The sequence below is a fragment of the Rhopalosiphum padi genome, chromosome 4 (genome assembly GCF_020882245.1).
Source record: "Rhopalosiphum padi isolate XX-2018 chromosome 4, ASM2088224v1, whole genome shotgun sequence".
NCBI lineage: Eukaryota > Metazoa > Arthropoda > Insecta > Hemiptera > Aphididae > Rhopalosiphum > Rhopalosiphum padi.
Genome location: NC_083600.1, coordinates 23,133,117 through 23,392,905, shown reverse-complemented (window position 1 = coordinate 23,392,905; position 259,789 = coordinate 23,133,117). Strand labels below are relative to the sequence as shown.

The 259,789-nt window shown below is 27.0% G+C and overlaps 11 protein-coding genes and 2 non-coding genes across 27 annotated transcripts; 5 read left to right on the top strand and 8 right to left on the bottom strand.

The window, feature by feature from the left end:
• Positions 1–1,782: 1,782 nt before the first annotated feature.
• LOC132929842 (dual oxidase maturation factor 1) lies at positions 1,783–61,902 on the top strand. Of its 4 annotated transcripts, none has more exons than XM_060995445.1 (9): positions 1,783–2,081; positions 39,098–39,251; positions 39,722–39,779; positions 55,945–56,079; positions 56,250–56,475; positions 57,133–57,347; positions 59,325–59,523; positions 59,654–59,917; positions 61,065–61,902. In XM_060995445.1, the coding sequence occupies exons 2-9, from the start codon at positions 39,099–39,101 to the stop codon at positions 61,120–61,122; spliced, it is 1,308 nt and encodes a 435-aa protein (XP_060851428.1). In that variant the 5' UTR covers positions 1,783–2,081; position 39,098; the 3' UTR covers positions 61,123–61,902. The 4 variants fall into 4 exon arrangements, 3 of the variants coding, with proteins under 3 accessions (XP_060851428.1, XP_060851429.1, XP_060851427.1); XM_060995446.1 differs by lacking the exon at positions 1,783–2,081 and adding an exon at positions 30,888–30,907; XR_009662164.1 differs by lacking the exon at positions 1,783–2,081 and adding an exon at positions 31,051–31,796 and having other exon boundaries at positions 59,654–59,986.
• Positions 10,785–10,858, bottom strand: Trnat-agu (transfer RNA threonine (anticodon AGU)). Its single transcript has one exon. It is a non-coding gene; the product is annotated as a tRNA-Thr (tRNA).
• An 8,273-nt stretch (positions 61,903–70,175) lies between the features above and the next one.
• On the top strand, positions 70,176–91,106 carry LOC132929975 (BCL2/adenovirus E1B 19 kDa protein-interacting protein 3). Its single transcript, XM_060995632.1, has 6 exons — positions 70,176–70,561; positions 87,730–87,907; positions 88,000–88,078; positions 88,826–88,905; positions 89,660–89,803; positions 89,876–91,106. Exons 1-6 carry the CDS (start codon positions 70,519–70,521, stop codon positions 89,928–89,930), a joined length of 579 nt encoding a protein of 192 aa, XP_060851615.1. The 5' UTR covers positions 70,176–70,518; the 3' UTR covers positions 89,931–91,106.
• Positions 91,107–94,306: 3,200 nt separating this feature from the next.
• Positions 94,307–94,390, bottom strand: Trnal-uaa (transfer RNA leucine (anticodon UAA)). The gene has a single exon. It is a non-coding gene; the product is annotated as a tRNA-Leu (tRNA).
• Positions 94,391–97,585: 3,195 nt separating this feature from the next.
• LOC132930968 (paxillin-like) lies at positions 97,586–126,045 on the bottom strand. 6 transcript variants are annotated; one of them, XM_060997101.1, is made up of 8 exons: positions 125,698–126,045; positions 114,105–114,325; positions 112,783–112,903; positions 110,960–111,068; positions 110,205–110,337; positions 101,990–102,328; positions 101,351–101,581; positions 97,586–98,649 (listed from the first exon to the last, which is right to left on the bottom strand). In XM_060997101.1, the coding sequence occupies exons 1-8, from the start codon at positions 125,708–125,710 to the stop codon at positions 98,383–98,385; spliced, it is 1,434 nt and encodes a 477-aa protein (XP_060853084.1). In that variant the 5' UTR covers positions 125,711–126,045; the 3' UTR covers positions 97,586–98,382. The 6 variants fall into 6 exon arrangements, with proteins under 6 accessions (XP_060853084.1, XP_060853082.1, XP_060853081.1 ...); XM_060997099.1 differs by lacking the exon at positions 125,698–126,045 and adding an exon at positions 121,079–121,467 and having other exon boundaries at positions 110,960–111,065; XM_060997098.1 differs by lacking the exon at positions 125,698–126,045 and adding an exon at positions 121,079–121,466.
• Positions 126,046–126,200: 155 nt separating this feature from the next.
• On the top strand, positions 126,201–130,995 carry LOC132930969 (uncharacterized). Its single transcript, XM_060997105.1, has 5 exons — positions 126,201–126,832; positions 127,019–127,371; positions 127,456–127,763; positions 127,839–128,016; positions 128,079–130,995. Exons 1-5 carry the CDS (start codon positions 126,813–126,815, stop codon positions 128,282–128,284), a joined length of 1,065 nt encoding a protein of 354 aa, XP_060853088.1. The 5' UTR covers positions 126,201–126,812; the 3' UTR covers positions 128,285–130,995.
• Positions 130,996–132,289: 1,294 nt separating this feature from the next.
• On the top strand, positions 132,290–141,913 carry LOC132929885 (probable cytosolic iron-sulfur protein assembly protein Ciao1). Of its 2 annotated transcripts, XM_060995516.1 has the most exons (7): positions 132,295–132,516; positions 138,098–138,417; positions 139,493–139,601; positions 139,701–139,857; positions 139,949–140,072; positions 140,615–140,753; positions 141,599–141,913. In XM_060995516.1, exons 1-7 carry the CDS (start codon positions 132,453–132,455, stop codon positions 141,862–141,864), a joined length of 1,179 nt encoding a protein of 392 aa, XP_060851499.1. In that variant the 5' UTR covers positions 132,295–132,452; the 3' UTR covers positions 141,865–141,913. The 2 variants fall into 2 exon arrangements, with proteins under 2 accessions (XP_060851500.1, XP_060851499.1); XM_060995517.1 differs by lacking the exons at positions 138,098–138,417; positions 139,493–139,601; positions 139,701–139,857; ... (1 more) ...; positions 140,615–140,753; positions 141,599–141,913 and adding exons at positions 134,123–134,824; positions 134,898–135,345 and having other exon boundaries at positions 132,290–132,516.
• A 6,059-nt stretch (positions 141,914–147,972) lies between these two features.
• Positions 147,973–207,231, bottom strand: LOC132931007 (monocarboxylate transporter 1). 4 transcript variants are annotated; one of them, XM_060997178.1, is made up of 9 exons: positions 207,082–207,231; positions 155,348–155,669; positions 154,447–154,590; positions 150,965–151,170; positions 150,157–150,876; positions 149,675–149,897; positions 149,439–149,608; positions 149,125–149,353; positions 147,973–149,054 (listed from the first exon to the last, which is right to left on the bottom strand). In XM_060997178.1, the coding sequence occupies exons 1-9, from the start codon at positions 207,124–207,126 to the stop codon at positions 148,621–148,623; spliced, it is 2,493 nt and encodes an 830-aa protein (XP_060853161.1). In that variant the 5' UTR covers positions 207,127–207,231; the 3' UTR covers positions 147,973–148,620. The 4 variants fall into 4 exon arrangements, with proteins under 4 accessions (XP_060853161.1, XP_060853160.1, XP_060853165.1 ...); XM_060997177.1 differs by lacking the exon at positions 207,082–207,231 and adding an exon at positions 192,188–192,960; XM_060997182.1 differs by lacking the exon at positions 207,082–207,231 and adding an exon at positions 167,493–168,268.
• Positions 207,232–213,238: 6,007 nt separating this feature from the next.
• LOC132929457 (transcription initiation factor TFIID subunit 10) lies at positions 213,239–215,726 on the bottom strand. The gene is made up of 3 exons (XM_060994817.1): positions 215,453–215,726; positions 215,315–215,379; positions 213,239–213,660 (listed from the first exon to the last, which is right to left on the bottom strand). Exons 1-3 carry the CDS (start codon positions 215,531–215,533, stop codon positions 213,453–213,455), a joined length of 354 nt encoding a protein of 117 aa, XP_060850800.1. The 5' UTR covers positions 215,534–215,726; the 3' UTR covers positions 213,239–213,452.
• A 1,283-nt stretch (positions 215,727–217,009) lies between these two features.
• LOC132929456 (large subunit GTPase 1 homolog) lies at positions 217,010–220,045 on the bottom strand. 2 transcript variants are annotated; one of them, XM_060994815.1, is made up of 11 exons: positions 219,852–220,045; positions 219,636–219,786; positions 219,398–219,520; positions 219,189–219,313; positions 218,698–219,124; positions 218,506–218,635; positions 218,220–218,443; positions 217,831–218,098; positions 217,553–217,755; positions 217,376–217,485; positions 217,010–217,316 (listed from the first exon to the last, which is right to left on the bottom strand). In XM_060994815.1, the coding sequence occupies exons 2-11, from the start codon at positions 219,735–219,737 to the stop codon at positions 217,217–217,219; spliced, it is 1,812 nt and encodes a 603-aa protein (XP_060850798.1). In that variant the 5' UTR covers positions 219,738–219,786; positions 219,852–220,045; the 3' UTR covers positions 217,010–217,216. The 2 variants fall into 2 exon arrangements, with proteins under 2 accessions (XP_060850798.1, XP_060850799.1); XM_060994816.1 differs by having other exon boundaries at positions 219,636–219,751.
• Positions 220,046–220,264: 219 nt separating this feature from the next.
• LOC132930404 (non-structural maintenance of chromosomes element 1 homolog) lies at positions 220,265–221,655 on the top strand. The gene is made up of 2 exons (XM_060996264.1): positions 220,265–220,529; positions 220,820–221,655. Exon 2 carries the CDS (start codon positions 220,899–220,901, stop codon positions 221,553–221,555), a length of 657 nt encoding a protein of 218 aa, XP_060852247.1. The 5' UTR covers positions 220,265–220,529; positions 220,820–220,898; the 3' UTR covers positions 221,556–221,655.
• Positions 221,656–222,468: 813 nt separating this feature from the next.
• On the bottom strand, positions 222,469–250,102 carry LOC132930402 (period circadian protein). 2 transcript variants are annotated; one of them, XM_060996263.1, is made up of 26 exons: positions 249,902–250,102; positions 238,702–238,802; positions 238,332–238,415; positions 236,590–236,756; positions 236,350–236,520; positions 235,780–236,052; positions 232,403–232,627; positions 232,125–232,313; positions 231,904–232,058; positions 231,723–231,842; positions 231,084–231,260; positions 230,908–231,014; positions 230,473–230,562; positions 230,247–230,399; positions 229,948–230,041; positions 229,675–229,886; positions 229,423–229,598; positions 229,013–229,095; positions 227,808–227,882; positions 227,124–227,224; positions 226,961–227,036; positions 224,184–224,243; positions 223,967–224,089; positions 223,750–223,881; positions 223,271–223,362; positions 222,469–223,196 (listed from the first exon to the last, which is right to left on the bottom strand). In XM_060996263.1, the coding sequence occupies exons 2-26, from the start codon at positions 238,788–238,790 to the stop codon at positions 223,166–223,168; spliced, it is 3,255 nt and encodes a 1,084-aa protein (XP_060852246.1). In that variant the 5' UTR covers positions 238,791–238,802; positions 249,902–250,102; the 3' UTR covers positions 222,469–223,165. The 2 variants fall into 2 exon arrangements, with proteins under 2 accessions (XP_060852246.1, XP_060852245.1); XM_060996262.1 differs by lacking the exon at positions 249,902–250,102 and adding an exon at positions 244,516–244,763.
• Positions 250,103–253,907: 3,805 nt separating this feature from the next.
• Positions 253,908–258,690, bottom strand: LOC132930327 (actin-related protein 5). The gene is made up of 8 exons (XM_060996156.1): positions 258,353–258,690; positions 258,177–258,274; positions 257,899–258,115; positions 257,555–257,838; positions 257,264–257,473; positions 257,096–257,179; positions 255,461–255,877; positions 253,908–254,798 (listed from the first exon to the last, which is right to left on the bottom strand). The coding sequence occupies exons 1-8, from the start codon at positions 258,459–258,461 to the stop codon at positions 254,208–254,210; spliced, it is 2,010 nt and encodes a 669-aa protein (XP_060852139.1). The 5' UTR covers positions 258,462–258,690; the 3' UTR covers positions 253,908–254,207.
• Between the last annotated feature and the right edge of the window lie 1,099 nt (positions 258,691–259,789).

Sequence of the window (259,789 nt, the reverse complement as noted above, 5' to 3'; positions counted from 1 at the left end):
TAAAATAAATTTTAGATCAGCCATCACCAAACATATTTTGGAAAAATTACAGAAGATAAAGTTTGACATTTTGATACATTATATTGTAATAACGTACCTTTTGGCTATTGCTAAAACTGAAAAATGGGAGCAAGACGAAGAATTGGTTATGATTATGATTAAGTATTATATTTACGATGCCTATAGTAAAGTTATTATTTGATAAAATAGAAATTAAATTATCAACAATATCAACTCAAAAAAAAAAATATATGTATAACATTTTAAATAAAAGCAAGAAGGGTTATTGTAATGTTGTGTAACACCATTACGTTATTATATATTTTATTACAGTATAATCTCTTTGATCAAGACTTGTTGAGACCAGACTCTATCCGGAATCTATCCGGATTAAACGGAATGACGTTATTTTTTCAACTTATGTTATAAATATTAAAAAAAAAAACCACCTAATTTATAAACATTCAAAATGTATTGATTTATTTTACACTACACATTACATAATCAACTACATAACTACACTATACGTGGGTACTTCCCGAAAAACACGTAGGCCACGTGCCGGTATAGACTTCATTAGATAATTCCAATTTCGTACAGTTATGCTGTAAATAAGTACATATGTATCTAAGAATATATATATATATCAATTATGTATTAGTAATATAATACTTCTTATAGTAGATAACATAGATAACAATCGACGTCGACATAAATCATTTTTATATAATATTTATGTGTATGTGTATATAAATAAATACCAAAGTACGAAGTACAAATTGTCTGAATTATCCGGATGTCCGGACTAGCAATGACCGGATAAGTGAGACTCTCCTGTATTATAATATACATATATCACAGCCGCGTGTCTCATCTTACATTGGTTCTTAATATCACAGAGTTTTACTATAGGTACCTAGGTAATAGCCATATAATTCTTTTTAATTATTTAATAATACAATCTATAGAAATAATCCTCTGGCCTGCTACATAACATACAATATATACGTGTACTAATCTCGTTTTATCGCTTGCTCCGTGTATTACTACCGCTTACCATAATGGTCATCACTCATCAGTAAAATAAAATATATAATACCTATAACATTTTATTTCAATATTCGTTAAACTGTTCTCTGTATAACTAAAATATATCTTATTGTCTGATATTATTAATATAAAAATCCTCTCATACTCTCCGGTTTGGTATATATTAATCTGCCTCTGATAGACTGTGTTATCGTGCCAGAGATAGACAACATTTAGTTATTATACCACGTAAAACTATTAAACAGTCCATATTGCGAGGTTCTCTATTTATGCACGAATAGTTCTACGGCCAAAGTGCGGCCTCCATATGTTATATACGTGACTTGAAATATATTCAAAAATATGGTACTTACACAGTATTAGTATAGAATATTTATTAGCACGATATAATTATTATCGTTTACCAATAATTAATAATTAAACATAACTGTATAGGTTAGTATAAGTACCTACAGACTACAATACTACGTCACCAACTGCATGTTTATTAATTATGATATGTCATATTATTTTAGTAAGCAATTTGAATAAAATAAGATAAAAATAAATTATCAATATAAAACGTTTTTTTAGCTACTCCATACACGTCATAAACCGTATCAGCTGTGTTTCCGATTATTGTCAGTTATAATTACGTATGGTACATCTGCTAACAGCAAACCACTTTCACCGGCCAAAAGAGAGTGTGTGGACTGGCGGCCCGCCTTTCGTCTTCACTTCCCGGTCGGTTGTAGTCGTCGTCGCCATCGCCGTCTCTACAGTGTCCCGATGACTCACAGATCGGCAAAACGCCAAAAACCGTTCAGCATTAGTTTTGTTTTTATTATTTTATTTTCTATCGTTGTTTAAGTTTTTGTTTGAAAACATATATTATGCTGTTTTTTATTTTAAAGTTTCGAAGTATTTTGCGATAGATACAAAAATGTATCGGGATCTGCAGTGCGTGCGAAACGTTTGGCGTTCCCATCAGCGGAAAGATCATCACCGGACTAAATAATATGTAATAAGTACAGAGTACACACATATATCAAGTAAGTACGTGTTAAGTAAACGTATATATATATATTATATTTCTACTTGCACAAAATGCATTTTGTGTTTATAGTGTTTATATCTATAGATTAAGTAACTATACTACGAGAGACTCAAATTACAAATAATTAATTGATAATAGTTAAAGAAAACTATTCATTGAACACAATCCTTGTATTAAATGGAAAATGTTGTAAATATATTTCATTGTTGATTAGAGTTTGCTTTGTCTCATGTAATCGATTTAAATTCTATTTATATATGTATAATATATATATTATATAATATAGAAAAACACTTTTATTGTGGTGTACCTATAAAAATTAAAAATATATTTAAACATAGGTATAATGATTTAGATAAAAAAATTTATAAACTTGAATATATAAATATTACTTTTATAATATACAAATAGTATATAGCAGCGGTGGTATAACATGAATGGTTTCGCGGGCCACAGGTCTAAATATAATGATACTAAAAGCCAAAATTTATAATAACGATAAATAATATATTATATTATTATTGTTAATTGTTATATTATAACAAGTAAATTTTAATTTTATAATTAATAAGACGCGAGCCGCATCTGACGATGATGAAAGCCTCATGCGGCTCGCGAGACGCAAGTTGGCCACCCCTGGTATATAGGTTGTAGGTATGCCTACAACTTGTATTGGCTACTTAGTCGCATATCCAGAATTTTTCTGGGAGATAGGAGGGTTGTTATGTGGAGGAGGCTTAACTACAATCTCATAAGTTTGTAATGCTAATGTCGTAGTAACTCGTAGGTATATTGTATGTATATAATATTTTAGAATTAACAGAAACCTTCACACAAATTACAATTTTATTTTAACATCGTTATAATTTATAAATATAATTTTTCTGTACGTGAGAATGTCATTAAACTCCTTCTAAACGGCTTAACCGATTTTAATGAAATTTTTTATGTGTGTGTTTAAGTGTGGGTCCCTGGATAGATTCACAATTGGACCCGGTATAGGTGGTGTTGCAATCGAATTCTAGGAAATGTTGATATGGTTATGCCTTAAACATAGTAGACGTGTGAATCTTAGGTACTAGTGATCTCGGGAACTACTAATTCAATCGTTATGTGGTTTTTTAAATGAAAAAGCATACTTCGGAATAATTTTTAAAAAATACTGCTTTTAAATTATCAAAAAAATTTGCATGGACTACGCCGGATGGGACATTTATGTAAAGTTGATATCATCTATATACAGTAAATCAGAAAACCAAAACTATTATTTATCCACACGCGTTACGCTAAATGTTAGCATTAGGCAACCAAATTTAACATGGATGCATTTTTGTACGGGCAACGAAGTGCACGGGGAAAACTTACTAGCCTTACATAATATCTTCACAAAACATTGAGAACATATTTACATATTTTTGAAGTTTCGGTCTGAACTGCGGTCACCTCAGTCCCGCTATAGCTACATTACTGCTGTCTGCTACATAAAATACTACACTACCTATATAGATACTTCTTAATGGTAATTATATATTTCATAGCAGTCTATAGTACTTACTAAAATATTGTATACTGTATTTTTTTATTTAAACACAAACTTAAAGAATTACTTTAACTACATAATATTAAGTATAAGCATAAATACATCACTGAAAATAATTGGACTAATTATTCTTAATTTATTCTTATTATTCTTATTATTCAAATATTGTAAGCCTGATGATAGAATATAAATTATAACCTGTATACAATTTTGAACATTTGTCTCAATATTCAGGCATTCAGCTATATAATTCAAATTAATATTAAATTTTAAGATTTATTTTTGTACACAAATATGAATAGGTATGATAGGTTGATAGACACACTAGTATAAAACAACTCGAACAGAATATTGTCAAACCTAACTTAATAAAATAAAATTATTAAAGCATTAATAATATTAAAATAGTTTATTTTCCACTTCATGTAATAGGTATTATAAATTTATCATATAGACTTATAATTTTCAATGGTATTTATGATTATAAAAATAGGATGACACTTTTTTTAGCATTGTACTATAGGCTAAGTAAACATTTAATCTATATAATATATATCATTATTCTACAAATATGTATAATAAAGTCGGTTCATGAAGTGATTTAAAATTCATTATTCATCTTGTAAATACATTAAGTACTTATACCAATAATTATTTAATTAAATTTAGAATAATATAGTGTAATAGGTACAAAATAATAGTAATTTTTAAATTGTTTACTGTTGTTTTTCATCATTTTAATTTTGGTCGATTTTTACCAATAATTTTATTTAGATAATAATACTGCAGAATACAACATCGATTATTTATAACAAATATTTATATATTATTATGTACTTTCAAAAAATACTTTTTACTATCATCAAATCTTTAATATTATTATTAAACACAATCGTTACGATTGCGCGTAGGTTTATATTTTTTTGTAACTTGTTTCATATTCATATTATTTAATAAAATAAATGACGGAAGCTAACAAAAATGATTAATTTAATACGTTTTAATAACAGAATTATTACAACATTATAAAAAAATTACTTATATTTTCAATGTATTTACATGGCGCGTGTTTACTGTCTAGCCGTCCTTCCCATAGGCGATCTTACGTAAAAATCCCCGTTACATTTTTATAAGTCACTGAATGAGAATTATTACGATTATCTACCATCATAATGTAAAATCTGTAGTCTTGATAAACGTAAAAATCCTAGTTTACATGAAACGGAAATTTATATTACGATGAGGAATATTATGTATCGAGTGTTCAGTCAAGCCCTTTTTTCCTTATAATAATGAATTTATCGAAATAATGATTTTTAGAATTTTTAAATATACCCAAGGGAAATATTTTCATATACTTTAGTCTTTAATTGAAAATAAGAGAAAATAATATTTCACAAGTAACTTCTAAAGAAAACAAGTTCATATATATATAATACTTAAAATATATCACTAAACGGTTACGCCTTTCGCGTCATGGATATTTATAATAAATATTTACCTATACATATTTTATGCAAAATCATTATCAAAATATTATATTATATTTTAAAATTCTTGGGTCTTTTTTTATATTTTTTAGCTACAGTAAACGTTAGTGTTATATGGATATATAAAATTCTTTTTTTCTAATGCTTTTTTTGAGATTTATAATGAGTGTCTTTAAGTTATTTAATTTGTGTATCATAATAACAATAGGTCTAATAGGTCTATAATAATAGGTTTGGATGATGTTGGGACTAAGATAATTTTAAAATTAAAGTAATTAATATTAATCTATATTATTGTTTTTATAATAATATTAAAAAAATTTCTAAATGTAATAGGTAGGTACTAAATTAAAAAATATTATAATAAAATCTTAATTTGAAAATATTCAATATTAAAGGGAATAATTATGGTGAGTATGTTATTATTGTTATTAGATGAATCATTCTTATTATTACACTTGTTAGTTATTTATTTGGTCCCCATGAACATACCGTTTAAAGGTATACCTATCGGCTGTCAGTATTTTTAGTCTTCCTAAAATAAGTGATAAACATCAATATTGTTACCTACTATTAAAACATTATTATAACATATTGACCAGATTATCTATAGAATTAGTGTTTAAGTGTCACTATAGTGTCAGACATATTGTGAATACAATAACAATTGGTAGTTATAGTTTATAGTTTATTTTTAGTATAAAAAGTTTGATGTGCATGAAAAAATAATACATGAAATGAACTATAATACTGTATAAAAATTTACTCATATTATTTTTAAATTTTTTATCCAATACACTGCGTGACAGTGCACGACGTTTAAGAGGGAATTCATGATCATATACCTATTATTATTCACGTGTCATTAAAACATATTCGACCGCTAATGGACACTGGCTGCGCGGTGACGGATTTGCATAACAATCGCGAGTAGGTATATTTTGGAAGATACTCGGCTGCAGTTGCAGGTTCGTCGTGACGGACGCCGGAGGAACTTGTCGAAATAATACAGCCGTTTAAAATAGCGTGCTTCACGATTTTTCTATTGTCAAGTCACGTAATCGTTCGCAATAACTGCAGTGTATAACAACGACGACGACGTATATTATACACAATATATATATCATACATGTATAACGGTTATTATATATAATATAATATTATACTTTTATATAAGTGGATGGGTGTATTTCGATCGGGGGATTTATCTCTTTAGAAATTTCGGCAAATGATTTCGACGACGGACGACAGTATATATAGGTATGACGATATTATATTATAATGCTATTCACGACTTGCAGTTATTAAGACAGCTATATGCGATATAAACACGTCCCCAAAGTACTGTATAAACAATCAGTGTATCGCTCAAAGCGTGGATCATCCGTAACAAATCAACAGATCGATTTAAATGTGGATTTTCCAATAGACATCTATTATAGTAGAATGCTAATTAAATGTCATAGTAAAAAAAAAAGATATTTTAATGATATTTAGGCTCTTATGGGTATTACGAGACTTTTGGAGTGTATAGGTACTGTTTGAATTACATAATCTAAATTATGTTATATATATGAATAGATTTAAGATAGTCTTTGGAAGTAAGGTTTGTGAGTAAATTATAAATACGGAAAATATTTTTTTTGGAATTGTGGGTATAGGTACAAGTATATATTATGTTTGAAGAGTACCAACAATAATATATTAATATGTAATAATATATATTGCATATATAGAGCTTTGTGGCTTTCACGTGCTATTAAAATAATGATACGTTACTACGCCAGACAATAATTTATTATTTGTATTACGCTGTGGTGTACAATTATATATGTATACGAAATTGCAGCAGCAGAGCACTGCAGTATCTTTTTATACAGATGTATTTCAATAGTCTTTCGTTTTGCATGCCGAACATTGATTCACGAGAAAGGTCATTATAAATACCTATAATTTAATCTAATTCAATTCTCACTGCTCGTGATAGTCTATCATGCGAATATATACATTATATACATATAATATGTCATATGTTATATGTGATATTCATTTCTGCATATATTTTGTAGTTTATATTCTATACTCGATATACTATGATATAATCCATGCATAGGCGGAGCTTGATAAATTTAGTTATGGGGAGAGGGTGAAGGGCTCAAGTTCCAAATTACTTAATAAAAATAATTATTAATAACTTCCTATTTTGTTAGAAATAATCTTGCTTATGTATTGTAAAAACAAAAAAATAAAAATCAGCCAGCGCTCAACGTGCGGCAGCTAATTATATTTCAATACAAATATAAAAAATAATCTAAAATGTATTAATGTAATGCATAGTATTGCAATATTACTACAAATACAAAAATAAAAAAAACTGATGTATAAGAAATAACTTTAACTATCTTATTAAATAATATTTTAAATTGTAGGTATACATAACTAGGAATTATACATTTGAAGAGGCTAATCAGAAACGTAGAGGTCTTAGCCCCCAAAGCTCTCCCCTAGCTCCGCTTATGAGATTCGTTTATAATAGATATTATATAAGTTTAAATATAATTACCTATATAATACCATTGATTATAAATAAGTATTTATAATCAATGATAATACGCTTGAAAATACTTTTGATAAAAAAAATATTGTCGATACTCAACGTCATTCATCTTTACGGTTTGGTGATAGTGTGATACTATAAATACTTATCAACAAACAAAAAATCATATGGGCACTAAGGCACTTAAGGTATAAACCAACAATAATTGAATAGATACTTTATGCGACACAATCGGCTCATTAAAATTATTTAATAGATGCTCGAAGACAGTGTTTTTATGTCTACGACGGCACGGTATTAACAACGTATTTAAAACGGGTTGTTTGTACTTCTCACTCTATAATAATATATAATACGTATATTATATAATTTGTGGTCAGCGCTATCGGGTATGAATTATTATATATTCGCGTAATATTTGAGAGTGGCAGACGAGACACGGAATAGAAGGCGGAGAGCAGTTACATTTTTTTTTAATTCGACTCTTGTAACTATAGATGCTGTTGTGATCACTGTTTTTTTTTATCAGAAATATTATTTTTTTTTTATCCAATGCTGCTGATTTAATGGTTTTAATATTTTATATAGATATAGCCAAACGTAAATTCATCATAAAAAAAAACCAAGTTCCACTCCTTGCATCGTTTCCCCCTTAAACACGTCACTGTTCTTCGGTGCATATTTATTTATTTCGATTCGTGTGATAGGTAATATGCGTCCTTTCAACCGGCACAGTTCGAGAACCCCATTTTAATTCCAGGTCGCATCAGCAGCGTCGCGTTGTTATAATATTCGATACGTTTAAGACGCGTATCATCATGTATTATACCTGTATAATATGACGTATTATTATGTTAAGGCGTAGGTGCAAAAAAAAAAAAAATACATCGAGACGAATCTCTGATTTGTTCCGGAGGAATATAATATACAGGCATCATCTATATATACACGGGATTCGTTTCGACTTGAACTTCATCGTCGCGTTTTGCGAAGTTTGAATAATAAAACATCGCACGCACAGCAGGTATATATTTAAATATATTATTATTAAATTACTAATATTATTATTATTATTATTATTATTATTATTATTATTATTATATTCACATAAGTACGTGTAAACTATATAGAAATACGTATAACATTGCGTATTATATACATTATTATATATACATAGGTATTATGCGACTCGGCGTTTTTCTCCACGCCGAAGATCGATATCTATCATTATTACTTACAATTATATATTAGTCAACTATACGTGTGTATTGTCATTGCACAAGTCATATACATAATAAAACGCTTAAATAATTATTGTTATTATTATTGTTAAGCATTACAGCTGTCAGTTGGTTTGCATCGTCTATGTCGAATCATAATTCCCAATAATATATTATAATTTTTAATAATACGCAGAAGTTGATTTTTCTTTAACGTATGACATTAGCACTCTTCCCTATGCATAGTAACATATTTCATTGGTCTGACTTACATAATATTTGCAACTATAAAATATATTTATTTTATTTTCTTAACCAAGAAAATATTTTTAGGTTTTTATTATTCAAAATATTAACATTTTTATTTTTTTGTAAATGCTACTTGTACAGGATGTGTAATAACTTTGGCAACGGTCTTTACTCATTAGACTAATTGGGACTAATAAAGGATAACACAATATAATTGATGAGGTTATTAAATATTTTAAATTGTAAATGTGCAGCATTGTTATCTGTTATTGCTTCATATATAGGTATTACAAATTTAAAATATTCATTCAGTACTTAAGAGTTTCTAAACTTGAACACTAGGTATAATATAATAGGTGTATTCCTAGATAAATATTTTTCTGAAAATATCAATCTAGTATTATCAAATATTTTAGTTAGTTAACCAATGAATAAATATTAAGAAATCTTCCCTCCTGCTGATTAAAAAGACACTAGTGTCTTGTATTATCTCTTAAAGTCTTAAAATAAATCTTTACCTACTATTAAAAACAATTCTTCTTAAAAGTTTGATGGCTTCTACATCTTTAGAATCATCTCCCCTCTACATGTGTATTAATGGTTTTTTTTGTGTAATATTCGTATGTAATTTAAAATATTATTTTGTTAAAAAAAATTGTACAAAAAAGATTAAATAGATTAATAATAAAACAAATAACTTAATTAAATAGATATAAGGAGCGTGGTGATGGACCAGATGTTTTATAAGTTACAAACAATAAAATATTTTTCTGTATATATGATTATGGTATAATTCAATTAATTTCCTAATTAAAATTCCCCGTAATAAAAAAAACAACAACGGGATTGATGCAAAAACATTATATTGTAACTTTGATTTTATACGATTTAAAAAATATTTATATAAAAAAAAACACAAAAATTGACAATAACTGAGTGTATTACGTAAAAAATAAATCACTTTGTAAAATACGTACATAAATATGTAATGATGGTTCAATTGTTTTGTCGCTTTCGATAAGGTGTAATAGGTACAGCATATTATAGGTATATTATAGGTACCTTCGCAAACTAGCTCATCATTCGATAATTCTCTATTCTCATGGTATATACCCATACCTACATTGGACATCGTGACCGAAATAGTCATTTCAAAATATTAGCACGCAACGTATATTAAAATTCGCATAAATTGTTATGTTCGCGTTCAATAGTAATTTCGAATATGCAGTGTTGTTATATCACCAGTTCGGGAGGACTTCTGATGCCGCAGCTGCGTGAAAACCAATTACGTGACAACGCAGTTAGCACGTATAGAGAAAACGCATTTTTAAAACATTTCAAGCTATCACTGATATAAATGGTATAATATGTATTTAAAGTAAATTGTTACAAGATTTTTATCATTTTGCTTTTCGATAACCGTTCAAAAATATTTAATTATTATTCATTTATATGCACGGATTTGGGTATAATTTATAGCTAAAATAAATTGTATCAGCAATTAATTCAATCAGCGTTACACAGATCGTACAAATGTGAAATAATATAGCAGGCTTAGTAGAAGAGTAGAGAAGTAGAGTAGTAGAGAAGTATGAATGTTTTAATAATTCCAAATTGAAAATAATGCAAAAAATTAAAAAGGCTCCGGGGAGATTCGAACTCCCGATCTCCTGTTTACTAGACAGGCGCTTTAACCAACTAAGCCACGGCGCCGGTTGATTTCAACTGGCGAAATATTAATAATAAAAAGTGGGCAAGTAAATAACCATTGGTTAGGTTAGTAAGTAGTTGAGTATATCTAGTTATTCTAGTTCCTACTTCATTGTTGAGTAGAAGCTATGAGATTACAGTTATATTGAATATGTTGCATTGGAATTCAATGATAAACACATACAAATTATAAAAATATAATTTTTTTTTTTAAAATGTTTTGTAATGAAAAGTTGTGTAAAAATAAAGTTTCTATTTTGAATCGTTACTTTCCGAAGGTAGGTTTAAAAAACCTATTACATATGCGTTTTTGCTGTTAATTGTTAGAAGAATCATCCATCATGCAGTTAGTGATCGGTAAAATATTTGTAAAAGTATGTACTAGATACGTACATATATCTATAGGTACAAAAATATGTACTAGATACGTCTATAGAATAGATATAGATGGATACATCAATATTTACAATAGGTATTCATAATTTTTGAAAAGATACGTCGACAGTGGCGTACTTAGGGATTTCTTACGAGGGGTAATGAAATATATTTTCACCCCACTCTTAAAAATTATTTAAAAAGTAACGCCACAACTTCAATAATTGTATTAATAGACACAGGAATTAGGTTATTTTATATTTTTAAAATGTAATACATAAAATAAGAATTTTCATTTATTTAAATATAATTAGTATAATGCATGTTTATAATACAATGCGTCAATGCACATTTGTCATACAACTCGTAGGAGGCTAATCACCCCCCCCCCCCATCCACAGATACGTCACTATACGTCGATGGGGTCCATGTTCAATGCAAAATGGCAAGCACCTGAACTCAGAAGCAATGATTGGTAACCAGTAAGGCAGTAACCATATTATAGATAGATACCTAAAAAACAAATATGTGACTGATATAAACACTAAACAGACACTGTATAGTGTATATTATGACTAAATGGGAGGCACTTAATATATTATAATTTAAATATAACTTGATTACCTCACAACTACGGTCCACGGCCATTAAATTCGCCGAGTTGTGAAATTTTTATTTTACGACGACGTACATCACTACATCAGTTAAATAATATCATTTACGATTACATTATTACATATTTCATATACATGAATACATGATACATGGTTTTGCTGAGTTTTCATTAAACAGACGATTCTCCTCGTCGTCATTGGAATATTTTAATTTTAAGAGAATAACTTGACTCTGTGACCCACCAAACAGCAGGATAAAACAAATAGAATACCAGTCGTATATTTGTTATAGATGATTTTAACATGACTCTATGTTATACACATTTGGAAACACACAACGACACAACTATATAAATACGGAGAATTGGCGTTGGAGTTTAACCGATATTTGGGAAATAAATAATAATGTAAGTTTATAATACTATATAGGTATGTTATATAATATAATCGTTCATATAAATTTATCTTTTATTTGAGTACTATACTACTATGTCATGAAAACAAAGACAAATTTAATATAGTATATAAAAGAAAAAAAATTATTCGTTAAAACCTATCCATCACGTTATAGTTTCGAATTTCGATTGAATGCCGTTTCTAGTTTTTGAATAAATCGGTAAATTGTACTTGTACTAATTGCAGTATGAACCACCCTTCGATTCTCGTTTTTGCAAAAAAAAAAAAATTGAATTACAGTTTTAATAATCATTGCATTGTTAAAAATGTATTTTTAATTTACATAGCCATTGTAATTAAAAAAAAATCAAGAATACCACTGCAACAGCTCCTTTTTGTTAATTCTTTCGTCTGCACTTGTTAAGTTATAATAACGCGGTACTTGTTTCTAACACGTGTATAATAGGTACTTATTGAAACTTTTTACGCGCGTTCGATAAACATTTATTTTATTATATAACGTTTCATCAAAGCGAAAGTGCATTATTATATTATTATTATTATACGTATTGTATTGTCGTCGCGGAGTTAACAAAAATAAAACAACATTTTTTATCAAACTGCTCAGAATGTGTATTGTGAAGGAGGGGAGGGGAATTACTACATTAGTTATCCAGTGAAGTGCTTCTTTATTCTTTAAGGATGAGTTTTCCATAATTGGGGCTTTGAGCATTATTTTAAAAGGGTTTTATCAATAAAAAATAAATATAGTCGAGTTTACATAACTCTAATAATAAAATAAATATTTTTATATCATGTATAATGTATTTTATTTGAACGTATGACTTGAAGATGGGTTGTTAGTGTATTTTTTCGATACGAACGGTGAACATCAAACAAACTGTTGTGTGTCACTTTAATACCTTATATTATATAAACATTTTTGGACTAAGCCGAAAAGTGTCAAGAGTGTTGCATTGGTCAATCATAAAATGTTTATATTTTTTTTTGTAAAGTTTCTAATTTCTATGTAAGAAGTAAGGGTAACAAATGTTACAACTTATGAGTGCAGAAGATACTATCAAAGTATTCAAAGTCACAAGTACATGCACATGTACTAGGACTCATACACGCGCGCGTAAATAACTATTATTGTACCTACCTATAATATGTCCTACACGGCTATACGTATATATATGTACTATAATATATTAATATATATGTGTATTATACGATCACGCGATCTAATTTCTTTTCGATCGTTTTTTACGCGTTTTTGACACGAATTAAATACATGTATTATGTATTATATAAAGCGAATCGTTTCCTTTGTGCGCGCAAACCTGTCACGTTTTCCCATTTCGTAAATCTCATTCTAAGAGTTAATTGCATTTGGGTATATTATGCAAAAAAACACATTACTCCCTTTCCAGCCTATAATTTTGTATACATATATATTCTATTTATGATGTTATTACGAGTTTATTCGTTGCGATGGGGGTCAGTCCTTCACCCGGAGACGACGACGACGACTTGAGCCGATGTGCGCGATGCTGCGATACTGCAGGCACGCTACGTAATATAATATATATACTACCGCAGGAAATCTAACCGACCTTGACGTTTTTGTACAACAGTCGTTTACTGTTATTATTACTATTATAATGCACACTATAGGACTTAATATAATCTGTGATATGTACATATAGGAGTGATCTATAGATAGGTACATGAATTTTTTCTCTTTTACCAGTGTTTTTTTTTAAATTTTTATTATTGTATTATTTATTAATTTTTTTCACACACGATAGATGATACGTCTTTCGTGCCCAAGGATGATGTTGTGATATCGCTTAATGTGTGCAATAAAGTATTTTTTAAATTTACCTATAATTTCATTTTATTGAAATGAATCGCATGCGTACACCTCCTAAGTTGTTTATTATTATTAATATATTATAGGATTAACACGCTGTTTATATACTATATATATATTAACCTAACCTATAATGTGAATTTTTTAAACGTACCTAATATTACTATACCTAAACCATTCGATGTCTTGGTTTATTTTCGTGTTATCGAAAAAATATCAATTTTTACATAATTTTTAAACTTTAAACTTCGAAATATATAATAACAGTAGGTATATATTAGAGTATTAGACTAATTATTATAATAATATAACTTAACTATATTTTGCATGATTTTTATATGTTTTTAACGATGGCCCATTATAATATTATAGTAGTGTTTTTAGTTTCGAAATCTAATTTATAAATACCGAATTTAGAATAGTTTTTTGTTTTAATAATATTCATTATTTTGAGATATCGTAAAAAAAGATTAATCGAGATATTGAGTGGTTCACATTAAATAAATCACCCTGTATATGTTTGAATGCTATATAATATGCGGTACACGCCGCAAGACAATATACTAATATTATATTATAATGTACAATATCATGTAATGTGGGCAACGGCATCATCATAAGCCCACTTCCACCTCCGCCAAAAGGAATTTCGTCGGCGGATATACGCGACTACGTTGGACTCCCGTCTCTCGAGGGCAAAACTATGTTATATAGACGTGCGATTAGGATCGCGGCCGTCCGTCTGTCACTATTTTGGACGAGTCGTCGTCGTCGTCGTGGCGCAACCGTCAATGACAATATAGTAATAATAATAGTAATAAATACTTAATAATAAAAATAATACTGATACACCGATATTACGCTTGATAGGTACAATAATAATAGTATATTATAATATATTATATAAATATATATAATCATTAGGTATATCGAGATAATTACGCAGAGATAACGACGCGCGTACAATAATAATATATGCAAGAAACTGTATACTATTGTGTAAACGCGTGCGGCTGTTACGTCAAAAATAATACACAGGTACCTATAGACAGCTAGGTAGCCAGTATAGGTACATAATAATATGTGAGTGTGTGTGTGTGTATACTTACCAGAAATATGACGAAAAAAAAATTATAAAATTGGTAATATCATATTATTATTACAAAGAAAAAAAACAACGAAAAACTCTTTGAACCGTCTTCGTCTGCTGCGTGCACTACCTATACTGTCTATAGAACGTGCACATTATATATTGGATCGAAAAATAGACATATATAATTACCCGAAATTACAAAACTATATTATAATATATACATACATTATATGTTGTATGTATGGCGTGCGCACGCGATTGGCACATGCTGAAGAAGCGTGAAATCGTACAATATGAAATGTACATACACACGGGCAGGTATTACCGTACTCGATTTATATACATATATAAATCGCATTGCTAGTTTATAAATTAACCCGACCTAACTTAACCTATACCGGTCGTATATACCGTTTACCGAATTTCAACAGCAGTAATAAGTACTAATAACATACATTACCTGTACCGAGCTTATACTATTTACCGAATTTCAATAACAGTAATAACATACATTATACACATATAGGTGCAATATATAATAACCGGATGATTATGATTTTATTATATTATGCATATTATTATATTGTTTACCTCATCACGTGGCCTTACAATGTATAATATTACACCACTTACACGGTTGATCGAGGCACGCAACTAATATCTCACGAATTCGCGATTAAATTAAATATATTAGCTGGAGCACATAAAACATTAGAATAATATTGAAACGCTGAAAATACTGTACTATACATACTATATAGTAGGTTCGACAATAACAAGACGGAGATGACAATTATTGCGAGTTCCAAATGGCGTGTAATACAGACCATATCGATTTAAATTCGGTTCTCATCTTTTAAACTAATTTGAATGCCTTTCGTGTATACTCAAGTAAAAGTTGTGATGTCGGAAGGAGCAAAGATTCGATACTTCTTGCGGTACCTAACTAATTTTAACAACTACACTGCACGACTGCGCATTTAATACATACAAGTTAGGTACTACACGTTGGACATTTTATTGTACCGAATGCCGATAAATGGCATTAAATATAAAGGTTGGATTTTATTTAAGTACCAACTAAATGTTATTCTTGTATAGATAATAGGAAATGGAAGTAGCTAGGTAATCGTTTATAAGGGTAAATCGGGAACTTCACACACACACACACATTTGTAAAAAGTTAAGTAATTTATAAGTACATAATAAATATAGTGTGTATAGTAGAACTGCACTGTAGTGTGTCATGTGCAACATTTCGTGCAACCCGAAGTTTAAATTTGTATTGTTTTCAAAACAATAAAATGGAATTAATCATGTCAAATAGACGGAAAATATATGTTATAAAGCAAGGTCAATTGACATTAAACATGTACACGAATGTATTGTATATTATGTTGTTCAATACAGGAGACAGGACTCCAAATTTAATAAAAAATGAAGATTGTAAAATGATGAAAATCAGAAAATAAAGTATTATAAGTTATAACTAGTAAAAATAAATACTGAACACAAAATGTAACATTTTCCACATAAAAATAATGAGAAATGTAAATCGGATGTCATCCTTTGATATTTTTCATTACTATTTTATGTAGACGTTTCATATTAATTGATATTGGAATTATTATAGATCAAATGCTATACAGTTTTGCCAGATCTATAAACTTAAACTCCACTTAATAATATATAATATTATATAATTTTGTATTGTTTAGTAATATATCAATGTAAACAAATTTATTTCTAAAATTTGAATTACATTTTTGCAATCACCCATTATTCCTCGAAATTTGTTACTACTGTAATTCATTTTTAAAAATATTTCACCCCACATCGTTCAATCTATTTCATAAAAAAACTATCTTTTTTGTCGGATTATATTATTAGAATAGTTAACATTTCGAGAAATGGTAGACTAGAAATGTATGGAAACTAAATTGTGTAGAATAGTATAAGTCCAGGTCGAGTATCTTTAAAATTTGGTTGTGGCGAAGCCATGGTAACATTACTATAAAGCACAGTCATTGTGAAACTTAAAATTCTGATTAAAACGGATGGTTGTAATAAAATTATGTAAACTGTATGTCTATGTAGAATAAAGTGGATATAATACATTAATATTGTGCTATTTTTATGAGGACATATTGTGTACTTTATGCCGATGATGCATTGAAATTGACATAACATTTTTTATCAGTGAAATTTTTTTGAAGAATTGATTAATAATCTTAATGGGTATACATTATACAATGGTATATAATAATTATGGTTATATGTCAATATTTATTAATTATCAATACAGGTGTACTAAAGTAGTATAGCCTATAGGTATTAGGTCATCGTTTAGTTGTGTAAAATAGGTTTTATCCACGAACTAATCTTTGTTCATGCGGTTCATCTTTTTTCTCTGCGGCTCTGTATGTTTATATACTGCAATAGTTTCTTTATTTTCGGTTACCCAGAATAAACGAATATTAATTTACACACTGTCACGAGTGTCACGCCTTTCAGTAAAAGTCAGATCACGACGGATACCTCAAAGGGAAAACACTGGTTATACCGTTGATTTTCTACATATTTTGTACATTACTAATCGGCGATAATACGCATACAATTCTCGACAAGACATTGACCAACACGCGGAACCACCTACATGTAATATTGGTATTAATTATTTTATTATTATCATCGTTGACAACATATAATTGTTTTCGGAAATCGAATGTTATTATTGTAATTAATGCTGTTATTTTTTTTATCGGATTAAATTGTAAGCACAACATTAATTGTCAATAATTAGTTCCTCGTATAGCTTTATATACACATTTATAACGCGTAGGTGTACACTGTAGTGCTGTTATCGTGTCGACCAATAATAATATGTTTATATATGTAAATATTTAGTCGGACGGTGCATGTTACAAAACGTTTGACCAGTGTCCACTATAATAATAGTACTTAATACGTTTATATATAGTTTAAATGACATGAGTACATGGCGTATTATAATAGTTATTAGCAATATAAATATTGGAATATGGCACACACGCGTAGGTGTAGCCGGTGTAGGTATATAACTTACGCCTAGTACGAGTAAAAAGTATAAACACTTTTGTAAAGTTGCTCAATACCCAGTCCGTACTCGTTATAATATGTACCCATTAGAAATAGTTCAACCAACGAACTCGATCTGATATTATTTGTTCAGTACAGCACTACAGCATATATATATACGCTGTGTACAGTGTGTACATATAATATATTTTTCATCATTATAAACAATAAAAAATGGTATTTTCAAACGATAATACATAAACGTAACGTATAAATACATTTAATGGCTATAATGTGCGTGTATTTGTAGAGAGTATAACCTATTCATTATTAAAACGAGTTCGATATGGCGATATCGTGAAAAATCAAAAGAATTATTAGGTATACATTTTAATATCTTAATATTGCAAACTCTGGTTTGAGGGTAAAATAGATGAAATTTGTTATCGTTTCCTCGGGACATAATTTAAAAGGTATACGTATTGTTTAATTTTAGGTTTGAACATCACAATTTAAAATTAAAAGTAATTAATATATTAATTGTACATGACAGGGGTGGCCAAACTGCAGTTATATGTTGATAAAGATCTACTGAAAATATATGTATTTATTTCTTTCGAGGAATCATAAAAATATGTTAAATAATTTCCAACAACAGTGACTAGGATTTTTTATGAGTAATGTAAAATAATAAATTCTGATAAAGGGTGGGGGGTCGATTTTAAAATTGTCTAAGATCAACTGTTTGACCGCACTTGGCATACGATACATCGTATACAAAGGACCTATGAATTGGAAATTTTCAAGAAACCTGATATTAATCATCTTACCAAGAATTTTCAAATATTATTGAGACAGCCATGAATGAATTCAGAGGCGTGTCCAGCGGGTAGGCCTGGTAGGCCCGGGCCTACCCTGATTTTTAACCTTTAAGTATACCCAAAATATGCATTTTAAAATTATATTTATATAAGCACACTGAATACTGAATGTAAAATGTAACAAATTATTTTTATAACCAGGCCTGTCCTAAATGTTGGTCCTAGACACGCCTCTGAATGAATTCTCTACACGCTTTAATCAGTTTAAAGAATTTGAAGAAACCGTGAAAATTATTATCTATCTAGACACATTGTCATTTGAAAAACTCAACTTAAAAGTGTTTGAATGGTTGAATTTAGATGATTTTGAAATGTTGCTTGTAGATTTTCAGCCGAGTACCCGGAGTATCATATGGAAAGACAAATTCGTTGTACTACTTGCACTAAGAAATGAATTAGAAGAAATTTAGCGTGATGGAGCCATAGTCAAATTGATCGTAAACATAGAGAACAAGATTTTGAAAGTGTGGAATGCAATTCCACAAAATTATTCCACTTTAAAATAGTAGCATTCGCTGTTTTGTCTATTTTTTCTTCAACTTTTTCTTACGAGTCACTATTTTCAGAAATGAATTTTATAAAATCTGATTTAAGAAGCCGACTAACTGATGCAATGACGCATGGACTCTATTAAAAATTATTAATTATAAACCAAATACCTATCGGCTATCAACGATCGAATTGGCATCAATATAAGTACTCAACAAAAAAATCACATCAAGAAAGAAAATAAATAATATAGTAATATTATTATATTATGTACCTAAACTAACATTTTTTATATAATTCATTAATTATACAATAAAATTTCGATAATTTTTTTTTTACAATATTCAATATAATATATGTATAATATTTTTCATCGTGTCACGCTCGAAAAAAAATGGTAATTATTGGCACGTAAATAATTGCCACCCCTGACGTTGGTAGTACCTATTACTAGTATTAAGTTGGTCATAGATTATATCTATATGTGTAAAATTACGTATAATGCTGCACTGTAGTGGTAGTAAAGCGCATTTTATTTTCTTCTTATTATATTTCATCACGAATGTTAATAAGTTAAATCCAATAGTACCTTTACTTTTGAAAATTACATTCTATTAATGAACTACGAACAATAGGGACAATAACTTATAAGCGAGTGAAGAATAATATAAGAAGTTATTTCAATTTGAGACAAATTCAATTTACGGTCCAACTGAAAGTCCTTGAAAATAGGGATTTTCAACTTATCTGTGTAAGTATATCGTATTTATTATTATATAGGTATCTAACATTCTAACATTATATAAACCGAACGATTTATCATTTATCAAACACCAGTTCAAATGGTCTATACACCCAAATCCCACTTATGAAGATTTGTCTATTATAAAAAAATTGTAATAGGTAAATATTGTTTAACATTCAGTTTATAGATATAATAGTTATTAGTTGATGAATAATCAGATTTAGAGTGAATACAATTTTTTTTTTTGGAGAACGTGATTCGTTTTCAATGTACTTATACGTATACAATACATTACAAAAACTTAAAAAAATAATAAAACATATTTAATAATATCGGTAGGTATATAAAAATATTATATCACAGTAGCTTACCTTTTACGTTAAACGTTATGTTATTATAAAATAATATAATTTATGGACACAGAAAGCTACACACGCAACGCGAGAGATCAATTGCGGACAAATAGTGAAATAACTATAAATGTATGTATCACCTATATTATGATAGATGAGAGTCACACACTTAAGTATATCAAAATATAACATATTATTTATTTAAAATATATAGTTTATATGTCTTCATAATTAATTAAATATAGTGAATATTAATGTAACAGTCTAATTCACATTTATATTTTATATATAAGTAGTAAAAATTGATAGATCAAGTAATTATGTATATATCTACCTATATATTTGTATACATTACTTACTAATCATTTAAAACAAAACTTACAACTCTTATCTTCTGGCTTATGATGAAACTATTTTTATTAAATTAATTTTTCAACTATAAATATTACGTAAAAATGTTATTTTAAAATGCAATAGATACATAATTATAAATAAATACAAAAACATTATATTTTTAGTTTATTGATTATTTATTTTAAAAAGGCAATATTTATACTAATGCATTAAATAGTTTTCATACACAGGTGTACAATTTACATCTTCATCTCGTATTCTCAATGATATTATTAATAAACGTGATCCGGAACTTTTACTAGAAAAATGTGTTATAATTAAATAAAACTGAATAAACAGCCCAACTTTTTCTTTTTTTTAAATAGTGTGAATCTTGTTTTGATTACCATTTAATTTTTAAGTTTATGTAATTATTTGCAGTGTATACAGTAATACGAACAATCTTACCTGGCACTTTTGCAATGTCATCTTATAAAAACATAAGGAAACAAATGTATTTATTGCATTAACATTATTACTACATTTTTCACTTAATACTAGTGTTTCATTTCCAGTCATTTTTAAAATCACTGGAAGAATCCATCTAGTGTTATGATCACATTTTACACAAAATGTTATCTTGTATCTTTAGTCTTGATATAAACATAGTCGAATGCTAAAGGAGTAATATTTATCGTAATAGGTACATAAAAAGTCTTTAACCGTTTAAAATAAATACTTATGTTCATAATAAGAAAAAACACATTTTTTTAAAGTAAATTATCGGGTAGATATCAAAATATTTTCAATTGTACACTTATATTAAGTAAAATCAACAATGAAAGCAACAATATTGTGTATTTTACAGTCCGAATGATTCAATAACGAAAAAATGTAACGTTTATCTTTGAAAGTGACCAGTGCATATAAATATATGTTTACATATATGAAGATTTAATAATATAATCTGCAATGGTAAATAGCATTAATATTATTATTATTTAATTATAATAATAATATAATTTTAATATTATGATTTAAATTGTTACGCTTACTCATTAGTCATTGTTCAATATCGTATGTACTGCAGACTGTAAATACTATTAAGAATAATAAAGTCAGACGGTTAGATATTATATTTATAATTTATGTATAGATTTAAATACAGGATGACTAGGAATTAAGATGAGGCAGGGTATACTACAAGCATTTTTGAAGAGTAGAAGAATAAGTGTAAAAGCAAAAAGTATAATAAGTATACTTACCCATACTTTGTGGTGTTAAATTAAAACTACACTTACCTATATCTACCTATTGTTGATATTATTATTGTATTCTTATTTTTTTATAATACTCAACAGTAACACATATAGTAGTGTATATAAATATTTATGCGGTTTAAATGTTTTAATTACTGTTTTATGTGTGTATAAACATATCCGATTAAAATTGGTGATGGCATTTATCAGTACCTATGTATACTATACAATGATATTATATTATTACAATCGGGCGCGAGTAGCAGAAGGTTTCTACTTTAATGTTTCCATAAATTAAATTAGTATCTAAAGGTTATAATCATGGTATCATTTACGAAACGTTTATAATTTGACAAATTTTAATTTTGCACATAAAATTTGAATTTTTTATTACCTTTAGTTTATAATATAATATTTTAAAATTGCAATGTTTTTCAATTAATGTAAACTTATATAGTCGCATAGGATACTATAGCTATATGGCCTATGGGTATAATTATCAGTATTTCTTTCCTAGTGCATTTTATTATTTTTTGTTTTAATAAAACGATAAGCGTTCGTTTTCATTACAAGAGTACTAAAATGGGTTTAAAATGTATATAAACTATTATTATGGCATGCCAGATGTACTAGCGTTCCAGCGTTTGACATTGAAATAAATCCTTGCGTTATCTACTTATCTATATATATATATATATATATATATATATAATATATACTTAGTTATGCATTATATTATATACAATCGAACCAACTTTTACGTCGATAAAAACCTTTATGATATTGCCGTAGTTCCTTTTCTCAATATTTATTAGACTAATTTACGACAGTTATTTTATCCTGTAGACAACTACACATGCAGCCGCATACAGTATTATAGTTTCTATATAAGTCATACTGCAGTCTGCAGTCATTGTTTATACGGTCCAGTGACTAGTGGATATTACTTGAGTATAAAAAATACGTATTTTTTTCGTTTATAAAATAGATCCATGAACTCGAACAGATAAAATAAAGTACGAAGGTCGGCAATAAAAATGAATATTTTTAAATTCAACTGCACTGTAAAAAATTTAAAATCTTATCATATAATAATACCTATATTTGTACTGGCTATAATTATTATGACACGCGTTGGGCGAGTACAAGAGTAATAACTCTGTAAATAATTACCAATTCCTACCTATGTTATGGACGGTGAAAAAAGTGTACACGAAACACGTAAGGTTTAAAGAGAATACCACATTTTACGCGTTCATCGTGTTTATCGTTTATATAATTTTAAAAAAATGTCGTAAATGGTAAATCGCAAAGTATACACTTCCACTCGAATACTCGATGTGTATATATATATATGTATATATATTGTTATTATTTATAGGTGTGTGCATTGTGCATATTATAATACATTTGTTAAGATTTGTGGGAACTTGGAATAGGTAGTAGTGCACTAGTGCATATACTATTTTGGGTCAGGGTTGAAAACGTCCAAGCTCGTGTTATCAATAATATCATACCGTTTATCCAATAATTATGTAATGTATCCATTTTTCTTTAAATATTATAAATACAATTTACCGTTTGTATATCGACAACTTAATAAGTAGAAAAAAAAAATAATGAACCTCGGCGAAATATCATATACCAATTTATGTACATAAATAGATGTTGTGTCATTTTTTTTGATAAATTGTTTTTTTTTCGTCCCCTCGGGCTTCAATAGTCGTCGACATTTTACTGTTTGTTATTTTCACTGACGAAAGATATTACCTAATAAATAATATTATAGTAATATAATTGTATGCATAAAATATTTATATGTATGTACGCGAGTTATGTTTTAAATTAATTTAAGTTAACTGCACTTTTTACCTGTTTTTATCGCTATCATTTTTCACGTAAATCGCTCGTAGGCACTTAACGAGATGTGAATATTGTATATTATCTCACAGGAAAATTACTATGTAGTAGATTATAGAAGAATTAATAATCGAAAGTTATGTGTCGTCTAATATACTATAGGATTTAACCATATAGATGTAAACAGGTACTATCGTCGTAATAAGTCGTAATGGTCGTATCATTTGTTATATTATCATTTGTATAGTAAATCATAATAATAAATAGCAAATGGGTAATAATAATAGTCATTATTAAGATGTCGGCGTATTATTTGTGTTCTCTTTCTGATCCACACGCAACATGGTGCAACATTAATCTATTTTATGTTTAATGAAAACCATTTTTTTAAATTATTATCCTTGGTTGAAAAAAATTTTTATCACCACGGAACACTCCTAATTAATGATTTTACAGAAATTACTGAAATTAACTAAGGTATACTTAAAATTCAAAAAATTCAAAAATCCGAATTTGTATAAGTTGTTTATTGATGGTAAAACGGGAGTAAGTATAGTTGGTGAATCATCATATAAATCTAAAAGTGTATAATCATTTTTGTTTTACAACAAAATGTTTGTATGTTGTGCTCGTTAATCGTTATAATACTTAATAATTATATAATATACATAATACATAAGACTAACATAAGACTGTTTTGTTTGAGAATGAGGATATTTTTTGGTTACATCGTTTTTTATGCTCATCATTCAGACCTTGTTACTTAAATTTACGAACGTTAATTTTACTAAAACTATTTTTTTATAAATCTAAATATATGGAGGCTATCGTGGTTAAGTACAACTTTTATGCTTCTCTTGTGCCACATAAATCAAGTCATGACAATTTTCACGGGTAAATGTCTTCTTTATTTTATTAATGATCGACAATTCAATTATTACAATATAATATACACAAATAATTTATTCTTTAGTATAAATATAATAATAATACATGAAATTATCGTGTCCGGTAAAAAATTATTTTTACATCAATTTTTTGTGTCAAACTGTTGACATATCGTTGGAATTGAATGTAAATAAAAAATAAATTTGTTTACTGTAAAAAGTTTCAAAATAATAAAATATAAAAACATTTTTACTAAAAAACTATTAATTTTATACCGTCCGTAACATTATATCGGTATCTAATACTTTTTATCATATATTAAGTATATATATACATTATACGTATATAATCACAAAAAAAATTATCTGTAAAAATAAATAAATGTCCATTATTTCTAAAATGTAATCCTGTATATGCCTAATACTAAACCAAATGATACCATAAGTCCATATCATTATGCCTATTATAGTATTGAAATTGCGTAATCATACTGTGCATATTATATTATGTTTTATGTACCTATATATATTCACTTTTTTAATGCATGAAAAATAATATGTTTTATAATGAAAGATATTTGAGACTTCAGTAAAGGACTATTCATGTTTCAGTATTTTCCGCGTGTACTTGGAGAGTGGTGTAGATATAGATATACGGCCTTGTTTCTGCCTAATGTTCAGTGGAATTTTACTTACACATCTTGTTTCGTCATTTTACGACCTTAATCAAATAATTATATCATTTTCAAATATTAAACAAAAAGTTAATTTAAAACAAAAAAATATTAAACATACATGTTGAGTAACGATTCCGTAATAAATTTGGTATGATGCGAGATTTTTTTTATAGGCATATTCTTTATGAATTAACCACTTAAAAAATGTACCATGAATTTAATTATAGAAAAATATACATATAATATGCGTATTATACTCGCACACTGCAGCCAAAACCAATTAATCTGTCAATCATTTAAGTGATTTAGTTACTATTTATTAAAAACGACAAACCAGGACACGTTTTATATAACTATATAAGTATACAAAAAAAAGTGAATAAAAAATAAAAAATTTTTATTTACATAACATAATAATAATATTCTTCTATAAATTATTATATATTATACTTGCGATGTCTTTATAAAATGTTTTAATGTAAAATAATCGCTATTAATAGTATATTACATTTTTTTTTTTATTTGGTTTACAATTTAATATTATGCTATGAAATTTTGCGATGGTAATTTTTTTTTAAATTAAGCTTTATCACACCAGTTTTTTACAATTTTGGTAATTTGCATTATTTTGTGCATTATTTTAATATATTAAATTTCACCATACTACGTAATTCTCAAACCATGGATTCATAAATATTTATTAATTTTAATACATTACGAAATTTCCAAGTATAGTAAGTTTTAAGACACAAAATGTTATATGTGTAAATATATTATATATATATATACCCTATTACCCTGTTACTTTACGAATTACTATACTATAGCTATAGCTCACATCGTTTTTCAAATGAATTTATATAATGCGATACTTATATTAGGTTAAATGACTAAAGGAACGTTATTATTGCGTTAAAAATAAAAATAGTAGCACCGTGATGAATGACCGATCATTTGAGCTGAGGTGACCCTCGTTCCTAAGCAACAATTTCCTAGCACATTGCTGTTTTTGTATCATTTTCGTAAACTTTTTAGATCCTGAGCCGAGCTTGAACCTATCTATTTATATATATAATACGTAAAAATCTGTGTTACACAATAATGATGCAATTTTTTGTTTTTGAAAATAAATTTTTGGGCAGTAAATAAGAGTCTGATAATTGTGTATACAACTGCAATGTTATGCAGTACTATTTTTGTTTTCTATATTGTATATTATACCTATTGAAAATATAAAACACATGTAGGAATAAAAAAAAAAACAGGCAGTTTTATTTTAAAGAACATTTCGTAAAAAAAATGTTATTAAAACACGTTTAAAGTTAAAAACCATTTTATGTGTTTGACATGTTAACACGTCGTTAATCATTTTTGTGACGACTGATGATCTATAATATTATATAGTTTTTTTTTAAATAGCTTAAAGTAGCTTAAATCGGGATTAATTAAAACAAATTATCTATATATAAGATTATAATATACTGTAATACTCTATTACCTACGTGAATTTATAATCTTTTGTCCTCGCTGGATCTGCAGTAAAGATGTTTGTCTGAACTCTGAAGCATCTCGTACAATGAAACAAAACATGCCATTCATTTCTCATATGATATTCATATTATATACGACGTTTGTAAATAATAATAATTTTTGGGTTTTCACACTTTTACTATGGGGTTTATACGCGTTCAACGTGTATATGCATATTATAATTTATAATTATTACGTATTATTAATTATTACCTAGTATGGAAATTGCATGGCTGCTGCAGGTACGTATTTTACGTACGTAAACACTGTAAATCTTCAAAAAAATAAGCATTAAAAATATAAATTTTCCAATTTAATATAGTCATCGATATAATCAAAAAATATTAAATTGATTACATTCATTTTATTTTTTATTGAAAAAAAGATATTTTTGGTGCTTATCGAATCGTATAAAAGTCCATAAATATAATATTCTTATAAACTTTCAATTACATGCTGTAGAATACTATAGTACCTATTAATAATTATACTTTATTACCATAAATTGTGTGTAATTTATGATTAATTAGAAAACAATGTTGATGAGACCAGAATAATATCTTGAAATCTATAGGACTATTTTTTTGTTTTTTTTTTTTTATTAAAATTGATAATTTTCTAAATAGGAATTTACGAAAACATAAAAATGACATTTAATATAACTTTGATATTAACGTGAATTAAATATTTTATTTATATTATCGAAAATGTATTTCATCAATATCAATCTTTTTTAAATTTAATTTATGGCAGAACTCCTTGAAAAAATGCATTTATACCATTGCAGGCTTACGTCTCGTTGTTCATATCTATAGTGTATAATATTAATGGATAATAATCGTGACCAATTGGCAAAACCATGTCTCCATTTGAGTCTCTTCTGAACTGAAATCTTTTCACTTCAATGTTTAGGTGATAAATGTATGTTATTTAATAATACATTCTCGAATTCTTCGGTTTATATCTCAAGTTGTTCAAGGACCAATTCAAATCGAAAATTGATTTTAAAAAATAGATAAAAGTCATAGTATAAAAACATAACATATAGTGCGTATTTAGCAATATTTTGATCACAATCGCTTTTTCTTTAGAATTTATTGATGTTATTAATTTTAAATGTAATCTGATGCCTGTTACAAATGATTATGCATTGATGATAACTACATTAGCGTATACAGGCTATATTAACTATCAAAAGTAAAATACGAAGACGTAATTAAAATATTAGCTCGAAATAATTCTTCATTATTTAATGATAAGATATAAAATACTCATAATAATATAATAATTTAGAAAAATTAATAATTATATACTATATAATATATGTACACTACGTATGTACACACATACTAATTATTAATTATCAGTTAAAATCTGATACATTCATACGGTACCTAAACATAACAATTACGTAGCTAAGAATTTGAAATTAAAAAAGAGAAAATACTCTTCGACAAGTACTAAAGAAAACAAGTTCGTATTATAAATGTGTGATTACGCGTTACATATATTTATAATAAAAATATGTATCTACTTACTATTTATGCAAAATCATCTTATTATTATATTTTGTACGATAATAATATGGAAATATTACATAATATTATAGATAAGTGCAAAAATAAGGATGAAAATAATATCACTCAGTTAATACGATTTTAAAAGAATAATCTACGCAACTATACACATCATTGAATTTTTCTAGGTGAATTGTGTATTTATATAGCTATATAATATACTGCGTGAATAAGCTTTATAAAGCTCTGCGAAGTCTGTTCCTAACACTCAAGTTGATGTATAAATAATAAATATATAATTATAAATTAAAATGTTACCAAAAATACGTTTAAAAGCAAATTATTGCGTTTCGTCTGTATTATACAAGACTGTTAACACCAATACTTAATATAGCTAATAATCGAGTTGCATTTAAAAAGTTCAAAACATTTAACACAAAAAAATTCTGATTTTCTTAAACATCATACTTTTAAATATTTAGATATTTATTATTTGATATAATTTAAGAAGTATTAAAAATAAATGATGATGTTTACTGTAAATATTCACTTAAATAATTTTTTTTGAAACTGTTGATATACCTATTAAGTTTAATTAAAAAGTACCCAAAAATTCATAATTTTTTTATAAATGTATTGTTAAAGATACATGTGAGGGTGGACATGCTCAGTGAATCAATCTGTGTATAATACACACAATAAACTCACTATAATATAATATTATGTTTGGAATATTATTGTTAAGTTCCACAGATTTATACACTTTTATTAGTAAATAGCAAATTCAATCTTGTCGCGTGCGTGTCTACCTATACATAATATACATTACGCGTGTTTTATACTGCAGCCCTACTTAAAAGTATAGGAATGCCGGAACACGCGCCGATCTAGGAAAATGCTATTTGCAGGCATATATATAGTGTATAGGTGTAATCAAAACACGTTTACTTTATTTTATGTAGATTTATATTATTATATAAATGTAATATGCAATAACTGTATTGAACCTGCAGTGTTGCAGCTGTTGTGCATGCAAATTTACACAATCAGTTATCACATAAATGTGTATAAAATATATCGTCAGTGTATTTAATGTTTATAATTTACAATATTATGATTGTGCTGCTATACAAGACATAATGACAATGATAGTTATTAGTCAATATATGTATATATAGTGATTATATTTAAACTCGCGCGTGCATACAAATCGAATACCAAACCAGTAGCACAGTAAGTAGATATATTAGTTATAAAATTATAATTTTATATTATGATCGTTTCAATTGTAAGTCAGTAAAATAAAATAGTACGAGGTTACCATATGGAGTATGGACTCATCTAAGTTTTAAACACTAACAAAACTATAAACATATGAGACATGCATGCCTACTTGTTTAAACTTCAATATTTTTATACATTGAAATCATCAAAAAGCTTTTCTTTTTTGTATGTTATCATTAAAAAAGTAAAAATAAAAATGATATATTTTTCAATTGTAGTATATTGTAAATACATGTAGATACCACTTATATATAGAATACAAATTGTTTTAAAGAACACATTGATTAACCGGGAGAATGATTGCATTTTATTGTAATATCACCTTGTACCTACTTAAGGCGAATAATCGGCCATAACATTATAAATGATTAAATTTTACGGAATGCGATCGCCTGTAACATTATAGGTACCTACCTACCTTCCTATATATAGCTTTCTTGTATAGAGAATAAACGTGCAGCGCGGGAGACACGGCGCGTTCGTTTTACTTCCTGATGTCGGCCGACGCGTTTCCTCGTCCGCGTGAAAAGAATAGTAGGTAAAAAAAAAATAATAATAACGACAACGATTGAAATTAATAAATCGTTACGCGTACCTGTATATAAATTATAATGACACGTTGATCGAGTCCGGTTGACCTTGCTCGTATACGCGAACGTAGTCGTTTAAAATAATAATATATATAGGTATATGTGATATACGTGTCGCGAACAATAATATTAATAACGATGATAATAATAATTTAATTCGTATTAGTCGACCAACAGCGACGGGCTTCAACGCACGCGGTTCCGGTGAAAGCTCCTCGGAAGTGTACACCGTGCAGGTATTAATACCCCCCATAAGCGCACAGCCGAAACAAAAATTCCAACAAAATATATAATCGTATCGTATACTTTATATTATTATCATTATTAGAGGCCAACGGCGGAGACCTTGTGCTGCCTCATCCCACTCTAAAGAAAAAAAAACACCTAACTAAAATCGTAAAAAAATATATATCGTTCCTGAACAATATCCGCCGTCGCACGCACATTGTTTCGCCGCGGTCTCGTCCGTTACCGCCGACGACGACGTCGTTTCGTTTAGTAAAATAATAATAGTGTCTACTGCTCACCGACTCCACGCACTGCAGTTATTGTTATTACCATCGTCGTTACCACGCATAATTTGTTGTCGTTACATTATTGTTGTGATAATAAAGTGAATAATATATAACAATATAGTGGCGCACGCGACCGACAAACCGCGTCCGGCAGTCGACGACGCTGCATCATCGACATCAGTATCCGTTCGGTTACCGGTCTGCATGCACGCGCTCCCGACTCGGTGACTCGCCAATTATTATTATATAACGTGTCCGTGGCGGTTAAATTTTTAAGACAAAAAAAAATTCGTTCGATTTTTTTTCCACCGATGTCTAGCAGGACGCGTTCGCTGTAAGCCGCCGTACACGGTCGCGTTCATCCTACTATAATAACGTGCGTAATATATGTGCGTGTTTTTCGAATTCGATTTCGACTCATTGTAGTCTTGCCGTTTTTTTTTCTAATGTGCAGTACCATTCATAATAATATTAATATTAAACTGTACTGATCTCCGGAACACGACAACCGTATCCCACACATATTATTATATATATTTTATTATAAAGATAATATAAAATCGTCTCATACATTTTCGGACGAAACATTTCCACCCACCAACAGACTCAGGTTCGTCATTTATACATAAATACATAATATTATGTGCAGACAAGTTTTCTTGCTCACACATATCTAATATAGGTTTATCATGCATATACATAAATAAATGCTGATATTACGATTAAGTCCTGGTATACAGGGCGATTTGACTTAAATAATGAATTTATTCTAGTTCAGATTTTTGAAAATTATTAAATATACTTAAAGGCTATATTTTCAAATTCTTTATATTTTTTTACTACTTATTTAATGTGTAAAACCTAACTTTCGTTTTACAAATGAAAACCCCTCCTCTACCTTTTTTTTTGCTGTAAATTTATTTGGTTTATCTAATTTAAAACTTGAACGAGTGGTTTTCCAGTTATTAAAATGTTTTTACTAAGAAAAATAGCCCATAAAAATGGATATACAAAAAATATATATATAAAGTGTATGTAACAATTGGATCTAATATTTATTATAATTGGACCATTATTGGACCATTTATACAAACTAAATATGTTGATAGTTTAATATTTATTAGGTGTTAAAACTTTTAAATAACCATGTATTGTCCATATTTCCCACATTGTCTTCCAAATTCATTATTATAATATGAACTTATTATCCTTAACAAACTTAGTTTAAAAAATAAAATTATTAAAAACTACCTGTTCATTTTTGATTTTGATACATAAATATTTTAAGGAAAACAATCTGCTAAATAATTTATAGTATAAGAGGGGAGGGGTTTTCATTTGAAAACAGATAATTCTTAAGTAATACAAAAAATATGGAATTTAAGTATACATAAAAATTCTAAAAATCAGACATTGAATAACTCAGGCACGTATGTAGGGGGGTGTTTTGTGTGTTCAAACACTCCCCCCCAAAATATTTGGGTTTTTAAATGGTTATTTACTTAATCAATTTTAATGTTAATTTTGTTATATCAATGTTTGTATTTAAAAAAGTATTGTAAGTATACCTAATTTTCAAAAAAATATTTGCATATTTATTAAAAAAAGTTCTACTTTTCAATAACTGATTTTCAAAAACACCCCGCAAACTTTTTTCTATATACGTCACAGGAATAACTGCATTATTGAAGTGTAAAAAGGATGAACATGCTTGGTACTCGTAAACAACTTTGTAGGTTTATCATAAACTCATAATATACACTATTAAATGAACAAAAATTTCATAGATAAATACGTGTTTTAATTAAAAAATAACTCTCAAGTCTCAGTTATGAAAAAAAAAAAAAATTGTAATTAGTTAACTACTTAATGAATGTGTAACATATTGGTTGTTACACATCTATAGATGATATTATTATTATTATGTGACAGGATAGAATCAAACTAAATAAATATAACCATATAATAAATGTTTTCATTAAATTTTCATTTACAAACAAGGAATTAAAAACACATTTGGGAATGATTAAATGATTTGTATTCAAATATTTAAATTCTTAATGTATAAATTAAATTATTTAATAACCAATCGAAAATTTAATCAACGCATTATGTAATTCATCTTCAATAAAATATTTTAAAATTCGTAATATTGTTCAAAAATGTCTATGGATACTTTGTTTTAAATCTATGAATTGTGGTGTTCAGGTTTTATTAAAATTAACCTAGTTTGATATATTGAAATTAATTAAAACCATATAAATATATATTTTAAATTTAATTAATTATCTAAGTATATAGATTGCAATCTAAATACATAAATATATAAATAGTATGTACAATACTTAGGCACGTAACATTTTTTTTTTTTGAAATATCTAAGTTCTATTATACAATATAACACATATTTTTTTTATGTCATTAAACATTAAAATATATCGTAATTTATATTTTATATTCTATACAATAACTAGTTAAATGCTTATATAAGAAGCTGCGATTTTATCAAAATTTGCAACGTTGTTATGATGACTTGACGTAGTTATAATACTACTTCAATAATAATTACACCAACTATCTTGAAAAAAAACTAATGATACCAAAATTCAAATAGAAGCTGTTTAGATACAACTATACAAGTTACTAGGGCGTTTTTCAATTTCAATTTTGATAATATAAGATATTAAATTTTGAAGAAACAAATTGTAATTTTTTGACTTATTATTATTACAAATGTAGTAGGTAATTTACTTGACAAATATAGCTTGCAGGTTATTATAGTAACATACAATTATTATAGACGTTATATTATCATCATTAGTTTTGTTTCATGACTGTGAGAATAAAAGTATTAGCTCGTTTTTATTTAATTATTTTTATAATTTTCAACAATTAAAAACGTGTTAATTATTATTTATTATACCACCCAGTGACTGTCGCTTGCAACGCATCGTCGCATCACTCAGCATCTAAAATTTTTAATATCGGTTGATTTGATACGAAAAGCCACGTTAAGTATCTAAATATATAACTTGAATGTTACGTGTAGAATGCGGATCCGGGTTTTATATCAATATAGTATTGAAGGGGAAAATATTGGAAATAAAAATAATTAAATCATGGTCCAATATTTTACGTAGGTATTTTATTAAAACCTATATAAAAAAAAATCACCTGCGGGCTTAAACTTATTTATATAGCTACGATAAACTGATTTAAGGACGCTACGAATTTATTCCGGTTATTATAATAATATATTATACACCTATATTCTGTATTGGTTCGATAATCGCGTTATGTTTCAACAATTAAATTATTGTTCGAACACTATTATTATATAATAAAAATATTACCTTTCATATGTATAGTATTACCGAAAGTGCTTTTATTTCATTAATTTTTTGCATGACTGTTAATTAAACTTGTATTAAGATTAAATGTGAAAGATTAAAGATTATTACCTATAGCTATACGACATAGCGTTGTTTATATTTTTAAATTGTTACAAGAGTGAATCTATACAGCGTTTACACCGTCTTATAATATATTATGTAAACAAAATGATGTACCTTTCATCATTTTAAAATTTATTATTATTATCAAATATTATCTAATATATTGAGAGTTTTATCTATCATACTATTTCAAAGATTTATTTGTTACTTTGACATATTTAAATTTTTTAATCGCGATTGTACATATTGTTAAATATGTGTGAATAATGATGCTAATTATTTATAGGTTATACAATTATAAATATTTTTGTCCATGTCTACTATTAAATATTTTGGATGGAAAATTTAATGTTTAATAAATCATAATACGTGTATAATGTATATAATACAATTTTCTCCGTTACACACGGAAATCTTATTTTAACTGTTTGCGGAAGTCTTTAATATTTTTCTTGGGCCAGGAATTTGTACGATTAAGCGCATTTTCGTGTTGTTATTTTTTTTTAATGGTTGATCAACGCATGTATACTGGCGACGGGTCATTGAGTCATTCATATGACATTCGCCTTGACGTTTGGAACATTCTGTCCGGAAGTCTGAGCGAAGTGAATGTTTGAAAAAATGCACAAACATAATATATAGATAGACAAGATAAATGTTTGGAACTGTTATATTTTTATTTAAAATATTTTCTACAAATTGATCAAAAGTTTAAGTCTGATGTTTCTTTCAACTGACAGAAAGAATAATTTCAAACACAGGATAAGTTATTTTAATGTAACATTATTTGGTGTTTGACCAAAGAGTGGTGTAAAGTGTATGCCATATGCATAGGTATAATATCTATAATAATAGTCACTTCATTCAATTATGCTATAGGTATATTATGTTTAATATATATAGTAAGTTATTATAATTGAATATAATAAAATTCGTATAAAGTTGTTTAGTTGTCAATTCATATATTGATTTATTGATAAATAGTTAAAGTTATTACTTATGGATTATGATTGATTTAATCGTAAAAATTTAATAAGAGTTAACATAAGTGATATTGGTACTTCAGCAAGTTAAAAAAGCAAATATTGGTGGATACGTTATTTGATTTAACGATAAGTGCATGAAAAATAAACATTTCCAATTTTGGAATACTAAAACAAATACCAACAGTGAAAGGATTGAATACATACCTATGTCACATACGTGCATAAGTCTTTGTTATTAACTTATTTATTTTTCACGGCGTTGCAATAATTTAAATAACTATTAGTAGAACATGTTTAAAAGTATTTAAAAGTCATAGGTATTTATTATGAAACTTGATTAATTATATAGCTTTTAAGTTTAGGATTGATAAGATTTCAATAAATATTGAACGCATTTGATCATTTTTCTTTTGAAATAACACTACTATTTTTCTTAACCTAACCTAATTAATAGCACGCGTTATTACCGACCTAGGATATTAAGTTTAAGATTCAGAAAAATAGTACATGATTATTATTTATTTTACATGTTTAATTTAAACAATCAAAGTTGTGTCGAAAATTTAAAAGAAAATATAATATTATTTATCTGAATTCTGCGTAAACCATTTCAAATTCAAGCATTTTAGATTCTGAGTGGAGTAATGAATGTATTGATTTTACAATTATGTGTTTTTTTTTGTGTGTATAGGTCACGGTACACGATAAGTCACCAATAATAAAACGCTTAGATTTTTAACTTTGAAGGATATTTTGATTAGAAAATCTAGTTTGTACTTTAAAGAGGTTAAAATTGAAAATTCCCTGTAATTTTTTTTATAATAGCGAAAAAACAAACAAAAAATTAACGTAAAACGGGAAATTTTACGCTTAATCAGATTTTGATTAAATTGATTTCTTTATTTTATTATAATACAAAAACGAATAATTGCAGAAACTTGAAATTTTAAAAGTATACTATCATTTATCATATGGTATAATTTTATAAATCTTTTGACTTTTTTGAGCTATTCGTAGACAAACAACAATTTTGATTTTTTTTTTAATTGTCTATAAAAAATTATGAATGGATAAAAATGCTTGAAAATTTAATTCAAGATTGTTCATTTCAATTTTATAAGTGTTTCATTTCTCAATTTAAAAATGTCAATAGTGTATATTATAATATTTTTTAAATTAAAACTGTTCAAAAAATTCGTGAAAATCTCGAAAAATATAAATTATTTTGTAGTTAGAAATACACAAAAAATTAAACCTAAGATTTTAAAATTGAATATTTTTATACATTTTTTAACCTATCTAAAAAAAAAACAATCCGATTAATTAAAAAATTAATATTTTATTAGAATTAGAATTTCAAATCTTTACAACAGGATATTTATCTATATAATAACTATTTATTTTTGTTTTTTGTTGTAATTCAATAACTAATAACTGAGTAGATACTTGAAATTTGTCCAAAATGTTTATATAATCTTTTTAATTATATAATACAATTTTCAATATTTTTAAACTCATTTTGAACTATTTATACTTTATAGGCACAAAATATGGTTTGAGAGCCAAACATATTTAAAATCAATTTTTTTTTTTTAACAAATTTCTCTATAATACGAATTTTTGATTGTGGTTCATGTAATATAAGTTTTGCTGTACCTAATAGAAATAGAACATCCGAATAATATAAGTTTAAATGAGGTTGAATTAAATGAATCTTCTTATTAATAGGGAAAATGCAACATATATTATGCAACACAAAAAACGAGTAATCGTTGTATAGAAACTATTTATATTTAATTTAACATTTGTATTTAAATAAATAAAGTTATTTTCATTTTTACCACTATTTTAAATATTTAAATAATTGATGAATTCAAAACTGTATTTGATGAAAAATAAAAATTTTAAGGGCCTTGCAAATAATATTTCGAAAATACTTAACTGATAGGTTATAGATGTCTATAACCAACGCAAGATAATTGGCCTTATGGCACACTAGCACTTATATAACCATATATACCTACCTACAGTATAAGTCTTTAAATAGACCCGTTCAATAGAAATCACGATTTTGTTTTCCTAACGTTCAAGAGTTACTTAAACGGTTAGACTACCGTAGTACCGTACATAATATTATTATACTAAATTGCATAGTTTGGACGAAATGCGTATATGTGATTCTGATGGTTGCATGCGGCCTATACAAATAGTTAGCCTTCTATAACACAGTCTTATAATTTATAATATTTCCCGCAAAAAAAAAATATAGTCATAATAACTTAATAATAAATATCAATAATATGAAAATGATTTGTCGCCACATTGCCGCTAACAAAAGAATTGGAGCAAAAAAAGTTGCATGGCAAAGATCAACTTTAATACAGTAGCTAGCAACAGACATGAGCACAAAAGCCATTTTGCCCCGACCTTGGTCACACCCAGGACAGGTTTATGCGGATCTGCTGGTCAAAATTAATATGCCACAACTATATAATGGTGAATTTTCTATTGTATTTTAATAATATCTACCGAATTCCTCGATGAACGTTACGCGCTACGTTATAATTTTAACCGTGACCATAATGCCTACTTATCTGAAACACAAGAAACAATAACAGTACAATGTCGCTGCGGTTGAAAATAATCGACATTGATTATCGAGATATCGATGAGATGTACGTTTTATCATCTATTGCCTAGCCATCTTATTTATTTACTAGAAGCCACAATTTCAATGACAATAAAAATATCTTACTGTTTTTATAATATATATATACCTTTCGCGCGGATCTATATGGATACAATACATAATATAACAGAGCTGTCATCAAGTTATTATGTATACATAATAAAGTGTTTAGTGATTAATAATACATTCTTAAAAGGACTACGTCCCTACATAGGTTAGGTCAGATTAGGGTCAGAATAAAAAATATAATTGGACTTATAGATTCTATAAATCGTTATATATGCAACGATATTTTAATTTCGATAATAATAGTCAATATTTAATACTACAGTCATGAGCGTGTGATTTATAATATGAATACCCGCAAGGTTGTAATTTATTGTTTTATTGTAACGTATATACTATAAAGCTATATAGATATTAAGTGTTAAAAAATTAATTACAATAGAACATTTACCTACTAATGAGAACATTTTTTATTTTTGGGAAAATATTGTGTAAATAAATAATTTTTAAATAGGTACTTACATTAAAATATTGTTGTAGTCAATTAAGTATGAAAATACGTTGGCATACACAAAAACAAGATGAACTTCTTCGTTTATTGAATTTTTATTCTATATAATAATGTGTGCTAGTAATATCCACATGTTGTCATTTATTCAGTGCTAATTCTACGAACGAATTCATTTGACGAGATAAGCTAATTAACGGGAGCTATATTATAACTATAAATTTACGAACATTTTGATCTTAACTTTGAAATTGTTTTGTGTTACAGAATGAAGTGGCTCAGGAGTGACGGAGGACCAATGTTTTACGGTTATAGCAACCGTACACCGGTCACAGGTGATGTACAAATGATTACGACCTGTCTGATTTTCGGTACGATTTTCACAGCGTTTCTTATCATCTTCCCCGGAGTTCGTAAAGAAGTAAGTAATTCATATCTCTATGCACACTTTAACTATTTATTAAGGTAATAAAACAAGGTTCTTAAATTTCATATTCAAATCACAAATTTTTTTACTCAAATAATTATTGTAGTTTTACTTGTGCTTCTCATTGTGTCAATTTTTTTCAATTTGAAAATGCATAATATCTTTAGGAAAATTAAGCGGAAATTAAAATAATATTTTTGTTTAAATATCATACTCTTAAAAATTACAACAATAAAGTAATAATAATATGCAAAAACCAGATTTACAAAAATGTTAAATGAATTACATTTATTTGCGGGGGAACACTGTAAACACGTAAATACAGTGGAACACTACGTATTTAATGTAATATATGCTTCGACAGTCACGTCTATTTCTTCCGGAATGAAAGTTTAAACCTTGTCAAATAAATACCTACTCTTACACACCTATACCAGGTAGATGGTAATGAATTTTTTTTTCAGAGGTTCACCACCTTCACAACTGTCACCTTGAGTCTGTTCGTCGGAAACGTCATATTGTGTAAGTTTTAAGTTTTGACAATGTTGTGATTAATTAATATTTTAGTATATAAAATCATCGGTATATTCTTAAGTATTAGTTACTATTTGTTGTTTTTGAAAACCGAAAGTTATTCTATCCGTCATAATTATGTAGTGATTTACTATATAACAATATTAAAAATTGATTATAAAAATCAAAACGAGCCAGTGTGGCGATTCATATCGACAACATCGTGGTAGAATTATCGTCGTTCATGTACAATTTAACTTCTATAATAACGACTATAGATAAATAGATTTATATACTTTGCGTTGAATCGTTAAAATATCGGGCATATTTAACTTTAATACGAGTAAATTTAAACAAGAGTATAAAACAGTATAACGTTTGTAGGTGCAAGAATCCAATTATCAGATTTCGGGGTACACGAACTTCGGTAATCGTGCTAGTTTATATATTCGATTGAGTATATATGTATATATTATAATAATAACAGTCACTCATGACTAGACAAATAAGTTAGCAACTATGGACATACTTAAGTGTATAGTCTTTACACATCAGTTGCAATTCACGGATCTTGACCATGAAACACGATCATTCAGCCTTGTTGCGTTTACTGCAGATTTCCTTAGGCGTTTACAAAAAAAAAATATCGCATTAATTATGTAGGTATACCGCAACCGATGTTGATTTTGCATACCTAGTTATAGTTTTTTTTTATTTTAAATCTATATAGGTTATATCTTATTTCAGCAAATTGGTTTTATAAAGTTTTTGTAATGTATAATCGTAAAAAAAGACATTATTAATTAATTTACATAATGTATAAATAGAAATGTATAGCCAATAATTATTGCTATTCTACCGTTCGTATATTTTAAATAAATTGTAGGTAGCACTGGTATCAGATTTAAATAAACAGACATATACCAATATAGAAATATAGAATGAAACATTATGGCGTAATAAAGAAGAATCGAAAGAGGTTTTATAATAATATGTGAAACGTTTTAATTTTGGGTGAATATAATCACCCAAAGGTTTCTTACCTAATTAAAGATTATATTATTATATATACTATTAACTACTCTCCCCTTTAATTTTTAAATTCAAATAATGCATCAACTATCTTAAAGAACATATTGGGTTTTGAGCTTTGTAATTTCTACTGGTATGTAGTCATAATTTAAATGAATGTATACTAAATCAGTTTCCATTGAATTACTTATGTGATATTATTATTTATTCAGCTTTTTAAAGTATTAACAGTATCAATTGAGCTTAATAGCTGTATAACTTTTCTTACTTTTAAAATTGTTTAGCAATAGTAGGACGCTGAATTCATAGTCTCCATCTAATTATTATAGGTTCGGGAGTAGGGAGGTTAATTGGAGCTTCTTATTTTTTAAACAGTAAAATACGGAAACGAGCCTTTATATAAGTATGTTTGTTTTACGTTGCCCATCGACGAAAAACTATCGTTAAATCCAGATTAATGGCATTAACAGATAAACAGTTTAAAAAAACACGTTTAAGCAATGAATGTAAAAAGCACCCAAAAAAATATGTAAAAGCAATAACTTTACTGCCCTAACTATTATGTTATAATTTATAATGCAATACGATTTATGACCAATTTTTATTTTATCAATTATATGTTTTAATATTGTTAGTTGTTATCATTTAATTGATATATACTTTTAATAGATAGCGATAAGTCGGAATTATTACCTAAAATATACTATAACAAAATAACAGTAATGGCATCGATGGGAGCGCATACACCCAAATTTTGGGAAAATTACGCTTTATGAGTATTTGTCATTTTATTATAAATGTATTTTCTATCATTTCTTTATTATCAATGTATATAAATATAACCCATTTTGAATGCAGCTAGGGTTTTCATAATGTTAATACATAGATGTAACGCTTAGAAATTTAGACATTTTATCGATACGACCATTTTTTATACGGTTATGGCAGAAGAAATGTGTGTATATATGTTTAATCATTATAGCCAAACAATATATATCTTCGGGCATCGTATCGTGTCTGCATTAAGCGTATACCTATTTATGTGTGTGTGTGTGTGTGTGTGTATGTATATAATAATATGATCATTCATCCGGAATTAACCACAATTATCGTTACTAAAAGTCAAGGAAATCTCAGTTCGACCACCTTGACAGTCCGGATATTAGACCGATCTTATTTGTACTTCCTATTCAGCGTTAAACAACATGTGTATACTAATGTAACATACATATAATATTACTAATAACGCATTCCTTTACTGCGCCAAAACCATTAGTCGACCTTGCCCAAAATGCGCAATCGTTGAATCACATAAACATATTATACAATATGCATATCTACCACCGACCTTCTCGATTGTCGATTGCACAAAATATAGCGTTTATATCTTACTTATTCGTTTATATTCAGATAAAGCATATCATATTAATATGCGGACTCTTAAAAGTACAACAAATATTTTGTTGGAGCTTTTCCTGAACAATCATTACAATTTTATCATCACAGGGAATTAATATTGTTTAGAGTTATGGAAAAATATACGATTGTCGTAGAACACTTGATCGACCTTTGGTCATTATTTCTGCTTCAAAGTGACGTTTTCACTAATTTTTACAAAAAATAAATGAAATAAAAATGATTATTCTGGTTATGCATTTACTATTCATAACAAGTGGATTTTGGTTTGGTTCATTAGTCATTTGGCCTAGCGCTATTAATTTTGTCCCATTCATTTGTCAAATTATATTTTCTTCTGTCATTTTGTCTGATTTGTCCTTCACAAATATACTAAACTAACTAAAGTAAAAGAAACGGGTCATATCTTATTGAGAAAAAATATTCAATAATCTGTATTTGAAAATCGCAATAAAAGATTTATTAATATAATTTATATTACCTTCAAGACTGACGAAAAATCGCGAACATTATATAATTGTGTTCGAAGGACTTAAATGAAATCAATATATTAAAACTGAAAAGGTGTTTTTGTCTAAGCGTACTTTTATGCAAAGTACATAAAATTTAGTGTAATGTTACAGTGAATTTACTTAAATGGCTATAATGTCCTGAACTCCTGAATAGATTTTTTAAATTTAAATTCTTATTAATTATATTATATTGGGTAGGTAAATTGTTATATTGTTGTACATTTTTAAATATGTTCTTTATTTAGTGTTGTAATATAATAATATTACAATTACAATATCATAGACAACATGCAGATAACAAACTTGGTATAAAAAATATTCAAAGGTTAGAAAAGTCCAGTAATTATAACGCTTACGTACCTATATATAACATGTACATAAAAAACAGGCATTTTTAAATTATTTGTTAAATATTTAATCAATTTTTTTCTGTCATTAGTATCATTATAGTAAATTAACAAGATATTCCATATTATATTATTATGTAACATATTACATATATTATTAATTATTATAACTAGTATTTATAACGAATAATATAATTATCATTTATCATGTAATATCATGGTTATATAGGGCATTATCTGAAATTACACTAATCAGAATATAGGTATATATTAAACATTGTTGTCAATCATTCAATCCAAAATGTCTGTAATACAAATATACGATTTATATATTATATAATATTATAAGTGTATGTATAGATTTCTTTAGTTATTATAAGTGTATGTATAGATTTCTTTAGTTGATTTGTGTACCAATATAGTTTGGATAATATTATAATATATCACTTTAATTTTTCATTTCTCAAATGTTATCATTATATAAAATCTATTAATTATTTATTTCGTATCGTCATTCTGGTTGTATTCGTTTAATAAATGTGTAGGTTATTTTTTATAGAAGAACAAAACTGTCAAATGCTAAGTTCAGCATTACAGCCATAAGTACTCGTTTAGAGGGTGTGCACATTTTTTTTTTTTTAAACGTATTTATTCACAATTATTAACGTGTTTGTAAAGTCAATCGAAGCATCGAAAGCTCCTTATACCTTTATCCGCAAAAAATAGTATAGACTCGATAAAAATTGCCGTGGGTGTCCTACATTTTGACATCACCGTTTCTTAATTTTTTCAAATACTAGTGTCTAATTTAAATTAATTTATAATGAATTTCACGAGTTAGAGTAATCTGTATGTTTTAAATCTATTAAGGCGTTGCGCATAACGACAGAGCTTTTTACTGGCCAAACAAGTATTTTCCAAAAAATGAACACACGCCTCGTTTTAAAACCAATATATAATTATTCCCGCCTATAACTCGGCTTGGGAACTATATATACACAATTATTAACGTATATAAGCAGGTACGTAAATCGTTTCATGATTGACGTTTATATTTATTATAATTATATATTTATATACCCACTATATGGTCATTACTATACAACCACGTATTGTGTTAGAGTATATACATTAACATATTTTGCAATTATTATTCTGTAGAACTCGACTTTGTCACTATTTTGCAGTGGCAGAAAATCGGAGAAAAAACCGAGCGCATTTTTGTTTGTCGCGTTCTGACTTTATGTAACGCAAATATAAAATATTTTCACTGGCAATTGCATGTAATTACGCTTATGAAACTACTTAATATATGTATGTGTATGTGTATCTGTGCTGATTATCGCGAACAATAGCAAAAGAAACAATATTGTTTTTCCCGTCAATCTTCAAGGATATATTTGTGCATTAGTCTCAAGGATCGAAAATAATTGTATCGTTAGTTATTCAGAAAAATAATGAAATTAATTAAACGCGTGTATATTATAATATAAATATATAACACATAATAATATATGTGTATAATGCGTGTACACTGCACGGTACAAGTGTGTTTGTTATTTTTATACCCACACATGCAGTCGAAGAAATCCAAGTGAAAAGTCATTGCGAAAATTGTATTTAATACGTTCGAGTGACCTTAGAACTGCTGACCGGATCGAAAATATCGTGTTTACACTTTGTATGTTTCTCTATTTCAATTTCGGTTTCCTCTATATGTAATATGTAGGGATAGATAGGTACAGTGTACACGACGAAGCATAATATATAATATATTATATATGTGATAATATCGCATAAAGTACACAACAAGTGTTGTACACACGCATAACATCTATCGTATAATATTATACGTAAATTTATCGGAGCGAAAATATGTGATATGTATATTATATACATAATAATACAGTCATCGCGAACGGTGAACATATGACCGGAACACGGTAATAGTATTAAACGCCGCAATAAAAATATATCCCACCTTCAACCTGAAATATTATGTTCAAATCAAAACGATCATAAATAATAACAACATTATTCTGCGTTTAAACGCGTTTCGCAAGTGTCAGCATTAAAATTAAGACTACCGCAAATTATGAGTTGTACCCTAGGTACCTATAGTATCTACCTATCATCTTACATAACTGACACTTAACTATCAAAGTAATTTATGTACCAGAACGGATCAAGATGCTATTATTATAATACATCATCATAATAGCACACGCGTATACTGCATAATATATTATATATTTTGCAGCGCGAATGTTTTATATGTATATACCTCTGTACGCGCTGTGTATAGGTACTTATATTATGTGTTTAAATCTGCGTTTCATTTGTATACAAGATGATTTACCAAGTATGGATTGATCTACCTTCATTCTTTTATTTTTCAATAATGCGTTTATTCAAATTTTTGGAATTTTTAAGCAATAGTAGGTACACGATTGAAAACCACTAAATAATTCCAAAATACTTGGAATTTTTTATGCTATTTGAAAATTATCCTATATATTATATAGTTAGTAACGCTAATTTAAATGTTTTCAAATAAGAATGGCTCTTTTTTTTACTGTAAATTGTAAATAAAAAGATTTTTTTAAATGTCGATATCTTTAAATTTAAATTTGAACTAGTAGTATTTTGTATTTTTAATAGTTTTTATGCTAAGGATAATAATTCTTATGTTTTATTAATTATTATAATGATTTTACATGATGTATAAAATACATGGTGTAATTTAGTACTTATTATACTCTGACATTTTTACGAATTACAAAATATGGTAATATATTAATTGCTCTATAATTTTCAAATTATCATTGGCCCCCACACTTCTTCAAAACCTATTAGGTATTATTATATTAAATTATTAAATTTCTTAAAACTCAGAAAGTATTTATTTGAATTTTGATTTTTAGTTACCAAAATTAAAAAAAAAAGTCTAATAATTTACAATAAAAACGATATTTTATATAGTTAAAATAAAATTTTCCCCATGGAATATTTTATACTAATTTAAAAATTAAATATTTTAAATTATGGTATACTTAACAGCTTTGAAAATCAGAATTTAAATGAATTCATTATTAAAAAGAAAAATGAAGGCGAGTGAGTCATGTTGTCAAGTTGTGCGCTTCGATGCGTTTTCCCATACTATAAGCGTATAAAATAATATAAATCGTGACTGCAGGCTACATACCTACATAGTATTATTTAGAATCATTTATCAGCTATTATATTGAGTAGATGTTCAATGAGCTTATAAATATTATTATACTCTTTTGGGTTAACAAAGAGCTAGTTTAATTCAAAATATACACATTTTGAAAATGGTTTTGTATATTTAATATGTTTACATATTACATAGACTGTAAGCTTTTAAAACATATTTTACATTTTAATGACATGTTTAAATTATTTCCACATATTTTGTGATTTTTTTTATATGTTTTACATTTTTTCGGAATAGAGAGAAACTTTACAAGACTCAAAATCAATTTTTTTTTTGACAATAAGGAACGATGCTAATTTTTGCGGAGCTCTAGGGAAAATAAATTACAACTTATGAGGGGCTTTTGAATTCAAAGGGCATTCCTGCAATATAAAGATTTCGACAATATATAGGAGAAAATTTTCATTTTAATATTTAAAATTTTTAAATTAAGTGAAATATTTTAGTTCTAAACTGCTGTTCTACCTATCATTCGTGTACACTGTACACTAATAATAACTGTTTAATAGTCTTTAATGTAATTATTCTACGGTTAATTTTCTTTAGTAAAATAATTTTAAAATCACAGACTATACCTACTATAGAACCTATTTGTTTCGTATATTATAGTATTTATATGTTATGTATTGTCTAATGTTCCTCCCTTTTTGGATCTACCGCCGATCTAGGGCTTATAACTTATAAGTATAGGCTTTTATGTAGACACAACGTACCACAATATTTTAATGTTATAGCTATTCTCGTCTACAGTTGTCGCTAACAAACCGATCGCAATAGTCATTTTCACATTATATTATATTATTCGTCGCGAGAACCGTTTCACTTTCGACCGTGTGTGTAGTAATATATATAGGCAATAACACGCGAACAGTGTATACGAGCACGTAAGACTTCGCGCGCGTCATGACGATTATTATAAACGCGTCCCGGAGGGTCATCGCAATTGTCCGGGCCGAGAGAGCCGCCGAGAGTTTCGTCACACGCGCTTTTATATTATACGTCTCGAAATCGTTATTATGTTGGCGGCTTTTTTTTCGCAACAATACATCATAATATGCATATACATATATAATATGCGTAAATAAAATAAAGTAATAATAATAATAATAATATTGTCAACGCCACCGAGCGATTGACTGAGACGACATCACGCGATGCTGCAGCGGAACGTCGATCGCGTTTTCGGTCCTTTTGTTTTATGATCTCTTCGCTTTCACACTCCCGCGAACAGCCGGTGATTTTGTATTATTATGTACTATTACAATAACGATAATCGAAACATTCGCCTTTAAGCGAAATATAATAATAAGCGCGTATTACGCGATATCACGCGGGCCTAATAGGTCGATTCGCGATTTACGCGTATATAATAATAATAATAATATATAAAAGCGAATGAGAAATATTACTCTCACATGATAGTGTATAGTAGGCAGTACCTATACTATACGAGTCTGTCGTGTTTTTGCGCTTTTTATTTTTATTTTACCGCCGTATACCGACTCATCCAACCGTGACCGCTGCGACGACGGAAAAACATTATTATTATTATTATTACATGCGCATTATATACTGTTGGCCTCATTTGCGCCGCGGTTGCACACGCATACCACACATAATATATTATTGCGAATATATACATTAATAATACATATAAGTGTAGCGTATATAATAATATATAAAATTATCGTTCAGGTTCTTAAAGTTTTATTTTTCGTTCTCGCGTGGACGCCGCTATATATTATTGTAATCATATATATATTATATTATTAGGAAAATAATTCAGCCGTAGCTGACAGTAGCAGGGCACCTGTAGAGTTACATTATGCATAGTATATAAGTTGTTACAATGTATAAGTACTATAAGTACCTACCGCCGTGTCGATGACATCTGCCACCGATGTTTCGTAAATCGTTTACATCTGGTAGATACATCGCCGTAGAACTGTAATCACCGCGAGCCCATAGACGGATTTGTTTGGCCGTCGCATAAGAATATTTACGACATTTCATTTCATTAAAAAAAAAAAACGTTTTAACGGTCTTACCTTTTTTGGTACAATGCGCAATGTCGCGATAGCCGAGTGTTATATTACACGGTAATATTATATAATAGTATTTATGTATTCGCGTGTGTACAAGATAATTCACAACAAAGCACACTCACTCTCATCCCTATATTATTTCATAATTAATTTATTCAAATAATTCTGATTTTTGGAAATGTTGAGTATACTATTGAGGATCATATTTTAAATTATTTATATTTTTTTATATTATTCAAATGAGAAATAAACTTTTTTACTTACTATACAATATTATAAGATGATTTTTTTAAATCAAAGTTCGAACGAGTAGTTTCTGAGTTTAAAAATGTTTTTTTTTATAAGATATAAAAAATATATTATATAATATTGAATTTGTTTACTTTGCCTGTCTGTCACTTAAAAATTCTAAAATTAGAATTTAGAATATTTAAATACATTCTTTCTCAAAGAGAAAAGGGGGTGAGCATGCTAGGTGAATCATCCTGTATTGTTTACAGATAGTGGCATAAGACAATCGGATGCAAAACTATAAATACAGTGCTCGCAAATTTAATGTCTTATGAATGTGTTTATTGTTTATGTTTTGTATGCAGGCGTATAGTTATTATTACGACTTATTCGCCTACGCGTATAGAAATTAATTGGATACTTATTGCAAATGCGGTAACGAGACTGACGTCGTGCGTTATTTAAGTGCAAAACATATCACTATGATGCTATAACTCTAGGGGGTTATTCAGTATTCTTAACTACTGATACAAGAAGCTGATCCGACTGATCCGTACTAGGAAGTCTGTAAATGGTTAGGTACTCAAAAGTGCACGGCATGGTTCTGATTTTCGTTTTTTTTTTTTAATAATTTCAACTATTTGTTAACTCAGCGTGATTGGTTAATGAATAAGCTGTTGTAATTAAACAGTTATAAAGTTACAACACATACGTAGATACCTATAGAATATATATGTATATTATACATTTTTAATTTAAATTTTAAAGGACGAAAACTATGGAGACTGGAGAGGACTTGTCGTATTATTATATAATATATTTAATACTCAATTCGTTCGTTTTCCGTAAAAATTACTAGGTAATTAAATTTTAAAACTGTCCTAAGTAACTCAAAGTTTGGCAAAAATCTCAAACTCTTGTTAATAAATTGCTTCGTAAATGTTAGACTGATAGAATTACTGTTTCGAAAGACACGATAAGTGGATTTACCGTAATACTGTGTTAATGTCGATTATATTATTATTATTATAGAAGCGATATATTGCAAACACGCCAGCCGTGTGATTCACACGGTGTGAATAAAGGTACCTATATATTTGACGCGATTTTTTTTTTTGAAACGTGCTTCGTTCACTTACGTCACACGATTTACGATTACGAAAAAGAGATGGTGTAGTATATTAAAATTTAAATTGTCGAAATTAAGACATTATACGGTTTTTGCGTTTATATTTTTGTACGATTAATATTAGATTATTGAGAATATGTATGTAAAAGTCTGAACGTATCAATATAGTACCTATTCGTAGATTATTGGTTTCGCCTTGAATAAGATAGAGCCTGTAATGAAGTCGACTTGAAAATATTACATATTATATGACTCGGACAGTCGACACTAAAATAGGAAGTACGATAAGCGAGCGTTTGTGTACATAAGTTATGACGCATATTGCATTCGCCCTCCTTGAAACGTTAACTATTTCCATGGGTAGACTACTATAAGGTACGATTGCTGCAGTCTAACTATTTAATAATTATACAAGGCGATTCTCAAGCTTTGCTCATCAGTCATCAACTTTATTAACGCGTTTATTCAATAATTTTGATTTTAGGAATTTATATATATATATAAGTAGTATTTACTTTATAGACCATAATATTTTCAAATATTTAGATTTTTATGTAATTTAAAGAAGGTTCTTAATACTTCAACACAATTTTTTTCTGGTAATAAAACAACCAGTGAATCGCCCTTCTTTACTGTAATTTTTTAAGTAGATTATTTATCTTCGAAAGTATTGACTCATTTAAATCATTATTTAAACAAGTAGCTTCTATATTTTTAAACTATATTTTTGGAATAACAGTTTTAAATTTAATAGAAAATAAATGTGATATTTAGATAGTATAGTTATTATATATTTATTATAATTATATTAATCGTAACTCAAAAAATGTTTACAAATTACAAAATGTTAGTAAAAAATCCAATTGTTTAAAAGGATGGTCTCTAATTCTCTAAGTATATAGTAAAACACTTATACTGCTACTGAAATATCAAAATAAAAAATAGGTGGATAATTTTAAAATAGTTATTATTTTCTAAATTAAAAGTGAAATAATTTTAAATTACATCATTATATTCTTCTTATTCTTATTTTGTTGATTTAAAACTAAAAACAATTATACTACTTAATTTTAATTTTAGATTCTGAACAAAGAGAAAAATGTTAATTTTACAATGTTGTGTATTTTTTTTTCGGTGTGTATATGTATGCACGATAGTACTCAGTAAAATGCTTCGAAATTCGTCTCAACTTTGAGGCTGGTTTTAAATAGCAAATTGGATCTAGTATAGAGAGGTTAAAATTAGAAGATTTTTTTTTTTTAATCAGAAAAACAAACAAAAAATTAAGGAAAGACAGACATAACCTGGCTAAACCAGTTTTCGACTAAATTGATTTCTTTATATTGTTATAATTAAAAAATGAATAATAAATACAGAAACTTGAATTTTTCACACGTATTTATATTATCATTTGAATATTTTGGAGCTATTTATTAACAATTTAAATATTTCATTTTTATAAATATCGATCAATTATTACATAATTATTAAATTTAAAATGTATGCAATCGATTTTCATCTGTACCTACATTATTAACTATTTCTTCTCAATTTTTTTTTTTTTTTTGTCATTTAAAAACGATAATAACCATAGATACTTGAAATCTTTATAAAATGTTTATATTATCATTTTCTATAAATGGTGTAATTTTTAATATATTTTGGCTCTTCGTGTTACCTATTTATAAGTATGGGAAATTTTTAGTTTTTTTAACTTTTTTTCTATAAATGTTGATAAAAATTATTCGCTAATAATATTCTTTAAATGTAAAATAATTTAAAATATGCTAACATATTCATCATAAAAATGTTCGTATGAACAATATAAAGGTTACAATATGCATTTTTATCCTACTCTGCAATTTCTAGTAAAGTATGAAATTAACATAAAAATGCATAAACATTCACCCTTCAATAAAATTATTATAGTAGTGGTTAATCTGTAAAGCTAGATTGACGCATTTTTAATGATTTTTCTCTTTTTACCTGAATAAATTTCAACACAATTATACTACAATCGCTCAATTTTTTTTTACCAAACTCAGGATCGTTTTCTCGTTTTAAAGTTCTTATTTTCCTTTTACATTTATTTTCCTTTATTATACTTAGTATAAATATAAAGTAATTAAGAAGATAACAAATCAGTAATAAATAATAAATATTGTTAAATTATTAGATTAATATACCTACCTATAATGTTATTTAAAAAAAAATTGTTTTAAGATATGAAATCTTGATGTATCGTTGTCTTAGGTGATTAAAATAACTTGTAAAACTTATTAAAAATACTTAGTCTCATAGATAAACTTGTATAAATAGTATTATTAGATACACAATAATTATAATATTAAAATGTAGTTATTTATACATAATCTATTTATAAATACCATTTTTTCTTTTACGTTTATCATAATGTATTTAGAAACCATAATATAGGTACTACCTATTTTTTTACCTGTCCGACCTCCACGAGCAAAATATATTTATTTATAGTTTTTATTTCAACGTACGCTGTGATGGTAAACATTTTTATTTCGTTATTGTACACGATTGTATAGATATATAGTTTCAAATAATAAATATATACTTTCTTTTTTAATATGATTAATACACATATTTTGTATTCTATATTTATTATTCTTAATCTTTTTTTAATAATATCATAAACATGCATCAACATTTTCATCGGCTAATCAGCATAGTAGGTTACCTTAATGAAAATATTATTTTGTTATAATATAAAAACATGTCTGCTTTAGTTAAGCTTAAAATGTATTGAATGCAAAATTAAATAATAATATTAGGTATATTATATTATTAATTTATATATACCTCTATAGTCTATTGGATTCATTTTTCTAGATTTACTTTTGTTCCGAGCTGTGTATTAAAACCTTAATAACATCCGCATTACACTTTAAAATAAATGATCGATTCAATAACAGTTCTTTTATGAATTACTTATAAATTACTTTTTATTACTTTATTTTACTTTTTTAAAACATTTATTTACTATTTTACTAATAATGCTGACATTTTCCACAATTTTAAAAACAGAATATGATACATCAAATTATACATATGACGATATTTTATTTATTGATTTGTATTTTTCATTAAGAATTCTACATACAATAAGCATATGTTATTATATTCATATTAAATCTATCTAAATTACTTAAAACTTATAATAATTTATTATACATATTGTATATTAATCATACATTTTTTTTTATGGTAACAATATAATGTTTTTATATTCTTGAATAAAAAATAAATAGTCATAAAATGTAATTGCAGTTTGGTATATACCTACCTATAGTGCCCACTAAAAAATGTATTCTACACTAAGCACAAATCACAGTAATATCGATGTAAACTGCGTCTAACTACTAACAAATGCATACTGTAACCTTCGACCCAAGAAACTGTATAAAAAATATTAATTGATTTATAGCGTTTTTATGTAAATTTAAATGTTTTGAAATATGTATTTTGATGATCATTATTCAATAGGAATGCAATTTTTTTTATTGAGAAGATCTTACAATTAGAATAAAGAATATGTTTACTAAGAAAGAAACAAAGTATATAAATGTTTGTTTATGAAATTAATTTAAAAATACACATTATTCAAGGATAGTAAGAACCGTTAAAAACTCTATAGTTATATTATATAGTAAATAATTTACAAGTTCTCGAGGTTAGATTTGTGATTATCTACCACTATCTGTAAAAGTATTAAAGTATATGCTCTTTTCGTGAAATTTGACTAATTAACTTTCATATATTTTCCAGCGTTAAATTTTCCTAATGCTTTGATCTAATTTATAAGCTATAATATTAATTTCAACTTTAACAATTGTTTTAATTATTTTCTGGTTTATCGAAATTAAATCCAAGGACCAAATGTTAAACATCTTTAAAATATGTGACCTAAACACAGTTGTTTTTATATACTCGTGTACCGATATAAATTGATTATTTATTCATAGTATTATACTACTATGTTAAAAAGAAAGAAAAATTGCTTATTAGTAGTAAAATTACTAATTACTAGTCTTGTGATAAACCACAAACAATTTTCGCCGAATATGTACCAAAAAAAAAAAATGAATAATATTTCAGAAAACTATGTTCATTATACTTTCAACTAAGTGAAAAAATATTAGGTATATTATTACATAATTCAAGTGTCTGTCATTACGATACGTATCCACCTACGTGACAATTGACAAGTCGACAAGATAAATGTAAAAAAAACTTTACCTATAGTGTTTTTGTTGTTATAAATTGACTACATCTGTCATTACTAGGATTAGGTTTTTAATAAAAAAAAATTCATAAAAGAAAATCACTATAAGATTTTTTTTTAAATAGTTAAATGTGAAAAAAATATTAGTTATTGGAATGTTATAACTTATAATGCTTTGACGATATTGGATGTCTTAAATGTCCAAATAATACCCAACAAATACAAAAAAACATTGCATTAAAATAACCAAAGTTCCAAAGCTGTATATTAACTTAGTACGTTTTTGTACACTGATTTACTTATATTTTGAATTTAGTTATCGTCGAAATAACTGTATAAGTAATTAGTATGTTACTTATAATAATATGTTAATAATATATTAATTAAATAATAATAATAATATATGTATCTACTTACTACAAATCATAATATACATATTTTATACATATGTTATCATACTTCATGATCTCATAGTATATTGTTTACTATGTAGAATAAAAAATAAATTTATATCTTTTTCACAATTGTCCACCCACTTTTAAAATGCATCTATCGTATGAGGCCGTAAATCATAATATTCGTAATAATAGGTCTTGCTGATTTCGTTTACATAGTTTTGCCCGCATCAAATGATTACTTGAATACAATCACCAAGTACCCACCTACCAGATCATAATAATTTTATCATTTTAACTTTTTACTTTTTACGGTTAACTTATTTATAGGAATGTATATTATATAGACGCACATTTTTTTTTTATACAAATTAACGAATTAAAATAATTTTCCACGTATTCATTACAAACTACAGGCATTTTAAATTATAATATTCTTAAATTCCGTAAAATCTTTAAACGTTTTTTATTTACTTTTCAAATTTTCAAGTTTAAGACTATTAATTGTTCATCGATTTACTGTCTTCTACAAACATTTATTTTTACACTTAAAATGAAAAACAGTTATAAAGAAGACCACCAGATATCTGATTAAGTAATTACTTCGACAATTAACAATTATTTAACAATGATTTTGTATTTTCCATGGTTTTAATATTAACCTTGCAATTTAACATAAATTGTGGTTTTTACAAGCAATTATAGTGTTCGTTTGGTTCAAATTTTATTTTGTTCAAAATAAATAAAAATATTTAACTTTTTTAATTATATTTCTTATTTTTATACCGTATTTGAATAAATAGATAATAATATAGGAATATATTGTATACTTTGATTTTTATGCTCTTTTATTTGAAAATGTGTACCTACCTACGTATGATTGTACTGGTCTTATACTGCGATTAACTATATACTTCATTATAATTTATATTGAATCCCAAATTTAATCAATGGACCTTGGGACTGTGTCCCTTTGTCACCCCTTAATTCACCTTGTACATATTATGATTCTCTTTATTTTTATAATAGAAAAATAAACGTTTGTATATAGTTTATACAGCGATGACGACAAGACATGGTAAATAATATTATACATAGATACACAAATGCACGAATTGTTTTATAAAATTTCAAAAGTATATTTTAACAATTACTTTTAGTTACGCATTGTTTGTCATATAGAAGGAAAATTATAATCATGAAAAATAAAATGACGGGTACCAAATCGTCTTTTCGAGTTGTTAAAAATCTGCAATAGATATAAAGTATAAACAAACATAAAGCTATTGTAAAATCGTTAATTATATTATTTTTTTTTTTTACGAAAAATAATATTATAATAAACTAATTGGGTTAAATGATGGCCTCAGGGCCGTGACAAGGTTTGTTGAGGAACCATCATATTCAGCACATTTACCGCGGTTCGGCGATTTTGCGACCTACTGAATTTTGGGACGCGCTTTCGCTTTTTCGAGGTCTCCGTGGGAAAACTAGATTATATAATTTATTTATATCGATCGTACATCATTTTCATTTGAATATAATTAATATTTTTCGAAAAATTATCGTTACAGTGTCGATACTGGGTTCCAGTTGGCACGTGGCTGAAACAGTGATCACGAGCGCTTACCGAGCTCTTTCCAAAGAACTGATTACTGCGGAACTCGGTGCTTATGTCGGACTTGGTCATATCAACATAACCCTGTGCGGTAAGGAAGGATATCATCAATTTTTTTTATATATTTCACGTTGTTGACGAGACAAGCTACTTATAATATCGCATGATTGGTATCAAACGAATACTTAACAATAGTATAACGTACGACGTATACTTATTTTTTCTGTTATACTAAATTATGTTTTTTTTTGTACCTTACAGCAATACCATCCGACAACTCTTCGATGCCATTGGAAGATATCAGCTTCAACGAACGTTTTTCTTGGTTGGGAGCTCACGAAATGGGCGAAAGCTATCAAGCTGCCTTGTACCGAGGCATGCCTTTCCCTATACTAACCGTCGCTGAATACTTTAGTTTAGGCCAAGAAGGGTTTGCTTGGGGAGGTCAATACAGAGCTGCGGGATACTATGGAAGCATATTTTTATGGTAAATATATCCTTATGTATACAATAATATATAAATATGTATATAGTTTGGAGAATCTTTCAAAGATGATTGGTCTTATTAGCATTGGTAGATTTTATCGTATGTATAAAATATATAGACGTAAAATGGGAATCAAAATGTACATAATTCAAGTTCTCTAAACTTTTAAAGTAAAATTATTATGACATACCAGACATCTCGCCACAATTATATTAGTTTCGATTAGATGTCACAATTTTTATACAAAACAAATATATTTAATGTTGATCGATACGTACTGTGTATTCACTGCAGTATATGTTATATCTTATATAGTTACAATTTACCATTTAGTCCAACAATACAAACGTTTGGATCACTATGGTCAGTCATCGCATTAAAAAAATACCATGTCATATATATTAATTAATAATTTTTCCCGAAAATTGCTGTGCGCCACGTTGCCTCGGTGCAACGCTGCAGTGTTAAGTTTCCTTTACACGTGTAATAATATGCATATCAACAGGGTTCAAAATGGCTAAGCCTTCTAAGGTCTATTCCCTTCCATCCCATAATTACGTCTGTGTCGCTCAAAATCAAATTTAAAGACTGATTTGCGCAAATTGAATGACGTGTTCGTATATTATAATATATAATATATTATGTTTATGTTAACAGGACAGCGTTTGTATTGTGGTTTCTGATGAACGTGCTGCTGATCGTCGTTCCGCGGTACGGAGCGTACACAATGATAGGCATGGGAAGTTTTATGGTCGGAGCAACAGTCGCCTATCACTGTATGCTTCCGTCGTCACCTCTAGTCATACGTTTTCAGGACGACAAGTTTTTACTGTTCAGGCTGGGCTGGTGTTTCTGGCTAACACTATTTACTGGTTTGTTTGCCCTGCTCGTATTATATAATATATAAGTGCTTATATTGCTAAACGTTAATTGCACCCAACTAAGAGAGAAAATTGTAAATTGCGATCAATATACATTTATAAGGTATACATTACCGTGTATAGTAAATTGCTTTTGGAAATTTTTTAAGTAAGATTATTTTCATGTTAACCATTTTATGACACATACAATTTGTCATTGTGATTTTTGCACACATCAATGATCAATTTCATGGTGATGATTAGTATTTTATTTTAGTAATATTTTAGTTAATTCTACAAACGTTTTGAAAAATCCTTAACGTGCGTTGTAAACTAAATAGCCACATTATTTCACCTTAAGCTAATTCATCTTTTTATTTTGAAAATTTTGCATTTTCGTAATAATATAATCTTTGGTGTTTCACCAACATCTGTCAAGTAAAATAATTGATTAATGATTATAAACGATTATAAAGATAAACGTTCGGATTTCACATTAATAAAATATGTACAACAGTGTTTAAAATACTATTAGGTACATCGATGAAATTCAAATGTAATTATATACTAAGGGATATAAGCACAAATTATCATACTTACCTATTTTAGAAATTAAAATATGTCATGCGCAATTTATCTAACTCTTTTAACTACCAGCTGTTACTATACCTAATCACTGTAGGCGAAATTTGTGCTCATCTATCGTTTCACGTATACTTATTATACAGTTATATTATTATATCATTGTGTATAATGTTTTAATAATTAAATGTAATATATAATAAAGAAGGGACCAAAGTTATAAGCACTGAACGTATAAACTATATAGTATATACATATATATACGTAGTTTATATATACTATATAGTATATACATATATATACGTAGTTTATATATACTATATATACTATATTTGCATGTATTATCATACTGAATTAAAATTGTTGTGTAAATTAAAAACCAATTCGGTCAAAATGTATTTAAGGGGTCTCGAAACTACCATATTCCAATAAGGAAGTTATATAGACACAACTTCAAGTGTATATTCAGGCTTCTGGCTATGTCTCTATGATAATCAAAAACACGTATAATTGATCATTGGAAAACTATTTTTACAATTATTATTCAAAGGACGAAATTATAAATACGACTAGGTCATTCATTCATACATGTTATGTAGAAATTACATTTTTCCCAGACTTAAAATGTGATAGTCGCTTACCCCTCACGGCCTCACCCTTCAAACAGTTTGTTTTTTATTTTCAAAATAAGTTAATTATTTAGATAACTGTAAATAATTGATATGTTGTTGTTCGTATTGTAAATTTAATTGAATTTTATTATATACTGATTTAAATAAAAGCATTAAACAAAATTTATTTTAAAAAAGTTTAATTTTTTAATAGTGTTAGTACGTACCTATATTTATATTTTTTATTTGTTACCTACTTGAAGAGTTGCAGTTGACAAATAATGACAACATATTCAGAAATTTGTAAATATTTTTTTGATTACATTGTGTTGAATGAACTGTGCATTTTTTGTAAAAATTTAATATTTGCAATAATGACAGATTTTCAAAAATATAAAAAAAATTGTAAAGTAAAATATTAATTACAGAATTATTATGCTTAGATTCAAAACTGTAGCTTATTATACCTAGATATTTTTTTAAATAACTTATAAATATATTTACAGAAGCGCATAATTATAAACCCTAGTAACAATTATCGTGTAATTGTATACACCTACCGCACTTTCGAGTTATGTAATATTTTACGGAGTTTCCTCGATATCTATAATAATTTATATCGAAACGATTCCCACTTATAATTTGTAATAACTTCATTAAATTATAATGTGTTATAATATTATAATGACAGTAAGATGAGTACTATGTGCAAAAATAATAATAATAATAATAATTTATAACCTACATTATTTGGTAACTATAATCGTTCACATCGTTACCGTTTCGTCCTTCACAGGTCTGCTGTGCATTTCCGTTGGGTTGATAATCGTGGCCATCGACTGCGTGTACCCACATAAATTCTCCACCATCCTCGAAGTGGACTTCGACACGCCATATGACCGGCACATCATCATCGAGGACAGTATACACCGAAAGAAACGTGTCGGTAACAAGAGTCTGGAAGAACCCGAGGGCCTCGGCCGCAGGATATTAAGGTTGTCAAACGCTATATAATATTATTACAATCTATATATTATAATATAGTAAACGCATTGGGTGGTTTCGTCACGTATGAACCTTTATTTATTATTTATACTATGATTAATGCGCCATTTCGTCTCACAGGCGACTTTCGTCCAAGAAAGATGACGACGTCAACAACCACATGAAACTCGCTGGTACAGACAACCGTGGTTTTGAGTTAGACCCGGCCCCACCGAATTCCCCGTGGAGGTTTCCATACAACAGGCCCGCAGCCCAAGGGGTGAAGTTCAATAGGACTATATCACAGGACTCTATGACTAGCCAAACGTCCAACTTGGCAGTCGCTTTCAACAACCGTGACAAGAGCAGGCTGTCTATATTAAAAACGTCTTTGCCACCCATAAGGTGATCATATATGTTAATATAAAATAATACCCAAAGGTAGAGGAAAGTTGATGGCTTAATTCAACATGAGTAAGTTAAGTCATTGTCAATAACGCTAAGTTATACATTGATATATTTAATATAAACAACATAATTAACTTTAAAATTCTAAGGATAATGTGGAAAAAAGTATATCAAATTAACTCTGTTACAAAAAAAGTTTATTTAATAACAACTTGAATCACATAATAATATAGTAACGTAAATTACGATTGTGCAATAATAATTAGCTATTTCATTAAACATTCGTGCCACTATATCAGAGGTCGGGAACCTGCGGCTCCGGAGCCGCATGTGGCTCTTTAACATGCAACCTGCGGCTCTTTGGATAATTATCAATCAAGATCCGTAAAATATAAATTATATTATTCCCGCGTTATTATAGTGATAAATAAAGTTTTTCTATATTTTCTAAATTTAAGACGTATTATTATGTTTTTATTGCCTACCATTTTCTCAATGAAATAATAATACTATCTTTATTCTAATATATGTACTAATAAAGTAATAATTTATACACCACAATTAAAAAAAAAGGTTGTTCAAACCTGTGCGGCTCCCTGGATATCATAGTTTTGTAATTTTTGAAAAAATGGCTCTTTCCTACGAAAAGGTTCCCGACCCCTGCACTATATCTACCATCTTATGTTATTTAACTGTATAATATTAATAATATTAGACAATTATCACATAAAATAAATGTTGTAATTAAATAACAGTTAAATTAATATATTATAATCAATGGAATAACGTATAAAAATATTATGATTTTAACATAATAATGATTATTTTTCAAATTAATTAGAAAAATTGATAGGTGAGTATCTAAGTATATTACAATTAAAACATAAACCAATAAAGTTAAAAAAAGATTAACTTTTTAACCTTCCCAGTAAATTATCCCTGCTACTTGTATATATTATCATGAACTTTATGTTCATAAAGACAATCGTATCGACAAATAAATGTGTCCCTGGCGTTGTAATTATTACGAGACATTAATATAATTGCAGAAACAATTTATAAGTCGGAGAATTAGTCACCCTTGATTTTAAAAATAAACATAGATAATATTATAAATTTTTAATCATCGTAATTTTTTTTTTAGACCATCGCCGGGACAAGCAATAGTGGTTGATAGAGCCAAAGAAGTATCCATGTGGTGAAACTTCATAAAATAATATAATTTTAAATGTGCCAAGCAAAACGATTTGTGAAAATTTTTTTGAAGTCTGATCGTATAGACATATAGATATATACATATTATGTATCATATTATATATATTACAAAATGACAGTCATATAAAATTATAATTAGTTTCTATCATATTTATATGTTGGATTTTATTAAGTGAAACCTAATAAAACGAAAAGCTTAAAATTCTAGATGTCAAACTTTGATTAACTTAATTTACAATCAAGAGTCCATTATTATTTATACTACAATGATCAAAAATATGTAAAAATAGGGTTAAGAGTATATCAAGGAGATGTGAATATAATTATTGTAATGTTACCTATATTTATTTATTAATTAATATTATTATAAATTAAATGTTTATAAATATTTAATTAAGCTAATTTTTAAATCAAAAACTTTTTTATTGTATAAATTATTATTTTTTGACAAATATATGTATTTTTATTTATTTTATATTTGGTTATAAACATATTGTAATTATTCCCTTTTGCATATTATTTAACAAATTTGCTGAAAAATAAAAATCAAATTGTGCGAGAAACAGCAGTGGCTGCTTTGAGGAGGACAAGGTACATACTCCTTCTCCAGGCCTGTAGTTTTCTAAAAAAAATGTACTAATTAGAGAAAAAATGTTTACAATAAACATTATAAATATTAAATTGTATAATGTTAGATAATAGTTTGTATTTATTATTTATTAATATGTACCGAAATAAACGAGGCGATATGTTTAAAATTCTATAAATAGACATATTTTTTAAAAAGTTTTTTGATATGTTTGAGTGATACGTGTGACCCCCCTCTCAAATAAATGTATTGAAACATTCCTAGCGGGTGGTATACCAATTCTAAAATGGTATAATAACTTGGTGGAAAAATAGCTATAGAAAAATTAGCAGTAAAATATACATATCTACATGAATGAAATAAATAATAATTTCCACTCTGATCATTCAATCTACCTAGTTAATACTTTCTTTGTTAAAAAATAATTAATATATTCACCAAAAAATTACTTGATTAAATGCAGATACAGTGATCTAAATCAAATACATTTTACATTGAGTAAAAGCCTAACATATTAAATACTTATTATATATTGTTAGAAATAAATTAAATGTTTTAATTTAACTTATGATGTATAAATTGTAGCAAAAATTTTTAGGTGGTTAGAAATAAATCAAAATTTTTAAATGATTATTAATAAATAAAAATCGATCCAAAATGTTTTAAAAATATTATTTTATCTTTAAAATTCCAGTATAAATATTTGGTGAAAAATTATTAATTATAAATATCTCTACAATATTATTCATTTTTAATTTTCTTCATATTAAAACTAAAAAATATGTAAAACTGCAAGATTAACACACATAATTGTAAGATCAATAAATTCATCGCTCTGCTCAGATTCTAATACTATAATAGTATTGCTTTTTGATATTGTGTGATATTACAGATCGATCGCTCATAAGTCTTCCGTGAAAGCACGATTTATTATGAATCATAAATCGAAATAATCAAATATCAATAGTATGCTATAACTTTATTATATTTCAAATTTTATTACAATATTAACTCTAATTATTATTATTATTTTTAATATTTAATTAATATAATACTCGTAAATAACTATAGATATTTTATATAATTTATATATCCTTGCTCGTGGTTTTTTTTTATTAAATACGTCAATGGCCGCTACTGTCAATACATTATTCTATAATTTAATGACTAATTGGTCATATTATTATAATATTACTGAACATCGATGTGTTCGATTATATACCATAATGACGTTGTTATACGCACACGCTATAGACATGATAACGATTTCGATGTATTTTTTCGTATCTATAAAAAAATATTTTTAAGACGTACGTCATAACTACTAATATTATGGTTTTAAAATGTAAACAATAATCATATTAGTATGAATGTTTGATTAGTTTGTTTTTGCATTTCAACTTAGTGACACTTTCGGTCCATTATTTTTTTTTATGTCTGCAGTTATCGTTATTATTTATTATATAAGCGATTTCGTAAAAAAATGTTATCGTATATAAGCTAATTAGGTTATATGTCTATTCTATGATTCTATTCAAAACACATTGAATGAAAAACAATATTTGAATTGAGTACGTAAGCATAAAATACATGTTAAACCGTTGCAAAAAGCTTAACTATATCAAAAAAATTTATTTACATTATTTTTTTTTCAGAAATTCAACGTCAATTGCAGCGTGTTCTAACAAGATCGAAATCGTATACAATGTATACATATGTAGAAGATTTCACAATTATTAGAAAAAACACTTTTCAATTTTTTATTTAAATATAAACTTTTCGAATCATAACAAAAAAAATATATACCTATTTAAAAAATTATTTTATTCAAATCATAATATAGCCAAAAAAAAGACAATAAATTCGAAATCCGATGAAACAATTGAGTTATCATCAATATGGGTAGGGCGATAACAAACAATCCGTTTTTAAGGCGTTTTATATAGGCAATATTAAAGGGCTTTAAGTCTGATTGTATGCACGGTTATAATATTCAGTATTGCGTGTTCAGCGTGTTCAGCGTGCAAAATCTTTCTTATTATAATAATATTCATAACGTATAACTTCTAAAGTTCTTCTAACTATCTCTATTTATTATTAAGTACTGAATAATCTACCTATATATTATGATTGAAGAATACATCCGGTAAGATTTTTAAACTGATTGGAATGCGTCATTAGTTTTACTTAGAACCACTACACAGTCTACACACAGTTTTACTTTATTATAATTACATATTATAATGTATTAATGTTATTATGCACTTGATATATAGTCAATTTATTTAGGGCACGTAGTACTTACAATAGTTGTATGTGTTATTGTATATAAGTTAGATAACACTGTTCTAAAATCGATCACAAGTTATTATAATAAGTTCAAACTGCTCTAAGATATGTTATTGATAAATTCAGTTAAATTCCCAGTGGGAGGAAGGTGTTACGGGTATAACCATAAAAAATATACCAGGTATATAAACCCTCTCTATCATAATTTTCTTTTAGATGACCCATCTTTGTGGAATTGTTATTAGGTACTAACTTCCTTCTCCTCCGACAAATAAATTTACAATAAGTAGTCAGTAATACGTATTTCCAGCCATATTCAAGTGAAAATCAAGATTTTCAAATAAATTTTTTACAAAAATAGTGCAGCCATGCTCGTGAACGCAACCTTATATTTATGAAATTTGCACTACAATCTTTCCCCCGCAAAATCATTTAAAATGAAAAATACATTGAAACGGCCAGAAACCGGTTTCTTCAAATCCCATATGAATAATAAAAATTAACTTTTTCTGAATCCTTGGAATGCCACTTTATGTGACAGTGATCTTATTTGATTAGTACGATGGACAAAAGATGGGTAAATATGTTTTGAGTATAACAAAATATCTGTTTAAAATCCTCTTAGTAATATTCGTTAGTTTTACTTGAGCAACAACTAAAATGAAGTAGTTAATAATGTTAGTATAAATAGTGCCCAATACTGTACATATATATACAGGCACATATACAAAAAAAAATTCAGGGGGGTTTACAAAATATAGCAATACAAATTGTGCCGTAACATAATAAATCAATTTTTTCCTCGTTACTCGAAATTATTTCGGAGGGGGGGAGGGTTGAACTCACAGTCCCCCTATATACGTGCCTGTACATATATATTTATATATTTAATTGTATACCTATTGTAACGATAACAAATATACAAATATATTATTATGTTTATAAAATTATATGATCGTATAATATAACTTATATTATAGTAATTAAATGCGATGAAATAAGTTAGTAGAATGCAGTAGTAGCCTTTCCAGAATTTTTTAAAGGGGGGATTGAAAAAAATGTAATAAATTAAATTGTTTTGAATTGTGTGTGGTTTTTATTATAATTAAACATTTTATTACTTTTTTTTACAATTACAGTAAAAGTTTAACTATATAGATATTAATCTTTTTTATCATTATAAATGTATGTTCGTTTTTTTGTCTTAATGTTTTGGAAAGTTCAAAGTTGATTCATCGAAAATATTTTTCTTTGCTCATTTCACTGAAGGTATTAAATCGATTGGTGTAGTCATTACTCACTACAAACTACAGACTGATTTTATTAACATTTCAACATGGCCAATACGTATTATTACGAAAAACGCTATCGACATTGACGAAATTATAAGAGTCTAAAATGGGATATTGTAAGATATCGATATAGTCAATCGGTGTTATTATTATATTATCTGTATCGTGTAGGTAATGCGAGTTTGCGTAGGTAAACGGCCGTAGACAGTGTATAGTGCTGTACTGCCAAGTGCTTTATAGACTTATAGTCATTTATAAGTCTAAATGATATCTTACAGGAATCTAATAGTTATATCACTTATATCTTATATTGTTATATTTTTGATATATAGTGGTGACCGCTGGGCATTTAATCTAAGCGAGTTATGGGGAATAAAATATTTTGTCTGTAAATAATTGTATTCGATACAATATCAACAGTACACCCTAGTTCAGTTATTATTTGTAATTGTTTTGAAATCGTTATGTCTTATTTGTATATATTTGATACTAATAATATAATATCTGAATATTTAGCAATTTTTTATTATTTAACAATATTCGGGGGAAGGAGGTATATTTATAATACCTTAACACATCACTGGATATGCCACCGGTAGAATGAATCAATAGTAAACAACAGTGCATCGTAAAAATAATATTAAATATCTATTTTATACAAAAAAAAAAAACAACAAATTTTTACCGTAATCAATAATATAGAAAATATCATTATATTTAAACGTGCGTATACGCATATTATTATAATAACTAATAAGTAATTAAAATTACATTAATAAAATCTCGCGGTATAGAGCAAACATAAACACATTACGTGTACGCGTCATAGTCATTAATCGTTATAATATTGAAAATATATTCAATTTAATTTGTCCATTAAGCTGGTAGAATAACCAAATTAACAATTTACAACAGAAGGAACATTTTAAACAAAAATAATTATTCATAGATAATATAAGTACAAAGTAGGACTTCAATAAAACGTTGTTTATATAGGTAACGTTATAACTTACAACGAAAATAATTATTAAATTTAAAAAAACTAATGAAATAAATAAATGAAAAAATTCAAATAGGTAAATATCATTAAATATAATTTAAGATTAGCGTGCTTGTAAGTTGTAACAAAATATAAGATATATAATTACAAATTGCGTCTGTACTTTATTACGTCGTAGACATCTAATAGCATATCTATTACACTTCAGTTTTTCATTAATTTATTCCATTGAAAATGTTATTTTTATAAAACAATTGTTATACCTTATATAATATATAGGTATGAACAATTCAAAGTTTATTAAGTTAACAATAATGTATGTTTTCCAAAATATTTTATTGGTATCTATTATTTATATAAATATTACATTTTTATTTTATTAATTAATTGCTTATTTCTGTAATTCATATATATTCAGTATTCACCTAAAATCCTCACGTAAATATTTAATTTCGTTGAAGAGGACATGCGGTTTTGCGTAAATATTATGGCTAGGTATTTTAATAGTTTTATTACCTATATATTTGTAGATATTTTATTAATTACCCATCATATTTCTATTATCATAAATTCATAACAATATTTCATCCATAAGTAAATATTACTTAATTTTTACTTTATAGTTTTTCTCTAGGTGTAAATATTTAAAATAACACTTACTAATTGCTTGCTAAAAACTCTAGGATAATGTATTGAAAATAGAAATAAAATTATTTTTTTCCATTATTTTATTTTATTTATGACTGGACCATTGTAGAAAATTTTAGGTGATTATGAGGTCTTAAATATTATCTTTGTATACAAAAAAACGATTATGAGCTAAGAACAACTGACTTCAACCACTTATCAAGTATAAGTATAATATAACTGTGCACAGTACACATAATATGTGTCTTTATATTTTTATAAATTGATGTAAGTCAATAAAACCGAGTAGTAGAGTAGTATGTATCAGGGCCGGTTTTAGAGAATTGGAGGCCTCGGGGCATCAAAGAAGTGGGGGCCCCTTGGCTCCAAATTATTTTCCTAATAAAATGAACAATTTTTTTTCAAAATAGATTCTTTTTCTTTTATTAGTATTTAACAAACATATATAATTATAATCGGAAACAAGAAATTAAATTTAAGTGTTAAAAAACGGAACCTTCCGAGATTTTTCCGCGAAAAATCATTGATAAGTTCGCTGAAATCCAATTCCCAAAGTAAAATCGCTGTCAACGCTCAGGAGAGAAAGTTTTGATAGAAGGTTTTGTCCCATCGTGGTTCGAAGTCTATTTTTATAATCTTCATTTTTGAAAATGACACAATTTCACGAAATTAGTAATTACCCATCAGTAATCAGTGTTAAATTTATTTTTATCCTATTGGCCACTTTCGACGGAACGGCAGGGTGACAATGCATTTGTAATTTGAAAGATTTTTTTTCCGAAGTCACTATTGTGGAGGCGCCGGGGTTATCGCCCCGATTGCCCTCCCCTAAATCTGGCCTTGGTAGGTATATTGGTTTAAAGATTAAAATTTATGAAATTATAGGAATTTAAAATTTCGATTTGAGGAGTGTTGGTAAATGCTGATACGGTAACAACGTAGCGTAGTCGTGATAACATGGTGCATCCGCACCACGATTAAAGATAGTATACTATAACTGATCTGATAGAATCATACACCTTTCGACCTAGGCCGTGATATTTTTATGCTTATCGAACTATGACAAACCTTGCAGTTTACTGCAGTACGACGGCACAATAACTGCTGCAGCAGTACAGCTGTAGAACTGCATAGACATAAACACAAAACACGGGACACGAGTCATATAGGGTACGGTCTAGGCCGACGGCCACTTTTACGAGCGCATCATACCACTTGGTGCATAGTAAGTGTGAAATGCCCGTGGGGGTGCAGCGTTAACATTGTCAGGTGGCGTACGTGACTGTGGTCACGAGTGTATACTACGCGCGTTTACCCACGCGCACTAACTACACGCGATACACAAACCGTGTACATTGTACTGGTACAATAATTTTATTATTATAATAATAATTTATAAAATACGTACGAGCAAAATGCAACAACGGCAGATCTCCGTCTGAACGGATTTGCTGCATTTTTATTATCTACGGGTCATATATATATATAATATGTAATAATATGATATTATATAATAATTTGACATTGGTTAAAAATTAAATATTCCAGTGCCGGATTAAGAGATTAGTCGCCCCTAGGCCCGCAAACATAACGCGAACGCCCTTAAAAAACATTTTTGTTTATCAACAAGTAATAAGGACATTTTGCCCTAATATACTTATAAAAAATTTCTTATACAACTTGTTTGCAAAATTAATTTTTTTAACATGATTTAGTTAAATTAAAAACTATATAAAATTCAGAAAAACAATTGTAATTAGATTTTTAGAATTTTAAGGCTTATAATGTTCATATTCCTATACGAAAATACGACCCACAATGCTTGCAAAGCCATACAAATATAATATATCAATTAAAATTAAATAATTAATAACTTAGATAGATTTTGATAAACATAAATCTATCTTCAATAATATAATTGTTGATAATTACCAAAATTTTTAGGGGAATAGTGAGCAATTTATAGAGAATTGTGGAGCAAAAATATATGCTGCCTTATTTGTGTTATAATTAAAAATTACAATTTATTGTAACTAAATAGTAATATTAAATATTAATTAAAGTAATGGTAAATTTATTATTTTCTTAATTTGCTATTTCTGCTTATCGTGATATGTTTATTATTATAAATTAGTTATTCTAAGAATGGCATAATATTGAAAATACTATTACTATATACTTATATTTAAATTAATTTTATAATGTTATTACAATTTACTCTAGTCAGAACTATTACAAGGGAACATCAATTTAGTGTTTTTGCAACTTGTACTAGACGTCATAGACTCATGACGATAGACAGCGCCCTTTATATGATTTAAAATTAAGGCGCTTCTAGGCCTACTTGGCCTATACGTTAATCCACTGAATATTCTCTCAGAGCAAATGAATATTGAATTTGGTATACTCTGTGATTACATTAAAATTAGTTATTTTTATTATTTATAGGTATATTATTCAATAATTATAAATTATAAATTTATAGCCTATAATTTCGATTATTTTTCCGTATATCAAGAAGCCGCCGTATCTATTATCTACCTATATAGTATATCAGTAGCTTGTAAATTATAAAATTATATTCAACAAATTTGTCAAAACTGAAAAGAGAATATAGCTTTAAAAATGGTTAATTTGAATATAATAATTGTTATTGTATTCAATTTAATTATAAATAATATGAGGTTATAAAATGTTTTTGCGTATTATAGAAATAATACACAATATTTTTTTTTGTTTTTTACCCAGTTGGATATTCAATAAAAACTCGTCTTTTTTTTTTGTCATTTTACGGTCAGCCGTCAATATTGTTGCGCAGTTGCGGTCTAAATATTAGTATATACAATAAATCAATAACATTTTTAATTTTTCGTGGGTCTTAATGATTTACTTTACGTATCTTTTAATATTATACAAAAATTCAAAATGTTTCCTCGATACAGTGTTACCTAAGTACCTAAGAAGTAGCCCGAAACATCGGACTATGCTCAACGCTCGACTGGCTCGTCGTCCACCGATATGAGAAAAACGGATCGTGACGCGCGCCCAAATATTACGTCGGCGAGTTTGTTGACCGTCGGGTGGCGGGTGAGTGGGAGGGAATCATAACAATAACACAACGGACGCGCGCACACCGGCAGGCACGCGACGACGATGTTTCTTTGTGGCGGCTGCGCGTGCGTGCCTACGCCGTGTTGCTGTGTTGGCGTCGTCGTTCTCGCTTATCCGAGTTATCCGTCTGTTCATTCCGCGTTTGTCCGCCGTTCTCTGCCGTACGCTGTTATTTTGCCGTTACTGATATCGCGCGTCCGTTCAAGTTTTCGGTGTTTGTTTTCGTTTGTTGCCTTGTTGGCCACGTAAAACCGACACGAACGATCGATCGTCATTCGTCACTTTCACTTTCTTTCTGCCTTACGTTTTTCACATTTTTCCCGACCGTCCGTCTCCGTTGCTGCTGCACAAAACCATCGGCTGAAAAATCGTCGACCCCGCGCGAACAGTCCGTCGCGTACTTGCGCCGTTTCCCGTTCGGCGTACAACAAAAAGATTATTTTCCATCGTCATTATGTCCACCACGCCAAAGTCTTTGCCCGAGGAATCGCTTGGCGGTAAATATAATGCCGTTATTTATATTTGTCTATCAACTATTTGTTTACGATAACATTGCCTATGGCGGAGAGTACAGTAATGATTAAGTTTATAATATTATACCTAACACATTGAAAAAAACACGGAAACTCTAAATCTGATAATTAATATTTTGACGGTACTGTAACCCGGAATTCTACTATTTAGACTGTGTTAAACAAAATTGTGATTATGCTGGGTGCTGTATGATATAGGTTGGACATTTTCTCTATAGTAGTAGGTATTGACCGATGTCTGAATAGTTGACATTTAATATCTTTTTAATAGCTTAATAACAATACCTATGTAAAATCAAATAGTTTATATAATTATTTCTTTTACTTTGAGAGAACATTTTACTCTGATTCTTGATATCAGCAATGGGTAGTTCACATATGTTTGATAGTACCGTTCTAATAGACCTTTGAATCTTCTCTTTGAATCCTGTTGATTAAACCAGTTTATGAATAGTTTTGAACTCTTAAACACAATGCATCGTAAAATATAGAATATAATAATTAGTAGGTATTTACTTTGCACGGTTAAACGGTGCAAGTGACTGGCATTTGTCAAAGTTTAGTTTAGGAACAATTTTTTATGGTAGGGTACGTTCTATAAATGCATTGGTATGTGATATGTTACCTTTTGTAGTGAAACATATTAGTCCTTAGAGTTAGAATCGACTGTGAGAAAACACATCAATGAGATGACAGCTGTTCTAAGCTGATGTTTAGTAATTTGATTACTATATTAATATTATAATACATTTTAATAAAATATGCCGAAAGAACTTATAATATTTAAATTATTGTCTTATAATAGTTTATTTACCTATTAATTATTGTAAAAATGTACATATATATTAAACTACTCTTATATTTTAGAAATATAAAAGTTTTAAATGTTTTGATTAGCTATTGTCTAGTTATTTAAGATTCAATATTTAATGATCTAGTAATAATACTATACCTACTATTAGGTATGTTAGACTAATTCCATTTTTTTTCTACAGTATGTTTGTAAATAATAAATATTTAGTAACTGTTAAAGTATTTGCGAGTAATATAATAATCAATAAATAAATAGTGAAAAACAAAAAAAATTAAAAAATTAAATTGCTCAGGTTGATTTAAATAGTTTTAGGGTAAAAATTTATAACTATTCTATTTTTTTATAGTTTTCAACTCATAATTTTAGTTATATTTCAACTATATTTTTTAATAATTTATCTCTTGTCTCTATTTTTAGTACTTGTATCATCAATTTATTCTCCCCAGAATTCTTATTATTACCATCAGCTATCATGAGCAAAATTCTCTAAGTTTTTATTTATTTAATAATGTATTGGAAAATATAGTAAGTCGTTAAGTAGGTACTATACAACCATTTGATAAATATTGCATATTAAAGAATTTGCCATTTTGCACTTTTGTTAGATAAGAAGTTGGTACAATTATAAATGCTGTTTAGTTAAAATATATTTTATCATTAACTTTTTTCTATTGGTATGATTACATTTAATACTTACTATAAGAAAGATTTGTTATTGATAATTCTCTAAATATTTCAGTATAAATTTAAAATTTAAATGTTTTAGGCTTAACTATGGTTAAACACGGTTAAACAATTAAGAAAAATTTCAATTTATTAGGAAAAAATATTCAGAGGTGAGATTGTAAATAAATGAAAATACATCAACCACAGTTATGTAACATTAACATTTATTATCTAATCTTGAAGTAAACTGTATAAGGAAAAAATTATGCTTATCAAAAAGGTATAATAAATAAATAATAAAAATTGGAAATCACTCAATAATAATATTATAACATGCATTATTGTTTATAGTAGGTGCATTGTTTTAAAATATAATGGGTACCTAAAGTATTCATTCATTGAATATCTATGTAAATTATGTCTTGTTTTTATATATTTTTAGGATTATTCAATTGAATATATGAAAGATTTTACCACATAATATGTTTTTGTGTAAGTAGGTAGGTAGGAAGGTAATACAAATAATTGATATAGTTGTTTATTGTACTTTTTCTTTTATAAAGTAAAAGAATAAATTGGATATGATTAAAAGACATCTTTAAATATGTTATTGTTCTCATTAATTGTAGAAGTAAATAACTTGATGAAAATTATAATTTGATTCTCCCTTTGCATACATAATAAACAATTGCTACAAATAAAAAATTGAAATTGAAAAATGCCAGACTCTTTTTTATTTAAAATAGTTATTAAGTTTATTATACTAATACAAATACTATAACAGTATAACATATGTTGATCATATTTTAAATCAAACATAATTGTTTTATATTAATGTTTGTGAATAAAAATTAAGAAGATATCTTTAAAAGTATTTATTACATTTTAATGTAATTTAAATAGCTCTATTAATTAAGAATTTTAAATATATTTATGTTTGGTGTTTTTAAATCAATGTATACATTTCCAATTATTGATTTTTGTTATTTTTTTTCAGTTTAATACTTTTATAGTTTCCTAGTTGAGAAAATTAAAAGAAATTCATAATATGTAAGTTCTTGTGTCCTAACTCCTAATATAATGACATAAAAACAAAAATACTAACATTCGTTATCCAACTTTTCCACCATTTTATCACAAATTGTATAGCTGTGTCAAATATCAATAGTATTATTTACAGAATTATTTATAATTAACTAGGATATTTTATAAATATAAGGCTTCTATTGTACTTATATTAATTATATATCTACATATAATAGTAAATAGTAATAATTATATAATATTATGTCATTTAATAAATCATCAATATTTGGTGTGATGGTAAAACGGCGTATATAGAAGTGTAGTATTCTGTCATTTGTGTTCTTAACTAACAAAACCCAATGAGTGACAAACTAACGATGTACTCACTAGTCTATCCATCATACTTGAACGATCGCCGACGACGTATAAACATTCTTAAACTATTACACCCCCCTCCCACCTACTACTATTTCAACCCACACACCGATGAAAGATGGTATTGCACGCAAATCATTCAAGTGTCACGCGATTATGTTAAAAAAATTTACTGTGTTGAAAATCGTCATAGAGTTTACCCGGAACTTTTTCAAATAAAAATATCATGTTCGATCGTCTAAAAGTTCGTTTCTACATTGAAATTAATATGATTTACACGCACTAATACGTTATTTCGTATTTCGTAATAACAGTTTCTTTCTCGGTTACGAGAGCGCACAAAAAGTATATCTTTTCAATTTTATTATTATTATTATTATTACACTTCTATACACGTGCGCATGTTGGCGTTGTCATTATTTATATATTATATATTATTTTATATACTTGCGGCGTATGCTTTGCACGCGTTCGACGCCAAGGTCAATTTTTAGATGCGTCAAGACCGGTCAAGACTTAACCCGACGTTGCCGCATCGCCTGCGAGCTGCGCACGTTCCAAAAAGAACAAAAGTTCGATCGTTCAGGTGGTTAACAACTCAACTTTTAATAAACACGAGATAAATATATATGCGCTGGCGCGCGTGTATATACGCGTGTACAGGTCGTCCCAAATTTTTCATTACAAAATCGCTCGAGATGACATGATATTAATAATATTTTATTATTATTATAGATTGCTAGTCAAATTCTGACGATCATGTATATTTTCGGTGAATATAAATATTATATGATATGTATTTAATATATATTCATTGTGTATATTAATATATTATTTAACATTTAAACTTCATATTTCACTAACGATATTGTTAACGTTGCGACCACCTGTCAACAAAAATCTAAAAGCCCCCCATGTCCCATATCGTAATAGTAGGAGGTACTACGTTGAAGACGTCAAGTCCGTAAAAACGTAAATACGTTGTTGTGGTTTTATAATATATGTATTATATTGTTATAAAAATATATTTTTGTACTACTCGTATAATGTGACGCACATTGAATACTACCTATATACATATGTAATGAGTTTACGAAACTAAATAAACAATGATTTAAAGTCAGGTACGTGCTGTAGACGAAAAATAAAAATTAAACTATGAATGCATTATGTACTCGGATAAATACGGATTAAGTGATAGCCAAGATTTTTAATTTCGTTTTTTTAAATTTTTTTATTTCGTTTTGAATGTCTATTATAATATAGAGTAGTAGGTATGCGTACACATCTTGATTACTACGTTTCATTTTTCGCTGCCAACCTCGCCTAGACACCTTTTAAATTAAAACTGACTAACCGCGTCTGATATAATGTGTTTGATAATATTATGTTAATACGTCAACCTATACGACCTTTTATCGATTCACGAGTAAAAACATTCTTTATACTTATCGGGATTTTTTTTCGACTCGATTTTATTATATTGTAGTGCGTTTAATGTTTTAATATTATTAGGCACTGTTCTATTGCGCGTACTTATTTTTTATTTTATGAATAGCACCAACTACATCTATTCTAATTGCTAATATAAATTATAATGTATCGTTTGATTTTATGATGTACAAACTATATTTTATTAAATTTTAGCATTGTTTTAAACCCTTTTTTGTTTCAATCGTAATTAATACATTATATACCTACGTGGTCACCTACTTGCGACTTTGTTTCTAATTATTTACGACTAGTATATTTTGTGGATTATGTGTAACGCGAATCAGTCAATTCAAACATATGCATTATAATTTCTTGTTTTAACTTCTTGTTTTGGTACCCGATGAGAGGGTTTGTGAATTTAATGCATTTTCATATCGATACTCCAGTCTGAATTCAAAATAAATGAGATTCAAGACATACTAGCTTAACTAGTCTAAATGACTAAATGTGCAATATTATTTTGATTATTTTCGTTCGTTTTTTTTATGTGCATATTAATGTATCTGTTTGTGACTGTTTTTTCGTATTTTTATTGTGTATTTTGAAAAAAAAAAGGATTTACCAATATACCTTAATGATATTTTAATAATGTTTAATTCTTAACAAAAATTTTATATAAATATCTTTCAAAACAATTGTTTTCTTTTAGCTTACCTAGGTACCAATTTATTTTTCCATAATGTAAACACTTGTTTATATACAATTTTGATATTTCATGAAATTGGCTTTATAGATGGTAATGAATTTATTTTATTTAATATTTAGTTAATATTTTGCTTAATTCTGTGTAAATAGCTCAGTCGATAAGTATAATAGTATACCTAACGCACCCACGAATTAAGATAATAGTATTATCTTATTATTTCATGATATCGCCTTATCGTAAGAATGGCATACGAACGCAACAGTGCCACACAATTATTTCGAAATTACAATATTATTTTTAAGTAAATAACGTATGTTTATGACGATGGGCATAATGCGCAAAGATAATATTATTGATATATAAACGGGCATATAAATAATGTAATATTACCTATATATTTGCAACTTTTTGACGAACAGCGTCAGTAAGAAACTAAGAAAGTAAATACCTAGGTACGTTTGTTTACTACTGTAATGGACACTAAACAAATCGGCATTAATCTAACCGAATCAAAAACAAATACGTACATCGGTTATTAGGTATTACTTGTTTTTATACCAAGCTCCTGTAGATGTACTTTATTTATTTAATAATGTGTACATAAATAATATAATATTACAAAATATAGGTACCTTTATTGGCTTTATTCACAATAAACAATATACATGCGCTATATTATGTTTAAATCTATTTTTAAATCTTTTTTTAATTTTGGGAGAATTCACTCAAAACATTATTATTTATTGTGCAATGACGTATACTTGTTCAAAATAATTGCAAGTAAACAAATACATCATATTGTTATGTTAGGTGTATACGTTTAAATATTATGATAAAATAAAAACAATATTTTTAAATCATCAAAATAATGCATGTAGTCGTGTGTATGTCATGACTTATGAATAATAATTATGATAATAAAGAATAATGATTATTTAATTATATCACAGTTGGTACGTTGTTATAGTTTTATATAAATTGTATCATAAAAAAAAACTTAAATGCATGTCATGTGTAATTAGATGTTAAATTAAATAACAACGAAATACGTGAATTTTTTTAATAGTTTTTATTTTTAAATTTTTAGTAATATCAATTCACATACACCATATTATATTAAACATATGCAAGTTAAATGGTTTTAATAATTTAATAAAACGTATTGACATATATTTGTATAATAGTTTAAGTTTATAACTTAGATGTCAATAGACTTCTAACGAAGACACGCGCAAGTTAATAATGCTAATTATAAATGAAAAAAATATTTTCTGTCAACAATGAATAATAATGTGAACTGGTATTTATTTAAAAATTATAAATTAAGTTGAGAACATTTTCTTTGTTTAGTGGGATCTTAAGAAAATTAGTTATCATGGTGAACTTATATTTATCAGGTTATCAACACTTGAATTAATTCCCCTACACAGATAAACATTTTGATTTCATATAAATATTTTAGAAAACTACAAAATTAAGACACTTTTAAAACTAACACAGTAATATTATTAATTTAGTACTATATTCAATATTGTCTATATTATTATTTATTATATATTATCTTAAAAGAATAAAACTCATTACACTCATATTTTAGTAATTAAGTAAGCTTAATTTTTTTAATCTGATGAAAATAATTAGATAAGTAAAAATAGATGTTTAAAACGAAATTATATTTGTAATTTATGAAAGTCTTAAAATTATCATACTACAGTTATTTTTATGTTTCTAGAACCTAACTATTTTTAAATGGTTATGTATTGTAAATATTATTTTGACTTAAACTCGTCAAATTAATTATTGTTTAACAACGTGAATTGGACTGTATGGCATCTTATACTCTATCACTGTAATCACTGTATTTACAGGATAAAAACTATTTTATTAATTTATGAGTGTAATAACTAATAATCATAGTGTTTTAAAAATTAATCTTGTTTTAAAATAAATAAAAAATGACACAATAATAAATACACAACGTATATTATTATAATATATTGTGTACTTTGGCAATCATAAAATTACTACCTATTTGTTTCTACAATTATTTATGCTTCAGAAGAATTTATAAAAAAACATTAACCTATTGACTTTTATATAACTTCAACCTAGTTTCCTGTTAATATACCTAGTTTGGTATTTTCTTTAAGACACTGGAAATGCTTTATTAATATTTCTTAGTGCCGAAGTGTATTTCAATATATAAAGCATTGTGATATTGGTACTTTATACAGAGATGATAATCATTAATTATGTAGGTATGTATCATGTTCAGTGTTTTTATCAGTTTCATATCATATTACCATAAATTTGTATAACTGGCCTAGATTTATGAAGAATACATCGATTTGCTGTTATATACTTAATTTAAATTTCTATTTTTTAAGATAACACCGATTTATTTGCGTGTTTCAAAATTATTTTATATTTATAGATCTTTTTTTGTATTTCAATTGTTATACGTAATCAAGTATATAAGAACTGTGGACAGTTTTAAATATATCCGTTTTAGTAGTTATTATTTAAATAGGTACTTGTACTTTTATATTTTTATACTTTATGAATTTAATATTCATAAATATTTAATCAAAAATAAGTAAATAACTGAAATATAGATTATTCATATCTTGTTGACCCGTTTTTAATCGCTTATTTATATGCTTAAACTGCAGTAAAGTGTTTACAATTATATTTTGTCTTGTACTAAGACATTTATTTATATTTTATAAAGGTGCTAGATTATAAGTACTATAACGTTTTCTAATATTTTTCATACAAAGTTGATCTTGTAAAGTATTAAATAAATTATTCATCGTTGCTACAGAATGTCACAATTTTTAGGTACATCTCACCTACTAAACCAGTTTCACCTACAATGTTTTTACAATTAAAATAAAAATGTATTTTATATTAAATAGATGCACCATAAACGATTTGAAGAATAACATGTTTAACACTAAACAGCAATATATTATGAAATATTAATATTTTACACAATATAAAAAATGTGCTACGCCTCTACAGTAAAAAGTTACCAAACGCATATTTCGAGTCAAAAATGTTGGTATAATGTGAGCTTTGTTCGTTCATCAATAGATAAAAGGCACAGTTGTCTAAAGACTAAAATGTATCATATATACAGACATACAGTGTTCTTGAACTGTTCTGGTAAACATTTGGTCTATTCTTTGTTCCGAATAAATAATGTAAGTATATGTACGATGTACAGTCTGGGATTTTAATCGTAAAGGATTTCAGTAGTATACTACCATCTGCAGTCGCCTGACCGCTGTATTCGATCGACCTTGCAAAAATAAAATATTAAATACCGTCCATTTGTCAGAAGTCGGAAAATTATTCCACAGTGACTTCACCCCTAGAGCGATTTTCGGGGACTGATGTTATCTGCAGTGCTACCGTATCGAGAAACTGTCCAAGAACAACTGTATTCTGGTAACCACAATACTGTGTTAGCATATTTTTTTTTGCTATCGTAATTTTGCAGAGCAAGAAGGTTTCTGTCGTGTATTAAGTTTTAACATTCAATAAGTCCTTGCATATATTAACAAGATTTTGCCTTAATCCACGTAGTTTCTCTGATTTATTATAAATTATAATATTTAACTAATGTGTTTCCAATGTTTCCATCAAACTATATTTCTGTCGTTAAAGACCTGGTACAAACACACACACACAACGATATTATTATACAATAAATAAATACATAATACCATAATGTTTGTCTTGTGAGATCGGTCACGTAGACATCGCCGCGCGCCGAGGCCACAATAATCGCTCTTCAGGTGAAAGCACCCTCTACGCGAATAACATAATACAACGCATAATATAATAATAATAATATATTCATCATTGCCATTCTATAGAAGCGTTTTAATTATGAAAATGTGATGTAAATGTGGTGGGACAGAATCAACTCGACACACTTATCCCCCGCGGACTTCATCCGATTATAATTTAATGTTAGCTAATTCGTTATGAATTTCGATTTGCAAAAACAAACATCACAGTCGTCATGTTTTTGTTATTATTTCCTTATATTTGTATTGTTAAATTATAATAATTTACAAAATATTCATAGCAGATTCGTTCGAGCAGTTTGGCCATTATTATTGATTTGCGTTTCTAGTATTATAGGTGAACAAATAAATATTCATGTATATCTATATGTATAATAATTATACATACGAATATTATACTATTGTTTTGTACATTTCGGTGTTGATGGCTTATAATTTGTAGTTGTGAGAATGTGAGTATATATATATATATATATATATATACTCACTCAATATATATATTATATATATTGTATTATATTACATTGGTGCCGAATTGTTAAAAACAATACCGCATCAGCGACTGGTATTGTTTTTTTAAATTTACTAATTGTAAAAAGAAACATAATTTTACGATTTTACAAATATACAAAAACGTGAATATAAGAAAAATAAGCCATTACTCTAAAAATAAATACTTAATATAGAATAAATTAATAATTTTTTGTATCATAAAATGTTTTTATTTAGGAAATTATAGTAATTAATACGATATAAATATTTATGCAATACACTTTTGAAACGCCCATGATTTATAAATGTTTTGGTTGAAAATTATAATTAAAAATACAGTGTTAAAAAAAAATTATCTATTTATAGGTACTCAATTTTTATATTAATTTATTTGAATAATAAAACTTATAACTTAACTTCGCATAACGAAATTCATTGATATCATGTTCACCGTGCGGAATGAGACATCAGGTGGTTTTTGGTGAATTTGAATATTTATCATTGTGTGTTTATTGAATACTTAATGAATATATCCCAAGGACACACTTTGTAATAATTAACCATTTACATAATAAATATTATTTATTTGAGTTCCGAGATAAGTATAGCGAATAATACTGTTGGGATTTACAATACATGCGTTTATTTATTTACAATGCAACCAAACAAGTTTTCGGGTATCTAGTTGTATTTTGTATGTACTGTTTACTGTTACATAATATAATAAATATTAATATTATTCATAGCTGTTTAGTGTTAATTTGTATAGTATAATTCATACGGTATACTTAAAATATAACTTATCGTTGCTTAAAAGCGTACGACTGCAATTTTAATTTAGATATTTTTATTCTTTTAGAGATACTAATAGAGTGTAGATATTGTTAATAGTATTATTTTTATATAAATAACAATAATTCTATATTCAATATTAAATATCATACTATAAATTAAAAAAAAAAGAAGAAAAGCGTGTTTGTTATAAATTGAACATAATATTTAAATATTACATATTATAAGAGTGAGGTATAAAATTAATAATAATTATTATAGTGTTGGTTAAAATGTATCGTTCGACTTCTTTCGAGTACTCAACATTTAATATACAATGCAAAAGCAGTAACTAATAAAGTAATAAGTATTCAATACGATAATTGCATAAATATGTTTTGATAAAAATGCGTCTCAATCTAATTGAATATTTACACTGTGAGTAATTCTTCATCTGTTATCAAGTATATAATATGTATTATATATATTTTTTAAATAGTATTTTATGCTTGCTTCAGTTGCTTCTTAAAAAAATTATCGTTCGTATCTCTTAGTGTGCTTTACTTGTCATTATGTCGAAGACCTTGTTGTGTTGTTGTTGTTGTTGTTGCTGCTGTTGTTCAGTTGTTGTCTTCAAACTATTGTGGTTTTTTTCTCTTTAAAACCTTGAATTTTCAACGATTATTATTGGTCAATGCACAGTGTATTGTGTTTTCATTTGTTCGCGCTTTACAAGTACGCGTGTTTATTAAATATGCATATAATATATCGCGCTATTAGACTTTCGATTGGAAAAATAAATAATTCTTCAGCATAGGCGTGTATTTCAAAATTCGGGAAACTGATGATATTATGCTATATAATAATATAAAATATCATTATAATGATGCAAATTTATGTTTAAGAGAGCGCATCCTTCAGAAAGGAGTTAGACGGAACACCTATAAGATGACTATTTATTATCCGCGTCATGAAATAGCGTTTATTTCGGTTCATATGAACCCGTGCGATTGTTTTTTAATAACGATGTGTTTGGCACGTGTGCGACTAAAAACGTTTCTAACTACCGATGCCAATTATACAGGGCGATTTGACTGAGTGTGCGCACCACACGTTTTCTTCTACTTTGTCCGCCGGTGTATATATAGTATTATGACGATTATTGTTCGGAAAAGAAAGGCTCTTTATTCTTTCAAATATTCGCAAAAACAAAAGAAAAAACATCGTTTTACTTCATCTTATAATACTTTACTGTTGTAGTTTATTTTTTATATAATTACGTGATGGAAGAAAATTTATGAGTTCTTATATATATTATGTATATAATAATTCTAAACTATCATTTATGAAATAGTGTTTTATAAAACGACGTGAAAATAATAATATATCAAATCAACGATAAGACTATATTATTACCTACATTATTTATTATTATATTACGATATAATATTATATCATAGCTAAGGTTGATATTATAATATAGGAAGTACAATAATTAATTTAATACTTTTTATATTATTTATATAACCTTGTTTAAATTACTCGTGTTAAAGAAGTAACCCCAGCAATTTTTAATTTTAGCAAAACATACTGCTGAAAAATAGTAATAATAGTAATAATATATAGTACAGGAGTATAACAAAAATTCATCGTGATTGCATCGATAATAATATGCAAGTATTCAGCTGTAGGCACATTGCCTGTCCCGCCCTGTATGTCGCTCTCGTGGCATTTTTTTATCTATAAGATAGGCAACAGGCCTAATGTACATTACTATAGCTATATTATAAATATCGAACGACTTTAATACTATATTTATATGATAAAGCAATGCAAAAGTGTGCACGCAACGAAATCGAATTGGCAACGTGGCTATAATCTACAGTGTAGCGTTAGTTTCAAACGGACGAACAAAAAAACAAAATTTGTGTGTGTGTAATTATATTTTGCACGTTTACGGTAGCTGTTTTCATAGATAAAATATACTTTCGCTTAGCCTATATAGGAACCAATTCTGCATGTGGTGTGTTCTGCAGATCATAATAATATTATAATATATATAATACCTAATAAGCTTGCGAGATTATACATTTTGTCGCGTACGCGATCGTAATACTTTTATTTTGTATATACAATTATTATGTATATCATTACACTAGATAAATTTGAATAGTTTTAGTTAGTATAGGCAGGGCTCCAAATTTAAATTAATTTTTGCGCGGGTGCTGTGCATATAGATAAATCTATGTTTTATTTCATGACTTTTTAGTTGTTATATATTTATAAATTATAATATACGTGTATGCTAAACTATATAATATATTAATATGTAACATATGAATTATTTATAAAAAAATAACATAATTAATATATTTAAAGAGAAATTGAAAGGCATGTACACGTTTAAAAAGGAAGTATCACGTGATTTGTTGAGTATACTTGGCAATGGATTCTAGCACCCTAGATAGTTACGCAGCCGCTCCTAAAAGTTGTATTGAAGAGTTAAATTGACTCTTAATTAATTACTAGTAAATAGTAGATTTAACTGTACATAACTTAATAATATGAGATATAGTTATAATTTTGCTGTTAAAAAAAATTTCATTTTAACTAAGTATGTATATGAATTTTTCAATTTGAACTAAATGTATCTATATAGTTGTCGTCTAAAATGTAATTATAATTTTTAATAAATATAATTTTAATAATTTCTGTTGTATAGTAAAAATAATTAACTATACTTCTATCCATTATATGAACAATTCAACTTCATTTAGTATTAAAAGTAAATATACAATAATAATAATAATATTGTATAACCCCTAAAAAATCCATGATATCCAAATATATTATATTATAATCACTAATTATCATTGAATTTTGACAAGACAGAAAATGTATATAAGTATATATATATATTATATAAACGAAAATTTCAGAAAGCGTGGGTAGGGTGATAAAAAGTATTAGGCGTGTCGGATTAAAAAGTTAGGCGAGCCCGGATACTGTCATATATTATTCGGTTGGCAGTCGTTTGCTGGTTTTCATATTAATATAATATTATGCATAATATATTATACTGTATGTACAAACCATCAAAGCGTCTGTTTTGCAGATAAAAAAAAATATATATACATCATCATAGCATGTGCGTATACTTTTTATTGTTTAGTGTAATACTACAGATTTACCACAATTACTGCAATATACAGGGTATCCTGCGTATAGTAAAGTTGACCAAATCTAATTTTAGTGTTATATAATACCGCGGTTGTATACGAAAATTCTTAAATCGATATCATAATTAGAATACTACGCTCGTATAAACTTCTATAGCCAAAGTTGTCTTGTAAACTATATTAAACTATTATAGTTAAATTCGATCTATCATCAGAGTTGGATTAAAATTGAAAACTGCAAATTTCGTGCTATATTTTTCCAAATCTAAAACTATATAATTTGGTATTGTTTTGAACAACGATATATGCGTTTAAAAATATCGTATATTATATATTAATTGCTAAAGTACTTGAAAAATGTTAACGAATCTTCGACTAATCTATTGGTTAACGTTTATGCAAACTATTTAACCGAACACATTGTACAATTGCAGATTGTATAAGTACTCACTTTATTTTCGGTGCTATCGTCTGATAACAAAACCAATATGTATAAATTTGATTTCGATGTTAACCGAATGAACGGGGCACGAAAAGAAACCTCATAATATGCAAATGTGTTTTTGTGTATATTAATTTAATAATCTAGTCAATATGGCAATATTGGTATAGTCTTTTGCAGTTGTTTTCGATTTTTATATTATTACGTTTACTACAATAAGTTTGCTGATCACATAATATTATTACATCTTTCGTTTTTGTTTATGTATTGGACGTGCAGCTGCTGGCCCGATCTTGTTTTTACGATACATAATATTACGAAAGTATAGATCGTTACGTTCAAGGATCGCGCGATAAATAGACTATGTGTTTACTTGTATCATCACTATCATCACTATATTTATAATACTCTAATATAATATTTTACCGTATCTTCGTGGCGAATGTCTACAAACTCAACGGTAATATGGTGCTTTTTTTACAATAATGTGTGAACGTATTTTAATTTTTGTCTGTTGTCACATTTTGGAGTAGAAAATATGATCCAACCTTCAACATGTATGAATGGTGATTTCTATGAAGAATCTCTATTATGTTGATATTTTGAAAATCAGTTAATTAAATCTTTTTAGTATTTTTCTTAATGACCTGAAAAACTAATCACCAACTACATTACAGACTTGAAATTTTCACCATATAATGAAGTTTTTAAACTATTTGGTGTATAGACATGAAATGTTCGTCTTTTTTTATTTTCATTTATCTGTTTAAATAAAGCTCAAAAATTGAATTCAAGATTTCTCAAAAGTTATATTTACAGCAAAAAATATCGAAATGTCACTCTTTATAAGCATTTAAAGTTTGAATTTTGTCAAGAATGAATATTTAAACGAAAATAACGATTATTGTTTCTGAATCGCTATTAGTTATTTTTTTAAACAAAATATATATATATATATATTAATCGGTATTTTGATATTTTTATGTTTTGAGTATAAATGTATATTTTTATACATAATAAAAAAATGTTTGGTAAAAATTCATTCTACTTCTCAAATCAAGAAAATAATACTATCTAACCTAAGAGTTATTATTTTTTTATTAACTATCGTACTACAACGTAATATTTTTACTAGTCTCACCCCTTTGCTTTCTAGTTTTTTTATAAAGTCGTAAACAGCCTGTTTTTCGGTGTTGTTGTTATTAACCGTCACTACAACATACACGCTTGATATAGCAGGTATATACAAATTATACATATACCGGTATATACCGTGGCAGTTGACCTCTGGCTGCGTGCATATACGCGCGCAACGCAATATTTGTTGTCGACGACGATGCCAAATAGTGGTCCGTTTAAGAACCGTATATTATATTACGTGTTTAATATATACAGCGTGTAACTATTGTAAATACATATCGTGTAACAAGTAACTTGCGCCTCGGAACGTTCTTATTCTTCATATCACGACGGTTTGTCTCGTGATAGGAGACGTTAACGCCCTGTGGATTTTGCTAAATTCGATACAGCCGTCGTTCCGCCCTGTTCGTCATACTCATATTATACGCTTACAACAATGACGATGACACTTGTTATGTGGTATGACGATCATCACGATATGATATATAGTTATAAGTATATATATTATGAAATTATGTTATATATGTCACATGTGTGGCTGGCTGTTATGATTGTATGCGATGGTTAGGTCATTACGTGTTGGTTTTGCTGTTTATTTTTTACGCTCCAATTGATTTCTATTTTTTTTTCGTCGTGAACATTTTGTTGTTGTTGTTGTGAGGCAAGGACAAGTTCGTATAAAATTGTTTTGTTTTTTCCTGAGTCTGTTATTTGTAGGTTTTTTATTTTGCGTTAATGTGTATTATACATATTTTATATTATATATAGTATGTACTGCTATCATATTTAGTTATAGGATAATTTTTAAATAAAGAGTTGAAACGATTTTTTTTATCCCCCCCTGAATATTTATCAAAATGCTCTATAATATACCTTTTTATTATTCGTTAATAAATTGTTGCCCTTGCCTACATGTTTATTTAAATGATTTAAATGTTATAGACTATGACGTACAATCATTTGACGTCAAAATAAATTTATTTCAAGTAATTATCACCGTTTTTAATTTCACACAACCTAACTTGGAGTAATATAATTTGCATGATTACAATATTTTTATGATACTGAAATTATATATTTACTATTCAATAGATCTGCAAGACAATATTCACAAGATTTTATAAATTAAATTGTGTGTATGTTTTGAAAAACAAATGTATTTTTTATAATACTATTTAGCCAAATTGTTAGCTTAAAAATAGTATTCTGTTATACAATTTCCTAAGATAAATTTTTTTTTTTGAAGTTATAATATACAAGATACTCTTCAAAAATAATAACCACTGTAATAATTTAGGGTGCTTATCGGTTATCGCGACTACCTTTCTTTACGCGATAACCTAATAGCCAATTTAGAATAATTATAATAATAACAACCGAACAATAAGATAAATATAATAAACACAATTAAAAAATAAATACGATAAAGGTGGATATTAATGTGGGCATGTAATGTTATATTTTTATTCGCTGTCGTTGCCGCTTGTACGTAGGTATGGTAGTTGTAGGTGCGTTGCGTTTGCAATAACTATATATATATATTATTTTGCATTTCTTCCAATCTACTGGAGTTATCGTGTTACTCTGGGACGGGCCATATACGGCAGTCGGTCACCAAACACAAGATAAACATATTTCGTTAAGATTATTTTATATACATACTCTGATACTCATATAATATATCCCATTACACAGTTTTACCACGACACCAGTGTATAGTCTTACGCTCTTACAGATGACGACATAATATCAAACCAGGTAATGATATACCTACGATGTCGTATCTATATAAAATTACATTGCCATACAAGGTGGTTCTTTCACCCCTGTTTACATGATTTGAAGTAATTACTATACTAATTTTTACTTTAAAATAATTTTATTATTCAAAAATTCTAAAATACATTTAAAGTTTTATGAAAAATTATTGGCATCCTACGGTGCAAAAGGAAGTCACATATTATGTTTGTATGTGTTCTTTTTACCCAAGTTATAAGAAAACAAACGTTTATCCATGGTAAATTATATAGGAATTTCATTTTTCGATAATCGTGTAATGAATGATTTTATTGTATTGAGTTTAATTTTTATCTGAATTTAGTGGAGATAATGGATATACCAAAACTTCTTATTGTTAAATGTATGAAATTTTAAAAGGTTTTTACTATTGACTCTTGTATCATAGTATACATTATGAATTTGATCTCGATTATGATTAAGAATTCCAAAAATAATTTATAGGTAACTAATGAATTTGTTATATTTTTAGAATCTTGGGTTGATATCACTAGCTGCGCATCACCGATATCTTTCCAGAGCGCCGACCGTGTCACTCCAGTGCCGTTCATATCGTCCGGCGAAGAATACCTGAGATTGCTGAAAGAGGCTCAAAGAGAGAGCAACTCTTCGTCTAGAGTCTTATCCAAAGAATCGTCCATAAAGGGCAGGTAATAATAGCAGCTCGTAATATATGTATAAACTTATTTCAGTAGATTATTTATCCTTTAACTCTAACCAATCGTTTCGTTCTTATTTTCAGTCCAAAATCACCACCAAACAGTCCAAACAACGAATTGGAAGACGATCTCAGGGGAGTGTACATAAATTATTCAAACAAAGTAAGTATTGTCAAAAAAACTTATAAAATACTTAAAAATTAAATCAATATCACATTAACTTATTTTCCCTATAAGTAGTCGTTTACCTAATTCGGTCCTAATTATTAATATTAAGTAACTGTCCTTTTTTGTGTATGTACAAAAAGAAATAATAATTTTCCGAATTTGCTTATAAAATATGAATTGTAGTTATAATAATATGGAAATACACTGTGACTAAAAGTTAAATATAATAAGAACTGTTAAAAAACTGCATTATTCACTCTTGTTATAAATTTTAGTGGAAGAAAAAAACATGTTAAAAAAATAATTATTTTAAATTGTTTTGTTTATTTGTAATGCTAAATTATTTACTTTTAGATTTAAATAATGTGTGTTAATTAAATAATCTATAATTACTGCTGATTCAGATGATATAAAAAAAACCTATTTTTTTTTTATAAGTTGCCATGTATGACAAACACATAACGTTTTAAGTGGTTTGAGAATATAACTTTCAGTTTATGATCATTTGAAATCTATTTCATAAGTCAATAGGTTATCTACATTCTTTTAGATGGATATTAATTGTTTAAGTTTATAGATATTAACCCTAAATGGTACCTCTATCAATGATTAACTTGAACATATTGTATAAACTGCACCGTAAAACAATAACTAAAGAAAAAAATCTAAATGGTTTTAGTTTTAATCAAATATTGTAATTGGTTATAAAATGTATAATAATCTTTGTAATTTCTTTAACAGGGTGGAGAATTGTACAACTTGGATAAGAGTACTGATTGGATATGGGATTGGAGTAGCCGACCAGACCAGGCACCTCCCAAGTAATTATATATAATAAATATATATTAAATATAGGTTAAAAAATATAGCATTTTAATAATTTTTTGTAATTATTTAAAGTGTATTTGTGGCAATGTATATTTTGTTTAAGTGGGAGAAGTAGGAGTTTTATTTTGCTCATTGCTAGGTTAGACTAGTTAGAGAAATAATAAATACAACTAAATAGTTTAAAATATTAAGTATTTATTTTGTATGCTAAAATTTTAAATTTGATCAAAGTAATCTAAGTATTTATAATATTATATGTTTATATAACCAGTTGTTTCAATGTGAGATCTAAAAATAAAATTACAATGTATGAATTACACATTTATTGATTTTTTTTTTTAATTTTTGCTTTAACTATTAGTTATTATTAATACAATTAAAGATTATTAATTTTTAATAACAGACATTAATAGACAAACATTGGTTAATTTGTGTTTCTATGTATCAATTGATACATAGATAGATTATCAATTAATATTTTAAAAGTATTAGCCATTTTAATAGACAAGTGATTTTCTTACCAGCTTGCAGGCATTGTGAAAACTATTGTATATAATAAATATAAGTAAATCATTATGTCTTGTAAATTATATATTTTACCAAATAAGTTTGATAGATTATATATTGATGTATTCGATCACTACTATTTTTAATATAACTCTGCATCCAATTATCATTTAAGAATTGTACTTTTTATTTATGGTTAAAATTATCTTATTTTAATAACTGTTTATTGTCCTTTTATAGAAACTGGAAATTCATTCATCCCAAGAAGAAGACATACAGTATGCGCAATGCCAAGGTTGGCAAAGATGGTCTCTTTTCCAAAGAAGTTTTGTACACTTTGTTCCTGACCAATATTTTATCCATACTGCTGGGAGCTGGTGTTGGGTATGGAACTATATTATAATATTGTTATTATTTTACAATAACTTTAAATTTATACAATTTTGTTTTATTTAGTGCCTGGCTTTGTAAACGAGGCGGTATTATGATGTCTAGAGTGACTTTGGAATAAACTGTCTGTGGAACGTAACATATGCACATACACATGCACAAAAAAAAAACAAGAATAAATGTTGTCAATTCGTTGTCTTTTTAAGTCTGAAATTCAAAAATGCATGTTCATTATTTTCAAAAACAACCCTCAAAATATTCCTTTTTGTAATATTATATTTATGATAATATAGCTTAAGTTTTTATTAACTTTAAGATGATAATTATTAATTTGACACATTAGATTAAATATGTCTAATATTTATTATTATAATATTCAATTTAATCAACAAAAACTTTGCAGATAAATTTTGTTTGGTACTCTTGATTACATTGATCCTTTTTAATTTAAGAATTTTTCTTATTATAAATAAAAACTTGGCAAGTTCTAGTATCTCTGATTATGTTAAAAATTGTGCATGTATGTACTCAAAAATAATGTATATCATTATTGTTATTAAATATAATAATACAATGACAATAACAATAATTAAATCAACTTTATTCGTATATAAAAGTTATTGAACTAAAATATACGTTTTTCTTATTAAACTAAATTTATTTTTTAAATTATCAGTCAAACCAGTAAGCTTTAAACTCTTTAAAAGAAAATAAGGACGGTACCAACATTTTTTAATTAAATTAAACAAAAGGTATAAATACAAACTTTTACTGACTATGTGAGAATATAATTTTAGTACCGTTGTGATAAGTCTGTTCAATATATTTTTATTGTTTATTATTTTTTTTTATATATATATATTTATATTATATATAATATATTATCTTCTTTATGATATTTTGTGTATTTTAAACGTACGTTTACACAGTTTTGTTTGTATGTTTTATAATAAGTTAGATTTTTTTACTTTTACATAAGTCAGTACACTTCATAGTCGGCCAATGTGTCACTTTGTAAGGTAACCTCATGTTAAATGAGGACCTGGCTCGTCCTTTGTTACCCAAATGATAAGCTGATTTTGTGGTTATTAAATAATTTTTTTTTTATTATTAGTTAGTCTAATATAATATTAAGTTGATATAGATTGAAAACTTAAATTAAAACAAACAAAAAAAATTAATATTGTGTAATGTATTAATCTGTACCTATCACATATTTTTAAGAATATATATACATTACATATATTATATATTATATATTGTATGCTTTTTTTTCCAATAAATATGAAAATATTTATTTTTTGTTTTTTTTCTTATTTTATTTTAAAGACAATTTTTTTGTCATATTACATAATATTATGTATTTATATATTTAATATTTTAACATTTTATTACCATTTGTCTTAGAAATGAAAGAAATTCTGAAAGGTAGAAAAATTATCATTTAAATAAGTGATTATTGAATAGAAATTGTGAAAATTGGATAGGTTCAATTGAAAATAATATAATTTCTTTGAAAAAATGCTCACTTTTTAAATGTTATTTGAAGATTGTTCTGTTTTAATATGAATATGCAGTGGTGTTACTTGTTAAGCGTTTGAGTACATTTTATTAGTCATATACAATTTTGAATATTGATAAATTTTATTTTTTTTCATCATAAAATATTCTTAATATTTTATTTAAAATAAATTCTGTTATATATTTTAAATGTTTTGATATCATTATTTATAAAGAATTACAAGTTCTTATTGTATAGTTTTGTACTCAATTATTTGTCAAAAGCATTAGTGTGAATACAGGAGGAGCCGGCGGTTATGGCTTCAGCTTTCTCTATTAACAACTGCTCGTCCTCCCCTATTAACTCAATATGAATATTATCATAGTTATGAATTATTACAATCAGGCTAACAAAAATATAAGCCATCTAAGCTAATCTCATATATGTCATTGATGGATATAGGACTTTTAGTCGCTGAAGTGTTGCTATTGCTGTAATAACAATAACATTAATTGGGTTTTCATTGTTTTCAATAATAGAACTCAATAAACTTAATTAGGTATACTGAATTTCTACTGGGAATCATGATTCACATTATAAGCGATGGCCTATTATACACTTTACTGATCGTACTATACAGAAATATACAGAATAAATAAACTATTGATGATGATAAATAAATTATAACACTCCTGATTGTTTCTAGTTTATTAAAGTATATACTTAGTGCACAGTATAGTTGAAATTAACATACTAATAACAATAATTTTGATTGATAAATCAACTTTTACCTACATAAATGACTTATCAAATTTTCAATATATCACATTCTAGATAATTTGTCATATACGATAGTGTATAGATAGAATACTAATCTATCAAACAAAATGACTTACCTATGCAAGTGTTTGGTGTGTCATACTGTCATGTACTACCTTCGGATAAAATCTAGTCACAGTTATAATTTATTAACAAACTAATTATTTTACTGATTACAGGACAAAAATCTTATAATGTATACCAACGACAATTCAACTAGGTAGTCATTAGTCAAAATTTTACCTATAATGTTAGACTATTAGAGAACATCATCATATATTTTTTTTAATTATCTCAATGTATAATAAACAAATCACAAATATTTTAATAATTGATACACGTACTACAATCGATAATATATCCACAAAAATAATAGTATATTTTATGGAAGAAATAGTTCTTTCATTAAGAGAAAATATTTTTTATTTTTTTTCACTCAAAATAGTTTTCTTCTCTGTACACAAGTAGTGTATGTATAGTATAATAGTATAATACTATAATATATTATAGAATACTAGTTAGATAAACCGCGGCGTGTTATATAGGCAATTTAGTTACACAACTGTCGCAAGGTACGCAGTCTTTTATTACAATGTAATATTGTAATAAATACATAAGTTAGTTTTTTAGAAAACTTATTCATTAGTATTTACATGTTCCTCGATAGAAGAAATGTAAAAATAACTACTAAATTCATGATCACAGATGTCACTACGTCAGCGTGTGTCACTTTTACTTTTTGTTTTGTATGTTGTCAAATTGTCAATTTTCATTTTTCTGTTAACTGACGTAATATCACAGGGTTTTGCATAGTAGGTATTTGAATTTGTACTTGAAAAAATTGTTTATTTGGTATTTATAGATATTTGAAATCTCCGTTTAATAAATAATTCCCCGTAAATTGTCATGTAAGTTTAATTGAAATTCTTTTCAATTCAATGTAAATCCTTCCACAATCGTTATAAATAAGTATGTTGTATGTACCTAGTAAGTTTTGACAAAATTTGTCAATACCTCAGAAATTTTCAATCTATTTCATAATGAAATATTTAAAGACGTATATTTTACATCTAATGTACAGTAGAAGAAAGAAGCGTGGATTGTAGAATTTAATAAATCTGTCCGATTTTTAGCAGATACATATGGATTTTAAGATTTTTCAATAATGAATAAACAACAAAAGTTTTAGTATTCACTACAGATTGGTTGGATATTATTAATAACAAGTTTTAAAAAGTTTAACAAACCATTAACAATTAAAATTTAATATTTAAAATATACAAGAGTTGAATACACATTTTACATGCATACAGACGTGACGCAAAATCTACTATTTTGATCGAAATTAGTAACTTTTGTTTTTAAATTATTGTCTTTTTTTATTTTGACGTCTAAAACTCCCACCTAAATTTAATTTGCTAACAATAAACTTCCTTAAAATTGAAAATTGGATCGTTTTTTATGCTATAAAAATTTAAAAAGTGTCTTTATTCAGACTCACAAGTCATAAAATCGACATTTTAAAATTCAGTACATTCGTCGCTCTGCTCAGAATCTAAGAAATTGAATTTTTTTAAAGTGTTTAACGTTAAAATATCATCAAACATGACTTAAACGGCAATATAGATATCGTACTAATCACAAACAAAAAATGTATAAACATGTTATATATACCTACGTTCATCGATTGGCTTATAAATCAAACAATCTTGATTAGTGTTTTAATACATAAATACCAGCAACATAAAAATATGTCGTTGAACAGTCATAAAAAATCAATTGAATGGCAATATGAACTGATTATTATTAGTAAATATATAATCGCAATCATACGCGTTTGTAGCATGTAATACACAGACCGACAGAAAGGCGCTGCAGTTCGTTGGAGAGTATCTCTAGCTACCGGTGTGGCAGTGTGTACACAATGGACATCGTTTGCAGTGGTCAATATATTGATTGCTTCGTTTTACAAAAAGTACTATATATTGTTTATCTAATCGTGTTCGTGTTGCTGTATAATGTGTGGACTGTGGTGGTATTCATTACTGTTTATATTATTATAGTATATTTACTGAAGTGATTTCTTCCTATTTTTTTTTTAAAGGGGGGATATTTTCAATACATTTTTATCTTATTAAAATGAGTTTGATAAAAAAAAAAACACAAAAAAGAAGGTTTGTCAGGTGTGGGGTTCGAACCCACGCTCCCGTTTGGGAACCAGAGCTTAAATCTGGCGCCTTAGACCGCTCGGCCAACCTGACTATGCCTTTGACACCACAAAATATTAATATTCAACCTTTAATACTTTTTTTTTCATATTGTTATTTATTTCGAAGTAAAAATAAATAATATACGTTGTATTATGATGCATAGTAAAGATTGGCGGCCCATAATATCGGATATAAAATGTATTTTTAATGGTAAAAATGAGGTTTTCATTAATATAGTTTTCATCTTATTTTTTAATTTCGCCTTTGCTTTATTTGGATAGGTAATCATAAATCATAATGTACATTGTACATTATTATAATTTTACGACTCCTAAATAATTTTTAGTTTAAAAAAAAATAATTTGAAAGATTTTGAGATTATGACGGATTTTGTTAAAATTTAGACTTTAAACGTTTATGAAAAAACATTGTGACTTGTGACAATAAACTATCAATTTTTTTTAATTAGTATCTAAATGAACATCTCCCATTCAACACAGCACGTATAATCTACGTTTAAAATGAGGATAATGTCTGTGTACGTAATTAATATTCGTATAATATACGTGAATAATTCGTATATTATTGGGGTAGGGTATAGTAGTTGGTCGAACTTAAATCGATTTACGTGTAAGAACTAAGAATAAACGAATATATTATAGGTTTAAAATACGTTGATGCATATTCGTATTTTTAGCACCTTTCTGGATCCATATGAACGTCCACATTCATTTTGAATTTGAATCCATGTAAATTGTAATATTAAAAACTTACATAATATAAATGTACTACCAATACTAAATGTAAACATAATTTTTACATATCAATACACGAAGTTAATATTAAAATACATGTATATGATGATATACTTATCATATCCCAAATTTATACTACTGTTTACTAATATTATATACGTATTTTAAACGTAATTTATACGTTGCTAACTACACCAAATATACTCGTATATATAAACTTAAATATACACGTATTATAGTATGATAAACGTATCATATCCTAAATTTATATTATCTACTAATATATGCGTAATTTATACGTTGAATAAACGTTAGAATTTACGTATATTACACACATAATATACGTTGAATATCTATCTTTTGACCCAAAAATAACTATGATTTCTACTTATTATCAACTAAATATATTCGTATATTATACGCAGCTTTAGTTATTCGTATCTGTGGTACGTTATTATAATTATTATAGGTATGTATATTTGTTTATTTAAAAACTTTTGAGGAATTTTCTATTAAACTTTCAAGCATATTAACTTAATTTTTTCATCGGCTTGTAATGCTTGTATAGAAAAAAAAACTAAAAAAAACAAGAAAATATCTATAAATAACTAGTATAAATACTGGTGACTGGTATAATAGCTTTTAAGCGATATACATTTTATTAAAATAAATTAGAAAACTATCTATAGGCGGAAATCGGAGGGATTTTTTGTTAAAAATCATTAAAAATCGTCATTAACTACATTAAAAATTGTTGAAAATTCATATATTTCATCAATTAACCCACGAAAAAGCGCTAAAAATCCATAAATATCCTAAATATCTCCATATAATACCCTCAAAAATCATTAAAAATACTCAATTACTACATTAAAAATTGGTAAAAATCCATAAAATTCGTGAAAAGTCATTAAAAATCGTCATAAACTACATTAAAAATCGGAGAAAATTCATAATTTCATCAATTAATCGACGAAAAAGCGCTAAAAATCCATAAATATCCTAAATATCTCCATATAATACCCTCAAAAATCATTAAAAATACTCAATTACTACATTAAAAATTGGTAAAAATCCATAAAATTCGTGAAAAGTCATTAAAAATCGTCATAAACTACATTAAAAATCGGAGAAAATTCATAATTTCATCAATTAATCGACGAAAAAGCGCTAAAAATCCATAAATATCCTAAATACCTCCATATAATACCCTCAAATATCATTAAAAATAATCAATTACTACATTAAAAAGTGGTAAAAATCCATAAAATTCGTGAAAAATCATTAAAAATCGTCATAAACTACATTAAAAATCGGAGGAAATTCATAAATTTCATCAATTAATCCACGAAAAAGCGCTAAAAATCCATAAATATCCTAAATACCTTCATATTATACCCTCAAAAATCATTAAAAATACTCAATTACTACATAAAAAAGTGGTAAAAATCCATAAAATTCGTGAATAAACATTAAAAATTGTCATTAACTACATTAAACAATAACGAGACATAATTGTCTTTTTTATCTTAAGTCCGTCTTCCAAAAGCGGAAGTTTGGTGACCCATCAATTGACGTTGGCAACAATCGCTTTTCAAAGTTCACGGTTTTCTGCCGATCGAATGGCCTCTTCCAGGGGATAGCCAGTGATGGTTTTGATCTGGTCACTGGCTTTTTATGATATAATATATACTTATTTTCTTCAGATTAAATCGATGACGCCACGGGAATGCTTTCGCAGTACGTCTGTACTCTATTTGAGTATAATAGCATACAAATGACAAATAATATAAAATTATTGAAATAATAGAGATTTAATATGAATAAAATAGTCCTTGATAGTTTAATTTTATAAACAATACCTACAATAGCACTACAATAAGTACAATTACTAACAAAAATAAAATATTTTATCAATAATCAAACCATTTGTATTCTATTGATTTATTTGTTTTTAGCTTTAATTCGATATTAAGAATAATTTTATAATAATCGGAGATCTATAAAATATAATATTCTATTATAATTTTAAAATCTATACTCTATAGTAATGATGATTTTATTTGGTATTGAGAGTACCTTTGTCCTTTATGTTTAATTTTTTTTAATAAGTCAACAAAAAACAAAAAATAACGTATGAAATAATGTAAAGTCTAAATTAATTTTACATTGACTTTAATATGTACTAGGTAGGTATATAATAAACAATTTTTTTTGTTTGTTAACAGTGTTTAAATTAATAATTTGAGTTCGTACATTATTCACAGTCCATTTAAGCAAAGTATTAATTGGTGTTCACTTACAATTATAATTTTTTTTTAATTCTTAATCATTAACATGACACGTTTGAGTAAGATAGGTACAATTACATAACATATTAATGATAAACCAAAACATAATATTATGAATAAATATTTTTCGCTACCTGCTATCAATTAATCGTTAATGTTGTTATACAGAGGCGAAATTATGTAAAAAGAAAAAACACAAATTCAAATCTAGTAAAGAAAGTATTTATAAACAGTTTATATAATTATATACATTTCTTTTTCCAAGAAAGCAATAATAGTGAAAATACGTTTCTAGAAAATATATAATATCGTATTACATTTTTAAATCGTTATTGTACAATTTACAAAATATCAATAATTACCAATACAATCTTAAGACATTCATATCCAAGTGTGGAATGCCACTTGGTCATGATACTGAAAAGGTGTTGCAGCATATTTCTATATCTACGTCTATATACGTATATGTAAGGGTTGTGACTTTAAAAATTGGAATGGAGTAAAATAAAATGCCAATAGCACGTAGGCAGATTAATTGCAAAAAAAACATATAACAATATAGGCTATTCATAACAGTAAAATACTAATATGGAAAATAATAATTTTTTACAGGATTAAAAATTATTTAAATAAAATAATAATAATAATAATACAAGTATATAAATTGTGTTAGTAAAGAAAAACAAATATGTTATAAGGCATAGGTAATGGCTATTTTAAGAGAGATGACTGAGTTCAAAACATATGATAAATTACAAGGAGGTGGTTATGGCATGATAGTAAACGAAAATTTTAACGAGGTTGGGTAAATTTGTAGGTCGTACAAAATACACGTGTTATTTTTATTGCTCTATAAAACCGACGGCGGCGTGATCGTATCGTATTACGCATGATGATATTACAATATTATCATTACGATACAATAATTATATCGATCCGTCGTCGTCAATCATCATATTATTATTATGAGGCGGTGTCATGCATCGCCTGCGCCGGTCTAGCCGAACAGCTTCTCGAAACACGAATGGCAGTACGGTTTCTCGTTTTGTTCTTTGAACGTTCCTTTATTGAGCTGTTTCAGGCAAAAGGCGCACACGAAATGCTCCGGGTGGAACTTCTTGAACATGGCCGTTATGCAACGGCCGGCAATCGGCTTGTGACATCCGGCGCACAGTGATCCACGCTTGGCATGGTAGTGCGTCTCGCAGTAGGGCTGGCTCTCGTGGTCGAAGAACTGACCACTGACGAACGGCATACGGCAGTCCTGAAAACACACAAGGACGTAGCAGCGGTCAGAAATCAGTTTGACATAATATTATGGGTAAATGAGCGGGCGGATGAATAGACAGATCGTAAATCATCGCGATAGCGCAACGATTTGTTGAAAATATTCAGTTGTGACTCCGCTGCACCACGACGAGAATAATGTCAGTCGTCGTCGATTCCGTTTCGGTTATTTAAACAATCAGTATATAAGATAGGTAGCCAGTAATGAGGTAAGTAATAACTATAATAAGTTTAGATAGCGGCGTAGGCACGTAGCTAGGATGGGGTTGCTGCATCCAGGGTTCTATCTGAGATTTCATGAAAATTTTAAAATTCTTTCAGTGTTTTGTAAACGTGTAATGTATAGACATATTATATGTATTACTATTATAATTTGTATGAAGATTTCGATACAAAGCTTTAATATGTCATGTATCCTGCAACATTAATTTTTAAGGGATTTTTATGGCTCTTTATTAGCCCCCTCCCCCAAGTATAATCTTTGTTTACTACCAAATATATATGTGCGACCACGGTTGATATGATGTATTTGCAATCAATTTAGCTGAGGGAAATTTGAGTCGAAAGGAATCGAGTAGCTTGGACTTATATTGCGATGAAAGCACACCAATGTACAATTTTAAGGTATTTTTCAATCCTTATACTTTAATAATCAAGTTTTGGTTTACAAAAACCATATATTCATTACTGCCTGTCAACTCCGTAAAGCTATCTAACTTCAGATATATGATTAAGTTAGGTACAAGTACGTAGATATATAGACAAGAACCACCCGCAATGTGTGTGGGACTATATTTTTGACTGACCGAGCGATGATCTTCTGAGAACAGATTGAATGTTTTATTCAAAAAAACGAAAGTTTTTTTTGGCCTTGACATTGAATATTATTTTTATAAATCTCGATTTGCGTTCACGCGCATCTATTACGATAAATCTACATAAATTTGGCAGCGATAAAATTCTTTTTTTTTATGAGTGGTGGTGTGGGTGGTGGTAGGAAGAAATAATATACTGTTGTAGTTTTAGTATTGTGTTCGAGGACACCGTCGATGACATCACATTATTCTGATCGCGTGGCAAGCTAAAATATTTTACCACAACAAATGAACATTTTCCATGATATTAATAATTTATTATAAATTATAATAATATATATGTTTTGTTTATTTCGACAAGCAACAAAGTAAATTATTAATTGTATATAAATATATTTTTATATATTTTTTTGATTTTACAATAGTATATAAATGTGACTTATTATTATATTAAGCTGACGTATCGCGACGAAATGTTCTACGTTGATATATTATAATAATATTATATGTAACATCGTCGAGGAAACAAATATAGTATAGTATAAATTTATATATGTATGTATAAAGTGTGTATGGGCATTCAATCCTCCTCATCGACACCGACGCATTTCGCACACGCTGGTTTTCCCTCGATGGCGTAAAAAGATTTGCCGGTGACTGGCTGTTTGCAATCCTATAATGCACAAAATGTCGCGGCCGATTGTGAGACGGCTACATTTACAACTTAGCCATCGCCGCCGCAACAGCAGTCGAAGACTTGGGTGTTAGAACAAAACGACGGACGTATTGTTATGAGCGAAATCCAAATCGTTATATTAAAATATAATATACGATAAAAATATATTTTAGTATATTGTGTTGTTACTTATTATTATTATATTTTTTTTTTGAAAGCGAGTTAATATTGGCAACACATATTAAACGAAATACTATATATAATTTTATATAAGGACAACATTCGATATAATTTCGTATATTATACGATTTATCAAATATATTATATATTATTATATAATATTTGTGTTAGGTTTTTACAAGCATGGACTATTATATCCACACAATAAACGGTGGATATACGCTGCTCTCGTATATTTCATTTCATTAAAACGAGGTATGATACCCTTCCCTCAATCCCTCCCATAAGTGTTCTTGAGACAATTTCTTCTATTGGCACTTCCGAATTTTTACTCTAATTCCGGTTGACCAAAGTAGGTACGTATGGCAGCAGCAACTTTATGATATTCGCCAAACACTCCAAGTCCTTTTTAAAAACGTAGTTCGCCCTTTCTCGTTGATAGAACATAATACTATGCTATATGCCGTCATTCGTTATATTGTATTCTTGCAGGTAATTTAACGGTTAATGAAATGAAGAAAATCACGAATACGAGGAGAGGTGTTGGCAGAATGATTGTGATGCGTCGTCCACATAATAGCTGTTGATATAACGATATAACTATTTATTTTATCATAGTTACTATGGATTACGACGATGACGATTGATACGTTAAACGATATAGTTTTTTAATTCGACCGTCGTCGTACGTAAATCGCGTATAAAATATATTATAATAATAGCCGCGATGAATTTTGGAGCTCACACTGGTCTAATGCCAGGAGCGACTGTATAGTATACACATATAGAGTGAAAATAATATACGCGTGTCCGTATATTATAGAGCGTAGAATTGTGCAGCGACCTACAAAAATAAAAAAAAAATACCGTCGACTAAAAATACACACGCCCGCACATCCGCAAAACGTATTATACAATAGCTACTGATACATTTAGAAAAAGCAAAACGTTAAATATTATTTTATTAATTTCATCGACATATCATTAAGATCGCATATGATGCTTACCCGGCAGACGAAACAGCTGGAATGCCATTGGGTGGACAGGGCAGACACGTAGTTCTCCATTATGGGCTTGGTGCACCCTCCGCACTTGGGCGCGAACATGTCGAAGTAATCGTCTCGACAGTAAGGGCGGCCTTCGCGCTCGTGGAATCCTTCCTCGCCGAACTGTTTGCCGCACTGGGCACAGAAAAAGTGTTCGGTGTGCCAGGTCTTCTCCAGGGCCGTCACGCATTTCTGAAAACAAGCGGGAAAAAAATCCAAATAAAAATCCGCCGGCTAATCATCTCTGATGACGGTTTTCGATGATGACGAAGCGTATGATTTCGTATGTGCATGGGTGGGTCGTGGGTACAGTACATTATAATAATAATATAATATAATAATAATAAAATATCCTACGCGCATTATCCACCAATAACCTGATCGGGCGTGGTTATAAACATTGAAACATTTTCACTGTCAAAAGGTCTTCGAACTACTTTCTCAGAATGAACTTTCTACAGCGCCCACAACTTTCAAGGCCGTTACTATCCGTTACTACCTAACCCATGTACGAAAGCCGTTAGCGATATCCTGCAAATTTAAAGTGACGATAATGCGGGATGGTACCGGGAAAACCGTTTTCAAAGCCACCGTTCTTACGTCGAGTATGGGTCCGTTGCAGTAAGCGCATCTGGGCGAGAACAGGTTGTGATAATCCGGTTCGCAGTACGGCCGTCCTTCGCGTTCGAAAAAATTGCGCGTGCCCAGCTCCTGGGAACAGTGGTTGCACGTGAAGTGTTCCGGGTGCCAAGTCTTGCCTAGCGCCGTGATCACCTGCCCGACGATAGCCTTGTCGCACGCCGTGCAACATCCCTTCTGAGTAGTGTTCACACCTTGTCTGTTCATCTCGGCCGTGAGGCTGCCGAGCATGCAGTCCAAACGCGGTGCCGCCGAGTCTGCTGATTCTGTAGCGTAGCTAGCCCGTACCGGACTGGACACCTGTTGAAAGCAGAGCTATTATTATAGGTTGTAGTAAATTATTATAACAACATGATCATGTCCGCAGCTGCGGTTTTAAAACAATAAAAATCCTTAAACGATGGCGGCAAATACATTGTATAATGCGTACAGTTCAAAAATACCCCTTAGTATAATATTATTATACATAAGGTTATTCGAAATGATTTATCTGTTGCATGGAACTTGACCTCCTATAGGTCACCTCATTTTATTTCACGTTACTATACTTTGTTTGCGGACGTGATAAAGATACTGTGTACGCAACCATTTTACCATCTATCGTCACGGATGAGCTAAAATATCGACGGAGTCAATTACAACGGATATGACTGGAACAAGTATTTATATGTGATGAATTTGAACATAGATTTTAGACGTCGTTCGTGTCACAAAGAGAAAAGTCATAAAGAACATGCAATTATAATAAGTGCAATAAATTAAATTTTAAATATTTTACTCTTATTAGATATATCAATAATAACAGCTGTAAACCAAAAAATTTAAAATACATTTGAAATCGGATGGATCAATCTAAAATAACCCTGTGGTTTAAGTCCTGTAATATGTACCTGTTATGCGATGTAACGACACTAAGACGGAGTTGTATGTTAAGATATCGCGTTGGATCGTATTTTTCTTCGAGATTATAATCAAAGTTATTATGATACAATGCGTTTAGAAACCGAAATACAATTGTCGAAGTTGCTGCTGTGACTGATGTTGTTGTTGTTGTTACTATTATTACTATTAATACTATTTTACAAACGATAAAGTCACTGACAGAATTGTTTGGATTTGTGAAGCGTCGGCGGTCCGTGGCTTCGGTATATAAAACGTGAGTTGTTTTGCTCACGGCTGCCAAACCCCGCCCGCGGGTACACCACGCAAGAAGGGGCGAAAATTTCCCGTCTCGTTAAAAAGTTATTTCTGGAAACTGCCAATAATGGGTAAAACAACAGCAAAAAGTTGGTCTGCACAAGGCACTAAAGTTCCCTTTCTACCGGTGCGGCAGTGAAAATAAAATCGCTCGGAGGACCGAGCGCGACAGTGACCAACCACCGACGATCATACGTGTTGGCGACCGTCCCGCTGTGGCGGTGATGATCTGTATTATAATCTATGCCGGCGCGGAGTTAGATCGTTCGTACACTCGTACGCACCTGCGTCCAGGGCGAATGTATAAGTCCCTACACGAAACATATATAGCAGATAAAAATCACGCGTACGTAAGTTCTTACACGGAAAAATAACTTATATTGTGTATTTTTGTGTTGTTTCTTGAGTCCAAATTACATACACGGATATAAATAATAAAATGTCGATATTAGAACAAATTAAAAATCAAAACTGACAGATACTAAATATGTAGTTTTTTTCTTGTATAAAAAACCTCTTAAATCTAATTTTTAACAACAATCTGTAACGAGTACTGAATTCATTAAAAATTAATTGTCTACTGACCATAGTAATCCATATCATACTATATCGTGTTTCGTATCATGTTATAATAATCAGTCTAGACAGGATTATGTTATGCATTTAATTTTTATTTCCGTGTAAGAACATACCTATTATCTACCACAGATTTTTTTCGTGTAGAAACTTACGTATAAAAATATATTATGTAACCGTTATCTTTACCCGTTATATTTCGTGTGGGAACTTATCCAATTTCTCCAATCACAAGTAGCAATATACCTTACATGTTATTGCCCACGCAAATCATAACATCGGCACTGCGGTGCACATCATTTCGAATTTCGACGGACGACGAAAAGAGATTGGATTGATTCTATTTTTCTTTTCTTTTGTGTGCCACAGTCGAACGATTTTATTACAAAATGTTTACCTCACGGATAAAATTATCACGCCTCGTAAAATAGTAAGGTTTCAATGATTTATCTTTTATATTTAAAAGACGATGATTGTATGCAGATCGATTGCATTTTACATCGATTTTAAAAACTCAATTTTCATAAATTGAAAACGTCTACAAATCCCAAATGTTTATTTATATTTTGAAATATATTTTTTTTTGTGCTAAGTAAAGTTAACTAAAAAATCGAAGACCAGTTAAATAGTATTTAACCGTAACAAAAAAAAACCCCCCGCGCCGGTATAAATTTGACTATTCTATGAGATGTAATCGTTTTTCTTCGACAATGATTTTCTGGACTGTTGAATGGATTGATTTTTCCATATGGCCACCACGATACATATCTAGAAACTGTCTATATTTTTACCTCTTAATAAATAGATAACTGCTATAGCTACTCACGTGGTACTCTTAACGCCAATTATTTAAGTTATTGGAACCAATGAGTGGCTATAACGTTTATAACATTTAACAGTATATAGTAATACTGCTATTGCATATATAACGATAATAACGGTTATTTGTTTTTCCGTTAAGAATTGTCTTATGCAGATGAGGAATATAATACATCGAGCGAGTACAATGATTTATAACAATATATTTCATATTATACAAAGTAGTTAACCATGTGTTAGCCAGATATTCGATAATAGAGCTAATGCAAAAAAAAATACGATGGCTCTAACCGCGTGTATGTCGTAAGTCGTTAGTCAGATATTAAGTAGATAGGTACCTATTATATTATGAATTTAAATATTTAATCTGCATCCATATTACACTGCCTTAGTCTTTTAAAGTCTAAATACACGATATTGTTGTGTGTGATGAATACAAACTAAAAACATTTGATATTTCTTCAGATCATGAAAACATATACAATTACATTAAGATTTAATCATTAAAAATTTTTTTTTAAATACATTTTTAATCCATCAATAATGCTAATTGTTTTGCACAATTATTAACACCATTTATAAAAACAATAAATTCACAGTATATTTTTAAATTTATTAAATCCTAACAATTTTCATAATTTTTTATGACTATGTTTTTAATTTATTTATTTGAATTTGTGAAAATAATTACTATAATATATACATACACGATATTAGAATTTAAAAAACGGGAATTTATTTCAATTTTTTAAGTAAATTTTCACAAGCGTATATAACAAAATACTAATGATCATTAAATAGGTGTAATTACTTAAAACAAATTTGATAAATTTAGGCAGAGTTTCTACATTTTACTGCGTCGTTTCAGGGAATATTTATCATTGATTGTTAGTTTAAAATCACAACACAAATGTAACATAATGTATTACTGTAGTAGACGTCTATCTAATGTTTATCATAAACGACATAAATATATACAAAGTTTAAATCACGAAAAATAATAAATCACTTAAACCATTACATTTTGGCATTGTGTGATTTATTTTTGATTTTAGTTAGTCTGATCGTTACTATCTATACAAATATTATATTACCTTCATCAATAACTGTCTTTGCGTGACCTTAGCTACACCTTTATATGGAATTGTATTTTTTTTGCGCTTAAAACTTCATCATTAAAATGAAACTATATATCTACTTAAGTATATTTCAACTGAAATAAGATTAATATTTACGATTGTTTTTACTTATATCACCTTGCAAGAGGAAAAAAAACGATTTATAATACATAATTGTATTATACATATTATTATTTAGTAGGATGGTATTTTAAGTTTTAACAAAATAAATAATAATGTATAAATAATTATAAAACAAAAATTAAATAATAATTGAATCTAATTTTAAATACCACGTAGGTACTTGTGAATATAATAATATATATATTTTATTTTAACAAAGTATAAACATTAAACACTATTATGATTTATGATAGTTATAAACATTTTTTAGTAAAAATAATAATATAAAATTAATTGTTATCCATTCTTTTATTTGTTAACTAAGAAAGTTTAATTATACGTTTTTCATATTTAGTCAACCAACAAGTATATATTTTACTGTTATCATAATTTATTTTACAATGAGGTTTTATCCATACACGATAATATAGGTACTCAAAACAAACTTTATTTGCTTAAAATATAAAATATGATTAATATGATGAATTTGAATATTATAGTAATCGCCATAGTAAAAAATGAAAAATAATTAGAGCCACGTTTTCATTGAAAATAGTCTTTAAATTGTAATAAATTAACACTAGATTTTAGAATCTAATTATTTTATACTTCGACAATGAACAATAAAAATAAATTAATTTAGATTTAAAATAGAATATTTATCAAATTATTAATAAAAAATATTAAATAATATTAATAAATAAATGCTAACGGATAAATTATAGATGCATAAATAGATAATATGAGATATAGGTACGGCCGGTATATGAATGTCCTTTATATTTTTATAATATTTATAATACCGACAATATATCTTATAAATCTAACAATATAGGTAATAATAAAAAAAAATTATGTACATATATACGAGACGTAAATGCAATTGTTTTTCTGTCTTAAGTAATGCACTTTTAATATTTATTATATTTCCAAAACAATAATGGATTAACATCCAAGCTGAAAAATTGTAAGTTAATAGTAATGGTTTTAATTGATTTTACAACAAGCAATGTAGTCAACTCGTGAAAATGATAATATTATTTCAACAAGTAGGAGTTGTTATTTATTGTATTTATTCTATTCATAAAATGTTGATTATAGTATAAATAATTCATAATTCATATGATTTAACACATATTTGGGTAAATATAAAATATGGGAGAAGTAGGTAACTGGTCTGTCTGTACGACTATTGAAAATTTGAATTTAATAATAAATCACTGTATATTAAAATCGATTCTGATCGAAGACTGTCTATCATCATACATTACTACGTATATTTTATGATATAATTATATAGTAGTAATTTATTTTACTATTAAATGATAAGGTAAGTTGAATTAAATTTTACCGAAAAAATATCATTCATTTTATTATATTATTAACTGTTAGGTCGACATCTACATACAATAGAAAGGTGTAACATTATTGTGAAATATATAAAATATAATAATGTATGTAAAAGTATCAAATCCTACAAATAATGTTTTTGAATTACAATAAATTAACTCAACTTGTTATTTCGTCCTAATTTGATAAACAGCAGTAATTCATTTTTGAAATACAACTAAAAAAACAAAATCGATTTTGTCGAAAACTAGTTTTGCATAAAATTTCTCGTCTTTTTTTCTAATTTTTTATTTTCCTGATTATTTCAATAAGTACTAGAATTATTTTACTTATAACCCCTTAAAGTACCAATTTGATCCAATATTATACCATTTATACCTGAAACCAACTCAAAATTAATGTTTACTGCATCAAAAGTAAAAGTTTTTGATTGATTTTCAAGTTTGTAATGAAAGACAGAAAAAAATATACATCATTGTAAAATCAATACATTCTACACTGTATTCAAAATCTAAAAACATGTACATTCTTGTCCTATAAATATAATCTAAATATGGTTTTAACTGATTAGATATGTAAGGTCAGTTAAAACATGATATCTGAAGCGACCAAAACTGTTGCCTTAAGCAACCGTGTCATATTTTGGTAATAGGTATTATCACGATTTTTGAAATAGGTAAACCGGAAACAGAAATTATCATTTTATAATAATCATCGAAATCGGTTGAATGTTTTTTTATATTAAGGACAAACCACCGTGTATATACAAATTCAGGTAAACCTATACTACACAACTGCGTGCTTAGAGAGATTTAAATTAGCTATTGCTCATACGTATACTATATGAAAAGTAATTATAAATGTAACTAAAATAAACATTCACCATGTAGAAGTTTAACTTAAAATACTGTGAATTAGGGTATGTCCATTATATATGTTTTTTTTTGTTTAGCTAAACTGCGCAAATCTGATTTTAAGTCTGTAATAGTTTACAAGAATATATGACCTAATTTTACAGATTTAAATTTTATAAATAGATACGTATTTTTTTAATTTCATTTAAGTTTAAATATAAAAAAAATATTCAAGGTTAAGTAATTACGCTTACAAGGACTTTGGCAAGGGACCTATACGGAAAATTATACCAGATAATTTTGATCATTCAGTCATTTTATTAACTCATAGATGCCAAATAATAAAATTTAACATTAAATTTAATGTATATTACTTCAGTTACAAAACATTTCATTAGATTACATGACATTTATTGCTAAATGAACAAAAAGCATTTTCGGTGGAAAATGTATTCTAAACTTTTAAAAAGTAACATCACTGCTATAATAAGTATCCAATCAAACCAATATTACTAAAATATCTCTAGAGAGAAATGTAAAATAAATACTTATAAGTTCATACTGTTCACAGTATACACAGCATTTTTAGAAAAGCTTGTTTAATGAACTATATTATGTACCTTTAAACTATAAACTGATTGTATGAAATTATTTGAGTATTTTAAATGCTCTAAAATATTTAATAATATTTAAAAATTTTTAGTTATTTGTTTCTATTCCATATACCTACATACATCTGTTGCGCTGAAATGAGATGTTTATGAATTTATGATAAATACAATTTTTTTGGAGGGAGGGGGTAAGTACAATGTCAAAACACTAAAAACATTTCATCCCTCCCTAAAAATATGACTAAATTACGCCACTAGTCACATCATTTTAAAACTAATTCATTTAATTCTCAACTTAAAATCTAAAGTAGTGTGTTTTACTAAAAAATAGTAAAATTCTAAATAAAATGTTAATGAGAAACAAATTAATTTTAACAAGGCTAAAGGAAATATCACAAATAATATTTTGAAATCTAAGCCGATTCATGCACTTAATATAAAAAACATTTTGAAGATAATTTCAAAACACCAACAATGACATAATTGGCTTAAAATGTAATAAATAATATATAAAATTGTACAATAATCCAAAATATCCTATATTTATTGTTTAGTTTACTCCAAAGTCTGAACCTTAACCTTTTCTCATCAATCAGAAGTTATGTTATAAGTAATAGCTAATGAGCCAATAGCATTACTATTCAAAATCCAAATATTAATTTTATTTAAACTTTTAAGTTATTATTCCATTTTATTAACTTGACCAGTTATTGACAAATTGTATGAAATACATAAAACAATTCTAAAGTAACTTTTTAGAAACTACACTTGTAGTGGTATTATATAAATTACATTTTAAAATTAATTTTGATCATTAGATATATAATCCAAATGATACTTAATAAAAAATATTATATCAAAGAAACTATTTTTTACATTAAAACAATGACTGCCATGCAACCGCCATTATCCGCATAGCATTAGGATACAGCAGTATTTTGGCGGATGCATTATATTATTAGTTATATGCCACATGACTGTCGGCAACCATAAATGAATATGGCTTTAAATTATTAAAGTTTTCTATGGCGCTACAATAATATACCTAAAAAAGTGAAGTGGTATAACAGAAATAAGGAATAATTACAATTTTTTTTATGGAATAAAAATGTATATATATATCTTTTTACAAGTTCTTTCAAATAGAATAGTGTGCATACAAATTAGGAATGACATGGAAAAATATGTTACCCGTGTTGATATTACATATAGTGTGATCACCGGCGATTACATGGCAGTCAATGTGTAAATAATTTAATTTATTTCATCGTATATTTTGAATACCAAATTATACAATTCATTACCAACATTTGAAAGTTTTAATTTTCTTAAATACTTTAATATGTTTACAATATAATTTTATAGCCAAAAATCACACAAATGTAAAAATAATATTAAGCCAATAATAAATGTTATGGTTTGTTGAACTAAGTATTTAATATAAACAACACGTTTTGTGCATTATTTTATGCACAAAGTTTAAACCATAAAAATATAAAATAAATTTAGTTTTAACACAAATTCTTACCTTAAAATCAGATAGCGAAGCCATTAAATCATCTAGTTCTCGAGTAGCCGAAGAAGCAGTTGGACAGACAGTACGAGTAGTTGTGGTAGTGGTTTCTTCCATCATCATTTTTGAAATCAATTGTCCATTGTTACTAAAGAAATAATATTTATCAACCAGAGTATTTAACATAAAGTATACTAAATAATATTTGTAATAAACAAACTCAATAATTAAGGAATATATAAATACATGATACACACAGATATAAAAATTAGGGTAACTAGATATTGTTGTTACTTATTGTGGTTATTTTTTTTTTATGTATCAAATCATTATATTTAACATATTAAACATGTTTTAAAATTGTAATGCATAAAATTTAAATTAAACTTTAATTTTAAAATAAACAGTGTTCTTTATGTTTAAGAGGACGTCTCACCCGTATGTGTTGTCTCCATCTTACACATGTACGACATGGTAAATTTTCATTCATCAGTTTCAATAGTGAGCTTTTAGTTTAAAATTAGAGTGAATTTACCTATTATCAAACTTTTAAGTAAGAACACAGATAATGTTCTTACCTAAAAGTTTGATAATAGGTCAATTCACTCTAATATTAAAACTAAAAGCACATTATTGAAACTGGTGAACGAAAATTTACTATGTCGTATGTGTGTAAGACGGAGACAACACATGCGGGTGAGACGTCCTCTTAAATAAATTTACTTAAATAAACTAACTTAAAATAAACAAAAATTAATAAATAAATTTACCTTTTTGAAGAAAGTGATGAATCCAATTCATCTAGAAGAGAATCTACTGATGGACGTGTTGGAATATTTGCTGTCTTTTTTGGAATAGAATAGGAATCTCCATTAGCTACTAAATAAATTTAAAATTAAAATATTAATTAATCATAGCTTTAGTAACTTATTTTATATAAAAATTAGTTAAAATCATGAAATAGTGTATATTAATATTAATCTATAAATCTATAACAATATTATATGCAATGACTTAGTTAAAAATTAGTTCAGCTAACTTAACCTAGCATAGGCGCATAGCCATATTACTAATTTAAAACTATATTACTTATGGTAATATCAATAATCTTAGAAATAGTGACTAACATAATATTTCTATTATTATTTAAGATTATTTTTTTCATATACAATGATTTATCATTGAAATCAAATTTAATATGTCTGTTATAGTAAAACACAATACTTAAGTATACTCAAAATACAAAATGTATAAAGAAGAGTAAGTTCCTTAGTTTTATTTAATTACATGTTAATATACAATAATACAATAAATTTATTTTATCTTTAAATGTATTTTTATTTCCAGAAGACGAGTAAAAGTCTACACTTTCTAATAATAGTTTGTTTTATATGATATTTTATCTTCAATATATTTAAACAGATTTAAGCTTTAAAAATTAAGATTCATTAGTATCTAAAGTGATGTAAAGTAAGCACATTTTAGGGGTTTAGCAACCCACAGTTTTGAAATCAGCACCCTCATAATAGTCATAAGCATAACATATACTATTATTTATGGTTATAATTGTATATCAATAAATATAATTTAATAATACTATACAAAGCCACTATTAAAATATATTTATTGAATAGTGGAGGATGAGGATAAACTGGAGTTTTTCATTAATAATGAGTCATTATGTAATCCAAGATTATAAGGCAAAATAGGGAGCTTCAGCGCTCTTAGTTTCTTTGTTAACATATTGTGCTCCCCGCATAAGTTATTTGTATGAGCAATAAATAAAGAAATAGCATACTTAATAAAGAAATAATTAAGTTTTAAAACCCATCATAATGATAAACTTTTTTAAACAATAAATAATTAATCGTCTAATTATACTAATATAAAAATCTAAAACCAAGAATGACACTTCTACACTTTCTTCACAATAAATACTACTAAAATTAATATAGGTGAATATTTCAAACAAATAAGGCAATAACTATGATTTATTTTAATTTTAAAACTAACTTAATATGATTAATACTCATTAATCATTGTTATTTAGTTTGTGATAGTAATTGGTATTTAAGATAATAAGATACATAAGAGGCAAGAACTAACTTCATAATTACATTTTCGAATTTCTATGTCTAAAAGGTATGCACTCACCCACATTAAATTTTGATAAATAAACGGCTTATTATTAAAGTGTTATGCAATAGTATTACTCTCTCACCATACTGCAATTATAAACTGAGCAAGAATTGGGAACATTCTTACACAAGGAAATATAGAGAAACATAAGAGTTTTAATCTTATGTGTATGAATTCTAGGTACCTATATTGATATTGACAAATATATTTTTTTATAATTATAAGAACGACACTGATAACATTTAGAGAGAACTTCTGATTATTTACTTATTTTTATTTGATGATGAACAATATAAATAAATGTACCTTTATATATTTGTTTAATGGCAAATTTTAAATTATGTATAATAACAACAGATACAATGGTTTATGCATTTATTTTCTATACATTTCTATTTAATATTGTTTTAAAATTTAATTAAAATGAAACAATTTATTGAAATACTATACTTACATTTTTTATCTGCATAGCGAGAATTGCTAAGGTCTTGAAGTAATGTGTCAAGTTCAGAAAGATTATTGTTCAAAGAAGATGTCATTTTTGATGATTTAAATTCATTCCTAGGTTGTGTTGGCTACAAAAAAAAAGTCAACAATTAATAATTTGTTCATTCAAACCTTATATTTATAAAAAAAAAAAATTCTGTTTAAATATTTCTTATCAATGAGTAAAAACTCAGGAATGTTACTAGATAATTGTTTCTAAATACAAGACAAGCTTAATATCTCAAAATATTTTATATGTTTGTAGAAAAATATATAAGGTGATTCGCTAAGCAAGCTCAGCCCAATTTTTTTCATTTATTTTTTTCAATAATGAATTTTTTTAAATTATGATTTCTGTAATTTTTAAGTATATCTACTTATAAGGACCTTATTTTAAAATTATTTTATTTTTGTACCATTTATGGGGTATTCAATAGTGATATACTGATACTAACTTCTTTTTTTCAAATGAGAACTATTCATCTTTTTTGACATTTGTTAAACAGATGACTTTTCGAAAATATTGATTTATTTAAATTCAAATTCAAATGAGTAATTATTAAGTACTAACTATTAAGTAGTTATGAGTAATTTATCTTTGTATAAAAAGAATAATAAGTCAATAATAAAAGGTTTAGAAGATATATAGAGGCTATAGCAGTAAAGCTATTTGAAAATTATAGTAATTAATATTAATCTATTAATATTTCCTAATTTGTAAAACTATCCAAGAATAATAAGTACTATGTGGATTAAATATTATAATATAATTTTACATTTTTATGAATCATAATATGTAAAAACATTGAACAACTCAGAAGCTACTCGTCATTTTATATGTATTACAATTAAAAAAAAAAATCATCTATTTAACAATTTACAAAGAAAAAGGTCGTTTCTCATTAGAAAAAAAAAGTTGTTATCGCCTTAATCCCTTTTTTATTAAATGGTATAACAATACGGTTAAAGTATTAAAAAATATAGCCATTAAGACATTAAGTTTATTTAAAAATTACAAAAATTAGAATTTGAATAAGTTCATTATTGAATTGAAAATTTGTGTTAAATACTTGGTGAATCATTCTGTATACTATACAGTGTATAGTATACTCGTATTATGTTTCAAAATAAAATTGAAAAATACTTTTACTAAATATTTTATTGAATTACACAGTAAACAGTATAATATGTACATGAAACTCATTTTTAATTTAAGAAAAAATAACAGCATTTTCATTTAAATAATATTAAAGAAAATGTTGGTAGGTATTTCATTGATAATATTTATACCGATAGTTCTTGTCGAACCGCAGGATTTGAAGTTGACCTTTCAATCTTGTGAGATCGAACCGTAGCATATTCAGGTGGTTGAACTGGACTATGTGCAATCGGCGAACCAGCAGAAGGCAATCGAGACCGAACGCCATTAATACTTCCATATCCTCCGTTGACGCCACCGTTTAATTTGTTGGTCTGCTGTATAGTGCTTTGCAGATCCGCAAGCAATGCATCTAAACGAATTTAAAAATATTTCATTTAATATTATTTATGATAAATTATAAACGGTAATTTTTGAACACATAACGAAAATTATGCATCATAATATAAAAGCTAAACCTGTGAATTAGTGCCTACATATATAGTGCGCCCAATGAATATACTAATATATAATGTATGACATGTACATAGTATTATAGGAGTTCCGAGTTAGTACCTATATATAGAACTGAAACATGTTTTATCCTCCGCACATATTTTAACATTCGTGTTTAATGTGTATGATGTGGCAATCTGAGCACTCTACATCCGCTAAATAAATTACCGGATGAAAATGACCAAGTTTAACATAGTTATTAGTTATGCGACATTATAGGCGGATCTGTAATATGCGGTAATGCACATTTTTATACAAGGAAATCGCAAATGAGAAAACGGTATTTTGCCACGATCATTCATCATTTGCATGTCAAACACACATAACATATTTATGAATAGTACAAAATATATGGGCGCGTACAAGGTGCGTTATATTAGACTATAATTAAGTGACACGACGTTGTAGTATGTATATATAGATGATTTGGTTCATAAAATAAAACCAATTTTAAAAGTAATTTTAACTCAATTTCGCACGTGAGCCATGTGAATAGATGTTAAAAGTAAAATTAGATATAAATAAATTTGATATTTAATATAAAAATTAAAATTTTAAAACTTCGTAATTCACAATTTTTAAGTAAACATAAAAAAACACCACAATATTTTCATTATATTTGAAACCTAGAATTCTAGAGCTATTAAGATTAAAAATAGCTAAGTTATTAGAAATGATCACTCGTTTTTGCATTTACAAAATGATATTATAAAAAAAATATTAACTTTTGGATTACATTTAGTGATCCTTTTACCCAAAAATATAACGTATCATCAAATAAAAAATATTACTATAGATACTTCGTTTACAATACGTCTAAAATATAAGATGATTATTGTCAAAATATTATTAATTAAACATATTTATAATTATGAACTTTGACTATGCTATTTTTAAATAGGTAACAATGTGACATCTAGTAATGCAAAAGTATTAACATTCTGGTCTGATAATTTCAATAATACGTTTTCAATGATATGTATAAGGAATAAGGTAATATATTATGAATTATGATTAATTAAATAATTTGGTCACGAGTTATCATATAGCGATGACATACCCAGTAATCATATTTAAGTATGAATAATTTGTTTAAGTAACTAGGTAACTGTACAATTAAACTACTTATACAAAATTTAATCGGAATTTAAAAAAAATATAAAAATACAAAATACATTAAGATATAATATGTTAAAAGCTTAAATTACGTATTATATTGTAATTAACTTAAAAAAATATACTAATTTAATTATTAATATAAAATTTAAATATAAATATATGATTGAACACATACAATTATTATAATTAATAAATCTTCTTTTAGTTAATCCTATTTACAAGTTTAGGTCACCAATTTTATGATTATTAGTTAATAGTTGTAGGTATTCGCTATAATCGTGCCAAAAATTAATAAAAAAAAAAAGCTCATAAAATGTATGTTCTTACGCAAGGTACAAATAATAAACATAAATAAAGAATTACGAAATATCATAAATATAATAATACTATTTACTACTTGTTGATTGTATTTTTTTCTATTATATTGTGTAATATAACTAATATATAAAAATATGCTTTGTAAAGCGAAGTTTATAGTTTCATATTTTTCACACTTATTGAACAATTTTTTTTTACACAGTAATTAAAGTTACACTGAATATTATTATAACATAATTTACCTATATAAGATGATTTGTCGTTTTTATGTATAACAACAGTTCCACTGTCCATTTCCCACGCCTATGATTTTATACTAAAATTTGAATAAATATACCTGTGTAATGTACGTATATATATATATAAAATATGATATTCGCGTGTCATAAATCGTCAATGCCATTTTAAAACGCAATCATTGTTGAAGCTGGGTACGAGTCCGTGGTGAAAACAAAAACTGTATGTTTATGACATGAATAAAACGCACGTTTAAGGTGTGGGTTTTTACGCACTATATCAACCGCGATATTATAGCCCATCAGATTATGAATATAATACCCACGTTCATGACAAATTCGAAGAGCTGCACGCAGAAAACTGGCTAATTTATATCGAGGCCAATAGAACCTAGAGGATTTGTTTTTAAAATAGAAATAGAACCAAACACCTTTTTGGATCAATAAGCTACGCTCAGCGTGTGTAGGCGGCGTGCGTTAAGCCACGATAACAATATATAAGTGTATAAAATATACAGGCTAACGTTATTTGCGGAATTTTTTTAAGTATTACGTTTGGAACGATCCCAAAGTTTTTGTAAAACTTTTAGAAAATAATTTTTTAAAACGAATTTGAGTTAAATGCAAAATTCTAAACATGCAAATTATTTTATGAAATAATATTATTAAACGCGCGTATAGCTACATTGGTATAAGTACGCATAATTACATTTTCAGTCAAGGTTGCCAAGTATTAAATAATTTACCTGAATAAATAATTAATCTATATACCAAGTAAAATAATATATCTAATAGATATTATTCAAGTTAAAGACAATCACCGGCAGTGACCCGTTTTAATATAAAAGTTTCTACCGATGCTTAATAAATACACTAAAATTGGAAAGATCTAAGAATTAAGAACAGATATTAATTAACCGGATGGGACTTGTGGAATACCAAAAAACGTTTTAAAAACATGTAACGGTATTTTAATTTATTTCTATTTCATGCACAAAGTGATGGTTTATACAACAACAATGATAAATGGTAAATTATACAATATTACATATTATTAGTATGCAGTGTACATAATCTATTTTGATTGAATAATTTTTATGTAATATTTTTTTCATCGAATCACATATTTTAATTCATTAATTTTTTATTCTAACTTAGGTGACTAACGAGTATACATGTCTTATTACAATGAGTTATTTTATAATATACACAATATTTTTAGAACAGTAAATAAGTATAAATATTTATGTTTCATTCATAACTTATAAATAAGATAAAAAAAATGAATATTTTAGTTATAAATACACTATGAATTTTGTACATATTAAACCTGCATATTTTACATACAATTTTATTGATTTTAGTTACTTTTGAAATCATTTTATATTATGATGTGTAATTTAAAAAATAATAATCTTAGAGACTTAAAAAAAAATTTATTGACTCATTATGTAAATTAATATTTTATGGATGTGATGTAATGTCAAAGTATCAATAATTTCATTAACTATTTATTTCAAAAATCTTAAAAGTTAAAATTAATGTTTTTAAAAAAAATTGTCTTTATAATAGGTCAAAAATATAATACGTTAACGAATAGTGAGATAAATGCTCTATATAAAAGTCACTTATTATATAGCTAATATTAGAACGATATGTGCTACAGCTTATTTTTTATTTATGAAAATACAAAGAAAGTTCAAACATGTTATGTGACTATAATATCTTCAATGGGAAATTTAACTAACACAGTATTTAAGACTTGCTATTATATTATTAAAATATAGTTCTCTATAACAAAATGTTCAATGATCGTAAAGAAACAAATTTAGGCAGAATCGAATAGGCTTATCGGATTGTTTGATAGTCTAGCATATCCAAACAATTAAGTGGTATTTGAAATCATCGAATTATTCGATAGTTTATGCTAACACGAATAATATTCGATGGAACTAACAATTCAACAGTGCGCATCGTTCAAAAAAATGAAGAAATGTACAGTAAACTCGCTCATAATAAATAGTATACAATAATTAAAAATTTACTAACCGTTCATTTTCATTTTTAATTATTATTAAGGTAAATACACTTAGAAGTATTATAAACTTTCACGATATAAACGAAACTCGATGAACCAAACAACTCGGTTTCAGAACACCAACTGGTTGTTAAAAGAGACATCCGGACCAAATCGAGATCATCCTACACAGAATTGAATTTTTCACAATGATAATATAGTAATATTAAAAAAAAAAAAAGGGAGGAGTCCGTAGGCGTCAAGGTATTTTGCTAAAGGTGTTGCATTTTTGCAGACACTTAATAGCTAAGATAGTAAAATCAATATGACAAGTTCTTTGCGCTAAGATAAATTACTTAGAGCAGATCGTGATCAAAGCTCTATTTGCTCTTTCAATATTTATAATTTTTAAATTAAATATTAAACAACAATAATATAGAATTAATATAGACGTGGAATCGTATAAACCGGTTTTATATATGTTTAATTCTGTCCATTTACATTTATCTATTTCTGAATATAAAATTTTGCATGTATATAATGTATAGTTAATGTCTTGAAATAAGTGATTATAAATATGATTGGTAATAATGTAAATTTATTACTAAAAACTCTATTGAACCTAAATTTAAATTATTATTTTCCTCCAAAATTTGAAATTTGAAATCCAATAGATACCGATTAACGTGCTGTTTTTTTAAATTTATTTCTAATAAATAAATCGAAGTTTGAGTATCTACATTCTACATGTTAAGCATAAAAAATCAAAAGCATATAATATATGTCATATACCTTAATTTTACATCGAAGACGCTTTTGGGGGTTTATAAATGTAAAATGATACGGTTATGTATAATTAAAGATATAAATAAAATATGATATAATATATAGGTACGTAGTGAAGCATATCGCCTGCAACAGTTATGTTAAATGAGCCGTGATGAAATTACGATATATTTTATAGGTTTCTTTTTTAATCTAATAGTACCTATGTAAAAACTTTTTTCACTATTCTTCTGTTGCTATAATGTTCTAATTTTGTAACGTAATAAAAACCTACATTATTAGTAGGAACAAGTAAAATATCTTAAAATTGTTACTGATTACAATAACATGATATAATAACAAACCGCGAATTTGATAAATAAAATACAAAATTACAGCTTGCAAAAAGTTAGTATAGGTACTCGTATGTTAATAAATTATTGTACAATGTACATATAATATGAAACTGGGTACATACCTGTAGGTACTTTAATACTTATAAAAAGTTACATCATTAAATTATGTTTAACACAATGGAAATAATATAATATTTTTAATTAATTATTACTAGAATAATTAATAATAAGGAAAATGTTGAATAAGAAAAAAATAATTTGTAGAAAACCTAATCTACAAAACAGATTTGTAGTATAATTAACAATTATTGTAACTGCCAAGAATAATAAACGTAAAGGACGTTAACCTCCAGCTTCTCCAGGTTCAATATTTTTGCTAAAAATAGTTATAGTGCAGACATGTTAATTTTTACTTTTATAAGAAAGGATGAGAAACATAAAATTTCCAAAGCTGTCAAGTTTTTGAAATTAAATTTAAGATTTTAATTGATACTTATCTGATTTTATTCAAATCAAATTAGTTTTAAACTATTGTATTATTAATGTATTGAAGCTTTATAATTATAAAAACTATATTAATAGCTATAAAGTTATTGACTGATTTAAGATAATAATTATAGGTACAAACTACAAGTAAATAATATTTATAAATTAACAAGTAATAACATTGTACAATCATTGACGAAAAATGTATTAATGAGATCATGCAAGGTTAATATTAAAATTATTTATAAAATGTTTATCAATTATTTTCAATAATATAGTTGATTTTACTAGAAAATTATAATGTGTCGTAAAAATCAGACTTATAATTGTGTTTGAATATCGAAAGGTATATACTAGAGGTGTATATGTAATATGTATATTATTAGTAGGTATTTTATATGAAGTTAACTTGCGGTGACAAATTATATTCTCTTTACATTTTTTTAGTTAATACCTTATTAACCTTCAAATATTTAAAATAATTATGTAATATAAGGTTATATACTATATTATTGTTATCTAAAGAAAAATGATTTATAGTTTATGACAAAGCAATGGACCATTCATCATTTTTAACTCATTTTATATCATCAATTTTTTTCAATATAATTGTATTTAGCTTTTTTCCAAATGATTACGTAGGTAATACACTCAAACATACTTTCTATTATACGAAGTCAGTTCTGCATTCAATTTTAATAGGTGCCTTATTTGGAATCTACTTTATATGGGTTTGGCCTACTTTAATGCGTCTCACAAAATGTCGCACACTCACACCACATGTAGTAAAATTCTGTTAATTAATAAATTAATTACAATTTATCAAATTATCACTTATCACGAAATATAAGTTATTGAAATATAAATAAAACTAAGTTATTTATTTATTATTATTATATACTAACTATAATAACAATTATCAACATCGCGCATATAGCTTATCAAATCAAAATTATTTATAATATATTATAAAATACATTTCACGGTACACTCATACTGATACATAATATATACAAAATTATGTATTTAAGTTTCTATACAGAATACACACGTATAAATATTAGGATTGTAGAGATAATATCGTTAGATTAAAAAATAAATAAATAGACAAGACAATATTCTAAAGGATTTTGGCATAAAAATCAAATCAGTTAACAAAAATGAAATGAAAATTTTGGCAAATGTAGGTTATTCACAAGAAGTTATACATGTATACTGTATACATAGATTATGTGAATGAAAATAATAAAACCCATCATTTTTAAACGTCTATTAAAAAAGTAACATAAGCTAATGTAAATAAACAAACTCACATCCTGGTTTTGAACCATTTTTTCGTGTACATCTATACGGTTGATATGTGCCATGATATTGTTGAGGCTGTAGTTTTCCATAAATATTTTTATCCATTTTTGCAGTTGACAAATAAATAATGCGCCAGAATAAAATGTTTGTACACTCATAAAAATCAATTTACGAATTGTATCGTTACCTACCTAACGAAAAACACAATACCACCAACGGGTAACGTAGAACTGGTACTGTGTGTGCTAAGGGTCCTGATTTCCGGGATTTATTTTTATCGAATAGGAGTCATGCCAGATTCACTCTATCCGTGTGTCTACTAAACATTTTATTAAAAACCATAGAAAAAATAATAAAAATTAAAGTAAAACAACTCAGCAAATGAACAGAACACAACGCGTGTGTCAACGGACACCAGACAAACTGTTATGGGAGATACTATATTATTATCCTGAAGGCCGGTGTGAGAATCGGCAAATAAAAAGTTAAACCACAGTCAGTACTATACATATACGACGTTCTAAACGGGATTATTTTATATCAATAATATTATAAAGACATGTAGTAAATTTAAATTTAAAGTGGTTTTATGTAAAAAATTTTATACTTAATAAAGGATAAACTATATGGTATTGACTGTTAATTAATTAAAATAATAACAATACATAATTTATCATTTCCATCAAGCTGATAACAGAAGGCGCCTTTGTTGAACCATCACTCACTCATAATTTCAAACCATTTGTATCGTTTTTATTATTATTATGTTACCTACCACATATTATGGATTTAAAATTAAGAATTTATTGTATTTAAAAAAAAATTAAATCATCATTAATATATACAATAAAATTTAAAAAAAAAACATAAGTATTTAAATATGTATTTATAGTTATTATTATATTATAACATGTGTGGTACTATTTATTACATTTATGTTTTTCTTTACTTGACAAATTGAGTTTCATTTTCATTGAACAGTGATCATTATCAAAATACTTAGTTTACCGAAATAACTGAAAAAAAATCATACCTTATAGAAATATTCGATTTAATACACATAACCAAATGTTGTATGTTTATCTAATTTCAAATAAGCTAGCTTCTCAATCCTTATAGAGTGCTTTAAAATGTTATTCCAATTTAATTGATTTTAAGTTTTTTTTTATTTTTGATCATAATATTTGACCTTAAAATATGTCTGTAGGTACTAGTTCATGGGTATGATAACCTTAAGAAATTCAACCTTCTATACTCTCTCCGCTATATGCATGTGTTTAAAACGTTCATATGTTTATCTGTTACTTGCCAAATTGTATTTCGTTTTCATTTAACAATTTGATGTGAAATAATATAAAAAATACATTTTTTCTAGTTTATTTTTTGTATAATTAATGATTCTGGGTGAATCATATTCTTCCATTTCTACCTAAATAAGCAGCGTAAAGACACGTATGATCAAGTAAAACAGGAATGTATAAAAACCCATCCTGCAAATTATCAATAATACAAATAATTACCACAAAATATTTAAGGAATATTATACATTATACTTATTGAAAGCTTAGACAGAATATAATAGTTTTTAAAATAAAAATTTACCTATTAAAAAGGGGGGGCAAATATAGATACCGCTCTGCTAAACTGCAGTATGTATCGACTGGGTCACTGTAATGATAATGGAAGTATTCAATTTGAATTCAATGATATATCATTTCATACGAAAAACGATCATAAGCGGAAACAGTCTATCAGCTTACTCGTATGCCCTATATCACTATTTTTGATATTCCAATCAAAATAATGTATTTTACTATTAGTAACGTACATCAAGTAGGTTAATTCATTTTTTCCAAAAACATGGAATTTATTATATTATTAATATTTAATTATTACATATAATAATGAAAAATATAATTTATACTATATTATATAATTATTGTTATTATAATTTGAGTCAATACCACCTTACCATAAAATAGCGTGTATACGTTCATGGTATAAATTAGTAATATCTTAAAACTAATCTACATATTGCATTTGAAAATTTTAATGCGTAAAGTAGAATTCATAATACATACACGTAAAAGTTTTAAGACTGTACAAATAATGTTTTTAAATTATAACAAATAATGGGAATTGTTATTCATCGTTAAAATACGTAATTTTGTCCAAATATGAACTATCAATGTTTAAAAATAATTGTTTTTGTATATTTTTTAGTTCCAGTTTGGTTGTATGAATTATTTATATGTAAAATATTCTATTAAATTTTCATAACTAAGCTACACAAATTGAAAATTGTTTACTAAAAAATACTTGTTTGTAAATTTTCGTGATTTTAACGAACTTAGTTACAATTTGTACTTCAAGTATATAGAAAATAAAATTGTGACTGTGTGTTTTTAATATTTTATACAGATATAAGAATAACTTAAGTAGAATCTTGTATTAAATTGTCAAAAATTTTAATTCAACAAATAATTTTTAATCTACATTATTAAAAAAAAAAATATTAAAAAAATCATGAAATAACTTAAGAAAAGTTAAATCATTTAGTGAAAATAAATAGATTTTAAATTATTGGAGGAACAGCAAACGAATGTATTTTACAATGATTTATTTTGTTTTGTGTCGTCACCTTCCCGGGTAATAAAAATGATTTCTTTTGATTCTGGTAGCAAATTAGATGTAATTGGTATTTTGGTCAAAAGTAAAAACGATCAGTTTTTTATAGAATTACAGAAAAACAGGAATGTATCTACACAGAATACCACTTTTTAACAAAATCGAGTTATGGTTATTTTATTATCATTCAAAAATCAACACTTATAATGTTCACAAAACATTAGCATTTAGGTGCTATAGACAATATATCATTTTTTAATTTTTAGAATAATTTGAAACCATTAAGCACATGAAACTTTTTCGAAAGTAATAATCAGTGTTTATGCATGATCAAAAACCTGAAAATTTAATTCAAGAGTCTTCATAATTGTCCTCAATATAGTTTAAAAAAAAGTTTACGTAAAGCCATATAAACTTTTATGAGTTATTTAAATACAAATATTTACGAAATTTGAAATTCACATATCATACTTAAAAAAATTATTTAACATTTTGAGTATTTTTACTGATCTAAAACTAAAGTGTTTTCGTAAATATTTCGATATACATTTCGTATTTTAGTAATCAATAAAAGCCGGGCAAGATACAGAAATTACCTAGTATTGAGGCACTAAACTCGTGATGTTATAGTATTATGAATAACATTGAAAATATAAATCAGCAATCAGTTTTAGTTGACTTGAAACTTTACCAGTTACGATTAGCTTTTCGAATTTCCAACACTAATGATAGTTACATTAAACATATTATTTCTACATATAAAGAGAAAAAAAAATTAAAGGATTCGTCACTGTAGAAGTGTAGATTCAAAACAAGATTTTTACTGTAGGTAATAAAATAATATATTTTAGAATTTAGATGGAATACTTGTAATTGACTACGCAAATCTCAAATATTGAAATTAATATCTTCTTAAATAAAATCAAAATATACATTTTACTTAGAAAAAATAAAATAAAATATTAAAATTACAATGCTGAAACTAGGACAGTGGATATGCGTGTGTTATGGACGTTATGGTGCACAAAGGGATTGAATGAGCACATAATACAAGGTTAAGACTACCCATCCACTATTTATTTTGATATATGTAAGAACAATTTTCAAGTTCGCTCAGCAATTCTAATTACATAACATTTATTTCACATATTTCAAATTAAGTCTTATAAAATATAGATTAGATACCTGACCCCAAATGACCGACTTTTGTTAGTATTTTGCTTCCCCAGAGGGGATGCAAATTTTTCCTCTTACCAGATTTATTTTAATGTTTTTGTAGTCACTAGCAGTTATTCATAACTCATAAATAGATTAAAAAATAAACATATTATCCTATTTTTGAATCAATTATTAACAATAGGTAACTTTACCAAATATAAATTTTTAAATGATTATAAACCGATTTAAGAAGAATATTACATCACACGATCTATAAAAAAATAAAATGTGTAAAACGGGGAAGTTTTTTGAGTCGTGCTAAGCCACCTCCTTCTACCACGATCACCACTGATGCGGTTTGTACAATTATATATTTGATCCATTTTAAACCGATGGAGCTGCCTAATTATTTTTCAACACTGCTAGTCTGGGACAAAAAAGAAAATAAAACACTAAATTTGCAATATCTTTGATGGTTCGATCATAAACGACTAAACGAATACACCGTTATGATACTTGTCATTACTCGTTTTTATAAGTACCTACCTACTATAGCTGTTAGATACTTACGTCTTACACTACGTGTAAACTATACTCTGTCCTACAATATTTTATTGATCACCGACAGTCCTTATACATTGCGGGGTTTTTACTCAAATCGCATTATAAAAATTCCTAATACAATTTTTAAGTTTTTTGTTTGTACATTGCACGTATATTAAATACGCACAACAATTATATGACGTTGACAGGTCCAGTGATAACAACTGCAGTTCGTTGACTAAATATTATTAGGTATCTTTACATATCTACGGCAATAAACTAATAACTAATAACTCACCTAGGTCATCCATTTTCGTCGCGTCTCTGCAATCGAATCCCAGTGTATAGCGACGTCTCCGATACTACGGTCACAATGATATTAATACTATAATTACTACGGAGTGCACGTACTGTGAAGAAACCGGGCACATCGGCGTCCTGTTACGCGACGATATTGTGTTTGTGCATTTTTCGTCGAGAACGAAAACAATCAGAGAAGACGTGCGCTGTGATGGAATTCCGACGGTTTTTTTGTTTATAAAATTTCTTTTTGCGTAGGAATTTCGTTTTTATCAGTCTCCGAGAGAAATCATAATAACATTATACGTTTATACCTACATCTAAGTAAACAGTAATCTCTTCGGCCTCGACGTCCGCCAATGTTTACGTACGCGTTATCATATTATCACAACATCCTGCATTCTGTCAGTACGCGTTATCAGTATTGGCGGAAATGCGACGTTGCCGGTGCGGTGGTCGGTCAAGTCGGCGACCGAGCACGCGTATCTGTTATCACGTCTACTGACTGTTAACGAATCTCGTTTACGACACCCACGCATCGCGCACCCTCCCCGTCTACCAATCCAACGATTTCACCGTCGACCCATCGGCACCACGGCTACACGAGTCGTTACGTCCGACCCTTTCTCCCCTACGCCGCCCCAACAACAATCAACAGGCTATTTTTATCCCCCGTAACACATGCTCGCGAGGAACATACATATATAATATAATAACAATATCATTATCAACTATTTTTATTATTATTATTATTATTATCGCCGCCGCCGCCGTCGAAATTTCCGTCTTCGCCGCAGCACCAACACTGAGCACTTTGAACAGACCGCGACGAGACGATGCCCTTCCTCCTCTACGACTGTTGTAGTACGAGCACTACGAGCAGTAGCAGCAACGGCATCGTCGTCGTCGTTAGCAGCAGCCGCTTCTTCACCAGTCTTCCGACTCGACGACCCTAGTTTCAATTGCAATCGTGCCGAAAAAATAGTTTTTCGGGATAGAGTAGAAGTCTCGTCCTAGTCAATCCCCGTACGCCTGCAGTCGCCCCCGTCGAGCAATCTGACAAACACGCGACTGACAACTGACCTACACACGTCGCGGGTGGAAGCATTAACGATGCCTCCGGATATTAGCGAGTGAGTACGCGACCACCAAATATCATTATATTAAATATTATTTTATTACGATAGTATTAACTGCCCGTGTACGACGTGATCGTTCGTGCAGGGGGACTCGGTTATCGATCGGACCCGTATCATCGTCGTAACGATAAAATAATGAATTACTGTTTAATTATTGTTAAATAACCACCCCTATGGTAGTCGTACGCGCGTAAGCGGCGACAAATTATTGTACAGTCGTGTCGTGCCGTCCATCATGCCGGGTGTTTGCAGCGATCCAAACTTTTTCGAGACTACTGTCGAGCCGCTGCTCGCGGCCGGCCGCGAGGGCGATCTGTGCGAGTGGCTCAAGAAGAACGGACTAATAGCCAAGGAACAGAAGTGCCCAAATAACGAGTGTCTGACCACAGAAAAGATGCAGTGGCATCGTGCACGTGTTGTTGACAAGTTCAATTGGGTGTGCCTGGAGTGCAAGAAGAAGGTGCCGGCCAGGCACGCGTCCTTCTTTGCCGACTTCAAATGCGAATTGGGTTATGCCTTGAAAGTCATTGACAGTAAGTGACAATCATCAGTTAGTTGCATAGTATTGCGGAAATGTGTCTTAAACATACTCAACGCAGATGATTTTTTTTTCACAGGTTGGTGCAAGAATATGCCGCTCAGTGACGTCAATGGAGAAGGTAGGACCAAAGTAAATGTAGCCAAACGTATTTACAATGGATGCGCTCAAGTGGCCGAGTGGCAGTTGAAAAAAATAGTCGGCGACTTCAAACTTGGTGGCACTGATGTTGTTGTCATCGTAGATGTGTTTCCAGATGGCAACATGAGTTTAGAAGTACCAACCACATCTCATAATAATAATTTTTCCAAAAGAGTACTATGCATTGCTGACACGGCCCATGTTCCTGTTCGCGTTTGGGCAAGCCTTCTTGATGGATCTAATAAAGTAAAACAATTATAATTTATATTTATTCAATCAATAAGATTTCTTAAAATTTATACGGATGTTTTTTGGATTTAGGAGAATTCTAAGATTGTGGAAATGGTCAAAAATCACGTAATGCTGGGTTCCACTATTGTAACAAATGAAATTTTATATCCATTATTGCATAATTTACCTGGAATAGGAGAAGTCATAAGCACAGAAGCATTGATGAATTTGGACATAAATCATGATCATAAATCTTTAAAAAATTTAGGTTTGTACATTTGAGTAAATTTCATTGAACCACTGAATGCTTACAGATGGTTTTCTGTTTAGAGACTATATGGGCAACTACTGTAGAAGCCTGTATTCAATTACAAGATATGTCTACAACTCATGCGGAACAACATCTATACGAACTACAGTGGAGACAGATGTATGGATTTATTGCTCTTCCATCCATGATACAACAGATTGTTGAGTATACAGCTTACAATAACCCAATATGTCCACCTTTGCCAAGCATATGGCCTACAAATTAAATCAATTGATAAGTACAAATGTTAGCTAATTGCTAAACCCACCGTTTAATATTATATACATGGTAATTTTTGTCAATTATTGTACAACACTACGACTATTATTAAGTTTTGAAGAAGTTAATTTTATAATATTTTTTAATGACCGTTTTGTTTCACACATAATGCTCTTAATGATATTCGGCCACAATTTAATTTTTAAATGAAATGATATTTTGCTGAATAACAAGATTCAAATTTTTTAATTAAAAAAAATTAATATACTACAGAAATATTTAGATTTTAAATCTGTTTTTGTGTTCTGCGTGTTAGCTTAATTATCTAATCCAAGGCAAGCATAAAATGTTTTATAATTTTTAAATGAATATTACATTTTATAATATTAATTGACCTTAAACATTATTTTAAAAAGTTTAATATTTTTCTCTGCCCTTGACTTATTTGTACTAATTAATTTCTTTGAAAATATAATTATTACATATTATTATTATTTAAAAATTAGTTCATACATTTTTAACTATCAATACATTTGAGTCAATACTCTAATTAAAATTAAATAATCCACATTGTTAATATATGTTATTGCGATACATATCAATAATATTTTGAAAAATAATAATTATGTAGTTGCCTACATTCAATTTCTCAACTTAATATATTTTGATATTACAATAAATTAACTATACACAATTTAAATATTCTTCATAATTTTATAACTATTTTCCAATTGATTAGAAAAAAAATTGTTTTGCAAGTAATATGATATTAATAGATATTAGTGTAATTGATATTATCAAAGACTGGTTTTTTAACAAATTTTTACATTGTTTTGTTTAATTAATTTGGTGCCATTCTATAAGTTAAATAAATTAAGAAAAGTATAAAGCATAAGCAATATTAAAATGATAGATAAATATTTATAAATGTTAAAAAGTACAGGGTATTTCAGCTATAACCAAAATAGTGTCTTTTTTTTACTATAAAATATACAAATTAAGCGTACTTGTGATTTTACACCAATAATGTTTTCCCATATGTATTAAAGACATAAAAATCAGGGTTAATGTTTATTAATGGACATCAATTGTATACTTATGGTAGATAGTTACTCCATTTTTATTTTTTACATCACTTAACATTGTTAAAATCTGTTATTCAGAATTAATGTAAATAATTTTTAGAAATAACTTAAAAATATAGTTTAAGTTTATAATTAAATTTGTTTATATGAATGTGCTATATATAAGTTCTTCATAATTGATTTTACAGCACAAATATTATTTAATATTTTTATATAAAATATATATAATCAAATCAAATGTGGATACATAGACTATATTATGTTAAATGCAATATTACTAAACCAGTGAATTATTATGTATAAATGTTGATTAATTTGTGTGTTCTGTTCTACCGTGTGATACATTTTTATTTTTATTGATTAACGTTAATTTTTTTTTTCAAATTGTTTTTATTTAATAGAGAATGAAAAAGTTAGCTTTAACATTTGTTTACATTTATTTTATTAGTTAAATGTGTATCATTTTGTTTTAATTTGAATATAAGAAGTTATACTATTTTACAACTTATTTATTATTTATCACAAAATTAAATATTCTATTAATATATTTGAAATTATTGTATGTTGCCTAATTGTTTCAATTATCAAATCATTTTTATTAATGTTATCTTAAAAATATGTTACTTAATGAAATTGTTAATTTATAAAAGCAACAATAATAGTACTTGTCAAGTGCCTTTTTACTGTTAATTTTATGTCAAAAGCTCAAAAATATTCAATTTTTTTAATTATTGTACAATTGAAATGTTATTAAATAGTATACTACACAAAAATTCTGCTCAATGATATGAAATTGCTGCAAAATTCTAACATTAATAGTATTCTACCCTTGGTTATCCTTTGACATTTTGTTTAATAAATTTATTGTTTGTTTGTATCGTGTCCTTTCAAGTTTTAATCTATTCCTGTTATTAATACCTTAATTCTAATTGTTTTCTAAAGTGATTCGTTATTACATTGCTATTGTTTGCCTTTTTTTTCAATGTAAGACTTAACTTATACCAAATGCTTTTATTTTTACCATTTTGTATTATCTCATTATGTTGAAATATTATTTAAATGTGTTACTTATATAATTATCATTGTACAATTAACATAATTTACCAGTAGTAAAAAAATTTAAAAATTATTACTTTATTTTTCAAATACTCCACTTTAAGCAAAACATGTTTTTAATGTTTTTATAAAATTGTAGATTGTTCCTAGTAATTTCAATTTGAAATGTTGTTTTCCATTTTGTACATTACATCAATTTTTTTTTCATTGTGTTTCATTAATATAAATGTGTTATGTCTATAATATTATTAAATAGAAACTTATTTATTTATTTATTTTTTTTTTTTTTTATCAAAATATTAATGTTAGACATTTTTTGAGACTTAACTATTTTAGTTTTTTTTTTTAAGTATTTTAATAATTTTTTGCCGTGTTAAATTGAACTGTTTAATACATTTAGTTTAAAACTGAAACTCACTGTCTTCCTCTACCAAGTGACTAATTTTTATTATAATAAATGATTTACAGTTCATATTTTAATGTTTGACTGTTAAATATAATACAAAATATTGTTTAATAAATTAATCCTGTGTTCTATACATATGGGATGGATGTCATATAATATACACTCTACCGATGAATTTATGAGTATAGTATGCATTCTACCTCAAATAAATGTATTGAAAAATTATATCATATACCTAGTAAATCGTTTTAAGTAATTAAAAAATTTGCTTGTCTAAAAAATTGTCAAGAATGATGAATATTATTTTGTTTTATATATAACAACAATTCAAATTACCTAACCTATATGTAAGACGTAGGTATAAATTTATAGCAATTTCACACTTTCGGCATTTTCATTATTTTCCAAATGCCAAGACATAATTGCTAATTAAAAAATGTCTGGTTCATTCGTCACTACTTATAAGTTATAATTAAATAACAAATTTTCGTCAACACATTAAATGTATGGCTGCCTGGCTGCGTATATTGTATTATTGTAGTGTGAGTGTCGCGCAATAATAGAGACGTACTGAGCGTTTGAACAATTGAACCCATACTTTTACAAAATTTCAAAGTGTTGTTATCGAAAAATCATAAAGTATTAGGCCATAAAGATAAAGTAATCACCGAAGTAAAAGATTAAACTGTATCTAGATAAACTTATGCCTGTGTAAAATCTAAAAACCGGCCGATCGCAGGTAAACCGCACACTAAAAATATGGCAGCCTATGTAATATGTAATACACACACTTAAATTATAATACATTTCTTTATTTCAAAATTTTAATAATTAGTATAGGTAAAAATGGTAAAAAAATTAATAAATTATTAATTAGTACTCTAAGAATATACATAAGTCATAACTAATAACTATAGTAAATTTAATTTACCACCACTATTTCAATAATTAATGGCATTTTATCATTCCAATTATAATTATAACATGACAGTTTTAATATTTTAATCATGCTTTATGTGTAATCTTGGAGCAATGTGATTCATATACTCATGTGCTTTGTTCAATTTATTTAATTCAATTTAAACATAATAAATGATTTGTTGAAAATGAGCCCAGTTTTTTATTAATGACTATGAGATCTCTTTTACTTGTTAATTACTTTCGGCTATCTAATGCAGAGCATTTTCTTGATAAAATTTGCTCCATAGCACGGTTTAAAATAGAATCTATCTACCTATCTTAAACCGTACTCCATTGTCAACTACTAACTACTAACTAACTAACTAAACTAACTAGTAACTAGTCATTATTCAAGTGAAAATAGTGAAATCAAATAATAGTAACACCGTCATACCAGTCGCCAATAATTAAGTTCAGTTATTGTAGTGCACGATGCATTATAAAGGCAACACTGATTGTTAATAAATTGATAATGTTAAAGGAATGTGATAAATGTTAATTTGTTTAATGATAATATATCACAAACTCGCATGTGTTGTGTAAAGAGGATCTGAGAATCACATTATATTGTAAATTTCGGAATTGTTTAACGTTTTCACACTCGATTTTAAATTAACGCCTTAAACGTGTTACGAATATTTTAAGTTTTGTCTTTTACTATATTATTTATGATCTCAAAACCTTATCTTCGTTGCCTTTTAAACAGATACAGAAGCTTCACTTTTGTTAAAGGTAAATTATAATTCTTAATTTTTGTACAAATTATAATTACTAGATGATGTAAACTCATTTCTAATTCTTTAACAATCTTATATTTGTTTAAATATTTACCATAATTCATCAGCCTGATTAAGGAAGTGCTACCATCATAAAGCACCATTACAATGTACTGCTCACCATATATTATTGTATTATACAAACTGAGTATATGATTTTATTAGTTTGTTATAATGTAGGTAATTGGTATGTAGACAGAAACTGAAAAAATTATGTATTAATTTAGTTAACTTGGAAGTTGGAAGCTATAAGAAGTAAAATTGATTATGCACTAATAAATTTAAAATATGCAAAAAAAAATTATATAACCCACAAATTTTGTTATTTTAGAAAAATAGTTTTACTAGTTTTTACAAAACTTTAGAAAGCCAAGGTATCTTTGTTTTTTTTTTTTGGCAATTTAAATGATGAAAGTAAATATTAAGCAGATTTACATACAATATGTATCTAATGTCTCACTTTACAATAAATGACAATGACTATGTCAAAAATTAAATGCTATAGTTGTATAATATTTATTATAATAATTTGTTGTAGCTCTATGAGTTTATGAAATTAAAATAAGATATAAATAAAATATCTGTACCACTACCTTTTTTTTTTTTTTTTTTTTTTTTTCCTGTTTTAACCGACGACGCCGCGGTATCTGTTTTCGCATTGCTTCCGCGGCGCCGCCATCGTTTATTGACGGTATCAAATATTAACACATCGTGAGAGGCAGACGGGACAGCTCCCCGGCTTACCCCGTTCAAATCTGTACCACTACCTATATCTATATAAATATTTGGGATTTATTTTTACTAAATTAAGTCATAAATCATGCATTTTTGGTGTTTGTTGTTGAATTATTCCATAATATGCATTTTATTCAAAATATGCATAATAAAATAATCACCACTTATTCATCATGATGTAATTCATAGACATTTAAAATTAAAGTAATAATCAGAATTTGAAAAAAAATCTAATTTAGAAAATTACGTATTTAATGTAACTTACATTACTACTTAATCATTGTTATGATTTTGATAACATTGTTGGTTATACATAGGATATGTTTTAAAAAAAATTATTTTTAATTATAATTATTGTTAAAAAAAAGAAAAAATGTATACTTATTAAAAACCAATTTTATAGTAATATACACATAATTTGTTAATATTTTATCTATAGGTAGTAAAAATAATTGTTGTAGAAGTCAAAAATGTAGGTAATGAATTTTACATATTACTAACTACTAAGTAATCATTGAGGCTTCAGTTAAATGCATGTCATCGAATAATAATTTTAAGTGAAAAAAATAATCATTTTATTTTGTGTGATTATCAGTTATAATACACATGAAAGTATATTGCATTTATTTTTTTTATATAAAGTGTCCAAAGTTAAGAATTATATTTTTATCCGAGATCTAAATTTAAGTGAATTTAGTGTAGATATAAAACAACACAATAAGTATACATTAATTTATTAGGTCTTATAACTTGTTATTTATATTTTCAATATTTGATCCGTCAATGATCATAATTGCTAAATAATATTTTTAAATTTTTATTTGCAGAATAATAATTTTCTAAAATGACTGGAAAATTAAAAGCTATTTGTACATTAAAAGGACATTCTGGTATTGTATGGAATGCATCATGGCATCCTAAAGGACTAATGTTGGCTTCCTGTGGTGAAGATAAAACCATCAGACTGTGGAATTATAAGGATGGTGATAAAAGCACATTAAAGTGTTTACTAGCTGATGGTCACCAGCGTACCGTTAGGGCAATTGCATGGTCGCTTTGCGGTCAAAGTTTAGCATCAGCTAGTTTTGATGCCACTATAGCAATTTGGGATAACAAATCTGGACAGTTTGAATGTAATGCAACACTAGAAGGTCATGAAAATGAAGTTAAAAGTGTGGCATGGTCTAGATCAGGCTCAATGTTGGCGACGTGTAGTCGTGATAAATCTGTATGGGTATGGGAAGTATGGGAGGATAATGAATATGAATGTGCAGCTGTCTTAAATGCACATTCACAAGATGTTAAGAAAGTAGTATGGCATCCCCACGAAGATATATTGGCATCTGCTAGTTATGACAACAGCGTCAAGTTGTATATGGAAGATGCGTCAGACAAAGAATGGACTTGTGTGGGTACTTTGAGCTCACACACATCAACTGTCTGGAGTTTAGCGTTTGACAAGACTGGTGATCGAATTGTGACTAGTAGTGACGATCGAACATTAAAGATATGGCAAAAATATCTCCCTGGTAAAAAAAATTTATTATTTTTTTGAAATGTGTATAAACATTATAACTCTGACATCATAATATTTTATTTCAGGTAATCCTGAAGGAATTTCCGTTAAAGATGGAAATTTTGTGTACAAATGTGTATGCACAATCAGTGGATTTCATACAAGACCAATTTATGATGTTGCTTGGTGCCATTTGACAGATCTAATTGCCACGGCATGTGGTGACAATTCTATAAGAATATTTAAAGAAGAAGAGTTATCTGACCGTAATCAACCCTCATTCTCATGTGTTTCACATGTGAATGAAGCTCATTTACAAGATATAAATTCTGTTCAGTGGAATCCTGTAGTTAAAGGTGTTTTAGCATCTTGTAGTGATGATGGATTGGTAAAAATTTGGAAAATGGAATCAACATAAGACTATCACAAAAAATTTTAACTTTGTTTAATACTTTAATCTGTGTAATGTTATTATATCGTTGTATTGTATAGAAATTGTAATTTTAATTCAAAATATATTTTTGAAATATGTTATATGGGAGATGATTATTTAAAAATTTAAGTCTAAAAATATGTATTATAAATTATAATCATTATTAAGTATGATAGAATTTCTCAATAACATACTACTACAGTTGTATTTTATATTCATTTCAAAAATGATTTGAGATTAAATACATTCCTATTGAAAACATTGTAGTCTATTTCTGAATAAATTTCCTTGTAACTACTTTTATCCAACTTGTAGCATATGTATGTCATTTTTGACCTACTAAAATAATTTTCAATCAAGGTTAATAAAATTAATTTCAAAATATGATGTCTTTCTAATGTAAGATTAATTTAACCATTAGTCTTTATTTGTTCTGTAAATTATAAACTTGGAGTTAATAATATGTGGTGTAGTTGGTGTAAAATAATCTATACAAATTTGGTAGTCGGTTAAGAAAATATAAACATTTGAGTTGATGTAGTAATGGTGGTTTGATAAAGGTGATTAGCCCAATACACTCATAACTCACCTAAAAATTAAATATCGTATAAAACCAACAAGAAAACATAGATTGTGTTCTTACCTAAAAGTTTGATAATAGGTCAATTCACTCTAATATCAAAACTAAAAGCACACTAGGTATATTACGGATGCGACATTCTCTTAATATATGGTATATCTTAATATCTATAATAGTCCTATATTTATATTTATATTGTTAAAATATGGACTTCCTAATCTGCCCATGTTACTTAGTAAATTAGTTTGAAATATCAATAATATATAAATAAATAAATAATATAATAATTTTAAACAAATAGTCAATTTTTTCAATTACGGTCAATAATATTAAATGTCAATTATAATGCATAAAAAAAATTATATATTACTACCTAACCTATTAATACTTATTTTATAGTCGTTTTCTCAAATTGAAATACATTTTTTTTAAATCTGTCCACTTGAATTTGATTGGCATTTAACCGTTCACGTAATGTTTTTAACCTTTTTTTGAATGGTTTTCGATTTTGAGCATTTGGTTTTTTGGACTCTCCTATATTTTGCATAGCAAGTTTTGCACAATCTGCCGACATTTCATTTTTTATTTTGGTAATTAAAGTTCAAATCGAGGGGTGTTTTCCTCCAACTAAATGGCAAAATCGATTGTTCCATGATTCACAAATATTATTGGTTCGGTTTCGGTGATTGTTATCAAGAGCTGTTCGGTGAACATTCCATGTTTCCGGGGGAAACATTGGTGGAAAACTTCGAACGGTTAAACGTAAAGTGTTTTGTTTAATTATTCGACATATTGTTCCACGTAAGTTTCTTCAAAATATTGAAATAAGTCTTCGGCATCAAGAGGAATAACTGATTTTAAATAGTCAGCACCCTCTTGCAACCTATTTAGTTGCAAAAAAGCCAAACCATCTAACATACCACAAAATTCATTAAAATCATAATCTTCTCTTTTTTTTAATCCTAATTCTGCTAATTTTCTGCGAGTACTCTGGCATAGATGATAGAAACAACCATTTATTATTAAATGTTCCCCTAATACATTTTTTGATGCATTTGTTATTGCTTTTTCAAAATCTACTTTTATGTACCTATAGTGGATCTGGAAAAAGATTGTTCTTTTCACAGTCTGATAGAATAGCATTAAACATTATTTCATAAATACATTGACTTTTTTTTCAAGTAAACAGAAAATAGCCGTAAAGAATTCATTATATTTTTCAATTTTTAGAATATAAAGTTGTGAAAAATGTTTCGGGGCTAATCCAAAATTTCCATCTACATACAAGGTATTTGCATAGGTTAATAACTTCATGTTGTTTCTCGTACTAAATATTATGACCTTTTCATTATTTTCGCTGTGGTTATCAAATAGTTAACATGTTTCATTTTCGAAAGCACTCCATTTGCCTACGATACAATTTTATGAATATTATATATTATAACTATTATGCTGATTGAAATTGTTGACAAAATTTTGTTTTTTTCGTGTAACTCAAATTTTACGAAGCGATTAAATTAAATCAAGCAAACTGTTACCTGTCAATGTGTATTATTATATCACGCACGTAAATTAATTGTCGCAATATATAGTAGTATACCGAATATACGTTATATAATAAATTTGACATTTGTATACGTTTATATTGCGTATTATTTACTTCCTGCACTTCATGGAATAGAATAAAGTAGACTATATCAGGGGTGGCCAAACTTTTTTTGGTTATTAAAAATATACTATATACTTCACCTTTAAGGATCCACTTCCATAGAAAATGTTTTTATTATTGAGTAACTATAATAATTAAGAAACATACTTGCATAAAGTATATATAAACATACAACAAGTATTATGAACTAATTACTAAAAATAATATAATAATACTACAACACCTCGATTAATTTTCGTGAGCGTGGCCCTAAAAATAAATTCTAACATGATTGACTTTGAAATTGTCCGCGATCGACCGTTTGGCCGCCCCTGGACTATAATATAGTGAATGAAGATCGTAGCACCCGAATAGTGGACGCATGTACATTATATATTATAGGGACTTAGTATAAGTACTGCTCGATACCTACTTAGTACCTATAGTAAATAGAGCAAAGTGGTTATAGGTATAGTAGGTATACCTTATCCAACATATTATTTTGTTTTAATTAAGTCGCAGCAATGCAGCATCAACGTAATGTAATACATTATAATCAATGTCGACGATAAAGAATTGTTAATAACAATAATAATTAATTTTAATTAATAATAATTTTTTACAGCAACCGCGTCACGTTCCGGAAGTCACCCTTGCAGGACTGTATATCGTTATTGCACGATCGGCCAACAAAACATGGCGACACTGTCGGAAGTCGTCTCGACGTTGAAGAAGATGGCACCGCTGTCGCTTGCTGAGTCTTGGGATAATGTTGGTTTATTGGTGGAACCAGTAGTCCGGAAATCCATTGGCCGAGTTTTCCTCACCAACGATCTAACCGAGGACGTGCTTAAAGAAGCCGTGAGCGTCAACACCGATCTCATCGTTTCCTATCATCCGCCAGTGTTTACTCCGTTCAAAAGAATTACTTCGGATACCTGGAAGGTATATATATCACTAATACGTATATTTTTTTATATTTTAATTGTCGTACGAAAATAAGATTAGTAAATGCGTACATTTTTAGAAATTTAATAACATAATAACGTCGTGGAAAAAAAGTTGCTCACCTCGATGAGTATAACTTACTGAGATGGTAAAAACACAACTAAATCACGATATTAATGTCGTGTACGCTATTTCATTAAAAAGTTATTGTCGTGTTACAATATCTAAGAATTCAAAATTTTTAATTAACGTTTTTTGTAAAATTTCTTATATATACTATCGTTCTATTACGAAATATAGTAATATATAGTTATATATAATAAATATTTATCCAAACATACTCAATTTGCTTGTTTTCATACAACATGTAATAGAAATACATTTAATAGTTTGTAAATATGTTAGGGGTGCTTTGCATTACAATTATTTGCAAACAATACTTCGATAATCATTTTATATTTATTGCAATAATAGATACAATTTTAACCAACTATGTATAAATATCTGCAGGTATATTTGTAAGATATGCTCAATAATTTGCAGTTAAATAGGTGAAAAATTCACAGAAATTAGATTAAATTTCACTATAAAAATAATATATTTGATAAACCAACTTTATTTATATGTTATTATTAAAAGCCTTTGCCTCGCATGACACATACGAATCAATGCAGAATATTAATAACATATTTTATCAATTCGTCCTTTTTTTTTTTATCAAATTTTTATATACATTCAAATATTTTAAAAATAGGAATTCATATTGAAGAAACTGTCATTAATTTTATAAAATTGCATTGCAATATACGTACTACGTAGATATATTATTTTTGTTAACATGAATAATATTCTCGGAAAAAAAGAGTATTCCTAAAACTATTTTGAAAATTTTAAAGTATAAAAACTTTTTTTTGCTTTACATTTATGTTATTAAAATATATTAAACCAATTATTTTTTTATACAACTGTGGAAAATTATATCTTTTTGTAATGAAAATATCTATGGTGAATGATGATACGGAACTTTAAAATACTTACTGTATATTATATGTTTTTTTATGTTTGCTTATAGAGTCGTATCGTTAGTCGTTGTCTTGGTCAAGGAATTGCTATTTATTCTCCTCATACTTCGTGGGACACCGTGGAAAATGGTTTAACCGATTGGCTGATAAGTTGTTTTAGTAAGAATACATTTTTTTTCTGTTGGTGATTGATTAAATTTTCACAAGCAAATTTATTTTATAATGAAATCGGTTAAATGTATTATGACATGTTCAAAGGTGGTACAGTGTCTGCAATACAACCACTAAACATAAATCCAGAATTTAGTCATGTCGTGACTCTTTCGGCGTCACTGAGCGATAATACTCCGTTGGGTGGATTAGAAATCAAAACCATTGTGGAGTCGTCAGACTTTCAAGCTAACAAACATTTCAAGTAAATTAGCAATTTAGTAGTATATCAATGCTCGTGCCTGAGAATTTATGTTATTATTAATTAAAATGTTGTCTAATATTTTTTTTTATAGAGTTGTAAGCTCCAATGATTCTCAACTTCAAGTGTTATGTAATTCAAGTTCTTTATTGACGCTGAATAAAGTTGCCAAATCTTCAAAATGCAATCTTTTTTTTTACGCCAACAAAAATGAATCGGTTAGTATATATCTATACAAAAATTACAATACAATATGCTACCATATTTTTATAATATAAAACAGGCCTATGGCGCTAAAAAATAAGAAATAAATGACTAATACCAATATACCATTAATTATTCAATAAATTGACTTAAAACCGTAAAATTCAAATAGGTATGAACTTAAAAATATAATTGTTGTTTTACTTAGCTTTTCTGTTTATTAAAAATTAAACTACAGTAGAACCTCGATTATCCATGTTCGCGATTAACCGTGCTCACTTTTCCGAAAATTTAAAAATAAGTATGGACTGTAGAGTGTAGATGTATTATGTATAACATAATTGTATATATTTCTAATTATAAATAAAGAAAAAATACATTATTATAAAAAGTCTCGATTAACCGTGGTTTTCACTTATCCGTTTGACCCCCTCCCCGCCATTATCCCGGATAATCGAGGTTCCACTGTAAATGCTATTATACTTGGAATACGATTTTTCAGTAGTTATACGACCAATAAAAATAAACATTAATAGCAATTTGTGTAAATTTTCAGTTGCCATCATCTTCTTCAGGGGCCGGTCGTTATTGTCAATTTAATAACAGGTTGTCGATCAACGATGCCATTGAAAGGATTAAACGTCATTTGGGTGTCGACAATTTAATGGTAGCGCTGGCCAGAGGATCGACATTAGGTATATTACAAATTTTATTGTATACTTTTGTACCTATACATGCAATTAGGTACTTAAATACCCATAGAATCAATGGCGTGCGTGCATAATATATAAAGCAATTCTAGCAATCTGAAGTGGGCGGAGGGTTCTAAATTTGTTTGTATGGTTTATCAGTTTTTCTCACACAGATATAACATTTGATAATAGTATAAATTACTTACGAATTACGATTATATTTATATAAAAAATAATAATTTAAAGTTAGAATAAAATTTTACTAAAATTTAGTATATAGAGTGTATCAAAAGTCTTCATCCGATTACAAATTTATATAGCTCGGCAATCGTTAGCCGCAGGTAAGAGACCCATATATTAATGGAAAAATAACTTAAAATAAGCTTGGTTATCTCATTTTTGTATGTTCAATTTTAGTAAGTTTTTACTATACATATACGCAAAAATAAAATATGACACATCTTAGACGACCTAAAGTCCCTAATAACTTGGATTCGCAATAAAGATATGCTTATATTACTTATGTATTATGAAAGAATATTTTTTTTAATGAGATTTTAACATTATAATATCTCGACAATTACATATATGAAAGATTATCCATGAATATAATCTGACAGAATATTATCTCATATATCTCATCTCACAGTGTATAATTGTCAAATCTCCCTATACTTACTCATTTTAAAAATAGTCGGACAGCCATTTACCCCTCATATATTGAACTGAAATAGAATATCAATAAATGGCACAGATAACATCGGTCTTATAACCTCATAAATCCATAATTTAATACATTTTCATAAATATTATATCGTAATTTGTTTTATTACCTGTACGATTTACAGAATCGACGATCAGCTCGGCTGCGGCCGTAGCCGGTTCAGGGGCGTCTGTGTTGCGCGGTGTCAAAGCCGGTTTGTACTTGACCGGCGAGATGTCTCACCACGATGTGCTAGATGCAGTGCACAATAAGGTGACAGTCGTACTGGCCAATCACAGCAACACCGAACGGAACTACCTGAACGTGTTCGCCGGCCGACTACTCGAAGAGATGCCGCAGTTGAACGTTCACGTATCGAAAGTCGACCGAGATCCGTTGATGTTCGTTTGATTATTATAATAATATAAATAATATACTAAATGCTATCGTGCGTCTACAATCATAAACTCATTTTTGGGGGGGAGGATACCTCTTCTGTCTTTTTCATTGCTTTATCTGCCGACCGTATGGGGTCGCAGTCACTTCATAGTGCTTTATCCCTTACCCTTCTCTCCTTAATGCACACCGGCTGTTTCATTTCACCCTCTATTCTATAACTAACCACCTTTTATTCGGTTACCTCTCCCTCTCTATCATTCGGCATTCGTTTCGATATAGCCATCCTCACTGCCTCTGAATCGCCACTTATTCTCATAGCTAGAAATATCCACTCTATAGAATTTCAAAAACTATAAAATATTTGTGTATATTGGCATATTACACAATATACAGTTTTATATTTTTCCACCCACCCGAACGCCATGTCCTAACTCCTAAGGTTTTGATCTATCATTCAACGCGTCGTAGATGATGTCCCTGACCAATTCAATCTTTGTAGCACTGACCATAAGATACCGTACATTATTACATTTTCCGATCATAGAGTATAATAGAGCGATGTAAATGATTATTCTATTTCGATTGAAGTGTGACTGTTTCATGGATAAACACATCAGGTTTGAAACACTTGAGCAGCGTACTTTTTCCCGAAGCGTACGCGGTAAGTGAGACTAACGGTAAAGATTTTTTGTCTACGAGTAAAATATGTGAACTTAGAAGCCCCAATTATATATATATATTTACTGTATTCAAAAATATATATTATATCAGATATTATTTATTATACTCTGTATTACGCCTCAATCAATAAATGCAAAACGACCTGACACTTAAGTGTAATCAGTTTATTGCACACATGACTAATATAAGAATTTATGATATAACTTATTGTCATTTAAGCATTTAACAGATCTTATTACCACGGTATAATCATAAAAATAAAACGATTTATTTGATCATAATCAACCCACGTTTTAATGTGTTTTCCATGAGAATTTTTAAGATATGTAAGTACTTCTTTAAAGAGGCTATATCGCTATATCACTATATGACAATTAAAACAGTTGCTGCACTAAAAAAATATTTTAATCCACCGATAGCCGAACTATGCCTGAATAACGTTTAAGAGAACGCGAGCCAGTACTTAAGCGGCATGGGGGTAAGTGCCGGCTGTACAAAATTAATTTCAATACAGATAGAGCCATAACTTTTAAAAAATGAAATATTTATTTTAAACTTAAAATTAGATTGATATTTATGACAATGTACAACATGAGTAAGATAATTAATAATTAATATTATTAAAATATGTATTTCATCAAAGTAACAAATTATAGTAACACGGCGTAATGGGTATACAATAAAGGTACCGCGCTGTCGAGAATTTATTTTTCTGGTATTTAGCACTTTAGTAGCCGATAACTTATATTATAATAATATATATTATTACTGTGCATTTAAGTCAAATTCAAACTCTCCGAACGAATGCATTCTGTGTCATTAATCAAGTACTGAAGTATATATTATAATACTCGGCAGCCAACTACATTGTATAATATAATATATATATATATATAACTTATCATATTCAAATTTCAATAGAAAAACTTCATTAGGTAGTAGCCTAAATGACTAAGCTATAAGATGTTGGAGTATAAATTTAGACGTCTTAGCGTATTAAATAAAATAAAAATAACTAGGACAATAATTTGATTTATTGGAAAATCTTGTTGGGCTTAATACCCGTTTGCAGGACTGGATCCGGCAACCTAGAAGGCTAGAATGGATATTTATCGTATAATTAATGTAGTAAACTTAATTTTTTGTTATAATTGAACTCCTCCCCTAAAAAAAATCCTGGCTACGGCGCTGTTTTTAGTATTATTATACTTATTGTAGGTATTGTGTGTTAAATTTAATTCACTCAAAACTGCTAACATAGAAAATAATCATAATCGTCATAATTATTATTGAATCTAAACCACTTATTAAATTGATCAACAGTCTTGCTTCTAAATTTTATTTTGATAACGAATTTGAACTTCGCTATTTGTGTATATGTTTTGAATAAATAATAACTAAAATGGTAAAACTTTATTTAAAAATTCTATTATAACAATTGTTCTTTTCAGTATTATTATTTTTTTCCTTGTATTTTGTATTATTTTATGTACTATCTTTGCCTGAATAGCCGGTCATCAATCAACTAAATAAATAATTAAAAATATGTTATTATTGCTTTTGTCAACCACATCTGTCTAACTGCAGTTGATTTTCGGAATTGTTTCAAAGAGAACACATCGAATAATTCATTAGAGAGTGAACTGGCTTCTCTTGACGTTAATCTTTCATTAATATTTTACGCGTATACGAAATAAATCATGAAAAACAATAATGATATTACAATCGATTGCAAAATCACACCGGCCTCAATAGGAACCATTGAGAAAAAATCGCAAAACATTCAGACTACAAAGATTTTGGAAAGTTTGGAATTCTCGGGTTTAATACTTATAGTACTTATAGCGTCACGCCTATCGAAATAGAAATACAAATTTCACCCGACGATTCATATAACGCGGCATCAATAGTCGTTAAAAATAAACCCAGATCTTTTTGGAAACGGATAAAAAGGTTTTTCCGACGTTTGATTTGCTGCTGTGCTTAATAAATATATGGCGTAGCAATCTAGCATAGAATCTTATATTTGTACCTATTTTATTATAAGCTTATACAGCTATATTCAGTGTACTAAAAATTATGTTTGGCATGCAAAAAGTTTTTTGTTAAGTTATTTAATTGTTTATTATTTTAATGTAAAATTAGTTTATAGACAGCTTGTGAAAATCATGAATAATATACACAGGGTGATACTTTTATTACGAAACACTCATTATTTCAAAAAGTATTCATGTTTTTGAAAACATTTTTTTACATAGTTTCAAGTTATTATACTAGATCTGGAGAGACTCAGTATCAGATAGAAAAATGTTCACATCATCAACAAAAAGTAAAATATTAGAGTTGTAAAAGGAAAAAATGTAATCACTAATAAATAAATAAAACAGAAAAGGAGACAGGTGATCACCTCGTGGAATGCCTGAAGTGACTTCAATCTCTTATTCAATTACATAATGATTTATTGAATCTTACACGTAGAGAAATAAAGGATGAGATGATGAGAAGAGAACCAATATAATAAAGGATTAGAGAAGTCAATTTTTTTTTAAATTTTTAAATTAATAAACTATGATCAATATACTATCAAACGCCTACTCAAAGTTAGTAAAAATAATATCAGTTTGAGACTTGAGTGCTATGTGAAAATGATTGTAAATTTAAAATACAATGTTTAAAATAAATAAGATTAGTATTAATGTTGATTTATTACTCGTATAAACATATTGTTACGAAATAAGAATATTTTTAAAAATAAAAATTAGTTTCTAATTAATAATTTTAAAGAACATTTTAGGAATTATTGAAGTTAAAGAAATAATAACTTATTTATAAGGACTTATAGTGAACTACTAACAAACTTACTGTTGAAACATTATCTGTAGGTACGTCAGGTACATGTGTTTTTTATGATATTTTAATTTTAAAGCAAGATATTAAGTAATAGGTATGTAATTGTAAAAATACAAAATTCTGAGATTCAGTATTTTTCATCAGGTAGGGCTATGGAAATATTTAGGGGGACTAAACCACATCACACTCTAGTCGCGTCTATGGTTTATGCTAATAGATCATAGATGAAAAAAATATTTGGTCATCATCCAAAAAAAATCTTCTATATACCACTAATAAGGTGTAATATTTTTTAATTTGTATAGCTGGTTATTGTTGGTTTAATATAAACGTTGCGTATACCTACTATTGTATTGGTTAAATGTATTGCGTATTTATAGAGATATACCAAAATAACAAATACAAAAGGCAAAGTGTGAAAAATGTCAATAAATAATTTGTGTTCATTAATATTAAATATACAAACTTTCAACCGCAAATATTCACTGGTGAATTAATTAATAATAATAATAAATTAATTAATTTTGTTTTTATAAGTGTAAGTACCATTTTACTATGAATTATGATGAAGATCAGCGAAAGAAAAATTGGTCTGCTTAAATGTCCGCACCATTAAACACAAATGTCACTAGTTTTCTATAATGGAGTTCATCGCCGAGACCGTGGTTAATATCTATAGGTTGGATATTATATTATTTATATTACAATTTCACAGATATATAGAATATATTGTTTTATATATCTATTATCTGTGTACAATTTACAGTATTACCATTATATTTATGAAATATTAATACAGTACCATCTATGGTAATCGCGAATCGGCTAATCCGATATATCTACGTTACTATATAGCTGTTTGATTAAATTTGCATTTCAGTTTTTATAAATTTCGCGAAACTGTGAATCGTAGGTACTAACCATAGACCTTATATATAAGGTCTGTGGTACTAACATTAAATTCCTCTATGCAGATAAGAGTCTTTGATCACATTATTAATATATTGCGAGAAGAAATAAAAAAAAACCTTTTCTAATATTGTACTATTGTCTAATACTATTATTACAAGAGAATTACTTAAAAATTGAAACAAAATGACATCCAATAATACCGATATTCACAACGACAAACCTCTAACAGGATTCCATAAGTATTTCAATACAACGACAATAAACGGTCGAGTGAATGTAAGTAAAAAACCAGTGTGCCGTGCATATTGTCATAAACGTTTTTGACGTACAGGCTTTTAAGATATGTTTTTTTTTTAATAATAATATGTGAATAATTTCTCGATATAAGGAGGAGGGGGATGAACACTTATTTCAAACAGATAGACAGATAGACCTAAACAAGGTATAAAGTATAAGAGTAGGTATAACCCTTGCAGTACCACAAACAGCAATACACCTATCAATAACAATAATATAAAATACACAACAACTCAAAATCGAAACCAATAATGGAATAAACGATTACGAGTTGTTTCTTGTTACCGGGGCAACATACAAATTGGTTTTGGTGAACTTTCATTTTAATAATGCTTCTACATACGTTAAAATTACTTTTTCAATGACTTATAAACATATTTGTTAATACCACAGATATTATGTACCTAATAAAGATAGCTGTAGTTAATACTACTACTAATAAAATAATTATATAAATATAAGAAGAATTCAACTCATTGGGTATTAAATAAGTCAACAAAAATAAAATATAAAACTTATGTTATGAGTAGGTATGTACCTGTTTAAAAAATATTTTTCTGCAATAAAACTTATTGTAACATTGTATTTGAATTTATGTATTAAATTTAAGCTTTTTATACAATAAAAGTAGAATATATAATTAGCTCAAAAAGAACCGAAACATTTTTAAAATTGAAATGTATTATTATAAATATTTTGTGAAAATTTCAATACATTTATTTTTTTGAATTACAACAATAAAATAAAATAGTTTTGTTAAAAATTAGTTTTATGTAAACATTTAAGTTTTATAATTTTTTTCTATTAGATTGTTAAGTACTGAGATAATTTTACTTTAATCACTCGTTTTTCATTTTAAAGAAAATAATGATTTAATTAGGTACTATAATACTAGTAACCCAAAATGCTATTTAAAAAGTAACAGGATAAAAAGTATGATTCCTTAACCAAATCACTAAAATTTTTACTTTCATAAGTAAAAGTATCCTTATGTGGTCCAAACTACATAATTAGGTTTCACATATCCTTTTAATAAGTGTTATAAATTATTAATAATGATCCTACTACATACATGGAACTCTATTATTCTGTTAAATAGATTTCCTGTGCAACATTTGCAACACTAGGAATGTATTTGCTGTACTTGAAATTCAAACCAAAACCGGAAAAACCACAGAATAAACAATGAAAAATAAATACACAATAAGTTATTTATTTTGTTGTAAATTTTTTCTTTTTATATATATATATATGTATAATATATAATATATATATATAGTGGTTTTCATTTTTCAAAATTATATTTAGAAAACAAAAAAAAATATGTATATATATATTATATATGCAATAATGAAAATAAAATGATAATAATAACTGGTATTCTTTTATAATAAATATAATTATTTACTAAAATAATATGGTTTTCAAAATTATTATATTATTATTTACAAAAGCAAATTGAAATGTATTAAAAGTATACGTTTAATTTTAAAGTAAAACACGCAAGTTTGTAAAAACCTGTTAAAACAAATGTAGTGTCTCCTATCAACTTAAATGCCCCTTAGATAAAAATATAAATCAAGAAGTTATCACAGCTTCTACATGTGTTTTAAGTGGCATTCTGGTGTGCCTACGCTCTTAAAAATAATCATAATTTAAATATATAACTCTACACATATTTTTTCATTGTAAAATTACTTTTTTAAAGTACATTAAGAGAAAATAAAAAAATACTTGTATAATTGAATAATTCAATGTTTAAATTAGTCAAACGTTTCTTAATTATTATTATTTACACAATAATGTTCATCTACATTTGGGCATACTTATAGTTGTTAACTAATATGGAAATATTTTTATTATCAAGAAATAAAATAATTATTTACATATTTAAAAATATTTCTCATAGTTTATTATTTGAGAATAGCTAAATATAGAAAAAAAAAATTGTGTAAATGTAAATGCTTAGAAAATTAGATGACATACATTTTTAAGTAAAAAAAAATAAAATTAAGGTTTTATTAAAATTTAAACCACAGACTCTATCTGTTTTATTTCTTGCAATGGTGGTTTATTTGGCGTAGGAGCTGTTTCAATGATAGTTGGAACCTGATGATGATGATGGTGCGTGTTGTCTTCCTCCTCATCATCTTCTTCATCATCCTCATCGATTGGCGTCAGCGCATCATCATCGTCTTGAGGCAGGGCCATCTGTCTCTGATCCAAATAATTTTTCAATGGAGCTGCCATAAAACTAGTTACTGCTGACAACAGGAAGAACACAGCAGCCATAAAGAATGGCCAGTCATATGATTTTGTGTAATCATATACTGCACCAGCTAATGGTGATCCAATAATAGCGGCAGCTCCGCGGAACAATATCAAAAGACCAAAAGCATTTGTAAGCTTGTCCAGACCCAATAGATCCACAAGAATAATGGATGTTAATGATATGTAGCCAGCTAGAATATAATAAATATTTGGTTAAATTACATAAATTGCGCGATTACATCTTGGTCCATTAATACTCACAGACTGCAATTCCAAAGAAGACTGCCATTATAACATAATGCGTATAGGTGACACAGAAAGGCGTTGCAGCAACAGCAGCCGTACTAATTAATAAACATACATTATTAAGAAACAGCGAATCAACCCAAGGGAAATCGGCAACAAAACCACAGACTACACGACCAATAGTATTGGTTATACCAATAATGGACAGTAGGAATGACGCCTGACTTGAATCAATGTTTGAACTCTAAAGATTTATCAAATAAAGACAATTTAATAAAAAAAACCTCGGCTATATCAATTTTTTTTTTTAATGGACTATCAAAACTTACAGATTCTTTGGCAGCATCTACTAAATACACAAAAGGTACATAAAGTCCAGCCATACCAAATACATTGCTGATGCCAATTATCATAAATACAGGATCTTTAAGTAAACTTGTGTCCATCATCGAAGACAATACAGAGTTAATAGATTCTGGTAAAAATGGACAGCAACCTTCTGCAATGTATAATTAATATTTTAGTTGTGTTCTTACACCTTACAAGTAATTCATATCAAACATACCATCTATTTCGTCATCATCATCTTTATCGTTATCTTTCATCATGGATTTTGGTAAAGACAAAATACTTTGGCGATAGCTGGCAAGTGATTTTTGTGATCGGTATTCAGGCAAATTCAAAACACTACCCGAATAAAAGATATCTTTTCTGGACATTGGACGCACAGTTTCTTTTCCTCTTATACTTGTTTTAGATGAAGTGTATCCAATACTGTCTGTATCTACCTATAAATTTTAAAAATAAAACAATTTTAGCTGAACTTTATTTATGTGTTCAAAAACTATCTAAAATGAATTTCACATCTAAATATGAAAACTTATATACCATCCTCCAAGAGAATTAAACACTGAAAAACTGAAATTGATCAATTCCTAACAAAAGATACCTATTTCAGTTCAGGTGATTTGTGAAATGATTATATTCTCTCGGCAGATAGTGTATATTAATTATTATTTAATAGATAAAATATATTGAAACACTAACATTTGACCACATATCTTCAGCGTTATTGTTTTTACTACCAAGTATTGATACATTTGATAATCTTAAATGTATAGATTTACGAATATCTCCATTAGAACTGAGGTTAGGTCGAGACACTTTTATTGGTCCCAAAGTAGGTCGATAACGTTCACTGGCACTAGTTTTACGAATGCGGTCAAAAAATGGTACTGAACCATTTTTTGGCAAACCTTGAACATGAGTTGTAAATGCAGGTTGAGAAGCATTTCTTGGAATGGCAGCTTTCACTTCAGTCAACTCTCCGTTTCCATTTATTTCATTTGGTTTTTCACCATTTTGTTCAGGTACTTCTGGTTTTGAATTTTCTATTTTATTGTCTTTTTTATCAGATTTAAGATCTCCACTTCCAGCATTGCTAGAACTATTGCTAGATCCACTCTGTTCTGGAGCTTTCACTTCTTTAATGGTAGGTAAAACCGCCATGGTGGGTATCGGTGTCATGGGAGATCCAGTCCCACCTACCAATTCATCCAAGTTAAAACTTGAATGAACACCAGGATCAATGTTTAGTGGTAACTTTTGTCTTTTTTCTAATGACCCATCTTTAAGTTGTACAATGAAATATGATCCACCTATTGATCCCCGTTCCATTTGCATGCGCTTTTCATCTGCCATTCTTTGGAGTAATGGTTTACAGCCTTCATTTGGATATTCAAGAGGCTTCATTAAAGCACCAAATAACTAAAATAAAAATTAAATATTTACATATACATATAAAGGTATATTTTTAAATAAAAATAGTTTAATAGATGAACAAGAACAAACTTACGGTACATGATAGAATCATTCCAGCGAGTATCAAATTCGAAACTTTCCAGTCAAAGTTTTGGAGAAGCATAGTGGCGAGGGGTGCGAAAGCAAATGTACCAAAACCAGAACCACATACAGCAATACCAGTGGCCAATGATCTTTTTGTTTCAAAGTAGTATCCAACACATACTACAGCTGGTAAATAAATAAGTCCAAATCCAATACCTAAAAACAACATTATATTTTTAATTGTGGTAACTTTTTTTTATTGAAAATTGTAGAGATCCCTGTAAGGTTATCTAAATTAATTTATAAAATTTTAAAGGCATTTTAGAAAAAAATGCTCGGTAAAACCACAAGCATCCACGTTTTAACCAATTTAATCGTATTAGTATGATATTTTACCTAAATAATACAATATTATAAAAACTATTAAAAAATAAATAATATTAAATTATCATTACAACACAATATATTACTTATACTAAATATAAACATGTATATTAATATCTTAATATATATGTGTATTGTGTGTATGTTTGTCTGTTAATACATTATAATATATAAATAAATATTAAAAGTAAAAGTTGTTTTTGACAATTATTATTACTTAATGCTTAATAAATACATTAAAAATGGTAAACTCAACGATATGATACTTTGGTACTAAATTTTTCAATCAGTGGTGATTCAAGGTTTTTATTATATAACAATTTAATAATATATTTATTTTATGTCAGTATTTTCTACACTCAATTATATTTTAATAATAAAAGCAATTAAAATAATTTTTTATCTACTTAAATTTAATTTTAAGTAAAATAATAAATAAATTAAAAATTAATTTTTTTAAGGCTTATTGAATATTAACAGTATGTCATCCCCAATCAACACAAAACTTTAAATAGAATGAATTTCCAAGATATTATCATAAAATTAGATTAGCATGTGTAATGTTAAATTATTTCAATTAAATAGTCTGAGAAATATTAAATATGCCAAAAATAAGTTTAACAGTATATGAGTTTTAATATTAATTAATAGTATATTTAAAAATAAAACTGCATTTAATAAAAGTATGATATTTAACACATTTTAAATGAAAGAAATTAATACTATTAATTGATTAAACTAAGACTACAATTTATATGCATTGTTATGTTTTTTTATTTTAGTTTCTTTTTACAAATTTGATTATTAAATTAATTTCCCAAGAATTGCTTTATATTGATATGCATAATTTATTTTTTATTCAGCTTATTAACTTTAAGCTCAAAAATGTATATTTAGGTAAATGTATTGTAAAATATACTAATATTGTGTTATTTTAATTTCATAAAATGTAAAAATAATATAAAATTGTTTAAAAATAAGACTAACAAAAATGATTAAGTTTACTTAAAGAGTGATTCCATTCAATTTGTTTTAAAATTATAAGAAGCATCTCATTCACTTAATTACAATTTGGAAAATATTGAATATTGGTAAAATCATAAATGTAATTGCATATAAATCCTAGCCCTAATTATCAAATATCTAATCATATTTTAGCAATTATGTAAATTAAGTAAAAATCCATTCTTTATCAAATATTCATATGTAATAAATTTATAATTATTAAACTTACAATTACCTACTAATAGTCTTATATTTATAATATGACAAATTATTTTCTATTGAACATAACAAAATAGTTAAAGATACATAATGGAATAAAAAATTAATGATTTACAAAACTAACAAAAAATTATATTCTATTATAACTGTTAAAATTAGTCTACCATACATTTCCATAATTCTTTATTTAAATTAATGTCTTCTAACAGTATAAATATATTATTTATTAGTAATTTATTGGCGTGCACACTAATATTCAATCAATAAAGAAATAAGAAACTAAAAATTAATTTAATTGTTTTTAACTACATTTCAGATAAAAGTAAAAATAACTTAAAATACTGAAATTTATAAATACTAGAAATTATAGAATTTATATTCTACTTTTAAATAGGTACATTTTGAGGTTTGGTAGTTTCATACACAAAACATTAAGAAGACGCCAAATCCTATATGTCTCACAAATGTACAACATCACAAATAAGCATCCTAGCCAAACTTAGAGATAAGAATATTATGTAAGATAGAGACAACACATACAAGTTTGGCATAGTCGTAATTTTTAAAACTTATAAATCATCTCAGTTCAAAATCCTTTAATAAAATTTAAATTGTGTATATAAAGTAACACAAAATATTTACAGACATTTCCTAATAATGGAAACTTGTAAATAAAGTACAGTCTTGTAATTTTTTTGTATCTATCCATTGTCAATTTATATGGTTCTATCCACTGTACAGATGGAGACTATTATATCATGTCCTAAATTAACACAAACATGCCTTTTATGTAAATAATTTTCTCCTGATTATACACATTAAGAATATAATAAATGATAATTCACTTTTATGATTGATAAAATATTAATTACGAAATAGCCTTCAAATAAATTTAGTAAATTTATAAATTGTATCAAGCAATAATTTAATTAATTTTTGTTATTTATAACACAAGTCATAAAAATTAACAAAATATAAATCTCTATACAATAAGATATACCATCTTTTATCCTAAAACCCCTTCATTTTTTTTTCAATACTATTGAGTAAATTAAATTCTTATTTTCATGCAAAAATAAATAGTAAACAAATTGTATTTTATTTAAATTATATTTAAATTTAACTTAATTAAAATACAAAATAAATGTTCAAATTAAAAAATTATTTCTTTGTTAATTCATTAAAAATTAAATATTAAGTGTGTGCGCCAAAAATATACATGATTTCTCAAAAAAATAAATTTTTTTAAATTAATATGACAATCATATTTATACTAAATTATTTAAAATTACTTATTTTTTTAATTATCAATTTTGAGTTTATAATTCAAAGTTGTGATATTACCGGCATATATCTTTTATAAGGCATGAATAAATAAAAGTAAAAAAAAAAAATTACATAACATAGAAACTCGACCATGAAAAATTGGAAATTCAATGAATCAAAATAAATATAAAATAATTATTATGCAAATACTCCCCTAATGACATAGGTTTTTTAGTTATAAAAAAACTTAAAAATTTAAGAAAGTGAAATGTATCAAACAAATCTAATTAAATGGGGATAAAAAAAAACAAAACAAAACAATTAATTGATACTTAAAAATTGTCCTAACGTACCTTTTGTCCTAAACAATTATTTTAACCATAGGTTATTATTTTTTTTTTTTTTTTAGAGTAATCATATATATTTTTCGATATGACGATAGCTGATGTCCGTTGAGGTGGGATGTCGTACCACCTATAAACAAGGCAATGTAACATTCTTTACTCAATTAGGTTAGGTTATCACAGGCCGACAGATTGCATACACGGCTAGTACATTATTACCTGTCCAGCCACCAACATATATAGAGGTAGCCAGACAATATATTGTATAACTTACCACCCATAAAACCATAAGTGAGCATTAAGACATTGACATTTGGTGATAGTGTGCTGAGCGCAAATGCTATAGATGCGATGACGCTACCCGCCATGCATACCACTCGACATCCGTATTTGTTGGTTAAAGCGCTGACTATAGGACCTGCAAACATAAAATAATTGTTAAAAGTTAATGGTATGTAAAAAGATATGTATTTAAATCCATTAAGTCTACAGGGGGATAATTTTTATAAAATTATTTAAAAAACATATTCTAAAAATCAATAATATAACATTATTACTATTTATTTGATATTGATGTAATTATAGTGTTATTAATTTTGTTACCACAATGCCTTTAGTAGTATGACATAACTGATATATCGATATAACTATTAATATACTGTATTAATATACTGTAATATACAGTATTAATATACTGCGTCACCGACATCTTAAATGTTTGAATTGTTCAATTATAAAATTTAATGGTAAGAAATACCCATAGGATGTTTTTGAATTAAGGAAATTTTAGAATTTAATAGTTATTTACATTTTTTAAATGCTCCTAATTTGCTTCAAAATTAAAATATCAAAGGAAAGAAAGCCTGAACGTGGGGCACCAATATCGATATCAAATAAACACTAATAATTACTATTAAATTAAACTACTTACAATAACGGTTTTGACAAAAAAATTTAAGGGAAAAAAAAGGCGAATTTAGTACTATGGCATAAAAAAATGTTTTTATTATTTTGCCTATGACTGTCTAAGCGTTTCATTAATATTTATTATTATTATATCTTAAAACTTTTATATTATTTTAACTGTCCCCCCTTGTGTGTTTTTTATATAGTTTTTACGAAAACGCCTTTCTATATTATACAAAAGTGTGACGATCGGGGGCAATACAACTTACCTGCGCTGAGGTACATTCCGGATAGGAGACTACCAACCCAAGCAGTCTTTCCCTTGCCTTCGCCGAAATAATCAACAAATTCGCCAAGGAATACGCCAAAGGTATAGGCGATCCCGTCTACAACCATGTTGCACATGAAGCTGGCGAACACGATGACCCAACCGTATCCGCCGTCGGGCGGTGGCGGCAGGTCGTGATATTCGCAAAACGAAATGCCGTCGTCCTCGGTATTCTGGACGGGCCCCATGGCCAAAGGCGGAGAGCTGGCATTTTGCCGACCCGTTTCGTCGGCTCGGTCGGCGGCTGAGCATTCGCTTTCGGTCTGAAACGATAGACATTATAATATAATACGATTTATGAAATATACTTTAACGAACGATACAGCGTATGAAACGAATTCGTCGCGTTGACCACGTATAAATGAGTAAAGTAAATAACGCAATAGTTATATTATTAACGATGCAATTTAAACATTTGAAGTAAAAACCGTATGGCACATATATTATAAAGTCAAATAGTTGCAATGTCATTAGGTCAAATAAATGTATATACTTTAGTTCCATTCATGTTTTCAATTTTAATATTTATGTTATGTGTAGTTCGCCGTTTCAACAGCCGCGTACAATTAAATATTCACTGTAAATGTGAGCATCGGCGAGCTGGCGCCAAATTATTAATTAGCACAATTAAATGATTGTCTCTGTCAGTCGAATCGCGACCGTTCAATTAAATATCGAAACTAAAAAAAAATAATAAAACGACTAACACGATAAAGTATCTAACGAATATTCCTTGTCATTGCGATGTATTAAATTTTTAAGCATTTCGTTCAAGACATCTGTATACAAGATCGCGAATAAGCCCTCGAACAAAAAGATAAGATTAATAATATAATACTTATTCCTTATAGCTGTTTATAAAATACAATTCACTGAAATATTAGTAAATAAAGACATCACAACCGATTAACGAGTCTTAGGACATTTATACTCGTGTATATAGTATACGAACATCATAAAACGTTCAACGTAGTAAATATACGTGTATAGAAAAACAATACAAGGTCGAAAAACCACGAACATAAAAAATTAATCCATTTTTACTTGCTACTAATGATATTAAAAACTTTTTTTAGGACGAGCAATTTCATTTTTAGAGGATACAAGAAATATAATTATTATAATAATGTAAATTTGTGTTATAATATAATATTATGTTAAGTCGATGCGGTTAAAATGGTTAAATTATAATCAAACCGTAAATCATCAAAACATATTATATAGACTAAAAAACCTAATAAAAAAAAAAAGAAAAAGAATAGCATAGCATAGTATAGGTATGTACGATGGTAAATAATACTTCATACACACTGTGCGATTTTCTTCTGATTCCGTTGTAAAATTATATATTTTCGACACATGTGGTAATTATTCAAAATATACTATACCCATTACCTACAAATTACAATCTTTCGTCATAAATACATGACATTATAAATAACAGATATTTTTAGTCGTTTTTTAGTTTTTAGTTTTTTACATATAATAATAATGAATAAAAATGAGAGTGGAGGTATATTGTATGTATTATTACCTATAACGATACACTGCAGCTAACATACCTATACTAGGTATACTATAAATTTAGAGCAGTTATTTAGCTACAATGATATTTTTAACACATACCCTCAAAAGCATGAAACTGCATCTTCTTTGAGGATCTACTGATATTATAAAGAAATTAAATTTAAGCTAGCTATAATGATAATAGTATTTAGAACGTAACCTATAAATTTATATCAATCGCGAGACATACAACATGTCAGAGACAAATTTGCAATGGATGGTAAAGTTAGTTGTAGGCATTTTAATTCATCGCTAGAAATGAGTTTATACTTCATGAGGAATGTAAAATATTATAATAAGTACCATTATACTATTATATAATTGGTTAGATGTGATACCCCGTACGAGCCACGACAAAAATGAAATATAACTGATGACGTTATCAAACCGACATTACTATAATACACTGAGTAATTTACGACGATTTTAAAGAAATTTAATGAATAATGATTAAAACACATCTACATCAATTTAATTTTGAATAATATCACATGCTTTATTAATCAACAAATCAAAAACAGAATAATAAATATATATCTTTCATTAAGCGGTTTGATAGAATATATATTGCAAAGACTTTACCGAATAAAATATATTGTTTACCTATTACATATTTACATAATTCAAAACAATGTTTCATCACATCGTGTGTTATTAAGTAATAATAAGAATTAAATAGGTGATGCATAATTACGTAGTGTTAAAATGAATACTTATATTATATGAGATATGCATTTATCATTTTAAATGTATGCTCACTCAATCAGTCAATCATGTATATAATCGCTAATTTGTCATTTTGGAGAAAATACTGGTTACTGATTGTTAAACTAAAGCAACGTAAATCCCATTAATCCAACAACAATATTTTAAACATAAAACTTAATATTTTTTAAGTATTAAAAAATGAGATTAAAAAATATTGAAATAAAAATCGTAAGCTCGAAAACAATTAATAAATTATTTCATGCTATTGTGGAGAGAAACAATAAAATGATCTGTTTAGAAATAACAATAGAGATGGACAAGTTGTTTATTCAACAGTTCAATAACTTATACTGAACACATTAAAGTTCATTAAATAGCAGATGATTGTATGTTTTTAATGATGTCACTCATCAAACATACGAAATTATTAACTGAAATTAAAATGAAAGTTTTAATTATCTTTTTAAAAATGTAGCGAGAACTGAAACAATAGTATACATTATTGGTATCAAGTATAATATATACAGTATACCCATACTACAATAAATCTCAATTATGATTAGGTATGTTTAAAACATATAAGTTTATATGCTTTAAATATACCTACTATAATTAGTAACATGTTTTATATGTAAATGTTCAGTTATTTCATAAATATTTTTATTCTTTGTTTTTCACAATTTATAACGAACAATTCTAAAATATATTCATTTTATACCTACAGTAAAGTCACAACTAATGCGTAAATAATGTTTAGTTTTGTACGCACTTACCTAATGGCGTGTGTAACTAATTGTATTTTTACGATTGTCTGAGTTTAAACGATCTACGTGAAATATTTAGTTGAAACCGGGTAACTATATGTACATTATTTTTTTTACATAGGATGAATTTTTAAACGTTAACTGTCAACATTATATAAATATAATATAATATTCTGAGCATTATATATCCAGGACTTAAACAATGGAATATAACTGTTGTGCGATTTGACGAATCAAAATGATTAAAATTTTTTAGGTTTTTAAAATCAAATAATACTAAGAAATATTATACTACCACTTTAAGACGTGTTATATAGGTAGATAAACATAAGATTATACATACATAGAAAAAAAAATATAATTCACTTAAATTATTTTAATTATTTGATCTACGCTTAGGTACATAAAAACATAATATACAACACGGATTAATCATACCAATAATTAAACATTGAAGTATCTGTAGAGATAGGTATGCATGAACAATTGACAAATCTTCAAGACGTACATTTATCAATTAAGCACACGTGTAATTTTTTTAATAAATCCATCATAAATTTAAAAGCCAATCCGACTAACGTTGCACAATATTGATACGTGATAAATGTCATGTAACATATTATTATTATTAATTATATTATTTTGCGACGATTAAGCACAAAACCCTTTACAGACAAACAAGTTCCATTGAATAAGTCCTTGCTGATAGTGCGCGTGAAACGATATATGCAACACGATAACGTATATTATAATTCATTGTTTCGAAATCATAATGATCATCTAATTTTAATAACTATTTCATATATTGTTATATATTATGATAAAGTTCTACTTCCAGAATTATATGTATATATTATAATATAGGTACGTGGGAGTTGGTTTATATTGTTTGGCATCGTTTTATATTTGATGGCATGGAATTCTATGCACGTATATATAATATAATAATAATAATAACACAATATTTTATTTCGTTACAATAACCTCGTCATTCAGTTGGGTAAATCGAGTTACTTACGTTGAGAAACTACAGAAGCTAGAATATTCTCATTATGAAATCAAATAAATACACGGGCAGCACGCAATACAACTTTGCGGTAATTTAACCTAAGATAAAACTGTCCACTTATCATCAACACATCACAAGCACATAATATTATATACACATTGAGCTCGATTACACATTAAACATCTACTTATTTACAGTGGAAATGTTTTAAACTACGAACTGCAAAAGTTGAAAATGTAAATATAATAACCATCATAACACATGTCTAAAAAACAAGTTTTTTCCACAAATATATATAATAAATACTAATAATTAATATAGGTAAACACAATACCTATAATATGGTATAATTTAAACATTAAGAATAATAAATTACTTTTAGTATTGATTTGGGCTACAATAGACAGATATTATTTATTTACAGGTTATCAATTATTATATATTTGAGAAAAATAATTTTAGTAAAATATATTCTAAACAAAAATCACGTTTACTTAAAAATAAATTGTTATATAATTAATGATTAGCACCAGCGGGATAAATAATTAATTTAATATACCTTATTAATTATTATCAAATAATTGAGGGTCTTAAACATTTTAAATTTAAAACAATGTTTATTTTATAGAACAAATTAAAAATAAATTACTACAAGTAGGAACATACCTATTTAATTACCTAGCTACTTAATTATTAAAGTGAAATATTGTTTGTCGGTATTCAGGTTTGAGCTATCTCCAGCATAATATAAAGAATATAATTTTGAAGTTATATCATACATTATTCAAAGAATGAACGAGTATTATAAATGCCACGTTTGTAATTTGTTACAATTTGTTACAACATTTGTTAATTGATCGATTTATATTATCCGGGCACCAGCATACAAAATAATCATAATGTACAGAATTGAAAGACATAGTCATCGTGATTTTACTTAATTACTTAACAAACTACAAAAAGGTCGTCAAAAGCAAGATTACAAAATATCTATAGTAAACATTTAGAAAAATATAATTCTTTAATTCTAAAAAAAAAAAAGAATGGTCTTCTTTATAACACCGTAGTTTATATATTATGTTGTGGCCTGTGGGTCAAACTGACAGTTAGCCTTAAACCGGTCAAATCAAGTTTCAAAAAGATAGGTAGGTAAGAAAATAAATAAATTAAAAATGCATATTAAAATAATATTATTAAATTACATTTTGGCAGCAACCTTGGCTAGGCATTGATTAAGCCAATAACGTTTTTCTCTTTTGAAAAATGACTCCGATTTATTAGAAAAATGTGTTTAATCCGATCAAGGACGATAATATATGAATTTAATTCTAAGAAGTTAAAACATTTTAAAACACTGACTTTTATATACTCAACGCGTATTCTTTTTAATTTGTTTTATTATAGAGGCCATTTGAAGTTAAACAAATAAGCTTGGGTATTCTTATTGCAATCAACTGGACGCATCTTAGCCATGCCAAGGAAAACCACTATAACATCCTATACCGTAATCAGATAAAGTAATAAGTATTAGATATATATCATATATAATATCTATATATACATGTACAAACAACAATGAAGATATTTATACTGACCTTTAAAAATGGAAAATCAACATATAAAGCTAACAATAACATTAATTATTATTATCAATTAAATAAAAAACTAATCCAATTTCGGAATAATAAACGATCATTGACGGGGTAGGAAAATCCGGGGAACATGGAAATAAAGACCAAGTTAAATATTTTTCAGAAAAAAGTTCTAATTCATTGTTATTACAATTAACTTTTATAAAATATAAAGTATTTATGAAATAAATTTCTACATCTATTTTAATTTTTAAGTTTAATGAAAGTTAATAATATCGACACAACTATATAATATTATAATTTTTTATTCAAGTATAAGAGCAAAGCGGATTGTACATACTACATACACGGTTGATACAATATTCATTATAGCCTACCTATTGCTCTATTAAAAATGTATTTTGAACATCTATACAGTTGATTATAATTTATATTTTAAGAAATTGTAGATAAGGAAGTATAATATGAAATTTGGGTTCGCTATATTTTTGGTTAAATATGCATTCACCGATTGGTACTTTCATGAATTCGGGTCCACCAAACCGATATATAAAACTACTCATAAACATTACATTTTATATAAGATACCTATTTTTTGAAAATACAACCCTCGGAATTTTGTTCCGTATTGATAATTTATTAGTCAGACTATTTTTTCAAAAAAAATTAAATCGGACAGCAGTCAGCAACATTTAGTTTCAATACATTCTGTTCGCATTCGCTTAATATTTATTTTTTTATAATTTTTTATAATAAAGCGTTAACGATATGTCATATTTTGGAAAACATAATGATACGATTTCATATTTCATTATCTGGATATATATTTAATCATTTATACATTTTAAGTGTATTCTAGGGAGTGTTATCTAAAAATTAAAATAAAAAAGTGGTTTTCGATCATATTGAAATTCTTGAGAAAATCCAAACTGACACTAACTGAAAAAACTGGTTGGGTGCATATTAATTCTAACACATAGGAATTAACTGCAACGCGATATTATTTTCGTATGTAAAATGTGTAGTCCTACTATGGTTTTTGGAAAAAAATCCATAACTTATAAAAGTAAATAACATATATAGTTAAAAACTTACATTTTTATCTACATTTATTGATCAGTTACTACAGGGAACGGCAATGTTGTTACTCAAGAATGTCGAAACACCAAAACCAGGTAAGTTGTAATAATTGTTTATCGAAATTAATTCCAATACTATATATATTGATTATTTAGTAAGTATTGTAGTGCCTACTGCCTAACGTCAGAATTTTAAAAGTATTATAAATTATAGTATAGAGACAATAGTGACAACCATTGAATAAAGGATACATTTTATTATAATATAAAATTTGACAACAATTAGAAAATTTTAAAGACGACGTGTTATACATAGGTATATTTTTTTATCAAAATTAGATAGAAAGGAAGTCGCAGTTTATAATGGTAAGCAAACAAAAAACAAAGAACATCTGAGATAATGAATATAAATTCAAACAAATTAATTAATATTCTAAATATCGACATCAGTGCATTGTACAAATATATCTATAAGGTATTGCATAACTCAAAAATAAGCTGTGTTGTATACATTTATTTATGAGATTGAGTTTTTAATTTATCATACATTCAAAAATAGGTATTACGTTTAAAACAGATTTTGAATGAAAAATAAATTACTTTTTTTTACATAAATACAGATTATATAGTACAATTTATTTATATTGAGCGAGAAATATAATTTAAGATAATATATAACTATTTAAGTGTTTAATATTTTTAGTAGCTCGTTTAGTACTCAGTACAATACATAAACTATACAATAAATTAATGTATGACACGTTGGTTAGTTAACTAGGTTAGGTTGATATTAGTAAGAACGTAAGACAAAATAAAACAATTTAAATCGATTTATATAACATCCCATATATAACATTTATTTTTATTTTATCGTTTATCAATCAATTCACTTTAGATAACCATGCTGAACAACAATTAATTTTTGAATTCATACAATTTAAAAGACAATCGATTAAGCATTACTGCGTACCAATTAGTAATTTGTTTATTGACAGTAGTAGTTTATTTACAATCAATATTCGCTACTTGCAACACTAAAATAAGGAACTTTATAAGGAAGTTTACACTCGTTCGTATCTCAAAACAATATAAAATAATTTATATTATATAATAATGACGATTAAAAACGAAAAATAGTTTCCACTTAAATACATTTTTTCGTGGTTTGATTATGATATCAAATGAAAATTGAATACATGCGACGTAACTGAAACAATTTTATACATAATTCATGAAGATTAGTTATATTTTCGTAGAATACACGTACTCAACTTTGTTTTTTTTATTATTAAAAAACCACTAGTTTATAACTATGATAGAATACTCAACTTCTAAAGTTTTTCAATACACAAATAATAATTATAAGTTTTCATAGTTTTTTTAAGAATCTTTTTTAGAAATTAATTTATTTACAGCGGAGTATAAAATTTAATTAAGCGAATAAGCTTCTAAATAACTATATATTATAATACAAGTACTGGTTAGTAATATAAAAATAAGGACTGAACTTTTAAACGCAGTTCATATCAACGATAAATATAAAATAGTAAATATATTTTATTCCACAGATTATAATTATACCTACAATTCTTGTATTTCTGAGTAAATGTAGATAAGGAGAATATAATTTCCATTTTACGAATGTAGAAACAAATGTACAACTATATTTATTGAGTTTATTCGCCAGTTCTCCACTAGTAAAATAGTAAGTATAATCATACACCGATATAGATCAGGTCATATATAAATTAACCTATACTTAATAAATAGGTAGAGCGCATTTCATCCAAATTTATATTTTACCTATACAGATTAAATTCAAACAAATAGGTAAATCATTATCAATCTATATTTCTATACAAAAAATATTTAAATCGGTAAACCTTCAATAATAAATCTGTAGACGTATATACATAATACAATTTCAGGATTGGGTTATCTCACATCTTAAATCTAAATTAATTACTGATTTTCTATGACTAATGCAATGATAAATGTGAATTGTGAATACACGTCATGCTACTAATCAATACTAACATATAGCATGTGATTCGATTTGATGAAAAGTATTTTACCTGTTCTAAATTATTGAAATAAAAAAACAAGGTGAAAAACTAATGATTTTGTTTTTGTTAATATGGAGAGTTTAAAAGTAAAATAAAATCATAAAATAAATGACAGTTATAATTAAAAATATAATTATCAACTCGACTATCAATTATTTATGTATATACGTATGTATTATTAAGGTATCTATTATATTGACTTTAGTGTTGTTAGGTAGGTATATTAATAAAAAAATATAATTTCAACGAACTTTAATGGCATAAAATAATTCTGATGATGGTTTTCATTTATCTTGTGTAGTAGTTTTAAACTTTAAAAATTCGAAAAGAATTCCAAATAAAGATGATTAAAATATGCTGATCACTGAAAATTCCAAACTTAAGTGAAAATATAATAATATACTCAATATTAACGTGTATGAATACTGACTTGGTCGATTAAGAGATCAATAAGTCGATGGTAAAATCAACAATCAACTAAAATGAATAATAATTCAAATAATGAATATTGCTATGTTGATTAACCATTTATTTTCTATGAACTAATTATTGAATACTTTGGTATATAATATATGGGTTGTACAAATAGTTGGTTATTAATAAAATATTATTTTTCATTTATATACACCAAAATCAAGTATAAACAATTTTGAAGCTCATATAAAGAACAAAAATTGATAGATAGTTAAATAAATAGGTCGTTTTAATTTTTAATAATATTGCATAGACAATAACTGTTCATGTTCGCCTAATTCGCTAGTCAATAGAAAATAATAAACAAACAAGTATTTACAAAAAATCAATCGCAACTTTTATAATTTAAATTTTAAAGTACCTTGAAAGTACCTATATAATAATAAAGCCTATTTCTGTAACTCAAATTAGATTTTTAGAAAAAAATCAATTTGTTCGTCAATTGATTTATTTATTCATTAATCGACTAATTAGTAACTATAGCTTTAAGTCGAAATTTTTCTGAACAACGAATTGTATACGATATTCTAAATTAGTCTGCTATGCTCGAATTACTAATTGGGATTAAAATTTAGAACACTATATATCAAAAAAAAATTTACGATGAAACACGTTTGTTACGACTAGTAATGGCTTAATGCATTAAAAAACACATTATCTCCACTTAAAGATAAATATTATAAACTATAACATGTTTGACGTCGCTAACTCGGGTACACGTGAATCTTTTTTCCTATATAATAAATTCAAAATCAATATAGTAGGTATAGTAGGATATTATCTCAATGAGGAACTTGAAGAATAAAAAGTTAAGCAAATAGAACAGATTTTTTTTTCAATAACTATAGCAGACAACGGATTAGCGTACCACAACGGTTTGTTTTCGCTTTCATAGGACACAATGCAATAATAGTGAACTTAATATATTTGTTTAAATCAGAAACAATTAAGCGCGAGTGGTGAGACATTACAATTTACAAGACACTGTGAAGATGACTATCTATCTATCTCACTGATTCGATAAAATCCTATATGAACATTTATTTTCATAATACCTATAAGAACCTAAAAAAAAAGACGAAATTAAAACGTAAGGTGCTATCTTATTGATAGCAGGCTGTGTACAGAGGGTGATTTAACCCCCTTCTCTATTGCTTTTTTACATTTAGGCCATTAACAACTACTGGGTTTATCAAATTAAAAGGAAGTTTACTTTTGCAAAACTTCTTAAGTATACTGTATAATAGAAAAACTATAATTAATAAACACTTCAGAAAATTAATATAAATAGTATTTTTTTTTTCATAACCCTCTTTATGAAGAAATCCTGCGCACGGGTTTATAGCATAATAACTACTAAAGTTATAAGTTAAATTACTAAATGCCGGAGTTAATTATAAGTTTGACCTATTATTCAACGACTTGAGCTGTGTTTATTTGACATAATACTAGTTTACTAGTTAATACTTAGTATATTAATCGTAATAATTAAACATTTTAAATATAGGTGAAACTTAACTGTTAATAATACATCTAAAGAGCAAACAGAACATTAGGTAATGAAACCGATGCATTCATAAGACAAAATATAGTAGTCTCACATACTGTTTGTACAACATTTGACTTCAACAACAAATTGTATTATTAGAGAAAAATCAGTATTTAATCAAATTTCGATATAACTACCTATAGCAAAAAAAAAAAAGTACCTAAATAAAATCTTCAATATTATGGTTCAACATAATTGTTTGATTAATGTTACAATTTATCCTCATACCTACTTCTTAGTTCTTCATGATTTCGAATTTAAAGAAACCGATAGCCCGACTAGGTCTTGATTATATTTTTTGTATTTAATTATCGTTGATTTAATTGTTGATAAGCGTTATCACCAATAAACAAAAGGATTTTCCACTTTTCTTGGATAAAATGAATCATATTATAACCGTACCCTAGAAAATATTAGATACTTAACTACAATTAATTCGACGATAGGACGGTAAGTGGCGATTTATTTTATATTTTTAAAAAATCTCTACTATAGAACTAGATAATTAGGTAACTGGATTAAAAAATCAATTCGTATGATTTTCAAAGCGTGGACCTTCTATTATAATAATAGTTGTTTTGTCGTCGTTTAGATAGATCTATGTGTGTAACATATCGTCGCTCAGGTGTTTTCACCGTTTCGCCTCCCACCCACCCACCGAGAGCACAACATCAACGGCCCACTCGCGCGAAAAAAAAATCGTAGTCAACCGCGATAACTGTTATCACGGCGGGCGGCGTTTGACGATTGCGGAAATGGCCAAGAAATAATTTAAAATAAATCCTTTACACGCGCGATTGACTGTGCTCAGTAGGTACCTAGGTCCACCGGTTTCGAATTCGGTGGCTGGCGTATGCCACGCCGTCTAATTTTAGTACCTAAACCCAACGGCCAACGGCCGACTCGGATTGACCGGGAGCCAAAAAAATCGTCCTAGGCGAGCGTCCTAAATTTTGATTTCTTCAGACGACACGGACGGTCAACGACGATGGGGCGTGGACGACAGGTCGACTTTTCCTCAGAATCGTTCTCGTCGGTTAACGATATCAATATCACAATAACCTCAAGTAACACAAGTAACCTCATTGAAAATTAGAGACCCGCGTAGTGAATAAAAAAAATCTAAAAACTAGAAAGACCGCATCGCACACACAGCTACAGTTAGTTTCAAAATTATTTTATCGATAGCATATCCCTTTCACCCCCCCCCCCTCCACCACCAACACCACACACAACACATCGATAGCGATGGCAGTCGCCGACGCGTTTTCAAACTGACCTTAGACATGGCGGCGATTGGAGACGTTACGCGACCACGAAAATCGGCTCTTGATGTGACGCGGCGGCGGCAGTGTTAAGGAGGTGCAGGCAGTGCAGCAACAAAAGCCGGCCGGCCGAAACGTCGGTGACCGGTGGCGTCAGGAAGACAGTAAACACAGACGTGCTAACCAGACACCGACGCGTTTCAATGGCGACAGTAAGATGGCGTCGTCTGGCACGTAGACATTTTGAACGGCGCGTCGGTACGGATACGATGATGGCGCGTGTTCTTCTCGGGGGTACGACAACAGTTGTTGTACACCCCTATGGTGTTACGACGATCGCCGCCGTACAAAAAATCGCGGCCGGTGTTGTACCCGTCGTTGTTGTTGTTGTCGGACCGTCGTCGTCGGCGCGCCGGTCGTCCCGATGACGAACGAAACGAATATCGCCCGTGCGTTCGCGAAACGGAAACGATTTAAATTATTTTTCGAAAAAACGAAAATATATAAAAACTATTATTGGCGGCAGCGTCGTCGATCGTACACTGTACGGGTGGTACATATACACTACAACGGAGGAGCCTTGCGGTGCGCGTGTTTGTGTGCGCGGTGCGCTGCGGTGGTGTGCTGTGGCTGTGGTAGCGCGGCAGCCTGCTCGCACGTCAAGAAACCATGGCCGACTGACGGGCACACGGGGACGGGACGTCGGTCGGGCGACAGAAACCGTTGTGTGAACGTTGCGCGGACGCATGTGCGTGCGTGCGTCCGAGCCAGCCAGCGTTCGGCGACACGAAACGCTACCGATCTCACTGACGCGGCGTCGTCGTCGGTGGACCGGTGGCGGCAGTACGCGCGGTGTACACCACGACTACACCGGTGCGGGTGTCGGGTGGGATGTGCAAGTGTGTGCAACACGCAGAACTGCGTCGGTGGTAGAGCGGTGACGACGGCGCCGGCGGCGGTGGACGCAACAGCCATATTATCTATCGGTGACGTCACGACCTAGTGCGGCACCGTGGCCGCCGATATCTGTGAACCGCCGTCGTTGTAATTTTTCGTGTTTCCACACCGCGTTATTGAAATGTTATAAAACATATTATTTTTAATGTCATGCAGTCTGAATTTGATAACGACGTCGGTCGAGTACGCGTTTTTCCCGCCGCGTCGTTTGTAATTTTCTATCGATTGACGGCGGCGGTGGTGGTGGTTATTATTACCTACGACCCACAGGGCACAGACGTTAAAGATCGATAAATCCGTTCTCGTAAACCGTACGTTGATAGAATATTGTTATTTTTATTATAATATGATGTATTACCCGACTTCACTCTGAAATCTGAAATAAATTAACGATTACAAAATACGATACCTACTCGGTGTATTTTAGTTTTAGCGTGATCATATCAGTTCACAAAACGGTCGGTGTACCTCCGTTTGTGGACAGATACGAATGATGTGGAAAATTCACCCGAATTTTGTTCGATCTTACCCAGCGGATGCAATTTAAGTTACTAAAACTCTACGCATGGTATTTTTTACGAACAATATTTTATACATTTTCGTTAAAATCGGGTCGCGTTACATTGTTTTTTTATACATATAGATTACCCGATTACGTAGTATTATAGTAAAATAATTATACACACGCCACTACCACCTTCCTTCGAAATTTCCGTGAGGTGGTCGGAGTGGGTTGTCCAACGTCACAATAGCACATTATACATTATTGTATCACAATATTATGTAATACAATCAATGTAGGAGTGGTATAGAAATAGGTAACTACCTTACTATTACACTTGGTCGACCAAAACAACTGTGGTGGTTGTCCCTGCAGTGTTTTGTTACAGCGTTTTGAAGAAGGGTTTCACATTTTAGTGTTTGGTATTTTTAAACGCGTGTGATCAGACTAGAGATAATCCATCTCCATCATCACCCTACTCACATATTATTATGAGGCACAGTCGTTCAACTATGTACAGACAATGCTTTAATATAATTACATAGTGCGACCGTCTGCGTCTATTCGTTGTCGTATTGTGTTTTGAAATTCAGAACGCTTCGTATGTTTCAGACTACCTATAGGTATAATATACATACAACACACCCCTAGCTGCTACCTACTCACGGGATAAGATCTCGATATTTTATGTTGGTACTGAAATGAAATAGCGCTCAAGAAATTCCTCACGGTTACGAGTTCAACTTCTTTAAAAACCTTTCTATACATAATTATTTCTAAAAACATGAGCGCTTATAACATTTTTCAATTTTTGTACAACTTTGCTCATAAATATCCAAAAATACTGCAATAATTAATAATTATAGTATAAACAAATCAAATTTGACATTTTAGTTTATTTTGTCAAAATGTAATCAAATATACATATATATATATATGTAATAGTTATTGTTGTTATTAATATTTGGATATTTTAAATTATAATATAAAAAGTAATACAGTTTTAATTTGAAAGGAATTTTAGTTCGGGTACTAGATATTTACAGTTACTACATACACCTTAATACACGATATATCAAATTATATAATATAATAATATGCGCATGTTCGTTGTGTAATTACGTATAGATACCTATTCGTAAACGTATAAAAAACATTTTTAATTTCTAGATAATAAATACTAATTAGATGTTACAATTCATTAATATAATATACAAACAAATACAGGTTTTAGGATTTTGATAATGTTTATTTACTTAACATTTTACGTAAACACGATAAATGTTAATTAACACATTTAAAGTTATGAATGTAGTCATGCAGGTATAAAAAACAAATATAATGTGAATATAGGTACGAAGTAAAATAAACAACAAAAGAATAAGTAATGAAAATTTGTGGTTTTTTTCGTTTCGAACAAAATATTCAGATATTTCATAATTCAACCATTGAGGTATGACTAGGTATATTATTCATGAATATTTCTTTTAAAAAAAGTGAAAACCCATTAAATTATACATATATAAACTTACATATTTCCGATAAAAATTATTAAGTGTATTTTATTTAGATTTAGATGACATTTTTGTAAGCCTTTGATTTATATAAGCATACAAAGATAATCAATACTAAGTAATATGTTAACGACAGTAATTAAAATAAAATAAGTATGTATATCAATCACCGATTATTATGGGCTTATGGCCACAACGAATTACTTAATATACAGGCGTCCAAATACAGTAAATTATTAGTAAGTATAGTAAGTAATTAATAAGTTAAATTATTACGAGTTGCGTCATATAAAAAACTCGTATGATATACATTATATATTAAAGCTGAATAGACATTATTTTATTTTTTTATATACATGAACGGGTAATGCTACAAGACGTGAATATCATTTAGCTACCTAAAGTATATATTATGATTTTAAATGTTCAAACATTTCTAAAAATTGACATATAAATCAAAATTATTGTCATAAAACTTTCATAAATATTTATTAATATTAATTTTAAATGATTTATACCATATTATTAAAGTGTACGTAACTACATATCATTCAATAGTTTTTTTTATCTTATATATTTTGTTTTTCTTATATTTTTACGTATTTCTACACATTATACTCCAATTTTTTTCTTGTTTTCGAAAATAAACCGTACTGTACAAGAGCAGTCACTATATGTCTATTTATTAATAAATATAGTTAGTTGATTTGATATACATTCTTTGACATCGCTTTATATTTTATTGAGACCTCAAATTTAGGTATTCACCAAAATAGTATTAACATTGTCAATACATAAAATTACAATTTATAAAACAGATTATTATGTTCATTATTGAATACAATAATATATCAAACATTCAAACATAGTCACATGGTCACATAGACATTTACATACTACGCATACGTATGTAATTGAATATATAAATGGAATTATTGTCTATATATTTATCTCTATAGTTGAATTATCGGTTGTGTAACTATTTTATATAGTTGAACTAGGAAATTTATAAGAGTTTTCAAATCTACAATACTTAGATAGGTAATTATTTAATCACAATATTTTAAAGATGGTAGTTTTTTGATTAAACCATTCATTATTGTTGCACGTGAACATAACATAATTTAAAACAAACAGTATGATAATAATAATACGCATTGAGACTTAAGAATTTATGTAGTACCTATTATTCACTAGTAGGAATTGGACATTTACACGTTTAAAATACGGGAAAATGTAATTATTATTTAAAAAACAGATAATAATGTAATATTATTACATTAACTATACTTTCGTTTTGAATAATATCATATATTCGCATACCATAGCGTACTTGTGAAGTTGAAAAATAAAAACATGTTTACTATATGTTTACCTAATATCTACATGTTTTTTTATATGTACCTACCTATATATTTTTAGTATGTATATATAATATGCTTAAATTTATAAGAAGATTCAAGTATAGGAACTTTTATAAGAGAATTTTATATCATTAATTAATACAAGATTTATCAATATTCAGTACTAATAACGCATATAGTTGTATAAATTTTTACGGACAACAGGTAGCCTACCTTTAGTTAGTAGTTAGTACATTTCAATTGTCAAGGATAATATTATATATTTATATCATTATATTATATATATGGGTTTAATAAAATATCTTTATAAAAATAAATGTGGATTTTATTATTTATATTTGTGTTAATGAATGCATTAAAAACAGAACAATTAAAACATTCTTAAAGTCGTTATTACAAGCAGCAATATAATGTTCTCCTCTTCCATCATAATCATATACATCGTAACATTTTTTTGACATTTTTTACTTTGATAGGATCCATTTCATCTGAGTATTTTACATTAATTATCAATAAAATGTTATATTAAATATAATTAATACTGATATATAATATCTAACGTATATTCAATATTTTGATTTGTATTAATTGTCCTCAGTTAATAATTGTACTTGGAGTTGTAAATGAAAAATCAATCAAACACTCAATAAAAAAATCATTATTATTTAGTCAACTGTCTAGGGCATGGATGTTTATATAAATAAATAATTTTATTGAATACCGATTTTATAATTCTTATTACAAATGATTACGTTTCTCAACACCGACAACACCCAAAATAAAATAAAACTTACAATCCATCTTTTAGAACATTTATTCTAACTGTAATTTAATTATCATTTTACTTTTAAGTCGACTATTATAGGAAACTACTACAGGAAATATCTTATAATCTATTGCAGGAAATTGTATGTTTTAAGTTATACCATATCATGTAATTTTACCGTTTCGAACCTCAAAATGGCAGCTCATGGCAGCAGCGTCTTCGAGTGAAAAATGTGGGCAAATGGGTATTGCTCTACTGTATATTAGGTGTTTAGTGTGTCACTATAAAGGGTGTGTTAAATTTAAATACAATAATTTATTATTATTCACGAAAAATGATTCTGAGCGTATAGAGTCGGATGAGGCGGTCTATCATTACATGTACATCATACTATATAATAAGTACCTATATTAAATCATGTGGTTTTTGATATAGCAATGAAATTTATTATCTAACTTTTAGTACTACGATAAATTGATATAATTAATTCTTGGATAATGAAGATAATTTAGTATTTAATTATCATAATAAAATGCATTTATTGATTTTTTTTATACTATAAAAATGTATACATATACCTCAAAATATATAATTTTAAAATACAGTATAACTGCAAAAATAGATTCATTATAATATAAATAAATATTATCTAAAAATAAATCAAAAATATTGCGTTCAGTTCGTACAGTATAAAATTCATAATAATATAATAAAGGTACGTAAAAGTAATGAATAATGTTTTTAAATTATAACAAGATAATTAATATCATATTATAAATAAATAATTTTGTCTAAATTTGAACTTAAAATGTTCATAAAAAGTAATTTTCTTTACATATATTTTAGATCTTACTGTTTCATTATGGAAAACTTATGAGGAATCTTGTATTACATTTTCAAAACTTAGATATAAAAATCAAAGTTTTTATGAATACTACAAATACTAAACTATTCTTTATTATTATACTAAACCAACTATAAAATAGTTTGTAATTTTTTGTGATTTTGACGAATTTCCTTTAAATTCTAATTTCAAATGCATATAAAAAAATCTGAATTTTTAATATTTTTTACATAGATATTAGAATAACTGTTGTGGAATTTTGTATTAAATTTTTAAGAACTTTAACCAAAAAAAAAAAAAATTGGATTTGCGTAAAAAATCCCCTATTTCTTTAATTTTTTGTTCGTTTTACGTACTGGAAATTTTCAAGTTTCACCTCTCCGCGAAGTACTAACTAGATACAATTTGATCAAATAGAATTTGAAAACCATCCCCGTTTTTGAAAATTTAAACATTTAATCGAATAATTATCGTGTACTCGTACTAGTAGGTACACAGAAAAAAATACATTATGACAAAATCAATAAATTTATCACTCCGCTCAGAATCTAAAATAACAGAATAAAATTATTTTGATTAGTCGGATTATTCTAATTGTAAAATTATAATGTTCTACTATGTGCAATTCTCATAACTGTACTCCAAAACTACAACCAAAGTATATATACAATCAATCGCAAAATTGTAAACTATAAAGAATATAATTCCCATTTTTGAATAAATGGTGTAATTAGAGGAATTGTGATCTCGCCGAAATGTTTTTTTTATAAATTCAAATTTAATGTTTTTCAGAAATATAATACAAAGAAATATATTGTCCCAACCCCCAATCCTAAAAATTAATCATAGTTGTGTTGCTGTCAACTATTATTGGTATATTAATATTTCAAATAATTATTGCGTTATAAAAATAAATAATAAAAATGATGTTATAACTAGGAAGCCAATGAGCAGTATCTATACTATATATACCAAAAACTATAAACTATTTATAATATAATAATAAAATAATACAATTTAAAATAGTTTGTAGACTAATTATTAATTTAAAAAATTTACGTATGAGATAAAATGAGAAATGTTTTGAAATTTTACAAAATTATGGACTGTTATTTGTTTAGAAACAGATTATACATACAATAATCTATAAAAATTTAAAATACCATGTTACAGTATATTAAAATCCAGTTAAGATAAAAATAGCTTTCAAATTTCATATTAGGTATATAAATTCAGAAAGAGTTGAGCTACTCAAATTTAAAAAATTAAATAATATTTTAAGTATAGACATTTTTGGATAATACAGTTATAATTCATTAATAACAGGGTTTTTATAATTATATTTAAATTGTAGGAAATGTATATTTTGTGGATATCGGATATATAAATAATTGTTTATAATAGGTAGGTATACGTATATTATATCTAAATACATCTGTTCTCAATTTTTAAATAAACTAATAAGAAATTAATTAGGTACATTATTTTAGTGTTAAAAATAATTATTAAATTACAATTTTTAGTAATTCTTAAATATATTACATTTATAGGTAGCCAGATAGGTATGTTTATAGAAGATAATTAAATACGTATAAAGGTTGTTTTAACAAATAATCATTTGCATGTGTCAACATCCGTTAGATATTTTTAATATAAGAAAAAATGTTTAACTTTTACTGCACATCAATCATATGAAGGTCAACGTACCATACATGTGAATAGATTTAGTGGTTTGCAATATAAATACGATATTATTTTATTTTTTTATAAATTAATGTAATTCGTGATCACCACTGATCACCATCTCAAAATGAATTCATGTTGTAAAATGTATGCAATGATTTAAAAATAATACAGAATGGCAATGTCCTCAGGTAAATAAAAAAAATCAGTGCTTTCTTAATAGTTATATTTAATTTAAAGTAGTAATTGAACTATATTAAAAAATATAAGAAACAGCTGAGAAGACATTGTTGTTTTACAATAAGTATATTTGATTAATAATAATACATTAATATGTTTATTGGTACATTCTTATTGTGTATATATGACGACCAATTTAAAATATTGAATCCAAACATAAAAATAGCTGTGTAGCTAAAATGGTACAGCGACCATAGTTATCTATCTCAAATTCTAGATCTAAAACACTTGTAGCTAAGTATTAAATTATTACTAATATACTATATTAACCACTGTATAATGTATATTTGACAATTATATTAAACAATATTAAAAGTCCAATTTGTAAGCGTTAATAATATACAATTGATATAATATAAACATTATTATAATAATGGTCACTAACACATAGATTGATACCTAATTAAAAGTAAATAGTAATATGAATTTTTCATATAATCATACACGTATATATACTAAATATCTAATATAGGTAAATAAAAATAATCTGAGGAATGAAAAACCTGCAGCAGCTATTATAAATAGTCTCTCTATAGCCCATATAATAATCAGTACACTAAGTGTCAAATAATACTTTTAATTATTTAAAACCAGCAATAATAACGCACTAACAAATTATCTAAATAAATTATAAAAGAATGTATTATGTTTAAATTATTGAATATAAATACGCATACACACACACATACACACATATATATATAATGTATATACTATATAGTAATATAGGTATAATAACAGAAATATTCTCTTACCAAGTGAACAAAGATCAAGGTAAACATACGTCATCAGTCATCACCGCTGGCATAAATTCTAATTAATCGTAATATTTTTCCTGAGAGGTAATTCATGTCTATTAAATAAAGTTGACGAATTGAGCAAATAATTATACAATTTCACAACACACTTATTATTATTTCAAAAATAACTAAAACGATTTTGCATTTTATATAACTTGTTAGGTGTGTACGTATACTATGCAGTTAAAATTGGATTTAGAGAGAAAATTAATTTTTAAAGAAAAAGTAATAGGTCTGACAAAAATACATTTCTCGTTTGAATTTTTAAATTACATGCCACAATTTATTAAACATTATATTATACATTTTAAAATAATTATGACGTTCCTAAAACATTATTAAATTTAAATATGCAGTTTAGAACACATAGGTACACATTAAATGAAATATTAAATTGTTTATATGCGATAGTCGCAAAATTGTATTATAGACATCAACAATATTGCGGTCAGACAATTTATACAAGTAATTAACCTACTTACTATTATACTAACTTGAGCGTCTCCAAAGAAGCTCAGTGTTCACATATAAATGAGGTTCAGTGTCACATATGTAATGCATATTATTATATTATAATATTTTAATTTTTCAATTTAAGAAATATGTTAAAGTTCATGTTTTTTTTTTTACAAATCACTAGTTAATAAATTAAAAATATTTTCTTGTGGTTATTGCAAATAATATATGTTTATAATTTATCAAACATCGACCGTTTAATATAAAAAAACTAATAAGGTTTTAACTGATAATAAGATACTCACCGTCTTACAAGCATGTAAGTATGTTTAGGAAATTTGAGTTCAATAGAATCAATCTATCATCTATCTATCCTACTTAAAATTGTAAAATATCTATATACAAACAGCTAATATTATTTATTCATAAATTATAATATAAAAATGAAACATAAAATCATATCGTACCCAATATAAATCAACAGGAAATAGTGTACGTGTATGCGTGAGTGTGTATATTATAATATCTAAATAATGATTATTGGTTATAAATTCCAGAAAAAAATTAACTTGAGACAATAAAATTATAAAAAAAAATTATAAATAAATGTTTTCCCAACAACATGTATAATATACCTGGTATTCATAATTCCAAGAATGATTATTAACAAATTTTAATAGAATCATCAGCAAAATTTTAAGACACGAATTTTTAAGCAAAAACTTATCACAGAAATGAGTTGTCATTATAAAATGACTATATCAATAAATATAATAAAACATTAATAAATAATTAAGTATTTTATTATATAAATATTCTTTTTATTTGAATAATTATTATCTAATACTATAATATCAAATGAAATGGAACACAATTAGGTATTTGTATTATGTACCTATATAATTACTGACGGGTGACGGGTACCTACTACATTGAATGTAAGTATATAATATATATTGCATACATTTTATACAGATTATAAGTTATACTGAGAAATGACATGATTTTTAATTAATAGTAATAATATGATAATATAATAATTTAATTTCTAATATTAAAGATTTATTTTATATTTTTTGTTTCTTTTATTTACATGTTACATCTAATATTATTAGCATAGTATGTCGTCAAATAGTTATTACGCACATATTAAAATGTTTGAAATACTATGTTAAATGAACACATCATACGATTTTAATCAATATATTATATTTGATGGGACTTAAAGCATTTCTAATTAACTCAAAATAATAAAAAAAAATCAATTTATCTAATCATTTTAGCGGTCTCCTACATAATATATACATTTATATATTGTTACAAGTTTTGACCATGGGGTTTGACCATGAAGTTGATTTTTATTATAAAAAAATCTCATACTATTCAAAACCTACCAATACACTATGCAGGTATAATTATTATATATAACTATTATCTTTGCGGCGAAGAAAATAGTATAGTTAATAAGTTTATATAATGTCATAATAATAGTATTATTAAACTATGCCGAGGAAGCAAATTAAATACGAAAATGTATATTTATTATTGTTTTTAAATTGATTAAAATAAAAACAATACAATTAGATAATAATATGTAATAAATAATAATATTGTAATACTGATTACTGACTAATACAAAATGTTTTGTAACTAAATTATCTAAACACTGACAAGTAATATGTGCTGCGCTCTAGACGATGTTTTACAATATATTAAGTGCGTAGGTAAAGTCCAATAGATAGCTTACATTAAATTGTATTTTTATTCTATTTCGTTCCCCCCAATCTATGCAAATAACCAAACCTAAGATCTAATTACTTAATAATTATGATGATAAACTATAAAAGTTCATTATTGACGTTTTCAAACTATATACATTTATGATAATATTACATTTACGGTAAATTACATAAAATAAATAATAGGCATTACACTTTTTATCCTAATTTAAACCTAACCAAATTGTTTTCGAAAAAAATAAATCTGAACAAGTTTAATTTAAAATAGCAACATTTAATATTTTATTAATTTATATAATAAAATATACATATAGGGCGCTACGGTTCTCAAACATTGAAGAATCGCATGACCTATATGGGACGGAAATTAATGAAACAATGCGTAATATTAATAATATTATAGATACGTTTATATCATATAATATTTATTATTTTATTAAGAAATATACTATGAAGGTTTTCAGTTTTAATAATCTAACAGTAGTAGATCTAGGATTTTTTTTTTGGAGGGGTGTCTCAAAATATTTCATATTATTATATATGATATACATAATTTTGTAAACACAATATTTAAGGTTTGATATTAGGCCTTACAAATATAATATAACTGTCAAGGTGGGCGGGTTCCTTGGCACCCCCCCTTTAATCTGCTACAGTAACCCAATGCTAATTTTCATGGTATCTATACAAATATACTCCAATAGGCACCAGTGTATAACATTGCTAACAAGTTTATTAAAGCAACGAAAGTGAGGCAAAATATATTGTCTAATACAAATCTTCGAAATATTAATTTAAAAGTTATATTTTATTTATAATAAATTAAAATGTACATACTATATATAAATATAATAGATTACTTAAACGAGTTAATGTTGGTTTTGTATTTTGTATTTTTTTCTATATTTTTATGATTTAAAGCACCCAATGAAATTAAAAAACCAACGGCCGTGTATCTACATCATGATGCTAATCCACGTGTTATACCAGTAAAATTAATGGCGAGTAAGGCAATAAAGTGTGGGGTTGCTAAACATGCTGAATTTAACGATAATGTTCCGTTTTTCAACTAATTATTCTATTGTTCAGACAATTAACTCCTTCAAGACACTAACATATCATGTTTTTTAATAAAATGATCCATTTATATCCAGTTTTTCGTTTTAAGATAATAATACTTAATATTTACCAATTGGTTATCACCAAGGTTAAGTACCTATTTTTATACATTATGTATATCCCTATATCAAATTCTTTAAAATTCCAAAAATACTTAGGATTTAAAAAAATTATCATAATTTCGTGTTTTTTTTTAGCTAATTTATTATTTTCTAGGCTCAAAAATAACAGATATAGCAAACATATTAAAAATAACTTTACAGAATAGATCAAAGGGATAGGACCCGGAATCTTGACTCCTGCCATTGAAGCGTGTTAAATTTCATATAATAAATAAGTAAATAAATTATTTTCTTCAATTAGGTAAATCATTTTATTGATAGGATAATTATATATTTAGTTTGTATGTAACTGTTTTAAAAACAAAAGTTAAAATAATTTTTTTTTAGCTTTAAATTTAAAGCTACAGAAAAAATATATGTTCACTTAGTAATTGATGAGGATTTGATTTTATGGAATTTGAGATAGTTTTGAGTTTCACCCAAAATTCTACATTATTTTCACGTTCGATGGTGTGCCAAAAATAAGAATGATATTAAATATATTATATGAAGTGATAGATTTAACCATACCTACTTATATAATTATGTTGATGAATATATGTATAATATTATATATGATTAGTAGAATGGGTTTCTCTGTGCATTTTTCGATGTGTTTGATAAAATAAAAATTCTAATGAATTCAATTTCATCCAGCATTGTTTTTTTTTTATTACAATAATAAATTATCATGTTAAATTTATTTAAAATAATAATATACAAATGAGACTCCAAAATCGGTTTTATAATTTTATCTATAACTATTAAAACTCAAAGTGGAGGAAATATAAATGTAAAAATTCTAAATTTAAGAATAGATTTACTATCTATATATAACTAAAGACTTACTCTTATATAAAAAAAATAATTATATAGAGTATACTCGTAGACACTATAGACCATAATCGTATACATAGACACTATATAGCAGTCATCACTCATCACATCGAATAATAAGCTATTTGAATTTCAATAATTCTTAACAGTCGATTATTTTAAAACCTCGATAATTAAAAATTAGAATTGGTAATTTTCAACAAGTACTTTTATAATATACAACAATACATACATAATACACCTCACTTAAATGTGCGTAGAAAAATAGCTATTATTATTGTGTAAAAATGTTGAGATTTTATATGTATGTATATTTGCTCATAAAAAAACATCTACTTCGAGTTTGTTTATTATTTCAGTTCACTAATTTATACAGTTGATATACCTAATGTCCTAATATGCCTACTTACATTGAGCAATTATATGAATGAACGTCTATTATAGTATAATGTTATTACAGCTAGGACTTATATATTTTGTGTACCACAAACATAAAATAACATAATACGCTTTAAAATTATAACATATCTATTTAATATTTAAAGTAAATTGCTTTATACTTTTATTTCGTATAATTTATGAATTTGTGATGCATAATATTGTGTATGTGTAAACATAGATAACAATATGAATTTTGAAGAAATAAAATGGTAATAATTTTGAAACAAAGTTCATTGCAAAGTGAAGACCTGCAATTTATAATACTACTAAAATTGACTATAAAATGTATGTTTAAAATTGATATAAATAAACTACACAAATTATGTAAAGATGTAAAGTCAATATTGGTTGTAACTTATAAATTATAATTTAATAATTACCATAATTTGTAATATAAATTCGTACGTGACTAAAATTAATGTTTGATAGAAGATAGAACAATGCCATTTAAACATCTGTATTAGGTAGTAATGTAGTATGAACTCAATTGTCAGTAATTTATAATTATAATTATATTTTTGAGTAAACATTCTCAAAATATACTCAACAAATATTTTTATATAACCTAGGACTTAGGAGTACTGTAAATATTTTTCTACTCTTTTTAAGTACTGTTAGATCTATATATAATGCGACGTATACCTAATTCGCTAAAATATTTATACCAAAAACAATTTATATAATGATACCTATCTATTTTGATAGTTTTGACAAATCGTGCAATACTATTTTCATACGAAAAGTTGTAGTATACAATAAAGTATAAACTATATGGATACATACTATATACAAAAACCCAACTGCGCAAATACTATATACGACGAATTACAACTAGTTTATGATAGGGGAATTTAACCTGGGTCATTCAGTGGCTAAGACTCAAGGTTATCTACAGCTAATCTGCTATTGTCATCTTCAATTTTTGTAGGGATCTATATACAATTTAATACCGCTTCTTTGTTACTTTGGAGGATCACACCAATTTATTAAACTTATATTTGGTTACACGAGTTTACGACCATATAATTTAAATAACTATTCAAGATTATTAGCTTTTCAAATTGAAAATAGTATAGAAAGTAAAAATATACAAATTAAATATGCTTTGAATATAATATAAAGGTATCAGTTCGTTCAGTTCGTATTAAGTCGTTATGCATTAATGATGTCTTTTGATGTGATCAATGTTTCAGTGCATATATGTGTTCAACGCTCAATACAAACTAAATAAAAGAAAAATAATATAATTTATTCCTCGTGAAGAGAATATTTTATTTATGTATAAAATAGTGAATATATTTATAAGATTCAGAAAATTAACCAAAGAGTCCTATTAATGATTAAATTGGTCTCCCTCGCCTCAATGGATATATTTATGATCTTTTAGAGAATTAAATATAGGTAGTCTACAGACGTAGAAATAGTATTATTAAATCTAAAATTTTAAAATATTTTGGATAAAATTAAAAATTAATATTTAATACATAACATTAAATAAAATAGTCATAATAATCCAATAGATAATTTTATTATTTTGATTGCGTTTTTTTATTATAATTTTCATGTTACGATGTATATATGACGTCTATACGTAAATGTAAGCTAAATAATATAGTTTAATAATAAAATAGGTAGGAAAATCAAACAAGCAGTCTTTTACTCTTATATAAAATAAGAACGATAATCTATAATAGAAATCATAATTATTAAAAGCTCGTTAGAATAATAAGTACATCTGTAAACAGGCATACTGAATTTATTTAACCGTTGACCTTACAGAAATGAATATATTTGAATGTTGAAACAAACAGTAATTAATATGTGATTATCAGTACTTCTTCTATCTAGGTATTGGATGAATAATCTAATGCCCAGATGCCGAGACTTATCTTAATAAAAAAAAATTATCTGATATCAAAATGTTACAAACAAATAAAAATAAAGCTAAACTGATAATGAAAAATATGTTAAATAATTAATTGGTAAATTAATTTTTTTGTGTTTCAATAAATAGTTTTTAGTTAAAGTAATACTTGTTCCAACCTAAAATAATATTTTTTAATGCTATAAATCACTGTTAATATTAATTTGTACATGTATTAAAAAAAAAAAGTAAATATTTTTCGTGAAAGTTACAATTACAAATATATAGCTTAACAAATAATACGTGTTTATCAATTATAAATATTTAGCCAGTTTATAAATATATTAATTTATTATTTTTCCAAGTATTAATACCTATAATACCTACTTTTTAAAAATCCACGCTTAATCATAAATATTATACAGGATGATTTTTTTTATAAGAGAACATTCATTATTTAAAAACCTATTAACGTTATTGAAAATATTTTTTTTACATAATTTCCAATTGAAATGAAATACATATCAACATATTTTATCGTCAATAAAAATATTCTACTTCAGAATATAAAATTAAAAATGTATGTTGTCATTTTAAAAAATTATAAAAATTAAAACGATAAAGAAATTATCAAAAAAATATATATATATTAAATATGTTGATTAATATCGATTGAAAATTATGAAAAAAAATATTTTCAAAAACGTTAATAGGTTTTTAAATAATGAATGTTCAATGATAAAAGATTCACCGGTTATAATAGGTACATTTAACATTATATAATTTTCTTTTAATATTTAATCATTATTCATATTTGTTATTATTTATTCCTTTTACTATATACTTCCTTATAAATTGAAATATTTTAATCTAACAATTTTACGTAGGTTTAACATAAATTAATATGTGTAAGTATTATAATTTATTATACACTTTGCCTAAAATTATAAAACTATACAAAATTCGCTTAGAATATAAAATTTGTCGGCTTTTTTTTTATTGAATTTTCGAAGTAATACAAATTAAATATAAGGTTCATCACGTTTAGGTACTGGTTGGTGATTAATATAATAGTGATCACTTTATAAAATTAATAATTACCTATTTACAATAACAGTACCTATATTTTATATTTATTATCTGTATATATAAATTCAAAAATTATTTTAACGAGGCCTACTAACTAGGGACACTTACGAATATGCCATAAATACCATTACAATAACTATTATATATATAATATAAATAATAAATTATAATACATTATGTTTCATAATATCGACGTTAGTGCATACAAAATATTATTTGATAAGATAATAATGAATGGAAAAAAATAAATTATATTCGATTAAAAATTAGGTATTAGACTTGTTTTGATTAATTTTGTTAAATTAGTGAAGATTGTAAGCTATAACCATTATGGTTAATATACTTCAAAATATAATATAAAATACATTAAATCTTTAATATAATTTTGATCGATTTAATTTTAATAATAATAATAATCTGGTTAGTAATCAAATAATTATTAGTCAGACATTTTTAAATAGGTACGTACTGTTATTTCATGATTTAGAAAATTGACACAAGACTACTATAGATAGATTACTCTATGCACAAGACTTATCTGTTTTTGTATGAATTTAGGAATCACTGGGTCTAATTAATGATTTTTAATCTTCAACCCTCTTAATGACTTAATAACAATTTGATAAATCTTATAAAATAAAAACTTGATAAGATCTAATTTTTATACAATGTATCTTCTATTGTAAAGAAGAGGAATTGAAACTTATAAATATAGTCTAATTTAATAAAATACCAATAACGCCATAACATACAACACATAGCTATATCATATTAATTATTATTATTATTAACATATAACTTTTAATGTAATATAGTGTTAATGAATTGTTAACAATACTCTATTTCTATTATTAATGTAAAAACTCATTTTATTAATCCATTTAATAATTATTTAAGATAAGTCAATTGTTTTTAATTACTTAAAATTTATGTAAGTGCGTAAGTTAGTAAATTGTAAAGAGGCCAAGATTTAATTAGTACTTTGAAATAAAAATAGTTTTAAAAATGATTTCCTAGCGTATTTTATCGGAAATATAATATATTTGCCAAAAAAATGTACAGACCATGAAATTAAGTAAACAGCAATAATTTATAACCATAGCTAATATTGACAGTTTTTCGAAGGACAACAAATTAAAATGTAAACACAAAGGTATTAATTCCTACATATTACCTTTTTAAATGATTATCCACTGATATATGTATCTATTGTTACACTCTCCACGAAAACACTCACTCATATTATTATAATTATTATTAAAATCATATGTATAATGAACATAGAATAATTTGAAACACATATTATAATATACTATCATAAGTTAAAAATCGATAGATTGTTTAGCCTTAATGTTATTAGGTTAAATGTCAATAACTCGCCCGCTGTACCATAAAATATATATGTACCAGCTAATACTATACTAATATTCTTAAATAAGTAGAAAAATCTTATTTATTGCTCTTTTTATTTCAAATAATAAGACTTGCGTTATTTATATTTAAGAATAACAGGCGCGAATACAAGGGGGGTATGTGGGCTGAAGCCGCTTCATTGGACCATAGGTACCACCTACCTACCTACTTAAAATATTTCAAAACTTAAACTTAATGCCTATGCTTTTATGTGCTTGAAGTAAATTTTTTTATTAAGCCCTCTCTTTTTTAATTTCTAGATTCGCACCTGTCTAAGAATGATAAGTACACATTTAATCTTAATTAATGCAATGGAGCAGTGACTTAACTTAAGTGATTAGTAACTAAACATAATATTCATATGAAGTAGTGTTTAAATAATAATTATATGCACGGCAAAAGGTGTTTAAGTAAAATTTTGAGATTTTAATGTAGGCAATACATAAAATCTATTATTTTTTTTTCCACAAATTTAGTCAAATACTTTTCTTCTTCGAGGTATATAATCCTATAGATATTTAAAAATTAACTCATTTTAATACGATTTATACAAAAAAAGTCACAAACTCACAAATATATAATATTATTAATATGTAGGTTTGCTTTGTCCAGATACTCACGCTATGTCTGCAGATATGTATTTTTGTAGTTTATTATGGTTTGGATTTATAACAAAGATAAACAGCATTTCCAATTAGTGTGTTTTGAATAAAATTGAAAACGGTTTAAAAAGTTGATCTAGGGCTCGGAAGTTGATGCATTTTGAATTTTTTTGAGGAATTTTTAGACGATGCTCTTCTGGTCACAAATGTGTTTCATTAGCATATAAATCTGAACAACTAATTTTTATTTTGCATTTTTTTGTATCTATTACTTTTTAAGTCAATTTTAGGTCATTTTCCCACATTTTTACTGATTTCACATTAGTTCATTTCTTATCATTATGCCAATAATTTACTTAGAACTTTTAAATTACTACGGACTAAGATTAGTACCTATCCGATTTTATCTCACCAATTAAAGTCGCGCGTCGTTGTCGTGTTTTAGTGAATATTATTATACCTAAATTTTATTATTTTTTTTTGTAATATTTTCGAAACGCCGAAAATTTTTTTATTTAATTTTTAAGGTCATTTTTAGTAATTGTTATGACATATTTTGAGTAATTTGTAAGCTTTGATAAATGTATAAAAAATTTTATAGTAAAATAGAGTACAATTTAAAAAAAATATATTTTTATTAATTTAAAACAAATATTTGTAATTCTTTTAGGTCGTTTTTTAAGAAAATGTTTTCATACTTGCATTTTTAGGTCACTTTTTAATGTTTTTAAGGTCATCAACTTCCGAGCCCTAGTAATCACCAACCATTGTAATGTAAGAATTTATTATATAATATCACACATTACTATATTATGCATATATGATTAGGTACATGCAAATGAAATATGTTGTGTGTTAGACGTTTTGGCGGGTTGAGAAAAAACCGTATTGCAGTGTAGTTTTAAAAACTCTACGAACCAAAGTGCGTAAGTGCTATATGTAGTATAGTTACTCGATTAACTTAACCTATACATAAAACATAGTATAATTATTATATATGTATTATGAAATACTGTTGGAAATCCAGAACAGTGAAATTGATATATAGGGTGGAGTCCCAGAAATTCAATTTCCTGGGGTGTCAAATATCATGTTTATATCCGGTAGTTGGAAATCAATACGGTCCGTTTGTTTGCTAAAAGCTACAATGGCTACTTTTCATGAAGCATTTAAAAAAGAAATGTTTTAGTTTTCAAATTCACGTGTTGCTGCATATTATGTAAGCATGATATACATATATACGTTGTACTATATATAATATATATGTGTAGACGTCATATTGTGTAAATCGTGGACTATTATATTTATATTGCACACTACATTAAAAATCAAAACATTTGAGTCGGAAGAGATCTACATGCAGCACGATAACTTAATAAATGATAACCTTTTTAAAGTGTATTCGTATTATGAATTTCATAACATCAATAATAAGTCCCTATTATAGATGTCTTACGCGTATCATACTTGCTAGGTATTATATTAATATTATAATATTAAATTGTACATTTTACAGTAACATATATTATTACATCATCACTACACCAGCTGTACCCGCGTAGAAAAACTAAGATAAGTTGTTTTTTTTTGTGTAAAAAATTAAAAATATTTTTAACTCCACGAATATATAACGTGATTTCTAAATAACCAACTAGTAGGTATAATATTTTTGCTAGAATGCTAATATAATATATAAACTGTATGATAATAACAAAATAAACTATATTTAGGTTCCCTGCACCTACTAGATAAATCATACATATTTTTATGAAATTATTATTACACAGGTAAAAGAATATATTTAGTGTAATTCTGTGGTACTAACTAACTACTATAGCAACTTAAAGTTTAACTTATAAAACAATTAATGTGATCGTAACTATACCAATGTCCAATACACATTTTTGTATTAAATGTGAATTATAAAATGAATAGAGTAATTAAATCGGGCTTGAGTGAACAACAACAATATTAATAATATTGTTTTAGTCATATTATTTTAAAATAATGATAATATAATATTATGACGTGTTGTAAACAAATAAACAAATAAAATAACGATAATTTAATATCAATATGTAATATGTATACAGACATACAGTCATTAAGAAACAATATTATACAATATTAACAAAATAAAATATTAGTAGTTCTTATATATTATTTATAATATTTATTATTCCATAAACCACACTGACATACCTACTCATATATGAACATAAACCGTATGTGGAAATGTAAATAGTTATCCAAAATTATAAAAACTCTTTTATTTGTCTTCGAATGACCTTACAAATTTATTAAGTATAAATTTATAATCCAATAATTTTATATAAATAAGCCTGCGGGTTAGATAATCTAACAACAAAGGAATTAAATCAAAAGAAAAACGTACAACATAAATGTGTAATGTTTATTTTTTAAATGTATTTTGAAATTGACAACAAGTCGAATATAACATTTAATTAATTTTAACACACTTTGTTGCCCTAGTTAAAGTAAAAAACGTTTTGGCAACATTAACAGACATAAATAAACTAGTTTAGTTTTATCCTCACGGACACTATAAAAATAATTTTTAATATCCATACGATTGTTTAAAATTAGTTTGTAAAATATTCATTATAAAAAAAAAAAAAAAATTGGGAAACTCGCTTTAGTTATAAACTTATACCCTATTAGCTTTTGAGTGTAGGTACCTCATTTTCATCATTGTTTAGGTCAATATAGTGAATTTGTTCAACTTTAAATCAATACAATTATAAATGAAAATCAGATTCTAAACTAAATAGTCTGATAGATTTGAAAGCATTTATTTCTAAGAATAGTTTAACATTAACATATACTATATATTTATATTATTGTTAATGTTTTCTTAATTGAGTAGATTGAATTAATTTTTAACAAAAATATCAAATTTAATTTGAGTCAATACCGACGTACTGTATACCAAATGTTAAAATAGGTTTGTGGTATAGATTAAAATCAAATGTAAAATTATAGTTTAAATATTTTGAAAATTGCATTTTGTATAAAAAAAAGTAGATAAAGATGCTAGTGAAAAATTGCAAATTTCTACAGTTGATACATTTTGAATTACAACAAAATAATTTAGGAAAATCGTTATTGTAGTCAGTTTAAAAATCAAACTGTCATACAAAAAAAATAAGAAGGATTTTGATATTTTTACGAAAAATATAATTCAATCTTCAATACCATAGTTTTCTGGATTTTTTAGTTAGTTTTTTCCAATAATTATAAGCTACTGAAATTTTTCTCCTAGAATAAAAGATTAATGTATTTTTCAACCAGAAAGTCCACTTAAAAATAAATTGAAGCAAGTTTTCGGCATGACAATAAACATAAGATAATTTAATAATAAAACCGCACATAATATTGTTAAGCCAATACAGTGAAGTGTCGAAGTAAGCTTTTTTGAGGCAATTTCCTCGAGACCAAAATTCAGGATGGGTAGGTGGGTACCGGGCAATGGATTTAATGTGATAAAAAATATTTAATAATAATATTTTATACTATTAAGAATTAAGATAAAAAATGATGGACTAAACTACAAGTCTAAAATAAATTATAAATATTTTTAGTATATTTAGTAGTCATATTAACTAATAGATTATTTATGTACAAATACAAATGTAATTCTACATAATTATTTATAATACGAAAGGTCCGTTTTGAGTAGGTAGATGCTTTTAGACTAAACGTTTCTTAGTTTCTTATAGAATATTCAATATGATATAGGTTACAGGTATTTCAATTATTGCATTTCATTTTATTGAAAATATTTACAACTTTTCTATTTCAAAATATAACGGGACTGAAAAAGAGATTCAACCTCTTTTAAAATGATATCACTTATCAGGTAGTATAATAGAGGTACAGCCATACAGGTACAATATAGTATACACGAATATCTGTCAAAACAACATAAACACAATCAACAGCTAATGCTTGATTATATAACTGTAAAATTGGAATTTTCCATTATTAGATAATTAATAACTATAGGTAGGTAGTCTCAATATTTAATATTTTTAGAGAAATCTGTCTTAAAACTCAACTAAAATATGATCTTTTAGAAAATTCTATACTAAATATAGACAATATAGAAATTATAAAATAGTTATAGTTACAAAAATTTAAAATTTAAAATAAAACGTAACAATTTTCAATTTAATAATGAAGAAACATATATTTAACGTAAACGCATTTGCAATAGCCGAAATTTCCGGAACACGTGGTCGCAAGGGCTTAGATGCCAATTGACGCAGTCTGCAGGGCAAAGTTTTGCTCTCTCAAAACAAAATAATAACAATTACAGTTACGGTCTGATTTTTTCAATCCATGTGATATATAATTTTTAGGTGTAGAAAACTATTCGTGCAAAAAATATGCCTCGATTTATCCGTTGGTAATTTGGTATAAAACCAATAAAAACGATATTAAAGGAAACAATATATCCTAGCTTTGGTTATATTTTTATTTCGTAGCACGTTGTATACCTATAGTTAGTTAAAATTATTTTACATAGTATGTACTAATTTACTTATAATATATTAATAATGGTATTTAAAAAAAATTACAGATATGTTACTTTGCATTGACGGGAATAGATGGGTTGTGAGGGAAGGAGCTAGAATATTATGATAATATGATAAAGACCATAATAGCGTGGCACAAACGTTTGCAGTGAAACCTTGAATATACAACCATAATTAATGAGATTACCATCATCGATGATTTAAGTTCCCTAAATTCAGTATCTTTTCAACCTATAGTTAAGGTACCCAAGTCCAGGGGCGTAATTAAGAAGGAGAATGTGGATGAGGAGGATAGATATTATAATAATTATTATTATTAATATTTATAATTTAATAGTAATCAACTATATTATTATAAATAATTATGTTCTTAATAAAGTTTTCTACTAAAAAAAAATTATTCCCACCCCCTAAAGAAAATTCCTAATTATGCCATTGCCCAAGTCGTAAATATAATTTAAAATAAATATTAATTAATTAGAATAAAGTAATAATGTATACGTTTAACACTTTTTATTTTTAAAAATAAGTTAGTTTCCTTCGACCAAGTTTGGAGCAGATAAATCACATTAAAAAAAAAAACTAATGAGTTTTCATTACAGTATATTATCTAGATACCAATATTGAATATAGTAGTATAGTACTACAGTTTAGTAGGTATATCGTATATATTACATTAAAAATTTGCCTAGAACTGTGTAAATGGTGGAAGTATAATCTAAGTTCATGAGAAAAATCGTAACCCCTCAACTTTTTCAATGGATTTCCGTCTATGATACTTTGTAAAACAATATTTGTTTTTGTTTTAAACAAGTTATAAGTTATTGGAAAACGTATTATTAGGGAGGGTATGACGTTATTGCCTTAATCTACATTTATTATTCTTAACCCCCTCCCAATTCCCATACAAAAAAAAATAAAAGTTAATTAATTGAATTCCTGAACATAGTTGCGTAAAAGGGCTCGAAAAACTTTAAAAACACTTTGTATATTACAGACGTGCCAGTTGTATGATAGGTATAGTGTGTAATCGCTTAGATGTGACCTTCATTATATGGGACTCTTGCGATAACGATGGCGTTTTCAACGTGTATTCATCAAAACAACATAAAAAAGATACGCATGTTGCACGGGAAACCTTTTAATATTAAAAATAGTTTCAATAATTAGCGATTACTCGTTTTCAAAGACAAAAACCATCCGAGTGGAAATCGCTGGTGAACGTCTTGAGGAAACGGTCACATCGCAAAATCACCTACGGTAGGACCGTAGCTCATGTCACCGAAGGAGCGGTGCATCGCGCGTATTTCCACTGTCACGCCACACCGCGGGACGGGAGTACGGGACAGCGTACGGCGGACATAGCACTATGTACGCCGTCCGAGTAAACAGCCGCCGGCAGTACACGTGTGTATCTCGCGCCCCCGCCGTTGACTAGCCGTGACGGGGGGCGCGCGCGCGCCGAGAAAACCGCCACCGCGGCCGGGGGGTTTCGGATTTCAGCGCGCACGATGCGGCAACGTCGCCGGGAGAACGATGACGATTCCCGTATACGGCGGTAACCAAGGTAACGGGATCGGCCACGCCGCCGCCGTACACACGCGCAACAGCCATAGAGCGCGTACACACATGTCTGATACTCTGATGTCAGTGTACAAGTGCACACACGCGCATACGCGCGTGCGCACGCGGCCGCCGTCGTCTTGTAATATTATTATTATTGTTATTATTTTGGACGACGACGACAATAATAATATCAAATTATCAAATGCAAGGAAATCCGTCGCGGTCGACGTCCGCAAATCTTTTAAAAGCTTACCTCGGAAACGTGTCTGGCTCTGGCCCAATGTCCGCGGTTAGTGTAGTTCTCTTTGGTCACAAAATAGTCCATAAAGTTGTTCATTTTTTCGTCGACTGTACTCCGCGTGAGTCGTAAACGGTACACGTCCGAACCTGTGGCCGCAGTTGTATTTTATTCGACGACAGTAGATATTTACGGCGAATATATTATTTAGAGATGAACGCAGTCTCCTGCACGCACAACGTGCAGGTCGTTTCAACAACAATAACAACAAAAGTACAACACAATTACCGCGTTGTCGCTGCTGTACCACGATGACGGCGGTTACGGCGCGATCGCACAGAGTACCAGAAAGACATTATTATTATTATTATTATTAGGTGTTGTATCTCGCGTGTGCCAGAACTGTTTCGATATAATGTTTAAAAAATATTAAACGTACGTATAAAATTATAACGTAATCCGAACGCGAGTCCGTCGTAAATTTTTTTTTTAAAGCACCGATATATTAATAATAAAAATTTTAAAAAATATGTATAATTTATTAATATAAAGTTCTCGTTACCCGCGTGCGTTTCGTTAAAACATAAATATTATAAATAATATTATCTCGTAATACGAAAAAATGTAGTTTACCGTTTGAAGAACGACGATCGTTTGCAGTGTAAAAAAGTAAAAAAAAATATTATTTTATAATATATTTATGTATTTTAAATAAAACCGATCCGGGCTAACGAACGTCCGACACTCGCTGAGTGACCGGTGTCCGACGCGGCCGCCGCCGTCGTGTGTTATCTCGGAAGTGGTATAATAGTAGTGCGTGCGTGGTGCGGTGCTTGTGCGCGACGCGCCGCCGCCGCCGGTGGCGCGGTGCCTTCCTCAGCGGCCACCACACGTAGTGCCCAAATTATGGTTTATTGCACATACGCACAGTAGAATAATCAAAAATATTATACTCACATTACAATATAATTAATATATATTTATATTATATTATACTGTCGTAGGTCCAATAAACGCGTTGTATATTTTTGAATAACTATCGACATATCGGTCTCCACATAAATAGGTATTTGACAGGTAAATAAATGTTATTAGTATTTAACATCATGGGCGTATTTAGGGGGGTGATATGGGTGTTAGAACACCCTCTATTGGCCATATTTTGTTTTATTTGACCAAACTCCAAACTTGCTTACGAAATGCAAGAAATAATCATTCATAAATCATAATTGTAGTTGTATTTTTTTTCTTACAATTCACAGGCTGTTGGTCATATTGGGTTTAACGAACCTTGTCACTACATTTAAGAGAGAACACTCCTTTTCAACTCTCCGTAGTCCGTAGACTTAAAAGTTATTTAAGAAATACCGTTGGAGAAAACAGGCTGAAAGGCTTAGAATTAATAATGAATATCCATAGAGATATACCTATATCTACAGCAGAGGTTATTGATGAACTTGCTCTCAATTTTTATAATTCAAATAGGTAATCATAATATGTGTATCATTATATTCATTCTAATCAATTTCATGTTTTTTTAATACTAAAGGTTTAGTTGTTGGTTTAGTATTATATAGTCATTATACTATATAGTGTATTATTTATTTGATGTGATTTAGAATATAAAAGTTATTATTTCAGTTATAGTATAAAAGTGTTATACAATTTGTAGATCTTACACATATATACCGTCTTAATATAATAATTTATATCAATATATGGTATTTGTTAATGTAATACGGGGGGTGTGGAGGGCAGAGCCCCCGCCTACCAAAAGTCTATTAAATTTGAAAACATCCCCGTAAAATAAATCTTGGATACGCCCATGTTTAACATAATAAAGTACAAACCAGTAATTAACAAAAGTTAATAAGACGGAGAATGTTTTCAGTTAGTAGTTTAGTATAGTGATACTCGCGGTATTATGGCAAATATGCAAAAAAAAACAGTATTATTTTTGAACTAGATCTTATACATTATTGATACTTCCCCCTTTTCCGTAAATATTTTCCTAATCACCTGACTCGGTATGGAGCAGAGGTGATCAAATGGCGGCACGCAGACAAGACATTTTTTAAATATTTTTCTTTTTTTATAAACTAAAGTAGGTTTTCATGAATATTTTCATTTGATTTTTGATTTTGCTTTTATCTAAATAAACATATGGTATATGGAGATACATTACATTTTTGTGGCCCTGAAAACTTAATAAAAATATTAATTATAGTGATTCCTATTTCCTAGTATACAGTAAAACCATAAAGTTCCAAATCGAAATTCAAACCGTATGCAATATCGCTAGATGCGCGGTGGGTTCATTTTATATGCGAAATGCCGGTGTAATTGTTATACAAGTCCCCTAACAATAATAGAATATAATTATTACCATATTGGAAATATATACACACTATTGCATAATATTATGGTTATTGGTTATGGTAGGTAAGTAGTATTCGATAATCCAATTATCGATGTATAGGGTCTACTATATACAGATTATTGATTACAGGGAGTTTATTAAAATCGCGTGGGTCACTCTGTATGACATATAATATCAAATATTATATGTGTAATGTGTACAGTATTCTATATATTATGATATATCGACATATTGTTACTGTAGTAGGTATATTATTCTATTTAGTAGGCTAGTATGAGATTTTTCTGTAACCGAATTCAAATAATCGTTACGATTGGTATGCGTATGCTCAATATATTATTATAATAATGCATTGAAGGAGGAGGACTCCCAGTACTATTATTATTATACATAAACCTAGGTAGGTACGAATTTACATCCCAAACGACTAACGAGTGTGTATATCTGCTTATTATATTCACGGCCGCTATTATATATAGTGCGCGCGTTCATTTAATATTATAGGTATTCTCGTTCCGACTTCAGCTGTCAACGGGGTCAAACTCCTATAATATAAAACTACGTACCTATACACGTTGGCGCGTTTTCGCAGCCGCCGAAAGACAGCTATTATTATTACATGCAAATGACGGCCGCGGTGTTTGTTTTTGTTTTATTGAGTTTTTTTTTACCACCTCCGACGGAAATATTATTATATTATTTATTATTGTTTTTATTTATACTCGGCCTTGTTCGGATCGATGGTGTTTTATAATTAATGGGGTAGAGGGGATATAATGCGATTCTCTTACAGTAACTATATAGATACGGACATACGGTGCGATTTACCAAGCATGGTCATCCCTATATTTATTTTATTGAGTAATTTAATAAAATTCTGATTTTTGGAATTTGGAACTATACCGTCTATACCTGAACTATATTTTCAAAATATTTAGATTTTTTATACAATTTCGAAGTGTACTTTTAGATATTAACTATTTTTTAATTCAAATGAGAACTACATTTTTTACTAAAAGTTGTTAAGCAGATTATTTTTTTTTAATATTTGATTTTTTATAAATATTTTGAATTTTGAATTAATGCCTTAAATATTTTCTGAATTATTAAACTTTATATGAACGTAGTAGTCATAGTACTTACTAAGGATATTTAATACACGATACTAATTTAAAATGGATTTGGTCAGATGGAGCCTATATGATGATTTAGGTATACGTAATATGTATACTACTTATACTTTCAAGTACCTAGTTGGACTGGTATGATCGTTTTGTTTTTAAAGAATACCTAAATGTGATTAGATTTTAGTTATCAACTATACTAAAATGATGCCTTGCAATGGGTGGAGGGGGGCGACTGCCACCGCAATATTCACCAAATTTATGCCAAATTAAGTACCTACTTAATTTCTTATGAAACATTCGTATACAAAGGTTAAATTATTTCAGATTTACTTAGATATTTGTATACAATTATATATAATTATACAAATTACTATAAGTACCTAATATTATGAAGTCAATATGCTATGTAATATAATATAACTGCAGTAGTAGCAGTGTAATCTGATATTTATTTACTTATTATTTTTTATCCAAATAATTTTTATGCACACAATCATCTTGATAAATATTGTACAATTTTAAATATTTGAGATTCGCTGTAGATAATATGTTTTATTGTTTTTATTCCATATTATTTATTGATTTTTTGGTGTCGTTTGTGAGTGATTACTGATTTAGTGTGAGACGTTAGAATGTTAGATGGTCATGGTTTTCAAAATGAAATTCATCGATTTCGATACGCACGCATTAAACATTTACAATCATTAATAATTTCAATTGATTTAATAATATTTTAATTGTCCGTACTCCGTATATCATATTGACTATAGTTTATAGATAAACCAAAACTAGACCAACTTATTACTTAACATTTTTTAAATATTTAATTAATTTGTTTATAATTACATAAATATATAGAGCATAATTTTCAGATTTTGATACTGAAATCGTATATTATTACAAGCCACGACTTGGGTCTATAAACCGTTAACCAATAAAAATTATTAACGGTTAAATCTTCTAATTATATTTTATTATAAAATATCTATAAATCGTCTGCTGATGGATTTAAAAATATATCTAAAACTATCTACATAACATTTTTCATTATGCCCAGTAGACATTACGTATTGGCATCTACAATAGAATAGACTGTAGATTGTAGACATCTGCGTAAATCTAAAATAAATTATCAGTATTCGCTGAGTAGATTTTGAATTAAATAATACAAAAGTCAAAATATATAAGCTTTTCTATATGAACAATACATTTCAAAAACGTAGCTTATGTAACTCATCAATCTTTATATTTCTGCAGCACTTTTACACTTCTAACGATTACAATTTACAAGATCCCGAGTTCGGCCATTGCAATTATAAAAATGTATATATTTCATGTTTATGTACTGTTAAGTATTAGGATATAAAGTACTTAATACTTATAAGTTATAGTTTATACTCTAACAGTTCTATGTATATTATTTAGTGTATAGCCAACTAAGGACTTATAAAATTAAAAGCCGGTCGTGCAGTAAGAACAACAAAATGTAAATAAATGAACATTTGGTATTAAATTTCCAATACTAATACATAGCTTCCATTTTAAACATTCACAATACGCATACATCATGAACCAAACAAGTAAATAAATAATATTATCTGATAACAAGTTACACCAAACGGCAAACGGGGTAAATAGGTATCTAAAATATAAAACGTTTAATTTCAATTATTATATATTTTCAATTTTAAGCGACAACATACGTGGATAGGTATTATTTTCATAGTAGCAACGGGATTTGTGGAAAAGGGTTAAAAGCTATATACGTTAAAACTAAATTATATTAATGCCCTATAATTTTAATTAACATAATTATATGCATCTCTCGTGTCTTTTTGCTATTTTAAAAATAGTTTGTAACTCATGAATAATCGAATTACACATTACACCCACTATTTTTTTTTAATTTACCCACTTTAATATTCAGTCCATATAGTTTAAATATTATTTTAGATGGTAGGTTCCTAATATAAAATTTAAAAAACATCTCTTTATGTACCTACTACCTATTATAAGAGTAGGTATATAAGTTATAAATACTACTCCATATGCGCCATTTGGGGGTGCTTAGCACCCTCAAATTTCATATTAGCTCCCCGACATTTTTAATAGCATTTATTGGTTATAACATGAATTATAATCTATATAACTACGAACTTAAATCTAGCACCTCCATAAATTTTATCCAAATTGTACCTATGACCTATGTACAACTCCAAGTAATACCTTATGTTTTTCAGTTTTTCTCATTCATTTTTATGTCTTATAATCCTAGTTTGAAAAATAAAGATGACAATTGACAATGAAGATATAATATAATATTTTATAACTTGCAAAATGTCAATATTAAACATTTAAACATAGAAACATAATAGTATAAAAAATAGGCATGAAGTATGTTCAAAACCATTTACATATTATTTAATTTAAAAAAAAAAAAGTTTTTGAAAAGATTTTATTAAAATTTTTTTTTTTTTTTTATTGATCTTGAAATTTAAATTTCCGCTTTGACAGCTGAGGCCATTAGCGTTACATTAAAAAAAAAAAAGTACATATATATATAATTTTACAATATTGGTATTTTATCTTAATATTTCTTTTACCTACTTACTTTCATCAATAATTTATCAACATTATAATCATTATAAAATAAATTATAAGTTAATGCGTGTATTTTGTATTTTTGTATGATAAAAATATTAATTTTATGATATTGCTTTACGATTACGGTTGTATTAACATTCTGTATTAAGTCAATCTATTATCGTTCTAGTATACATTGTACTTGCGCCAACAGATGGCGCATAAAGTTATGCTAAATGTTTTTAAATCGAAAAATATTAAATGTACACTTAAAATAAAAAAAGTAAATAGTACAAAAATAATAATAAATAAATATAGTATGGTTATAACCTGGTTACCTATAAGTTATAATTATTGATTAACTTAAATCACATATTACATAAGCACTTTTTTTCTCTATTCGTAATTTTTGCAATATTCCTTGATGGTTAAAATAATTAATAAATAATAAGTAATATGTACATATATATTGTATAACTTTGTGGTATTTAATATTTATTAACTATAGTTTCGTTTTTCAAATTATATCTTTTTTTATATAATTAAATTTAAATTATAAATTTGATATTCAACAGCCAACGCCCAATATAACTCAACTAGGTAATTATATTAGTTGATATATTATTATTGAGGTAAATGTAATATTATTACTCTGCTAATATTTAACATTAAAATTGATTAGTTGGTTTTAAATATTGCGAAGTATGTGTATATCACAGTATCACACTTACTTAGCAGGTAAGTGTACGTCTTTGGAAGTTTAAAACAATTGTATACAAATTTAATATATAAATGTATGTTTGATCGTTATTTCGATTGGACGTTACCGGATGCATTCATTATTAGATCAAATGTTAATTCGATATATCTTTGGTAAAACTATTTACTACATAACTTTTTTTAATCAAACGTAAATGTTTTCTATAAATAATTAAAAATGTATAACTTATGAGTAATGTATGGGCGATCGGTTTTGAAATATTAATATTTATAGGTGACATACCTACGTAACAAAATTAATTTGCGATAGGATGGGTAGCATTATGTTTATGTAGGTTAATGTGTACCTACTATAATTTTTCATTGTATAGCTTAATATAATTATTTTCATCAAATATATGACAACAAGGCAACTTAATTAATACATCAACTTCTTAAATTTTAATTTGTCTTGCCGGTAAATATATTTTGTAAGAACGCTGCAATACACTTCATTTTAATTATAAGTGACTTTAAAGCATTTTATTTTATTTAAATTTATTAAATAAATTATACGGTGTGCTTGTTGGTTTATAGTACTTACATATTTTAAAAAGGCTATATGTCTCGTGTGTCATTGTGTGCATCTATAGGCGCCATTGCCAAAATATATTATATATTATATAATATAGGTACTATTAGCCTGATGATCATGGCTAAGTATTGTTTCTCTTAGCAAAGATAAAATATCATGAAAATATTTTTAAATTAAAAACTATTATAACGGTTTACAGCAATAAAAAATAGTATAAAACTATTACTAATATATTGACTAAAGTTGATTTTTTATATTATTATTATTAACAGAATATTTCAGACGAGTACAACAAACCTACACGGGAACGTATATCAACACCATTTTAAATATTAACAGATAAAATATAAATCGACCTTGTTACTGTTGCTATAATATATTGTATTGTTGGGATATATATATATATATATATATACAAGTATATATAGGACAACTCGTTGCAGTATTTCGCATTAATCAAACATTTTATATCATCAATAACAAATTCCATTATCTGTTCCATAGTATATAAATATATAATAATACAATATGACAATAAATATTTTGTGGACTTAGACTAAACTTTAATAGTCATTATGCTAATAATATATAAATATTAAACGTTATTTATTGATTTAAACTTTAAAGCACCACTATTGCTTTCCGTACTTATAATAGCCTATGCTCTATACTTATAGTATGTTCATAGTTAATTGTTTAATGTGTAAGTATAACCTGCAGTAATAAACATTAAACATGTTTTAAATAATAATATGGCGATTGTTGGTATAAATAGATATACACTAGTAATACTACCAGTGGTGGCTTATAAGGGGCATAGGGGCCATGCCCCCCAAAACATCTTACTCTTTATTTTGTGAAATATTTTCATTAATTTAATTATGTATAGTTTGTATAATATTAATGTAAAAAAAATATCCCCCCCCAAAAGCAAAGAACTAAAGCCGCCTCTGGATACTACATATAAATATATTAGGTAATTTAAATATATGATATATTTATAATATGTTAGTGAATGTAGACTCTATATTGTAGACGTTCCTATTAGTACCTATGTAAATAAACTTAGTTATTTATATCCCGAAACTATAACAAAATAAATCATAAAATTTGAATTACTTTTATAAAACTATATTGTATATCTACCTTTAGTTTTTACCTATCATGTCCTTATATTTATTATAATTAATTAATTAAAGAAATAAACTATTTTTTATGTTTCATTTCATATATTTACTATTGATTTTAAAATTCAAACCTAAATTAAGTACAAATAAGTTAGCTTACAAGTTACAATAATCTCGGATCATTCATTTGTCGTTTTTAAGATGTTGTCAGTAAAGAAAACCGTCAACTTTCTATCCTTGAAAATGTTTACCCTCAATTTAACGCTCTATAATTGTATGAGTATCTTACGTAATTTAAATTATGAGTTGTTAAATAGGATAATAGATTATACCTATATCCTATACAATAGGTACATTGTTCGGTTAACGCTTACAATATCCGTGTCTATTTTGAAATTCTTATACATTTTACTAAATATAGTTTCTATTTATTAATTAATTTAATAGGTATTATACAGTGTACGTATTCCGTGTACTATATAAGTATATTGTAAATATAACAAATATATTAACCTATTTTAAATAGATGATTGAATAGACAAGCCAAAAAATAGTTATATCTTTAATGTTTTACAGAAAAGTTTTTTAAGACTTTATATATACTTTCATCGCATAATACAAAAACCTCAATACGTTTCTTAATTAATTCTACAGGGTATTCCTGTTTTAGTAAGATTTTTTAGATTTATATTATTTATAATATGATAAGTTATTATATACATTATACATTTTTATTTTATTTTTTTAAGTCATACATAACACAAATATATTATGTACAATGTTTGAAATGTAGATTACATATTTATACATAATTTCGTATATTATATTTATCATTTAAATTCGAACATCATATACGTGCAGAAAGATGCTGTGGACAATATTTGTATCGATTAATAAAATACAAATAAATATCGTACTTATTCAAAGTATTATATACATTCTAAAAGTGTTTGTTTTCAACTCCTTATTATATTATTATATTTTCTAATAATTATTATTAACAAGCGTATAGGTACTAAACTAATTTTAATTACGTAAGATGTAAAACTGAATGTTTATAGTATTACACGCTATTCTAAATTACTAAATAATATATAAATAGGTATCAGGTATCTAATGGCTAATACTAAAAGTTTTTGTTTAGAAGTACAGCGTTTAAATCAATAATCCGTTCTAAATAAGAGTACTGGAAATACGGAATATATGAGATTGAAAAGTGGATATTGAATTTTCTTAATTATTTTTAATTTTTAGTTATCTATACCTATAATTTGTACGATAAAAAAAACAAAATCTAAATTACAGCACAGAAAAATTAATTGATAAATATAATAAAAATATAATAGATATTATTTTTAAAATCATTTTTTCATATAATGTAACATAATAGAAACATAATACAGTGAACCCTCCCTTAACGGACACCTCTAAATAGTAGACATTTTTTGGGAAACAAGGACATTTTCACTATTTTTCTAAAGGAAAACCTCTGAATACCGGACACTCTAAATAACGGACTCTTTTATAGCATTTTAAATTTTTATTTTAATCATTTTTATCGTAAATTTGTGGAATTAGAAAATGCATTAACATACAAAATGGCTTTGTGTCAAAATACAAAATAATCTAAACTCTAAAGAAACTGCAGAATTTTTAATATAAGTTAGTTTTAATTTTTATACTATCAATTATTTTTATCTTTTTACCTTCGCATTTTTAAAAATACATAAAAATAATAAAAATAAAAATAAATTTAATTTAGTATGTATATAATATATATTGTATATGTATAAATAACTAAATGAATACCTATAAATACATTTTTAATTAAAATTTCAATTTTTTATTTTTCTAATATTATAATTCTCTCTCTAAATACCGAACACCTCCAAATAGCGGGCAAAATTTCAGCGACCGAAGGTGTCCGGTATTTAGAGGTTTCACTGTATTATTTAAAAACTATTATAAAAAAATATTATTGTCGTACCTACATATTATTTTAATTTTCTTAAATCTTGATCACAGGTTTGAGACACTTCAAACCTGTGTTCTCTCAACTCTCAAGATCAAGAATTAATATATTTTGATTATCTAAAAGATATAGAATGTTGATTTTTGGGTTTACAATGAATAATTTTAAATAACTTAATTTTAATTGATTGAAAGCAATAAACTTCAAATAAATATAGCGATTTAATATAAATACATTAAATTGTTTTTTCTCCACTATCGGGATGAAATCTATAAATTATAATATTATACACCTTTTTAAAAGTGTGTCATAAAAATATTGATAAAATTACAAAATATAATTGTTTTACTATTATAATAGTTAGATGTACCTGTAATGGAATCTTATAATTAAAAATAAACTATTTTAATTTATTTATGAGTATTTTATATAAAGAAGTTAAAACTTAACTCGTCGGTCTCGTTCCGTATTCCCCTACATAATAAGTAGGTAATAAAGTAAGAATTGAAACTTATCAAAATATTATACCCTCACTTTTAAAAACTTTATAATATTATGCTTGCAAAAAATATAATATTATTAATTACTCGTAATAATATTACGAATTACTTATTATTATAATGATTATCATATTAATCATACATTATGATCGTGTAAGAAAAAATGTAAATTATGTAAAAAATAAAAAAGTAAATACATTTTAATAATATATAATTTATATGTATACATAATTACAAATTATTCCTAAATGATTTAATTATTACAATAGTGTACTGTTTTAACATTTGTTGCATTAAACATGTATGATTTTTATCACTATTATTATGCTAATCAAGACAGAAATTCTCACTCATCCAACTTTGCCAACCCGCGTCAATCGCATAATGACGAATTTGTGTAAAGTGACACGGTGACTACAGGTAACAGGTGACATCGTAAATGCAAGTATAGAAACTAGAAATTCAAAGTAGGTGTACACGATGAATTCTAATTCTGTACTGTTTAAACTTTAATTTAATTTCTATATTATTATATTATATAGTTATATATGCCATACGCACGTGCTCAGTGACATATTTATAATATCCTACTTGATATAAGTTGAATAGTTTATTATTACATTGCCACTGACTTTTAGAGCTGTATAATTTTTTGACTAGTAATAATAGTCAATAGTTAATACAACATAATATCATACCTCACGGCCATAATATAATGCACAAAATTAACGTCAAAATACTTGTGTCGAGTATAATAACGTTATTAAAATATACAAAATGTACATATAAAAATATTAATAACACGTAATTGACGTATAATATAATAAATTAATAAACAACAGTATAACATATTCTAGGTATTATACTATTATATAGATATTAGATACATATGTACGATAGGAATACAAGCAAACGATACTCATATACATAGATATATATTCATTGGGTTAAATTATTTATACATTATACAGGGGGATTCACTAAGTAAGTTCACCTCCATTTTTTAATTTAATAATTAATTAATTAAAACTATTATACTTGGAATGTTTAAATATACTTAAAGACAATACTGAAATGTTTTTTACTACTTCAGGAGTGTTCAGGTGTTTAGTGTGATACAAACTTCTATTACCCTTCTTTACTGATAATTATTTACTTTTCATTAACTTATAGAATCAGGAATAAGCTTAAAACTTGCTCGGTGATGTATTGTTTCATTAAAAAAAATCAAGTTAATTGGGTAAGTAGTTTCAGAGAACATGTGTGAGGCGCAGGCATGACTATAATATTTCCATATTTTTATTTATTTCATGTATATAGAATTGATAGGTAAATATTAATAGATTAATGCACATTTTTAAAATTTTAGAATTACTTTAGCTCTCATATTATTCAAAACCATCAGGTAACTTTATAAGTCATAGAGACATAGAGATTTATTATCCTTAGAACACAAAGCCAAAAAACTCAAAATAATAAATATACTAGTTCAAATTTTTATTTTGGTGCGTCAACATTTTCAGAAGAATATTACCCATAAAATAATTTACAGCAAAATAAGAGACCTCATTTGACAAACTTGAGTTTGTAGTTTGTATCGCCACAGGACACTCTTTACCTACTATTCATTCCTTAAATGGTACAAAAAATCTTTATAATTTTAAAATATATTTAAAAATATTAAAAATCAAAATTTGAATTAATTTATTATAAAATTAAAAACATGGTAGTAAGCAAGCTTAGTGAATCATCCTGTATATATCATGACATCGAGTAAATACATAACACGCGATAATGTGTCGAGTATGCATATATATTATGTACTCTATATTATAGAGAACAATAATTATATATTAAATGTCTCTAGTCACGAATCTGTCGACCGACACGCATCATTGAAGCAGCTCATTTTATTTACGAGTGGGTTGCAAATGCTCATGATTTATGGCCACCGTGAGTGACAAGTATTTAACAATCCCGTAGCGGTGTTCAATCACGCTGCAGCGGAAATACCGCGCACACACGTCGCCAAGTTTTCCCGCGATTACTCGTGTGGGTTTTAGGTATATGATAATACATAAGGACCTTTCAACACAAGACGCCGATTTTCACACACGCGTGACGCATGCACAATTTATTATACCGAACCGGGATAGATTTTAATGGAATATTTCATACGGAGTCTTTTTATCATATTATAATTATGTATTGTTACAGATTTATGTATTATTATGATTTATAACATTTGGCAAAGGTGTATAATAATATAAATATATAATTTATGAAAGCATCACGTCATAATATATAACATTTAGGAAGAAAAATAATCTAAAATTCTGTCGTATATATTATGTATAATGTAATAATATAGGTTATAATATTATAGTTGTATACCTTGCGTGCGTTTTTCACGCATAATTTAAGGGGCGTAACTTAGTTGTGAAATATATAAAGTTGACCAAAAAACCAACAAATAAACTTTGTGCTTGGCCTCGTGGCACAAAAAAACGACAATCAGTCTCAAAAGATGAAAACTATGTATAGAAAACCTGAAGAACTTGTTCTGCTGAGTAATACTTGTCAGAGGTAACTCGAACGTTGGGTGTATTAAATTGTAATTCAAAGATAAAACATTGTATACGTAAAATGATATACTAAGAGGAGACGGTTTAAAATTTTTTTTTTTAAAATAATGATTACATCAATTTATCTATATAAATGTATAAAATATATTGAATTATTTGTATTACGATACCCAGTATCGGTGGAATAGCATCTGCGTGATAAACATAAAACAGAGGATAGAATAATATAATATTATAAATACATGAGTAGCGTGGAAAATAAAAACGGCATAATATCTGCGCACTCTGTCTTGGTACGACTGTACTTAGCGCATATGTGCATAATAACATTATAGACATTATACTATATAGATGTCCCGTTAATCGATGATGGACCTTGTGAGGTATTGTGAGGTCAGCTGAATCACAATGTTTTTTAAGTTTTTTGACCCCTATTTTGACATGACTATGTAAATTACAATAAGAGTATACGATTTAAAGTTTGAACAAATACAATAAGTATTAAGTACAATAATAATCATTTAAAAATTATACATAGATGATAGAACTAGGATTCTTTTGAAATTGTATAACAATATGGTATCATCACACTTTATAGAAAGATAATTATAAATAATACAAAACATACAAGCTATATAATAATACCAGTAATACCACTATAATATATTTGGTAGGCATTTAGTCAACATGAATATTGAATTTTCATTCGACGGTTGACAATAAAAGAAATTATTTTTATTTTTTGTATATCTAACTTTAAATTTTAATCATTGGTGGTGAGATTTTGTTTTATATTTCTATTACTACTTCATACACGGTTACAATCAAGTTGGCTCCCACCTACCACGATTACACGATTGTTATAATTATTACGGAAAAATTTCAAATTGGCCGTTGAATTCGCTCCACAAACCGTAAAATAATATCATTCAATAATCGATTCTTAAAAAAGCTCTGTTAAATAATAAGCTATAGGTTTTTACGATATTTTAAGCGAGTTTTGATCATTTTTTTACCGTAATAATTTGTTATAACTTATTATAATTTGAAATAGAAAATGTTTGCTCGGCGAATCAGTTATTTATTTGATCTACAAACATTACAATACAATAATTAGGTACCTATAATAGCGGACGAAGTAAATTTCAAACGAATAACGAGCGATTTTCATACACACGTGCTATGTATAATACATAAATAAGAGTCGGTTGGTGATGTTAGCCGCGGGTGGAGGCCTCCCGCGAGATAGGCTGACCCGCCAGAACTATAGGCGAAGTCGCACGCGTACGTGTACGACAATACTATAATATATAATAATGCGTTCTATGAAATAATACTCACGGCGAGTTCGAATATGGGCCTACTGCTGCTCTTGTTGGGCGCCATGCGGCCGTCGTCGTAGCGTCCGTAGCCGACGGGCGGCTGGCGGTCCGCGGTCACGGGCGCCGCATTGTATCGTCAAGCGTTACGCGCGCGGGCCCGGCACTAGTACACTTGTGCTGCAGACACTATGCCGCGCGCGTCCGCCACGGGGTGGCCACGGTGTGCGGCCGCTGGGCGCGTGCGTGCGTGCGGGGCCGTGTGTTCGCCGCGCGCGCGTGTGTGTCGTGATTGCGCAACGCCGCCGCCAAGGCACTACGGATTGACTAGGCCCGCGCCGCCGTAACGCGACGTACTCGGGATCAGAGGTCCGCGACGACGCCACACCGCGTACGAAATATGGCGCGCGACCGTCGGCGGCCCCGTGCGGGCGGTTAGCGCGCAGCTGACGTGCGCCCCCGGCTGACCTCGATTACGCACGCCGCGGTCGGTTCAGGCTCGTTCTCGAAAGTGTTGTTGTGTGTAGACTGTAGGTACACGACCCACGACCCGCAGTGGACGTGGACGACAGCGTTGGCGGCGGTGGTGGTGACCCATCGCTGCGTGTTAGGAAAAAAGGTCGGCGGCAAAATAAGAACATTGTCGAATAATTCTTGAATTATATAAAAGTCGAGCATTTATTATCTCGAAAACCCTCAAAGTCCATCTGAGCTAAGTAGGTTATTGCAAGTGACGTGGCATTATTGTATGAAGGAGTTAACGCTTTGTATATGTAGTATATATCAGATTACACCTGCAGGTTTATTGATGAACGATTAGATTTGCTTTGGTTAATGATTTGTGTAATATGTCTTTACTGATGCAAACCATTGCAGGTTTTCAATAGATTTGTTTTCTTTCTTGATTTTTAATCAAGTAAGTATGGTAATTAAACTGAAAAATGTCTGAATTTTTAAAACTTCAAGAATTTTTGTTATTTAGGAAAATTATAAAAATGTAACTCAGTTGTAGGTAACGAGTAGGTGGATAATTAAGCTAGCTTTAACATAAAATATTAATGAGAGAGGTCCGAAATCACACCCTGCAAGCGGTATAACGATTTGAATCCACAAAAACGTCGGCGTGAACAGTCCCGAAATTTCTATTTTTTAACTTTTCTCCAAAACTATTATAGCTAAAAAGTTGGTCGATAGCTCATTAAAAAGGGATTATCAAGTAGATACAAGAGATTAAAAATTTTCAAAAAAAATTATTCAATTTTTCACAGTTCAAAAAATAGTTATTTTTTGTTAGATTTTCATTTAACGTGGTAGATTATCGAAACTGGAGAACGGATTTTCTTATTTAGGGTCTTGTTAGATTCACATTGGCTAGAAGAAGTGCTGTGAAGATTTTCAGAACTTGATCTTCAATCGTTAACTCACTATAAAACTGAAAAACATAAAAAAAACGCCCAATAAAATATGTTTTAATTTTTTTTGAAGCTTTATTTTTTTTTTTTATTAACTTTAAAAGAAAAAGTTCTGAAAATCTTCACTGCACTTCTCCTAGCAAATGTGAATCTAACAAGACCCCAAACAACAAAATCCGCTCTCTGGTTTCAGAGATCTATCTCACTAAATGAAAATGAAAATAAAATACATTATACATATACATATTGCATATAATTAATAAATTTCTAAAAATTGAAAATCAAGAAAGTTTACATGCCGATCTCTGACTTGACAAGCGTTTTTCTTTAAGTCCTGAACATTTTTTACATATAAGAGTAAAAACCCGTGTTTGTGCGATTGCCGTTTAATGTTAATAATTGTTAATTAATAAAATTACTAAAATAATTAAAAATTATACAGCTATAATTTATCTAAAAAAAAATTATTGTTACTTTTGACTTTTAGGCATCAATGACATTTTGATTTTATGTGTCAACCGATGAACCTCGATGAATGGATGAATATATGAAAACAATTCGTTTTAGTCAATTGTATTATTATGATCAATCCTTAACTGATATTGTTAATTAATAATTATTAATACGGAATTTATTATTATTTAGTTATTACTTAACTTGAAAACATATAATCAATAAATTAATAACCACTAATCAGCAATAAATGTCCAATAGACAATATAATAAGTAAATAAGTAATTTATTTTTGCGAACTGCTCGTGAAAGCTTTTAACTTTTAATGCATATAGTGCCCTATATGAGTTATCTTAATCTAAAAAAGGATCTATCCTAATTCCTGAACAACGTTTTATTTAGTCAAACAATTAATTTTACAAACTTCTAACATTTTTTACATTTTTTTCAAAGATATATTATTGAATTTTATTCTTGCTTTGTGTGTTGTATGTATAATCTTCTTTCTACAATCCAATAATAAGCTAAAAAAAAGTATAAAGTTAAAATTTGGAGATCACGTGTTAGGTATTTAGGCATCATAAATAGCATAAATATACTATCGTCAATTACCTATGGCTTTTAAAATATTTAAATACTGTAATTTAAAATCCAAAGTTTACGTATATGATAAACTGATATGAATTATCAGTGGCGTGTCCAGCACGAAATAATTGGGTAGGCTAGTTTTTTCTGTAGTGTGTAAGTGTGTTTATATTGTTTATAACTATAAGGGAAGATTTGTCCTATCACATGATAGATATGGGTATGATAATAATATTCAATAATAAACATTAGTAACATTTTTATTTTTGATAAAAAAAAACCAAACAGTCAAATAAAAATTGGGTATGCTCGGGCCTAGTCGGCCTAACCTGTAAACACGCCACTAAAATTATGTACATAAGCATTTAAACTTAAAACATTTTAGCTGTGAGCAGTGGACAAATACTTGGCAAGGTTCTAAACTTCTATCCTCTAGCTGAAATTTCAATTATTCACTACACTTTTATGAGTTGTGCCTTGTTTAATAATAACGTATTTTGGATTTTAGATTTTTATTCGAACGTTTATCATTGTTTTCAGTTTTCCACTATATAAATTAATCATTTAGCTTAAAATTATCTCGTGTCGTGACTTGTGATCTTCTTTAATATAACAAATTGTAATAGTTACTTAATTATTATTAATTAAATCATTCATATTGTTTAGTACAACATTATTAACCCGAGGCGGACCGTAAATAATTAGTACTCATTGTACCTACCGCTTTACAATGACAAGAATTTCGAAAATGATTTTGGATCCAGTATTTCACACATGCAGGCGCGAGCGCAGGAAAAAATTTCTGTGGGGTTTTTTAAAAAAAATGTACATAAATATCATACTATTCATTTGTAGGTCAGGTAATTTATTTTTTGTTCCTGATATTTCGGAGGAGTTTTAAACAATTTAAACCGCCTCTCCCCTGTGTTTGTGCCTGCACACATGTAATAACGTGCTATAGAATATAGATGTAATTACTGTTGAATATTTGGATTAAAATCATTCCTTAACAATTAAACATTTGCACTAAACTATGTTTAATAGATTATTTAATGGATTATTCAGTATTCTTACACGTGCGCACGACCGCGTAATCCGCATAATATATAACGTGCTGGTGCTGCATTGAGGTGGAAGTCGCCAACCGCGGTATACTAAAGGCAAATGTCAGTCCGCGTACCTTTTTTATCTGGCTCGTGATACATTTTCAAATTACTTTATAACATTTAAGCGTTTATCTGCATTCTGTATTTTATTTTACTATGTTTTTTATCATTAAAACATGTCATAAATATAAAAAATAAATGTTAAATTTACCTTGTTTTTGCTTTCTGTACTCTCTGGCCCTCTAGATTTTTAAGTTCTAATAATTGGCCCTCTAGTTTGAGTTGCCTATCATTGCGATAGACGATAGATAATGGACATTAGGTATCATAATTCATCACTATTTGAGACTTCGAGAGCGAGTTTGGTCAAGGCAAATTTAGGTAAAATCTCAGCCTTCCCTAGAATTTATATCTAATTTCCTCCTGCAGTGATGGTTGTGGCAGTACTATGTATATATCGCGGTGCTTATAATTCGACGAATACCACAATATATTTTAGGTTTTGGGTATTATTATAAATTAATATTATATATATATATACAGTTTAACTGACAACTACTGTAAGCAACTCTTACAGTCCCCCCCCCCGAGTTCATAATGATTAATTAGGTACTTAAAACGATGCATTATGGGCCCATATACATATTATATAGTTTTTGACGGTGACACAAAAATCGAGATAATGAAAATAAAAATAGCAGCCCGCGCGTTGAAATATCACCCTGTAATGCAGCAGTTGCCAAGCGCCGCCAGTTGTTATCGGGCTCTACGTACCAGTATTTTTTTTAAACAAATACTGATGAGCGATGGCCGGTGGCTTTATCTTTATGTGTTGTTTATAAAACGAATTACTATACTCTAGAAGGCACGATTCCAACGATCAATAAGAATAACACACTGCGCGTATTTGCGCTTCACTTTTGCCATATTATTTCTTATTTTATGTTCTTCATTCAAGGAAATAAATGTTATTTTTCATTTCTTCCACACACACCGTGCCTATTCTTTCTTCACAAGTTCAACGCCTCAACATTATTGTACAATGACTACAATGTGAGAAATACATTTTGTTGTGACAGCAACCCTAAGTATTAGGTATCCGCGAATGTTTAACTACCTACCGATAAATAACCGCTATAACCGTATTAAATATTAATGCTTTCAATGTTCAATTGTATAATATCCCACAATGATGAGTATTTGTTAACCCGTGTACCTATATTACAAAATATGTCGATATTACGCAAGGTTTATAGTGCAATAGATTTTACTATAATTTATAGAGTATTGAGTGATACCTATAATGATATGTTATTATGTTGTAATATAATTATTATTTTTAATTTAAATCGGTATCAGATATCAATACATTCAGTTCAGTGTTATAAAGTACTTTGAGTAAAACTGTTAAAGTATTCAAATACTTTTTATTCTTTTTAAATATATTTATACCTAGTTCGTGTGTTTTATCTAAATAATTTTCATAAACATTTGTATTTGAAACTAAATATTTTTTAAAATGTAAAAGCTGTTAGGTTTATTATAATATTATTACACACTGGTAGAGATGGATATCCATTTTATAAGTTCAATAGTACCCATTTTTCCAATCATAAAATTAACCTGGAAATGAAACAGTATGAAATATGTTTCAAAAACAGGGTCTGGTATAAAAGTCAGTTATAATTTTACAAACAAACAGAGATAAGCAAAAATTATTTTTTGTTGTGAATTACAAATACCATGCCATTTTACATTACTGGTCCAGTCAACTGGGTTCTAAAAAACAAAATAATACATTATTTAATATTGTTCAAAATCATGTTACTTAATACATCACATATTCTTCACAAAAAAATCTAGTTAACGATAAAAATGTCTTCTATTCAGTATTCAGTATACATACAAAAGGAAAAGGTTAATATAAGTACTGCAGGAGTGAAGACAATAATAATATCTACAGAAGAGATTGTCGATTGAATATAAAATATATAAATATATAACCAAATGAGGTAGGTTATTAATAATACTAATTTCAACAATACTATTTACCGTGTAATAACATGATAGCAAACATAAATATACCAAAATACCTAGTTTACGTTATTCAGTTCGTTTGTCACCTGGCACCCACGCGTACTACGCGGAGTATACGTCATTATAGCGCGCGGCGCCATATTTTATGACGGGCGGATCGACTTCATCGTTTATCCATTACACTAACGCTAAAAATATATAAAAGCTTTCTTGTCACACGTTTTACGATCTTCAATTTGTATCGTAAAGTTAATACTTGTAGTGATACTGTTAAAAAGACTAAAAAATGTCATTTAAAATCCAAAATGGCGGACACTTGAAGGGATGACGCATTTTTTTTTGGTTAATCGGGGCCCCAAGACTAAACTTTTTTCCAAGTTTCAAAACTTTATTATTTTTTGCAAGGTAATATAACAAATTGATTGGACTATTCTCGGTTTTAGACACAATGTGTAATAAATGCATGGCATTCTCCATTGTTGACACAGTGATGAGTTACAAGAAATTTTTCGATAGAACCCATATATTTTTATAGTACAGTCATATTGTATCATTTTTAATTTTCGATGAATATATAACACATAAATTAATTAATTAAATTAATTTATTTTTATAAAAATTATATAATATCTAGAAGTTTAATATAGTTTTTAAATTATTATCACATTATTAAATAATGTTTGTGTTAGATAAAGGAGAACTTTTTAAATACACCGTAGAGATTTGAAAACAATTTTTAATTAAAGACTTAAAGTGGTGATGAATTGAATATTTTTAATTAAGTACAATTAATAGAAAACTTAAACAAAATATGGAGGCTTTCGAACAATAATTCCATATTCGTTGAGTGCTGGTGCTAAATCTTCCATAGTTAATGTGAATTTACGGTCTTTAGGAACTTTTCCAGATTTAGTTGGCAAGGTAGCCAAACGCACTTTACAATGTTGCAATGCATCGTTGGCTATATCAGCAATAAATTTCTGAGAAGCAATTGATATCAAGCGAACTCTGAAATAAATAAATAAATGCATATACATTTATAATTGAAAAAGTATAATTTAAGTTAAAAGTAAAGTAATTTTTTATAGAGTATAATTGAAATTAATTTAACTATAATTTGGTTTTATATTCACTAATCCACCTATAGTTGGTTTTTCCTGTTATAATTTTATATAATAGATAATATTTGATAAAGAACAAAAAAAAAACGTATCATTCATTGTTAAATTGACAGTACCTATATATATTTCAATTCAAACATTTTTGGTTTTTATATTTAAATTCAAAAATTAAAAATCATATAGTCTTGAAATCTTCATTAAAATATTATTTATAAGTTTATTATCAATATAATCTATTGCAAATACAAAAAAAAATTGTTTTGCATCTGTTGAAATTTAACAGAATTAAATCAGTGTTAAATAATATAGTATAATATTTGTTACTAGATGAGTTTTCAAGTTTTGTTCGGGATAAATTAATAAAAAAAATCAAATCAAAATGCCTACATAATAAAATAAAAATTTTGTTCCAAAAGAAATTAAATTAAATTAATAAATTTACTCGTTTAGTAATAATAATTTCCTATCATAACAATCTACATTATAAGTAGCTGATTAACAAATCTTTAACCAATGTTTTTCTCTCATTGGACTGAGTATATTTACTTGTATTTTTAATATATGTTTATCAATCATCAACTTTATAATATATTGCTTAAATAATATTATATAATTAGTTTATAAAAATATTATAAAAATGTAAGAACCTTAAACTATTAATATGTTACATGTGTTTGATTAATTTGTTCAATATTTGTTAACAAAAACTTAATTTCTTAATAACTAACAATATAAAAAATAATTCAATTCAAAGTTATTTTAAATTTTAAAAAAGAACATGGAATTAGGCCAATTAGGGTGAAAAGCTTAGATACATGATGAATACAGCAAGTGTTTAAATGTGGGGGCTAAAGATTACTCACATCAAATTTATAATGGTTAAGAGGACGTCATACCTGCATGTTGTCTTCGTCTTACAAACATAAAACATAGCAAATTTGTATTCAGCAAAATAAATTGTGTGCGGTTAGCATTAATATTAGAGTCAATTTATCTATTACCTAGTGCATCTTATAGGCTTTTATTGATATTTAAATTTTCAAATGAGTTGTTATAGTCATGTAAAATATTAACTTTAAAATGCTCATAACTCACTTTAATATTAAAATATCAAAAAAATCTGAGATGCCCTAGAAAATAGTGTTACCTTTAAGTTCAATAATAAGTAAATCGACTCTAATATTAAAACTAACAGCAATTATTTGATTCTGTATACTATTCTAACTTTTGTTCATACCACAAGACTCACAACATCGTTTGACCAGTGAATCTTAACCTTTCTGAGGCCCTATGTCACCCATATGATTTTTGACAACCCTTTTTTATGATAATTACAAATGTTTGCTATTTTAAGTATGAGAAAGATTAATTATTGGCAACACCCAGGTTGAGAATCGCTGGTTTAGACTATTGGAAAGTGTAATACAAGTAATGAATTTCATCAAAGATTTGTTGATATGGCAAATAATGAGTAATAAAGGTATAAAATAAGGTAAGCATTTTAGGATAAATACCAATGTCCTGTGTAATCAATAACTTACATTCGAGGGTCATTTGTTTCAAATCCAGCTTCTGAGCATATAGATGACGTAATAGAATCAGGTATCTGTAAATATAAACTCAAATTAATATTTAATACAGTAATTAAAACGATTATTTAGGTAGCGTTGAATTCTTACGGTGGGACTATAGTCTTGGAGTTGAACAATTACATCAGATATCGACAACGTTTCTTCTGCAACCGGCATCTTACATATCATGTCCCGTTAAACAGTTAAAAACGTAAATTTAATGTCTATTGGTTTTGACGATAAACATTCAAATCATACGATTACAAACTCCGATTGAACTCGAAGTTACCAAAACAAATTAATTGGAACTGGATTATTCTACGATTTTAGTATTGTACTGAATTATACTATTTCGAAAATGTACGAAATAGTTATCACTAAAATTGAAAATTCTCAATGATAAGCGACCAACCCGAACAAGCAGCCAAATCGAAAGTTACGGATTGATGAAGTTGTACACTTCGCTAGATGGCGCTAAAAACGTTATTAATATTTCGATAATTTGCTATAATAATAAATAATAATTTATTGCGATTTGTAGGTTTGTAACATAAATTAACTAACAAAGATATATATTTAAATATTTGATCAAGAATTAAGATGTATAATTGTTTAATATCTTAGTTCGTGATTTGCATGAACCATGTTAATTATAATACCTTATAAATAATAAATTATGTATATACTATAAGTGCCAGTCCCCAACTAAAAAATATTCTTAATTCATTGTCATAATTTTATTTATAAGCGTTTAAAATTAAAATTTTTATGTAACTCATCAACATTAATTATAAAATTTGGTATGATAGTCCTGGGAGGGAAATTATTCTTATTACTGTAAATGAAACAAATGTTAAATGGCATATACATTTTTTTTATTAGCGATTGAAGTTTAAATTTTTTGATATTTTTAAATTTATTCTAAATTACAATTTTTATTGTTTTCCATTAATTTTAAAAACTTAAATCATTCTATAAATCAGTGGTCTTCAACTGGTGGGTCACTTAAGATTTAAAATTGGGTCGCGATAAATCTCCTTTTTAGCAGTTTAAGTAATTTTAGCCTTTTTTACAAAGCTTACATGGGTTGCGAGTCTATAAAGGTTAAAGACCACTGTTATAAATAATTAAATATTAAAAAATTATCTCGATTAAACAAAGCTATTTCTAGATATTTATAATTTTTGAATTTTATTAGATTAAGTGTTGATAAAATTGTTTAGGATTTGATACTTTTGAGCAAAATCTATTCCTAACATAGAAGCAAAAGTGAAAATTATTTTAGAAAGATAGGTACAATGTACAAAGATGTGTATAATACATAGTAGTAATAAAATATAAGTTATAATTTTCTAATTTTGACTCATATTTCATAGGTACATATACAAAAATGCCTAATAAGTAATATTATTTTTATGTAGACTGTAAAATTAATGAAAATAAATATCAATTTAATCAAAGAACCAAAATCAAGGAAATAACCCTACTTAACCCTTCAATAATAAAACAAAAAATCATAGAAGAAAAATAAAGATTACCAAATACCAGATACCAAATTGCAGTTTATACTTTTATAGATTTATATTTTTATTAAATATTTGAGTTTTTAATAAATTCATTAGAGCACAAAATGTACAGACAAAAGACAAGGTTGATGATTGAAAATTAACGGTGTTAAAACAGTTTATTGAATAGGTTTTAAAATAAAAGCAATTTTAAATATTTACACTATTCTTTTTTTTTTTTAATTTTTGGCCACTGATCGTTAATGTACATATTTTTAAAAAGAAAAAAAGATTACGGTAATGGTCTTGTGTTTCAATATGTAACTTATCACAATTAAAATATATACTAAAAAAATAACAATGAAATTCATATATCAAGATGTCTAAATTGGCGTCTTAACTTTTCGTGTTTGTTCCTTTTTTCTTTATGGTTCTTCCATGGTTTGGATGTATTTTGTTGAGCTTGACTATGGAATAAAGAAAATTTATTAAATAAGCAAAACATAATAAGTTGCTTACAACATACTTATTAATACTGCCCATTATATCCATCTTTTTCATGCCTTTACTGTGTGCACCCATGGTTGTTTTTTTAAAAAACGTATTATCTAAATCTGAACCAGATGCAACATTTGGCTGAAAACAATATTTGAATGTGGTTAATAACATATAATTTTTTTAAAAATATTTTTTTCAAATGAACCTTGAGAAGAATGTTTTCAAATGGTGTAAATGTTTTTGTTGCACGATTTTCTTCAGGTGGTGGGAATGAATGAAATTTTTTCTGATCAACTTCTGGTGGAGCAATACAGAACAATAGCCGTCCATTAACATAATGCTTAAGTATTACACGAGCTGCTCTAGAACCATCTGGTTGTCCGTTAGCTGTCATGTATCCTCGACTACCTAAAATTGGTTAACATAAAAAATACAATTGTTACATTATATATCAAGCCAAAAATTAGTTGGTGATTAAATTACATGCATAAGCATTGAGAAATTCATCAGCTGTGGGCGGTCGGTTTGGATCCTCGCCTTCTAATGGTTTTGTCACCATAATACTAAACTGATCTTCTAATATGTGTTTTGGTATTTGTGAACAGATTATATTTACAGGGGGCCTGTGATCCCGCATCTGATCGATGGGAAGAATACCATTTATAATAAGGTCAGCTTTTGTAAACACAAAACTAGGCATAACTAAGCCTGGACAATCGCATAACATCAATTCCTTATCAACAAAAAGTGTCTGAAAAAATATCAATTATAAATAAATATTAATACAAACTTTCTAAATCCTTAAACAATAAAACAACAAAAATGTATAATATATTAATCTAATTTAATGAACTATGGTTTAAATATAATACCTGAAAATGTTTTGTTTTTCCTGGAGTAGAAGATACTGACACTTTCTTATTGACAAGAAGGGTATTGATTGTTGAACTTTTACCAACATTAGGATAACCTACTAATCCAATAGTAACTAATTCATCAGACAAACGTTTATTATTTCCATGAATTGTCTTAAATAGAGTGATTAATTGTTCTTTTGTTAATAGCTTTGAAGAATTTTTGAACTTAGGACATTCATCTAAACATAAATAAGTTTAACAATTTTGGTAAAATGGTTTTAACTAAAATAAAAGAATTTACCATCTACATCTCCAATTACTTCTTCTTCTTCATCAGTTTCATAATCTGAACTGTTCCACTCATCTTCATCTTCATCTTCATCTTCTTCTTCTTCTTCTTCTATTTCTTCTTCTTCAGCTACTTTTTCAACCTAAATGAAACAACTTAAGTATACAAAACAGAAACAAACAAATCAAAATGTAGTTAACAAACCGTTTCATTAGCATCTTCATTTCCTTCTTCAATAGTTTCTTCACTTTGCTTAGCAGAATAAAAAGCAACTGTAATAGCTCTGGAGTCAAAATATTTTGCCCAGTATTTACGTTGTTGAGCAGTCAATAAGTCAGACTTATTCAACAACAATAAATTAGTTTTATTTGTATCCACTTCTTTTGAATATTTCTCCAAGTCTTCACAATAAAATAATAATGGGTTGCGAGCATCCACAATCTGAACTAATACATCACTTCTCTCAACAACTCTCCACAATTGTCTCCAAAAGCCCAAGTTTTTTTCATAAGGAGTCAACACCAAGCCCTGTTCTTCCTGAAGTTCGGCCAATTTGCGACGCCATTCTAAGAAATTATGCCTTTCTTTTGATTCTAAGTCTTCGGCAGTAGTTTTGTCATCCCACTCAGGTCTATAAATTTAAGAATAAAAAATTGTATTTGTTATGTTTGCTTAAAATGTATATTAGATCATACCTTCGGGGAATTTTAATGAAATGTTTAAATTCTTTATGGGACTTTTCAATCTTTGACCGTTCTTCATCAGTCAAAGTACCAACCATTCGACTTTCGGGCACAAATTCAACATTTAACTTTTCAGCCTAAATACATAAGTGATGAATTATAGTAATAATAGATATATATATATAGACATAAATAATTTATATTTAGTCATGGTTACTTACTGTAAATTCAGTTCCTGCCAATTCTGCTGTGGACAAAAACTCTTCAAAAGAACTCTGTTCTGTTACAGACTGCAAATTGAGTCTTCCCCAGTCATATCCATCAGCTAAATCAGATGTGTGAAGCTATAACAAAATATATAAACAATTATTTCTCACGAATATCAACCAAACATAATATTATGATAATTTAATTATTTAAATAATTTGACGGCAGAACAATAATGAGTGTTATACTTACAAATGAGTCAGCATTCAGTGTCTTTTTACCACGACCAAACCTGTCTTTGATTAACGCACGGCCAAAATTATGACTAGCTCCTCCTTTCTTCTTACCACCCATCGCGGAATTGTCAACTGGATAGAGCGATAAAAGTCGATGTTAATGAAAACTATGTAGGAACGAAAAAATATAAATTTATTTATTTAAAACATATGGCTAATGTTTAATGTCTACCTTTTACTTAATCCTTTATCTTAAAATCTCATGCAATAGGTAAAAACTATAAGTGCATAATAATTAATTAAACTCAAGTTTATTAGAATTATTATAGTACATTAATACAATAGAATAAATATTATATAGAAGGGCCATGAACATAGCTGAGCATGGCTAAAATAAATGAATGAACATAATATTTTTGTTGATAAATGATAATAGTATAATAACTTATACAAAATATAATAAAACTTCACGTGTGCTATGCTCCTATCAAAAAATTAATCACTACGTCTTATTGTATGACTACAAACACATTTAACCTTGGTTGTTACCATGATACAAGTTGAGAATGTTATCAACTATACCATTTATATACTTGAAGGTCGGTGTTCTGCGGTAAGTGGGTAAGCCCGTTTGCTTTTATCATTGTTATTGTTTTTACGCGGGACGAATTTAGTGAATTTACCCATATTTTCATGTACTTACTATTAATACTATAAATTATAGTACTTGTGTACTGAGTAGTTGTGTCTCGATTTCTCAAGTTTCAAGTGTTGAATTATAGTTCATTAGTTTATGGTTTTTATAATATTTCATTTTAAATAAAATATTAAATTCCTATTGAAAATCAAAATAACGTTATTTGATTTTTACTGTCAATTCCCTGATATAGAGACAAAACATTGTTTAATAGTGAGTAAAATCACATGATTGTATTTGTTTAAATTGTATACATCGAACATAAATTAATCAAAAAAAAAATAAATGTATTACTTACATACTCGTAAGTCGTAATATGTTTTCATTTTGTTTTAAAGTATATTATTTTTTTTTTTGTATTCATTTTTGAACTGTATAGTTTTTAAAAACGGTTTCTTTTTTCATTGTATCTTTGTATCGCCCAATGTTTATGTTCGTTGTTAAGTTCATTAAATATACTATATGATTTTTAATTGTTTTTATTTGTATTGTTGCTTCTATAGAATACTGAATAACAATTTGAATTGAATTTATCCTACTGCAGTTGCTGACGTTTTACTTCTTATTCAAATCTATTCAATAATGGCATACAATAATAAGCATAGAAGATTTTTACAATATTTCATGCATGAAAGAATGGTTTCCGAAAATGATGCTAAAAAGGTGAATGAAATTATTTTTCCTGAGAAAATAATTGATGATGTCATTGAACTAATTAACATTAAAATTTCTCCACTTGAATTCAAAATCAACAAAGTGGTATGTGAACAAAATGGCAATGTAACCTATGTATTCATCGCTACGTTTCTTGATGATTTCAATATCAAACCGGATCCAAGTAAAATAAACTTTGGTAGACTTGTTAATCATATTATTGCTTCTGGTGGATCAGTAACTTACGATGAAATTATGACATCTTGTAAGACTATATCTGATACTCAGTTGGATAACTTTTTTACATCAAAATATTTGATTGCTGACGAAGACAAAAATATATATTTATCACCATTGGCCATCAGTGAATTGGAAGGGTATTTGACAGACAAATTTCAAGACAAAAGATGTATGGGTTGTTTGAGTATTGTTGGACATGGTATCAAATGTCCTTCATGTGATAAGTTTGCGCATGGGCATTGCTTGACTGCATATTTTAATAATGTGGGTAGCAAGAAATGTCCTAAATGTTCTAACACATTAAATATTAATTGGAACTCGATAACAACAGTTAATAAGTTATGATAAATGTATTTCATATTTGAATATTATTGTATTTACTTTATGAGTATTATTTAAGTGGCAATACTATAGAATCTAATTTTTTTTTTGTCTAACATGGAATTTATTAAACATTTTAAATACTAAAATGTTTTAATTCTTAGATCACATAAATGTATGTTTTTAAATTTGTTACATTTTATTGCATATAATATTTTATTTTAAATTTTAGTGCTATTGCGTAAAATTGGTTGTTCTTTGTACACAAATAGATAGTTACTATAAATTTAAAATTAAATATAGTAAGCTATTAGCTAATAATTATAAATATTCTAAAAAAATTGTTAAATTAAAATATGTCTTAAATTAGGTGATATTTCAATTACATAAATTTATAATTTTCTAAAAAAAAATTAGTATGGCAGAATTTACAAGTGTTTAAATAAGTGTATAATTATTAAAAACTGACATAAACATATTATATCATGTTTGATGAATGACTATTGTATATTTATTAGTATAAATTAAATTAAATTTATTAGTACAATATTAACATATTATATTACATTGTATTATTACCAACATATTCACAAATGATCAAAATATATTTCTTGTGTTCATTTTTACATTATTATGCAATATTATAACAATATACAATGTAATTTTTTTTATATAAAGACATTAAATATAATGTAATGTATAATTAGAGCGTATTGTTCTTAAATTTCATTTATAAAATGTGTAACATTGTGTATGGTTTATTATGCACAATATATTATTAAAATGTTGAGTACAAAAATATAAATAATATTTTTAACAATTATTATGAAATCTTTATTTTAAGTTGATTATTAATACTTATATTAAAGTGTAGTTCATTGTATTTTATGAGAATGTTTACACAAATTGATTATAGAACATAAAAACTAAAAAATGTAAAAAATATTATCCTTAATGGCCCCAAATTCTGATTCCCCTATTGTTTTTAGTATACCAAATTATATAATTTAAAATAAAAAAAAAAAGGTTCCAGTTAAGTATAAATATACCCTTGATATTAAATTATTTTTCTGCTGTAATATAGCATTTTCAAGTTATTTATGGAATGCAAATAAGCCTAAAAATGAATATGTTAAAATAGACAGTTTTTCACAAACTGTTGATATACATTGACGTTAATAATAAAACTGGCAATGACTATGACAGTTTTTTGGGGAATAGAATGGTTTTAGGAAGAATATTTTACTTTTATTATGAAGAGAGAAAATGTCTGACAATATTTATATTATTTTAAAGAAGAGAAGGAGATTAATATTATAGAGGAGATATTGTATTTCAGAATTTGTAGTGTTTAAGGTAGGTTGTGACTTGTGGCATGTTAATATTTCTTTTACTTGGTAAAACAATTTTTAAACATGTGAAATAAATACTAAGTACAGTTTGTTTATTTATAAATCAATAGGAACAGATTACCTTATTATAAACTAAGTAAGTTAAATATAATAATTACCTAGGTACTAATTTTTAATCAGATTATAATATTATTATTAACAATAAAGTATGTACCTACTACCTATAATTGTATAATGTATATACATTTATACATAGCTTATATTTTTTTGCATCATGGAAAATTATGATGATAAATGATCATTTTTTGACATCCTTAAATAAATAAACATTCACAATAATAGAAATTTGAATATTTCTGTAAGACAAACAAAATGCTTAAATCTTACTTATTGCGTGGCGAGGTTGGTGGTGGTATTAAGGCATTTTCTTCATAAATCATTGCCATTCTGCAGAAATCAATTCTTCTTCTTTTATTTTTCTACAATTAAACCAATTTAAAGTATAAATTAAAAATATTTTTATTGATCATGACCATGTGAAATTGTGAAATGCAAAGAGCTAATTAAGACCTTGCTAGATTTCTTATTAGCTAGAGCCAAATAAGTAATTGGTAACTGTTAAGGGTTTTATAAAATTCTTTGCAAAAATGAATAACTCTTTTTGTAGTATTATCTAATTAATTATTCTTCACAGAAAGTTAATGGATTTTATCATTTGACAAAATACAAAGAATTTTTATTTACAAAGATAATGTGGATTTAATTACATTTTTTTATGAACTATATTATTTAAATTTCGTCATTTTTTATGAACTCTTGATTGACTAAATTTGTATTAATTTGTATTTAGTTTGATAGGTACATACTCCAATAGAAATGTAACAATCGTCTTCATCGCTGCTTGATGATGTTCCATCTTCGAAATATGATGTTTTAGAAGAACCATTTACATCTATTTCCACACATAGTTGTTTCAACTGTTCACTCACTAACAGAGGCTACAATAACAATAATTACAGTATAAATAAAAATTCTATAAGTAATGGGAAAAATCGTAAAAATTTGATATAATGTTTTATTTACTTGAGTGAATGTGTTTAACGTGTTAATATCTTTGCGCAACACTTCGTTCTTGTCTCCATAGTCCATTTGGTATCGATAGACTAAATCTGGCGTTGTTACAATGTCTTCCATCCAGAATGGTTGCTAAATTTTTTAATTAAATTATGTTTATTTTAAAATAATATTTATGTCAAAATATGTTTGATATTTGATGTAAAGCATTCATATAGTATTTTACCTTTTTAATTAACTGATGAGAAGAATTTGTTTTTTCAAGTACATTCAGCAATGGAAAGTCCTGAAATTATTTTGATTTGTAATTAATTTATAATAAATAGAACAATATTATACCGTTGTAATAGTCTAATTATTTAAATTTTTACGGCTATTAATTATTTAATGACAAACTAATGACGATTGACATGTATAGCTCTTAATACATAATTATCAATTAAAATATATTCAGCTAACTATTATCTGTTATCTGGTAATATTTTATTATCTATTTAATATTTATAGTTTATATAGCAAATATTAAAATCACACAGACAATATTTTGGATACAACTTCCAAAAAATCTATTTCAAGGAATAGTGAATATTACTTATGGCACAATTTATTTTGTTCATTTATTGTAATTTAGAAACGATAAACCTAATTATCAACGACAATTTATTAATTTTTTTATTAATGGTGTTTAATGAGAATTTACAATCTGTACATTATATACCTATAATAAGTAAATATGATGTGGTAAAAATAAATAATAAAAACGACTTTGAATAACTTGGAGGAATACTCGCAGTCGAGTCACCATTTACAATGACTTAAGGTAAAATGTATGAATAATATAAGTATATTTTATTAAGGTTAAGAAGATCCCTGCGCCATTTGCGTTTGAGACGTCTTGTGGGGTTGTCGGGAAGTGTCTTTGAGTCCAATTATAAGATGAGGTGGTTGTGGTTTACAAAGAGTCTCCCCTGAAACCTTTTGTAGAAATTGATGGCTGTGTCGTTGATGGTTTTGATTTGGAGGTCATCGTGGAGTAATTTGTTCGTTGCATACCAGCTTTAGCAATGATACGCAGACAAATTTATTGTAATGCTTGAATGCTTGGAATATTTGATTTTTTCCAAATGAAATGGAAGAGACATTCGTATATAAGAATTTTGTTTTGAATGTTGATGTTAGATCTTAGTAACCCTTACTAAGGCCCTCTTAGTAGGTAAAGTCTACTATTTAACTTTTTTGTTTATCCTGGAGGTGAGGACCCCAAGTTAGTATTTTTATCGAGTGTGAGACCGAGATATTTGACTTGGGTGTAATGCGGAATAGTGGAATTGTTCGACTATTTATTAAAGCATCTATTATGTAAACGAAAATATTGTTAATCAATAACCATTGTGTATGTATTTTTGATCAATTTAAAATGTTTAAATAGACATGTAAACATTATTAATAGAACTGTTTTGGAATTGATTTTGAATTTATTTCACCAAGTATTATTTTGAAGTGTACGAAGCAAAACGCTTTTCCTCTAGCTGTGTCCTCAGTAACTTGTTTATTTCAACATGATTCTGTTGTACGGCGTGTAAGTTAGGCAATATAGCTACATTCACGTGTACTTTTATTTATGATAATAAGCCATACTTAGTCAATATTTTGTTTTTTGTTTATATTTATTTAATTATTTAATGTCTATGACTTAGTTTTTAATTCACTAGACCACATTAAGTGCAATGATTATTTTTTTAAGTAGACAATAGGTAGTAGAGTGTGGTCAAATTGTTATTAAACAGATAGAAACAGCATTCCTAACTTCAGTAAACATACAATTTATGGTCTATACGTATAACGGAAAGAGAAACGATGGTTCTCGCTCACAAAAAGACTTCTGAGTGATAAAAAAACTAACATTTAAACAATAATGAAAAAGGGACGCAATGTTTTTGTGGTTAATAATAGTATTATTTATATTTACCAATACATTTTTGTATAATATTACATTCATTAGTTTTATATCAATGGGTTAAATTAACTAATAAATATACTGACTTTATTCAAAAACGATAAAAAAAAAAATCACACTAACTGGGTAAACCTAACTAATAAATACACAATGTAATTTTGTAAATTATAAGAACAGCACACAATTAAATTACTTTATTAAGTTGTATAATTAATATATTATAAATAAAATAATATTCGATTTTTTTTACCAAGTAGGTGTATTTTAAAAATAAATTAACAATATATTATAATAAAAACATACTCTTTTATTTTTTTACCTTTTTTTTATAAATGGTAAATAATATTTATAATAATTAGAAATCATATATAATGTACTAGATCATTCTATTAAATACTGTTGTTTAACTTGGTGGAACTAATTTTTTTATAACATTACTAAACTATTAAAATATAAAGATTATTATTTAATTAATTATTATGTATTGATATTTACTTTATTTTATTTACAATTATATTTTTAATCATTCTTAAACAGTTTGGTTTTTTTTTTATGGATGACTGATATTCTCATATTGATAACATTTTTATTTATTTTTACTGGGATATGTATTTTTTTTATCTCTATACTTTTATATTATTTTGTTCTTTAATTTTATTTTATTGACAATCCTAAATTTTCAAATAGAATGTACGTAGGTACAACGATATTTATAAAATATAAGTTTTTATTTTTAGGATAGAAGATAGAGTACAAAGGTTTGATTGGTGGAATTAAATTTAGGCTCTAGTAAGTATGTCTAGTTTGTAATGTATTTAAAATTTTGATTTTTTAGTAGTTTAAAGAAAAACTTTATTAAAATTAAAAAAAAAATAAAATTAGAACATTTGGCAAATGTAGCAGTTTTTCCTTATCTATAAAGAATGAACTTAAAATAGGTTTTTGAACGTTATTATTATTATTGTTCAACAATCGTGTTAAGTGGAATACTCAATTATTGTATAACCCTAATTTATTTAAGTGAATAATAGAAAATTTTTACATACTTCTCTTTCACTACTATCGGTTTTATCTCGCAAACTTGATGAGTAATAACTACTTTCCTCGTACAACCACCCACTACTAAAAATAAAATATTAAAGTTAGTGATGGTTAAATATAATTGTATTGTTTTTATAGAATAAAAAATTATATACAAGCATAACTAACCTTGATTTTAAGCTCCCGGTTTCTTTTTTACAATCGGAATCGGAACCCGTTATAATTTCTTCTTGATTTACTTGTGTTGCTCTTGTTTTCTTTTGAATATTCTACGTGATAAAAATAATAATTATATCATTAAGCATCTTGTTAATAATAAAATACTATTAAATCCTTGTTAGGAATATAATTTAAGTAATAAAATATTTAATAATTTTAATAAATCTCTTTTAAAAACAGTAGGTACATATAAAACAATAATTTTACTCTGTATAAAAATTATGAAAATTCCTTTTGGGTGAAAATTTACAATCGACTTTTTATTCAATTATTGTAATCATTATTGTTAATAAATTTTAAAAATAATATTAAGCTATTGCAATTTTATACCATAGTAAACTTTTAATAGTTTTTTTCTTTATGTTATTTATATATTTAAATTTTATATTCTGGAGTAGTACTATTAAGCTTATGAACATTTCGATTTTCGATGTGTAAATATTGAATAATTTATGATTATATAATATATATTTAATATATAATTTAATGATTAGTAAACATATTAAATTTCACAATTTTACTTTATTTTCTATTGTGTAATACATTCTGAAGAAGTAATTCTTTTATTTATAAAATCCAAAAAGTAAAAAACACTATAAATACTATATAACAATTATTATAAAACCAAATTACCTGGTCATTTTTTTTCGATATAATTTGATCTTCAGTTTTACTTTCAATATTCTGGTATAATTGTTTAATATGTAACTGAAAAATTTCATTTTTATTTTTAAACTTGATATATTTATTATATAACTATAAATTTAGTGTTATATTGAAAGTTATAATATTGATGACGCCGTATGAAATTACCCTGCCTCATACCAGCTCTTTATTTATAATTTTCGTCTATGACTATGCTGTATGAACTAACTGTGCATCAGCCATTATTTAATTGTTAATAGTTTATTTTTAAATAAGTTATGAGTATTTTAAAATTTAAATATATAAAAACCTACAGTTGGCTCTAAATAATATTTTTACCTTTAATTTTTATAATAGTATGGCGTGCTAAGGGCTTGATAGATCAATTTACTTTAATAATAAATATAACAGAGTAAAATATAATATTATGACAGTAATTGCTATACGTTATAAATACAGCTAAAACCTAAGATAACACTTTTGGGTACGACGCGTGACATTTTTATTATTATATAATATTTTATAATAAGTACATAATTTAAAACTACAATATGCAAAGACTGATTTTTTAACTTTAGTTTTCGTCTTGCTTCCTAAAAATGGATCTAGGGGCGCGGCTGAAACATGCTGTATTTATGCATAAGTAATATATATTATTTTCATATTATAAAATTCGAAAGAAACTATTTATATAACTATATAAGATATTTATAAATTATAATATTAGATATAAACTCGAAATATATACAAGGTATATAGTCTTGTATTTTAAAATTGTGATTATAATATTGTAGCAATAATAATACTGTATAGATAGGTAAGGTACATCCAGGTACCTCTTTTCTATTAGGCACTTTAGATACATGTCCAGGGTCCCACGATCGATGAGGCTCTCTAGCTTTTAACTGATCATCAACCAATAATCGATATTTATTACCGATAAATAAACATATTTTGAGAAAAATCAAAGAATAATCGCTAATAGTAATAATGATAATAATAATAATAGTAATAATAATAAAATAAAAATATTTAATAGTACTCTATCCAAGTCGTAGGGGCTCAGTTATACCACTGCATAGGGACTCAAAAAGGTTAAAGACGGCCCTGGGTACGTCAAGCGTAATAATTTATTTATTACTACACCATACAAGTCATATGACTATAATAATCATTACTAATTAAATTCAAACCTGTTGTTGGGCACGTAAAAGTTGAGAATTTCCAGTTATATGGTGCGGCATATTTAATGATTGTAACTTGTCAGATACTGTTCCTGGAACAATATTATGTTTAAAAATTATCTATCATCTGCTGGGCTCATGAATTTATTATTAATTATTATAAATTACACAAATATTATTTTTTATTGTATAAATCATATGTGATAGGAAAAAATATTATGATATTTTAAACATCACATTAAATTTGTTTATAGTGATTAAAGCTTTATTATTATTTTAAAATATTTTAATGGTTTAACACTTTAACCAAAAATAAAAATAGGAAGTGTCTATATAATTCTCCCTCTAAATTAAATCTAAACAATATTAATTAATGATCTTATTATATATTAATGATTGTTTTTTCTAGTTTATTTTACCTTGAATATTTCCAAACTTTTCGTCCATTAAATTACATGTAGGTTGTACAGGCATCACATTATTACTAAGTGGTACATTATAGATAAGTGGTTGGCATGGTACAATTAGTGCTTGACTTGGTAAAACTAGTTTTTGACATGAGCTTGGTAAAGGTTGTCTTGGTGGTAAATCGGTCCTAAATTTTAAAATTCAAAACTTAAACATTTTTAATGGTTTTAATAAAATAATTAATGTAATACAATAACACTAACATTGTTTGCGAATCTCGTGTAATTTGACAAAAAGACCAAATCTGTGTTGCTCGAGTGACAATAGGAGTAGTTGCAATGTCTTGACACTCTAGTGGCTGTGTTACATTGGTCGGACTACTGATATTTGAAAGACATTTCCTTTTAGAAAGCTTGCATGAATTATTTTCATTTATAGTTGAATTATTACGTTTTATGCCGTGCGCTATATCAGACTAAATGAAAAAATATGATTTCATTAATTAGTCAAATTCTTTTATATTTTATTTTATTTACAATGTGTATTGCTTGATTTGACAAATTTTGTTTTTTGGACGATTTGTTTTTTTTATGTTGTTTCACGAGATCACATACCATTTTTTCATTGTGGCTAAAATTAAAATAGTATTTATACATTATTACTCCATTTCTAAATTATAATATATAAGTAATATAAGTATATCACTTACTATACAGTTTTCAAACATAATTTCGTTTTAATTTATAATAACTCTATGTCAGTAGTATAAACATCAAACATAGTGAATTGATTTATTATATTACCATATTTTAGTCCATTTATCAATGAAACTTACCGTGAAAGCATTTTTTGAGTAAGTTGACAATTTTTACTCGCATTATTTTGTTCTAAGTCATAACTAGGGGAATTTTGAGGTATCGTCGTATTTGAAACTTGTGTTCCACTTTGAAACGATGATATTGTATCTGGTTGTACTTTATTCGTATCTCTAAACATAATACGAATTATCATAGTATAATAATTACCTATATATTTTTTTATATATGTATTTGATAACTAACGTCTCATAAGAAGTAACTTCTCTTGCAACAAATGTTTTAGAACAACTCGATTCTTCCGATGAATGTGTTTTTAAATTACTATTGAAAAATCTAAACAAAATATTCAGTTAAATTTTTGTATGATTTCAATATTGAAATAAAAAAATATGTGTACTTTAAACTTTGGTGCCATTATAGAATAAGATAATTTTGGATAACTGTTTATAAGCCTGCTTAAAAATTAATTAAATAGACTTAATATTTATTAATACTAATCAATAAATGCTGTAAATTTAATTTTTACCGGAAAAATATATTTTTTAGTAATAATAACATTTATAATTATTATTTAAATTGAAAGGAATTATAGTTACATCATAGTTTTGCATACATAACGGAAATAATAATTATATTTAAATATACAATAAAAAATAATATATAATATCAAATGTATACCTTTGTATGTTGTCGTTATAATTAAGTTCAGTATAACTTAATAATGTATCGGAACTTGATTTACTTTCATAGTTGGTATTTTGAAATAAATGTGTAGATTCGTTGTCCTAAGAGTACATTAAAACATGTTCATAAAATATAGTATTATAATATTCCACAACATTATTTAAACTTACAGAATAATTACTAGACATTTCTGGTGGAACTTCAACATTAAGAGGAACTTGAACTGGTGGGTGTACAAAGCAATTTATACAAGGTGTAAAATCTTTATATTCCATCGATATTTGTTGCTTCGAATTGGTGTCCATTGTTTGATTTGTTTCACACGAAACTTCAGCAACTACTTTGTTCTATAATTTAAGAATTTAATAAAAATTACATTTTATATATTATAAGTATCTCACACATAGGTGGACCTAAAGTCTTATATTTGAGTGTGTGCGGGGTGTTTTTTGTAGTTATTTTTTCATTATATAAAGGGGAAGCTATATAAAAAAATGCACTCGTTTTATGTATTTTTTTTAGCTCATAATGTTTTTGCATAATACAGTATCTATATATAATACACTTAAGTTAAAATATTTTAAGTATTCATTACTATTTCACACCAATTACTTTAACCTATTATTGTATAATATTTACGTATATAGGTATTGGCTGTATAAAATATATTATGTTTATGTAATACAAGTATTTACGAATTTGTTTTTTTTAAATACATAATAATTATTAATTAATAAGTATAGATAGGTATTATGTTAAAATGTTATACAAAATGTAAATAGATTTTAGTAATAGACAGTAATAGTTACCTCATTCGTTATTTTTTCAAAATCTTTAGGTGTTTCATCAAATCCATAGTCATCTTTTGTTTCTATATCTTTCGTAATAGTATTATCAGCCAGAGTTGTGACGTCAGGATTAATTGGACCCTTAAATCATAATTCATTGATTATTATAATTAAGTACATAATATTTATTTTAAAATATTACCCGAATAATTTTGTGTTTTCCAATTACAAACTCTACTTGATCAGACCAAGGATTTACAAAATTTGACCATTCTGTTTCTACGACTGCAAAATCTCCATTTTGACACTTAAACCGGTAAGGATTTCCTTTTAATGAAATGCTCTTAGATTTAATCACTAAAAAAAATATAAAAAAATATTATATGATATGCAATATTGTGCAATAAAAAATTGAAAACTTACATTTTGCATGGATTTCTTTAATAGTTGTTAGATCCTCAATACAATAATAGTCGAAAATTGATCTACCAATAATATTTTGTGGTAAATATCCAAAGTATGGGGTAATGAATTTATCGACATAACACCATTCAAATAAAGCATTGTGTTTAGTAATAAATTGAATAGGATTTTCTATTTTCTCTTCAGAACCTAAATATAAAAAAAAAAAAAATATTTTCCATTTGTTTTATTATTTATGTTATGTTAGTATATCGATATAATAGATATTGTTTACATACACGTGTATGCTGAATGAATTATCTGTGCTTTAACAACTAGAACTAATTGAGGTTGTGCTTTTTGTGCCAAACTTGTTGTCGTTGACACGTATGACAAATCTTTGATTGTTATTGTAAGCTTACAGACTTGAAAGTAATTTTCGTTTTCAGATTTTGAATAACCCATATTACAGTAAAATCCATCATTGGCCTTGGGTCTCAAATAAGTCACTGTAGATACACCATCTAAATATTTATTTTATATAGTTCATTTATGTATATGCCATACATACCTGTATATTATTAATAAATATATAGTTTATAAACGTGAATATTTCTTTTAATTATACAAACAAGGAAATAAAAAATGATTTTGTTTTTTCATGGGGATTTTAACATAACGTAAGTATTAATTAAAATGTTATAAGTATGTTATATATATTGTACATTGATAAAATGTGAGATCATTCCTATTCAACAGCATAAAAACATTTTGACTACATGTCATTGATATTACATACTTGTTATTATAGACATATAATATAATTAGCCAATTTAGGTATTTAGGTACATTCGCCTGAGGAATCTACGTATACATTTCAGTTGATGTCAACAGTCTAGCGACTAATATGACATGATGTGTATTAATGAAGGTACATGTATATTTAACATACAATAGGCGAATTTACCCCTATATAACGCGTTTATACTTTTAGACTACGAAATAAAGTAATTATACTTTATAATACATAGGTTAAATCATAATCAATACCTAATAATAATTCTAAATATAATACTATATAACTATATTGTGACGAATTAAAAATAGATACAAACTTACATTTGTTGACACAATTTTTTAAAATTAAAGTAATAGTTAATCAACATTGTTTTATGGAGCATTGGCTACAGTTTAAGTATAATAGGTTACTCCGCGCAGGCTCTGTAAGTATATATATTATATAAGTATATAACTTCTAGGTAATAAGTATTAAAATTTACATGTCACAATATTTATATGTAATGATTTTTATATTAAAGCAAAGTGTATGGTTAATTATTTTATAAATTTTCCCCGTTATTTTTAAATAATAAATTTTGTAAAATAAAATAAATATAATTTTAAATGAAAAATGAAAAATGAAAAATACAAATATAATATTATCTAATAATAATAATTCATTGATTAAATTAAACATATATTGTATTTTTATTATTTATCTTCTATAGTATATATTATATATGTCAATATTAACCAAAACCATGTTGTGTACCTATGTTCACTCTTTTTAATTTGTCAACATTCACCAGTTACAAACATTCACAGTTACGTATGCATAGATTATATATATATTTTTGTATGATGTGTAACTATTATATCTATCTACTATCTATTATGTCTTCCCAATTAACTTTTTTTTTATTAATACTATTTAAAATTACTTATAAGATAATTTGGCAATAAAAATTTTATATTTTTTATGAATATTAGAACATTTTTGATGATATTTGAATACATAATACTGTAAACGCAAAAGTTTCAAGTTCCTACGAATAATTTTTTTAAATTATAACTAAATATTAAATAATATTAACATCATTAATTGCTGTTTAAATAAGTAATTTCGTCCAAATTCATATATATATATATATTATTATTATTATTTCAGTAAACTACTTATGAGGAATTTAGTATTAATTTTCAATAAATTTGACACACGAAATAATTTTTTATTGTCATTCATAGAAAAAAGTTTAAAATTTCTCATTCTTATAAAAGTTAAAAAAAGAGTTAAACATTTTTAAAAATTCAATCATACATTAGAAAAGATAATATAATCATTTGGTGGAAATTTCAAGTAACTATTTTATATATATATATTCTTTTTTGATATACTTCAAAATATCCATAATTTTTTGAGAAGAAATAATTATTTTACGGGTTAATATTTATGTCATAAAAATTTGAATTTCAAATACTCATAAAGAATTAATTTGATTTTCCTGTATAATTTGTTTTTATATATGTTTGTTTACATTAATAGAACCCTTCAACTAAATATTCAAATCTTAGGTATACAAAATTATTTTTTTTTAATATTTTGATGAATTTTGTCAACATTTTAACTTTTAACGCTTTTAAAAAAACATTCAATCATAGATTTTTGATTTTTTTTAATAGAGAAACTTACAAATTATGAAGCTTTCTATTAAATTTTCGAGCACTTCTGCTCAGTTAATTATTTTTTAATCGACAGAAAAAACTAAAATTATATTGAAAATTCCTCATGCCTAAATATAGCTTAAAAAGAGATGAAATATTTTGAAAATAATTTAATATTTAATAATTTAAACATTTGGTAAAAAAATTTAAACAACTCATTTTGTCAAATATTGGATCTACATAACAATTCTTGTTTTTATTCTTAATTTTTTTTGTTTTTTTTTTCTGATTGTAAAAGTAGGTACTCTAAAATACTATCTATATCCGATTATTTACTAGAAACAACCCCTAAAGTTGAAAGTCAAAACATTTTTATTACTCCAAAATATGATTAAAGAGAGAAAAACACATATTATACATCATTGTAAAATCAATACATTTATCACTCCGCTCAGAATCTAAAATGACGCTAAAATGTCCACCACATAAATGAGTACCAAAATAACTTAATTTAAATTTACGAGGTAACTAATTTTTATCAGTTTTAGTATAAGTTTATAATACATAATGTTATATCAATGAATCAATGTAATCGATTATCACATAATAATATAAGATAGTATGATCTTGATTATTATTAATTATTAAGTCTTAATTCAAGTTTACAAAAAATAACCAATATTTTTTAACTATACCAATTTTATAATAACTAGGTATATTTACAGTTTTAAATCTGAAAAATATGTAACGTATAAAATATAGATTTTTTAATAGAATAGATGCACATTGGTGTATATACAATTTTTTTTTTTAATATATTAGAAAAATACTTTGGACGCATTTTACATACATCAAAATAAAATTCCAGAACGCAATTAACGTCAAAAAGGTATTTTGGGACGCAACTAACACTCAGATCTTTTTTTTTACAAGGACTACGTTATTGATATAATAAAAGTTTTTTGGGAGGAAACTCGGATGCAGCTCTCTCCTTATAACAGTTACTCATACCTAAGTAGCTATAAACAGTATACACTATATAATAATCCGAATTCCAAAATTTAATACAACTACATTATTCTCACACAATATATACACTTATTTAATATATATATTACACTGATAATAACTAGAAACAATGAACTGATAAAAAACAATTTAAAAAAAATATTTTTAGTCTCTCTTTATGATATTATTTTGATGGTTTTAATAAAATATATTTTTTTAAACATACCTCCTCTAGAAATCGTGCAAGGATCTATAAGAATTGACATCATGTAATTAACAAATGTTATCCGGTCCGTTGGATGAATAAAATCAATAAATGCACGATCTTTCCACATTTCTTTTGAGTATCCCATGCTTTTATGAATACTATTTGATATATTAATAATTAAGCCATTGGTCATGGACACAACAACACCAAAAGAATCATTTTGAACATCATTTGATTCAATTATTTCCTTAAATTGTAAGTCATGGTCGTTTAACACCTTTAGAACAGTATCTGTGAAAATGTAAATAGTTTTTTTAAATTCAATAAATATTAAAAATCCAAAAATAATTCGTTACTATAAGGGTTTATAATGTCTATATTGAATAGTAATTGTAATTTCAATATCTAATACCTATATTAATAACTTACTGGTATATAGTATATTACAAGCATGCACATTTAAAAAATGCTATAGAATCAGTTTCTTAAATTATTTTATAAGTTATTAAATTTACTATCAAGTACTGTTGACTATTATATGTTAATTTAATATTTTAGTGATAAAATAATAAAATTCTGACAGTTTACCTATAATAGTAAATGAATTATTAGGATTTGAAGTTGAGTTTGTTTGATTTAAATCCCGATATGATTGGCACAAGTAAGATAATTGCAAAAACGTATTTTCTTGACTGTTATCAACCTTAATATCATTATTTAATTTTTTTAAATCATCAGATTCCATTTTTGATATAGAAGCTAAATGTAAAAATGCAATAAAAGTTGTTATTGCGTTAAATATTTTTTAAATAATAATTTAGTTCATACCATCAACGTTAAATAATTGATTCGTTTGTGGTTTAAACGCTTTTGAATTTTTCTGTTTAGATTTTGAACAATTATCGCTTGGGTTTTGATTATTTATAGTGTTCAAGCCTCTTAATATCGTTTGGTTTGATTGTTCGGCGGGTTTAGAGTTTAAAGTTGACATTTCTCTAAACATCAAAAAATGATTAACATTAAAATAGTATTTTTTTCTAAATATTTTATGAAATTGTTGGATGAATTATAATAAATAATAATTTATAAATATTTTATTTTATTCTAATTAAATGTATTTCAAACTTGGTATTTTTTTTTTAAGTATAAGAATAAAATAAAATTAGTTTGTTTTATTTAGGGATGGGCCGATACTACAACCGATACTCGATATCGGCGAATATTGATGGTATCGGTTTTTTTAAATCAATATTTGAACCGATACTAAATAAAAAAAAAAAAAAATTAATCAACATAATATATTATATTATTATCATCGCAAATATTTAGATTTATTGATAAGGCTAATGGTTTAAAATTTGTATATCTTTATTTGTCTATTATGAAGGCTAATATATACAATTTGTGATATAGGATATCGGTTTTAAACTTTTAACTGATATCGGTTTATGGTTTATACAGAAAATTTTGGTTTATAGTAAGTATATCGGGTGTCGGTTTTTTTATCCGCAACATATATCGATGTATCGGAGTATCGGTTATCGGTAAAAAGTGGTATTGGCCCATCCTAATTTTATATATATATATAAGTGGTCCTAAAAATTAAAGTTGAAGTTTGTTTTCATCTCACCTCCTAAAACGGCGTGTATACATACAAAAATGAATTACACAAAATATTGGTGCTTTCGGACAAAGTATCATTTTGTAACGAAAAATATTTTAAACGATTCGGTATTGATACACGTTTTTACTTGATGAGCCTGAGGATTGGATTAACAACACTGCGTACAAATATTGTAGTCGATTTAAATGTCGTTATAATGATATTGGAGAAAAAGGTGTAAAACTTATTGAAGAATACAATAATATTTTAACAAAAGACGAAAAACAGAAACAGTATCTATTGAAAATATAGTTAAAGATTATAATAATAAATCTCGACAGCAAAAAATCGACATTAGTATAACATTATTTAATATTATTAATTATAAATAAAAATATTCATAGAAATGTAAAAATAAAACTAAGATAAAATTATGAAGTATACACTATACAGTACACCACTATATAATAAACAATAAACACTAGTTAAATATACTGAAATATAACGTACTCGTATAATATTGAAAGATATTGAATAGATTTTTTTTTGTACACTGGAGTCAATATATCTCACAAACTTTTTGATATATTAAAAAAACTTTAAAACAAAAGTTGTTGTAAATTTAGTTTCATTTAATTCATTTATTTAAAATTTTCAATTTGGTGGCGATCGGTTTATAAAATAAGTACAACAATTTTAAAAGTTCAAACTTTAAGTTAAAATATGCATGAGTTAACTTTTTCCCATTACTATAATATTTTGTGTAGTTCATTTTTGTATGCATATTCACTGTTTTAGGAGGTGAGATGAAAACAAATTTCAATTTTTTTTTTTATCGCCCATGGTTAAAAACCACCGTAATATACATGTTAAATACGTATAAAATATAATATGATTTGGAAATTAATTTTTCTCTTATATTTGATAATATATAAATATCTATAAAAATAATGTTCTAATAATTTACCCATTTTTATCAGTTGTCAATAAGGTCGAATTCTGTTCTTCGAAACTTGATTCTGTGGATAGTCCTGGATGGCGTGATTTATCACTGTGACAGTTTAATGAAATATAAATTAAATTATATTATTATTCGATATAAAGTATGTAAGTATATTGTTTATTATAATTTCGTAAACATTAAAATTTAAAAATACTAAAATAGCCAATGAAAATACTATATATATACAATATAAAGTCGAATAATTCATATATAGCACGCTCGCCCTTATTTCCCTTTTAATTAATAACGCATTAATTCAAATTCTGGTTATTAAAAATGTTAAGCATATTAGCGCATTTTAAGGATCATATTATAATCAAATACATAAATGTACCTGGATTTGGATTGAGATGATGTACATGAGTATCCCGAGTCATAATCAGTTCGGGTTTGGTTTACTGAAAACGATTGACTTCCTTCCATTTTTGTTCTATCCTATAACATATATTTTTAATATTAATACATGTTTTTAGGAAGCATTCTGTACAAAGTTAACACCATGTAAAGAGAAATGTAACCTTATACCTATTTATTATATGTATTGGTACATGAAAAGGTTAATAGGCAGTAGATACTGGATCTGCAGGATTATAGTCATTAATTATCTTGTTCAGTATTATTTTCACTATTTTTTAGAGGTCTTTATCGAAAACGTGAATTAATATATACGTAAACACGAAGTCCGTGTACACGTGAACGAAAATTTTGTACTCAAGTAAACTTAATACACGTGAATTTACTATCTGTGTAATGTGTTCACATATTTTAGAATAATTCACGTATTCACGTTTTCACGTGTTCATGGATATTTGTCCAGTATGATATAACATAATATATAATAATCTATACGGTGACCAGCCGTACTACACGTGTCGAGTGAATTAACTGATTATTATATGTTCGATCAGGGGTTGGAACCTTTTTACTTACGCGGGCCATATTGTTTATCAGATTTTCATTGAGGGCCGCATACAAAATTAAAATAAACGTTATTAAAAATAAAATGTTAACATATAATACTAATATACCTATTTATGGATAGCTACATTTATATTATTATCAGTTTCACATTGCGAGGTTGTCCTTATTAACTAGATTTGAATAAAATACATAAGTAGAGAAAAATTAAAAATTAAAATATATATCTAGTATATAAAAATCTTGTGTCACAATATTGAAAATGTTTGTAACTAAACTCCTCCGAAACGGCAGAACCGATTTTCATGAAATGTTGTGTGTAAATTAATTAGGTCTCAGAGAGTGATATTAACTATTTTTTATACCCCTAGGTGTAAAGGGTGGCTCACCACAAAGGGTTGAAATCAGTAAAAATAATAATAATAAACACGGGTAAAATTTGTAAGAGCATAGACCGTTTGTGCGAATTGACCTAGAATATGGTCTGTTTGGGCAAATAAATATATACCGTTTGAGCGTGGGTTTTTTCAACTAAAAATACTGTTTGGGCGAGGATTATTCTACTAAAAATACCGTTTGGTTGGTATGAAAATGCTTATAATATACACTCAACAATTCAACAATTAATTAAACAAAATCATACAAAATATAAATAATTAATAAAAAAGTCCTATTTAAAACAAAAATATTGGTATAGAATATAGATATTAATAATATTATATAGGTAGATAGTAATCTACAGTCAAAAAGTTATAAATAAAATTACATATAATATGATTAGTACATTTTAAAGTAATCTATTGTCTTTGGATGAAAATGCTCATAATATACATTCAACAATTAATTATTTAAATTGTCGATAATAGTGATTAATAATAATTGGCAATTAGATCATATCTGTATCTGTCACCAGGTTTTTACCTCGTATACAGGTAAAAATATTTTCACTCACTCAAATGGTACAAATGATAGTCGCCTATTAGTACGACTATTATTTTTTTGGTCAAAATTAATACCATCGCCCAAACGAGGCAAACGACCACCCTTTTGTACGGGCGACGATGACGATGTGTACGGGGGCAACTATAGTATATGTATATATTAATTAGTTCTTGAGTGCAAAAGGATATAAATATGTTTAAATAAATAGTTTCTAGATTCTAATGTGATTTTTGATGCTGAATTTTTCCCGCTAATTCATTTATATTGGATGTTGATATTATTAAAACTGCGTTTAAATGTTTGTAGCTTAATTGGGAACAGTATCTATTTTTTTGATATATTTAACTATTGAAAATGTGTGCTCACGTAAATAATTACTACCAAAATCAGCAATTATTTTTTTAGAAAAACATTTAATTTCTTTCAAATCTATTCCAGAAAGACTTGAATAAAATATTTTTAATTCATTACTTTCTTTAAAAACGATTTTAAGAGTATCGTTGTTTTTCAATTCTATGACGACTTTCATCCGTAAATTAGATTCGACATCGTCAATGTCAACAGAAAAAGGGGTTTGAAACAACTTGATTTTTTCTCGTGTACGTAAAAGTTGGAAAATCGGATTGAAAATTCATTATATTTCAATTTAAGATATTAAATTAAAATTTTAAATACTATGATGAATGTTTGGAAGACCGCGGGTTTCCGGCGCCAGTGTTAAATAATCGATATATAGATACTTATTTGTGTGAAATACAACGAGTTCCTAAATCACTGTTTGACTGTTTTATTATTTTGAATTTGAATTGTCTGCTATAATCTTATCCCCGCGTTTAATTATAGACAAGTATACCCAATATTGTGTTGTGTAATTACTAATTATTATTTGTCGTGAGTACGTTCTTCATTGGATATGTTGTTGATTTTATCAACGGTTATTGATTAAATTCAATTAGAAATAGTAATTTTACCAATAAGTATTTTCACATTTGACTTTTTCTTTCTATACTGCTTGTTCGTTAAATATTACATTTAAAATTTCATAGTATGTTATGAATTTACTAAACAATAAACAATACTAATGTTCATTGTGTAAATACACGATGCGAAACATCACTTTCAAAAAAGTGCACTTGAGTTCCTTTACGGCAGGGGTCACCAAATGGCGGCTTGCGAGTCACATACGGCCCGTGAACAAATTTTATCCGGCCCGCAGACAAAGAATAAATAACATATACTACGTCAACATTATATTTGTTATTATATGTAATTAGAATTTTAATGGCCTGCGAAAAATGTTCAGATTTCTAATGTGGCCCTTAAAAATATTAATTGGTGTCAGCGATTTGACAACCTAGTTTTAAAATTATTTAGCTGAACCTCGATTAAAGTTCGACTTAAATCCATTTGATTAGTGGAAATCTAGAGAAGATAAATATACAGCAATCGGAATATTGACAAAAAAATATTTATGAATACCCGCCACATCAGTTATTTTCGAATAGCTAGGAATGAAGTAAATTCAAAAAGAACATTATTATTAACAATTATATTAATTTTTTTGGTTTTCTTGTATCAAAACAAAAATTTAATACCAGAGTATTATAATTATTTAATTTGAAATATTTCTTATTTACATGTTTGTTATGATTATTATCAGTGCTCGAATTGGAAAAAAAATTGAGGACGGACGCTGGTTTTAGTTCAGTAAACACCGTTCCACAGCAAATAAATTGTAAAGTAACCCGTTGTAAACTTCGTCCCCCACACCCCCTGTGCATATAGTAAGGTGCTATAAAGCTAGTATTTTTCCTCGCTTAATTAAATGAAGGGGGACGCTGAAATCTATGAAAAAATGAAAGCGGACTCCGTCCGCCTGCGCCCCCCCCCCCCAATTCGAGCACTGATTATTATTATTATTATTATTTATATTATTGTTTTACTCAATCATTCATTTTGTTTTTTATGTTCATAAAAATATTGCCATTTTTATTATTATATTTTTTTCATATAATATTATATACTATAATTTAATACGATTATATTCATTCCTTATTTCCGTGATAAATCTGATTATTTTCTAACAATTGAAAATTCATTGAATTTATAATATTTGAAATCATTTTTATTTATAATAATTATGTTTAATTTAATAAATCATGCTATAATACATTGTTTATATACTGTTTTTGTTAAAATTGCTGTAGATTTTGTATATAACAGCTAATTTTAAGAGTATATATATTATATTTAAACATTCAGTGGTGGATCTAGGATTTATTTGGGGGGGACATAATTGTATCGACTACTGAAAATATTAAAATATGTGAATACAAGAATATGCGTGTACACATGAAATAAGTAGCTCTACTATTTTTAAGTATTTCTTGTTTACATTAAAAACAGTATAGATTTATATCTGTATATATATAATATAATATATTTGGATTTACAATAATGTGTGGCTTCTTATTTTTTAAGTCGGAAGACATTTTATAGTAATAAAATATTTCGACCTTTAACTTTGAGGGTGATTCCTGATAGAAAATTTAATTTAATTTATAGTTTGGTAAACTTTCAAAAAAACTATATTTAAAAAATAAAAATGTAGACATTAGTTTTTAAACAAAAGCGATTTTTATTCTTAATTTTAATTTATTAATTATTATTATTATTATTATTTTTATGTCAGAAGGTTAGTTAGCCTCATTAAGAACCACTCGTATAAATGCCCAAGGTTATCTAAGCACAAAAATATTCTTGAATAATACACATCTAAACATAAATATTAATAACAGATGAGAATAAAATTACTTAATAATAATTTATATTACAGGGATTTAGAAGATGGTATATAAGAAACAATTATTGTTCTATTGTTCTCATATTTTATATTTTTTCTTAAAATGTTGATAAACATTCTTATTCTCTGACAAAAAGTTGTATTATTCGTAGAAAAACTAAGGTTCCTCTTATTATTTAAGAATAAAATAAATTCGTAGACAACATTTTTTGATAAGCACTTGAAATAAAACATTTGATAAAATCATGAAAATTGTTAGAAGACTGTTTTATAGTTTGTAACTTATAAGATTTTTTAATTTTAATAGAGAAATCTTGAAAATTCAAGATTTCTTGTATGATGTTCTTATAGCAACTTACAAATCTCAAAAATATATATATATTATGTACAATTTATTTTGTATTAAGTTCAAACTTTGGTGACAATTTTAACTGTTGTGTTGTATTTAAAAAAATATTACTGCTACTATAAAAGTATAAACTATATAATTTTCAAAATATATAAATCAATTTTAATCTATTTTTATAAGGAACCTATACTACTACACAGTGTTCTATGTATTATGTTATAGTATTGGCTAATTTTATTTAAACGTTAATAAGTAGAAAATAATACCTTGTTTATTATAATTATTATTATATGTAATATAATAAATGATTTGTGATTGGCAATATACCATATAACTAATAAACCAATAAAAGAATAAATATAAAATAAAATATTATTAGAATTATAAGTTGAATCTCAAGTCTCTAAGTCTCCTCTCAGAATCGGTTTTCGTATGAAATAATTTATCATTTAGTTTAAATTTAACAAACCATTACAGTAACATACTGATACTCATTGACAAGATTAATTCGACAACAAATGTATAGCAAAATGTATTCTTCGGATTTTTTCAAATTTCATATCCGAAGCTGAATATTTTCTGAGTATTTCAATTTACAAAAATCGAATTTTGAATGAGTATTTGATTAATTATTAGTAAGAAGAATGGTATGTACCTCTGTACTCCGCAATATGTCGTTCACTACTCTACGACACAGTTTATCTAAACTGTAAGCACTAATATTAATTTATAAACTTAACTAATAATCTATTCGATTTTTTTAAATTTATATTCTTAGAAAAATATTCTATCTTGGGATATAAAATTAAAAATGTATGTTATTTTTCAAAAAAGTAATAATGTAAAAAAATGACAATGGCAAAAATTGTGGAATTACAACCTTTTTCAAAAATATGGTTTAGTAATATCTTAAAATTGTGTAACCGAAATAATTTCAGTAATATAAATTCTTTTTGAGATAATGAGTGTTTACATTTAAATATTTAATGTGAATTCACTTTTTGCTTCAGTCTGAACCTAAAACTTAAGTAACTAAACCCTAATTTATAATAAACATATATTGGCAAACTGCATCACCTAAACAATATAGCGTATAAGATAATAAGCGATTAAATAGAAAAAAAATTATGCCTCACCGGTAAACTGCTTAATGTCATGACAAAAGAGCAACAGCTATGGTCAAAGTCGTTTGGTGGGACGACCGTGGGACCGGTTACATGTGGATACTTGTGTGGCAGTATGGGATGTGGGTCCGTTGATAAAAAAATAAAACGTATGACAGTGGTTTAGCAACGATGAAGACGAACGGCCGCCGCAAGTGATGGTACACAGCAGCGCAACGACGACGATCGAGCGCGCCTGTTGCGGTTGACGGCAGTGAATGCCTCACGGGGTTGGTGAGGGAAAACAGTTACAAAAACGTTCGATAATAACCTTTTTATTATTATTGTTTTAGTTAATTATAATGTGGAACACCGAACAGGGGTGTATAGAAGAAGGGCGATGGAGTGTCAAAACCCCATTATCATTTTTATTAAGTAATGTTTGTTTATAAAAAGCTTAAAAATATAATATATTGTTCATAAAAAAAATAAAAATAAATGTATCTATTCTATTATAATATATACGTAGGTATTTTACAAATTTATACATCATTTTCATCGGTGAAAAAACTACTTAATATGAAAAAAAAACAGCATTAAAATGTAGTACTATTATTATGAAATTTATAGAAAATAATGTGTAAGAATCAATTTTGTTGATGTTTTTTTCATAAATACCTTGTAGACTGTAGATATTAAAAAAGTTATAGTAATTTAAAAAATGTAAGGAAAAGGTTGTTGTAACTTTTGTAACCAGCTGTGTATTTAATATAATACAAAATTCCAATGAAGTTGTCTCCGAAATTCTCTCAAGAGATATCATGATAAATTAATAAATGTGTTTTTGCAAAACTACTTTTGAAAGCCTGTTTTTGCGTTAAAATAATAATGTTTATGTCGTTAGATTTAAGTCGTTATAGCTGTCGTGTGCAGGGTTCACACGATGTATATAGTAATTCGCGATTGTAGCAATTGTGATAATTATAGTATAATAATATAATATCATCATGATATCATATTATTTTATAAACACAGCCGTAACTATAGGCCTTATAATTATGGGGCAGGGAAACAGTAATCCTAACATTCCTAACATTATGTATTTTTTCACACTTCTAATTTTATTATAATTATTTTTAAGGTATTATTAAGACCTAGCCTAGATGACTAGCCTAAGATCAATATCAAGATAAATTCGGTTATAAATATAACTTTTAAACAATTTGTTCTTTTAATATATTATATTTTTCTTAAATTTATTTCATAGGCTCTTAGTCTACTATAATATCTACGGTTAAATAATATAGAATATTTTTTTACATTATCATAATATAAATATTCAATTTGAGGATACAAGGTTATATCGTTTATTATGATCTTTAGAAACTACATTGTTTACCAGAAAATTACACGACGTGTAAAATTAGTGATCAGTTAAATTTATTGTATATCACAAATTAAACTAATATAAAGTACTTTTTATTAAAAGAGATAGTAGGTAGAAAAATTTAGAAATTTAACTCTCAAATTTTGGTTTTAATATTTTTGGTTGTGATTGATGTATTTTAGACAGGTATAGTTTATGACGCAGGAACAACATGAAACATTTTTTAGTAATTTTGTACTTTTTTAATAGGCCTTACTTGTTAAGTTTAATTATAAAAAAAATAAAATAAACAATAAATATGCAAAAAGCAAAGGCACAAAATCCAAAACAATTAAACGTCTCGATCACTTACTTCAAACTTATCAACCGTTATACCTACATAATTTGGTAGTTTGTAGGTACTTAATAATTAAAACTATTATTTTCTGCAATATCGTCTTATGTGGTGATAACGAGTGCCGAAAACGAATGCCTAAATATATAAACACATTTTACTCCACTTTTATATATTTATAAATCATATATATATAGTTTCATAATATTAATAATAACATTTTTTTCAAAAATGTAATTATGGTATGATAAAAATTAAAAAATATAATAGTATTTTGATTAACACCATAAAACAAAGGCGTAGCCAGAATTTTTTTTATAGGGGGGGACTAAATACTTTTAACTTGAGTTATTGAAAATCAAAAACAACAACAAAACAAAAATAATGATAACATATTAACGTTGATTTGCCTTTAGCGTATTTATTATATTAAATAACTAAAATTTGTAAGACAATTTTCATATTTAAATTTAAATATTTTAAAACAATATAACTATAAAAAATATGGCCAATAGGGGAGCTTAAATCTTCCTTTACTTAGTTTACCTCAAGTACCTATTTTATACTTCGAAAAATGTTCAATAATTTTGAGTGGGGTAAGCCTCCCAAGCACCCCCGATCACCACCCATTGACATAAGAATGCAATTGAATAATACATATTATAAAAATTAAACCTATAAAATGAAACAAAAATAAGCACTGAAATAAAATTCGCCAATGGTGCTACGGAGGGTAGATACGTCAGTGATATAATGAACCTAAGAGTCGAATGCTTTGGTGCTGTAACAGCCTTGTTGATTTTGATTTCAATTATGGTTCTGAATCTAAACTTCGGCATTTATGTTTGACTTTTGGAAATATAATTAATTGTACACTTTCTTTTTGTATATTTTTCATTACATCTATTCCTTATTAGTATTTGTTATATTACATAATCTTAGTTAATAGTTAATCTACTTATATATTATAAGTAATTCTTCTTACACTATATTACTTTTGAGCGTTAATAATAAACAAATTAAATTAAAGAATAAAGTTAGGTACCTATATTGATATTGAATATTTATGTAAATAATGGTTTATTAAACATTGAGAATTCAAATCATTATATATATATATATATATATAATTTTATATTATATACATATACATATTTGTAAATGTATTGTTAAAAAAAAACCAAATGCCTGGTTAGTTCTTAAATTAAATTGTCGAATTTCATACCATTTACTTCTTTACAGTATTATATATATTAGAAACAATTTCGAAATTCCGGACAAATATTTAGAATATTAGCATAATATTATGTTAAATTAGGGCACTTGTCAAACATCCTTTGTTTCAGCTGTTCCGTACTGCCATTATAATTTTATAGACCACTGTTTTAGTATTACTTTTTGTGTTATTTCATACAATTGTAAAACGTAACTATGAAAAAAAATGTAATCAATTATGATTATAATTATTCCAATAATAGTACTTGTTTTATGATTATATTTTAAGACACAAATAATAAACTAACTTTGCCAATTATTTTGTAGGCATTCATTCTAAAATTAATAATCTTTTGACATGTCTGTGTATCATTAGATTATTGATTAAATGTATAAACAAATATATAAAATTGCATTAAAAGATAGTTTAAAAAAAATATTTGGCTCTAGTAAATAAAATATATTCTAATTATTTTAAGAAAAACTATTAATGAATTTATTTAAATATAGTAAATTCATGACAATTTTCAGAAAAAAAGTTCTACCAGAATCCATTAAAGATATAGTTATTTCCATTTAACAAAAATTAAGTTGATTTTGCTATTGGTACAATTACGTACTTAAAATTGTTGAAATTGATTATTGATAATTGATAAAAAAATTCCCGTTAAAAATAAAGAAACAAGTTTCAAGTTAAATTTTTTCCAATACTCGATATTCAGTAATCCATAATCATAAAAAAACCACACGTATAACAACATAAGATATTGTGTATAAATTTACGCCGCTGACGTGAAAATGTATAGAGTACCTATAGAAGTATAGTCACACGCCGTGCTGTGTGACGGGAAACGTTTCGAATGCACCAACACGTGGGACCCGCAATCGGTTTGCGCCGAGTCACGTACCTTGCCGCGTGCCCGCGTGACGCGTACAAGACCTACGTCCGGGAGTCACATAATATCGCAACGCAATCGTATTACTGCAGGTATTAACACACGTGTTATCGCCGCACGTGTGATTACTGTGTTATATAGTATAGACGTATAGTGGTTTGCACGTATTGTTTTCGTCGTCGTTACCACCATATTTATTCTATGTAAAAGAAAAACTTATGAGGAATATTGTATTTAACATTTTTCACTCATAAAGAAAAGTATTATCAAACAAAGTTGAGAAAAAAACTTAAAAAAGTCACAAATTTTTAATGTCTATAAGTAGTCTATGCATTAAGAAAGCAAATAGAAAACAAAAATATTTGCAAAAGTTATTTACAATTTTAAATGCCAAAAAAAAACTTATTTTTATCATTAAATTTTCATAAAAGAACAAATTTTTTAGTATTAAAAAAATGAATAAATTGGATTATTCTGAATGTGAAATTTACTATGAGTTAAGTGCATAGAACATATGACAATACGATATCCACTTGAGAGGTTATATATTAGGAATAAAACATTTTTAACCACATATTAAAATTAAAAATGTATCATTATTTAACTATTTATTAGTTGTTATTATTCATAATAATGAAATGATGCATAAATACTTCATATTCAATTTTTGATTCTGATTTCTAAGTGTAGTGACTAATATAATTTAATTATATATATATGCTTTTAAAGTTCAAATTTCGTCAAAATCACGAAAATTTGTAAATTATTTTATAGTATTTTTAATTTTAATAGCTAAAGTTAGTGGCATATTTAAACCGAGGCCCTCAAATACATTCAAGTTGTGGAGTCAAAGTAATTTTTTCATAATATTGAAATATAAAAAAACACTGAGAAATTTTTTAGATTCACTATTTAATAATTTAATTTCTGCGTTTAAGCGGGCTTTAATCTCCTAAGGCCCTATATGGTAATCAAGTTTCAAAATACGCCACTGTATAAAACTTGGAAGTTAAATACGAGTTTTTCATACGAATGTGGTGAAATTAACCTAAAATAACTCACAAGCAACTTAAAATCTAGGTAGTGTATTTATCAATAAATATAGGTAATATAGGGGACTTAAAATTAACTGGAATATTTAAACAATACGTTAGGGTAAGCATACATTTACACAAATGATAATTTTTACATTGATAAATAAGTATAATTGTACTCGTAGTATATTAAAATTTATAAATTAAAATATGAGATAACTGAAGGTTAGAAGAATTAAATGTATACTATAAAATGTAAATAATTGAAGCTAAAGAAATTTTAACGTATAGGTAATTTAAATTATTAATCATGCTTCATAAAATGTGAAAATGACACAACAAACTGTGTAAATTTGTATAAAAAATAATGGATTTTAAAACATGAGACTGAACCCCATACACCTACTTGAAGAATAATGAGACATTATATAATATACGATTGCGTAAAAAATAACGAATAAAATTACCTCATAATATTTTAAATCTTTTCGAGTTGTTATGTAAAATATTAAGTATTTAAAAACTTATAATTATTATTTTTATAAGCGCTTACCTCTTAAACAATTTGTCAAAGAATAAACAATTTACAAAAAATATAAAAACATACATTTTTATGTTCGAATTAAATCGACTTTTGGTGTATATGAAAAATTATTATCCGCCGTTAATTAATACAGCATAATGTAAATAGATAAATCACTAGACGTCGTGACACAGAACGCACTTACGTTTGGACTGCTTTGAAAAACTTCAGCAATAAACTAAAAACCAACTAATAATGTGTTAATATACGTTCCCTAATATAATAAGACTACACTACCCCATGGAAAATCCGATTTTCGTGGAAATATGAGATCTATATTTTTATCTAATAAGACAAGTGTTAACAGGCACTGTTACGGTTCATCTTTTACTCCAGGCGTAATTCGAGATTATCCACTGTCCAGTCATCATAATATTAAATTGTCGTTCGTGCGCCACTCACCCGTGTTAATCATATATCAAATGCCCTCCAAATAATGTAATTATTTTACCACTCATTAGTCCCACTAAACGAAAAAATAATTTAATTAGTGCAGTACTACACTTCGTGATACCATTACTACGCTTATTTTTATTTCAATTTATCTAGGTATAATCATTATAATATTACCATATTACATACTTACAAACTAATTAAAATATTGTTTTATATTTTTTTATTAATAAGTTATTTTAGTTCATAAGCCATAAGTTATAGTTGTCTATTGATATATATATATAGGTACCTTAAACTACAAGAAATTAAAAATAACAAAAAAATTACTATATTTTTAATATTTATGTTACCTATATAATAATATAATACAATATTACAATAAAGTATAAACCATCGTTATTAAAATGTTATTTTCTAATCTTTGTTACTGCGAAATTGTCTATATAATATTGTCATAAATAATTAAACTGCTCGTTTCCAATTTAATTGATAAAATTCCTAAATTTGCAAGACGTTCTTGTCTCAACTCCAGTGTAAATAACTTTAATTTTAATTTTTAATTTGCCAAAACTACATTCACGAGAATTTAGTTACTGGAAGAGAAAAAAAATTCTTTGAACTATTTTAAATTTTAATTTAGAGTACCTATATATATTTTAAAGTATTGAAATTGATCACGTATAGAGCAGGTCCAATTGAGATGTTAGACTTTAATACCGAAAACAGTGGCAAAAATTATTGTTTAAAACATATTTATGCTAAAATTAACTTTATTCCACATAAATAAATTTAAAATAATTTGAATATTTGATGTATTAACTAAATACATATATTTTTCTTTATCGTCAAATTGATGATACAGGATTATGCCCTCCAAAAAATTCAAAATCAGACGTCACTCCATTTTTATACCGTTATTATTTGAAAAATAATTTAATTAATCACAGTATTCAATACACTAACGAGTAACGATCAGTGGCGCAACTAGAAAAAATTTTCAAGAGGGTTACATTATTACAATATATATGCATAGATACATTGGTTATTAAACTAGGTCTTGGAGAAATTTCGGGAGGAGTTACAACCCCTTACCCCCCCCCCCCCTTGGTTGCGCCACTGCTAACGAACTCTTGTTGGAAATTTAATAAATTACCTTCATTCTCTGCAAGTTCTGGTACTATATGCTTTTTTTAGATTTTGAATGGATGATGTAATTACAAGTACCTACTTTTACATTTGAAAAAAAAACAAGATTTTACACAAATCCAATTTTTGACAAAATCAATTTTGTTTATTGGAGTAACACGAAAATGATGAATAACTGTAGATACTTGAATTTTTTCACCGAATGTTTAAATTATCATTTTCTATTAACGATAAAATTTTTAAAATATTTCGACTCTTTTTTTGAATTTTTTAATGGCATAATAAATTTTCTAATTTTTTTCTATTCTTACATAAGTTTTTTTTGTATCTGTAAAATTATAAAATGTAGATACAATTTTTTAAATGTATATTTGTAAGTTCAAATTTGAACGAAATTACTTATTTAAACAACAAATAACGATGTTAATATTATTTTGTTATAATTTAAAAACATGATTTATGAGAATTTAAAACTCTTACGTACCTACCTATATTATATTATATAACTATACATTTTACTACATGCAATGACATTTTTAATTTATTTTAAGATATTATCTATTTATATTTTATACCTACTGGCTACTATGAACGTATTTTTATTTTTTATTATTTTACGGTATTTACAAAAATATATTATTACATTTTTAGTTATATAAGCTGTTATAATATTGTAAAAATATATTTTATTATAATAATTAAATACTAATAAATATAATATAATAAATGTAGGCGTGATCGCAGGGGTGGTTGGGTGTTTAAACCCCCTCCGAAATATCAGAAATCCAGGAACACAAAATAAATTACCTGACCTACAAATGAATAGTATGATATTTATACACATTTTTCAACCCCCTCCCCCCGAAATTTTTCGCGCCTTAATAATTGCAATATTTTCGGACTTTCGGACAACATATCAATCTTCCATAATACTAAAAATACAATGAATGATTTTAACATACAAAGGTTAGGTTATCAAAAAAACATATCATGAAATATATTTGTTGATAAAGGCTGTCAGACCATTTTCTGTTTACAATGATATAGGTATAACAGAATAGATTCAAATTTAATTCACCTATAAAAGTGACCCACTCGACACCTAATGCACAGTAGAATACCCACTTTCCTACCTTTTTTTTTAAAGTTGTGTATTCTTATATTTTTATCAATACACCCAGAGGCGTAATTTTTTACCCTCATGTATTGATTTTTAATATACCCTTGCAATATGGGCCGGTGGTATAATTTAGGTAGGGGTAGGACAGGTCGTGTTTACACCTCTTACTTTTAAATAATCCCAATTGATTTGCTGAAATAATATTAACTATTTTTTATTTATTAAAATTGAATGTTTATATTGCCAGTTGGAATAAATAAACAATAAACATTATAATTATTGTGTAACCATATAAGAGCTAGATAATTATCTTTGTAGATTAATCAACAGTCGTTGCTAATCATACTTATATACTGATTCACGTGTTCAATTACTTACTATGTTAAATCCTAGTTGTGATCTAAACATTCTAAACCATATTCTTAATTGTTTTTACACCGCACAGCTAATAGTAATAATTGATACATTTTAAATTGTTAACGATAATAAACTGATAAATTTAAAATCCAACAATCGCAACGACGCTTTATTATATTCATATTATTAAACTAGTAAATATTATTTAAAACATTTAAACTGTATAAAATGTTTAAGTTTCATAGCCGTATAGGTATATGGTATTTTATATGAAATTATGAACTGGTGACATTTCAAAATAACTGGCTTGAAACCTTGTACACCCCAAAAAACTGAAAATACGCCATTGACGTAAGCTGATTCCACTAAACATGGGTAATAAACATTTCATACAAATTAAAATCATTATATAATATTGTAATTTGTAATAATTGTAATATTTGTAATTATATAAGTTTAAGATATTTTGTGACAAATATCTTACATTATGTCACGAAGGCTTTGTTTGTGTTAGATTATTTCTTTGAAGCCGGTACTTATGTAAGTTGTCACCTGGCTAAATGAAATACTATATACTAATTACTGAATCTGGGTGGTTCACTAAACAGTAAACATGCGTTCATTGCAATTCCACAATTTTTCCTTCAACTGTGAATTTATTCAAATTCTAATTTTGGAATTTTTAAGCATACTTATTTACAGAGACTATATGTTAAAATACTTAGAATTTTAATATTATTTTATAAGAATAGTAGTTGAGTGAATAACTATAATATTTATTTATGAGCATTTGAAGTTTTCGTCAAAATTATGAAAATGTTTAAATTACTTTAGTTGAAAAATTAAAAAATTTAAATTGTGTATAGGTCTTCAATAATATAATGTATATAATAACAATAATAACAATGACATTGTTGACATAACATTGAATTTGCAAGACATTAAATACATAACAAAATTAAACCATATTATTTTTAAATTTATTTCTGTATATCTATATTAACTCTATACTAAATTATTTAAAATTTATAACGTAAAATTATAAAATATTAAATAATAGTGTTATAAAATACAAAATTATCTTAGTTACTTATTTTACATTAATAACTAATAAGCAGGTCATGATTAATTAATCATTCCTAAATTAGTTTTAAATTAGTTTTTGTTTTATTTGTAATTTATTAATTATAGTTTATAATAAATAGTAAATACATTATGTACATATTTCACACATTACTTTTAATATTTTTAAAATCATCACATTTCTGTATTTAGTTCATTTAAGCCCTCGGGTTCTTGAACAGCTTCAGGAAGTGGACAATACATATTGGAACAAGAGTTTTCAATAAAATAATCACCACCCATTTCAGCATACATTTGGGGTGTTAACAGATATTTATGAAAATCTTGTTTATTAGCAAATTCCTTGGCACCAAACCAAGCATCTAAAATAGAGGAGTCTGATAATTTTACATTAATATTAGTTTCTAATGGTCTCATTTCCCGGAGTTCTCTATAAACTCGTTCCTTAAAATCAGGCAATTTTGTTGGACCACCAGTTAAGAACACATTTTCTGCTAGTTCATTAGCTGTTTGGGCATCATATTTTTTCAAAATGAATTCTATAGTATCACTTATTCCACCTTGACCACAGCCAATTATTGATGGTTGGAAAAGTACTTCTGTACATCTCATACGTTCTATTCCAAAATGTAACTGATGAGCTTCTTTGGGATTTTGTTCTTCATTGGTATTAGAGCTAACAAATGTTGGATCATAGAATCGTAGAACTTCTTCAAGCTCTGAGATTTTTTCTTGTTCCTCCTCACTGTCAGTATCACCACCTTCCTATAATTTACATTTAAAATTTTTTTTAGTAAAAATCAGTTTATAAAAAAATGTTTACTGATTAATGATTATAAACATATAGAAATTAAGTAAAAAAATGTCACCGCTAAGTGGCTTCTTTTTATCAGCCAACTTGTACTACCTTTATAGTACATACTATTCGCTCATACAATAATTTAAAAAAATCATTTAAATATTATTGCGTATTAATATGTATTGTAGCAGTCTACGTAAGAAATGAATTTAAACTCCTAAATTCATACTTTGCATGAAACCATTATAAAGAACCTATCATTCAGATTTCAAATTTTTAGAATCACGGGAAGTGCACAAAAACACATATCATTTTTTCATTACCTATACTTGACCCATAGACTGTAATGTTAAAAGATTTAATTTAAAGATTTTTACTTTACATTAAATTCATATGTTCATTACCAAGAAAATATTTTAGAATAAAATGGAATCAATTTTAAATACCTACTAAAATACTTAAATATTATCTTTTTTAAATGCATATCTAAAGAGAATTCATAAATTATAATGAATGAAGCAATTTGTATCAGCTAAAAATAAACCAAAATAGTATACTTAATAGTTAGTACGAATTAAAAAGGATCATAAAAAATAAAAATATTTTTAACAGAATAAACTAAACATACTTTATTTATAACTTTATAAACATCCCAGTCTTCATCTCTGCTACCAAAATCATCATCTCTTTTATCTTTCCTCGCTAACTGGCTAATTAATCGCATTCGTTCTAAAGACGCAGCAGTTCCTCTTTTAGCCATATCTTGTCTACGCTGTTTTCTAACAGCTTTTTTATCAATTATATCTTGTCTTTTTTTATATATATCTTTAAGCCAAGCTTTTGAAATAGACTCCTCTTTAGGTAATTGTATTTTATTTTTGAAAAGTCTTAATTTAGGCTCTTCTGTTACGTGTTCTTCAACATTGGAAGCATTATGAGAAGCAGCTGCAATTTTTGATTTTGCCCTATCAATTCTGGTTTGAAGATCAGTAATTAATTTTCTTAAATCCTTTTCATTTTTTAATCCATGAGATCTTAATACTTCCTGAAAATATAAAAAATTTAACTTATAATACATAACACATCTTATTTGGTTTTAAAAATAAAGTTTTTTGATGTATATGACCTACTGGTCTATAATTTGAATTTGAATTATTTTGAAATGCTTATAAATAAATTGTTTGTAGGTATATATAATATTTTTAATAGCTATATTAACAACTTATAAGGTAGGCATCTTCTGTTCAATTTTCAAATCTTAGATATGAATATGTTTATTTTATGAATTTTTAATTATAAAAGACTGTTATTATGTATGTATTCATGTGGAATCCGTAGAGAAAAGTTGTTAGGTAGAAAAATAACAACCTAGTATGTAAAACCACCTCAATTAGAACACAAGTTAAAAACAATTTTTTTTGTCAGTTTAAAACGTAGACACCAAATGCCGAGTTTTTTTTTGATTAGTTACAAATGATATGATTGCCAAAATATTCAATCATATTATACTATCTTTTCATTATGATAAAAAAAAAATTCTTTTGTAAAGTGTAATTCATGATGTAACATAGGCGTTTAATTAATTTTGCCCAAAATTATTTTTCTATGAAATTTGATTCTCCCACACTCTCCTATACAAAACTTTTTCCTTTCTTAGAGTATATTTGAAGTGTAATATGTATATAAACTACTTTTTACTTTTTTCATTAAAGTTAATGTTCTTCAAGGTAATTTCTTCAATCAAACACTAAGGATTATAATTTTTATACTGCTGAGAGTTGACATATTAAATTCTAATCTCACTAATTTAACCACTTTTGCACATTAAATCTTTAGTAGTTCTACTAATTTTAATATTCAATAATAAATAATCCCTATAGAAAACTCAGTTATATATTTTTAAACATTCACCTTGGAAAACGACATACTTAGACTACTCATGTTAAAACTTAAACAGTATCCTTTAAATTAAAACTTCATAATACTCTAAGATATCTTGTTCGTTCAAATATCTTTTTTAAACTCTTTATATTTGCTTCTGAATTCGCTATAAATTATAAAATATTTTTCAGTTGTAAAATAATTGCAGATGGCCCCAAACTGGTATGTTATTTTTCCAGACTATTACTGTGTCACCAAAACCCAAATCATACAGTTACACAGCTTTAATTACAATGAAAATTACTATTTTGAAACAAAACTCTACATGACTTCCAAAACATTAAAGAAAATATTATCAAATTTTGATTTTTTGAATATTTACTCGAACTTCTTCGATAGGTTCTCCATCTTCAATCATCTCTCGGATCATTAATAATTGATGAACTTGTTCTTCATCTTCTGCTAACTATACAACATATTCAAATATTTTATTTTAACTTTTTATTTATTAACACGGCTAATATAAGTAACATAAAATAGTTATTATTACTTTTTCATCTCTTTTTCTAGCATTCATCTCTACTAGTTTTTTAGCCATTTCTCTCCTTTTGTCTCGTTGTTGATCTGGTGTTAAAATAACAGCCATAGAGTAAGGAAGTTGTATTCTTTTCACATTACGATCATAATACTCTGCATCAGACCATTGTTTTAATACATCAGTATAATGAACTGCCAAATACCCATGTTCATAAAGCAACTCCTTAAATATTATTTTTATAATAGTCAACCTATATTAAAGTTATGGTATTCTATTATTATAATACACATTGTTGTAAAATACCTCAGCTCGGCTTGGTGTTATAGCATTATAGTGTGCTGGATATTTAAGTTGTAGAAGTTTATGTAAGTAATATGTAATATGATATCCACCGACATCAATTCTACGACTGTTTATTAAGTCAGGAATACCTTTGATTACAGGTATAATATGTGTTGTATGATGGCCGCAATTCACAATAAGTCCTGTTTTTTCATTAAGACTATTATGTTGGTAACTAAATAGACCATCTATTCCATAACAAATGCCCGGAACATGGTAGCATTCAAACAATAGTTCTGACATTACTGAAAAACAATATTAAAATGTATAACACAAACATACCGTCAAACAGTTAAAATATTTACATAGCCGGGAATAATTAGGATTGGCAACTGGTTCTGTTATTATAATTGGGTGGTTTATGCTACCATTAGTATCAATGCCCAAATGTGAAAAAGTGTAATCAAAAATCTGTTCTTGGACATTAAATTGTGTAATTACATTACGATCAAATTGTGATTTTAATTGGAATCTGACTGCTTCTATGTTTGCTATATCATTTCCAATTAATGTCTCTCCATCCTAAAAATTGATTAGAAATAAATTAAAAACCTTCAATCAACACGAATATTGATCTTGTTACTTTTTTTCCACGTTCTTTCCTTGGGCGAGCTAAAATATTTTTAAATACAAGATTTGGAGCACTGGATGTTGCCCAACCAGCTTTACAAGTAAACGAACCTGATAAAATAAATGGGTATTTATTACAAACAAATAAATTCTAATTAATTATTAATGTGCATGGGTTAATATAGTTACCATTATCAATGACTATTGGTGTTTTTGAATTTCGTAAAGTTTGTGTGTAATTGTAATATTTATCTGGAACTAGTTTGAGATCCTTAAGTATAATGACTTCTTCTGCCATATCAAATAAATAGTAAAGTAAGCATTTATAATTTAATGCAATTAAAATCAAAAATATATGAAAAATATATTTTTGATAGATAACTTATAAATTTACAGTTATCAAATAATATCGTAACAATTATTAATAAATAATAAGTAATACTTTAATTATAAGTCACAAACTCACAACTTTGAACTTAATATTTACATAAAGTAATTATTCTATGAGTAATTACTAATTACACCGGTTTTCATGAAAAATAATTTTAAATTTTGTTATCTAAACACCAAAAACAATATGATAATGATAATGATAATTACAGTATTGGCAACATTTTAATATACGGTGTCCCACGGAGATCTGACAAATGAAATAACTTTTGTTCTAATCAATATTTAAAAAAAAATTCTTTTAAATATAATTCATAGAAACTTGCGCTACATTTTTAGTATACATTTTTTTATTTTTTAATACTGAAAATAAAAAATTAAAAAATTGATTAAAATATTTCGAAAATAGCCAATTTGTGAATCTGATTGAAAAAAAAAAATTTAGATGGTAAAAACATTTATTTAAGTCCAGACAGTCCAGTGGATGATTTTTTACAATTTTTTCAAATATCAATATTCTCGTTAAATAAATTACGATCTAGTTTATGTAAAACAATAAAAAATAGTTAGATTTTAACATGCACCTATTTAAAAATGTTTATATAAAATATTTTTAAAAAAAATTACTACAATAATTGCTTTTAAAATCAGACAGGGGCAAATTTTCACCTTGCCCCCCCCTCAAATGACGCCACTGCTAGTATATAACTTAGTATAACTATATAACTATAGCTAATATTATATTATTATTATTGCTTAAAAGTTTTAACTTTATTCATATTCTTACTCCCAGTCTCAGAGGTTTGTCGTAACCGTAAGTCCAATAGCGCCGATCTATATTTCATGTTATGGGGAAAAAATGCTGGTGTTAGACCCACCTACTAAAAAATTATGTTTAGTTAATTACGTCCAAATGGTACTATATTTATTTCTAACTATATACATACAAGATACTGCATAACAAAATATTTTTGATTATCACTCACCCACCCATAAATATTTCTGGGGAATTTTCCCCAGTTCATACCCGTGTTCGGCGCTACTGTTAGTACCTACTTAGTACTTAGTACATACCAAATTTGAATATTGACAAAACTGGATATTTTAACGAAAAATAACGAATATAGGTATAGTTATCTATTTTTGTATATACGACCCGTTTTAAATTCTAAAACACTGAAATTTTTTTTTATTTATATTTTATTATTTTAAAGTTCTAGACAATATTTTTTTCCA

Excerpts from the sequence above, each read along its gene's own strand:
- LOC132929842 (XM_060995445.1), top strand. The coding sequence starts at position 39,099 with ATGAAGTGGCTCAGGAGTGACGGAGGACCAATGTTTTACGGTTATAGC. Across the intron at positions 39,780-55,944 it reads CGTCGGAAACGTCATATTGT|TGTCGATACTGGGTTCCAGT; the intron begins GTAAGTTTTAAG and ends TTATCGTTACAG. Across the intron at positions 56,080-56,249 it reads TATCAACATAACCCTGTGCG|CAATACCATCCGACAACTCT; the intron begins GTAAGGAAGGAT and ends TGTACCTTACAG.
- LOC132929975 (XM_060995632.1), top strand. The coding sequence starts at position 70,519 with ATGTCCACCACGCCAAAGTCTTTGCCCGAGGAATCGCTTGGCG. Across the intron at positions 87,908-87,999 it reads GAATCGTCCATAAAGGGCAG|TCCAAAATCACCACCAAACA; the intron begins GTAATAATAGCA and ends TCTTATTTTCAG. Across the intron at positions 88,079-88,825 it reads ACATAAATTATTCAAACAAA|GGTGGAGAATTGTACAACTT; the intron begins GTAAGTATTGTC and ends TTTCTTTAACAG.
- LOC132930968 (XM_060997098.1), bottom strand. The coding sequence starts at position 121,175 with ATGGATAAAAATATTTATGGAAAACTACAGCCTCAACAATATCATGGC. Across the intron at positions 112,904-114,104 it reads CGGTTCGACAAGAACTATCG|CCAACACAACCTAGGAATGA; the intron begins GTATAAATATTA and ends TTTTTTTTGTAG. Across the intron at positions 98,650-101,350 it reads CCAGCTGTTTCGTCTGCCGG|GACTGCCGTATGCCGTTCGT; the intron begins GTAAGCATCATA and ends GTGTGTTTTCAG.
- LOC132930969 (XM_060997105.1), top strand. The coding sequence starts at position 126,813 with ATGCCTCCGGATATTAGCGA. Across the intron at positions 126,833-127,018 it reads ATGCCTCCGGATATTAGCGA|TCGTACGCGCGTAAGCGGCG; the intron begins GTGAGTACGCGA and ends CCCCTATGGTAG. Across the intron at positions 128,017-128,078 it reads TAAATCTTTAAAAAATTTAG|AGACTATATGGGCAACTACT; the intron begins GTTTGTACATTT and ends TTTTCTGTTTAG.
- LOC132929885 (XM_060995516.1), top strand. The coding sequence starts at position 132,453 with ATGATCTCAAAACCTTATCTTCGTTGCCTTTTAAACAGATACAGAAGC. Across the intron at positions 138,418-139,492 it reads TTACTTCGGATACCTGGAAG|AGTCGTATCGTTAGTCGTTG; the intron begins GTATATATATCA and ends GTTTGCTTATAG. Across the intron at positions 140,754-141,598 it reads GGCCAGAGGATCGACATTAG|AATCGACGATCAGCTCGGCT; the intron begins GTATATTACAAA and ends TACGATTTACAG.
- LOC132931007 (XM_060997177.1), bottom strand. The coding sequence starts at position 192,271 with ATGAACAACTTTATGGACTATTTTGTGACCAAAGAGAACTACACTAAC. Across the intron at positions 150,877-150,964 it reads GAATGATTCTATCATGTACC|TTATTTGGTGCTTTAATGAA; the intron begins GTAAGTTTGTTC and ends TTTTTATTTTAG. Across the intron at positions 149,609-149,674 it reads TGATGATGACGAAATAGATG|AAGGTTGCTGTCCATTTTTA; the intron begins GTATGTTTGATA and ends TATACATTGCAG.
- LOC132929457 (XM_060994817.1), bottom strand. The coding sequence starts at position 215,533 with ATGATATGTAAGATGCCGGTTGCAGAAGAAACGTTGTCGATATCTGAT. Across the intron at positions 215,380-215,452 it reads TCCAAGACTATAGTCCCACC|ATACCTGATTCTATTACGTC; the intron begins GTAAGAATTCAA and ends TTATATTTACAG. Across the intron at positions 213,661-215,314 it reads GAAACAAATGACCCTCGAAT|AGTTCGCTTGATATCAATTG; the intron begins GTAAGTTATTGA and ends TATTTATTTCAG.
- LOC132929456 (XM_060994815.1), bottom strand. The coding sequence starts at position 219,737 with ATGGGTGGTAAGAAGAAAGGAGGAGCTAGTCATAATTTTGGCCGTGCG. Across the intron at positions 219,521-219,635 it reads CACTGAATGCTGACTCATTT|CTTCACACATCTGATTTAGC; the intron begins GTAAGTATAACA and ends ATTTTGTTATAG. Across the intron at positions 218,099-218,219 it reads GAAAAACAAAACATTTTCAG|ACACTTTTTGTTGATAAGGA; the intron begins GTATTATATTTA and ends ATATTTTTTCAG.
- LOC132930404 (XM_060996264.1), top strand. The coding sequence starts at position 220,899 with ATGGCATACAATAATAAGCATAGAAGATTTTTACAATATTTCATGCAT.
- LOC132930402 (XM_060996262.1), bottom strand. The coding sequence starts at position 244,536 with ATGACATTAAGCAGTTTACCG. Across the intron at positions 230,400-230,472 it reads GAAGTTACTTCTTATGAGAC|AGATACGAATAAAGTACAAC; the intron begins GTTAGTTATCAA and ends TATTATGTTTAG. Across the intron at positions 227,037-227,123 it reads ACCGGGAGCTTAAAATCAAG|TAGTGGGTGGTTGTACGAGG; the intron begins GTTAGTTATGCT and ends TTTTATTTTTAG.
- LOC132930327 (XM_060996156.1), bottom strand. The coding sequence starts at position 258,461 with ATGGCAGAAGAAGTCATTATACTTAAGGATCTCAAACTAGTTCCAGAT. Across the intron at positions 258,116-258,176 it reads GGAAAGAACGTGGAAAAAAA|GATGGAGAGACATTAATTGG; the intron begins GTAACAAGATCA and ends ATCAATTTTTAG. Across the intron at positions 255,878-257,095 it reads AACCTATCGAAGAAGTTCGA|GAAGTATTAAGATCTCATGG; the intron begins GTAAATATTCAA and ends TTATATTTTCAG.